Source organism: Sorghum bicolor, chromosome 7 (assembly GCF_000003195.3).
Source record: "Sorghum bicolor cultivar BTx623 chromosome 7, Sorghum_bicolor_NCBIv3, whole genome shotgun sequence".
Taxonomy (NCBI): domain Eukaryota; kingdom Viridiplantae; phylum Streptophyta; class Magnoliopsida; order Poales; family Poaceae; genus Sorghum; species Sorghum bicolor.
In genome coordinates this window covers 54,645,695-54,934,052 of record NC_012876.2, presented here as the reverse complement: position 1 = coordinate 54,934,052, position 288,358 = coordinate 54,645,695, and the positions used below count along the sequence as shown (strand labels likewise).

General features: G+C 42.2%; 18 protein-coding genes, 2 long non-coding RNA genes and 1 pseudogene across 30 annotated transcripts; 9 read left to right on the top strand and 12 right to left on the bottom strand.

Annotated features, from left to right (window-relative positions):
* Positions 42,704-46,127, top strand: LOC8075383. The gene is made up of 3 exons (XM_002445466.2): positions 42,704-43,094; positions 43,841-44,078; positions 45,679-46,127. The coding sequence occupies exons 1-3, from the start codon at positions 42,792-42,794 to the stop codon at positions 45,816-45,818; spliced, it is 681 nt and encodes a 226-aa protein (XP_002445511.1). The 5' UTR covers positions 42,704-42,791; the 3' UTR covers positions 45,819-46,127.
* On the bottom strand, positions 46,103-47,708 carry LOC8075631 (annexin D5). Its single transcript, XM_002444321.2, has one exon. The coding sequence runs from the start codon at positions 47,327-47,329 to the stop codon at positions 46,367-46,369; it is 963 nt and encodes a 320-aa protein (XP_002444366.1). The 5' UTR covers positions 47,330-47,708; the 3' UTR covers positions 46,103-46,366.
* On the top strand, positions 57,124-59,340 carry LOC8075630 (type IV inositol polyphosphate 5-phosphatase 6). Its single transcript, XM_002445465.2, has 7 exons — positions 57,124-57,289; positions 57,376-57,494; positions 57,596-57,703; positions 57,902-58,235; positions 58,317-58,531; positions 58,633-58,917; positions 59,015-59,340. Exons 1-7 carry the CDS (start codon positions 57,263-57,265, stop codon positions 59,154-59,156), a joined length of 1,230 nt encoding a protein of 409 aa, XP_002445510.1. The 5' UTR covers positions 57,124-57,262; the 3' UTR covers positions 59,157-59,340.
* Positions 68,595-70,718, top strand: LOC8075382 (type IV inositol polyphosphate 5-phosphatase 7). Its single transcript, XM_002445464.2, has 7 exons — positions 68,595-68,806; positions 68,905-69,032; positions 69,146-69,253; positions 69,352-69,652; positions 69,739-69,938; positions 70,071-70,364; positions 70,476-70,718. Exons 1-7 carry the CDS (start codon positions 68,780-68,782, stop codon positions 70,615-70,617), a joined length of 1,200 nt encoding a protein of 399 aa, XP_002445509.1. The 5' UTR covers positions 68,595-68,779; the 3' UTR covers positions 70,618-70,718.
* On the bottom strand, positions 75,745-79,154 carry LOC8075380 (annotated as a pseudogene).
* LOC8075378 (endoglucanase 21) lies at positions 120,750-122,878 on the top strand. Its single transcript, XM_002445462.2, has 2 exons — positions 120,750-121,674; positions 121,960-122,878. Exons 1-2 carry the CDS (start codon positions 120,802-120,804, stop codon positions 122,605-122,607), a joined length of 1,521 nt encoding a protein of 506 aa, XP_002445507.1. The 5' UTR covers positions 120,750-120,801; the 3' UTR covers positions 122,608-122,878.
* Positions 132,661-135,171, bottom strand: LOC8075377 (chaperonin-like RBCX protein 1, chloroplastic). Its single transcript, XM_002444316.2, has 6 exons — positions 134,902-135,171; positions 134,483-134,577; positions 133,867-133,984; positions 133,747-133,763; positions 133,586-133,648; positions 132,661-132,941 (listed from the first exon to the last, which is right to left on the bottom strand). Exons 1-6 carry the CDS (start codon positions 135,068-135,070, stop codon positions 132,855-132,857), a joined length of 549 nt encoding a protein of 182 aa, XP_002444361.1. The 5' UTR covers positions 135,071-135,171; the 3' UTR covers positions 132,661-132,854.
* On the bottom strand, positions 135,259-148,471 carry LOC8075376 (lysine-specific demethylase JMJ25). 2 transcript variants are annotated; one of them, XM_021464493.1, is made up of 10 exons: positions 148,137-148,471; positions 146,665-146,851; positions 146,487-146,550; positions 144,425-145,178; positions 143,976-144,305; positions 143,498-143,785; positions 143,344-143,416; positions 143,170-143,255; positions 142,929-143,048; positions 135,259-135,753 (listed from the first exon to the last, which is right to left on the bottom strand). In XM_021464493.1, exons 1-10 carry the CDS (start codon positions 148,389-148,391, stop codon positions 135,688-135,690), a joined length of 2,223 nt encoding a protein of 740 aa, XP_021320168.1. In that variant the 5' UTR covers positions 148,392-148,471; the 3' UTR covers positions 135,259-135,687. The 2 variants fall into 2 exon arrangements, with proteins under 2 accessions (XP_021320168.1, XP_021320167.1); XM_021464492.1 differs by lacking the exon at positions 135,259-135,753 and adding an exon at positions 139,223-139,929.
* On the bottom strand, positions 153,746-169,773 carry LOC8075375 (dynamin-2A). 2 transcript variants are annotated; one of them, XM_021464560.1, is made up of 22 exons: positions 169,242-169,773; positions 169,054-169,104; positions 168,613-168,733; positions 168,368-168,460; positions 167,453-167,514; positions 167,146-167,263; positions 166,687-167,026; positions 166,449-166,596; positions 164,368-164,469; positions 164,154-164,273; positions 161,473-161,556; positions 161,258-161,385; positions 160,755-160,830; positions 160,499-160,589; positions 160,255-160,331; positions 160,119-160,175; positions 156,151-156,298; positions 155,872-156,032; positions 155,552-155,665; positions 155,407-155,474; positions 154,724-154,896; positions 153,746-154,248 (listed from the first exon to the last, which is right to left on the bottom strand). In XM_021464560.1, exons 1-22 carry the CDS (start codon positions 169,386-169,388, stop codon positions 154,097-154,099), a joined length of 2,631 nt encoding a protein of 876 aa, XP_021320235.1. In that variant the 5' UTR covers positions 169,389-169,773; the 3' UTR covers positions 153,746-154,096. The 2 variants fall into 2 exon arrangements, with proteins under 2 accessions (XP_021320235.1, XP_021320236.1); XM_021464561.1 differs by lacking the exons at positions 164,154-164,273; positions 164,368-164,469.
* On the bottom strand, positions 171,373-177,134 carry LOC8075374. Its single transcript, XM_002444313.2, has 7 exons — positions 176,331-177,134; positions 174,863-175,006; positions 174,407-174,772; positions 173,482-173,724; positions 172,658-172,750; positions 172,080-172,280; positions 171,373-171,983 (listed from the first exon to the last, which is right to left on the bottom strand). The coding sequence occupies exons 1-7, from the start codon at positions 177,117-177,119 to the stop codon at positions 171,771-171,773; spliced, it is 2,049 nt and encodes a 682-aa protein (XP_002444358.2). The 5' UTR covers positions 177,120-177,134; the 3' UTR covers positions 171,373-171,770.
* Positions 182,432-188,086, bottom strand: LOC8075627 (betaine aldehyde dehydrogenase 2). The gene is made up of 15 exons (XM_002444312.2): positions 187,855-188,086; positions 187,582-187,724; positions 186,939-187,019; positions 186,704-186,852; positions 186,038-186,130; positions 185,839-185,962; positions 185,678-185,743; positions 185,450-185,516; positions 184,790-184,866; positions 183,926-184,039; positions 183,469-183,546; positions 183,244-183,395; positions 183,079-183,139; positions 182,758-182,864; positions 182,432-182,672 (listed from the first exon to the last, which is right to left on the bottom strand). The coding sequence occupies exons 1-15, from the start codon at positions 187,967-187,969 to the stop codon at positions 182,582-182,584; spliced, it is 1,518 nt and encodes a 505-aa protein (XP_002444357.1). The 5' UTR covers positions 187,970-188,086; the 3' UTR covers positions 182,432-182,581.
* Positions 194,340-195,740, bottom strand: LOC110436934. Its single transcript, XR_002454868.1, has 3 exons — positions 195,470-195,740; positions 195,316-195,374; positions 194,340-194,867 (listed from the first exon to the last, which is right to left on the bottom strand). It is a non-coding gene; the product is annotated as an uncharacterized LOC110436934 (long non-coding RNA).
* LOC110437287 (atherin-like) lies at positions 195,786-196,136 on the bottom strand. The gene has a single exon (XM_021465680.1). It carries the CDS (start codon positions 196,134-196,136, stop codon positions 195,786-195,788), a length of 351 nt encoding a protein of 116 aa, XP_021321355.1.
* Positions 206,881-208,542, bottom strand: LOC110437190. Of its 2 annotated transcripts, none has more exons than XR_002455388.1 (4): positions 208,348-208,542; positions 208,123-208,244; positions 207,475-208,011; positions 206,881-207,388 (listed from the first exon to the last, which is right to left on the bottom strand). It is a non-coding gene; the product is annotated as an uncharacterized LOC110437190 (long non-coding RNA). The 2 variants fall into 2 exon arrangements; XR_002455389.1 differs by having other exon boundaries at positions 206,881-207,383.
* LOC8075626 (methylcrotonoyl-CoA carboxylase beta chain, mitochondrial) lies at positions 209,500-213,829 on the top strand. 2 transcript variants are annotated; one of them, XM_021464779.1, is made up of 11 exons: positions 209,500-209,872; positions 210,027-210,146; positions 210,676-211,110; positions 211,216-211,306; positions 211,495-211,727; positions 211,822-211,986; positions 212,085-212,156; positions 212,345-212,419; positions 212,508-212,639; positions 213,333-213,389; positions 213,512-213,829. In XM_021464779.1, exons 1-11 carry the CDS (start codon positions 209,627-209,629, stop codon positions 213,713-213,715), a joined length of 1,830 nt encoding a protein of 609 aa, XP_021320454.1. In that variant the 5' UTR covers positions 209,500-209,626; the 3' UTR covers positions 213,716-213,829. The 2 variants fall into 2 exon arrangements, with proteins under 2 accessions (XP_021320454.1, XP_002445506.1); XM_002445461.2 differs by lacking the exon at positions 212,085-212,156 and having other exon boundaries at positions 209,627-209,872.
* On the top strand, positions 214,084-216,883 carry LOC8075373. Its single transcript, XM_002445460.2, has one exon. It carries the CDS (start codon positions 214,300-214,302, stop codon positions 216,691-216,693), a length of 2,394 nt encoding a protein of 797 aa, XP_002445505.1. The 5' UTR covers positions 214,084-214,299; the 3' UTR covers positions 216,694-216,883.
* Positions 217,141-225,275, bottom strand: LOC8075372. The gene is made up of 18 exons (XM_021464780.1): positions 225,004-225,275; positions 224,405-224,522; positions 223,683-223,864; positions 223,489-223,596; positions 223,315-223,379; positions 222,463-222,568; positions 222,061-222,144; positions 220,882-221,028; positions 220,431-220,559; positions 219,439-219,506; positions 218,998-219,031; positions 218,826-218,910; positions 218,436-218,503; positions 218,255-218,368; positions 218,139-218,174; positions 217,953-218,039; positions 217,631-217,722; positions 217,141-217,538 (listed from the first exon to the last, which is right to left on the bottom strand). The coding sequence occupies exons 1-18, from the start codon at positions 225,169-225,171 to the stop codon at positions 217,436-217,438; spliced, it is 1,794 nt and encodes a 597-aa protein (XP_021320455.1). The 5' UTR covers positions 225,172-225,275; the 3' UTR covers positions 217,141-217,435.
* LOC8075625 (chromatin remodeling protein EBS) lies at positions 225,642-231,865 on the bottom strand. 2 transcript variants are annotated; one of them, XM_021464781.1, is made up of 7 exons: positions 231,639-231,716; positions 231,147-231,534; positions 230,740-230,850; positions 230,307-230,649; positions 230,132-230,200; positions 227,689-227,827; positions 225,642-225,967 (listed from the first exon to the last, which is right to left on the bottom strand). In XM_021464781.1, the coding sequence occupies exons 3-7, from the start codon at positions 230,810-230,812 to the stop codon at positions 225,941-225,943; spliced, it is 651 nt and encodes a 216-aa protein (XP_021320456.1). In that variant the 5' UTR covers positions 230,813-230,850; positions 231,147-231,534; positions 231,639-231,716; the 3' UTR covers positions 225,642-225,940. The 2 variants fall into 2 exon arrangements, with proteins under 2 accessions (XP_021320456.1, XP_002444355.2); XM_002444310.2 differs by lacking the exon at positions 231,147-231,534 and having other exon boundaries at positions 231,639-231,865.
* On the top strand, positions 236,994-246,728 carry LOC8075624. Of its 6 annotated transcripts, XM_021464338.1 has the most exons (10): positions 236,994-238,413; positions 239,318-239,436; positions 240,391-240,471; positions 240,579-240,746; positions 240,825-240,929; positions 241,055-241,601; positions 241,683-241,814; positions 241,906-241,971; positions 242,071-242,139; positions 242,218-246,728. In XM_021464338.1, exon 10 carries the CDS (start codon positions 243,223-243,225, stop codon positions 246,610-246,612), a length of 3,390 nt encoding a protein of 1,129 aa, XP_021320013.1. In that variant the 5' UTR covers positions 236,994-238,413; positions 239,318-239,436; positions 240,391-240,471; positions 240,579-240,746; positions 240,825-240,929; positions 241,055-241,601; positions 241,683-241,814; positions 241,906-241,971; positions 242,071-242,139; positions 242,218-243,222; the 3' UTR covers positions 246,613-246,728. The 6 variants fall into 6 exon arrangements, with proteins under 6 accessions (XP_021320013.1, XP_002445504.2, XP_021320014.1 ...); XM_002445459.2 differs by having other exon boundaries at positions 239,337-239,436; positions 240,579-240,929; XM_021464339.1 differs by having other exon boundaries at positions 240,579-240,929; positions 242,218-243,458.
* On the top strand, positions 248,804-251,298 carry LOC8075623 (U-box domain-containing protein 39). The gene has a single exon (XM_002445458.2). The coding sequence runs from the start codon at positions 249,277-249,279 to the stop codon at positions 250,996-250,998; it is 1,722 nt and encodes a 573-aa protein (XP_002445503.2). The 5' UTR covers positions 248,804-249,276; the 3' UTR covers positions 250,999-251,298.
* Positions 258,457-264,586, top strand: LOC8075371 (mitogen-activated protein kinase kinase kinase NPK1). The gene is made up of 17 exons (XM_021465903.1): positions 258,457-259,103; positions 259,196-259,237; positions 259,345-259,410; positions 259,491-259,601; positions 259,688-259,768; positions 259,859-259,936; positions 260,300-260,382; positions 260,832-260,913; positions 260,990-261,090; positions 262,242-262,281; positions 262,380-262,436; positions 262,520-262,569; positions 262,659-262,797; positions 262,931-263,146; positions 263,238-263,548; positions 263,862-263,929; positions 264,035-264,586. The coding sequence occupies exons 1-17, from the start codon at positions 258,633-258,635 to the stop codon at positions 264,124-264,126; spliced, it is 2,088 nt and encodes a 695-aa protein (XP_021321578.1). The 5' UTR covers positions 258,457-258,632; the 3' UTR covers positions 264,127-264,586.

Below are 288,358 nucleotides of genomic sequence, written 5' to 3'. Positions count from 1 at the left end.
TAATAAGCACTGAAAAATACCAAATACATGGAGTCTTGCATCTTCAAGAATTCACACCACTTGAACCAATACCACTTGAACTGCCACACCCAATGCTACATAATTTTTAAATGACATATACTTCTTCAATAATCAAGATAATAAGCAAGAAGATAAGTACTAAAATAATACGCACCTTGGGACCTTGCTTGGCATGGTGCCAAGCAAAGAAACTTGTTTTGGGCTGGGCTTTAGCTAAAAAGAAAAGTTATTAAAAAATTTTCCTGGCCAAGGGGGGGGGGGGGGTTTGCAGCCACCCTAGCCTCCCCGTGTCCGCCAATAACCACTATAAATATTTTACACACATATTTTTTGTAATAAAGTCATCATTGTTGATTGATTTATAGAGATGGTAACATAACCATTTGTACAATTTTTTAAAAAATTCAAATGCTTCACACCATATTATAAACAAATTGCAGTCAAATTCAATTAGGTATCATAGACAATTATAATAGCATAACAAATATATATCAAAGGCAATTATATTTCCATGCATGTATCAACAACAAACACAAATATTTACTTCTTTCTACCATAGTACTCCTTCCATCCTAAATTATAAGACATTTCAAAAATCTTGGAGAGTCAAAGCATCTCAAGTTTGACCAAAATTTCAGTAATGGAGCCAAAAATGAGCTCCAATAGACTACTGAAATAGGTCTCTATTGTATATTTCAGTAATGGAGCCAAAAATGAGCTCTAATAGGCTACCTACTTAGCCCATTAGATTTGTTCTTTTCCTAAATATCCTCCCCAATGGCCCATTCCCACGAGTGAATATAGGGACCTTTGTATCTCGGTTGGGTAATATCTTCCCTACCACAAGTTCGATGCCTCCCCTCCCAAAAAATGTTCTTGCTTGACCCTGGCTCCTCATCTCAGCGATCATGCTCACCACATGATGCCTATCTGTCCATGGTTCTCCTTGGTCGATCTTACCCACTAGATGACACCTCCCCGCTTTGTCTCCTCCATGCCTAAAGTTGCCTCATGCCCCTAGATCCTCCATGTATGAGGAACTCGGTTCCTCCTCGGTTGATTCTGTCGACCTGGCATTGTCCCTGCTGGACCCTATCTCCACCACGTGCTCGGCGCCTCTGACTCCCTAGCTGCCTAAACCTGATTCCACCTCCTCCTTACAGAGTCAAGGCTAATCCTAGGGGTGTGTAAAGCCTAGCGTAGCTCGCTAGCATACCCCTTGGCGCCAGTGTGGTTAGCACTAGCTGAATCAACTATTCTCCTATTTGTATTGTGCATACATGGAGGAAGTTGGGAAAGAAAGAGAAAGAAGACAAGATTCAAGGTGAGAAATTGCAAGCGAGAAAGAAAATTTTGGAAGAGCAAAGATGATTTAGAAATAGTTTGGGGTTACAACAAAAAAGAATAAGGGTCTTATTTTAAGTAGTACTACCTCTGTCCCAAAAGAATACAACTATGATGCATACTAGTTAAAGTACTTTGTGTTTGACTAAGTTTCTAGTAAATAGTATTCACATTTATGGCCTCAAATCAATTTATTATGAAAATAAATTTTATAATATATCTAATAGTATTTATTTGATATAATAAATATTTATAATTTTTTTATCTATAATTGGTCAAACTTGGTATACTAAAACATAATACTATCGAAATGCTGTGACGCCCTAGGCCCTATTGATAGTCTTGTTGAAACAATTGTCAAAGTTAATCTAAATTGAAGCTACCCAGTGACGTGTATACAGGTAATATTGGCAACCAGACACCACACCATATTTAATAATTTGGTCATATCACTAGTAGAGAACAGACCCGGTTCAACACATTTATCGGTTAGTGTTGAACCCAGAACTAACGTGAGTATTAGTCTCGAGTCTATGTTTCATGGGCGTCGGAGGATCTTTAGATCCAGCTGTTCACATCAACATGTACTAAAGGGTCTAAATTAGTCTCGGTTAGTTTTATTAACCTGGACTAAAAATCCTTGCGGCACATATAAACTTTTAGTTCTTTAGAGTCGGTCGGTGATACCAACCGAGACTAAGGGTGTAATACCCGATTTTAAGGATAAAACCATATATGCACCATATGTGAGTTTTAGAAGCCAAATCTTACATATAGCTACAAATAAGGGGTATCAAAAGACAATGCATAAGTTATATAACATACATAATATAAAAGAGATAACCTTTAAAAGCAAACAGCGGCATATGTGAGTTTTAGAAGTCAAAGCTCACATATAGCTACAAATAAGGGATAATATCAAGAGACAATGCATAAGTTATATAACATACATCATATAAAAGAGATAACCTTTAAAAGCAAACAACGGATAGACAACTCCAACTTCAGATATTAACTTCTCTCTACAGGATCCAACTGACTGGTTGATCACAAGCCTAAACTCCTCCTGAGGTGTGGGGGAAATAGCAAGAGTGAGTCCATGTCGAACTCAACAAGTATAGCAACTAGATTGTATAGCTCCCACAATCTCATGATCAATGTGACATAAATAATGTAGAGCATTAAATAATAAATAATAGACATATTAAACACACAAGAATCATCATCGTCGATGCAAGAATCCCCAAGGCCGCTCCTGACCGTGAGCTCGGCTAGTATACTAGTTTTTAACCCTCTGCAGAGGTTGCACATCTTTACCCATGAGTCATGATTTACCCTTTCGCCCGAGGTAGCTAGTCTCTTAACCCCCTTCCAAGGGAGGTCGGCAGGGATCACTATAAAGTCTTTCAAAGGTTCATCTAACAAGTTAGGGCCGCTTGGTTCCATTAGTCAGTCCATGTGATTTACCCGCAGGAATCCATGGTCTGCTATTCCCCAATTGCGCCACAACGGGTAACCGCTAACGAGCTAGAAAAGTTACTCATACTTAACTAAAGCCAGAGCCATTATAGCCCTCATGGTTGCACTGTTGTCCCGGGTGAAAATAAAATGAAGAAATTATTATTTTTGGAATTAATTATTTTTGTCGATAAAATAATCCTGGAAAAGTCCAGAATTACTATTTACGCCTGCGAAAATACTCTGAAAGCTCTGAAAATTCAAAGAAAATTCTCGGAGGCATTATGGAATATGAAGAACCCAAATAAAGTATTTGGAGCTCATGATAAGATAATTTGGAGCATCTAAAATTTAGATTATGCTCCACGGAAAATGCCAGAAAATTTCCGAGAAGTTTATAGAGATTGCTTGATGGACCAGGAACCGAGAGAAGTGATTTGGGTTACAACAAAAAGATTTTGAGAAGCTCTGAACGAAAGCCTAAGCTGAGAAATAAAGAATTTCATTGTAGAAAAAGATAAAGATGTGTCGCAGAAGGAAGACTGATCTACTAAACGCATTTTAAAGATTTTGCTCACTCAACACATAAAGGAGCAACAAGCCAACATCATATCAAAACATATGCACCAGCATGTATGCACTACAATGTTGCTATACCCTATGATAAATTTTAATTTGATGAAAAAAATATTTTCCTATGTTTTTATGAGCACAAAAATACAAATAAATTATTTTAGCTCTATTTTCAAAGAAGCAAAATTTAGGGTGTTACAAAGGGTTATTCACGGGTTAGTTCAAAAGAAAATCATTTTATCTAAAGTCACATTATTTGTTGTTGTTGTGTACGTGGGGTGAAAAACTACACACGAGATATTGCATGAAGTCTTGAGTTTGAGTCCCACGAGTTACACTAATTATTTTTCTAGCCTCGCAGACTCTTCAGTTCTGATTCAGATAACCAAGACTAAAGGGAATGACCATTTTTTGTTTGGTTGCTAGCCATAATTTGCCACACTTTACTTTAGGCAAGTTTGACCAAGTTGGTAAGTGTTTGGTTGACAACTAAGTTTAGGCATGATTTTTTTGGGCTCTACATGTCATAGAGTTAAAAAGTGTGGCAAGATTTCTTTAGGCATGGCAAAGTGTGTCAACCAATTTGCTAGCTACACTTTTTGTGGCTTGTCACACTTATCTAAAGTTAGTTGTGATAGACTATGGCTAGCAACCAAACATAAATAAATCATAGGGGCAACAGGGACTAGGGATCTTTTTTTTTAGATTCAGTGAAACTTAGGCCTTGTTTATTTGTAAATTTTTTTTGGATTTTGACACTGTAGCACTTTTGTTTTTATTTGACAAACATTGTCCAATCGTAGAGTAACTAGGCTTAAAAGATTCATCTCGCGATTTACAGACAAACTGTGCAATTAGTTTTTGTTTTCATCTATATTTAATACTCTATGTATGCACCGTAAAATTTGATGTGGCCAGGAATCTTAAAAAGTTTTTTATTTTTAGTGGGAACTAAATAAGGCCTAGACCATGACTACATGGTGTGCCACTGTGCCTCTTAATATTTCCAGTGTGGTACCCTGCCTACGGAATAGTTTTGCTGATATCGCGTTTCTTAAAAGAACCGACAGAACATCTGCCACTCAACAGTTTTCGCTGTTATTACTCTATAATACGGGCGTCCCCAAACAACGCGGCCAAGGGCTTGTTTAGATCCAAAAACTTTTTGGATTTTGACACTGTAGCACTTTCGTTTTTATTTCACAAACATTGTCTAATTATAGAGTAACTAGGTTTAAAAGATTCGTCTCGCGATTTACAGACAAACTGTGTAATTAGTTTTTATTTTTTATCTATATTTAATGCTCCATGCATGTGCCGTAAGATTCGATGTGATGGGAAATCTTGTAAAGTTTTGAGTTTTTGGGTGTATCTAAACAAGGCCTAAATTGCTAGCAGACGAGAGGACTAAAAAAATAAAAAGCCTGGGAACCCACTTCGTAGGAGAACATAGGGGCAAGCAGTCACAGATCGTGGATTCCTTGGGTAGTGTGCAAGCTTAGTTGATTTCTACCGATACTATCAAGTTAGTTCCAATGTATGTTTTATGAAAGTGTCATACATATTAAATAGGGTGTCATATAAATAAAATTACTGACTTGGCAGGATCATTAAATGAAAGATTTTCATCAAATGAGAGAGGAATTTCATCCCCATGAAACTCATATGCCTCGGTTACCTAGTTTATAGTCTTGTTAACTGTGCCATGAAACTATGCATTAAGACTGGTCTTAGACCAGTCTTAATGCATAGTTTCATGGCACAGTTAACAAGACTATAAACTAGGTAACCGAGCCACAGGAGTTTCATGGGGATGAAACTTCTCTCTCATCTGATGAAACTCCTTCATTTAGTGACTCTGCCAAGTCAGCAATTTTACTTATGTGGCACCCTATTTAATGTGCATGACACTCTCATGAAACATGCATTGAGACTGGCCTAATAGAGCTAAATACATAACTATAAGCCAAGTTATACAGTAATAAATTGTCTCATACTTGTCTCTAAGACATCTTATCTTTCATATTCCTCTTCATAACACTTGCTATTTAGACCCACCATTACATATATATTTGTGCCCATTTTAATATTTACATAAGAGTCAAACTATTATCTCTCTTTTATTTTATATCTTCCATATCAGTATTAGATTGACTATAAATACCTACCCTTAGTGTCGTGGATTCACATGCTCTCTCTTCTCTCCACGTATGATAAAAGCTGATGTCAGCTAGCTAGCTATTTGAGCACGCGTTGAGGATGCCCTACTTTTCCACTGACCGATACATGTGTCAAGACTGCAACTCAACCTGCAAGATTCTAACCTTGGCACTGTACTTTTTCTTTTCGTGCTTTGTTTTCTAGTGGAAAAGTTCTAACTTCAAACCTCTTTTTTTTTAAAAAAAAAGGCATCAGATCGATTATGCAAACCTTTATTAATGACTTCAATAATTAAGTTCACATGGATTTATTATCTTATAAGCATTATTAATTTTTAATGGTACATTGTTTAATAGAAAACATCTAAACATTCAACCTAACTAGGGTGGGGAATATCAGCATTTAAGCATTTTCTTTCAAAATATAGGGATTGCTCATTATGTTTCCTATCCTCATGCTCATCAACAAAACGGCTCGAGTGCATATAAACATCGTCGGCACATAGTTGAAGTTATCTTTTCTCTTTTAGCCCAAGCCTCCATGCCTATGAAACTTGGGGGTGAAGCTTTTCTTATGGCCACATATCTCATTAATCACATCCTAGTTATGTCATCGACTTATCTACATCTTTGAATCGACAACATCATGACAAGCAGACTATATTATTCTTTTCTTCGAGCATTCAACTATGCTTGTTGGTCTAATCTTCATATTCTAATCTTTAGCTAAATACCAATTAGAGTTTCTCTCTAGCTAAGCAATGTGTTTTTCTTTGTTATAGCAATCTTCATAAGGGCTACAAGTGCTTTAGACATATCTAATGGCCGAGTCTAAATTTCTCTTGATGTCGTCTTTTTAGGAAACAAGAGAGGAATCCCCTACTGAACTCATTTTATAAAATTAGTCTGTACACAAGGAGAAACTGTAAAAGAACTAGTAAGAAGAAAGTCAATCCTTAAGAAGAGATTTCTTTGAGGACTTGCACAATCACACCCTGTTTTAAAGGACAAAACCAGGATAGCCATATGTGTGCCTAGGAAGTCCACACATACAACACCAGAAGCAGCAGAAACATCAGAGTATCATGGAATGATAACTAATCTTCAGGCTCAATCTTCACAGGAATGACTCACTGGGGGTTGTGTATGCCAAACAATTCTCATTGTTTCCTAAGAACGTCCTTCATAACTCCATCGCTCTTCTAATCAACTATTTCTAGTAGACAAGAGGGATGGGAAATAGCAAGGGCGTGCGCATGTCGTACTCAACAAGTATAACCAGGGCTTTATGAGGCTCAAATAGCTGACACTGGTTTGACCACAATAAGCTTTTATATATATGTAGCATGTTTATCATTTTGTACAAACAATATCAAGGTAGCATATAATCCCATAACCACATGATCAATGTATACAAGAATACATAAACAACATAATTAACCATCATTCATCATCATTCTCATCCTTATTTAGTGTTCATCTGTTCCATCAGTTTTCTAGGCCGCCCGTAACTGTGGGCACGGCTAGTATACTAGATTGTTAAGCTCTGTGCAGAGGTGTACACTTTTACTATGAGTCATGATTCTCAAGTGCATGGGTTTGCAATGTCTAGTACACCAGGAACCATATAGAACCACTCAAAGGTTCATCTAACAAATTAGGGCCATTAGATTCAGTCGCTAGGTAAACATAGAGCCTCCTTCCTTGGCACATAACACATAACCTATACACAGGGACAAAGGCCACACTATACCCAACGTGTCAAGCCATTCTTACGCTGTTTAAGATAACTGTTAACAAGCTAGAAAAGGTCCTTTAAGCAACTAGAGCCAAAGCCATATAGCCCTCATGGTTTTACAAATTGTCCAAGCATTTGCTAAGGGATATGTCCTTATGGAGGGTCAAGAACATCCATGTAATACCTGATTTTAAGAACAAAACCAGGCATGCGCCATATGTGAGTCTTAGAAGTCAAATCTCACATATAGCTACAAATAAGGGGTAATATCAAAAGACAATGCATAAATATATAACGTACTTAGTATAAAAGAGATAACCTTTGGTAACAAACAACGGATAGATAACTCCAAACTTTGGGTATTAACTCCACTCTACAGGATCCAACTGACTGGTTGATCACAAGCCTAAACTTCTCCTGAGGTTTGGGGGAAATAGCAAGAGTGAGCCCATGTCGAACTCCACAAGTATAGGAACTAGATTGTATATTTCCCACAATCTCATGATAAATGTGACATATAATGTAGAGCATTAAATAATAAATAATGAGCATATTTAACACACAAGAATCATCACCGTTGATGCAAGAATCCCCGAGGCTGCTCTTGACCGTGAGCACGGCTAGTATAACAGTTTTTAACACTCTGCAGAGGTTGCACATCTTTACCCATGAGTCATGATTTACCCTTTCGCCCGAGGTAGCTAGTCTCTTAACCCCCTTCCAATGAAGGTCGGCAGGGATCACTATGAAGCCTTTCAAAAGTTCGTCTAACATGTTAGGGCCGCAAGGTTTCCTTCGCGCGCGGAATAGAGCCCCCTTCCGATGGCACAATGAATCGCAGCCTATACACAGGATCATGGTCACAAATAAAATCCAAATGCTATACTTGCCTTGATCCATATGCTCTTGCTGATCTTGCTGGTCTTACTGGTTGTCCAAGGCTCTGATCTTAATCACTGAACAACTCTAGTTCACCAAGAATTGCTCATCGTTTAATCTCGATCATCGATCACACAAACAATCGAAGAAAACATACACGAAGCAAACAAGGCTACAATTAGAACAGTACACCAATCATATAAAAATAGTATGAAAAGTTTAGAAAATGATTCCACATATCGCTACGATCTCACAGACGAAAAGATCACAAAAATCAGAGCTAAAACGTTGAAGTTATGAATTTTCTAAGATTTCCTTTAGAAAAATAATTAATTAATTAGGGTCACGAAAATAAAAGGTTTCAAACTGAGAAAACAATGTTACTAACATGTAGACCTCATTAATACGAATCCAACGCAATTTGAATGGATCAAAACGGAGTTAAGATGAATATTTTATGGCCAAAAGAAAGTCAGTGGCAATTCTGTAAATAGTGAAAACATATTTTTAATCTAAAACCGAGCTGTTTGCATTTTCCAAACTGAAAGACAAAGTGATTGGGGCTTAAGTTGGTGGACAGGGAGTAGGTTCACCGGCAGCATCGCTTTCTTGGAGCTATAGCAACGCCGGAGCAACCGACCGCTCGTAGATGTCGTGTATAGGCGAGACAATGGCGATCACGTTGTAGAGAAGAAAATATAATTTTATTTTACTACCTTAGGAATTCTCAAATTAGAGGCTTCCCATATGATAGTCTTTGATGTGCTTGTACATATATATAGGGAGAAAAACTCTTCACCTCCACGTCAACTAGCGATATGGTACTAATTGATTTGCAACCTTCATCTTTACTAATAGGCCTAATTAATTATTAAAGCCCATTAGTAAATAAATACATGGTTTTTGAGATTTATTATGGGCTTTGACGTTGGAAAAATAATAAGAGATTTACTATTTTCGGAATTATTTAATTTCATCGATAAAATAATTCCAGAAAAGTCTAGATTATTATTTAAAATGTGAAAAAAATATTTCGAAGGCTCTGAAAATTCGGAGAAAATATGGAACATGAGGAACTCAAATAAAGTATTTGGAGGCCATGATAAGATTATTTGAAGCATCTAAAAATTAGATTATGCTTATAGAAAAGTGAGAACGGAAGGTGGAAAATTCCTAAAAAGTTTGAAGAGACTGCTTAATGAAAGAGAAACTAAAAGAAGTGATTTGGATAATAAAGAAAATATTTTAGGAAGCTCCTAATAAAAACTTGAGCTGAGAAATAAGGAATTTGGTTATAGATAAATAGAAAGACATACCGGTCAAGAAAAATCGATCTACTAAACGCATTATTAAAAACTTTGCTCACTCAACACATAAAGGAGCAACAAGCAAACATTACATCAAATCTTATGCGCCAGCATATATGCACAACAATATTGCTAAGGCTTATGATACATTTTAATTTAATGAAAAATATTATTTTTCTTATATTTTTATGAGCACAAAATACAAAACTGAATAAATTTTCATCTATTTTGAAAAGAGCAAATTTTAGGGTGTTACAATTCTAGCCCCTTAAGATGAATCTCGTCCTCGAGATTCGGAAGACAGTGATCAAAGAGATATGGATACTCTGCCTTTGGATGTTGTTCACTTCCTTGAGTTGTTCCATCCTCTTGTAGAGATTTTGGCTTCACGTTGCACCCTCTAGTAATCTATCTCCAAGTGATAGCACTTTTTGAAGTCATAACCTTGTTCAATACCAAACCAATGATGATGTCAACAACTTAGAATCAACTTAGTGAAAATTTTCCTTAGGTTCTTATGATCTACCTTGATGACATTTTTTTTATATTTTTTTATGTCCAAGAAGATAGTACTTCCATGCTCCACATCACGTCTCAGGTACATGTTAAGTATGGTGAAAATTGATCTCACAACTAAGGGTGGCTCGAACCAAAGATCAATCTTAACAAAACTTAAACTTCTTATAGATGACCATAATCATAGAATATCTCAGAAGACAATTATCACTTCAAGATAGTTTTATAATGCATCATCCCGTAATATCAAGGTGCTACTCCCCTTAAAATGAGATTGATTGGGGGACACTAAGGACTAGTTCTCCTATCCTTTTTGGACGCTACACATCATAGTCTTTTACATTCGTTGTACCGAGTCTCTTGATCCAAGGTTAGTTTCATTACTAAGTTCCAATTATGGTACCTTTATCACGGTTAAGTTGTTTCACTCTCATACTGTACATATAACTTCGTAACCTTTGGTGTCATCTGATCCTCATAACCATAACTCTCAATCCATGAGTATCAGCAATGACATATATCTCCATTAATATTCTCTGAATGGGATGATATCTTGAATCAAAACCAATTTACCAAGCGCTTGTGATCCTCACATATGATCCAACACTAGACAATCCGTCTCATTGTAACTCCTTTAATTGGGCTACCCCCCTTAAAAGGGTAGCTTGCATATTTTCCAGACAAGTTAACTAACATTGAGAACTTCTGACATTCCAAAGAACTTATGTGCAATGGAGCAAACATGTATCCTAAAATTTCCTCGCGATATGAAAAACATCAGCGTAGTAAAACACATATAACTCTTATTCTATTAATCCAATAGAGTTGTAGCTTATACCGTCAGAAAGCTTATGAATTTCCCTACAACTTTCATGTAGAAAATCTCCTTAGGTTCTGTCTTTAAGCTTAGATAAAATAGCCAAACTTAAATTCTATCCTGACAATGTCTCAGTAACTTCCAGAAGTTATATCTCGAGCTACTTAACTCATCTGGGGATGATCCTTACACTTTTGAAAAGCTTGGGAAATCCTCTACAACTTTTGTATACCACGTTTTCCCAGATTCTATCTTTAACTTGGCTGAAAATAGGAAATGCCAGATCGGTCTAGATCTTGAAACAGAACAGAAACATCCAATTGTAAATATCATATCTCAGGTTCTACTTATCCAAATAAGTTCTAGCTTATACTGTTGGAAAGCTTAGCAAATTGTCTACAACTTTTCTATAGATCACTTTTCCACATTCTATAGTACATTTGTCTCAAACAGTAAGCAACCGAAACTGGTCCAGATTCTTGACAGCACAGTTGCATCATCTTGTGATTTTTTTGTAACTTCCAAACCATAATACCTATGAGGGTAATTCTTGCGGTCAGAGAAAGATCTTGAAGTCTACTTTCATCCAGAAAAAATTGGTAAACTTTGCATGATCAGAACTTGAGATACACTAGAATTATTGCAGACTGCTCCAGAAAACAGCAAAGGACAGAAACAGAATATAATCAAACCCAACTACTTGTGTCATTAATCCTTATACCTTAAGCCTATGAACTAAATAAAATTGTGGAGAAATCCCACAAGATCATTGCACTCATTACAAAGATCCAAATCAAGCATAAACATAATAACAAACCAATTAAGCATCGAAGGTTCACACTTCACTCAACTTGCGATACTATCGTTTTCTTCATAGTAAGGGTAGAGATCCTAAAATTCTCTTTCAACTATGTAAGCAGGTGGTAAGAGAAGATTCTAAAAGCATACCAAATCAAGGAGTGAAGATGAGAACAAGTACTTTTAAAATAAGCAACAAGGTAGAGACAAATAGCAAGGATAGGGATATAGTATGGATGAAAATACCAAGGTTTATAGAGCAAGGATTTGATGACAATTCCAAAACCTTAAGACGACCAATTTCAAACTAGGCTTGCGTCCTACAGGCAGCATAGCTTTGATACCAATTTGTAATACCCGATTTTAAGAACAAAACCAGGCATGCACCATATGTGAGTCTTAGAAGTCAAATCTCACATATAGCTACAAATAAGGGGTAATATCAAAAGACAATGCATAAATATATAACGTACTTAGTATAAAAGAGATAACCTTTGGTAACAAATAGCGGATAGATAACTCCAAACTTCGGGTATTAACTCTACTCTACAGGATCCAACTGACTGGTTGATCACAAGCCTAAACTTCTCGTGAGGTTTGGGGGAAATAACAAGAGTGAGTCCATGTTGAACTCCACAAGTATAGCAACTAGATTGTATATTTCCCATAATCTCATGATCAATGTGACATAAATATTGTAGAGCATTAAATAATAAATAATTTGCATATTTAACACACAAGAATCATCACCGTTGATGCAAGAATCTCCAAGGCCGCTCTTGACCATGAGCACGGCTAGTATACCAGTTTTTAACACTCTGCAGAGGTTGCACATCTTTACCCATGAGTCATGATTTACCCTTTCGCCCGAGGCCCGTCGACCTCTTAACCCACTACCAAGGAAGGTCGGCAGGGATCACTTTGAAGCCTTTCAAAAGTTCGTCTAACATGTTAGGGCCGCAAGGTTTCCTTCACGCACAGATATAGAGCCCCCTTCCGATGGCACAATGACTCGCAGCCTATACACATACAGACAGAGGCCACACTATACCAAAAACGGTTCAGCCCCTCTAGCGCCCTTTCGGGTAACCTCTAACGAGCTAGAAAAGGACTTCATACTGAGCTAAAGCCCGAGCCATTATAGCCCTCATGGTTGCACTATTATTCCGGTTATCACTTACAGATAAATCATCAAGTGGCTAAAAAGTCATCTTTTATCGTTTATTACATAACATAATCTAGCCACAGGATCATGGTCACAAATAAAATCCAAATGCTATACTTGCCTTGATCCATATGCTCTTGCTGATCTAGCTAGTCTTACTGGTTGTCCAAGGCTCTGATCTTAATCACTGAAGCACTCTGGTTCACCAAGAATTGCTCATCGTCTAATCTCGATCATCGATCACACAAACAATCGAAGAAAACATACACGAAGCAAACAAGGCTACAATTAGAACAGTACACCAATCATATAAAAACAGTATGAAAAATTTAGAAAATGATTCTACGTATCGCTACGATCTCACAGACAAAAAGATCACAAAAATCGGAGCTAAAACGGAGAAGTTATGAATTTTCTAAGATTTCCTTTAGAAAAATAATTAATTAATTAGGGTCACGAAAATAAAAAGTTTCAAACTGAGAAAACAATGTTACTAACATGTAGAGCTCATTAATACGAATCCAACGCAATTTGAATGGGTCAAAACGGAGTTAAGATGAATATTTTATGGCCAAAAGAAAGTCAGTGGTGGTAGAAAGGATTTCTCAAGCCACTACTCTTGTGGAAAAGATGGCCTCCAACCAAGGTTGGAGTGAAGAGAGAACGCAGACCCACAAGAGAGGTGGTGGAATGCACCAGCTCAAGGAGGTAGACATGCTCGCTACCAAGATGGACCTGTTGATGAAAAGACTTGATGAAAGAACCATTAAGAAGAAGAAAGTCATGCACATTCATGATTCTGGCATGACTTGTGAAGAGTGTGGAGAAATTGGGCATACAGGTACCAACTACCTAGACCTAACGAAGGACGTGAACTACATGAACAACAACAACTACTACTACTACTACTACTACTACCGTCCTGAGCAGAATCAAGGCTGGAACCAGCAACAGCGGTCTAACTACTCACGTAATTACCAAGGTAATAATTCTTACAATAATACTAATCAACCACCTTTAAGAGAGTTAGTGCTTAATTATGGTAAGTGAATGGATAGCCTATCTAAGAAGCTAGCATCTAATGATAAAAACTTTAGAATCAATTAATATTAGAATAGAAAGTTTTTCCAATGCTATCAAGAATCAGCTTAGCTTTAATAAGATGCTAGAATCTCAGTTGCAACAACTTGCTCCCTTTGCTGTCGCCAACGACCAAGGTAAGATTCCTAGACAACCAAGAGAAATAAGAAACTATAAATCTTGTTGTTGACATTTACTACCGTCATCACTAAAAATAGAGATAAACCCTACTCCTAGTAACAACACCAGAAATGCACGGTATTTAATTAACTTGTCAAATAGCAACTAACCACTCAAACATTCCTAAGCATCAAGTAGGTTGTCATCCCTAATTACATTGCTAGAAATTTAATATAGATTCACATGTTCTACTGTAAAGACAGAGAATAACAATTATGAATATAATTATAAACTAAATGGGTTCTGTAAGCGAACAGATAATTATACCGTTGTAGCATTTTACCTAGGGAAAGTATCCAGATTGTCGATTTATATTTATACCACTGGGAAGGCTAAGTGTTAAACTATATCTATTATAATGATAATAAACTATATAGGATGAATAAATGATATTACCCAAGTCGTATAATCTACTCTAATCCGAAGGAGAGTCCTTGTTTGAACGCATGTGTAGCAGTGAGGCATGAAAGTATTGTAGCAACTCCTAATCTATCACTGAGTCTATCTTTTCTCATGGACGAGCAAAAGATAAGCTTAGGAGCATTTGTTGATGGTAGATAAGTACTCTTTTTAACTATCAACATAGCATGAGAAAGGACTTAAATCAGAATATCATCTAGCTATAGGGGTTATCACTAACATAATTTCACAAGTTTTGGTGATTGTCTATTTCTGTAGGGGGTCATCCGAATAAGAATAAAAGGAGGTCCACATGTCAGATTTATATAGAGAGAACACGTGAAACATCAACTCAGGAATACTCTAACTCAAAGAGGCGACCCTGCGAAGTGGAGCCCTGGCAGCCAGCCAGGGGTGGGTGCCCCAGAGGTCAAGGGTGGCTGCCCGACCAGGTGGACCAATCAGGTTCCACCTCACAAATCCTGCCTCCACCGTCTTTGAGGAGTAATTTTGAGCGTATATTTAAGTCGGTTTGATCTAAGGGTTGTGGTGCTTCCTAGGGGTCTGTAAATATAATCCCCTAGAGAAGAGTTCATTATTCTCTGAGAAGATCAAGAGAAGAAGAATTAGACAGAGAGGGGTCTCTCGAATGGATCTATCTCTTTAGAGTTCTTAGCCACCATCTCAATTAGATCTCTATAGTTCTATAACATAGCTACATAGGAATAGATCTAGAAGGAGTCAAGTTAATCTTGGAGTCTAGATCTATCTTCGTTCTTGGTAAACTCTTATTCTTCCTTATTATATTTATCTTATTTCTTGCTACTATGAATATGACTTCGATCTATTTGATTATATCGGAATTGACTTTATTCTATTTACTTATTTTCTTAATTATATTTTTATTAGTCTACTTTGATTATATGCTTAGTGTAGTTAGATTAGAATTATGTTTATGCATAGGATCGTATAGCGCTTACTCATTAGGCTGATGGGTAAGTGATAGATATTGTGTAGGCGAGGTGTCTAGACAATATTTATCTACAATTACCCCTTATAGTCCGAAGCTTGAGGTAGATCATGGGAGTGACAGTCCTGTTGAGTCCTTTGTATTCTTTCTCCCGATTATAAGGCTTGTAGAGTACCATTATTACAGGGAAGTGATTGTTATGTTCATGATATTTCTTTCTAATATCACTATGCATAGATATAACATTTTCTTACGATGATGCTAGGTGTACTTGCACTAATCAATGTATGCTTTGACAATATAGTTACAATACTTAGGATTTATTCTCGTAGATCGTCCTAGTCCATGCTAGTGCTATAGACTTAGAATAATTTAATTGAGATGATTATCATATTTATCATATGGCTATGAATTCTTATTTATCTGTCACTTATTATTCATATTCATATATTTATCTTATGTGACATTTACCCTGCATGAGAGATAGATAAAAGACATGGTTAAGATCTTCATGACTACATGCAGTGCTCATTGCTCATTATCCATTGCAAGTCCCTTCCCAGTGGTAAAAATATAAATAACGATATCTGGATTACTCCCAGTTAAAATTCTACATCGGTATTATCAGTGCGCTTGCGGATCCTTTATTTATTTATTTGTTTCTAGAAAAGTATATAGATTTAATACCAGCACTTCTACATCATGCTGGGGAAGACAACCTAGCTTAAGTGATGTAAAGTAATTTTGACGTCATTGCTAGGGATAGGTTTAAAAGTCTATTTATAGTGATTGCATTAAGAAGTGTCAACAACAACCAAGATGGGACTAAACCCTCCACAATTATCTCATATTATGCACATGGGCCACCACGGGCCAAATTCAAAATTGGGTCGGGTGTGACATACACCCCCCTCAAAGGACCTGACGTCCTTGTCGGCCCAACATACATACAACTGGGAAAATGATGACCTGAAACGTTCCCTCTTAGCAGATGTGATCGTACGCCGTGCAACCCGTAGGGCCTACACACACAATGAACCCCATCTCCATGCCCTTAACCCTGAAAGGTCCAAATGGCTAGAGGGGGTGAATAGCCTATTTAAATTTTCTACAAACTTCACTAAGCAAGTGAGTTAGTAAGATAAATGGCGAAGCTATTCTAGCACTAGCACAACTAAGCTATGAAAGCCACCTACACAAGTCTAGAAAGAAAGCTAGACACTAAGTTACAACAAGAAAGCACAACTAAAAGCTAGTTACACTCCTAGACAAGAAGACTAAGCTAAACAAGCTACACAACTAGCAAGGTATGCAATTAAGTAAAGGAGCAGGGAGTGATTGTCATACCAATGTTGTAGAGTAGATATATAACCAATCAATCAATCACAATCACAATCACAATCACAAGAGAATCCTCGGCAAGAGATGACACACGATTTTTTACCGAGGTTCACTTGCTTCCCGGCAAGCTAGTCCTCGTTGTGGCGATACACCCATTTGATGGATCACGAGCTAATTGGCAATCCAAAGCCAAACCCTCCGCGGGTGCCGCACATCCACTCACAAGATGGGGATTCTCCAAGCCACAAGCAATCCACTAGAGTAGCCAATTGCAATCTCCCACGGAGAAGGCTCAAGAACCCCTCACAAATCACTTGGTGAGGCTCAAAACAATCTCCAATCATGAGCTCAACACCTCCGCTGCTCCAGGCTGTCTAGGGCATCAGGAAACACCCAAGAGTAACAAGAAATCCACAGCAAACTCAAGGATCAAGTGCCACTAGATGCAACTCTCAACGCAATGCACTTGAATCTCACTCAATCTTACTAAGATTAGCAATCAAGCAAAGAGATGAGTGGAGGGAGTGTTCTATAGCTCAATGTATGCCTCAAGTAATCAAATGTGCAAGAGAGAACCCCCCAAAGCCGGCCACCTCCTATTTATAAGCCCCCTCAACAAATAGAGTTGTTGGCTCTTTTACTGGGCTGAAAACGGGAGCACGGGACGCGCAGAAGGGTACCACCGGACGCTCGACCACCTGCGTCCAGTGCTCTGAAGTTAGCCACATGTCCACCTTTGAATCTCGTGCGTCAATCTCTAACAGTCACCTGTGGACCACCAGACGTGACCAAGTGAGCACCGGACGCATCTGGTACTCACCGGTCTCGTACGTAGAAAGTTTGTCAAACTCATAACCTCACCAGACACGGAGCATCGGACCCATCCGGTACTCATCGGACTCGTGCACAGAGAGGTTTGCAAAACATCCGCACACCGGACTCACACTACTGGATGCACTCTAAGCGTCCGGTGCTCTCCGTCAGAAACTCTCTGCTGAAGTCAGGCCACAACGGACGCATGAAGAGGGAACACCCTGCATCCGGTGCAGTGTGTCCGGTGCTCAACCCTAACAGAGCCAAGCACTGACAGCACACCGGATGCTAAAGCCAGCGTCCAGTGCCTCCGTGCACTACGTCCGGTCTCCTTTGACTTCCCCAATTTTCTCACCCGCGCAATAGAAATATACATTTAATTTTCTCAAAATTTCTCACTGGCGCAATAGAAAGATTAGCGGGAGGGAGAGAGCAACCCAAACCCCTCTCAACCCTAGGAACTCCACCTCCTTTGCAAATATGCTAACACCAACAAGTGTCCACCACCAAAGTGCATGTGTGTTAGCGTTTCACAAATATTTTACCCAAAGGAGTTATGTTAGCACTTTACTAGATCCTAATACATATGCTCAAGATATGGACCTAGTAGCACTTGATTCAAGAGATGACCGTGATTTCCCCTCTTGATAGTCGGCTATCTATTCTAAATCCGGTCAATCACCTCTCTACTCAATTTAGACCGGTAAAAGCAAAAACCGTATGTTTATACCTTTGCCTTGGTCACTTGACTCCTTGTTTATCACCATGATCTCCACTTCATGCTTCATCTCTTTGTGATCATGTGGCCGCCTTTCCATGCCACCTTGCACCTTCATCACATGTGTTTTTATGCCTAACTCAAATCACTTAAATACAAGGCATTAGCAACTTGGTGTTATTAATTACCAAAACCAAACTTGGGCTTTCAGACCCGCACTGGCGTAGCTAGGATTTAGAGTAAGGGTGGTCCATTTTAGATGTAAAACCAAATTATAGAGTGATTTATACATAATTTTCATGATTTTAGAGAGTTTATCTATTATAGTTTAACCTTAAACTAAATTTAGGGTGGTCCATGGACCACCTATCCACCTAGCTAGCTCAACCTATGGTGCCTGTGGCTGCGAAGGTTAGCTCCGATACTATTTGTAATGCCTGAGAGTCCAAACGGCTCAGATATACTCTGCACACTAGCGAGCCACACCAACCACCATCCCACTTACGCTTTCATCCCTACTTCGTGTAAAAGGATTAATCTGAGGATAGTGGGGTGGACTCTAGATACCTTATATGTTGGTCTAACCCACCCGTAACAGCCAAGGTGGGACTAAATCCTCTACAATTATCTCATAACATGCACATGGGCCACAACGGGCCAAATTCCAAATTGTACCGGGTGTGACATCCACCTAAAAACAACAAGAGCTAGTTCTTCATGGAGACTACACTTTGAAAACCCCAAGGATAGAGATTTGCCATCAAAGATGGCACTATTCCTCAAAATCCAAATGCACCATGCTATAGTAACCACAATTTCCATGAAGATGGAAAAATAAAAGGAGCATGGAGAATGTTGTGACATATCAAAGATGCCATCGGATCTGTCCCAAAGAAATGGCATCCAGCCGCCAACAACACACCAAGCAAGTGCAAACAAAAAAGAGATGTTCAACTATTTCCTCAATATTACCATTGCAGAGCACGCAGTTGTATGATGGCAAATGAAAGTTCTTTTAACGAAGTAGGTTTCTAGTAGATGTGAATGTTCTTCCACTTGCTATCTTCATCCAAATTCTAGAGACAACCTTACATCTAAAATCTTATTGTGGCCTCATCTTTTGAACACAATGTGTCTTCACTACTACACAAACCTTTACTGAGACGGGCAAAAACAGTATACTGAGGTAGGCAAACCGTCCACCTCGGTCTAAAGGTCACTATTAATCATCAATGTTAATGCAAGCGGCCCTAATGCCCGCCTTGGTAAATCAATTGGGAAAAACAAAAAAAGAAAAAGAAAAAACTAGATAAGCCCCTAAGCCCATCCTCGGCTACTTGATCCACGCTTGTGTGCCGCCGCTTGTTGAGGCCGCCCTCCACCGGATCTGCCACGTCGATGCCACTAGGTCCGCTTGTCATGGCCGCAGGGAGAGGACTCTGCGAGTGCCACTGTAGCTGGATCTGGCTCCTCCGAGCGTCGTCACTGTCGAGGAGGCCTCCTCGAGCACCGTTGTAGCCAAACCTAGCTCTCCCACATGTCACCGCTATCAAGATCTGACTCCCTGCGTGTTGCTGCTACTGTTGATCTAGGCCACATCATGCTACCAAAGGGAGGAGAGAGGCCGAGCGCAAGCGGCCCACCACCACTGAGCTTCCCACCATCGAAAAGAGATCACCCACCGCAGGAGAGATCCATGCCATTGCCAGAGAGAGCTCGCCCATTGAGCTCACGCCACCACTCCATGATATCCATGCCACTACCACCGAGAGCATGCCCACGCCACCACCACCGCTGTGGGGGAGAGGGAGAGGTGAGGGAGAGGAAGGGACATTGCTTCCTAGCTAACTATCAGCATAGGGGAGAGGTAATGGTCAGGGAGAAGGAGAGGTTGGGGAGAGAAGGGGCGCCACTCCCTGAGTGTGCACTGTGACGGAGAGGAGAGGAAGGGGTGCATGAGTGCTCTAGAGACAAAACCCTAGTACCCTATTTATATATGAACTCGATAACGTGGAATGGGCCAATTTCTTTGGGCCATGGCCTGTTAACAAAGGCAGACCTTTTAAGAGGCCTGCCTTCGACATTTTCAGAGGCCACCTTCATAAAACGATCTTATGAAGCAGTTAATTTAGACAGTCTCAGTTAATGAAAATGACCGCCTCCGAACTGAGACAGTTGGATTTTGTAAACACCTCAGTTAATAAAAGGGCACCACCTCATAAAATCATTTGTGTAGTAGTGCCTATTGAACTACTAGTTTTCCATTATAATATTATATTGTTTTAAGATTTGACAAGCATGTTAGGCCATTTCACCGATTTTAGATATATTTTAGAAAATTTGCCAAACTTTTTCTCTTTGTAGGACCCATAATTTAGTTACAAATCACTTGACTCAAAGTTTGTCATAGGTATTGTTGTTTGGGAGAAAGTGTAGTATACTTGCAATAATGGTAGTGGTAGTATAATGCCTACTTGGGTAGTAAGTGTGGTTCTAAGTCATTGAGAAGCAATTACAATTTTGACATTGGAGAGGGTGGGTAGTAAGATAGGAACCATGTTTAAAAAAACCACCAACTAATCTCCCCACTGAAATTCACACCCTCCTTATTACCCTGCTAACCATGTTTCTCTTCCACCGGTAAGTCTCACTTGCCAGATTGTTTAGATCATCTACACTTTTAGCTTGTGCGGAGCATATTCTATGGAGCCCTAACAAATAGTTAAAATGCAACCGAGTTCTGGTGGGAGATCTAGCAAGAATCACTCCTCTATTTACACTATGAGCTGGAGCTAAAAGACTCCCACTCTGCACAGCTCCTCGTTCTATCTAGAATCACTTCTCACATGCTCCCCGCCTTGCTCCCCACCAGAATCATCCATCAAAAATGAAGACATGAAGCTCAAGAATTAGGAAATGGAGCTCTATCAAACTAGCCCTAACTTTTCTACACCACTAATCCATGACGACATCTTGTTTCGGCATTAATAGGCAGCACCAGAGGTCCACCACCAATGATCTACGATGGCACAAAAAATTATCATACATATTGATCTTCTATGACACGATTTTGATCCGTCATAAAATTTTGATTATAGATGTTCACATTGCTACTAGTGCAAGAATCCTATCCTTTTAGCCTAGGCAACCTGACCATGAATTACTCAAATCATGGGTTGGATTTGTAGCGCGGCACCTCGCCACCCTTGAGGAGTTCTAGGAGTATCTTCACAAGCCCATCAATGGAGCCATGCTGGAATATGGTGGCGTTCATGCAGCCCCTCTTGGCGTAGACCCTATGCTTAGTGCTCTTGTATGTGTCATTGGTGAGGATATGGAGGATGTTGTCGACGTCGATGACCTGGGGCCACTGTGAGCCCTGCTCCAGCAAGCCAATCGGTGGATACCGCCATGGGCTGCTGCGAGCCCCTGCGGGCGCGACCGGCTACCACCACCAGGTCTTGAGCCATTGTTGTCACACCCCAAAATTCCTTCTTTGGGATATGACTTAGAAAACACTCAAAACAAAATAAAAGATTTTTTTATTATATAAAATGTACGAACTTTATTTATGTTGACAACATTTTAGATAATGGAAAAATGTGAGTTTCTAAAATTTTTGCAATACAATTAAGTGGTTTGTTGCATTCATGCCTCTGCACTGTGTTTTTGTGTGGAAAATAAATTTAAATATTTTCAAATATGCCTAGGGTTGATCCCAATTTCATGTCCCCAAAATACCAAAAGTATTTTGCCAACATTCTACAAAATTCTAGAATGACATGTTCTCATTTTCTCTCCTATTTTTGTTTCTCAAGACCTTGGTTATTTTGGAGTGCACAAATTCTTTGTACCAATCTTTTATTATCTCTCATCCATTCATCTAGTCCATCATAACAAGTAGTCCTTGCTGCGACAAACCTCTTTGGCCACTACTCTCCTCTCCATAGTTGCCCTCCTTTCCTCACATGGACAAGCAAAAACATTAGTTCTCCCCTTAATGACGTTTCATCTCTCCCTCTCCATCGGTTTCCACCTCTTCTCAAATACATGAGTAAAGGACATACAACCATCTCCTCCTCCTGTTGCTACTCCATGCCAATCCCTTCTCTTTATTCAAAAAAATATACATTCACCTCTACATTCCTCTCTTAATTTTCTAGACACACCTCTCTTAATAACAATGCTCATTTACACCATCAATTTATCTTCCTCTCTTCAATTCCATGCACGCAACAACAATTTCTCCCCTTGTTTCACACGGAGAAGATTTCCATCTGCTCTCTATGGTGTCTCCTCCATCTATTCTCATGCGAAAGTATCAACATGATATAATTTTTCCTCCACTAATTCCCCTTCTCTAACTCTCTCTTGATGTACTAATAAAAGAATGGAGCATTCCCTTGGACGGCCACATCAACCTGCTGCATGTCCCATGCTCCTCTTTAATCACCTAGGCCCCTCATGAATCCTCTTCATTTGCATCTACAAACCGTAGGCTCCTTCCCCCTCTCAGGCACAACCGCCAGATGCATGATTTCTTCTCACACCCTCTTCTCATGCAAAAGCATTAGTAGCATATAATTCTTTCCCCTTAATTTTCATAGTAACACCTCTCTATAATTCTCTTAACACAATGCCATTTACACCACTGGTTTTGCTTCAATTGCATGCATGCAGCAGCAATATTATGTGATGCTGTTGCCCCTCTTTTCTTGGTAGTGCCTCTTTTCTCCCTTCCCCATGCGACATAATTCCTCTCTTACTTTTTAGGAGTCCATCAAATTCACCTCTAAAACAGTGTATGCAATGGGTCTCTTTCTTTTCCCTTGCGCAGCTCCCCTACCCTCTCATGCAACAAAATGATGAACCAAATCAATTCCTTCCTCTCTTAATTTTCTAAACCACTCTTTACTCCATCTCTTCAAGCTTATGCATGCAGCCATATGTCCTTTCTTTCTCATGCATAAAACAGCAGCGTCATATAAATCCTCCCTTAAATCTCTTGGTCATGCCTCTCTTAACCACACCCCTTCTTAACACCTCCGGTTTCCTCTCCATTAGTTTGCATGCAACAACAGTCGTGACTCTTCCTCTCTTCCCATGGCGCCTTCTCTCATCTCATCTAAAATCACAGCAGCTCATGATGCATCCTTAATTTTCCTTGGACACACCAAATTATAATTCTCTTTACTCTACTATTCTTTCTTTCTCTTCAATTACATGCACATAATGGCAGCCATTCCTCCTTCTCTTCTTTTTCTCACGCAGCAGCCAAAATCTCTCTTTTACTAACCTTTACTCCATTGCATGCATGCAACAATTAGCCACACTCTCTCCTCTCTCTCACGCACAAACCAGCAGCAACCTCTCTTCAATTCTCCTTTGATAACACCCCTTTTATTTCCTTGGTTTTATTTCTCTTCAATTGCATGCATCCATGCAGCAGCACACAGCTATAAAACCCCTCATCTCCTCCCCTCCTCATCCCTCACGCACACAACAGAAGGACCCTCACCTCTTCCTCTTCCACCATAAGATGGCTGCCTCCTCCTTTTCTCTCCTTCCCCTCATGCCATCACCAGAGAAGAAGCACTCCATCTTCTCTTTTCCATTCCCATGGCTGCTCCCACCATATTCCCTTCCTCTCCTTCTTCTATTTTTTTATGAGAGCACCAGCAGATGGACACCACCTCAACTTCTCTCCTTCGTCCATCTCACATGGACGCCCCCTCCACATCTCCTACCTCCATCTGTTGTTGCTCCACCAAAACAGAGTCCCGATGACGCCATGGATCGGTTTTTGCTGCAGCAGTAATCTTGGAACCCATGAACACCGACGTTTTTCCATGGTAAGCTGCAGGAAATCCCCTGATGCTCACCCTACATGGCACCTTTGTTCCTCATGTCTCCCTCTTGATCTCCTTTGTATGCCGCAGATCGTTCCCAGGGAGAGTTGCTGTTGCTTCATCGGTACGTTGTTCTTGTGGCAATGTCATCACCACCAGCTGCTGCTGGCCCTCACCAAACGGCAAGGTCGTCCCTTCCTATTCTTTCTCTGAATTTTCTGCTTTTGTACATCCCATCAATATCCTTGATCTCTCGTGTGGTGTAGATGAGCACCGAAGAAAAAGTGGTGCTGTCCTGTTGATCATTGTCACCGTCGTCACCATTGTCGATGTTGGCTAGCATCACCTTCATCTCCCTCTACTGCCAACTCTTGGTGAGAACACTCCATCATCTTTGCCATTCTATTTTTATGTTCTTCGCTTCATATCATGTGCCATAGATGACGTTTGGTTGACCTCCCATAAAATTTACAGTCGTATGTGCTTCTGTCCTTCGCGGACAGCAGCATTGCTGCTAGTTGTCAAGCATGTTCCTGGCAATCCACATCTCCAATTTGCAATTCCTTTGATCCACATGTGTATCCTATACTTAAACATACCCCTGAGAATTTATTTGGCCAGACGAGCCACAACACTGAAGATTTCAATGTAATTGTGCTTGCTTCTCCTGCATCCTTTCAGCAGCACAGTTGCTGGTTGGTATGTATGTTCCAGGCAATCCACAACTCCATTTTATAATCCCCTTGATCCACACATGTATCGTATATTTGCACACACCTCTATAATTTTTCATGGCCACAAGATCCAAGATGAAAGAGATATTGTCCTTCTTATGTTCAATGTCCCTGCTGCCCTGCAGCAACATTCCTGCCGGTTGGCATGCATATTCCCGATGTTCCATCACTCCAGTAACCGTGTCCTTCAACCACAATGTGGCTTATATTGTTGCACATGCCTCTGAGAAATTCCGTGGCCATAGGATTCATGATAAAAGAGAAATGTTTCTATCTTGTGCTTGTTGTCCCCGCAGCCCCGCAGCAGAGTTCCTGCTAATTGGCGAGTGCGTTGCCGAAAATCCACTACTCCGTTTGTCAAATCCTATTACCCACCTGTGTATAATAAACTTGCACATGCCTCTGCAAGTTGGTTTGTCCATAGGTGCCACGATTGTCGTCACAGTAACTGCTACAGCTGCTGTCCAGCAGACAGCAGTGCAAGTCCTTTTGCAGTCATGTTTCCCGGTCCTCCAATACTTAGAATAACTTGTTCTTTTGCTACAATATACTCCATACAGTCCACAACAAGCCCACAAAAATGATCTCAATTTGGTGCTGCTAAGACCATGTTCTTTGTAATCATAACCACCACTGTCCGTCACTGGGTTTGCTCAACCGGTGCGCAAATCGTCATCATCGTGCTTCCCTTTTATGTAACATTTCACATCTGTGCAGCCACTAGTCATAATATGTTCCATGTATCCTCTTCACAAATCCATAGTCACCAACAAATCATCTATAGATCCTTGTGCTCCATAAATCTTGTGTCCATGTTCATCATGTTTACTCTAATCCTATCATTTATCGAACCTTCTAGTCTCTATCTGATATATCTTTTAATCATGAATTTTATGTTAGTTGTTTTTGTGCCCAATGATCATAGTTGCAAGTTCTGCGTGTTTAAAACTTTTATCATATTTTGTAATGCTTGGTGTACTGTTTTTAGGTTCTTATGATGCTTGTACCAATTGATTGTTAACGTTAGAAGTGGGGCTCTACAAGGATGATCAAGAAGTTGGATAGCAAGAATTTGGAAGGCAAGTGTAACATGAGTTTCCCTTGTTACCCAATAACCATTTAATCACCTTTTCATATGCATGTGTCTAATATGATGAACCCCTAAGGACCTTGCCTAGAACATTTTTTATCTTGTATTCCTTGTTACCTTGGGTGATGCATATGGGTAGTTTTGCTTAGTCTGCAATCAACAAACAATATAATGTTAATCTTGACTAATGAATTATGTAATCAATGATAAAATGATGCTTTTTAGCAACATGGATAGAAGGGGGCTAGAGCATTAGGCCTTTTTGGGTGCTCTAGTCTGCCCTCCGTAAGGACTGAATCTTAAAGCGGCCACCCAGGATTTACCGTACAGCCATGAGAGCTACATGGCTCTAGCTTTAGCTCAGTAAACTGAACTTCTCTAACTTGTTAGTGGTTACCGAAAGGCGCAAGAGGGGGGTGCCTCGTGGTGTATAGTTGTTTTCCTACCTTGGTATGTACAGTGCCGTGACCATATGTGCCTCTTGGAGGAGGACACCTATGCACAGTTGCCATTGAAACCTCGCGGCTACTAACTTGTTAGGGGGACTTTTAAAAGGCTTCATAGTGAATCCTGCCAACTTACCTTGAAAGTGGGTCAAGGGGCTGATCACCTCGAGCATATGGGTAACACGATTCATGGTGAAAGTGTACAAGCTCTGCAGAGTGTTTTAAAACTGATATATCAGCCGTGCTCAGGGACACGAGCGGCCTGGATCCTTTTCGAGATAGATGGTTCTATGGATGGTTTGGGCGATGAGTAATGTTGTTGTTAATTATACTTCTCACCTTGGGAGCTTAAGCGTAACCTAGCAACATAGGTCTAATAATAAAATATGACCAACTAAAAATGCTTATCACAGTCAAACCAAGTCAAGCCTTTTGAGCCTTACATCCCCTCATGTTATACTTGTTGAGTATGGTGCGCTCACACTTGCTTTACATTCAACAATCAAAAATCCCGGATGGGTACCAGATGGTGATACAAAGGCGGAGTTCCCTGAGATGTTCCAAGAGTACTAGGCGAATGTACCCCAGTCAGCTGTCCCTGTGGAGTATGGAGACCCAAAGAAAAGATATAGAGTAGTTTCCGCTATGCTTTGTAATAGATGTAAGCCTTGTTGTAACTATGTGAAAGATATAATAAAGCATTGTTCTTGATATTCTCCATATTTGTCGCTATATGTGTCGTGTGGAACATCCTGGGCACACATATAGTTAGCGCTTGGTCTTCTTTGGAAAACCGGGTGCGACAATTGTGCTGCCATGCACTGCATGAGAGAACCAGGAGAGAGACGGGGATCGAGGGAAGGGGAGAGAGAGGAGAGGGATCCGATGTTGAGAGCAGCCAGGCTTAACTAGTTTGGAAGGCTAGACTTGAGATCCAAGTTAACTCAATCGCATTTTTTTAATCTAGAGGTAACATTACTATTGGTTTGGGTTAAAACCCGTTAGCGGTGGTACTAACACTGTCGATTTTAACACCAACCGGTAGTTATAGAAACATGATAATAATGTATTTTTTTCTTATGAACCTGTAGTGATACTCCTACTTCTAGGGGTGATGATCTGATAGTGATTGTATATGTTCTATAGGTAATTTTGTCAGAGTTGGTTCGGAGAACCATCGCAATGCCACCGTGGAAGGGTCCTCTACCCGGTCCTCGAGTTTCCCCGCCGCGGACGCTTGGGGATTGCCTTGCCACGGCGAGCCGATGGCGTACAGGTCCTCCTGGTGGATCGGTCTCGTCATCGAGACGGCCGAGATCGCCGGCAAGGCCTGTGCCGAGCAGTGTTTCAAAAAATTTCAAAACTCTGGAAAACCAGGACATCGATCCAAATTTTCCGCCGCTTCCAAACGTGCTGCTTCTAGCCTCGGCTGCGTGCACGGCGTCAGGTACGGCAAAGGAGTTGCATGCCACCGTTCCAGGACCGGTTGACTTGGTGCTTATCAGGCCTGGCAGATTTTTTAGGCCCACGAAAGGGTTGTGTGCTCTCTTCAAGCGCACGGGAACCAGGCAGCGACGTTTTCCCGTAACCAAGTCGCCGCTCGTGCCTTCCACATCTGTGCGACGCTCGTTCGCTTTCGCATCTGTGCGACGCTCGTTCACAGAGGTCGTCCGAGAGGGCAAAACAATGGTGGCGCATGGGATAGGCAATGGTGGCGTTTTTGGTGGGCGGAGTGGTGGAAGAGGAGTGGGTTTTAACCCTGAATTCCATCCTGGCTTCGATCCCAGCTATGCTGGTCGAGGGCGAGGTCGCGACTTCCGTCCCCACAGTCGAGGTCGTGGGCATGGGGGTCACGGAGGCTACGGCGCCAACTCCCTCAACTCAGGCTTTCGTGGCATGGGTCGCGGTGAGCGGCAACACGGTGCTGGTTTTGGAGGAGGGCGGAGTCGTGGGGTTTGGCAGAACCCTAGGCGGCTTCACTACCATCCTACAACGCCAAACCAGCCTCCACTGCACCAGCCTCCTCTGCCGGCAGTGGCTTCGGGAAGTCAGCAACCTGCAGCAGAGCAAGGCCATCATCCACCTCAGTCTACTGCACCTAACCCAATCAAGGGGGCAGCGCCACAACCTGGAACAGCAACAACGACAAGGGATACACAGGGAACAATTGATGCCATTGTCCCGCCAAGCTCTGATGATATTTCAAATGATCCAGCAGAGTCATCCCAAAAAGGAGGAAACCAAAAGAGCAAGGGTAAACCTTACTGCTATCGGTGTCACACTAAAGGGCATACACTTTCTGTTTGCACTGTTGTACTTTGCTGTGAGCTTTGCTTTGGCGATCATGTCAAAAAAGTGTGCCCAAATCTGAAAATTCTGCAATCTACTGCTATACCTTGTGGGTATGCTGTAGAAGGTCTAGGGTTCTATTTTATACCTGTGGTTAAGAATCCTAAAATTGTTTCAGATGATAAATTTGCAGTGGTACGTGTGTTGGAAGGTTCTCTTACTGCTGACCAGTTAGCAGTGGAACTTGACAAACTACTACCTAGGAATAGTTGGGTCATTGAGGAGAAAGGAAATGATGATTTTACTACTAATTTCCCATCATTTGAAGTTCTTAGCCATATGGTCAACTGGGGCCCAATGGACACAAAGACAATAAAGGGAAAGATTCGGTTCGAAAAGGGAGCCGAGAATGATGTGTTCAAGTATGAAATCGATAAGGTATGGGTGCAATTCAGGGGCTTACCTAAGGGGCTACGAGAATTTCCTATCATTTGGGCAATTGGCTCAATTTTAGGTGTTCCTCGTGCAGTCGATACAACCAAGAAGTATGGTAGAGCTAGATTGAAAGTAGCTGTGCTTGATCCTGACCTCGTCCCCGATCTAGTGGATGTAGTCATCTGGGATTTTGTTTATGAGCTACAATTTAGAGTTGAGAAAGATACGTCTGATGGTGAGTCCCAAGTCATTGACATGGACTCTATCATAGACGATGTAAACCTCTTGAAAAAAAGGAGTCAGAGAACATGGATGAGGATAGCAAAAAATTAGCTGATGATCCAGCTGACATAGCACCCAGCAAACAACCTAATGTCTCAGCTGCACCAAGCGGACAGCACAAGACTAATCCGGCCACTAGTACACATACTGAGCAAATGGATTTAGATTTGCCGCCTCAGCTTCCAGGAACTGCAGGTGTTCAGCAGGGTGTCATTAGCTCACATCAGCAAGTTAATCTGGCACGTACAGGATCAGATCCGGTGCGAATAAAAAATGCTTCTAAACCAGTGGTGTTGCTCACTCAGACCGGGATGACTCCAGATGGATCTGCTCTTTGGAAAGCTAGCTCAATGCAGTCCAAGAGCAACTCAGATATTCTTAATAAGACTTTAGAGCTGAGCGGTGGGGCAGTGTCACCAGTTAGAGGAAGTAAAAGAAATGCGTCCACTTCGGAGCAAGACTCGTTGGAGAAGGCTACGAAGTTAAAGGCACGCAAAAATTTGGATGCAGCATCACTCAAAGGTAAAAAATTCAGCCGCGCTCTTTCAATTCTCTTGATGACTCTACTTTATTAGCTACTACTAGTGCATTAGGGGTGTCTTTATGTAACAGTGATCAAGAGATTGCTTTTTCTTTGAAGTCATTAAAAGATCTGGAATCTCATAGATTGTCTGAGAGCTCTAGTTTACAAGTAAATAATAATTTTGGAGTGGATGATTATTCCTCTGTTTGTTCTGCGGATGAGAATTTAGATTTAGACACTTTAAACATCTTGTGTGGTGATATTACTGAAGACCTAGGTGATGGGGGCTGTGACCCATTTGATATACAAACCCCCTTATCACAGGTCAAAAAACATAGATCGTTTCTTAGAAAAAAGAAAAAAAAATAACTCAAGATGAGAGGAATTTTCTGGAATTGCAATGGGTTTGCTGACAAGAAAAAATATAGATTTCTATCTGACCTGACAAAAGAAAAGAACTTAGATTTCATAGCTTTATCAAAGACTGGTAGAGCCACATTCCCACATTTTACCCTGAATAATATTTGTGCTGGTAGGAATTTTTTTTGGCATTGCATGGCTCCTAGGGGTCGGTCTGGTGGCATGATTCTGGGTGTAAATCCTTTAACTTTTGACATTGGTCAGATAGAAGAGGGAGACTTTTTTATCCGGTTCAAATTAAGACACAAGGAGGATGATTTTAAGTTTAATTTAATCTCAGTTTATGGCCCAGCTCAGTCCGATTTCAAAACACATTTCTTATCCGAGTTGGTTAGAGTATGTTCAAAAGAATCCTTGCCTATTATCATAGGTGGTGACTTTAACATTATTCGTAACCCAGATGAGAAAAATACCGAGACGTTCAATGAGCGGTGGCCTTTTCTTTTTAATGATGTTATTGATACGTTAAATCTTAGAGAGCTTGAGATGTCAAGCAGAAAGTTTACTTGGGCTAATCGCCTACAGAACCAGACTTTTGAAAAATTAGATAGGGTTCTAGTTTCTACGGATTTTGAGTCCAAATATCCGCTTACAAATGTACTGGCTTTGAGCCGAGAGATTTCTGACCATACTCCACTTTTATGTACAACAAACAATCCTTCCCAAGCTTACCAACCCCAATTCAAGTTTGAATTGGGATGGTTGCTTAGAGACGGATTCTGTGACATGGTGCGAGATGTTTGGCATAGTGTAGTCGTCGAAGCCACCCCATTAGAGAGGTGGCAAGCCAAGATCAGAAGGCTTCGTCAGTATCTAAGAGGGTGGGCAAAGAATGTGAGCGGTGCTTATAAGAAAGAAAAGAAGGAACTCCTAAATAAACTCGATGAACTTGACAAAAAGGCGGAAAACTCTTTGCTCAGTGAAATGGAATTAAATCTAAAACATGTGTTAAATGAAAGACTTGCTAAATTACTTCGAGAGGAAGAACTAAAGTGGTACCAAAGGGCAAAGGCAAAGCATCTTGTAGACGGTGATGCTAATACAAAATACTTTCATTTGTTGGCAAATGGTAGACACCGAAAAACTCGTATTTTCTAGTTAGAGGACGGGGTTACTACAATAAGTGGTGATGTTCAGCTAAAAGAAAATATTACCAGTTACTATAAGAACCTATTTCGTCCTCCGGAAATTTCAACTATTGGGTTAAATGAGCAACAGGTTCATGATATCCCACAGGTTTCCGAACTGAAAAATGAGTTTCTAACAAGTGTCTTTTTGGAGTCTGAGGTGAGGATTGCGGTGTTCCAAATGGAACATAATAAAGCACCGGGACCGGATGGTTTTCCACCTGAGTTCTATCAAGTCTTCTCGGATTTAGTAAAAGAGGAACTGATGGCCATGTTTACGAACTCCATGCGGGAACATTGCCACTAAATAGTCTCAACTTTGGGACGATAATCTTGTTACCAAAAAATAAAGATGCGAAAACGATTCAACAATATAGACCAATATGTTTGTTGAATGTCTCATTCAAGATCTTTACCAAAGTAGCAACAAATAGATTATCTAGTGTTGCCCACAAGATCATTAGACCTACGCAAACTGCTTTTCTCCCGGGTAGAAACATTATGGAAGGCGCAGTTATATTACACGAGACATTATGAACTTCACTCAAAAAAGCAAGACGGATTAATCTTTAAAATTGATTTTGAAAAGGCTTATGATAGAGTAAAATGGAGCTTTCTACAACAAACCTTAAGGATGAAAGGCTTCTCACAAATGTGGTGTTCTTGGATACAACAGTTCACGCAAGGAGGTAACGTAAACATTAAAGTTAATGACCAACCTAGTTCTTACTTCCAAACAAGGAAAGGCTTAAGGCAAGGTGACCCAATGTCTCCAATACTATTCAATATAGTAGTAGACATGTTGGCCATACTCATTGCTCGGGCAAAGGAAGTGGATCAGGTGGAAGGGGTCATCCCCCATCTTGTCCAAGATGGTCTTTCCATCCTTCAATATGCAGATGACACTGTGATCTTCATGAGTCATGATCTGGATAAGGCGTTGAACATGAAATTAATTTTAAGTACCTTCGAGCAACTTTCGGGGCTAAAAATAAACTTCCACAAGAGTGAGATATTTTGTTTTGGTAAAGCAAAGGAGTATGAAGCGTTTTACTCGCAGCTTCTTGGGTGCAGGTTGGGAAACTATCCATTTCGATGTCTGGGTTTACCTATGCACACTAGGAAATTGAGTAACAAAGATTGGCAGTTCATCAAAAATAGAATCGAGAAAAAACTTAGTGGATGGAAAGGCAAGATGCTTTCGGCAGGAGGACGCTTGATCTTAATAAACTCGGTGCTTTCTAGTTTACCAATGTTTATGATGTCATTCTTTGAACTCCCAAAAGGAGTCTTAGAAAAGATTGACTGTTTTAGATCAAGATTCTACTGGCAAAACGACCAACACAGGCGGAAGTATAGATTAGCCAAGTGGGAAATCTTATGCCAACCTAAAATACAAGGAGGTCTAGGCATACAAAATTTGGACGTACAGAATAGATGTTTGTTGAGTAAATAGCTTTTCAAATTGATAAATGAGGATGGATTATGGGAAGAACTCTTACGGAATAAATACCTAAAAGATAAAACCATAGGAAGTTGTTCTAAAAAAGCCAACAGATTCCCACATTTTTTGAAAGGCCTAATGAATGTTAAAGATACTTTCATGGGGTTCGGGTCATTTAAGGTCAAAGATGGTTCACAAACTCATTTTTGGATGGATGCCTGGCTGGGCAACCAACCACTCAAAACTAAATTCCCCTCGTTATTCAATATTGTGAGAAGAAAACAAGCCTCCGTGGCAAGTGTCCTTGCGGCCGTCCCTTTAAACATCTCCTTCCGTCGCTATTTAGCGGGGAGAAACCTACAGGACTGGCATAGAATTGTTGCTTCTCTACAGGATGTGAATTTACAAGAGGAAAGAGATGTTTTCGTTTGGTCTTTACATTCATTAGGTAGTTTTTCAGTTAGCTCGATGTATGCCACGTTAATTAACAATGGTGTCAGAGTGCCACAAGATATATGGCAGATCAAAGTTCCTACAAAAATAAAGATATTTTTGTGGTACTTAAAAAGAGGTGTGATTCTAACAAAAGATAACCTAGCCCGTCGTAATTGGAATGGTGACACGAGATGTAGCTTTTGCCATTCTACAGAAACTATTCATCACCTCTTTTTTGATTGTTTTTATGCCAAATTTCTGTAGCGTGCTGTACATTTAATGTTTGGGATATCACCCCCTCTTACCATAGAGGATTTATTTGTTCATTGGTCTAAATTGGGTGATAACTTGCACAATTCTTTGTTATTAACAGCAGCATCGGCTTTATGTTGGACAATTTGGTTAACACGAAACGAAGTGGTTTTTGACAAAAGTAGACCAAAAACTTTTTTGCAGGTACTCTTCCTGGGAACACATTGGCTGCGCCAATGGGCAAGACTGCAACGGCGTGATGATCAGCGTGACCAGCTCATTCTTGTTGGACATCATCTTGAGTCGTCAGCCTTGCATTTTTTTAGCTCAAATGGTTGGTTGTCAAATAGGTTTATTGGTCTCTCTTAGTCAAATCTTTACTTCATGTTTTTTTTCCAAAGTAAATTATGTAAACTTTGAAAATAATACGCTGAACAGATGTTCAAATTATGTAATAATTGGTCTGATTCAACTCGTTGGCAGCACTAACACCTACATCACGGAGACCCAAGGCTCCCAGCCCCACCGAAAAGGCCCATAGTAGAGAGAGAGTGCGCGCTTTAGTATTTGCCGGCCCTGACCCAGGGCATTTGTACTCGTGTCCTCGATCCTAGCTTCGCTTTTGTCAGCAAGATTTACAATTTTACAGCGAGATGTGCAAAGAAACACTACAGGCAGATATATGCTGCACTGCATATGCACGTCCATGCGTGGGGCGTATTACCGACCTGCGCCTTCTGATACACTCTTAACGCCTTGTTTGGATGTTGTCGTATTTACTTCAATCCATGTGTGTTGGTATGGATTGGAGTGAAATTTAATTCAAATTCCACTCCAATCCACCTAAACACATGTGGATTGATGTGAATACGACTACATCCAAACAAGGCCTAATGATTCCGCAATCCATTGCTTTATGACTGAACTTTTCTGTACACGCATTGCCTATTACCAATACGGCTCCTGTGTGGGCGCCTTGCAGTTCTCTCTTTTGACGCTGACAAAAAAGATTGGCCATGATGGCCTCATGATATATATATTAGGGCCCATATGCAGCTGCTGCCTGCGTTACCTCCGGTACGGTAGGAGTACCCTCGATTCCTGATCAGCTTGTGCAACCGACGTGACCGTCTTAAAATTTGGGCCCAGGGGCCGCAGGGCACAGTGAGCCTGCCAAAATTTTCCACATGCACGCCATCCAGGATGTGATTGGGGCCTAATAAACACCATTAAATATATACTTATAAGTTAATTATCATCTATCAGATATAACGTAGTGTCAGAGGACGACATACCTTTGCTGATCTTGCATGTTGTTGCCTTGCTTGTTGGTACCACTTGACTATAGGCCTTGTTTAGTTCCCAAAAAATTTTACAAAATTTTTTAGATTCTCCGTCACATCGAATCTTTAGACGCATGCATAGAGTATTAAATATATATGAAAATAAAAACTAATTGCACAGTTTGATCGGAATTGACGAGACGAATCTTTTAAGCCTAGTTAGTTCATGATTGGACAATATTTATCAAATACAAACGAAAATGCTACCGTGTCTATTTCCCAAAATTATATATATATATATATATATATATATATATATATATATATATATATATATATATATATATATGATCGAGAGAGACAGAGATGAGATAGATGTGACAGCATTGTTGACACCCCGTTCTCTTGAAATGAACAGACAGATCAGCTGCAGTTAAGGTGAAAAAGCCGGCCATTATCTGCTGCGATATAAGTTATGGGCCGGGCAGGTCGACATACGGTAGCTAGGTCGATCGCATGCATACAGAGCCATCCGATCAGATCTATGCGCCTTATTTACGACGCATCTGTCACTAATGGTGTCCTCCATCCATGTGCTTCGGAGTTTATTTGCTTGCTTGACTTGTTGCTGCATGACCGACCTGATGACAGAAACCACCATCTATATGATGATGGGAAAGCAAAGCATGCACAGTAGCAGCTAGGTGCAGTGCTGCGTACGTAACGTGTAGCAGCTCTAGCGGCTCCCACCTGGCGTAATTAGCTAGGGTAGTACTCCATTATGACTAATGAGGTCTGCTAGCTAAAGGAAGAAATCGATTATCGACCAAATGCAAGTTAGGTACTACTAGTAGCTATCTAGTAGGGCAGGCGAACTGATCATAGGTTAGCTAGTTCAAGTCTCCGAATTAACATGAGTGCTCACATTATTTTTCTGAATTTATTTTAGGATCTTTATAAGGGCGTTATACTTTCAATGGTAGGCGACATGTCCGTTGATAGCGAGCTGCTTATGGTGACTTCGTCATTCTTGAGATTTGCCGGTCCAACTCGGTTCTTCGGAGGTGCTCATAGAGAGGTAGAGTGTGTGTGCGTGCATTCATAGGGGTGAGCGTGCGCTCGTGTATATGAGGGCACTCCCAATACAGAAACCATCATAGTTTCTATAGACATTAATTATGATGCTATCTAAGTATTTTGCTGATGTGGCAAGTTAATTATTGAAGAGAGAGTAAAAATAATAAAACTGGGTCTAAGTTAGAAACTATGTCTACACTATCCAAGACATGAAGTGATATGATTGATTAAGAACGGAGAGAGAATGAATGTGATTGAATAAAAAATTAATATATAGAACTATCTATTGGGACCATAGTTTTTATACATAATATCTATAAAGATTAATAAATATAGAAATTACATTTAGTTTCTAGTACTGTGCCTGCGTGTGTAACTGGGTGTGAAAAATATAGCTAGTAGGGAGATCTGGACGCTTGTTGCACTGCTAGCTGTTGAATTGAATTTGGACTTTGGAGTAGTCGTCCCCTGCTGCCTCGTGCGCCTGCCCAGATAACTGGATGCCAATGCAAGCATGCAAATGGAGGCCGGCCGTACCGTACCCTCTCTTGAGCGCAGAATTCCATCGGATCGTTGGTCGTCATATGCTCACAGCTATTGATAAATGAGCAGATCGATGATCCCGACGGAGACAGAAAAAACGGCCGCCGGCGCGGCGCTGCAAAATTAGTGTATGTTTTAAAAGCTCCAACTTTTAGACTTGTCCTAAGTCAAACTTTAAAACTTTGACCAAATTTATAGGAAAAAATACTAAAATTTATAGTACCAAATTAAAAACATTAGATTTATTATAGAATATATTGTTATAAGATATTCATTTTATGTCATAGATATTGATGCTACTTTCTATAAAATTAGTCAAAGTTAAAAAAAATTTAACTGGCACGGATCGTAGAAGCACAGAGGGAGCAATAGACTATCGCCGATTTGCCATAGCTGCTGCCGCTGCCCCCAACATGGTCCATCCGGCATGGACCAGTCGACCAACCGCCGCCGCTGCCGGCCGTTAGCACAGCTAGCTAGCTGCGGATCCAAGGCAGTTAGCCAGAAGAGAAGATGATGGCCATGATCGACCGAGGCGCCGTCCATCGAGCTGAAAGAAAAATGAGGGTAGGGATTGGATGTGAGATGTGCGTTGTCGTTCATACATGCATGGAATGAATTAGTTTGGGTACGTCATAATAAAAAGGATTAAATTAAGGCCCTGTAGAATCCCGTAGCACTAGCAGTACTGCGTACTGACTATGATTGATGATGACTAAACAAGGCCGGCGCGGCTCGTACATGTACGGTACAAACTGAATTCCATGGGGAGTAGTAATAAAAGGATGCTGGTACGACCTACTACATATATACGTATGTGCGTGCGTCTATTTATGATCGTTTATGCGCGCGTACGGATGTTAAGGATATAAACAGTGCTCATGCATGTATATACTGTAACGTGACGACACCGATCGACCGGATACACCCGGCAATCTTCCCGTCCGAACGTTCGGATGGCAGACACGGTCCGATGGTTTCCCGCCTTCGTTTCCCGCGTCGACGATTCCCGCGCTTTAGTTATCGGTGCGTTGGATTGGCTGCAGTTTCTAGTTTTCTACACGCTAGTTTCTGCGTCAGTTACTTTTTTGACTTTTTCTCTCAGCCCAATAAAAACAGAAAGCAGAGCGAGGAGTAGGAGTCCAGGTATTTATTTCTTCTTCTTTTTTTCTTCCGTTAGCTTTTAATCTTTATTTCATTCTATCCTTTTTATTTCTTTTTCTTTTAACTCTAATTGTTTGTATTCTATTTTTGTTTTTATGTGTTCATAGGTTGGTATGTTTATCTTTTTTCTTTCCATATATTTATTTTTTTCCATTTGTCATGTGGTTTTTTCTTTTTTTTCAATTTATAATTTTTCTATATCTATTTTTTTTCTTTTTCTACTTTTTGTTGTTTCTGTTTTAATTACTATATAAACTATTTCTTTTTTATCTGTTTTTATTTTTTTTTGATATTTTTTGTTTATGTTTCTTCTATTTTTCTCCTTTTTATTGGTTTTTTGTGTTCATGTGTTTGTATATGTGATGTTTTATTGTTATCTTATTTTTTTTCTTTTGATTTTCTATTTGTTTTATTTATTTTGTTTTCTAATTATGTTTTTCTTTAATTCTTTTATCTTTTTTATTAACTTTTTGTGTTCATATATATGCGATGTTCTATAATACATTAAGTGTTGTTTTATGGTGAATTTAGTGATGTCCACTTAGTATACATATAATGTTCTATAATATATTGAGTGATGTTCTATGATGTATTTAGTGATGTTCACTTAGTAAACATATGGTGTTCTATGATATATCTAGTGATGTTCACGTAATATATATACAATGTTCTATAATGTATTTAATAGTGTTCTATAGTGTATTTAGTGATGTTCAGTTTAGTACACATGTGATGTTTTATAGTTTATTTTTAGGATGTTTGAAAAGTATCTATGATGTTCTTTTAAAATTTTCTCTATTACGTGTTTTTTTCTTATGCTTTGCTTTAGATTTTTTTTTGTTTACATGATGTATTTATTTATTTATTTTAAATATTATAATATCAGTTTTATGAATCTAAACTAGAACACTATTTTTTAAGCTGAGAACATTTTTCTTATGAATATGGAACATTTGTTTTCTGAACCTAGAACATTGTCTCTCATAAATAAAAATGTTTTATCTTTATAAGATAAATGTTCATTAATAAAATTTTATCTAAATACATCCATGTGAGATCTTGTTTTGAAGGATTTATTATAAGAAATGCGATGGTGTAATCGGATTTTAATTTAGATATTTAGTTTAGGAGTTATGACTTTTTAAAATTTGTTGATGAAAGTGGAGAATGCATGGATGAGGTGGGCTCTATAGAACAGACAGCATCTGCCAACCGTTAGCTATGCTACACTGATATTGGTCCTATAAGACAGACTTTATTCACATGCGTGCTACTCCGATTGGGCGGGAATTAATTGGGCGGGAAACCATCGGACGGCGAATTCTGTCCGCCCATTCGGACCCTAGCACCCCCGGATACACCCGTACCATATATACGTGCTAAAACGCTGTCAGACAGTACCCACCTGTGTTATGGAGAAAGTAAATTTTTACTCTAAGGGCACATGTACTGCTGCTGTGTGGAACACAAGATTCACACTTATATTCATACATAGCAGGAGAGAGAGCGCTCTCTGTCTTTGCATTCTTTATCTCCTACACACCGTACTACTTGCAAGTTGCAATTCACCACATGCGTGCGAGAATTCGATCCTTTTAGATTTTATGGTTTCATAAAGTTTATTAGTTAACTACTAAACTTTAGACTACTTTAGCATACTTATCTAGCCTAATAAATTAATGGTTTTCTTGTAAGATTGACTAAACTTTAGACAACGTTTTAGAGTGCCTGTTTGGATGAGCCTAAAAACTAAAGATTAGTGGCTGAGCTGACCTAGACAGGGCATTAGAGTATCTCCAAGAGTTTCTAAAACCCACTCGTTTTTGGCAAGATTGAAAAAACTAGTTTGCAAAAACTCCCTATCTTAACTCTCAATCTTTCCACGCTTAGAAAAATTAATCCAGTTGTAAAATACGCGTGTTGATCGTCAATCTGAAGGTGGAAGGATGTGTGTGGAAGAATATGAGTAAGATAGGGTTTCTAATGCAAATATACTAGAGAAAACAAGTATAAAAGCGGTTAGGGTGATTTGGAAAAAAGTTTAGGATTTTTAATACAAAATTATTTTTTTATATTTGAGGAGTAGGATTCAGAAACTATTAGAGAAGCTCAATAAATATACTTCTAATAACCTTTTTGTAGTCACTTCCAATTTTTGATGAGAACTATGGGACACGCTCTTAGCAAGTCTAGCATGAGCAAGGAATACGAAGCTGCAACTGGGCCGGAAAGTTTATTGGGACATGAGTTTTAAGCCCTGCCGATTTGCTACCTTTCTCAGATCACGGTACCACTTCAAGAAGGCCCAATAACATACAGACAGGCCTATTCTCCAACATCCATGCTCTTTTTTTTTCTTCTTCCAAATTTAGGCATTCAGACCGGCCCATTGTGACTGTATTTCCGAAGCAACGGCTAACATACATCTATACATTACTTTACTTTCATCTTCAATAAACCATATTTTATATATGTGTATACTTATTTATCAGTTTAAATATATTTATGTACTCATTTTATGATATTCCAAATCTCACTACGTGAATTTTTTCAAAAGAGCCCTATATTTTTAATATTATTATAATACCATTGCAGTGGTATATAAAATACAGATACTTTAAGAATATATGCATACTTGGCATACATACTAGTATACTACCCTAGATGGTCTAGTATGATCATATATACTGTCTACATAGACTTTGTTGGAGTATATAGACCATGAATGTAAAGATATAATATACATGGATGTAACTACTTTCTAGGAGTAGAAAATAATTTCTCTTTCTACCTATATAAAGATATATGTTCTCAACATAAACATTTTCTTTAATATTAATAAATTGGCACGAGAGTTTGGAAAAATCGACGTTTGTCTTGAGAATTTAATAGAACAATTTGATGTTATAAATGTTGGTGCATTTCATACAAACTTGATTAAAGCTGAAGAAAAATGATTTAGGACAAAACCAAGATGAACATTTTTTTTTAGAAAAATGAACCGTCTTTATTCTAGCCTTTGCATGAGTTGTGCACTCAGCCAATTAGAATTAAAAGTTTCAGGCTGAAAAACAAAAACTTTTTTTGACCGAAATGGCAAGGGAGTCCTATCTATTTTTTCTTTTCTATTGAGGAAAATAAGAGATTACAACTGTACAACTGTACAAAGACAACAAAAAGTACAAGGCACCTAGGCCCAAAGAGAAAAAACTGGAATATATACATCTAGCTGTAACTATATTTCCACAAAGAAAGGGAGACATTTTGCTGTTCTTGGCTTTGATGCACACCAAGCAAGTTCCTCTCTGAAGTGAGTCTTCCACGCATCATGGTTAAGTGGCCATTGTCGAAATAGTACTAGTCCTTGTGGTCTAGATGACCCAACAGATAGTGATAACAATTTCTCTGAAGAGTGAACCGTTGAAGCCTGTACTAGCTTCGATTATCATGCCCAGAGGCTGGCAGTTCAGGTTCCAGGAGATTGAAATGGTGTCCCAGCAAGACAAAACTAAAACTGCATTAAAAAAGTAGGTGGAAACTTGTTTCTTCACTTCCTGAGTTGCACAACACATAACCGTAATCATCTAGGACCATATTCTTTCTGCAGAGGATATTTTAGGTGTTGAGCCTATCTATGAGAAGGAGTCGCATAAAGAACTTAGGGAGTGTTTGGTTAGAGTTGTTAAAGTTTAACAGGTAAACTAAATCCATGGAAAGAGGGGTGAAGCTCCAGAATTGCAATGAGCGTTGAATATGTTTTCTTACTGTTGTACTTTCTTCATTTCAAATTATAAGTCGTTTAACTTTTTTGACCTCAAATTTAACCACTCGTCTTATTCAAAAAATTTGTGCAAACATAGTCAAATTTAAGTCATTCTTAAAGAATTTTAATTAATAAACCAAGCCACGACAAAAAAAAGTGATATTTTACACAAATTTTTGAATAAGACAAGTGATCAAATTTGGTGTCAAGAAAATCAAACATCTTATAATTTGAGATGGACTAAGTATTTATTAGATCCTTCGGAGTAGTTCCACAAATCGGGTGAGGCATCATTCCAAACTTTGTTGGATGATACCTCACCAAAGGATAGAAACAAGTAAACAACAACAAATGAGCACCAAAGGATAATATGGAATAACAACAATGGCATGTCCCATGAAAGTTACTATGAGAAGTAGCCTGTAGTGCAAAAGAAGGAAAAAATACAAACAAAAAATACCTTAAAAAACACGGAGGAGATGATTTAATCGTCTTGATTATTGATTGACAAATGGGCGAATTGGAAGGTGCCAGTAGCTGTCGCTTGAGTTGAGTTGAAAGCTACAACGTCGCGGCCACCAAATTTAAAGATGTGCCGACATTTGTGATTTGTCACTACACATTAATACTTTCGCGACACGTTGTTTCTGCCAAATAATTCAACCTGATCCAAATGCAACGGGACCATGCTCCTCCTCACATCAAATCTTTAGACATATATATGAAGTATTAAATATAAACAAAAATAAAAATTAATTATATAGTTTAGTGGGAATTTACGAGACGAATCTTTTAAGCCAAGTTAGTCCATATTTCGACAATAATTACCATAAATAAACGAAAATATTACAGTGTTACCAAATTTTTCCCTAAGACCTTGTTTAGTTCCAAAAACTACATAAAATTTTAAATATCCCACGTCACGTCAAATCTTGCGGCACGTGCATGAAACATTAGATATAGATAAAAACAAAAATTAATTACATAATTCAACTATAAATTACGAGATAAATCTTTTAAACTTAATTACTCATACTTGGACAATATTTATCGAATAAAAACAAAAATGCTACGTGACCCAAAAACAAAAGTTTTTGCTGAACAAGGCCTGAACTAAACACGGCCAGCAGAAACGGCGGCACTCGCTGGCTCGGTTGGGTGGGCCCACGGGAAACACCTGTCACCTCCGTGGCGACGGCCGCGCCACTCGAGCCGCCAACGTGTCCCCCGAACCCCTCTTGTTAAAATCCAGCACGTGCACGGCGCTCACCCTCATCCGTTCCCGTCCCCGTTCGCCCCTCGCCGACGCCAAGTTGCATTGACTCCCCTCCTCCCCGGTCCCCCACCGCCCCTCCGGCCATGGATGTGGACGGGCCCACCACCACCGCCACCGCCACCGCCACCGCCACCGCCAAGCCCGCCTCCAAAGGCGAGGCCCGCGAGGTAGACGTCGGCGAGGAGGAGGACACGCTCGCCGGCGTCCTCCGCAGCTTCGTCGACGGCGTCTGGCACCCCGACGAGCACGAGCCGCTGCTCCGGCGGCTCCGGGCGGCGTCCTGCGAGGCCGCGCCGCGGCTGAGGGGCGCGTCCCGGAACTCCGCGCGGGACCTGCTCGAGTGGACCAGGCGGGGCAGCGGCCTCCGCGCCATCCTCGTCATCTCGGTGGGCCCGCGCGCATCCTTGATCCCGTCACCCTAAGCATTGGGTTTCTCTTGCCCCTGTTTATTACTAAATCTGACTCGATGTTCTACACTTCATTCATTGTCTGCGCAACTTGCACAAGTCTTTGTTGGTGATTGCATAGCTGCACACTTGTTTTAGTCTGTGCTATCAGTCGACAGGATTACTGTGCCACAGTCCCCATTGCAATGTTGGTTTTAGATTGGTATACATTTTAGGTCTCCGGGGTCAAAATGATTACGAAATCTGTTGAGGGAAATGAAAATAGACTGAATTGTAATCCCTCTTGTCCGACTCCTGGGATATTGTAGGATTATATTAAGTTTGTCCTAAATCAAACTACCTTAAGTTTAACTAAATTTACATAAAAAAAAGGAGTATTAGCATCTACAATCCCAAATTGGTAAACTATAAAAATAGATTTCATAGGGTATCAGGATTTTTAATAGTGCTCATTCAATATCATAAGTATTATTGGTTGTTTCTAAAAAGAAACTTATCAAACTTAGGTTAGATTGACTTCAGACAACTCAAACTACACTGCATTTCAAGGTGGAGGGAGCATGTATAAGTGGAAACAAAAGCATGGTAGGTTTCTTTCACTAGCAATACAACATGGTAGGTTGCTTTTGCGTGCAGTTTTGATCCTAAATTCTTACATGATACCTTGTCTTTGGTATGGCATCCATTTTTAGGATTTCTCAGTAACTACTTTTCTGATCTGGCAGGTCGGAACAATCACTCTTATAGCATTGACTGGCCTTCTGATCTTCATGTTCTTCCTGTTGGTTGCCACTGCTAATGCGGTCATCGTCTCAGTCCTGATGTCACTGGCTGCTGCTGGAGGATTCTTGGCTATCTTCTTTGCTTGCTTAGTTGCAGTTTATATTGGAGCAGTATCAGCTGCTATCTTTGCCATTTCTGCGACTGTCATATCAGCAGTTGTTGGAGTTATGATTGCTACCGGTAAATTATCTCTATTCCCCTGTAAAAATTTGTACTTCCTCCGTCATGCAATACAGTGTCTTGTGGTTATTCTAAGACAAAATAAGAGAGAGCGCAATAGACGCATGTACCCCTCACTTAACTTCTAATCTATTGAAATCTGATCCTATTCCCATGATTAAAGGGTGCAATCTATGTTTCTTATAGAAAATATGGTAGGCATTGAATTACTTTCCTCTTCCGTAACTTTATTTAAGTAAATAGTATCTTCTTGTTCCTCGAATGTACTATATTTGGGGACACGTCTCAAATGCTAGAATGCACCCTATTCCAGGACGGAGGGAGTAGTGCTGTTGATATGTTAATATGCAAACAACCTTCAGGCATTATATAAACCTTAAAGACTTTACCTGAATCTCCAACCATTATATAAGATGTTCTTCGCTTCTGCGTTGAAGTTAATTTAGTCAACATTACTATGGTGGACCTGTAACAAATGTTTCTATTTTCAACTGAATCATCTCAATCTGTACACTTGCCCGCGTGCTCCCCTTAGCATCAGAATCAGAATAGAGTCGTGCACTAAATTGTTTTTCAACAATTAGGGAGAACCAAATGTTGTTTGCCCATTGTTATATGCTTAACAGTAAATTGTCAATAGTCACCAACTCTATTGTTTTAATCTTTTAAGAACACTGGAAGAAGTAAGAAATTATTGTGCTATATGGTTTCAGTAACAGTGAGTACTAGGTAATGTTGGTGAATCATTTATAAATCGTGCTTGTTTTCTTTGACATTGTGTGCACTACTAATTAGGAGAACCTTGTAGAGGCATCTATACATTGTAAATTTGGTGAATTATTAATACTGCTTCTGGTTTTCTCTTTGACATTCTGTTTTCTATAATTAGGAGAACCATGTAGTTATTACAATTCATTCAAGAAGCAAATCGTTAAATAAAACTTCAGAGTTGAAGAGATTCTCCTTTAGTGCTGGGTCAGTGTCTAAGATGTGGTTAAAAGTATGAACTTGCAAAACTAAAGATTTTCAAAGGCATTATCAGGAAAAGGTAGCAGAACTGAAATTTGGGAAAAACTATGAAATGAGTTTAAAACTTACAAATAAAATTTGTAGGTTAGGTGAGTTTCCAATTTTCATCTTGTCCATCCCAAGAAAAGAGTTTCATTTGTTATAAATCATTTCCTCCATAGGACTTTCTGAAAGGCTATATCAAATTGACAGTCTAGGATCTCCTGTCAATTTCACCTTTTTTACTTTTAGGATAGTAAGTAGTCACCACAGCACCTTCTCCACAAATTAGTGGAGAATAAGTAGACATCAAACTAGATTCCCTGGATAATGGGGAATAAAGTGGCACAGCTTTAGCAGAAATAGCTGCAGTTACGATTCCCTCTTTAGAAATTTCATGGAGATTGTGATGCCCAATATCTAAGAAAGGTAAGCATGGAAATAATCTGTTTTGACAAAGCAGTTTCCTTGCAACAAGAATACTCTTTTGAGATTTGTTGGGGAAGAAGCATATCTTTGCCTTCTGAGTCTGAGGACGAGCATGTATCACGTGTGCATTGTGCTAATGTTGACAAAACGCATCCTACTGCAGGTTGGGTTGGGTTCTTCTGGATGATCTGGTTCGCCGCAAGGAAGAGCATGGACCTGACGAAGCACTCCATTGGCGTGACGAGCTCGGCGATCCAATCGTACTCGGCGTCCCGGCATGTGAACCAGAAGCCTGTCGACTGAGTTTAGTTGGTTGCATCCTGTATGAAGCCCGCCGGTGTATCTATGTGAATTACGGTTTGGCTGTTTGTAAGAGTGGTTTGGCTGTTTGTAAGAGTGTAGAAGACGGCACCTCTGTTTCTCTCGGTGACTAGCTGTATAATACTAGCTCTGAAATTTGGCAGCCTGTACGTTGGGCATCGCGGCCAATGCTGTTCTGTTTGGGATAGTGAGCAGATAAATTTTCTAGTGAATAGGGGTCATGTGTACATTGTGCAGGTACGCAGTATGTACATGTCCTTTATGAGTGAACAATAATAATTTCATTGTCTTTGTTACTGAGGACATACACATACTGGAAGGTTTTGAGTTGTCAATGCAACCAGTACACCATTCCAAGAATACAAGTACACATGAGTATTTACAAGGAACCTTTCCATGGAGTTCCTAACATGAATATAGGAAGCACACAACGCTTTAAAAAGCAGCAGCTACACACCGATGGCGGGTGGCAATGGCTCCAGAGTCTGCACGAAGCAGCAGCCGTCGTCGTCGTCAGTAGAGTAATTCATTCAGTAGGTTCGGTCGCGGCCGACGAGGGAGAGGAGGAAGGTTCGGTAGTTGCCGGACGTCTCGGCGTGGATGGCGTCGGCGAGCGAGCGCTTGTACATCCGGTGATACTCCGCCTTGATGTACTGCATGTCGATCTCGGCCCTGGTGACGACGACCCTGATGAGCGTCGAGTCCGAGGTGCCCAGCCCTTTCATGGCCTTGTGCAGCACCCCGGCGAAGTACCTGGCGGGGCTGTCGGCGCACCGGAGCACGGTGAGGAGGCCGAAGCCGAAGTTACCCGACGTCTCGCTCTTGACGGCGCTCTCCAGGGACCGGTCGTACATGTGGTGGTACGCGCGCGCCACCGCCGCCATGTGCGGCCAGCTCCGCTCGCTGAAGACGCGGATGAAGGCGCGCTCGTCCGTGCCCAGCCGCCGCTCGCCGGCCTTGTAGAGGTCGCGCGCGTCCAGCGCCACCGTCGACGCGTCCACCACCACCGCGCCGCCCTCGGCGCGCGGGACGGCCAGGTACGCGAGCAGGAGCCGCTGGTGGTCGCCGGAGGTCCGCTCCGTCACGTCGTGCTCGAGGTGGCAGCCGAACCTGGCGCGGTACGCGTGCCGCACCACCGCCAGCTGCGACGGCGTCCGCGAGCAGACCACCTCCGTGGCGGCGCGCAGGTCGGTGACGTCGCCCGTCAGGGCCTGCTTCAGGACGGTGGCGTCGCGCGTCGCCGGGTCCAGGACCCACAGCAGCATGGCGCGCTTGTGGTTGCCGCTGAGCTCCGACGCGAGACGGCGGGCGAGGTCCTGGTTGAACACGGCGCGGTACTCCTGGGCGATCGCCGCGCGCTGCGCCGCGTCGCGGTGCGCCAGGATGCTGATCACCGTCGTGCTGTCGCAGCCGAACCCGCGGAACGCCTTGTGGAGGTCGATCGCGTCCTGCCGTGGCCACGTCGGCACCGGCGGCACCGTCAGGCTCGCCATCAAGCTGCTGGACGCTGCTGGTGTCTAGTTGCTCGAGCTCTGCCGCACGCGGCGGGGGAAGCACAGGAAGCCGTCTCCGGTGGTGAGTGGAGTGACGATGATGATGATGATGACCCTTCTTCCTCGCGCACGGGGATTTTAAAGCGGGCGGGCGGGCGAGAGAGATGCCGCGAGGGGGAGATTCCGGCGACGATGGTGGCCGTGGGATGGACGACCGCGTCCGATCGACGCGGGCGGTGGGCGCCCACGCCACTATCACGGTATCAGTCGCCGATCGGCTGGGATGCCGGAAGAAAATACTAAAAATTTGGACAATGGAGGGATGCCTACTTATCCAGAGCATCTCTTCTCCGGGCCATGCAGCCACCAGCCATGCATGGCGTGCATGACTTTCGGTTGATGCTTGCTTGACTTTCGGTTTGAGTAAAAAAATTGGGTTAAACTTTGAGTCTCGTTGCTTATAGCAATATAATGCACATCATTTTGAACATGTATTTGTGCTGCAGTTTTGCGGAGTATATATGAATCTGAGAGACGCCATGTGTTTCAGGGTGCAGATTGGTCAGAGTTAATTTGAAGGTGATGCTAGGCAAAGCCAACACAACAGGGATGCTGCAACGATGGGAGGTACGTACGTACTTAGCGCGGAAGGAAACTTGTCAGATTTGGATTTGGATTGGATCCCTGCATTGGTGCGTTGGAAGATAAGGTATGACAAAAGCCAAGACTGATGTCATGATGTGGAATCAAACGGCAAACTATTTTCTTTTTTTTTTTAAAGCAATGGCAGGAGCTCTACCTTTCAATTAAGCAGAAGAGCAAAAGAGTTTATGTACAAGCAAAGAAAGAGAAAAAAAGTGGGTTTGAAGCCACGGTTGCAGACAAACAAAGAGAAACACTTTGAAAAAGCTAGGCTTGATTGAAAGCTCTCTTTCTTTGTTCGATGTCGTCCTTGATTCTTGCAGCCACCTGCACGGCCGTCTCTGAGGTGTTATTGAATATTCTCTTGTTTCGTTCCTTCCAGATGTTCCAAAAGGTGTAAATCACCATCCCATTGAGTCGTCTTCGTTCTGAACTTGGTACCTTTCTTGTTGTGTCTTCCCACCATGCTTTGATATGTACAGGATTGGCGCCCGCAGTTCAGGGAGGTTCTCCCACAAGATGATCCGATCCCAAACCGCCTTTGCAAAAGGGCAACACAAGCATAGGTGCAGGCTAGTTTCTAAAGGACTATTGCAAAGTACACAATGTTCTTGATGTGGCCATCCTCTTTTCTGTAGGTTATTTGCCGTTAGAATTTTGTCTTGCACTAGAATCCAAGCAAAGATCTTGCATTTGTTCTTCACTTTGGTTCTCCAAATTAGCTCACTTCGAAATAAACCAAAGGAGCCTTTAAATTGGATTTGATATGCTGAACGGGTGGAATAAACCCCGTCCGATGTCCATCTCCAGGCAATCGAATCTCTAATGCCCTGTTGGAGGTGCACACCCTGAATCCTAATCCAAAGGGATACAAATTCTTCAATGTGGACAGCCGAGGTGATTCTTCTCCTTAGCGAGCGTATCCAATTGTTATTCTGTAGCTCATCTTGTACCGTTCTGTTCTTTCTTGGAGCAAGTTGAAACAAGTTTGGGGCCAGATACCTAGGAGCCTCTCCGTCAAGCCAATTGTGGTGCCAAAAGCGGGCCTTTGCACCATCACCCAACGTTATTGTGACTGATGAGTTGAAAAGGAGGCGGTCTGCGTCATTGCACGGGAGCTCAGATCTGAGCCACGGTTTTGAATCTTGCACCCATTCTTGCCATAGCCAACGAAGGCGTAGAGCTCTCCCAAATCTCTCTAGGTCTGGCACCCCTAAGCCCCCGAGCTCCTTAGGTCTGGTACATGTTGGCCAATTAACCAGGCAATGACCTCCGTTAGCATTCTCCTCCCCCTTCCACAACAATGATCTCCTAATTTTGTTAATTTTCCTCCTTGCCCATGCAGCCAAAGGAAAAACGGTGAGGTGGTAGGTTGGCATGGAAGACAGGACTGAAGTGACTAAAGTGAGGCGCCCTGCTTTGTTTAACCATTTCCCTTTCCATTTCGGTAGCCGTTGTCCAATGCGCTCAATGAGAGGCATAACATGGACTTTCTGAAGCGATCTAGTGTGAAGCTGCAGTCCCAAATATTTGCAAGGGAAGACACCTCTGCTACCAGTGAAGGGTCATAAGACTTGGTCTAGATCCACATTTTCACATCTGATTGGGTGTAGAGAGCTCTTTTGCAAATTTATGTGGAGTCCAGAAAAGGTACCAAAAGCTTCGAGGATTGTTTTCACAGCTACCACGTCCTCTTTGATCGGGTTGATGAATATGGCCACATCATCGGCATACATGGATGTTCTCCATTTTGCTGCTGCGTGGGGTAAGGGGCTGAGGATCCCTTGCTGAGTTGCTAGATCGAGCAGCCGCTGGAGTGGGTCCATAGCCAAAATGAAGAGCATTGGAGAAAGTGGATCTCCCTGACGAACGCCTCTAGCATGGGTGAAGCTGTGGCCTTGTCTTCCGTTAAGTAGTACAGACGATGAAGCTGTACGAAAAAGGATGGAAATCCATTCACGCCAGCGGGGTCCAAAGCCCAAAGCTTGTAAGGTCTCCAACAAATATCTCCAATTTACAGTGTCAAAAGCTTTATGGATATCCAACTTCATGAACAAGGCTGGCGTCTTTTGCTTATGTAGCTTGCGTACTGCGCCCTGGACATAAAGAAAGTTATCTTGAATGCTTCTTTTCTTTATGAAAGCGCTTTGACAATTGGAGACTAGGGAATTCAGGCGAGGGGCAAGTCTGTTAGCTAGCAATTTGGAGAAAATTTTGGCAATACTGTAAATGAGGCTGATGGGTGGGTCTGAAGTCTGTAACCCTCATGGCTTCAACTTTTTTGGGGAGCAAGACAATGCTTGCCGAGTTTAACCATTCAAACCCTTGGGCATTCATTGAGAACAGGCTGTTTATGGCTGCCATGACGTCTACTCTGATGGTTTCCCAACATGCTTTGAAGAAGGCACCCGTGAAACCGTCTGGACCTGGAGCTTTGTCAGAGGACATGGAATTTATGGTATTTTGGACTTCTTCCTGGGAGAAAGGCGCCTTGAGGTCCGACATATCATGTGGGGTGTAGCCAAGGGACTACCAATTGATAGTTGTAGACCTCGGAACCACAGAGCCAATGTTATTCTGAAAATAGTCCTGGATCACCTTTTCTTTTTCCTCATGAGCAAATGCAATGCCTTCATCCGTATATAGACAGTGTATATAATTCTTTCTACGACGAGCACTGGCTCAGGTTTGGACAATTGGACTCTAGAACAGATCAGGAGGAAGAAGAGGTGCAGAGCTATGAGGAACCACATGAAAGCGCCAGTGCAGAGTTAGATCATGGAAAAAAAATCCAACTTCAGCCTTTGTCTAAGAAGAAGCATCAGCACATGCTTACTGCTATCATACACAGAGTTTAAGGCCCTGTTTGATAGGGCTCCTCTGTGGCTCTGGCTTCTCCAAACGGCTCTGGCTAGCCCCTTGTGAGGAGCCATACCAAATGCCCTCCAAACTATGAAATATGTGTGAAATGAACTAAAGCGAAATGAAAAAACATGTGACGCACGATGGCTTCCGCTGTAGGCCTTTCGGCATCTCTAGAATTGCACGGGCCAAAAGCTAGGTTGGGTCGAACCCTTGTTTGCCCAGAGTGTGGGCCGGATACCGACGAGTATCATTTTTCTTGTATCTAGCTAGACTAGATAGAAGAAGAGTATAGTCTTTAACTAAAGATAATTTCTCCTGCGCGGCTGCAAATTCTTTGAAGATCTGACCTACCATTATGAAATCATCATTTACATGTCATTGATGAGAAATCAACATACCGAGGTTTATATGCTGCTCATAGGGTGAAAAATTAACTAGTTTCTCACCCCATCCACCCTAACACATGTGGATTAACATGAATTAAAGTGTAGTCAAACAAGATCTTAGGTGGATCATAAATTATAACGATGTGACCTGCGGTGAGGGGCTTCAGTTTGGACTCCTCGTCCTAGTTGCGGTGAAGACAATTGTGCCATTCAACTTCCCTGGTCATTGTGATATGGTTATAGTTTTCCAGATGGGCCGCCCGGCACGGCACTAGCACGGGCACGCTTAGGCACGGCACGGCAAGGCACGAGCACGATCGGCACGGCAGCCCGCCGTGCCGTGCCTGATAGTGCCACCGTGCCGAGTTGGTAGCCCAGGCACGGCCCTATCAGGTCAAAAACGTGCTGTGCCGTGCCGTTTGGCCCGGTGGCACTACAGTGCCCGTGCCAGCCCAGGCGCTAAGGCAGAATCACAGTAGCAGATTCAAAATGCACATACAAACTTCAAATAATCAAGCAAGAAAAGAGTACAGCCAGCCAAGCTCCATATAATTCAATGTTTTTACATCACAGTTCAAGTTCTCATATTACATCAAGTTCTAGCCTCAATCGATTGCCATAACAGAGCAAACAAGAAGCAGATTAGAAGAAGAAGACTTCAGATCAGATCATAAATGAAGAAGAACAAAGGAGGAGTAGCAGATCTGAGCTAGTCGACGGCGACGGAGAAGCTTGAGCTTGAGCAGATCCAAGCAGCAGCGAATCAGCAGACCTGAAAAAGAAGAAGAAGAAGAAGAAGAACAGAGACGGAGAAGAAGAAGAACTGAAGAACAGGGGCGGCTCGGGGCTTACCAGCTTCGTCGGAGCTCCGGCTCCGTCGATGTCGCTGTCGCTTGAAAGGTCCTAATATGGCTAGAGGGGGGGGGGTGAATAGCCTATTTAAAAAATCTACAAACTCACTAGAGCAAGAGGTTAGTTAATAACAAAGCGAAGCTTTTTGCTCTAGCTCTAATAGAGGGGTGTTTGCAAGCCACCTATCCAACAATTCTAGTTGATATAATCACTAGGCACACAAGAGCTATGTCACTACTTACACTAGAAAGCTACCTAAAAGTTTCTATACAAGTAAGTAAGCTACTCTAGTTTGCGGGAATGTAAAAAGAGATAGTTTGATCTTTATACCGCCGCATAGAGGGGATGAACCAATCAATAATATGAAGTCCAATCACCGGGAGAAATCTAATGAACAATCACAATGGAGACACACAATTTTTCTCCCGAGGTTCACGTGCTTGCCGGCACGCTACGTCCCCGTTGTGTCGACCAACACTTGGTGGTTCGGTGGCTAAGAGGTGTTGCACGAACCTCGTCCTCACTAGGACACCACAAGAACCTACCCACAAGTGAGGTAACTCAATGACACGAGCAATCCACTAATGTTGCCTTTGGCACTCCGCCGAGGTAGGCACAAACCTCTCACAATCACCGGGAGATGGCCACGAACAATCACCAACTCGTGCCAATCCTCCTCCGCTGCTCCAAGCCGTCTAGGTGGCGGCAACCACCAAGAGTAACAAGAAAACCGCAGCTAGAACGATCCCCAAGTGCCACTAGATGCAATCACTCAAGCAAATGCACTTGGAAACACTCCCAATCTCACAAAGATGTATAATCTACGAAGGAGATGAGTGGGCGGTGTTTGCTTAGGCTCACAAGGATGTCAAGTATGTTAGAATGCCAAGAGAGTAAGCCCTAAGCCGGCCAAACACGTATTTATAGCCCCTCAAACAAATAGAGCCGTTGGCTCTTTCACTGGGCAAAACACGGGGTCACCGGACGCTCTTAAAGGGGCACCGGACGCTCAACACCAGCGTCCGGTGCTCCAATGTCAGCCGCGTGTCAGAGTCTAACGGTAACCTGCAGAGCACCGGACGCTGAGCAGGTTGGCACCGGACGCGTCCGGTGCACACCGGACTCATGCGCAGAGAGCTCCGCAAACTCGCAGGGTCACCGGACGCAAGCCACCGGACGCACCCTTAGCGTCCGGTGCTCACCGGACCCATGCGCAGAGAGGGTCGCAGAACGTCCGCACACCGGACGCACACCAACGGACGCTCAAGCCAGCGTCCGGTGCCTATCGTCCGGTGCCTTACCCTAGCTGGGCCAGGCACTGTCTGCACCGGACGCTCAGACGCAGCGTCCGGTGCTCCAGAAGCCAGCGTCCGGTGAGTGTTCCTCAGCGAGAAACACTCCCGCGACTTGTCCAACTTTCCCACCGGCGCAATAGAAAATATGCACTTCATTTTCTCGAAAAGCGCCGAATCCCGCCTCGCAAGCTCGGCGGGAGGGAGAGAGGAACCCATCCTCTCTCTACCTTCCAAACTCCACCTCCTTCTTAAAGAGTGCCAACACCACAACGTGTGTACCAACAAGTGCACGTGTGTTAGCATTTTCACAAACATTTTCTTCGAAGGAGTTAAGTTAGCTCACTAGGTTCTAAATGCATGCACAAGAACAATGACACCTAGTGGCACTTGATAACCGCTTAGCCAAAGAATTCCCCTCTTTATAGTACGGCTATCTATCCTAAATGTGATCACACCCTCTATGGTGTCTTGATCACCAAAACCAAAAACCCTAAGCAATACCTTTGCCTTGATCTCCATAGGGTTTTGTTTTTCTCTTTCTTCTTTTCCAAGTTGAGCACTTGATCATCTTGTGGTCATCACCATCATCACCATGATCATCACTTGCTCCATCACTTGGCATGTACCAACCTCATTAAGTCTACACACACTTAGTATAGAGGTTAGTGCTTAGGGTTTCATCAATTATCCAAAACCAAACTAGGGCTTTCATCGCTGCCGGAGGCCGAGACGAAGGGGTGGGGACAGCGTGGATCCGTCGTCGCCCTCCCCCTTGCCACTGCTGGACTCCCTTCGTCTTCTCCACGACTGACGCGCGACGGAGACGACGGCGAGGGCGAGGCGACTCCTGACCAGCGGCGGCCGGTGGATGGGGTGGGGATTGAAATGAGATTAGGGTTAAGTTGGGGGAGAGAGGCCGGTTGGGGCGGCTTATATAGCAGCCATTCCCAACCCTAATCGGTGGACGGCTGAGATGCAGTCATGGCTCTGATCCAACGACTCTTATTCATCCTCGTGCCGTTAGCGGGCCAAGCCAAAAATCGTGCCGTGCCGCGTGCTGGCCCATGGGCCAAATGCCAGGCCCAGGCACGGGCACGGAGACGGGCCGTGCCAGGCACGGGCACGGGATGTGCGTGCCAGTGCCGTGCCTGGGCCGGCCCAGCGTGCTCGGCCCAGTTGGAAAACTATAGATATGGTGTCAGCTCTTTCGCCATGCTTCGACCTGGACTTTTGGTTCTTCCCTTGGCAAATTCTTTGGTCGTTGGAGCTTCTTCATTGGGCGTGGCTGATGTTGGTGAAGCAAAACTGAAGCACCATTTTCCTCTTCTATTATAAAAAATGACTAAAATATAATACTATCATCTCAATTGTGAAATACAAACAAGTATTTTATCAAATGTCTTCAGACTTCGTTGTGGTGGTAAAACTCCATTTGGATTAAGTCTTTAATTTAGCAGGAGTGCTCGTATTCTTATACTAGTCTTATGCTCGGATTTAATGTTGCTAAAGTGTTAGGTGATATGTCCGTCGACAACAATATGTCTATGCTAATTTCATCAATTAATGTCGACATATTTGCTAGATCAATCTATGATCTATGAAAGGTGTGTGTTCAGAAAAAAAAAAGTAATACCAATTTGCTAGGACTAGAACATTGGCCGTTACCTATTGGCTTATTGGCCTATTGCGTTCGTTTATGTTTCACGAGTTCTGCAGCCACGAATTCAATGGACGCGATACTCTTGTCAACATTTTCGGCATACATAATTCCTATATGGACCCCGAAGCTCACCATCGTCAGTTAGGCCGATAAATAAAGTTTGCGACTTTTGTGATGACCCAGTTGTTCAAGACTGATAGATGCTAATTCTCGATGCTTCCAATCTGACGTGTGCTCCATCAGAGTCCAGTCACACAGGAACAACAATGTGAAGAAGATTACCACCACAAGATTAGAATTCAGATCCATCGAGCAGCAGTTTTAAGTTTGATTATTGGGCATTTTCAGTAGCAGTGTGCAACAGTTCTTCATTTGTTGGTCAATGTTTCAGGTAATTCTTGGGCTAATCATGCGTGCTGCTATGATGATCATCTCAGTACTTGAAAGTGAGACTAGCCTGTTCCCAAAGAAAAATAAAGTAAGACCAGGAGTAAGTAAACGTCGGTCTCTTTCAACAACTGCCAACTAGCTTCTAGTTCATAATAAAAACATGGGCATTCTTCAGAGATTGGGACAATCTTAATAGGAAAGAGTACAATGGCTTGTTTGATAGAGCTTCTTCTAATCCTAACTCTTTATGGGAAGTGATTCTTTGATTTGAATGTTCCTGTCTGGAATTAATTTTTATAATTCTACACGATAAAGTTGACATAAAAAATTGATTCTGTGCACCAAGTGAATCATGAGAAGCTACAACCTTACAGTTCATTTTAGAGAAATACTTCATGGAATCAAGTCAATACATTATCACTTATGTGATAAACTATGTAGCGGCGCTCCTCCGGATTTAGTCTAGAAGCTGCTCTTGGACTTTTACCAAACAACGTAACTGTTAAGAGGTGATGAGCTATTACTTCTCTGATCCATATTGGTGATGATATTGTCTTGTTAAAGCTTTGTTTGCTTCATTCTTTTCTCTGATCCATAATGCTGATGATATTGTCTTCTTAAAGCTTTGTTTGCTTCATTCTTGTGGTTTTCTCTCAAGAGATGTTGGGTTGCTAGCCATGTTTTTGGCATACTTCACCTTAAGCAAGTCGAACCAAGTTAGCAAGTGTTTAGTTGATAACTAAATTTTAAAAAGATTCTTTTAGGCTCCATATGGTAGAGAGTAAAAATGTGTGGTAAGATTCTCTTAAACATGACAAAATATGGTTCTAAAATTTCTCGCCATACCATTTGTAGCTTGCCACACTTGTCTATGGTTGGTTATGACAAATTATGGTTCGGAACTATCGATTTTGATTAAGTTGGTTATGCGCTACGCTTTATCGGTCAATCTCGAGTAAAACCATGAAAGATGTGAGGTTTTTATCATGATTTTTTCTGAACCATGGATATATTCTCTCAAGTAGAACTGTAAATAAGATGTCAGATAAGCTTTTCTATAGTATGCTCGCCAGGGCCAATTCTCAAAAGAGATAAGGAGTATTTCGTGAAACATGATATGTGTAGCTTATCCTTGTAATGGAAATTAGATTCATGTCTTGAACTTGATATAGTTGCTCATATTTTTCTTGGATTTACTTGAAGATCTCATCATGTTAATTATTATTTCAATAGTAATGATTGACATGAGTGTTTGCTCATGTGCTGTATTTCATAAATCATACAACACCACAAAGTGTTAGAATATATGCTAAGAATCCAATTTTTGGGATAAGATAGAGTTAGTTTTGCGTCAAATCTCTAAAATGCTTGAGGTCCTGACGATAATTTATCTCTATTAATGATGCCCACGAGGCTCACTATGTCAACTCAATGCAATATATTGATCCCAAGATGTCTCCTAGGCTCCTAGTAGCTGTAACCTTGGGCCCTTCTCTGACTATTATGTCTCTCTTTGGTAATAAAAAGCTGCTAATTTTTGTGAGGTCTAGGTTTGTTCAGTAAGTATGCTGGTGCAGAGACTTTGACGACTCCACTTAAACGTGTGGCTGGCTAGATGCTGATCATGTATCTTCTTCTCCTGTCACCATCATATCTAGCGTGGTAGCGCCTCCTGCACATTGTTATTGTGCCAGCATTCTCTCCTTCCTTTCTCTCATTCCTTGCCACCTATATATATCTGTCCAGAATTCATCTCTGATGAACCTCCAATTAATCCTTGAATGCTCCCTACTCCCTAGTCCTTGCTGAAAGAGGCGCCCTTGTCAAACATCTCTTCGTTGTCATGGAGAAGAGTCCAGAGCTTGCACAAGTCACCACTCTTCCATCTATCTCTGCATACCATGTTCAGATAGCTTTGTTCATCACTGACATGAACTCGTCTCTCCTCTATCACAGATGATCTTGCCAAGATCAGTAGCGAAGCTTCTGCACCATCGTCTCAGTTCCGAGTTTGCAGGCCTGCAGGATAAGAGCACCCTGCTGCAACCAAGGCAAAACGAGACCATCAAGTACAAGTGAGAATTTGTCCCTTGAAGCATCCTGTGCGTCGATGAACTGGGTTCGTGTCGTACGCAATTGGCAAATAAGTTTCCACGTATGGTCTGATCTGATGCAGGGTGTTTGCTGGTACATGGAATGTGGGTGGCGTTGCGCCGCCAGATGATCTGGACCTCAAGGATTGGTTGGACACCACGGCAGGCTCCTGCGACATCTATGTTCTTGGGTACTTCCTTATTCCTGATCCTTTTGATTCTGAACAGTGCTGCCTTATGCAGTTATGCCTGTGCCGCCATGGCGTATCAGCTAAATCATGACTGAAAGTACTGTTCACTGATTTATTATAAAAGAAAATACCGCCGAATAGGCAGATAACCTCAAGCGAACATGCTGACAATTCGTGATGTTCGCGAACGTATTGCAGGTTCCAAGAAATCGTGCCACTGAATGCGAGGAACGTGCTTGGTCCTAAGAAGAGATCGGCGGCCATGAAGTGGGACTCCCTCATAGCTGACGCACTGAACAACACGAGAAGACGAAGACAACAAGGAGGAAGAGGAGGAGCCATGTCAGGATGCAGAGAAGCGGCGCACTCAGAACGGCGCCAAGACCAGGACGTGTTCAGGCGCGTCACGAGCAAGCAGATGGTCGGCATCTTCGTCTCGGTCTGGGCGAGGAGCGCCCTCCGCCAGCACGTCCGCCGCCACCTTGCCGTCTCCTGCGTCGGTGCCGGCGTCCTCGGCCTGCTGGGCAACAAGGTACGTACGGACGTACGGACACGCAAAGGCAACTAGCTCGCCGCATCGCATGATCCATGACCGTGCACGGTGCGTGCACAGGGGGCGGTGACCGTCCGGTTCGTGCTGCAAGGAACCAGCTTCTGCTTCGTCTGCTGCCATCTGGCCTCCGGCAGCGACGACGGCGACGTGCTGCTCAGGAACGCCGACGTGGGAGCCATCCTCTCGCGGACAAGGTTCCACGGCCGTGGCAGCGCGGAGGCGGAGGCGGAGGCGTCGCAGGAGCTGACCCTGCCCAAGAAGATTCTTCACCATGAGTGAGCAGGCTGCAGGAGATCGAGCCAATAGCTCACTAACTAGTAAGTAACTACTACTACTGATGGAATGGTTGCCTCTGTTCCCGTGTTCGTTCTTACAGCCGCGTGGTGTTGCTCGGCGATCTCAACTACCGGGTCGCCATGGACGACGAGGACGAGGCACGGCAGCTGGTGACGGCCAGGAAATGGAGCATGCTGCTGGAGAACGACGAGCTGCTGCTGGAGCTCTCCAAGGGCCGGCGATTCGACGGCTGGCACGAGGGACTCGTCACCTTCGCCCCGACATACAAGTACCACCGCAACTCCGACAAGTTGTACTGGTGGGCGGACGGCGGCGCCGACAGGGGCGGCCATCGGAATTCGAAGCAGCACCGCGCGCCGGCATGGTCTGACACCCGAACCCGACACATCGGTTCCATTCCATCTGCCTTTATCAATCGCGCCATGAAGGAGTGATCAGTGAGACACTGTTGTGATTTGCAGGTGTGACCGTATCCTCTGGCGCGGGAAGGGGATGATGCAGACACGGTACGAGAGCTGCGGCGGCTACCGCCTCTCTGACCACCGGCCAGTGAGGGCGGTGTTTCACTTCCACGCCGTGTGCGAGGTCGCTAAACATGTATAGATACTAAGATAGTTATATATATGCAAGCAGATATTGTGTGCTTTGAAACATAGCTATAGGCCTATAGCTAACCAAGGAGGCATCGACACATTGTAAATCTAAGGGGTTGCCTTATAAACAAAAATATTACAGACATTCTTTTACGGGACCGAAACAGCTCAAAAAGTTTGCAGGCGTATTTCCACGACTTTTCTATGACAAGGTAGAACCTTATTCGGCTTTTCGTACTCCCTTGGTTCCAAATTACAAAACATTTTATCTTTTAAGAGTTTAGAAAGTTGCAAATTTGTAATGGTGATGCAATCTACAACTTTGTAATCAATAAATTCTTTATTCGGTGTATAACTATGTAGTTGACAACTTTATTATTACAAGTTGTTTGGAGTCTAAAATATTTATTTGAAGTTATTATATTTTGATTCAGTTCTTTAAAATTTTCAAACAGACTCGGATGCAGATGCCTTCTATACCAAAGTTGTATTTCTTGACAAGGTAGTTAAAACTTTTTTCAGTTAAGATCATTTTAGCGGTCAAAATATTCAATAAAACATTATGAAATGTTTTTTGAGGAATTAGGAGGAGCCAGAGGCTCCTACTGAGAATTAATTAAAAAGAAAACAGTACAAGGTTTAGAATTACAAAGAGAAAACACTCAGCACTGAGCAAAGGAAACAGAAACAGGATCAGGGCACAAAAAAAAGAAAGAAAATCCAAAGGATTACAGGTTTGAGTTTTTTTTTCAGACCACGCCGAAGCGCGTTTTTCATTAAGAGGAATAGAGTTTTGAAGCCAAACAGAATGAGACGGTAATCCCAGGTTACCGAACTCAAGACCAACTAGTAACGAGCGGTTGTGATTACTTGAAAACGAAAATGCTGCGTGAGGCCAAGCTAAAAAATCAACGTCTGGCTAAGAGCGGAACCAGCCGGCGAAAGCCTGCTTGCACCAACTGTCTACCTCTTCTTGAATCCTAGAAGCAATTTGCTGAGCCGACGCGATGCGCTCCCGTTGAATGTTCTGGCATTGCCCTCTTTCCATAGCGTCCATCCCACAGCAAAGAGGTGGGTCCATGCTTCTAAGGTTGGTGCTAATCTATTCTTGATCCTATACAGTAGGAGCTTGGCTTCTCTGTCACATATCTTCTACACTCTTGTAAATCAGGATTTCTATTTCTGAATACAACATCATTCCTTACCATCCAAATGCCCCAGCAGAAGAGAATGAAGAGGTCAAGGGCAAATTCCACCTTTATCAGGCCTTTCCATGCTTGGAAGATTTGAGAAATGGAAAGGTGATCAGCAAAATGAAAATTCTTCAGCCCCCAACATTCTTTGGAGAAGGGACAATAGAATAAAAGGTGCATCAGGGTTTCCTCCTCAGATAGCTGAGAAAGAATACATTGGCATTCTTCAAGGAACATGCCTCTTCTTCTCATCATATTCCTGGTACTTAGTCTATCTCTTAGGATTAACCAGAAAAAGATTTTGTGTTTCCCTTGACATGAGGTCTTCCATAACCATTTGAAAATAGGTTCAATCTGACAATGCGAGATTTGTAGGCTCTGGAAGCTGAGAAGAATTGTGAGCCCCAAATATAAGTCCATCTATCATCTTGATGAAGCATTGTGAGAGAAGTGAGCTCTTCTTGAAAGTTCTGAAAATGTAGTGACCGTATAGTGTAGTGTTAGAGATATGTCACATGAGGTTAGAGATCATGGGTTAGCCGTCTCTGTAAATGATTTTTTTTTTACAAAGTAGGCATACAGCCATCTATGTAAATGGTACACATTAATAGAGATCATTTGACAGAAGCAATTGGTCTGTCCGTTTCTATAAACGAAAAAAAATGTCCACCTCTGAAAATATTTTTCATAGTATAGGAGTTAGCTGGAGCTAATAATGAGATTGAGTCCGCTTTGGCCGTAGTAGGACTTTCTCGACTTGGTTGGAGCTAGCTCCATCTAGTCACATAAGAACAAATTAGGTACTGCTCCCTCGGGTCTAATTTACAAGACATCTTTTATGATATTCTAAATTACACTTTCACCGTTCATTTATTTATATTATATTGTTTATGATTGTAAACTTATAATTATTAGATAGTATATTTGAGTTCAAATTTAGTATTATAGTTTATATTATAATAATTTAAAGATATTAGTTAGATTATTAGATTATTAGTTAAAAATTTAAAAGTTTTTTGCGAATAAAAAAGGTAAAATGGGTGTAAACTACGGAAGGAGTACTTCACTATACAACATTGGCCATAGGACTAAAGGAAGAGAGAGAAGTAGTAGGTACCAATGGCGGAGCCAGGGGTATGCCCCTGTATGCCAAGGCATACCCAAGATTTAGGGAAAAAATTAATAAATAGAGTTATCCTGTAATGGTATCATTATTTTATAATATTTATTAATTATTTATGTCTCGAACTTATACTTTGGTTATTGTTATGAATTTATTATGGTATTTTTGCACTTTGGTTACTATTGTGGATTTTTTATGACATATTTGCTTCGAAATTTTGTACATTTGACATACCCAGTCACAAATTCCTGGCTCCGCCACTGGTAGGTACTCCCTCGGTCTAAAAAAGCATATGATTTTACAGCACCAAGCTAAAGTATTTTGATTTTCACTAACTATAAATTTAAAAATATCAATATCTGTAATATCAATTAAATATTATTAGATTTGGCATGACATATATTTTCATATTATACTTATTTGGTGTCATAAGTATTAATATTTTTATTTATATATTTTGTTAAACTTTAAATATAATAAAAAATGTATCTAGAATTGTATTTTTTTTGTGGTCAGAGGTAAGTACTAACAGTTGTTCATGTGCAAACAGTAGTCATTGCAACACTTGTTTATACGTGTAGTTACTCTCATCTTCAATAAACCACATTGTATATGTGTTCATACTTGTTTGTCGGTTTGAGTATGTTTATATACTCATATTAAGATACTCTAGATCTTACCATGTGAAATTTTTTTAAAGAAATTCATATTTTTAATATATTACTAAAATGCCACTACTATATTATATAGAATATGTATAACCACATACTCTATGTATGCATGCATACTTAACATCTATATCATCCTAGATGGTCTAGTATGGTCATATACTTCGTCTATATACATTTCGTTCAGTCATATACACCTTAAATCTAAAGATATAGAGATGAGAGTAACTACACACGCGTGTAGAAAAAACACGTCATATATATATATGGTAAATTTTTTCTACTTCCTAGGAGTAGTTACTTCCATGTGTGTATCTCTAAATTTACGACATATATGGTCCAACGAAGTATACGTAGATGTAGTATATGATCATACTAAATCATCTAGGGCAGTATGTATATCAAGTATGCAAGTATACATGAAGTATATGGTTATACTTATTTTATATAGTACTACGGTAGTATTTTAGTAATATATTAAAAAGTATGATCTCTTTTGAAAACAATTCACGTACGAAGATTTGAAGTATCTTAAATTGAGTATATAAACATACTCAAACTGATATAGTATGAACACATACGTAACATAGTTTATTGAAGATGGGAGTAACTACTCCTGGGAGTATAGAAAATGCACCCTATAGGGTAAATTTTTTCTATATATATAGAACTATTACTCTGTAGCTGGTTACAAAATAACTTATTTTGTAGCCACTTTGAGTTACGATAATTACTATATTAATTTATAAGATTATAGTAACTCCTTACTAAGTGGTTTACTGTAACATTATGGTAAATATTCTCATATGTTATAGTAACCCAACTATCGTAAATATGTATACATATTATCGTAAATTAGTATATAAAATTATCGTAAATGGAGATGGCTACAGAATATCATATTTTGTAGCTAGCTACAGAGTATACTCTCTCTATATATAGATATATATATATATATATATATATATATATATATATATATATATATATATATATATATATATATATATATATATATAATATAACTGCCCACAATAAACATCAGCCACATATCGGATTGAATAGTAGTGGTTACGAATCTCCTCAGAGATATTTTGTAATGGCAGCTAGCTAGCTACCCTCAGCCTCTGGTTTGAGCATGCATGATGGGGCCAAGGCCATATGCAAGAAGTCATGTCAGGGTAGCCTTCACATCTTTCGCTTACGCGTTTCACCAAAATGCTGCTAGCTCTAGCTAATCATCCTTTTGCTATATGTATATTAGGACATGCGAATCATGCTCTGATGTCGTCTCTAATTTGATGTCTGTCTGAATATGCGGCCATTGCAGAAGCTTGTGGTCTCGTCAATATTACAAGCTACTAATTCACATACTATGGTGTGTCGACTATCGAGGGAGGGCTCTTGGAATCTCCTACCGAATGAAATGTGTTTTTTTTTTTTGAGAAGAAGCAACCGAAGCCTGCAAAATCAAATGTATGCTATACTGTGTAATGTAGTTTTTTTTGTAACGTGTGCAGTGAGATGCATCTGCTTGCAAGAGAGATCATCACGTTATATCTCTTTTCCAGTCGTATAACTATCAACTTAAACCAACTTAACAAGACTTTGCGAAACAACAAAGCCAACAAATACTGCAGAGGAGAGCATATCCAGTGACACGCGACGGTAATTTGTACTACCACCAGGAAAGGTTTTGAGATCATCATCATTCCGGAATCTGAATTTAACGCGAAAATCTTTAGCGAAGCACAATATAATGCGCAGATCTCTGGCTCGCTTTGTCGACAGCATAGGGAGGAAGTGACCTTAATTTGGAAGCATGCCTTGCCTGGTGAGATGCAAATTAGATAGCTAGCCCCGGCCAGAGGAGTACTCCTACGTGTCACAGCTCACTGTCCTTTCAATCATGGCATGCATCGACTTCAAGCCCCACTATATGTGTCGCGGGCACGATGTACTGACATGGATGGGGATCGACCTCCGACCTCCATCCATGTGCCAATGTGGTCATGGTTGCCCTGTAGCTTTCAGGGCGAGCTGAAATGGCAGAGACACCGAGAGGACACGTGTGACTCTCTGCTGATTTCGTCTTGCACATAGCCTAGCTAATCCCTAGTATACCCCACCCACCAATACCCCTGAATGAATGGTCCTAGGAAAGGATGTGACAGTGATGGCGCAGCCAATTGCAGGGTTCCACACGGTGCATGGCTGGGCCATGCATGCACTGGTATATGCATGGTTTGCTCCAGGGGTCCCGTTATGTTAGGTATATATGAATGAACGCTCTAGTGCTGCTTGAAGGAACAGTTTGGAGCTTGCATGCATTGGGACCGGCATGATCGACCACACTCCCGGCATTAGGTTCTAGAGGTTTCCATTCTGATAAAAGTAGCTTTGTAACACACATGACTAAACATCAGAATCAATACACAGGTACAAGACATATGATCTTATATTAGGTGAGCTGTGATCGCTCTCTGTTGCATTGCTGATGGTAAGTTAGGATCGTGTACTATGTAGCAGGTAGGGCTATGTTAAAGCACAGACCACCACCTATGGGCATGTCTATGGGCGGCCGTGTGCGCCACCATCCCACCAAGCCACTAGACCCACCGCATGCCATTTCCAGCAGACAAGAATCCAGTGCGTAGTGGAGAAACATATTGGGACGTGCCTTGGAGACCGATCGAGCCAAGGAGAGATGTTTCGTGGTGGTGGCACCGCGCGGCGCGTTCGCCGCCACGTGGATCCTATCGCAGAACACATCATCTTTGCTTGTCTATCACTATTAGATGTGCTAGAACTGACAAGTAACCAACTCCACAACCGAGTTATAAGCCTAATTTCTGATGGTGATTGGGATCCTATTGATTCCGCTAGGCAGTAAAACCCATTCTCACTATTAGGTTGAACAAAGACCCAATAGTGATACGGGGAATATCACTGTCGGATCAAACCACAACCCGAAAGTGATATGCTAATGCCAAATTGTGTGTTGACTCGGCGGTGACAACACAATATATCAGTATCAAGTTGTGGATTAACCCAAGAATGTCCTACCAGTTCATTGGATTCACCTGCCACCATTACTTAGTTCTTCACCATTAGATCCAGCTACGCATTGCTTCTAGTTATAAATAGGCCCACTATATGCTCTATTGTAGTCTGTATTGTCCTAGCTTCGTCCTAAGTTCTTCCTTCGAGCTTCTCTAGGAGAAAGCCCGGCCCTTGACATACACCTTTCCTTCTTAAACAAAATGGTGCACGAGAGGTACTAGATAAAACTTCTTGATGGAGCCACATTGGATCAAAGGTGTGTTTGCAGCAATGCTAACATGATCGATTGGTTTTTGGGCTTCTTAGAGTTTTGGGTAGCTTTGGCCTACTCCCTTCTCTTAGCCCCAGTGACTCCTCTGCCTGGCATGACACCTTTGATACCTCACTCGAGGCATGAGAAGAAGGTTGAGGCCATTCGAATGTCACTTTAATTCTACACTACCCATACTAGAGTATAAGGGAACTTCCCCTGCCTAAGGTGGGGGTTATAACGTGTTTTTACACTTCAATGCTAACATTGGTCTAGTTAGAAAAATTGTTGTATCTCTTTTTAAAAAGATCTTTGTTATTGGATATGTAATTTCATTTGGAGGTCTTTGTTCTTATATATATACAACTTTTGTATTATCTACCCTAATATTTTTTTTCACATGCATGTTGTTGTGTGGGGTTTCCAATTTTTTTTGGAAATGACTATAGAAAATAGTAAATCGTTTAAACTATAGTTCTTTTGGAGCTCCACCAAAGTATCTGGACTTTTGACCAGCAATATGCCAATTAATATTCTTAGTTCATTTTGGAGCAGAGCACAAGTCCGTTCCATACTTTGTTGTCTGTAAAACAAAGCAGAACACGGAAGGATCAAATTAATATTCAGCCATGGAAACCCAGTCACCAGCAAAGCAGCAGTTAGGCGTTAGGCCTTCATATTTCTGTAGCTATGATTAGCATCCACGTGAATACAGGAACAAGAGTCAACAAAATTCTGGCGAAACTGAAGCACAAGTTGCAGGTTTGTTGGCTGCATTGGCATAATAAAGGCATCAACCCATGCAAATAACAAAGCGTTATATCCTAGTTGCTTAATTGTAGCTTTGTCGTTTCATCCTACTTTTCCCTGTCATTATCCAAACTAAAGATGATTAATGGTCCTTCCTACCCCGGCCAAACCATGAAAAATGTAACGATGACATTCCAATCAGAATGTTCGAGGAAGCAATGTTCATGGCCCCAGATATTATTTTAGGCGCTGCACCTTTTTTTTAATCGTGGCTACATTATTGAATATACAAATTGCTACTCACTCCTGTATATAATTCTTGTTCTAGACAATAATATGACGTTGTCTCGAAAACTTAACATTGACTATGATTTTCTGTCATCATGTTAAAAAACAAATTTCTAATTATATTGAAGTACTATTTTATTGCATGATGTCTTAGGATATGTTTGGTATAGCTCATGAGCTGTTGTAAACTATTTTTTTTGCTGAACACTCTTTTCCAAAATAGCTTTATGGTGAAGCTATTTTTCTTCTCCTCTCACAAAGATATGAGTTGAGATAAAACTCAAAAAAATAGTTTATCCTAGCTCTCTCTGCTATTTCTTTCTTTCATCTATACATGAAGTTGTTGGTGAAGCTGTTTTGCCAAACAAATTTTTTAAAATAACTCAGTTTTACTTAGAAAGTTGCTTATGAAACTCTTTTTTTAAGCAACTTCATTAGTATAAAACTGAGCTGTGCTAAACAAGGCTTTAATATCTTCGAACAACCAAATATTTTAGAAGTTACTGATATTCAAAATCCCAAAAGTTTAACCTCGACCATGTCCAAAACAACAAGACCTGTAGAACTCGAGGGACTATATATACTGAAATGGATGTCCTTTCAGTTTGTGCTTTACATCTTTCTTTACAGAGGGTAGGATTGCCTATATTAAATCAATAAATCTTACTATTATTAGTTAGATACTTCTTTGGAATTTTCACATTTACCCTTACTAGGTGCGCTAGAAACATACCTTCTATACATTCCCACCAAAATGAAACACATTATGCGGTTAATTTAATAAACTCTTGTCATCATTAAGAATAACTAGTCCAACTAGTGCTCTTGCACAAACTAGTAATTGCAAGAGACATAGCTGTTCAAAATTCAAGAATGAATATGATGCCTATATCTAATCAAAATTGCTTATCTTTTTTCTTTCTTATTGTATTATAAGTAATACGTGTGTAGATACACTTTTATCTTTGTATATGAAGTGGTGTTTGATTCACATGAATTTTGTTTTACCTTTTGTATCGTATCTCCGTGTTAATAATTATGGTTAGAGTCTATGGAATTAATCATCGGATGTTTGTATCAGAAAAGAATAAATCTATTATTGTTAATGGTGATTACAATCTACCATGTGGATGTGTGGATGCTTACGATTTTTGTGAAAATGTCATGAGTATTATTACAAAGTTATTTTTTTATACAATCGGAGGGGAGAAGTACTCCAGCTGTATATAAAGAGTAAATAGTTCAATAACTATTTCTCTGCATGCACAGAGATTTTTTTTTTTTTTTGACAACTGCAAAGAAATTTATTAGCCGCAGCAAGAAGCTGCTAAGATGGTTACAGAGTTAAGGTCTACTTGGAGTAGAGCCTGAAACAGAGTACAAATGGGGCCACAAACAGGCCTGATACAATTACAGTTTTAGAATGTAATCATGGAGGAACGGGCCTGTTTTGCTAAAGTATCAGCTGTAGAATTTTGAATTCGGTTGATTTTGAAGAGTTGAGTCTGAAGAGTGGCTGCAGTATTGATGAAAACTTGTGTAAACGGTTTGATTCTCCACTGGGGCGGGTTTTGTTGGTTCTCCTGATGGAGAAAATGCACCAGTTGCTGGGAATCTGAAAGAAAGCTGCAGAATGGAATTTGAAGAGCCTGAACAATAGATACTCCAAGAGCTAGGGCTGCAGTAGGTCCAGGTTTGTTGAGTAAACCTGCTGGAACGGAGATTTGGACAGCTCATACTCAAATATGTGGATACTGTCATGTATCTCTGCCCGTGTATACTCCTCCGTCTCAAAAAAAATGACGATAAAGAATTCGCATCGATTAAACTTTCTTAAGTTTGATAAAAAATTATTAGCAATATTAATTTTTTATAAATAATTTTATTATGAATATATATATATATATTCTATAAATTATCTAATGATACTAATTTTGTATCATAAATATTAATAAATTTTTATATATATTTAATTAAATTTAAAATATTTGACTTTTCGGTAATCAAGAATGATTCTTTATGAGACAAGGGAGTAGTCAGCGTCTCAGCGTCATATCTAGTGGCCAACTGGCTACTGCCCATTGTTGTAGTGCTAGATTTGTCCATGGATCCAACTTGCCTCACCTATATATCTTCCAAGCAAGACTAGTGCATATACCTGAACCTTCTCAGCTTCTCTGCTACCTCATGGTCATACCCTCCCATTAATTCTTCAATGCTGCGTAGTCCCTACTGAAAGAGGCGGCACCAATCAGCAATTCTTGCAGCTGCTCTCTTCCTTGTAGTAGGTGCTGCATTATGGGGAAGAGCCCAAGGCTTGCACAAGTCAGCACTCTTCCATTTCCCATCCCCTTGCTTGCGTTCTCCCCGTGTTTCTGTTTCAGTGACATGAACTCATCGTCGTCGTCGTTGCTCTGTTCCAGATGATCTGGCCAAGATCGGCGGCGAGAAGGGTGCTGGTGGATCATCAACAATTCGTCTCCGAATTCTCTGGCTTCGAGCTGGAGAAGAGCAGCATGCTAGGTGAGCAGAGCGAGACCGTCAAGTACAGGTGAGCACTGAGCACCCATTAATTGGAGTGGAGCACCTCGCGTTGAATCGATCGATCTTGTCTCACCAACTGCAAGTTTATACGAGTTTCTCCATGACCTGATGACGCTGCAGGGTGTTTACTGGTACATGGAACGTTGGCGGCGTGGCGCCGCCGGATGATCTGAGCTTGGAGGATTGGCTGGACACCAAGACCGACTCCTACGACATCTATGTTCTTGGGTACTCCACTTTGCCAAATCTCTTAATTTATTAAGAAAGAATCATCAGATTAGTGCATTGAGAAAGAATCATCAACCCCAACGTTTTGCACGATGCAGGTTCCAGGAGATGGTGCCACTGAACGCGAGGACCGTGCTTGGCCCGAAACAGAGACGGGCAGCCATGAAGTGGCAGCTGCTCATCGGTGACGCATTGAACAGCACGAGGCATGGAGATGGAGCTGCAGCAATGCACGATCAAGGACGACAGGGCGGCGGCGTGTTCAGGTGCCTCGTGAGCAAGCAGATGGTCGGCATCTTCGTGTCCGTCTGGACGAGGACCAGCCTCCGCCGGCACGCCGTCCGCCACCCTGCCGTCTCCAGCGTCGGCGCCGGCGTCCTCGGCCGGCTCGGCAACAAGGTCAGATAGACGCAACGCAGAGTCGCACTCGCGTTCGCGCGCGTCGCATGCGGATGACGCGGTGTATATTCACGCACGCTACGCAGGGCGCGGTGTCCGTCCGGTTCTTGCTCCACGGCACGAGCTTCTGCTTCGTCTGCTGCCACCTCGCCTCAGGCGGCGAGGAGGGCGACGTGCTACGCCGGAACGCCGACGCGGCGGACATCCTCACGAGGACCAGCTTCCTCAGCTCCGGCGGCGCGCCGGCAGCACCGGATGAGCTCCCCAAGAAGATTCTTGGCCATGAGTAGGTCGCCCGATCGAGCTCTGATCGATCGACTGAACCAACCTTCGGCAAGCCAGCAACAGAAAATTGCCGTTGATGGTCGAATTAATCTTCTCCTCTTTGTTTCTCATGTGTACTCGCATATATATGCAGCCGCGTGGTGTTGTTCGGGGACCTCAACTACCGGATCGCCAAGGACGACGACGAGGAAGCACGGCAGCTGGTGCGGGCCAGGAAATGGAGCATGCTGCTGGAGAACGACGAGCTGCTGCTGGAGCTCTCCAGTGGCCGTCAGTTCGACGGGTGGCACGAGGGCCGCGTCGCCTTCGCCCCGACCTACAAGTATCGCCGCAACTCGGACCAGTTCTGCTGGTGCGCTGACGGTGGCGTCGCCACCGGCCGGCTGGACAAGCAGCAGCACCGCCACCGCCGCCGCGCGCCGGCATGGTCTGGCTCACTGATCTGACGCCCAGCCCAACACACACAAATTAATATCCATGCAAGCGACCGAGATGGTTTTGTTCTCACGCTGTTCGTTGCTGCTGTAATTGTTTGCAGGTGTGACCGGATCCTGTGGCGCGGGAAGGGGATGAAGCAGGTCCGGTACGAGCGCTGCGGTGGCTACCGGCTCTCCGATCACCGCCCGGTGAGGGCCGTATTCCACGCCGTGTGTGAGCTAGTGGAAGGCGTGGATGCTTAAGCTGCAGGCTTCTGTGCTCCGATTATTACATTTAACAAACGAGACTGTAAATTTCACATACAAAGTGCAGAAATTTAACATAGATTACTGATTCATGCGTACGTCCGCTTTCAAGTGGGCCCTCGATGATACATCTACGGATGGAAGGCGTTGGTTTGCACCTCGCGCCGCTCTGCCTCCCCACTGTTGGGGTTAGTCTCACATCGTGTAGCAATAGTGGGAGAGCAAAACATATAAGGTGGAGGAAGTCCTCATCTATCCGACTAGTCTTTTGAATTGAATTGGACCCAAGGCCTTATATATTGTTAGCTCCCATGGACCCCGCCTCCCCGTGGCCACCGGCTATGCCGACTACCTCCCACCCCCGCCACTCTACTCCGTCCTTCTCCTCGTCCTCGTTCTCACCCCTGCCGCCGCCCACCGCCCGGTCACGGCGTGTGGTTGTGTAGCTTATTCTGAACTTAAGAGAATGAAAGATATCTTGATTTTAAAATTCCTCAATTTGGGGTTAAGTTCTGAATTTAAGAGAATGAAAGATATCTTGATTTTAAAATTCCCCAATTTGGCATTAAGTATATAAATGTCCTTCGAATTAATGTATCCAGAGATTAATGGTGACATTTCTTAGCCTTGGCAACCTTGGTGTATTGTTTTGGGTATTCAGAAGGATCAATCATCAGAAGAAATTAAGAAGACAGGCACCGGCTTCAATATTAACTTCTCTGCGCGCGGCGGTATCAGCATTGTCAACAAACGTGAGCCACATATAAAATTGTTAGTTGCTACTATGAAGTTGCAGATATTTTTCCGATGCAGCAGTTTATGGCCTCAGTTTCCAAGCATGGGACCAACATCATGCAAGTAGCCAAGTAGGCATGATTGAACAGCAATATGCGTTCACATGTCCGCTGAAATACTATGTATGTGCGAAAGAAATACTAAGTATGTGCAACAATGGACGTACTCCTCCATACCTATAAAAGAAGTCGTTTAGGACAACGACACGGTCTCCAAAGTTCAAGTTTGACTTTTTGTTTTTATAAAAATATTTATCAAAAAGTGGTATATGTATATTTTTATAAAAGTATTTTTCAATCAAGACAAATCTATTCATATGGTTTTCACATTTCTAAATTCAACAACTTAAAAATTATTCATGGTTTAATTTTTCAATGTTTAATTCAAACGTGGTTCAAAACGATTTTCTTTTTAGATATAAAGGGAGTACAATGTACGCGGCGTATGTCATTCGTGGAAATCGTGTGCATGGCCTCTCAACGGACGTACGGCCGGTTTCAGTGTCGTCGTCGTGCCGTATACATTGTAGTTGCACACGCACACTGCACCGTCGTGGTCCTGCAATGGTCCGCGCGCAACATCGTCGTCGTCGTCGCGTCAGGGCTGGTGCAGTGGTTACGCGCTCTCCACTGGCCGTGTGATGCTGATGCTGATGCGTGCATGATGATTTCAGATTCGATCTGTACGACGAAATCAGGGAGCAGGAGCACACGTGTGAGTCCCGGAGCCGGTTGGTCGTTTGGTGGTGGGCTCTGCTGCTGACCTGCTGTATCCATCCATCGCCACAAATCGACGATCAACGGTGCCTTCTTCGTGGATGCATGGTCCTAGTAGGCCTAGAAGGGTAGCCAGCCGGACGCCACGTATCCAAGATCCAGGTGACATGGTGGAGCCCAGCTCGTGGATAGCAGCCAGTAGCAGGGTTACACGACCCAATGCAATCCAGACACACTAAAAGCTAGCTAGCTCTGAGAAGGGTCGATTTTGATGCGGTGTATTTGAGGCACACCACCTTTCTGCTCGCAGGGCCTGCTTTCAAGCTAGGGGGGGGGGGGGGGGGGGGTCTCATGGCCATTATTAGCTCGAGATGATATGGTGGCTTCGGCCTTGGGGCGGTGCCGGTGCCGGTGCCGCGGCAGCATGGTCCAGCTACTCCTGAGTCCTCATGTTAGGTTGGTACCGGAACAGTCGTTAATAGAGCATCTGGGGGACCGGCGTTGTAAGTATGTACGTGTGGGATGATTCTGTTCTAGATGCTTCCATTCATCAGAGAAACCTTGGAAGCAAACAGCACTAGTGGTTATATGCGTAGTATGGTACCAACACTGGACGTTAGCCAAGTTGTGGCTATTAAGTGTATTCCAATTCTCAAAAACTTCCCCAACTCCTTTTGTTGTAAGGTTATGTATACTTATGGCGTAAGTTATTATACCAAGATAGTATATGCACTACTACAGCCGGCTGAGAATAACTGGTCTGAAAAGTCATGGCTAAAAATATTGTTTACGGATTTATCTTGAAAAAAACACCGTTGGTTGACAGAAAAAATACGGCTGAAAAGACAAACGATCGGACTCACTAGTCTTAATTTTTTTTTGCAAGCGATCTTTGAGATGTTTCATCTCTCTTCTTCGGTTTGTAGGTGTAATGCTATTGTACGGTTCATGTACATCACCCTAGTAGGTCTTATTTTTTGTGCACCTATTAATTGGGAATTCAGCATACATGATTAGTTATAGGTTCATATATTTTTATTGTTGGGAAATTGGGATCCCGACAGAGAGTAAGAGGCGGAGGTCCCCTAACAGAGGTCTCTTGCGGAGATCCCAAGATAAAGGTCCTGGACGAAGACCGGTTGGACGAGGTATACCGACAGAGGTTCTAGGTGAGGTCCAAGGGCGAAGACCCAAGGATGAAACTCACTAAGTGAGAGTGGGAGAGAGGGGCGAGCTTGCTACATCTTGACACTAGGGGTTGAAGGCTCCGCTCTAGGGTATAGGCCTTCATTTTGTTGATCAGGCGTTGTAGCCTGCGCCTCCGTTTTGTTGATCAAGGCGTTGTAGCCTTCGCCTCCATCAGATCACCTTCGCTAAGCGCCTCACCATAGGCTTCTTTCGGAGGTCTTTGGCATCGCCCTTGGGCCTTCGCCTTGTCCTTGATCCTGGGTGAAGGCTCCACCTGGGATTCCTCTGATTGATCTTCATAGTCCCTCAACCTCTGACTTTCTCATCATGACCTCTGGCAAATCTTTGTAGTGCTCCGACCTCCAGCTCTTTTATCGTGGCCTTTGACTTTTCTTCAAAGCCCTCTGACCTCTAACTTCTCATTGTGGCCTCTGACTTATCTTCATAGTGCTCATGCCTCTGACTTTTTGGTGTGGCCTCTGACTTAAGCGCTCTTGCTTCTATCATTTCATCATGGTCTTTTTGACTTACCTTCATGGAGCCTCTTCAGGGGGAGTTGGTCCATATTGCATGTGCCCCCCCAAACATTTGTGAAGGTACAAAAAAGAAATTTGGTGATACAATTTTACTTACAAACCTCTCGTCGTCCTCTATATCGAACACAAGATGGTTTGCAGTCCTGACATCATTTCCATCATCAAAGTTGATAATTTTGTACTTTGATCTTTTTTTAGCATTCTGGTTCCATGAGTTACTTTTTGGTGGTGCTATTTGAGATTCCTTCCCCATAGGTGGCCATGGTGCCGAAACATGAGGAATGAATGCTTGTTATCCAGCTTGTAAAAAAGCTCATAAAACCAATAGGGGTGGATAGTAATCATACCACTGAAATCAAGCAACCTATATTGTTACTTCTAATGGAACTAATCTAGCTAATAATGAACTAACTGTTTCTGAACATACTAAACGACATCCAGTGTGGAACATGAAATTTACATAAAAATGAAACTTACCAATTTGTGGATGTGGCTGCACAAGGCCGGTGCGACTTGTGGCAAATGCAACAACCTGGGTTTTTTAACAAAAAAAATACGTCCTTTTCAATTTTTTCTTGCAATATGTGAAGCATGTAGACATTGGGTCAAACCTAAATCAAATGTTTCCCCTCCTTGCCTCATTTCAAAATCACGTCTTCAAAATCGCTTTTTGCAACAAGCCACTTGTAGTCTTGAAGTTGACCAAGTCAACAACATGACAAGAGGTGTTTTTAACTAAAATGTTTTAAGAGAAAAATCCTAGGGTTGAATTCGAGTTATGCAACCTCCTCACACTTGTTTTTCATTTAATTCTTAAAACCCAACACCCTAACACCCACTGACCTTTTTCAAAGAGTGTTCACAAATAAAATTGTGCATTCATGGCGTATGATTGAGTGTCTTGTGTCGGTCCTTCTTGTGAGTTTGGTTGATTGATTATGGATTTAGTTAAAAGTATCCATTGAGCATTCATATCAAATAATTAACTGCCAAAATCTTGAGCGAAACACGTCCCGTGGATTTGCACTGCCCTCAAACTGGTCTTATTTAGTTCCAGGGTATAAATTTTTTGAGTATCACATCAGGTGTCATATAGGGGTGTCGTATGAGGTGTTTAGACACTAACAACACTACAAAAAATCTGTTAATCTGTGATGGAAAAATTTCGTCACCGATCACAAAAAACCGTCGCTATCCAAGATCTGCGACGGTTTCAGATAACATCACGGATTGAGCGTCACCTATTAACTCTCGTGACGGTTTATCAAAAAACATCACCAATTCCCTTAATCGGTGACGGTTTTTAACCGTCACGGTAGAGCCCGAGGCCTACTTAGTCCAGCCCAAGCCCATTTCCTGTGACGGAAAAAAATCGTCACTGTTGAATTGCCACATCATCATAGATGCCTACGAGGCTGCTGACATGGATGATGATGTGGACACTACCTCATCCTATTGGTTAACAGGCCAGAATACTAGATGGGCCAAATTTGGCCCAATTTGAGCCATTTTAAAAGCAAAATTTTATCCATTTTCGCAGGCCTATTTCAGCATATTGCAGCCCATATTCATCACTACTTTTAAGCCCATTTTTCAGCCCATTAGTACAGCACATATAGCCCATATACATAGCTCATTTTGAAACATTCAGCCCATATACACAGAGCACTAGTAATTACTGTACCAGCACATTAAATAAAAACATCATATTTCCATCCAACAACATATCACATAAATTTTCATCCAACATCACATTACACAATTCTTCACCCAACAATTGTTACCATACAAAAGTGCATACAATCTTACACTTTACCATGGCACAAGCCATCAACACAAACTTCAACAAATGGAAAAAACCAGCAGCTTGGTGCATCCAGCCAGAACAGCAAACTGGAAGCAGCAGCACCAAAACATATACCGCCATATATGACTTAACTTGGTCAAAATTGACTTGACAAGTTAGCAGCAGCAAAATGCATTTAGTAAGTGGCAAAAGATATGCACCATTCATGTCTTAGTTTGGTCAATTTCGACGGAGCAAAAGATTAAGTTTTGCTTCCATCGCAGATTGACTCCTCTTCATCTCCTCTCGATCCATAATCCTTGCCTGCTCAGATTCTTGCACTTTATTTGACAAATCAGCCACCTGCGCACGAAGCTCCGCATTGGTCCTTCTCTCCGCTTCCAGTTCTGTCTCGGTGCTCCGCGCACTGGATCTACGCGAGGCGTTCTGGAACCCCACATTCTGCAAGAACTTATTCTTCTTGGTGCTCTCAGCAAGCACATCAGAAACAACTTGAGCTGCAGACTTAAGTTCTTCACCTTCTATTGTTGTAGATAGCTCATTTTCCATCTGAGTCTAGCAAGCAAGTAACAAACATGGTTGATATGAGTGAATTAAGAAAAGCATTACAAAGATCAAAGTCTGAAAATTATCTTACAATAGCTTCCTGTACAGCTGGGGTGTAGCATTTTTTTTCTTGCTGTAGTGAAACTCCTTGAACAAATCAAATGCATCAAGTTCTTCAAAATTGTCCTGAGAACCAACATTCCATTAGATGCAACTTGAATTACGATGTTTCAAAAATTTGGACAGCTACTGTTCAACTAAAAAACTGGAAGAACAAGTTGAACTAAAATCCTAGAAGCATTAACACATAGGTGCAGCCATAACACGGGCAAAAAATTTGGACAGCTACTATTCAACTTAAAAACTGGAAGAAAAAATTCACCTACGAAACATGAAGCATTAACAGATAGGTGTAGTCCATAACACGGGCAATGACACTGTATATGGATGGCAACAGAAATAGTAAACAACATTATGTTCATGGAACTCTACGTGTGAAAATACAATTTGGACAGTGTGGCTTATGATTTACTTGTTTGTAAATCAACATGTGACAATACAATAATTAGGTGACACTACAATTAGATCTTCCCAGCATGCTTAAGTAACAGTTGCAGACATTTATTTATATGGTGTTTAACATGACCCACTTACCAAATTTTCAACATCAACCATGTAGGCACGGGATCCAGTTGTGTGATGGTACTTTACGTTCGCTCGGTTGTCTTTGTTCTTTTGACACATCTCCTACATCAAAGACAAGCATACATGTAAGGATGATGATAGATTAGCATATACCAGGCATCATTCTGCTTTCAGAGCAAACATACCATTTTTTAGGACTCTTCCATGATTCTACAAGTTGAAGCCACTTTTCATTACTCATGGATTTGACAGGAGAAGTTTTTGGTACTAAATGTAGTGGAAAAGGATCAAAATATTCTTGCTTCAGCCTGTATCTTTGTTGGCGAACTGCAGACTTCATCATCTCAATACAAGCCTTTTTAACTGCCTCATCCTCTATGTTTATGTCAAATTTGGCCTAATTAAATGGAAGAACATGTTAGAAAAAATATCGACTCATTAATTTATGGCATAAAACAATAGACAGTGGTTCTTATAGAGACTGATGTGGAAAGGGCTGTAGAATGTATGTACCTTTAGTTTTCCTAAGAATAGATCAACGTACGCAGATCCATGTTCTTGTCTCTTGGTTCTTTCTCTTTTGGATCTTTCTCTTTTGAATTTGACTTAGGGTCATTCTTGTATAGCTTCCAATGCGGGAGTATAGGCACATGGTTCCTAACTATGATGTTGCATTCACTTGCATACTTTGCAGCAACAAGAGGAACCAATGGCCTTATATTCCCTTCAGGTATGACAACTTGTAGCTTGCCACGGCGTGCTCGGTTTAATTTTTGGAGACCAAGTCCCATATTATTTCCCCGTTCCCTTCTCTCCATCCCTAGTTGTAAATGTACATTGAAAATGAAATTGAAATTACTGAGCTAAAGAGCACTGATCCAAGATGATCATGGATTTAAAGCTTTGCATACAAATATTGATCAACTGAAACAATATGAAATATGGAAAACAGATGACCAAACTGTCACCTTTGTTGGTAATATGGTTCTGGTCACCATGTTGGGTACTGCCATCAACTGCATCAGCCACAAGGGTGTTCTCATCATGTTGGCTGAAGCCATCTAAAAAAGGACAGCAAGTAAGAAAGCATTCATCATACAAACAGAACTTATAGAAAAACAGTAAGAATGTGTCACCTCCATTGTCCATATGGCTGTGCTGATTATCCTGGTCAATTGCATCAAACCCAGTGGTCATGTGAGTGTTGTCAAGTATAGCAGAGTTATCACCTAAAATTAATGGCAGTAATTAAAGGGTGAGTTCACATGTTATGAAGTAGGTGCATATCGCTTCTCCAGCAGAGAAGGCAAGACTTTAATTCAACTAAAGCATGTTGAACATTTTTCATAGCTAACTGAATAATGGAATGAAATTAATTAATGTGGTAGTAGAACTGGCCTTGAATAGCAGCCTGTGCATGGTGATCTAAGTTGCCAACAAGTTCTCTAGCATGGCTCTCATTAACTCGAGATGGAGGTGGCACACAAATGTCACTTGGTGTCACACTTGCATCTCGCTGGACCATGTTTTTCTTTGACCTTGTCTCTCTAGGAGTTCTTTGGCCTCGCCATCAGCTGGGTGGCTCATATTCTTCTCAATAGGTTGCCTCTTTAACTTGTGCCATTGTGCCGCTTCTGATGCTTCTTTGGTCGAAAACATCCGCTTTAGCCTAGGTGCCAATGGAAAATGCCGCAACACTTTTTGTGGAATCTTCTTCCTTTCTGCATCTTTCCATCTCGAGAGACCACAAACCGGGCAATTGTCCTCCTTCTCATATTCCTTTCTGAACAACACACAATTATTGTAGCACACATGTATTGATTCATACCCAAGACCTAGTTCCTTTAGAATAACCTTTGCTTCATCATATGATTTTGGGAGTGTATTGAATTCTGGGAAAGCTTCAGCCAATAGCTTCTTGTGTGCAGAAAAAGCAGAATTACTGATCCTATACAATGATTTCATATGCAAAAGCCTCACCACAAATGAGAATCTTGAAAATTTGGTACATCCAGGATAGAGTTGACGCTTTGCCTCTCTCATGACAATTTTCAAAAATGACTCTTTATCACGAGGTTCTTCAGTACCAACTTCATTTTCTACATCCAGTCTTGCTTGTGCTGCTGCATTCTGTAGGTCTCCTAAAATTCCTTCCAAACGATCACCATAGTTGTCACCCTCTGTCACACCTACCCCATGAGTGGAACCATCATCATCTTCATGTATATCAATAGGATGCTCAATAACATTCACATCTAAGCTCTCTCCATGATGAATCCACCGAGTATAAGTAGTTTCCATGCCATACATCAGTAAATGCTTCCTCACAACATCCTGTTTCACGTACTTCTGATTGAGGCATCTGCTATAGGGGCATAAAATTTCAACATTCTCATTGAATTGGCCCTGAATAAAACTCATAAATTCGGCCACACCATTCTTGTGTTCAAGGGAAAATAGTGTGCTATGAACCCAACTTCTATCCATCTAATCAAACATTACAGATAAACTACAATGAGCAAACGCACCAATTCAATTGCTACATCCAACAAAATCAACAAAAAAAAAACAAGAAGAGATATACCTAATCTGTCAGTTCAGGTGAGGCAGATAGGGATCTCTTTGGAGAGGAGGCAGGCACTCAGCTTGAGGATGGGGATGGACAGAGATGGATGGCACAACACGTGGTGGGAAGTGGCAACACGGCGGCTGCCTAAACTCAACGTCGGCGGCGCTGTGCGAGTTCGTGCGGGCGGCGGTGTCTGTGCGAGTTCGTGCGGGCGGCGGGGTCTGTGCGAGTTCGTGCGGGCGCCGGTGTGTGGCTGGTAGACCTAAGTCCGTGGATTGAGTTGGGGATAACTTACGCCTATATTCTCAGTCAAAAGCAATGTAGAATTAAACTATCTCACAATTCAAATGTTAGTGCAGTGGTAAGCCACAAGGATGCCATGCTGCTGGTCCTAGGTTTGACTCCCACAGACGTTCTTTTTTTTGGTTTTTCAGACAAGAACGCACCGACATCCTTTTTTTTTGTGCTGGGCCACGCCGTGGGCAGCCTGCTAATGCTGGACCAACTCACTGTTGGGCTCAGGTGCTGCAGAATTTTTCCCCAAGCACACCATATATATTGATAATATTTTTAGTTTTGTCATATGCATTAAATACATGTGTAACAAAATAATCTAACAAATTGTCTTTCTTTTTTTAACTTAATTGTCTTTTGATTATGATACCTTTTGCAATTATATTTTTGAATTTTCTTTCCACTAAATATTGATAGTGGACCTACTCTACGTTTTGGGCTAACTATAAAGCATGATGAGTCTAAAATCAGAAACTATGACGATCCTAATAAAACTGTCACGAAGTAGCGGGCTAGGAATATCCAGTGGGCTCATCCTTGACGGAAAAAAGAATATCGTCACGGATAGTGCTGCTGCTTCCACGTTGTTGACGGTTTGTAAATCCGTCACCAAGAATCCGTCACTGATTAGCAAGTTTCTTGTAGTGTAAAAAATAAATTATAGAAATCATCAGTAAATCGCGAGAGACAAATAATTAATCCGCCATTACCACCTGTGCTACTGTAGTATTTTATTATCGAATCATGGACTAATTAGATTTAAAAGATTTGTCTCACAAAGTAGTCGTAATATGTGCAATTAGTTATCTTTTAGTCCATACACTACTAGAGAACAGACCTTTCATCGATGTGCCAAATGAGCTTTAGTCCCGTCATTTTTGGCGCCCGGGACAAAAAAGGTCTTTAGTCTCGGTTGGTAACACCAACTGGGACTAAAGGTCCCTCCCCAACGGCTCCAGTGTCAGGCGCTGTCGGGGAGGGACCTTTAGTCCCGGTTGGTGTTACCAACCGGGACTAAAGACCTACCTTTATTCCCGGTTGCAGCGTATACGAATAAATTGGAGAACATATAAAATTGAAAACCAAAATCAATAAAAAATGAAAAGGAAAAAGAAAAAGAAAACCTTTAGTCCCGGTTGGTATTACCGGTTGGTATTACCAACCGGGACTAAAAGGGGTGGCGCCACGTCACTGCCTGGCGCGCCCTTTAGTCCCGGTTGGTGTTACTAACCGGGACTAAAAGTTCCCCTTTAGTCCCGGGCCGGCGAGCCGGGACTAAAGGTGGGACTTTTAGTCCCGACCCCTTAGTCTCGGCTCGCCACCCGGCACTAAAGGTGGTTTTCGACCGGGATAAAAGGCCGATCCTGTACCAGTGATAGTTAATGCTATATACCTAATGTCAAGCATTCGATGAGATATGGTGTACACTTTTGGAAAAGAAACTAAACAAGACAGATTTGGTATAAGAAGATATAGCTTGGCGTTCAATCAATCGTACGTGGGCTCATGAAGCGCCACACATATTGAGTATTTGAGTGTGTGCGTGTCAGCGTGTGTGCTGAACTGCTGATCTAATGAGAGGCGACGTGTGAGGCCCCTGCTGATCTATGTGTGTGACCTATGTATTGCACCCGTACTAATGTACAACTGCTAGACCAGATCATCTGTCCTATCCTACGTGCGTATGTCACACGTGACGACCATAGATGCTGGTCCAGTGGCGTCGTAACGACGCCTGCATTTATCCGTCAAGCACGCTCAGGCTGCAGGCACTCATCATCAGTAGAAGAGATGGCAACACGTATAGACCCGCTGGGTTTTGCTATCCCAAATCCATGCCCGCGAAAATAAAATCTGTCTATTAAAAATCCATGACTCATCACAGATTTAGTTTTGTACCCAAATTCATGCCCATTCGGGTCACGGGTACCCACGGGTCGTCCATGATATCAATAAAATTTAAACTTATTTTATAGATATTTATTAGATATAAATATCTCATGTAGTTCAATCTTTTTATCTTTCTAATCTAAGAAGAGAAAAATATTATAGATTTTGACGGCTTGCCTAGGTATCACTAAATAGTATAGATTCCACCACTATCTCCTTTAGTTGGCGATATAAGACTAAAAACATCATGTTGTGAGTAATAACTAAAAACAAACACATGTGGGCTCGCTTTCTTTGTTAAGACCTAACACCATCTCAAGCAAATGTGTCATGTATAGATACTTGTGTTTTGTTCTTTTCTCTACCTTTTCTAATACTAACTCAAAATTGTTTCCATACCTTATTATGTAAAATTTATTTATACAAAGTGCGTGTGATATATAGATTATGTGGGTAGATAAAACTACTTTGCTATCATGGACCGGGTTTACAAAATCCATGAGTTTACGGGTTTGGATACTACATTCTCAGACCCATACCCATAAACGAACTGGGTCTAGCTTTTTACCCATTAACAACCCCATGGGTAGAGAAATTGACCCAAACCCATGCCCTAAGAGCATCTCCAAGGGCTTTGCAAACAAACTTTGCATTGCCCTATTTGCAAAAAAAAGTAGAAAATACCCCTCCAATGGTTTTGCAAATAAGGTTTGCAATTTGGTTAACTTTGCAAATAGAGGTTGAGGCTTTGCATATATGCAAACCTTCCCACCATTTTGCATCTACAATTTCGGCCTTCCACGTCGGACTCCGTCCCCCCGCCCCCCCACCCCGCGCGATTTCTCTACGCTCGTCCGCCCTCCCTGCCGCGCGCGCCCGCCCTCCAGCTGCCGCGTGTGCCCGCCCTCCCTACCTTTGCGATACGTCGTGCAACGAGGCTGTTCTCTGGTAACCTGGATGCCATCTGTGCCATCCATGTGTCTTCACGACGACGCACCGAACTGGCGGGCGGCGTGACCACGGAGACTCGCGCGCGTCCATGAACGACGACGTACGTGGCCACGGCGCGGCAACTGGCGGCGACCTGGCCTGGGCGGCGACTAGCACGCACGACGTACGTCAAAATGGTGCGAAAGAGAAAAAACGCGCGGGCGCGATCAGTGAAAAAAAATTCAGGTGTGGGGTCCACACTTTGGATTTGTCAAGTCTAAATGCAAAGTCCCTTGGAGTTAGACTATTTTTATACTTTGCAAATGAGTTTGGGATTTTGCAAACAACACCAAATGCAAAATTCATTTGCAAAGTCCCTTGGAGATGCTCTAATAGGGTAAAAACCCATCGGGTTTCGGGTTTCGAGTATTTGTGTGATGCATTATTGTGATGCGCCTCTGTTTTTAGGATCTCGTGGGCGCTTACTTGCTAGAAGATGAAAATAATAGCAATTTAGTGATGCATAAATTGATTTCAATGTGTGATTTAACATTAGCACTACAATTTGAAGAAAAAAAAAACTCAATCTCCTTGGTGCTAGTAACGGATAGAACACTAGAACGAAAATCAGAGAAAGTGTAGATATTCTTACAGTGGGATTGTTGCCGCTAGAGTTGATGAAACAGATTGTTGATGAAAATCAGCAAACATAGGCAGAGGGAAGAAGAGGTAGTCGTGATGGCGCTTCCCAAAAACCCGATACACCCCTACCCTGTGCAAGGACACGAGAAGACATAGGCTTCGTAGACCTGCTCTCCTGGCATCGATGACACATTGGCGACGAGATAGCAAAGACGGCGACGGTACAACACAGTGGTAGAAAAGAGGAGATGAATTCTCTATACTAATTAAGGACGATGTCTCGTCCCAATATATACACGCATCATTGTAAGGAAACTAATTAGCCACGCAATCATAACATTTAGGTGATTGATCCGCCGTTAGTTGACTAGAGCAATTAGAGCAATGACCATTAATACGAGAATAATTGCTTGTCAAAATAGGCCAGCGCAATTAGAGTAATCACCATTCATATGACAATAATTGCTTGCTAAAATAGGCCAGAGAGGAGATAAATTCTTTGTACCTAGGATGATGTCTCACCCAATAAACGCTTGCAGCTAAGGTAAGCAATCACAATGTTAAGGTGATTGACCACTGTCGTTAGTCAATTAGAGCAATTAGAACAATCACCATTAATACAGAAATAATTTCTTGTCACATTTACCATTAATTATGAGAATGTTTGCTTGCCAAAATAGACTAGCCTAATTTTCTCCATGAATATAGAGTAGCAAAATAAAATCATGCACCCTATGTGCTTCTTGCTTTTCCTTTTCCTTTCCCTACTAACTTAATTAGATGGAGACTTAGATGGAGACAACTCAACTATCTAAGTTAGTTTTACTCCTAGAATAGTAATATGGGACTAAAATCCTCCATCATACTATGTACGTATGAGTGGGTCTTTAGGATTTACTAGCAAAATATGTTCGTGCATTGCACGAGGACGTATAACTTTTCGACTATGGCAAAAATCATGACATACACGACATACATGCAAATATGGCAAAATTTTAATTTCTCTTTGGTGTCTACATGTACCTTGGCCAACTGGCTTGATGAGCTACATCCAGATTCTTGTTGTTGTAAAACAAAGGAAAGCAGAAAGAAGAATCTTTATTCTAGTCCGTATTGTATAGTGTAGACGTAAACTATTCTAATCTATATGATCTCGGGTTATATATATAAGTTCGGACAAAAAAAGATTACTCCCTCCAACCCTAAAAATAGTCATTCTCGCCACTTAAAAATCAACAACTTCTAACTTTGATCAAATATATTTAATAAAATATTAATATTTATGATATATAATCAGTATCGTCAGATAGATATTGAATATATTTTTATAAGAAATTTATTTAGATATAAAATTTTTACACGTATTTTTTACAAACCTAATTAAAGTTGAGAAAGTTTGTTATAACGATTTGTTTTTAGGAACGGAGGGACCGAGGGAGTAATGACAAAGTATCATCAAAGGACGACTTGAGCTGCAAGTTTCTTATAATTGAGCAGATCGGTGACAGTCGCTGCAAGTGCTTGAGCTGCAGCCTCAGCCATTATGACTGAGTGAGCACCGCACATGATCGCCTTGATGTACGGCCTTGTTTAGTTCGCAAAAATTTCCAAGATTCTCTGTCACATTGAATCTTTGGTCGAATGCATGGAGCACTAAATATAAACGAAAATAAAAACTAACTGCACAGTTTATCTGTAATTTGTGAGATGAATCTTTTGAGCCTAATTACTTCGTGATTAGATAATATTTGTCAAATAAAAACAAAATGCTATAGTAGCTAAAAATAAAAATTTTTGCGAACTAAACAAGGCCTGATTATTTGCTCAAAAACTCCAAGGCCATCATGTCTTGCGCGGCATCGAAGGCTGATCATCAGGCAGTAAGGATGCGTCAGCATAGCACCTGACTCCAGGCAGCATGTGGATGGTGTACCTGTCACGTCCGCCTTCCACAAATACCACATAGTGACTAGAATTTTCAGAAATAAAGCATTAGAGATTGAATTGGAAATAACATTGTCAGTCCGGTTGTTGTGTTGTATTTGTCGAATGTTTATATGGGCCCTGGATCAACACAGTTGCCAGGCCTGTTGTTGTGTCGTATTTGTCCAATGTCTATATGGCCCATTGTCAAGGTCAGCCGAATGATCACCACCGTGTCAAATTGTAGCCTTAGAACAAGCCCAAGACCACAGTACCAATGGATCAACATTTTACATTAAAAATTCACAACAAGATCAGCCAAATGTTTTGAATAAAAAACGCGCCTAATACACACATCCTCGTGCATTGGTACTACGTGTCCTCAATGAATTCAAAAGACACAAAAAATAAAGGGAAAATGTCTAACCAGAACGAATATTTTGGAAAATAGAAAGCGAAAGTGAAAAGCATGCTATATGGAAATTGATAAAAGGTACTCCAATATAAACAAATGGTATGATGAGACCCAAAAACCCAAATCAATATATAGGTTATGACAATAATTAGTAAACCTGATAGAACCCTAAATAGTACGCATACTTCTATCCAGTGGCGGAGGAAGGATTTAAACTGAGGTGTGGCGAGTATCGAAATAGCTAATATAGGTAGCATATAATTTAGAAGTACAATGATTTCTATACAAATACAAGATTATTCTATTCATCAAGTACAAAACATATAAGCAAAACGTATAAGAACTACATATATAAATATTATATACAGAAGAAATCGAATATTAGGATAAAATATTGGAAAAAGATGCGAATGAATTCAATGGACAAACCGAGTGACACTGAAGTTTCAGTTACATTAGGAGACCTAGGTAATTGCATTTTCCTATCTTTCTACTTTTGAAATGCATTCTTAATTTTCTCAAGATCAATTCCTCTGAACCTCTCTCTCAATGTACTAGTGTTAATCGTGTGTTTTAATAAATGGATTGCCGGCCTGTGCACATACACTCAAGCCCATAAGCTAGAAGAGATCATGAGTTCAAGACCCCAAGTACGTTCAGATAGAAGCATTCTTCAGAATATTCTATACAGCAGTTTAGAGTAAAAGAAATCAATCTACTAGAAGCGCTAATGGCAGAAAGTAATTTAAGAGAGATTGACTCAGAAATTGAGATATGGCAAGAGCCATACCTTGCCATATGGGTGGCTCCGCCCCTGCTTCTATCCTAAATAGTATAGATGTTTTTGAAAGGTGCTCTCCCTGCCGCCACGTTGCAACTTGCAAGCCTCACAACCCTAATCAATATGTATTTAAAATACAAACTCCTGTCCTATGACTGTAAAACATAACAGACTCTATCATGGCTTGATCAACAAATTTAATGCCATGAGAGGTGTAATGCAAGCTCTATCCTATGATGATTGGTCCTATTTTAAAAAATATGCATAGGTTTGATCGCAACATATTTAACACCACAAAAAAATATTCAAAACCAAATTTAGATTAAAACACATAGTTGAAACATACTTAAAAAAGTAGAACCACATAGTCCCTTTATCAACACTACGAACACAATTAAATGAAGCTCAAATAGATTTTCATCACCACTAAGTCTGTCATCTCTAGCAGTATGACTATACCTTCACTAGAACCACCAGTAGCAACGTTTAAAGCCATGAGAACTCTTGGATTTCAACCATCTTCTGTGCTGCGATTTTTCCTTGTGATCTTTTGCTCATGTTCCCACATCAACCGGCATCCTCAACTGATACAATGTGCTCTTGAATTTTCTTGGCCTTTAGCCACCTCAAGTCCTTCATCTTCCTTTCCTCCTTCTCAATGAGCAACACCTGAATGGCATTCTTGTATACCCTTATATATGTCTACCCTTGTTCTTGAGCTGCTCCTTTGCACGCTTCCTTCCCATGGGCATTTGTCTTGTCATACTTGAGACGAATCAGGAATTTGTGGGTTCCCCATACCATCATCTTGTTTGGCTTCATTAATAAAGTTTGGATTGAATGGTGTGGCTTTGGGTAGGGCATTGCTATTCTTCTACTTGTTGTGGGCCTCAAGTGCTTGGAACTTTAGCAACAACTTCAACAATGCCTCATCGTCATGTCTAGCTTGAGTGTTAGTCATCACCTTTGGCATCATCAACAACATCGCCTCATTGTGCCACTCGGCTCAATGCACTCAACCATCTACTTCAGTGATGACTCCGCCAAACTTTGCTATGATGTTCGGCTTGAAGGCTTGTCATCACCTTCATCATCATTAGCAACATTTTACTTGAGGGGCTTGCTCATCTACTTCAGCAATGACTTTGCAACACCTCACCATCACGTTAGGCTTGAGGGCTCTAGTCACCTTTGGCATAATCAACAACACAATTTGTTGTCTCAAATGTCTTGAGGGGTTCACCTATCTACTTCAATGAGGACTTTACCAACATATCGCTGTCATATTTGACTCAATGGTTAGACATCACCTTCAACATCATCGACAACATTGCCTCACTATGTCACTCGACTTAAGGGGATTGTTGGCAACTTTGGCATCTTTGACAACCATCATCATGTTTGGATCAAGAGCCCATCATCAATTTCGGCGTTGCCATCAGCCTTTTCCCCTAGCTGTCTCATTTGGCTCAATGGTTCATCGCCAACTTTGGTGTCGTAGACCACTTGACCTCCACTGAACCTTTGGCAAGAGGGCTCACTGACTACTCCAACATTGTTGATGCAAAAGTGGATCTGCAAACATAAAGGGGTAATACCCGATCCGATATCCAAGACGTGCCAGTCGATTTTGACCTGTTAGTCGACAAAGATGATAACTCGAGTACTTTGGTCCTGACAACAGTGACACGCACAGAAGCCACGGCCAAGAGGTACTCACACGGAACTCGAGGATCATCGAAGGTCGCACTGAAGCGATGCAGCTCGCCGAATCCATGAGAACTTGTAAAAAGAAAATATGCGAATTGACGAAATCGTTGAAAAGTAATTAGATGCAAAATAGGAGTAAAATTAGATTAATATTGATTGATGATTATTTTTACATTATCCATCAGTTTCTATTTATACCCTGACCTGAAGAAATATAACCAAACACGACTAGAACACCAAAACGTGACTCTTACATGGGTCATACTCTAATAAATACAGAAAAGGAAAACAACACCTATCTACTTTCGTGTCTGCTTTAATTACGATGAAGTTTTCATCGGCTTCTGCTCCATCGGCATGCTTTCTGCCATCATAATCTTCATGGGCAGTAATCTTCAAATCTTCCTTCATCGACATCGGCAATGCATCATCACAAGCTTCATTAGCAATAGTCTTTAGATCGACATCGGCAATGACATCTTCGATCTCGTTAACAACGCCTCTGAGTCTAAGTCAAAAGACAACCTTCCCTTCGATCACCACCACTCATCGGCAACAATCTCAATCGGCTGATCCTCATCGGCACCTTTCTGTTAGTATAATACAATAATTTTTCGTTTGCTGATTAGTCCACTCTGATTATTTTGACACGTGCCAAAAACGGTGTCAACAAACATCAGCTTCATTTTAGCCTCATTTTTTCATGTTTGACTAGAGTGTCTCGCCACAAGCCTTGGGTGCTACTTCACTTCTACGGTTCTTCCCTGTCGTCAGCTCAAATGACTATCTAGGCATCAGTTTTGGCATCATCGACCTCTATGCCTCGCCATCTCATGCTCACCTCAAAGGTTCACAGTCATCTTCAATATCTACTTCTCCACTGTCTCGCGTCTATTTAGGTTTGAGGGACTATGTGTACCTTGAGTGGTGGTGACTTCGAGGGGCTATGTGCGCATTGACAATGACCTCACCAACAACTCACCATCAAAGTCTTGTCCGGTGACTTGACATCACATTTGATGACACCTATACCTCCACCTGGCCTCCAATTTTGGCACTAACCACACCTTCACCTTGGCATCTTGTTCTAAAAGTACACTGCATATATATTTTGATAGCAAACTGAGGCCTTGTTTAGTTCACTCCGAAAACCAAAAAGTTTTTAAGATTTCCCGTCACATCGAATCTTGCGGCACATGCATGAAGCATTAAATATAGACGAAAACAAAAACTAATTACACAGTTTGTCTGTAAATCGCGAGACGAATCTTTTGATCCTAGTTAGTTCATGATTGGACAATATTTGTCAAATAAAAACGAAAATGCTACAGTAGCGAAATCCGAAATTTTTTCGGAACTAAACACAGGCCTGAGTATGGCATAGCATCATCCTCCCAAAAATAATCGCAGATCATGAGAAATATTTTTTACTAACTCAAAACGCAACATATCGTCCATATACCATGCACATAAGTTCAATCATTTATATTAGCTAACTGGTCAGCTCCTCACAAAGAGTAGATCAGAGAAACTTGTATGTTCCTGTGCTCAGAGTTATATTTGATTTTGACTCCAATGTTTCAATGAATGCGCATGATCAAATGTTCCGATCCTTACCCAGCTAAATATTTCGGGAACAACATGCCTAGATTCCATGCAACATGATATGCTAAATAAATAATGTTTCATGGATCTCTGCGTCGTCTCAACCCTAAAAGAACATCGTCCTAACCGGCTGTTAATCTGCATCAGCCTAGTTGATTAATCTGGTTTCATGATACTTATCTACAGGGATCAAGTTTTCTTTGTTGCACCAACACAGGATTTAGTCATTTATATTCCGTCAACTGACTTGTGCAGTTGATATAAGGTGCAAAATATGCTAGGAAAAAAATGGAAATTCGTTCACGTTTTCGAACCTGGTTGAGATATGTTCTTAGCTAGTCACCAAACTGTTAACTTTACTGTCACAGCAATTATTTTGTTAAAATAAGAATAGATATGTGGCATAAACTTATGTAACTATTTCATCTCTTTATCTTTACTATATTCATGGTAATTTAATCTTGGCAAAGAGCTGAGAAATGGACATAGGGGACAAGAAAACCGAAAGTTATACCGCATAGGTATTTTGGGCTCCATTACAACACTCGGACGAAGACAAAGAATGGATTACACGAGGCTTTTAGGCTACTATAATGAAGAATCATACAGTCCTTGACGTATAACTGGTCTTTCAATTATCGTCTTAAGGTTTAGCTTTGAACCTGTAAGGCTGTAGTGAGTTTATTTGTTGATGCATGTGTTTGTATAAGAAATATGGTCTCATGCTATAATGACTTTATTTTTCAGGCATATGTTTGTAATAAGTGCAGTCTCATCATGCTTCCTCTCCGAAAGTAGCTGAAGCTGGATTTTCTTTTCTTTATCTACAAAACATAGGTGTTTTAGGATATACTGATCCAAATAAATTTATTCTGAAATTAATTTATCCTATTAAAATTCGAATATATTTCAATTCTACTTGGAATGACCTCTTCGTCTGTAACACCCGGTCCAGGGCTTAATAGAATTAATAGCAGACTCATACCAACAAGTTGCAACTTCATTTCCGGAAGCTGATCTCTAAAGAACTCTAAATTAAGTTAAGGCTTGGAGAAATATAAGGATGGGTGACCGACCGGGAAGTACTTTCCGGGTGCGCACGAGTGAGGACAAAGTGTGCAGAAAAGATTAATGTTGGTATGTGGAAACTGACTACTCTCTCCATCTCAAATTGTAAGTCATTCTAAGAATTTTGGAAAGTCAAACTTTTCTAAATTTGACTAAATTTATATAATAAAATTATAATAATTATGATATCAACTAAGTATCATTACATTTTTCTTTAATTATATTTTCATAGTATACTCACTTTACGTTATAAATCTTAGTATTTCTCACTATAATTTTGATCAAATGTGAAAATGCTTTGACTCTCCAAGATTCTTGGAATGACTTACAATTTGGGATGGAGAGAGTATATCCTAGAAAAGCTGCTAGATATAGGCAGGCCTGGCCTCGTAGAGGCGGGACGGTACGTCGTCGTCGGACACTAGTAACTTTTTTTTAGATAATGCCGGACACTAACTGTGTGTTTTTCTAATGTATTCTTCAAACGCAATGACTTCCTACATGACGTTCAAACCCCTCGTCTGAATCTACACAAATGAGACGCTTGATTAAAAATTTGGAAATATCTATATGTACATGATGATTAAGGTTGCATATATAGTTGCACATTATCTACTATTACATTGTTAATTTGGGAAATCTGTCATCATTTAATGTAATAAAAATATGTAAATTATACTTCTGTAGTATACATATAAACGTGTCTTCACATTTTGTAATCAAGCCATGCATTTTGAATAGAACATTGATATACTCACAAGAATTGGCTTAATTGGCTCTGCCTGAGAAATTTCACTAGTAACTTCAAGTTGTGATTGATCAAGGATGGAATAATTAATCATTCAGTGACAAAGTTGTTTAATTGAAGGACTTAGCGGCAAATTTTATATTTTTACAGATCTTTGACAAATGGTCCAGCTAACTAATTAAGATTCCATGCGTGAAGGCAAATTTATCAGTTTAATATAAACTAGTACAAATTGCAGCTCGGTCAATGATAATACTTACATATATCTGCTATGGTTATGCTCCTCCACTTCGCTAGCTATTGGTCTTCGTATATATGTGTACTACCTCTAGGCTGCAACATATGCTGACCAGATGCATACTTAGTTTGCACATGACGATGCAGACGGACGCGCCAACCAACTACCAGTTTTTCGTCGTCAATAATGACTGCATCCTCTACTTGCATCTAGGGAACAGTACACCATTTGGATCAATCCATGCTAGCTGCCTGTTGGATTCAATGTATGTTCGCAGCAGAAGTGTAGAACAAATACTTTAGCAATATTAAAATTCAAGGTGATTTGTTGAAATAATAGATCACAAGTCAGAGCAAAACCATTGCTGATCTCATATGCAAAATCATTTGGCTCACTGGTCAACTCCTCACAAGAGTATATATCATAGAAATTTGGCTTGTGCCCATGGCGCCAGAGAATTAAATTTGACTCCACCAATATTTCAATGAAAATGACCCTGCTAAGTATTTCAGAAGCAACATGCCTAGATTCCATGCAACATGTGCTTAACGGAAGTTTCACGGATCTCTGCATCTCGATCATATGAACCCTCATTAAAGAAGATGGTCCTGACCGGCTGCTAATCTGCATCAACACAACTGATTAATCTGGTACCATGTTACTTATTTACATGGAACAAGGTTTTTCTTCAAATTTAATGCTCTTAAGGCCTTGTTTAGATCCAAAAAGTTTTTGAATTTTGACACTATAGTACTTTCGTTTTTATTTGACAAACATTGTTCAATCATGGAGTAACTAGGCTTAAAAGATTTGTCTCGCGATTTACATGCAAACTGTGCAATTAGTTTGATTCAATGTGACAGGAAATCTTGAAAAGTTTTTGATTTTTGAGGTGAACTAAACAAGGCCTTATTCAGCCAGGCGCTAATGAATGGTTAAGTGCAGAACTTTTGTAAACGCTAGAATAAATTTTCCTTTGCCTAAAAAACCAAGGTTTTTCTGCACGGGGCACTATCCACTAGGCCGCTGCGTTCTATCAAGTGAGTTGTGTGGTTGGTAAGATGTAAATATTGTAGGAAGAACTATGGAAAATCTTTTTTTTGTTTTAAACCTCATTCATATATGTTGTACGCAGCAAAATGTTAACTTTACTGTTGCATCTATTGTGTTGTAAAAATACGAACATAGGCCTATATAGAGAAAATAATTAGCAGATCTGTGCATGGCATAAACATGTGTATTCTCCTATTCTGAACTATATTCTTCATATATTGACTCTGCTTCTTGAATCATGGCAACGACCCAAGCAATGGACATGGGGAGCAAGAAAATGAAAAGACATACCACACTTTGTCTCAAATTACAAGTCGTTTTGACTTTTTATTTTACATAGCTTTTGCTATGCACTTAGATATATGATATGTATATAATAAAAGTTGTATATGTAGAAAGGCTTAAGTAATCTATAGAATGGAACCGATGGAGTACTACATTACTTTTGGGATATACTGATCGAGAAATAATTTCACCCTAAAAAAATTCTAATCTAATATTAAAATTCTACTTGTAACACCACCAGACCACTAATAATTCAGTTTTATAATTTTATGCTAAAAAATAATGACTTCATAGATTTACATGTTTCTAGACACTAAATTAATTGAAAATTCAGATAATCATATATGTGTACTCCCTCCGTATAGGATCAAGTCGTTTAGGATAGCGACACGGTCTCCAAAACATAACCGTAACCTCTTAATTTTATAAAAATATTCAGGAAAAAATGATATATGTATATTTTTATGAAAATATTTTTTAAGATAAATCTATTCATATAGTTTTCACATTTACAAATTCAAAAATTTAAAAGTTACTGATGATTTATATTCTCAATGTTTGATCCAAACCTTGTCCAAAACTACTTCTGAATCCTATACAGAGGTTGTATGATGATTAAAGTTGTATATATAGTTGCAAATTACTACCATATTAGGATTAGTTTAAACTAAAAAATGTAACTTATGTTGAGGTACACATACATGAATCTTGACATTTTCTATTCATGTCACATTTTGTCTACAAAATCTTGATAGAGTTTGTCTCACAAGAATTAGCGCGCTTTCCTCCCAAGAAACCATAATAATTACTTTTAAGTTGTGATTGATCAAGGATGGAATAATCATCCAGCGACGAAATTGTTTAGTTTACCAGCTTACCGGCAAAAATTTCCTATTTGTTCAGATCTCTGACAAATGTGATCCAGCTAAGATTCCATGTTGGAAAGCAAACTCACCAGTGTTACGTTGCAGTTTGGTCAATGATAATATATATACATACTATGGTTATGCTCCTCAACTTGGCTAGCTATGGTCTTCGTATGTACCCCTAGGCTGCAACATGCGCTGACCGGTTGCATGGCCTTGTTTAGTTTCAAATTTTTTTTGCAAAATCGACACTGTAGCCCTTTCGTTTATATTTGATAAAACTTGTCCAATCATGGACTAACTAGGCTTAAAAGATTCGTCTCGTCAATTTCGACCAAACTGTGCAATTAGTTTTTATTTTCATCTATATTTAATACTCCATGTATGCGTCTAAAGATTCGATGTGACGGGAAATCTGAAAATTTTTGCAAAATTTTTTAGGAACTAAACAATAGTTCGCATATATGACGACGAAGAGACGCGTACAAAACTACCGGTTTTTGTCAGTGATGGCTTTGGTGATCTCTGCATGAATTCATAGGGAACAGTACAACATTCGGATCATCAATCCCTGCCGCCTTTGAATTCAATACATTAGCAATGTTAAAATTCAAGGTAGTTTGATGAAAAAAAAAATCAGAACATGGTCATTGTTTGTCAACTGTGGAACTAGTGAAGGGCAAATAACGTTTGATGCATGCCACATCAATCGATATGATTGAAATGGTCTCTAAACACTTGCCAGCGCAGACTGGGTCATTCAGATAAATAATCCAATATGTAAGTTGGTAGATCTGAATCACAATCTCTTGCAAGTTTAAAGGAGCTGTTTATTTTCCAATCTTGGAGTAATTACAGGCACAAAAAGTGTAATTAACAATCATGGCATTTTTACTTCCAAGCTATATATGCGCGCTAAGTACTCTCTCTGTTCCTGGAAGCTTTAACTCCTAGAATTCGTGTAAGTCAAACTTTTTTTTAACTTTGACTAACTTTATAAAAAAGAGCATCAATATGTATGACATAAAATGAGTATCTTATGAAAATATATTTTATGATAAATCTAATGATATTAATTTAGTACCATAAATCTTAGTATTTTTTCTATAAATTTGGTCAAAGTTTTAAAAGTTTGACTTAGGACAACTCTAGAAGATGGAAGGAGTAGCTTTTAGAAGAAAATATAATAATGTTTGGAAACTGATCCATAAAAAATAAAGAAAGTGGTTTTCAAAGCAAAATCCCTAAAAAGGACACGCGTTGATCAACAGATGAGCCTCATATCTCATCAAGTACTACAACTCTGGTATAGGACATGTTCTCATCTATAATAGTTGTTTAAAATTTTTGAAAAAATCAATATTAAAATATAAGAATTTTAAAACAAATATTTTGGACTAACTACTACAATAATGATTTTTGCACACATGTCATTTTATTTACATAGGTAGTCAAAAAAAATTTGCACTTCCTAAAATCTCCCAATGAACTTAAGAGATAGATAAATCATTTGTGGAACCACCATCTTTATAAATTGATTTACAGAGGTGGTCCTAGCCCATTAAAACCTAGCCCATTACCCTAACTTAAACACACAATTGCATTGAATGAAGTAATGAAAGAAAGGATTCCATCAAGCAGGATGGCTTTCTTTGCCTCCCACAAATGATCTTTTACTTTTAAGATTTATTCTATACCAAATAATAAAGAAGCAAAATTTCACTCCATCTTAGATTTTTATCCAACATATAATCATAAATTGACTCAGTTTTGGCCAATTCACTTGAGATTGGAGTAGGATTGGCACCGCCGCAGCGGGTCCTCCTTGGTTCGGGCCGTCTTTCTGTGTTGGGTGGGCTAGGTCGCCTTGCATTTTCGGTTTTCCTCTTCCAGCCGCGCAACCAGCCCTTCTTTTATCCTGGCATGATTTTTAGTCTTGTGTCTATGCCATACGGATCTCAGTTACAATCGCACTGGAATCAACGCCTCAAACAATATTTTTAAAAACAAATATGTATCTCTGTTTACAAAAACAAGGCTCAATGCGAACTCATCGTAGATGCACTGGTTAGGTTTCTTATGTATCCACCTAAATTTAAAAAGTCTCGATCTATCATATTTTTAAAAATTTATTTTATAATTTAAAAACACTACTCTCTCCGTATATGATTTATAGAAATCGTTTTGGACAAGGTTTGAGTCAAACATTGAGAATATAAATCATCAACACTAGTACAGAGAGATACTATACTGGCGGTTCGCAACCCCTTTGTACAGGCGGATTGACGAACCGCCAGTGGCTATAGGCCTGTGGAAATAAAGTTTCCACAGGCGGTTAACTGAGAACCGTCTGTACAAATAGATTTCTACAGGCGGTTCAGTTATGATATTCGCCTGTGGAAATCAATTTCCACAGGCGGTTCTGTTATGAGAACCGCCTGTAGAAATTGGATTCTACAGGCGGTTCTCATAACAAAACCGCCCGTGGTAAGATTTTCCAATTTAACCCTATTTTCCAGCAAACCCTATTTTTAATATATATATATATATACATTAATATTGAAACTATGTTAGGCTACAAGATTCAACCAATGCAACATGCAATATATTTATATATACCATTACTTTGTACATAAAATTATATTAATTACAAACATCACACATCAATGTTTTTTGTTTACAGACATATGAGGTTTCACATCTGAAACCTCAGCTCTAATAACCCGATCGAGATAGCTTTAGCCTACTAATATCTCTTAGCGCTATAAACTCAGGCTTTGCTAGGACGCTGGTCGGGTCGTGATATTTCCCTTCGGTGGGAATAGCTTCTCTCAAGAGAAAAGTGCAGAGGTCCTCAATTATGTTATATAGAACAGCTTGAGTCACGCTCTTCGTCTTTTCCAACTCATGTTGCTGCAGAGGAAGTTAGAAACATCATAAATTTATAGTTCATATAACACATGCTTAGCAACAAAAAATGACACAAATAATATAAACGACTATTAGAGCAATACCTTAGAAGGGTTAGTTACATATCTTCCGGTCTCTCTCATGAACTCGCAGACGTAGAATCCACAGTGGACCGATCCGACTGGTTGCTTATGGCACTGATGTATGACAAAAAAGTGGATATTTATTAGTTGCAACATCGTCATATGCATATTATATTTATAAAAGACAGCTTGTGATATTTTGGTACGTACCGGCCATTTATAAAATAATCTCAATGGCTGCCCCGGTTCTGATGAATCACACCTTCCACCTTTGATCTTATAATACCTATAGACCCTATAGTATCGAATACACAATCCTGAAGTTATTCTGAAACTCTTATAAAAGTAGGTATTAATATTTAATGTACTCAGCTTACCGTTCCAAGTGTGTAATGAATTTTGCATAACTTGAAGGATCATAGTCTGCAGAGTCTAGGACTAGCACACGTCCTAGACTAGGATTAATGAGGAGGCAGATCCGGTGGTCCCTGAGAGAATCGAATTTATGATGCAAGTGCCCATTGAAATTACTAATACGACGATGAATACAAATTGACACTTACCCAAAGTTGTATGGGGCAACAACACATTCTCGATCTTGATACTTGAGCAGTGCCAAGGCTATGTAGAGGTCGTATTTACATTCATAATCTAGACGACTTTCATCTATTTTCTTCTTACGCTCAGCGGGGTCCAAACCTTCTAAGGAGTCGTGTTTGTCTCCGATTCTGAAGTTGTGCTGCTCCTCGCATATCTTCATCGGGCTCAGATACGCAACCCTTTTACTGGCAGACCTATCCAGATCTGAACCGTACCGCATCTCTTGTTGTTCAAAATTCATTCTGCAATGAGCACTTGTATGTTAGATGTTGAAAATTGATGCAACTCATGAATTATTACAAAGAGATGGTACGAGTGACACTTACAATGCAAACACGGTTACCAGCTGCACGTCTAGTCTCTGCAGGTTCATCATTAGCCACATGTCCTCGAAGGTAACGATTGCCTTTGTCCGCTCACTGTTGAATGCTGTTGGTGGAATAATCACATTGATCGTGTCAATGCCTACAGAAGCTGCTCTCATATACCAGTCATGCATCCTTTTTATACCAGCTGGGATCTTTTTGAGTTTGTCCCAACTAAGTAGTGGTCTGCCTGGCTCATATTTAGTAGGGACATATTTGTAATCATCCTTCGTTGGTGGCCTGATATTGACAATACGTGTTTCAAAGCTTTTCGACCCCTCCTTCTCATGCTCTGCTAAGTTAACAAGTTTCGAAGTGCGGCTCCTTGCAATTCCGGACAGAAATAGGGCCGTACCAGCGGCCTTCTTCTTTGGCTCGAACGGGGAAACCAATTTGGGGACCGAGAATTTTGTTTTCTTTGGTTGCGGTGGTGTCTTATCATCATTTTTTGGTGCCGGTGGTGTGGAAGATTGCGGTGTTGAAGCATGGGGTTTAGGTGATGGTGGTGAAGCCTGGGGTTTAGGTGATGGTGGGGGAGTGGGTTTTGACGGTGGCGGGGATGGTGGTTGAGGCATTATTGGTGATGGTGGTGGTGGGGATTGTGGATGCAAGATTGGAGAGGTTGGTGGAGTGGGAAGAGATGTAGGATGGGACGACTCTTGAGTCTGCGGCACTTCTCGGGGTGATGGTTCTGGTACCTGAGACAGCAGGACGTCCCGTCGAGGCCAAAGAATAAAATTCTTGATAGCTTGTCCCAGTTTCTCAATGCCCTCGGGACTGGGAATGTCTAGCATGTCGTCCTCATATCCTTGGACAACTGTCAACACTTCCACCCTGCAGTAGTCCTCAGGGATCTCACTACCATGGAATTGACGCCCCGGGATCCAAGTCCTGTCGCTACTTCCCTTGTACGATTATTGTTAAAACCATACCTTATGACTAGAGAGCAAGGCACAGGACTATCGATCTCATCAACTGGATAGCGGACCTTGTCTCCAGTAGAGGCAATACTACTCGGGACGACCGGAGCTTGTTCTGTTGTTGTCGGGGCCACGACTAGCTGCATTTGAGGAGGCTGCTGGCCACTTAATTGGCTAGACATTGCGGTCGCCAATCGCTGCATCAACTCAGGAGGAGGATTGGAGAGGATTTTAGACATCACCTCCTCGACTTCTCTCTTAGCCTCCTCCTTAAAATAATTAGACATTTATGCCTTGTAGCGATCCCGTTTTCTATACATTGCTTCCCACTCTGGTCCGAATCCTTCTTTCCATCCTTCTTTTGATGAGATGCCTCGTACACGACCAGGATGCTCTGGGTTACCCAGAGCAACAGTAAGGACATCTTTCTCCCTTTAGGGCTTAAATTCGCTCGCTTTCTGCTTAGCTGCCACAGCAAAAATATTCTTCGCTGCCTCTTCGACCATTGGGTCAGAAAATGATAAGCCAGACTTGGCTTCCTTTGCCGGTACACGAGCACGAATCCACCTCGAGCCCCTGCGACCAAGTTGGTCAGGAAGCGCTGGCAGACCCTTAGCCCTCTGCGCTTCATCCTCTTGCTCCCATTGGGCAAGCTTGCGCTGGTAACCACCTGTGCCTAGGTGATGGTGGTACTTGTTCCTTTTTGCAAGCTCGGATTTAGATTCGCTCAAAGCTTTGAACTCCTCGGTACTCCTCTGCTCTAAAAACACCGCCCATTGACCAGCAGTGATTTTATACCTTTTTGTCGGGTCCAACCCTTTCTTTGCCCACTTAGAATTCAACTCGGACTTGTAATTCCTAAACATGATTCCCCACTGCTTCAATGTGTACTCCTTTACTAGGTCTTCTGAACCCTGAGGTAAAACAAACCTTGTAAGCAGCTTGTCCCACATTCTTGTGATTTCATTTTGGTCCACTTTTGCCCACTCTCTGACTGTGATGTCAAGATGGTCCCTAACTAAGAATCCAAGTGCGTTACGCCACTTAGGTAAGGCCTCTGGAGGAGCTAGGGGTTGTCCTGTCGGGCTCACATCTGTAATTCTAAATGTGACTTTTCAAAACTGATTCAATCCTCTGTCACCTCGTTTCCTTTTCCTATCATCAGTATTCTCGGTGGTCTTCTCGGTGGTTGTCTCTGTCGTCGGTTCGGGTGCACCTTCATGTGTGAATTCTTCCTGGGATAGGATCTCTTTCAGCTCATGAAACTGAGATAACACCTCCTGTTCATGTTAAAAGTTAAACACATAAATCATTCTTGTACGTATACTGAGGGACATAAAAGTTAGAAAGATTTAATTATGGATGAGTAATTCATCACCTCATCTACTTCTGGAATGTAATCAGGGTCACGTTCTAATTCACGACGAGCGTTCCTCTCTATGCGAGGATCTGGAATGTCGCTAGGGGAGGTCTCGTACGAAGGACTTGATTCATGTTCTTTTGCATTCTCTGTGTGGTCCGACCCTTGCGCTTGCTCGGTGCTGTGTGATACGTGCACCTTCTCTGTGTGGTCCGAACCTTTTGCCGGTGCTTGGTCAATGCGGTCAGACCCTGACGCTTGGTTTGGGGTTGGAGAAGCCATCGTGATAATCTATTCAAATAATTACTTAGCATATGCATTATGCATTATAAATAGTTTCATTATAAAGAAAGAAATAATAATTACTTAGACACTTAAACTAAAAGCAAATATTAATTGTTTATTATTTTTATACGTACATATATATATATATAATTGCATTGTAAATAATTGCATTATAAAAAATAAATAATAACTACTTAGCATATGCATAATGTATATAATAAAAATAAGACATCATACACATTTAATAATTATTTAGGACAATTAATAATTATTTAGGACAATTAATAATTAATAATACTTCATATACATTTAATTAGAACAATTAATAATTATTTAGGACAATGAATAATTAATAATTATTTAGGACAATTATATAATTAATAATACATCATATACATTTATTTAGAACAATTAATAATTATTTAGGACAATTAATATTTATAAGAAAAATAAAACATCAAATAGATTTATTTAAGACCATTAATAATTAATAATTATTTAGGACAATGAATAATTAATAATTATTTAGGACAATTAATATTTAATAATACATCATATACATTTACTTAGAATAATTAATAATTATTTAGGACAATTAATAATTAATAATTATTTAGGACAATTAATAATTATTTAGGACAATTAATAATTAATAATACTTCATATACTTTTATTTAGAACAATTAATAATTATTTAGAACAATTAATAATGATAAGAAAAATAAAACATCAAATAGATTTATTTAAGACCATTAATAATTAATAATTATTTAGGACAATTAATAATTATAAGAAAAATAAAACATCATATATATTTATTTAGAACAATTAATAATTATTTAGGACAATTAATAATTATAAGAAAAATAAAACATCATATACATTTATTTAAGACCATTAATAATTAATAATTATTGAGGACAATTAATAATTAATAATACATCATATACATTTACTTAGAACAATTAATAATTATTTAGGACAATTAATAATTATAAGAAAAATAAAACATCATATACATTTATTTAGGACAGTTAATAATTAAAAATATACATCATATACATCATATAAGAAATATAAAAAATAAGAAAACAAAAATTGGCCGCCGGTGGGCCGGCCCAGCTGCGCAGCCGGCCCACCGGCCCCTGCCCCTGCCCCTCCCTCTCCCCCTCACCCTCTCCACCGGCCGCAGCACGCGCCGCTGCCGCCGCCACCGCCTCGGTTGAGGAGCCCCGAGACTCCCCCGAGGCGGCTGCGCGCAGCCCCTGAGCCTTTCCCGCGTGGATCCGCAGCCGCAGGCGCAACCCTGCCACCGACGACGGTCGCCCAGCCGCCTCGGGCCGCGCCGCCGTCCAGCCACCTCAGGCCGCGTCGCCGGCGGCGAGCAGCGGAGGGCACGCGCGGTGCCTCCCTCTCCCCGACCCCGTGCGCTCCCGCGGCGACCGAGCGAGCTTACCTCGACGGGACGACGACGGGCGACGGATGCTCGACGGAGAACTCTGGCGCCGTAGAATTTTTTAGCAGCCTGCCGGCGTGGATTAGAACTCTGGCGCGCCTTCGGACTTAGAAAATTTCGGGGGTCTGCGCGCGGCCTTTATATGGCCTCCATTTCTACAGGCGGTTGGCATTGACCACTGCCTGTAGAAATGCTTTCTACAGGCGGTGGTCAATGCCAACCGCCTGTAGTTTTCTACAGGCGGTTGGCATTGACCACCGCCTCTAGAAATAGCACTATACAGGCGGTGGTCAATACCACCCGCCTGTACAAAACATTTTGCAATATTTTTTATTATTATTGTTTTCTATATTTTTGGTAACTATTTTTTATTGCATATTGATATTATAATATAATATTTAAACATTATTGTTTCTATATTCTATATTTGTAACATAATTATATTGTTTATATATTAATTGTATAATGATATTATAATATAATTATATTGTTTCACAACTATATATTAATTTTATATTATTTTAAATTTCAAATGCATATTGCATATTGTATGAAAGGTAGAGCTTGATGAGCTCTAACTCCTCTCTATCTAAAACTTTTTCATTTGAGGACTTTTAGTGCCTAGTTTGACCTAGTTTGACCTAGTCAATTTTTGAAATTTCAGATTTCCACAGCTACACACACGTTTTCGAAACCCGAGACGTCCCCAACTCGAAAAGTCATGAATACAAAGTTTGTTCCACTCATCAAGATATACATTTCATACATAGGACATTTTTGCATTTGACAAAGCGTTTCAAAAGTGTAGTTCTAAATCCACAAGTCTCACATATAGTTTCATAAAGTTTGTGTCACATTCAACACTTTGTGACTAGAGTTTACCAATCCTTTCCCATATGCCAAAATATCCTATGTATGGAATGTGTATCTTGAGGAGCTCTAACACCCATGTATTCAAAAGTTTTTCATTTGAGGTCATTTAGTGCCTAGTTTGACCAAGTCAAATCTTGGAATTTTTCTGAAAAGTCACTTTGACCGGACCCTTGGTAGCCTCAGATACAAAAGTCATGAATACAAAGTTTGTCCAGCTCATCAAGATACACATTGTGTGTAAGGGTCAACTTTTCATCTAAGAGAGTTTGGACCACTCAAATTTTGAAATTTCAAATTTCCACAACTACACACACGTTTTCGAAACCCGAGACGTCCCCAACTCGAAAAGTCATGAATACAAAGTTTGTTTCACTCATCAAGATATACATTTCATAAATAGGATATTTTTGCATTTGACAAAGCGTTTACATGATACAATCTAGGCCGCTACTATTCTTCCTTGTCCATCAGGGCGCACCCATGGCAAAGAACTCTGTGGGATGCTTTGCTCAATATTTTTTATCTTCATAGGATGGTCCACAAAGAGGGACATATCACTGTACTGGTTAAAATCCTCCAGATCTGATACACCGTCAACTCCAACTGCTTGTTGCTTTCCTGGAAAAACTACATGCTTCGGTTTGTCGATACTTTTCTTCTCATTCTTAGAAAGGATCTGCTCAGCATAGAAAACCTGTGCAGCACGATTAGCAAGGATCCATGGGTCATCTTTATATCCCACCTTACTTAGATCAAGAACTCTGACCCCATAATTATCCACTGTGACATGTTTATCTTCAACCCATTGACATCGAAACACAGGGATCTGAAATGTACCATAGTCTAGTTCCCATATGTCCTCGATGAAGCCAAAGTATGTAATAATATCACCAGTTTTGTCATCTACGGCCTCGCATCGAACACCACTATTTTATGTCATGCTCTTTTGGTCCTTATACTTGGTATGAAATGTGAATCCACTTATGTCATAGGTTTGCCATGTTATGACTTGGCGTGATGGTCCAGATGCCAAAACCTTGATGGTTTGTTTCTCAATTGTTTCCCCATATGGAATGTCCTGCTCCCTTAGCCATGTGTACAACTGTTTCTTGTGTTCCTTCATTACCCAATCCTCTGTTTGCCTAGGATTATGTTCTCGAAGCTCATCCATGTGTTGTTCAATCAAATGCTCCATTATCGAGAGCTGATGTAAGATGCTGTGATGTGCCTCAAGTATTGTATTATAATCTGGTGGGATGAATGATTTTCGTCCAATCCTCCCACATCCATGTAGCCTACCCTCATGTCTTGACGGAGGAAAACCTATTGCAACCTGGTCTTTTAGGACATTATTGCAGAATGGTCCACCGGACTCAATCGCCTCTTCGGTACAATACCCCTCTATCATGGACGCCTCGGGACGAGCACGAGTTGATACATAGCCATTTAGTATTGACATAAAACGCTCGTAAGTCCACATTTCATGCAGGTACATGGGACCTAGTGCCTGTATTTGTGGAACCATGTGCACCACAAGGTGCACCATGATATCAAAGAATGATGGGGGGGAAACACATCTCAAACTGTGACACTGTTTCCACTGTGAATTCCTGAAGGGATTCTAACTCATCACGGTCAATTACCTTTTGTGTGATCTTATTGAAAAAGTAGCACAATCGTGTGACTGCCATCTTTAAGAATACTGGATTTATAGCCCTTATTGCAATAGGGAGGAAAGTAGTCAGCATGACATGACAATCATGTGAGTTGTAGTTGGTGAGTGCTAGGTCTTTCATTGACACAAAACTCCGTATGCTAGAGCAGAATCCAGATGGGACTTTCAATTTCTTCAACCACTCACACATTGCATGTTTCTCATCTATGTGGAGGTTGTAGCTTGCTGCTGGGAGATGGTACCTCCCATTTTCTTGAAGAACATGATGAAGCTCTTTTTTTATGCCTAACTGCACCATGTCAAAGCGTGAATTGAGTCCTTCCTTTGTCTTGGTCTTGATGTCTAGCAATGTGCCAATTAGACTTTCGAACACATTCTTCTGGACGTGCATACCATCGATCGCGTGTCGTACATCCAAGTCTTTCCAGTATGGCAAATACTCGAAGAAAATGGACTTCTTCTTGAATGTTGCCCCTGGAGTTGATTTGACATCCTTTCTTAATTTTCCATCCTTTGTTTTCTTTCCAAACACAAATTTAATGTTGCTGACTATTTTGAAAACTCTATGGCCTTTGCTATTACCTAGTGGTGCATCTGAGTTCCTTTCATCATTATTGTCAAAGTACTTATCCATCTTTTTCAGGCGGTACTTGTGTCCTTTCGATAAGAAGCGTCTGTGCCTCATGTACACTATCTTCTTAGATGCATTAAGGGACACGTAATGGGTTTCATCTATGCACACCACGCAACCAACCTTTCCCTTGAATTGCCCTGATAAAATAAAGAGAGCAGGGTAATCGTTGATAGTAACAAAAATAATTGCTCTTAGCGTGAATGAATCTTTGCGATACTCGTCCAACATTTGAACACCTTTTTCCCGTAACATTTTCATTTCCTCCATCAATGGCTCCAGGAAAACATCCATGTCAACTCCAGGTTGAACTGGTCCAGAGATAAGTAAGGTTAGCAAAAGGTATTTTCGCTTCTGCATCAACCATGGAGGGAGGTTGTAGATGGTGAGAATCACCGGCCATGTGCTATGCTTGCTGCTCCTCTCAGCAAATGGATTCATTCCATCTGTACAGGATACAATGATTTCTACACGCATGGATCTTCTCGACACCCATAGTCAGCGGACTGATCAGCTTCTTTGCATAGTACGTGTTAGCAGGAACTTTGTTCTCCTTTGGAAGCATATCGCCGATAATACTTAAGAACGCATCGAATCCAGCATCGGACAAACCATACCTGGCTTTTGCCATCAACAGTTTTAGCACAGCTCGTAACGTTGTGTACTCTTTGGTACAACCTTTAGACTCATCATACAAAGGCTCTTCTGTTGCCTTCTTCAAGGCCTCCATCCCTTTCATTAATAACATTGAAGGTTCAGTATGACGACGCAACATTGCCTCCAAGAATTCAGCATCTTCTGCAGCCGTATCATTTGGTAAGACATGAGTTCTTGCACCATCATTTCCCCCAGCATATCCACCAGCGGTAACATTTGGCACAACATGTTCACTCTGGGGTGTGTCGTGGAAAAACTGATCAGCAGGCATGCCTAGACCATTGGTGTCGATGTGTGCTGGGTCCCCAATTGTATAAGGCGCTGAGCTACCCTCTCCATGCTTTGTCCAAATCAAGTAATCCTTCATAAATCCTCGACAGACTAGATGAGAAATGATTACTTCAGTATCTTCAAATAGAAGAATATTTCTGCAGTCGTAGCATGGACAATATATATGCTTCGTCTTTGTTCTCAAATCATGGTTCTTAGCGGCATCAACAAACCTATGCACCTCAGGTATATATGATGGATCTAGTCTTGATAAGTTATACATCCATGAGGACCTCTCCATCATGACCTATTGAAAAGTTAGTAAATTAATTGAAATATTGTCTACGAATATTTGTTATTAAAAATAAAAGAAGACCTAACAATTAAATCAAATTAAAAAAGGAATCATGGAAATGGTGAGAGGAGAGGCAACATCTTATACAAGAGGGCACAAAAATGCTTATCGCGTAATTAAATCAAATTTACATAAAAAATAACATCCTAAACAATATAATTTAAAAAACTAAAAAGAAAACTTACCTTTCTTAGCCACCTCCACCTCCTTCCAAGAAATGAAGATCAAAACCTCAAACCTTGTATTTTGACCTGTTGAAAAGTTAGTAAATTAATTGAAATATTGTCTACGAATATCTGTCATAAAAATAAAAGAACACCTAACAATTAAATCAAATTGAAAAAGTAAAACAAGTATAAAAAATAAAGACAAAACCATAAATATATATCTTTATATCACTAAATTAAATTTGACAATGTACAAAAACACTGTTGATTAAAACTAAGTATATTATATCACTAAAAAATTTGAGAATGAAACATGGAAATGGTGAGAGGAGAGGCAACATCTGAAGCAACCTCATATATAAAAAATGCTTATCGCGTAATTAAATCAAATTTACACAAAAAATAACATCCTAAACCATATAATTTAAAAAACTAAAAAGAAAACTTATCTTTCTCTCCCAAGCATGGAAACACCATTCAAGGAAACTACAACATATATATTTCTTGGTTTCACAAATTAGAGAAGTAAACATAAAAAACAAGATAGGAGAGACATCATATATCCATCATAAGCAACTTTATTTGAGCAAAATAGACCATACCTAGCTATTCTACTCTCTCTCTCTCATGGTGAAACCCTAGATCCAAAAAGTAGCTCAAATTGAGCAAGAGGGCACAAAATGAGGCATTAGAGGCATCAACTAACCTTTCTTAGCCACCTCATTCCAAGAAATGAAGATCAAAACCTCCCCCCTTGTATTTTGGAAAAACTGGACCTCCAAGATGTGCTCCAATGGAATGTGGCTGCTACCTACAGTTCTGCCCGAGGAGGAAGAAGGGGTTCTCGGGTATTTATAGCAAGATAAATCACAGGCGGTTTGTTATGTGAACCGCCTGTACTGAGCCTTTTATACAGGCGGTTTTAAATTCTAGCTGTACAAATTTTCAACACAGGCGCATTATAATTAAAACCGCCTGTAGAAATGTTTTACCCCCGCCGGCTTAGAACCTCTGTGTACTAGTGCAATAACTTTTAAATTGTTGAGTTTGCAAATGTGAAAATTATATGAATAGATTTGTCTTAAAAAATTTTTCATAAAAGTATACTTATATCATTTTTAAAAATATTTTTATCTATATCTTTTTCTAATATATAATTATGAAAATTTCAATCCACCAATCTTTCTATCCACCAGTAATAAATAATCCTCTCTGAACTCAAACTCAGCAGTCCGTCTATCTCGTAGAGTCTTGATCTTCTCTCTGAAAGTAATTCTGCCTCATGTGACAACGTCTAAACTCTAGGACAAAAGAACAAATTGAAAGGGAGAAAAAACACAGAAATAAAAGAAAACAAAAAAAAACAGACTCGGAGTCTGGGATGCCAATAATGGAAGGAAAAAAAGCTAAAAGATATGTATCGGACCTGGAGTACAGATTTACAGGAGAGACTCATTTAGTTGGGCTTGGTTAAACTAAATAAATTTTCAGGCTCATATTCATTTCTTTTTTTTCAGATGTTTGTATGTGAGAGGTTATGGTTTCATTTATTCCTCCACATGCTTTTAAGAAAATAATTGGATCCAATTAGCTGAGAACATTTTTTTGGCCAACCCTGCTGCCTCTGCTTTTATAGTCATATGGCATATTGTTTCCAAAAGTAATAAATGTTAAAAATAACAAATACAGTGTATTACATTCATACTCTATGCAAAATAATATGTTGTATATGTTAAAAATAAATACATATATTGTTGTATATTGCTGTGTGTTTCCATGAAACGTTCAGCATGTATTCATCCATACGCTCGCCATAAAATCCGAATTTGAAACCTTATCAAAATCGAGCCAAAATTACAACCATAAACAAACCAAGACAAAAACAAAATAGGCAAAGATGAATCCTAAATCGAACTAGATCGAGGCACTAATTGGATTGGAATCGAATCGAACGAGCTCCAATAATGAAGGACAATGTGCAGACTTGAATCTTTTAACCCTCAGCGTGTAGCGAGCTAGTGAGGGTGTGACGCTTAGGCCTTGTTTGGATGTAGTCGTATTCACATTAATCCACATGTGTTGAGGTGGATTGGAGTGGAAGTTGAACTAAATTCCACTCCAATCCACACTAACACACATGGATTGAAGTAAATACGGCAACATCCAAACAAGGCCTTAGGTGGAGCTCAGGCGGGGGCTGAAACCATGAGGTGGAGCTCGAGCGCCACAATGACGTGGAGCTCAGGTGCTAACTGTGGGCCACGATGATGACGCAGAGTGTGGAACAAATTATGGTGGTGAGGCATAGCTCCGTCGCGGGCCACAGGTTGTGAGGGCGAGGTGAAGCTTGGTCACCTAGCTGCAGGATACAGGCCGCAAGGACAAGGTGGGAGCTCGAGCGTGACCATGACGCGGAGCTAAGCGTCAGACATGGGCCACGACGGTAACGCAAAACGCTAGCCCACTGACATCGGGGTGGTGCTTCAGGCTGTCCTGTGTGAATCGCGAGCACGAATAGAAAAAGGTGCTATTGGCCATGGCAGCCGCTGGCTTGACCTAGGCAAACTGGCGAACCTCCGAAGCCTCACCTAAGGTTCCGAAAAATCTCAAACTACTTGATTGTTTTCTTTTCAGGACTAAGGGAGTAATATAGACTATTCGATTCACTCAAAAAAATATAGACTACTCGAATTCATCGCTACACTTAATTAGTTATTTTTTATAGAAATAATGAAATATAATAATGCATAACCACGCACAAGTATACAAGCTTTGTTTTCCTAATTTTAAAGTAAAAATGGTTTCCATGATCTAATGTTTTTAAGCATGGACAAGTGAAAATAGTGTGACTGAAATATAATCTTAAAACCAATAGAAACATGACATAATAATTAATCTTTGAGCCTCTTATTTTCAATGAGGTAGTCATGGCATGATATAAAGTCCGACTACAAGATGCTGAAACACATAATATAACTGTTGAATTTTCAAACTCCAAATCATCCAGTTATAGATTCTAAATCTCGTTGCAATGCACCGGCATTTTTGATAGATTTAATTAAATGCATCTGAGAACTGTGTGACTTTTTGTGTTGGGAACCTTGTAATAAGTTTAATCTAATTACTCTTGTCAGGAGATGAAGCCGAATGCTATTTTTCATCATAAAAGAAGCTCACTGGTTGTGCAAGTGCTCAGAACTACATTTAATTTTGACTCCAATATTTTAATGAATGGGCACTATTAAACTTTCCTTACCGTACTAAATATTTCAGAAGCAACATGCCAACATGCTTAATTAACAAATCACTACTGGAAACAGCAACGCTGCCGAGGGTTATTTGATTTGCCGAGGGCCGGATTTCGGGCACTCGGTAAAGGACATCTTTGCCGAGGGCCAATCCTCGGCAAAGAGTGACCTTCGGCAAAGGCTTCTTCGCCGAGGGCCGGGCCCTCGGCAGAGAAACGCCCTCGGTCAAGGCCCATCTTTGCCGAGGGCCGGGCCCTCGGCAAAGAAGGGGCGCTCGGCGGTGTGGGCCCAGAGTAACGGCGGCTCTGGGCGTTAGGCTTTGCCGAGTGCCCGTAGTTAAGCCCTCGGCAAAAACTAACTCGGGGAAAAAATATTTAAAATAATCTTTGCCGAGGGCCATAGGTCAAGCCCTCGGCAAAGAAATTAATAAAAAAAAATAAAAATCTCTTTGCCGAGGGCCCTGGATCTAGGCCCTCGGCAAAGAGGCCGAACTTAATAAAACGCCCGAGCGGGCGCTGGGGGTCATTTGACTTCCCAGCGCCCGCTCGCCCGCCGCCGCCGCACGCCGCCGCCGCTCGCCGCACGTCGCTCGCCGGCCCGCGCTCACGCCCGCCCCGCTCACGGCTGCTCGCGCTCGCCGCCCTGCGCTTGCCAGGCCGCCCTGCGCGCGCCGCTTCGGCCCGCGCGCCCCCTGCCCGCCGCCCGCGCGCCCCCCGCCCGCCACCCGCGCGCGCCAGCCGCCCGCCGCTCGCCGGAGCTTCGACGCCGCCGCCAGCCGCCCGCCCGAGGACCGCCCGCAGCCGGCCGCCCAAGCTCCACCCCGCCGCTGGTGGTGCCCGGCCCGATCTCCCTCCTGAGCAGCAGGTAAGCCCCTGTTTCATTTGATTTCGTTTGTTTGTGACAAATATTATCCCTAACTAGGATCAAAAGATTCGTCTCGTTATTTACAGCTAAACTGTGTAATTAGTTTTAGTTTTTGTCTATATTTAATGTTTCATGCATGTGCCACAAGATTCGTTGTGACGGAGAATCTTAAAACCTTTTTGGTTTTCAGGGAGAACTAAACAAGGCCTTAGGTTAGAAATGTTAGTTAGTTAGTATAGTTGGAATTTTTAGTTTGTTAGTATAGTTAGAAATTTTAGTTAGGTTCAAAAATTTATTTTCAGTACTAGTAGTAGTAGGTTCTCGGCCATCGCGCCGTTTTTTTGATGCGGATGGCCTTCGTGCCTCCTATTGATAATATATATCGGCCGTCGTGCCGTGTTTCTGTGTGTTGGCTATCGAGTCGATTTTGTTTTGCAGGTTTTGGAAACCTCCCCGTACAGGGAGGTTCTGCCGAAATTTTTAACTAATGTTTTTTATTTTACATATCAGAGGACGTGAGAGGAGCTTCGGAGGAGCTGATCGTCTACGTCGGTGCTGCTGGTCTGCCTGCACCGCTGCGACTCGCCACTGCCCCGACTCGTCACTGCCTCGCTACCCTTTCTCCACCGCCACCTTAGGTATAAACCAGCTCTACTCCTTTGTCTTTGTCGTAGAATGCGTAAACGAGTTAGGCGTCTCCCGTCCGAAAGAGATACGATTGGATGCATATAGATCAGTGTGTGTATCCGATCGTATCTGTTTCGGATTGTCCATGTTTCTTGGACAGCCCGCGTATGCGTAGATGAGGTTAGTTTCCATGTTCCGCTCCGATCTTGGCCAGAATTTTGGCGTCACCTTTCCGTTGTTCTCCGAATACACAAACTCCTTTGCAGGACGTGTATTGGGAGAACAGCGGGGAGGTGCTGCCGAAATTCTGTCTCGGATCGTAGCGGAGCATGGAAACTGACCTCATCTACGCATACGCGGGTGGGATTAGGACCTATCCTCACCTATTAGACAGTAGGAATACCGGCTAGGTGGTTACGTTACTTGGTGTCGTATTTGTCAAAGGATGGAGGACCGTCAGTGGATGTACACCGGGCGAAGAAGCCGAAATGATTACGACATGGATTGGGTGAAGAGGACAGATGCTTTCTTGAACCACGCATTTGGCGCAGTTGTAGCTAGAGGGCATTTGCTAGTTTGGTGTCCGTGCAGCCACTGTGACAACAAGAGGAGGGTGAACAAGGAGACCATGGGTAAACATTTGGTGTACCATGGTTATACGCCGGGCTACTACCGGTGGATCTACCATGGTGAAGACCGTATCAGAGAGGAGGTGGTGAGACCATGTCTTGAGTCGTTTAATGATGATGCTGGGGTAGCGGACATGCTAGACGACACTCACCAAGCTCAGTTCGCTGAAGGACGTGACAAGGAGGACATGGAGGCAAACGTAGAAGCCTTCTACAAAATGTTGGAGTCGGCGTCTAAACCCCTTCACGAGCATACAACTATTTCTCAGCTGGATGGCATTGGGCGTGTGATTGGGCTGAAGGCCGAGCTGAACCTGAGTCGAGAAGGCTTCAATAAGATGTTGACTGTGTTTGCCACCATGCTACCGAAGGATCATATTCTGCCCCCCAACTTGTACGAGTCAGAAAAACTACTTCGTGCGCTCAAGATGCCATATGATAAGATACATTGTTGTCCGAAAGGTTGCGTCCTATTTCGGAAAGAACACGAGAATGCAAAGTACTGTCCGAAGTGTGGAGCCTCAAGATACCTCGAGGCAGTATCCGGTGATGGCCAGAAGGTGCAGCTTACCATCCCCGCTAGAGTGTTATGTCACCTTCCTTTCATGGCGAGGATCCAACGACTTTTCATGACCGAGGAAACTGCGAAACAGATGACTTGGCATAAGAATGGCAAGCGGTACCATCCGGACAAGATGGTCCATCCATCCGATGCTGAAGCATGGCAATACTTTAATGATCGACATCCTGAGAAAGCAGCTGAGGCTCGGAATGTACGTGTGGCCTTTGGAACAGATGGATTCAATCCTTATGGAATGATGTCTTCCCCATACACATGTTGGCCTGTGTTCACTATCCCTCTCAACCTTCCCCCTGGCATTGCCTACCAACGACAAAACGTTTTTCTGTCCTTGATAATTCCTGGACACCCAGGGAGCAACATGGGGGTCTTCATGGAGCCTCTGATTGACGAATTGATTGAAGCTTGGGAAGGGGTTTGGACATACGACCGAGCTACAAGGTCAAGCTTCAAACTGTATGTTTGGTATCACTACTCTCTACATGATTTCCTGGCGTACGGGTTATTCTGCGCCTGATGTGTTCACGGGAAGTTTCCGTGTCCCGTATGCATGGAAGCTGTGAGGTTTATTTGGTTGAAAAAGGGTGGCAAGTATTCGTCGTTTGACCAGCATCGTCAGTTTCTTCCTGCTGGCCATCCATTCAGAAGGGACGTCAAGAACTTTAGAAAAGATGTGGTAGTGACAGACCCTAAACCCCACATCAAGAGTGGTGCCGAGATTCGTGCTCAGATTGATGCTCTTGTGCCCGCCGAAGGAGGTGGTTTTGTGGGTTATGGTGTGCAACATATGTGGACTCATAAGTCCGGGTTGACCAGGCTGCCCTATTTTGATGACCTTCTTTTGCCGCATAACATTGATGTAATGCACACTGAAAAGAATATCGCCGAGGCCCTTTGGGGCACTCTTATGAACACAGAGAAATCGAAGGACAATGTTAAGGCTAGAGTGGACTTGTCGACCTTATGCGATAGAAATAAACAAGAGATGCAACCTCCTAGTGGTCAAAACAAGAAGTGGAAAAAGCCTAAGGTGGATTTCATCTTGAAAATAGATGCGAGAAGGGAAGTGCTTGAATGGATCAAGAACTTGATGTTTTCAGATGGCTATGCCGCTAATTTGAGCAGAGGAGTAAACTTAACCACTTTGCGAGTCAACGGGATGAAGAGTCATGACTACCATGTATGGATTGAGCGGCTTCTCCCTGCAATGGTCCGTGGGTATGTCCCTGAGCATGTCTGGAAAGTGTTGGCTGAGTTGAGCTATTTCTTCCGCCTGTTGTGTGCTAAGGAGGTATCTCGAAACGTCGCTATAGAGTTAGAAAAACAGGCACCTGTGTTGGTCTGTAAGCTGGAGAAGATCTTCCCACCGGGCTTTTTCTTGTCGATGCAACATTTGATCGTGCACCTTCCCACTGAAGTACGTTTGGGGGGGCCTGTGCAGTTTCACTGGTGTTTTACAGTGGAGAGGGTACTGAAGACTCTTCGCAAGAAATGTACAAATAAAGCCAGAATTGAGGCTTCCGTTGCAGAGGTATACCTGAGGGAGGAGGTGGCAAACTTCACTACACAGTATTACAAGCCCAATCTGCCGAGCAATCATAACCCACTTCCACGTTACAATGTCGACGAAAATGAATCGACTCTAAGTCTTTTACATGGACAACTCGGTAGCTCAAGTGCATCCACCGTGAAGATTTTGACAAATAACGAATGGCACAGTATCATGCTATACTTGTTCAACAACCTTACTGAGGTGCAACTGTTTATCGGGGAATTTGTTCGTGAATCTTGGAATGAACAAAGAGATCCAACCCTGCAAGAACAAGACATCCTTCTATCCCAGGGCCCGGGAGCGGATAGGCCTGATTTCATTTCTTGGTTCAAACGAAAGGCCCGGACCGACTCGTCCATGAGTGTCGAGTTGAAATAGGTTGCAAACGGCTGCTAAGTTAGGGTGAAGTCATTTACCGGATATGATGTGAACGGTTATCGCTTCCACACAACAAGATACGAGAATATCCGGCCCAATCGGAAAACCACAAATAGTGGAGTTTGTACTCCCGGCACTGATGGCCTCGACTAGCATGGAAGAGTTGAGGACATCTACCAACTTGAATTTGATGGTGACAAACCTCTGAAACCTGTCATGTTTAAATGCCACTGGTTTAATCTTCGCGAAACGAGACTCACCCCTAGACTTGGGCTAGTCGAGGTGTGAGAAGATTCTGTATATCCGGGAAAGGATATCTACATTGTGGCTCAACAGGCCGTGCAGGTGTATTACACGAGATATGCGGATCAAGCCAAACAAGAGCTTCAGGGGTGGGCTATTGTGCACCAGGTTTCTCCACACGGGAAACTCCCAGCCCCAAACGATGACGATTACAACTTTAACACAAACACATATGATGGAGAGTTCTATCAAGAAGATGGGCTATCGGGGACACTTCAGATACTCCTACCTCAGGCCCTCGAAATGGAAGAAGACAACGAAACGGTTGATGACGAGGATGATGGAGACGTGGTGCAAAATGCCAAGGACATACAAATGCTTGAGCGATTACTTGTCGCTGGTGATGAAGACGAAGACGATGACGTAGGACCTTCGGATAGTGTCGCTTATTTGGATAATATTGACAGTGATGACGAGACCTATAATCCCAACCACGAGGACTATTCGTAATACATGTAATACTATGTCTTTTTTAAATTATTGACATTTTTGTTTTGTTTATTTATTTTCAAGTCTCTAATATGCTTACTAATAAGTCTTGTTTCATTCTTTGTGTGTGCAGGTGTTTGATCAAAGATGGCGAGCAGGCGGCCACGACGTGACACACCCTCGGCCTACGCGAGACGCCCTTCCCTCACTGGCGAGGCAGAGTCGTCAGGGGCAGCCGCCGCAGGACGGGGAGGCCTTCCACGACGAGTACCAGCCAGGGGCGTAGGAGGCCGCGGAGTCCCACCCCAGACCCCGTGGCTCCGACGCTGGAGGAGGAGTACCAGGAGGACGAGGACCAGGACGAGGACCAGGTCGAGGGCCAGGAGGAGGGCCATGACGAGGAGCACGGCGCGGCGCCCGAGGACGAGGGAGGCGCGGCGTCGGGTGTCTACCAGCGAGGTCCCGCGAAGCTCCCTCCATACCCACTACCTCAGAGTCGGGCACTGCTTCGCCCTTTACCGCCCAAGTAAGTAAATCTAAATGGTATCACAACTACCTCATCTGATAGGTTTGAGGGTTTAGAGAGAAACTGACTATTTTTTCTAACTGGTGCAGGTCATGGGATCTGGTGTCGGGTACTCCCGTGCGCGCTCCCTCGACCATCCTGGGTACCCTGTGCCGGAAGTACTTCCCCAGCCTCGTGGAGTTGGCGTCGGGGGCCCACGAGCCGGCCACCACCTGGGACAGGTACGCTTTAGGGGAGGATGACACGTACCGCAACCCCCAGGAGAGGATACTGGCCGAGTTTTGGGTAAGTTCCTTTCGCACAACAATAATTCATCCATTACATTAAAATCTATTTTTTTAAAATAATGATTGGATGTATTATCTTTTGTGCAGAGGTACTTCAGGGTGGAGGACGAAGACGTGGCCCTGGCTGAGTCTGTGGCGCACGCCTCCTGTAGGAAGTATGTCACCGACATGCACCACGAGGCGCGCGTCCAGGCAGTGATAGACTTCTACGCGTCGGCGCGTAGTATGACTATCACGAAGGCTCAGGCGCGGACGATGACGATGACCCAGGAGCAGTACCTGGAGGTAGATGAATAACATTCAGATTGTCTCTTTTTTGAATTTAATATATTCAATTATATCTTCATATCTGTCAAACACTCATTGTCTTGTAGGTGATTCCCTGGTGGTGTCGGGCGCATGCCGATGCCTGGGCTGCGATCGTGGGTAGGTGGTTCACGCAGGACTACCTAGACAGGCACGAGTCTCAGCGGGCACTGCGTCTGCAAAGACCAGCTGCCACTCACCACCAAGGCAGCAAGAGCCTCCCCGCCTTCAAAAAATCATATGTAAGTGATTTGTCTTCTATTTAGTTTCGCGTTTAATGTATGCTTGATTACTCACCCTCTGTCGCTTTTCTCGTAGGAGGCTCCGCACCCGGACGAGGAGGTGTCCATGTTCACGGCTTGGGCTGCGTCTCACCAGACTGCAGGCCAACGCACCTGGGACGCAGCTGCCCCTCGCGAGGCGTACTCCGACCCCAACGTGTACGATAAGGTCCAGGAGTACACGTCGGCGGTACGGGAGCGGCACGGGCTAGAGTACGACGTCCGCACCGAGCCACAAGATGCCGAGGCCGTCATGAGGCTCGGTGGCGGTAGGAAGCACGGCCGGGCCTGGATCGCAAACGTCGCCATCGACCCCAACACCACCCCCACTCTCAGCCAGCTCAGAGCACAGAGCACGAGCTCCAGCCAGCCCATCCGTGCACGGCCGACTCCGACAGTGAGCATGTTAGCTTCGCTCCAGGTAATTCTAGGTTCACTCATAGTAAATTAATATTCTCGCAACTGAATTACATTTGCATTACTGAAACATTGGAGTGTAATCTTGCAGGCCGACAACGCCCAGAAGACGGAGCACATCACGGCCCTCACTGCTCGACTGGAGGCTGAGCGTCTCGCGCGAGAGGCCCAGGACCAGAGGATGGCTGAGATGATGAGGGTCCTGGCCGCTCTGGGGCAGCATACAGGTGTGGACGTCACGATGTCAGCTCCAGCGCCTCAGCTTCCGACGCCGTTTAGTTCTACTGTAAGTGTCAAAGTTAACTTCTTCTTGGTAACTGTAGTGCAGAAATAATTACTGCAATCTCACATAAACATCTAACTGTTTGTGCAGCCTCAGTCGACAGCGGGATCCAATAACCCGTCTTGTACGTCACCGGATCCTGGAGCCTTCGACACACCACCCTCGACGCAGAGGCAGGACGGTTGGGGACGATGGTGAGTTCTCGCAGCCCTACGGTGCGTACGTGTCGGCGGTTTGGAACTTTGGTTCGATTTGGTGAACTTGTGGACTACTGGATGGTCGTGATATATATATATATATATGTGATGTTCGTGTATACATGATGTTCGTGATATATATATGTGATGTTCGTGAGATGTATGTGCTCGTTGTGGACTCTCTGTGTGTGATGGTATATATATGTATCTGTCTATTGTCTGGATGCAAATAAACAAACAAAAAAATTTAAAATTTCTCTGGTCTTTGCCGAGGGCCTTGACCATAGCCCTCGGCAAAGAATTTCTCAGAAAAAATAGAAAACAGGTCTTTGCCGAGGGCTATGGTCAAGGCCCTCGGCAAAGAATTCTCCAGAAAAAGTAAAAAAAGATACTTTGCCGAGGGCCTGCATGGTAGCCCTCGGCAAAGAAAGTACCCAAATAAAAATTTTAAAATTCTTTGCCGAGGGCCTGTATGGGAACCCTCGGCAAAGAATTTACCAAAATAAAAATTTAAAAAAATCTTTGCCGAGGGCCTAACGTTGGGCCCTCGGCAAAGACGCCGTCAGTTGCAGCTAGTGGCCTAACGGCATCTTTTTTTCGCCGAAGGCCGGCGTCAGCCCTCGGCAAAATCTTTGCCGAGTGCCCGACAAACGGCCCTCGGCAAAGACCCCTTTGCCGACGGGAAATTTCCCGACGGCTCTTTGCCGAAGGCAGCCCTCGGCAAAGCCTTTGCCGAGGGTCTTATAGCCTTTGCCGAAGGCCGGAAGCCCTCGGCAAAGATCCTCTCTGCAGTACAGTGAATACTTCATGGATCCCATCATCGTCTGAACCATAAGAAACATCATCCTAACCGTACCAGCGGCTAATCTGCATAAATCGTCCTAACTAGCTGATTAATCTGGTGCCATACTTATCTGTAGGAACAAGGTTTTTCTGTTGCACCAACACTGAGCTTCATTGCATCAACTGACATGTGCAATTGATATGGTGCAAAATATGCTAGGAAAAAATATGGACAATTTGTTTTTGTTTTTAAACCTTATTGAGACATGCATGTTGTAGTCAACAAACTGTTAACTTTACTGTCACAAATATTGTGTTGGGAAAATACAAGTACATAGGCAGCAATATGGGTATAGATAAAAGTATTAGCAAAACTGCGATATGAACTTACGTAATAGTTTCATCTCCTTATCTTTACTTACCTGCTAATTTGAACCTTTGCAAGGATATCAGGAATGGGCATAGGGGACAATTAAGAAAACAAACAGACCTACTACATAGGTATTCTGAAATATGTTGATCTGAATAAATTATTTTGGAAATTAATTATCCCATAAACACATTCTAATAAATTCTACTTGTGATGCCCTCATACGCTAATAACTGTATTTTCTTATGTATTCTTCAAAACCAAAGACTTCATATAGGTCAACATATGCTGTTCAAGTCCCTTTTCAATTACACTTAATTAAAAACTTGGGAAATTTTATTTGCATGATAATTAAGCTTCATGCATGAAGCTTCTGAATTACACTTAATGAAGTACTATAGCTGTCCATTAATTAATTACTAATATATTATTGGACAATAGAAATCTATCATCATTTAAACAACAAAAAAAGTACCTTATAATTTTGTGGTATACATACATACATGTATCTTCACATTTTACTAATGAATCCATGCATTTTAACTAAAAATAGTCTCACCAGAATTGGCTTGGCTCGCGAGAAGTTGCCATAATAATAATTTCAAGTTGTGATTAATCAAGATGGAATGATCATCAAATGAAAATTGTTTAATCGAAGTATTTACGGGCAAAATTTATATTTTTACACATCTCTGACAAATGATCCAGCTAAGATTCCATGTTGGGAAACGAACTTACCAGCGAAATAGACTAATATGCATCACAGTTTTGTCAATGATCGATAACATACATATACATATATATGCGATGGTTATGCGCCTCCACTTCGCTAGCTATGGTCTTCGTATATATTTGTACTACCTCTAGGCTGCAACATATACGCTGACTGGTTGCATTGCATCCTTAGTGTGCGCATGACGATGAAGACGCTCCAACCAACTACCAGTTTTTTTGCAATATGCTCCTTGCATCTAGGGAATCGTAAATCACTTGGATGAATCCCTTCTGCTTGTTAGGTTCATTGTATATTTGTAGCAGAACAAATACTTTACTAGGAATGTTAAACCCAAGGTGATTTTTTGAAATATTATGAAATCAGAAGTCAGAAATAATCATTATTGCGTGTCATGTGTGTGCAACAATGCAAATAGTTTATACACCCTTCACACTCAGAAAATAATGCGATTTGTAACACCCTAAAAATTGCATCTTTACAAATATAGGAGAATAATGCACCAACTTAAATTGATTTATTTATGCCTTTAAGTGAGCATTCAAATATAAGAGAATACTATTTTTTGCCAAATTAATTAAAATCAATCGTCAGGCTAGATACGTACATGTTATTGCATTCATGTTGGTGCACTATTTCTTTTGCACTGTGTGGTTTTTACCAAAATTCAAAATGATTTAAACTATCTTTGAATAGGGCTTTGAAAAGGAACTTTTTAACTTCACTCTTTGAAGTAATTATAAAAGGATGACACAAGTTTAGCATAGATGTGACGACGAAAGGAACTATGATACTTTTTTGTAGGGCGAGCTGTGAGCGCTGAATTTGAGTTCTCTAATGTGTAAGGATAAAAATAAGCTTGGAACGTGGTGCTTCAAAATAAAGAAAGGGGTTTGCAAAGCAAAAGGCCCCCAAACAGGACACGTGTTGATCAACAGATGGACGACCTCAGCACTCTAGTTGTAGGCTCCATGTAGCTATATAATTCTTTTTAGAAAAAGAAAATTTCCAGTTGTGAGTATGTGCACAAACATATTTGACCCAAATAAATAAATTCCTATCTAACTCTTCTAACTGGAGTACAAGTCCTGCTGATGCAAGTCAACCCTAGCACCTACCAAGCACTGGTACGGTCGCACGTTCTTCCCAAACTTCCCCATCCAGCTATCTGGAAAACAGAGACAACAACCAGTACTCAAGCATGCAGAGATGCATGCATCAGTACCTACCTGACAGTGCGGCCCCACCACTGCATGCTTTACACTAGACTAGATCCGATGGTCAGTTGTAAGCACCTGCCATTAAGACAGGCTTAACTACCAAATCACTACTAAAAGAGGTGTGTGGTGTGGTGTGGTCTGAGTCTCACGAGATAATAGTCAACGAGGAGAGAGCGAGAGGTTGCATTGCACAGCATGTACTATAAAAGGAGCATGATTGAAGAATAGAGGAGACAATAAACCATATATAGCACAGAAAACCTAGCTGGTCAGCATCTGCGACAAGTAACGGCCGGCGAGAAAGCATCAAGATGATCGCTTCTTTCTGCGCCGTGCTCACGCTCGTGCTGCTCCCGTTTGCGGCGGCCACCGGCGGCCATGGCAATTTCAACTACAAGAGGGCGCTGCACAGCAGCCTCCTGTACTTCGAGGCGCAGCGGTCGGGCCACCTCCCCTACAACCAGCGCGTGAAATGGCGCGGCCACTCGGGGCTCGCCGACGGGCTGCAGCAAGGCGTGGACCTGGTGGGCGGGTACTACGACGCCGGCGACAACGTCAAGTTCGGCCTGCCGATGGCGTTCACGGTCACCATGCTGTCGTGGAGCGCCATGGAGTTCCGGGACGAGATCAAGGCCGCCGGCGAGTGGCGCCACGTGCTGGAGGCCATCAAGTGGGGCACCGACTACTTCATCAAGGCGCACGCCGAGCCCGACGTGCTGTGGGCCGAGGTCGGCGACGGCGACACCGACCACTACTGCTGGCAGCGGCCCGAGGACATGACCACGTCGCGGCAGGCGTACAAGGTCGACCGCGACAACCCCGGCTCCGACCTCGTCGGCGAGACCGCCGCCGCCATGGCCGCGGCCTCCATCGTGTTCCGCCGCTCGAGCCCGCACTACTCGCGCCTCCTCCTCCACCACGCCGAGCAGCTGTTCGAGTTCGGGGACAAGTACAGGGGCAAGTACGACAGCAGCGTCAGCGAGGTGCGGCGCTACTACGCGTCGGTGAGCGGGTACGGCGACGAGATGCTGTGGGCGGCGCTGTGGCTGCACCGCGCCACCATGAGGACAGAGTACCTCGACTACGCCGTGGCCATGGCCGACGAGTTCGGCGGCACGACCTGGGCCATAAACGAGTTCAGCTGGGACGTCAAATACGCCGGCCTCCAGATCCTCGCCGCCAAGGTACTACACGGTGACCTTTTATCACTGTCATTAGCTAGGATGCGTTTAACGTGAAGACAATGCAACAAATTAATTATATATGGTATCAAGATTCCCAGATAACTAACAACAGACGTGCCTGCTATGTGTAGTTACGAATGGCATGTAGCAGACACACTTGATCATATATATATATATGTTCAAAAAAAAAGTCAGATCGACAAGGAATCTACCCTACGTACGTACGTGCAGTAAACAATTCTGGTCGATCACGATTTAACGTGTGCCATGCCTTGCATTTTTCAGCTGCTACTAGAAGGGAGTCACCGGCCGGAGCACCGCACGACGCTGGAGCAGTACAAGTCCAAGGCGGAGCACTACCTCTGCGCGTGCCTCGGCAAGAACGGCGCCGCCGGCAACGTGAACCGCACGGCCGGCGGCATGCTCTACGTCCGGCAGTGGAACAACATGCAGTACGTCACCAACGCCGCCTTCCTCCTCACCGTCTACTCCCGCTACCTCGCCGCCGCCACCACCGGAGCTTCCATGGTCCAGTGCCCCGACGGGCCGGTGCGCGCCGGCGAGCTGCTGGAGCTGGCGCGTGCTCAGGCAGACTACGTCCTCGGCGGCAACCCGGCCGGCGTGAGCTACTTGGTCGGGAACGGCCAGCGGTTCCCGCGGCGGGTGCACCACCGGGGCGCGTCCATCGTGTCGCACCGCGCCGACGGCCGGTTCATCGGCTGCGTGCAGGGGTACGACCACTGGTTCCGCCGTGCGGGGTCCAACCCGAACGTGGTCGTCGGCGCCATCGTCGGCGGGCCGGACCACCGCGATAGGTTCAGCGACCGGCGCAGCAACTACATGCAGACGGAGGCGTGCACGTACAACACCGCGCCCATGGTTGGCGTCTTCGCTCATCTGCACAGTCAGGCCGGGCGGTCGGAGACGAAATGATCCAGAGAACGGATCGGACGGGCAAATGATTAGGATTTCATATATAGGAACCTTTTTGTTGGGTCGTGTAATCATCTATTGTTAGCTAGGACACTTAATTATGGAGGAGGATGACGATCCTAACGGCTTCAGCATGCAAAGGCCGGCCGGCATCGGAGCCTGCATGTAGATTTTCATCTGTTCTAGTCTAGTCTTTAGTGTGTGTATGATGTAAATTGTCCGATAGAAAAAGAGTTTTTGTACTTTCCATGGAAAAATGTCAATCCCTTATTACCAAGGTTTTAAACTGCGGGCTAAACTCTTTTAGTATGTTGGTTCGTGGAATCATCACATGCTTCATATGAGGTGGTGCATCATTGAGTGTTCATCACTTCATCTCATAATTTTTTGTAGAATCAACTCATTCCTCATGCATATACTATTATTAGGTTATGACAAATGAGGTGGTGATGGATCAACCTATTTCATTTCATAAACCAAACAAAAAAAAGTAAGAAGTGAGAAAAAGATGGACCACCTCATTTGTCAAACCAAACATACCCTTTAGTGACGGACTCCTCCAGTGCAAGGTCTTGTGAAACCAACAAGAGTGAATTGGGGGTCTATTTGGTTTGGGCAAAAGCTACCTGGCTCAATAATAATCTTAGGTATTGGATTTTAGAGGACTATAGATGTACATTTGGCCCGTTAAATTTGGCCCGGTCCTTGGCCCGTCCTTTTGGCCCGGTCCGTGGCACGGCCCGGTCCGTTGTTTGTGGGCCACGGGCGGCCCGGCCCGTTGCCGGACCGAGCCATGGGCCGCACCCTCGGCCCGCAGCACGGTGGTGGCCCGGCCCGGTCAGCCCGTGGCCCGACACGACCCGCTCATTTTGTTCTATATGTTGTGATTTTGTACTCTTTCTCTTTGATATAACTTGTGAATTGAGATATGTTTTGCTTGAAACAATAAAATTGTATGCTGCTTCTTTCATATGTTGTGATTTGTGAAAAAAATTGACCTTTGTTAAAAAAACTGGTAAATTAAGACATGAGATGCTTGTCGGGCTGTACCCTCGGAAAATGGCCCACGGGCCGGACTATGGGCCGCACCCTCGGCCCGCAGCACGGTGGTGGCCCGGCCCGGTCCGGCCCGATCGGGCTGTGGGCTGTGCCGGCCCGGCCCATTGTACATCTATATAGAGGACCGGGATAGAGCTAAATGGATGCTTGCCCAAGCTATCTTACTACTACATAAAGCTCATCATTGCTGGCTCTAAAATGCCTTCACCATCGGTTTTGGCTGCTGTTGGTAAAAGTCATTGGTGATAACTAGCATCGGTGATCACCGCCGCTTTTGAAGCCAGCGGTGCTATTGTTCGTCACCGCTCGATCAGCATTCAATACGGTGGTGCTATCATTTACCATCACTGCTGCATCCGAGTTTGATTAGGTAGCAATCGGTCGCATACTACCACTAGTTTGGCAAATGATTCAATGTTGATGATGGACACATCAACGTTAGTTGGGCGTACCATCTTGTGGCGATGAACAAGACATCAACGTCGGTCTAGGTTATGATCTGTCGTAGATGTAGGTACCTACACAACCAGTGAGCATTCGATATGGCAGTGTTGATGGTGGTACCAAGTCAATCTAGCGAACTATCCGATGTTGATTTCATGTCCATCACCATGGTGCTTGTTTTTTATCCAGCGGTGTTGTATTGTCCATCACTGCCGTTAATTGTCAAAGTTTAAACTAAGCTATGAAAATCAGTGTATTATGCACAAGGAATCACAGTCCATTTGGGACATAGATTTAATCCGGTTGAGGTATGTTGTACCCTACATTTAGTTTACAATAGATTTCTTTATCTCGCATGTGCAAGTTTACAAGGATTGCTAAGTATTCTAAGGGGTACCGATTGAGTGCTCCCCAGCCCACATTATATACACCAATGGGTAGGATTACATAGATGGTGATCAGTTTATAGATATGTTACGTAGTTAGTTACAAGAAAATAATAATAGAATATCATATCCTATGTGAAAGCATCTAGGCCCCTAGTTGGGTTTTGGTGATTAATGATGACATGAGATTACTATGACTAATAACATATGTTTTGTAGAGACAATGAAAGTTAGCTCATGGTAATGGTGATTATTTGGGCATTCATGGTATTCATGTCCTCGTCGATTGAGATCAATTTTGGTTTTCAAAGGATGCACAACAAGGTTAAGAATAGACTAATTATAAGTGTCATTAGGCATTGGTGAGAAACTTAGAGTAGTTTAGGATCTTGTTTTTCCTTTGGCCATACTACAAAGGGTGTATGGACTAGTAGCTTGACCTAGGTTAATATGTTAGGTGTGGTGCACACTTGTCAAACTTAGCACTAGATAGCTCAGGGAAGGCCCTAAGATCACTTGGAGTCAAAGTCACTCACAAAGGATTTCGAATTAGAAGTGAATGCAATATCTTTCTATTGACAGGGCGATGGAAGTGTAGGCACTGGACGCTAGGGTGTGTGTCCGGTTAGTACTAGGATGCTTTGGTGTGACCAGATGCAGCACAATAATGTGCATCAGACGTGTCGGTACTTGCACAGTAGCAGTGCCTCTAGTTGACTTAAGAACCCGACGCTGACTAGGGTAGGACCAGACGCCGGGTGTAGGGTCGGTTGCTACTCAGAGAGGTTCTAGAGTGGGTTTTGAGCAATGAGACACATCTGGTGGCTAGGGACTGGACACTGGCCTACGTTCAGTGCAACTTAACTGATACCTCTGACAGTTGTCATATAGTAGCCATTGGCTACTAATCGGACACGTCCGGTGCTTCCACCAGAGCATCTTGTACCCCTGACAGTTACTGACTTGAAACTTAACAGTTGGATTTGACTTGAGCATGTATAAATACCATCTCCAACTCATCCAAGTTAGCTCTCTTGCTTATTTCTTCAGCTAAGAAACACCTTTAGAGTGCAAGGGAGTGCAAGAGCCTAGTGAGGTGATTAAGATTTAAGAATCCAACATTAAGGACCTCATTAGTGCCTAGGTAGTAGTAAGTGTGCATCCACCTTCCTCATTAGGCTTGTCTTGGTTAAGTGAGAGTTTGTGCTTGTTACTTATGGTGATCGCCATCACCTAAATGGTTTGGTGGTGATTGGGAGCTTGGTGATCATCCGGCGAAGCTTGTGGATGACTCAACTCATGTTGTGAGCGGTTGTGGGCAATTCACCATGTCAGAGTGATGAAGAACAAGACTATAGAGAGCACTTGATCCTTATGTGGATCAAGGGGAGCTACGTCGTTGTGTCGATGCTCCAACAAGGACTAGTGGAGAGTGGTGACTCTCTAATACCTCAACAAAACATTGCCTTGTTTCTTTCCCTTTCTTTACTTTGAGTATTTACTTTGAGCATTTCAATTCTTATCTTCACTTTCCTAGAATTGCCATGCTAGAGTAGGATTGGAACCTAGGGTGCAAACTTTTGTTTGGTAGATCAATAGAAACATAATTAGGCACGTAGGGGTGAAGTAGGCTAAGTATAAGGTTTAATTATTGCAAGAAATTTAAAATTAGCCCAATTCACCCCCTCTTGGGCATCTTGATCCTTTCACTATGGAAGTTGGCACCCAAGCTCCTTGTGCTAGGTTGCTTGGTCACCATGTTTGATGATGTACCCTAGTTTGGCTAGGCCTCATCTTTGCTAGCCTTGGCCCATCCCGGTAGTAATAGGATTCTATCAGCGCTGAGGTACCCAGGGTCCATATTGCTAATAGTAGCTCCTGAAGGACTTGATGACGAGCTAGTCAAATGACACAATCCTTTGATTGGGTGATTGGGTGTCATTTCCAAAGGTCTATGTGACAATGCTTATGATACATTGACGCTACTAAAGGTCCTCTAGGCGTTTGCAGGTAACGCCCCCTTTGGTCTTCTAGGTATTAAGCATGATTAAGTCCTACTATAAATAAGGTTGAATGGGTCAAGGAATTTGAAGTGCCTCGTCTTCCCCGCTCCATCTAATATGCATGTGACCTGCATGGGTCACGGATCTTGACTATGTGTTTCCTCTTTTGTGGCTTTAAGGTTAGGCAATTTAAGCCAAGTGTGGTGGGGCCTCTTGGGCTCATCCCCTCCTCTTCTTCTTTAGATCTAGAGAATTTCTTGAACTTGTCGTCTGTTTTATCTCCATGGTGCACCTTCTCCAACACCTTCAATGAGGCGGGTCATGAATCTTGACTATTTGTTTCCACTTTTTATGGCTTCAAGGATGCTCTTACTATAGGTCATAACTTCACTTTAAAAAGGTAGGTTCATTCATATTTGGTGTTCCCACGTCTATTTCTAATGCCCCTTGTTGTTCTAGAACATTCAACAAGGAAATGCAGGTAGGTAGATGTAGTGAATTTGATACAATAATGCATACTTAGAAGCATTTAGAAGAATTTGGAAGATAAAAGAGAGTTGACATTTGTCCTAGAATATTGTTCTATTAGCTTCATGACACTAAACATGCTTTGGTGAATTGTACAAGGTTTAAGAGCTAGATACCTGTATGATATAAAATATCTAGGATTTACATAAGGAGACAAAATCTAGAGTAATCTTTGTATTTGATGCTTTGGATGGTTTCCACTTGGCATCAATCCAATGGTTATATATACAAAGGCGCTCTCCACCCAAAGATACCAAGGCAATGTGTAAAATATATTTGATCAACAACATATGTAGACACCATGTATTCTTTGACTACGGCGTGATCAAGGAGAGGAGGGGAAAAGGTTTTTCTTCAAGACAGAGGGTATCTAGTTTATTATATCTTTTATAGAAGAATGACCTAGATCTAGAAAATTTGACGTCTTTTATTTTTGGGTTGGAGGATCAGCGGCTGAATCAAGTTGAACCACCACCAGCAGCAGTTTCCCGATTAGTTGTCTTTGTTGAGCAGATGATTGGTGGTAGAAATGCAACATCTATTATTTTGTTGGTTCTGTCCTACACAAATCTATAAACCACACATACATTCTAAACTCTTTTTGGGGCATCAAACGAGGCAACAAATTGCTAGTTTAGTTTCATGATCAAGTGGAGATACATGTAGCTATAGATAGAGGTAGAGGTATCAAATTGGCATTCACAATTTTTCAATGAAAAGCTATTAATGAGAGTACAACATACTATTTAGTTTAGAGATGGACACATTAACTTTTCAAAAGCTCTTTGTATGGTTCCAAAGATTAAATTAAATTTTCATAAAATCTAAGGTTTTATCCCGACACCATCTTATGGAGCAAATGACATGGCTGACAGTGTTCCAAAAATTATACATAAATGACCAGTTTGTCTTTGTTTGGCAATATGAAGATACAATATAATAAATTCAGTACTAGTTTTTCATGAAAACAACCAAGACAATGAGTTTGTTATTCAAGACTGTAGTCTACCTCTGTTCCTAGAATTTATTATTCAAGACTATAGTCTACCCCTACTCCTAGAGATGATCCTCGTAAAGAATTGGTTGACATTGAAGCCTAGCGTGCACACTCGACATGTAGCAACATGGTTATAGAAAGGGAGTGGTGATAATGATTGGAGTGTAGGCCTAGAGAACATAAAAATCTAATCTAAGGATTTGCTTTTTTATCCAAATATGCAGGTAATAACTGTTGTTGGTATATGAAAAAGTAATACATCATTATGTTGTACTTTTGGGGAAAACACCATCTTGTACTGATGTAACCATCAAGATATAAGTAATATTGGTATATTATCTTTTGCGTATGATATATTTTTGAGAGTATTTATGTTTCTTTGATATTTTCTCTTCATATTTATTTTGATGTGGACTAATGAACTGGCATCCTCTCCATCTTAAGGTTTCAAGACTTCATCTTAGCATTTTTTTGCGTACAAATAATGAATTTATTTGGTTTTCTACACTAACTAGCCGCTCGAGGACCCGAGTTCAATGAATTTGTTGTGTTCCCAATGTATGTTTCCAAGGTTCCTCATTGTAGCACATTTGATCGACATGGAAGCTCAGGTAGGTGGATGTAGTGAATCTGTTACAATAATGCATATTTAGAAGCTTTTAGAAGAATTTGGAAGATACAGGAGAGTAGATATTTGAAGGGTCCAGATGGCATACTAGAGTCGGGTAAATAGTCTAGGCAACTTTGTCACATCTCAATCCAAACAAGCATGTAATGTTATCATAGATGTCTCTCCCTCCTCATCCATAGACTTTTTCAATGCATTAGTGATGATGCTTTAGATCACTCCTTAGATACATATGTACAAGTGATTCTCCATTGATTGGTTCATTTAAAGGAGTACTGATTACATGAACTTATGCATGTCATTTAAGAACAGGATGCTACAAATTTGTTGTGACATTTTGATGGTTAGGAAATGGCAGAAGCACCTATGGACAAGGAAATTTAGATAGATCTCAATATAACTTCAACTTGGAGCCATAGTTGGTTAGTTATATACTAAAATAAGCATAACTCTTTTCATACAAGAGTCCAATTAAGACTTCCTTTAATGCATTAGGAACCCAGGTATGTTGGCTTTGTTTTGATTCTCTTGTCCTAGTTTCATATTCGTAATGGAAACTTTTTCTTCATCAAAACAATGTGATGTGTTATAGTTTAGTCAATATCGGGCCCTATGGGGGTTGGGTGAAGAGGTATAGGGGGTGGCACATAATCCTGAGTTGTGGACACCCTCACATCCCCTCCATGACACATGAACCCTAGGACACCCATTTCATATACTCTTTGAGTTATAGCCTTTATTAAGTTCCGTTGGAGTGTAACACCCTAAAATTTACTTCTTTTGAAATATAGATAAAATTATTTAATTTTGTATTTTTGTGCTCATGAAAATATAGGAAAAATGATATTTTTTATTAAATTAAAATTTATCATAAGGCTTAGCAATATTATTATGCATACATGCTGGTGCATATGTTTTGATGTGATGCTTGTTGCTCCTTTATGTGTTGATAGTAAGAAAAATATTTAAAATACGTTTAGTAGATCGATCTTCCTTATTCGGCACGTATTTATCTTTTATCTACAACCAAATTTCTTATTTCTAAGCTCAAATTTTTATTAGGACCTTCCTAAAATATTTTTTTTGTCACTCAAAGCACTTCTTTTAGTTCCTCGTCCATCAAGCACTCTCTACAAACTTTTCGAGAATTTTTTCAGCTGCTGTTCTCACTTTTCTGTGAGCATGATCTAATTTTTAGATGCTCCGAACAATCTTCTCATGAACTCCAAATACTTTATTTGGATTCCTCATGTTCTACAATATCTCTGAGAATTTTTTTCCAAATTTTCGAAGCTTTCGGAGTATTTTTCGTGGCTTAACTACTAATTCTAAACTTTTCTAGAATTATTTTATCAATGAAAATAATTAATTCCGAAAATAATAAATCTCTTATTATTTTTCCAACGTCAAAGCCCATAATAAATCCTAAAAACCATGTAGTTATTTACTAATAGGCTTTAATAATTAATTAGGCCTATTAGTAAAGATGAAGGTTGCAAATCAATTAGTACCATATCGCTAGTTGACGTGGAGGTGGGGAGTTTTTCTCCCTATATATATGTACCAACCCCTTAGGCAAAGCACATAAAAAAACATATATATATATATATATAGAAAGCCTCTAATTTGAGAATTCCTAAGGTAGTAAAATAAAATTTATATTTTCTTCTTTCTCTACATATTGTGTTGCCTCTTCGTCATTAACAAGAAAGCCGACATCATGCCCGATCGCCCTCAGTCCTTGGTCCAAGGTCAAGCCGCCCTCGGCTGCTCTCCACCAGCCGAAACTCTAATTGGCCAGAGTCAAGTTCACGTACAACACAAGGAAGAAGGTGCATGTTCTGCAACTCATCTATTCATTCAATTATTCCAAAAATCCATGCCATCTTAATCGTGCATCATTTAGTTATTCTAACTCTAATTTAATCCATTCAACCACGTTAGAATTTTGTAGATTTAATCTACGTACTAGTACCTGCAACTTCACGTGTTGCGCTATATTTGTAAATTTTATTAATTTAAATGCTAGATTGATTAATGTTTATGTACAATTACTTTTCTAATTTAGAAGCGAACATACTAAATATTTCTGAATTTTATAATCTAAAATATATTAAACGTTGACGTTTGTGTGCAACTGGTTTTCTAATTTAAAATACATACAGATTTTATACTTTTGTGTTTTATATATAAATATTAATATGGCAAGTTACTAACATAATCTTATTTCTAAATAATAAATTGCTTAGCTCAAACATGTTTCATATATGAAATTCTAATTAGACTAAATACTCTTACATATTTATTTCTTTTGCAATTTGCAAAGATAAAGCTTAATAATTTATTTAGTAAATTAGGTGATAACATTTATAAAAAAATATATGATTAGCATCAACTCAGATTTCAAGTTTAAATATGATTTATTTAATTTGAGTTAACGTTACTCACATTGTTTTTATTAATTAATATAAATCAAGCTTATAGTTGTTTCATTTACGGTATAAATTTTTTGGCAATTGTTCCTTTTATATCGTAGCTTTGACCTCGATGCTTCTTGCGTTTTTGTGACCGTGATCAAATTAGAGTGCTTTTCGCGTCTTTGTGTTCGTAGCGATAGATTAGTTTTTAAACCTTTTTATTGTTTGGTGTACTGTTCTAATCATAGCTTTGTTTGCTTCATGTATGTTGGCTCCGATTGCTTGTGTGTTTCTATTTGATGCTCGAGAATAGACGATGAACATTACTACAGTTATCAAGATCAAAGCCTTGGCAACAAGTAAGATCAGCAGAGCTAGCAAAACTAACAGGAGCAATTGGATCAAGGCAAGTATAGCATTTGGATTTTATTTCTGTGACCCGTGATCCTGTGACTAGATTAATGTAAAGTAATAAATGATAAAAATGACTTTTTAGCCACTTGATGATTTATCTGTAAGTGATAACCGGGACAACAGTGCAACCATGAGGGCTATAATGGCTTTGGCTTTAGCTCAGTATGAAGACCTTTTCTAGCTTGTTAGAGGTTACCCGAAAGGGCGGAGGGGCTGAACCGTTTTGGGTATAGTGTGGCCTCTGTCTGTATGTGTATAGGCTGTGAGTCATTGTGCCATCGGAAGGGGGGCTCTATATCTGCGCGCAAAGGAAACCTTGCGGCCCTAACATGTTAGACGAACTTTTGAAAGGCTTCATAGTAATCCCTGCCGACCTTCCTTGGTAGTGGGTTAAGAGGCTGATCACCTCGGGCGAAAGTGTAAATCATGACTCATGGGTAAAGATGTACAACCTCTGCAGAGTGTTAAAACTAGTATACTAGCCATGCTCATGGTCATGAGCAGCCTTGGGGATTCTTGCATCGACGGTGATGATTCTTGTGTGTTAAAAATACTCATTATTTATTATTTAATGCTCTACATTATTTATGTCACATTGATCATGAGATTGTGGGAGCTATACAATCTAGTTGCTATACTTGTGGAGTTCGACATGGACTCACTCTTGCTATTTTCCCCAAACCTCAGGAGAAGTTTAGGCTTGTGATCAACTAGTCAGTTGGATCCTGTAGAGTGGAGTTAATACCCGAAGTTGGAGTTATCTTCCGTTGTTTGCTGCTTAAGGTTATCTCTAATTTATTAAGTACGCTATATAATTTATGCATTGTCTTTTGATATTGCCCCTTATTTGTAGCTATATGTGAGATTTGCCTTTTAAAACTCGCATATAGTGCATATCTGGTTTTGTCCTTAAAATCGGGTATTACATGGAGAGATTAACTATCTTGATTAGGTCAATCATACCATGTGTGATTGAAAACTAACGAATTAGTGGTGCAGTGATTGCAAGGATTTCAATGTTTTGATAAGATCTATTTTCATCACCAGATTTTAAGTTATACCAATTCAATTTGACCTATCTTTTAGAAGAACAGGCCTGTCCTATTAGTTTATGAAATGTTTGAGTTGCCTAGTGGTGTGTAATAGCAATTGTGTATGGATGATAGAGAAAGTAACATGGTGTAAGCATGAGGTGTTTTATTCAAGTAATATTATCCATCTACATACATGGCACTACTGATCCATTATGCTTAGCATTTATGCGACAAACAAAGTTTCCAGAGTAAGATAATGCCCCATAACCTATATGTACATCTTCTATATATACATACATGTCGCCTATAAAATAATATAGGCAAGGCTCAAGAGAAATCATGTATTGTTATAGTTTTCGTCTTCAATGTGGCTAACTTCCACGACATAATCCCTCATGAGCTTTGTATTGGCCTCATCTACCATCTGCAGATAGTGGAACACAAAGAGCATTAATAAAAAACCACTGAATAGTGCTACTTTTCTGAAATTCTTAGAGCATCTCCAATAGGAGACCTCAAATTATAGGCTCCTACATTGATTTGAGGGCTTCTATTTTGAGGCTTACGTTTTTATATATATTTACTTTAGCAGAAGCCCCTAAAATAGAGCCCTCAAATCTATTTTAATAGACATTGACATGTGGACCCGCTCATCAGTTTCTATTCCTTCCTCTTGCTGTTCCCATTCCTCGATCTCATTGACCCAGCTGCAACCGTGCCTAAAGCAGATGCATTGGGGAGGAGGACAATGGAGCCAAGAGAGCCGATGGAGGAGGACAACAGAGCAGAGCTTGGGGAGGAAGATAGCCAAGAAGGCATTTGCTGGCATCCTTCTTTTTAAGGGTCTTTGTAGGGGGGCCTATTGAACTTGTGTTTTTTACTCAAATTTTAGTTTGGGGGTTTGTTTTGGGATCCTACTAGAGATGCTCTTACCGTGACTTATCTTTTGGAGATAACTGAAACAATTTTACTGGGCAACTAATACAGGTCATAACTTCACTTTTAAAAGTTCAGTCATAATTTATTGGAATAATAGACCACTAGTAGATGGGGCTGAAGAAAGGCAACCTTGAACGATAACTTCTTTAAATTGTCCCACTCGAAATCGTTCTTCACATAACCAGATCGGACCTGCAGTAGCGTTAATTCATCTGAAATCTCTTTGAAATACAGGTTCAAAAAACTAAGTTTAGAATACGGCATCAGTTATGAATGCTCCGAGTACACACCTCTAGAATCCTCATGGCTGTTTGTTTCCAAGCCAAAACAAGAGATGAAAGCACATACCTCAGTAATTTCATAAAAGGATCAAGCAAATTAAAACAGTGTGTGGTTAAAAACTAACTTACCTAGTCCCTTAAGTCTTGGAGACTCACGCATCAGCTTTTCGCAGAAAATTTCAGCGTCATTCAGAGAGGTGCGGCTGATGAACTCCTTTAGCTCAAAGTAAGCTTCCCTATTGTAACTCTTTATCGATGATCCAAATGAAAGAATAAAAAGGAATTAAGATATTATAACAATTTCGAGTCCCTTTAATTGTCGATCAAGATGTGAGGACTCTAAGTCAAGAGAAATTCAGATATCGATATATTTATTGAAGAACAAATCCGGAACAATAGTTTGTACATAACAATTGAAACAGTGCATGTGCATGGATGCTATTATTTTTTTAATGTAGCACCCCCGTTTTATCTGTAGTACGCTGAATTTAAGATTGTGTATAAATTAATTTTCTGTTCATATCAATATGCTTCGACATACGATTGCATTGTACTAGGATATGCCCATGCCCATGAAAACTACCTTGACAGTACAATATTATATATATATATATATATATATATATATATATATATATATTGATACAAGTTTCCTAAAACTAAAATTAGTATTTGTACAAAATTAACGGGAGTGCCGGTTGAATATATAGAAAGGAACAGCCATTCCAAAAGGCAAGAAGGCAACCTCAAGCTGTGCGAGGACAACCGTGACGGCGATGTAGTTAAAGAAGTGCTGGAGGATAATTGCCGCCTTCCGCTCCGGTGAACCCTCCCCAAAGCCTGAATCATCACCAAAACCACGCACAACATAGATACATAAATAATGTTTAGTTGCTAGCCACACTTTGTCACACTGCACCAGATCACCTAGTTACGATAAACTAAAATTCGTTTCTTGAGAAGTTTGTTACAATCAATTCTACGTACATACTTAATTTGCAAACACGGTGCAGTGCAGTACTGCAGTGATGCAGTCGCTTAACACAGCTAGCTATGTCCAGGCACCAACGAGCAAGCTGCTGCTACGAAGGAGTTGAGACGTACTGATAGGTTGAAGGCAGCAGAGAGCAGAGTCGTAGATGCAGATGGACGGTTATTACCTACCGGGAACGTACATCTTGCTGCACCTCGCCGGCGCCACAGAACTCGCGAGCCGGCGCCGGTTCTCCGTCGTCCTCCTCCTCCAGAACGGCTGCGTCAGCACGGGGAGGTGGAGGACGCGCCCAACCCCGGCGCCCTGGAGCGGAAGCACGACGGCACTGCTGCACTCCATGACCAAAAAGCGCACGCTCACTCTGCTCTTTCCTACTGTATACTCCTACGTTGCAACGCGTGGACCTGCCGGAGATATTTATCGGCGACTGGGTCTGCCGTCTGCGCCACACCACATGTAGCGGCCGTGCCAATGGATAAATAAACCAGCTGGGCCGGGTGTAGTGCGCTCTGAGTATGCGAGATGTTAACCTGATCAACAAAACAGTGTATTTCGGGTACTTTAAAAGGCGGAGATATTTCTGTGTCTGTTAAGTACAGCCGTACAGGAAACAGCCGGCAGGGGGTTTACAATCGAAAAGTTGGTTTCAACAATTCAGTTTCATCTCATTGTTCAGTTGTTACTTTATTATAGAAAATAAATAAAAAACCACCATGCTCTTCTTCGGTTCATCAATCATGTGTGCGCTCGCACCTAATTAAACGGGACCAATTAGCAACCAGCTGCGAGAGCAGCGTATTTCTTCTCTCTACTCCAGTTCAGCACATGATAATAAATTAAACGAGCAAGCGAGAGCACACATGACACGAGTTCAGCTTGCATGCGGCGATCAACGGAGGCGATCGACAGTGTTCCGCACAAACACATGCCTTTGGAATTCATTGCATTTTGTTCGCTTACTCTCCACGGCCTTTCAACATCGTGACAGCATTATCTACAGCAAACACTATCATTTTCTTCACCTGCATCACATAATAAGTAATTAGCTGTCATCAGTAACAATCCCTTGGAAAAAAGTATAATCTTTAATTATATGTAGGTAGCAATAGCTAATGCAAATTGCACAATGGCTATTTCTGCAGGAAGTAGTAAGCTGCTAGCTACCTCCCATCAAGTGTCTGCGCTTGAGGTGGAGTGAAGGGAGAGAAGAGAGGAATTATTTTTTGTTTTTTATTGTCAAGCCATAATTAACCTTGGTGCACCTTATAGTATTTTTTTTCTTAATATAAGGTGCAGCTCCACAATGTTTGTTGCCTAGAAAAATGCTGCATTTAGGCCTTGTTTAGTTCTCTACCCAAAAACTTTTCACTCATCACATCGAATCTTTGGACACATGCATGGTTGTACATCGTGAGACGAATCTTTTAAGCCTAATTAGTCTATGATTGGACAGTAATTACTATAGTTATAAATGTGCTGCAGTACCCGAACTCAAAAACTTTTTGATTTTTGGCAGCAACTAAACAAGACCTTATTGTTTAAGGCTAACATTTTGAGCATATTGTGGGTGCCCTTAACATCCTCTTCCCCTTCCCGCCCATTCATGTAACAACTCATGTCCAGCTTCCACATCTACATCTCTCAAATCCATCTTTCTCTCAATTGAATTGGCATTAGGGGTGAGCCATTGGAGCCCTTAGAGCTCATTCGCACATGGAGTAAACTCCTCTTTGGAATAGCCCTCCATGGTACAAGTAGACATATCATGTGCAATGCTAGAAGTAGATGTATCGTGCGGAACATTGGAGCTTTTGTTCTACCAAAAAGCAATATGAAGCAGAGACTAGAGAGGTTCCAACAAACCTATGCCTACCACCTATAGTGTTAGAGTGTGCAACGAATTCGACCCAGCTCGCTATACCCACAAGCTCAAGCCTAGGTCCACTAGAGTCCACAACAAAGCAAGGCCTCATACCAAACTCAACCTAAAAGACTAGCTTCATAGGTAAGGATGGCCCCTGCCTTATATGTTATGTTGCTCCACTACAAATTTATGGTGTGGGACTAAACCTACCAGATAGCACTAGGTGAGGGGGCTTCAACCATCAGGGTGGATAGGATAGGTCTTCTTACTTCCTTGCAGCACCTTCATGCTCCGATGGACATTGTACACTGGCTTCAGCTAAACAGGGGAAGCATGCAGTGATATGGATCAACAAAAACTTATGCGCTTAACTGTTTTCTGATTCTCTTGTGATGGAACTAAGTTTGGTGTTTGATTTTTAGGTATGACACTATGGGTCTACCACTCTGATGTGCAGCGTTTGATTTCTTTTGGCCACTATTTGATTCGGAGACACAACCTAGAGCTGCTCTAAGTAGGTGAAGGTGACATAACAAAAGCAGCTAACCACCTCTATTTATCATGCGCGTGCATATATAGGAGGTGACATGCCACGCACACAACCATACAAGGCAAGTAACAATACATAGCATAAGAAAATAGACAAGAAAAAGTACAAAATCATAACCAATAATGTGTCCTTATCTAGGTGACAACAAATTCCTAGCATATTTAGTATGTTGATTTTTGATGTCATCGGAGTGTTAGGCACAAGTGTATGGAATAGAGCATGTCTACGATGTGCATGCATGAATAGTCCTTCACCCCACCCCACCCTAGGGTGCACGTCTAGAATTGATGGAAGTCAACAAAGTCTTGACATCAATGCCCATGTATTAATACAAATAGAGGGCACACATAAATTGAACTTCAATGAGAACATAGTGTGCCCAAAAAAGGACTAAGTTTCACTAAAGCTTGATGGCTATGATACATGAGAGGATGGTTCCATAGTCTCACAAGGATATGATGGCGTACATGGAAAATGAGAAGAGGGCCACTAGGAAAGATAGAGGTTTCCATAGCTTTGTCATGCGACGATCATGCTATTGGTGTGAATATCCTTCATGGAGAGAATAGAGGGATAAAATTGAGTAGATTGATTAACATTTTAGAAATAAAAAGAATCATGGTACTAAATGTAATAAGAACATTCACTAGTACAAAACACCTTGGGCATTGGTTTTTAATCCATATTTGTGCTACTTTTTATACAATAGTATGAAAAGAGCAATACTCATGAGCATTTATACCAGATGGTAATGCAACCTAGTATGACTTGTCATCAAGGTATCTATGGCAATTTAAAACATTTGGAAGCTTATCATTGCCAATTAGAATTATGATCCTGCAATGATGCCTTATTTTTGCTTTTCTGTAGTTCTAATTATTATGGAAAAGGAGTGGAACAGTGATTCAAGAGTTATGTGATTAACAAAAGCAATTATGATGGTGATGTAAGATTGATAGCCTCCAAGTCATGTTAGCATACAAACTAGAGTTAATAAACCAATTAGTAGGTGGTGAAGGAATGAGAATGTGATTTGGAATTATTCAAGAGGGAATGCTATCTTATCTTAGAACCAATATGTCAATGAAGGTTGTGTTATTGTTGATAGTGGTGATCTCCATACTCATGATTGAGGAATTGGTGCAATGAAGGCTACAAACTAGGTGTGTGGAGGCTATTATCAAAGATGGTTGGGTTACACGAACACTTAGTTATTAATCGCTAACTATGCTAGACTTGTAATTTGATGATATAATGGTTGAGGAAGGATGCCCAAGACAGGGCAGGTGGATGGATATATACTTCTATTGGCATGTTGCCATAGTTTCCAACACACTTGGTAGGCTTACCTAGTGTCCATTACCTCTATCATGATGGCTATGAAATTTCTCGTTGTCATGATATCTAGAGTAGTTATAGGACGTAACTAAGGGAGTCAAGGGTAGATCTAGGCCCTAGGTTATGGAGGTGCAACCCAAGGAGAGCCCAATACTATGAATACCCCCCTTAAATTCCACCTCATCACCCCATGAAATATTCAATCTTGAAGGCCTAGCCTCACCCGACAAGGCACCCTAAGCCCATTACAGGCACAAAACCAACTCCCCCAATTCTAGTCTTGCCTTTCTCTCACTCTCTACCCACTAATCTCCTGTCATCAAGTACAGAGAACAAGTAGGAAAGTTTCTCAAGCCACAACGTGGACTACATATGAGAAAACATTCATTGGGACATTGCTTTATATCATCCAAAGTAATAGCAAAAAATATTCACCTTACTGCACTAATTGGTGATGGTGTGATTTCCATTGAAGAAGTTCTTGGACCTGGCCTCCAGATAAAGAGTTCATCTCTCTTTGTTGTTCTATAAGTGACCTTAACGGATGGCCACGAAAATTTTGTCTAGAACCATAGTAAACAAAACCTCGGGTATTGGAGGGTACTCATCCATAAATCCACAACAAGATATTTTTCATGTGCTACCATTTGTCATCATATCATAGCTTTATCCGATACTATGAATGTGAGATACCTCAAGCAGTTAATATACATATATTATTGATCATGCAAGTGTACAGGAGGCCAATTGCAACACATAAATCCAAATTTACAACCAACATATATGAAACCAAAAATAGTTTATAAACCATAACTAACTTGTTTCTTAGTTTGTCATAGTGAAGGAAGATTCTTAATATCATTGGCACACTGGATGATGACTCTTCGGGCATTGTTCGTCTCTTGAGTTCAAATGAAATGTGCATGGTGCGACATGGATATATTTGTGCACCTACACTAACAATTGGATTCAATGCCTTGTGGACATAATTTTTTGATGTTCTCGGCCTAGGCCTTCGAACACTAGGTGGTTGCAGAGCAAACTAGAGCCCGCTAAAGGAACATAGCGAGAGAACAACAAAGGGAGAATGGCGAATTCAGTCAATGGACAACTGGTTTCATCATTCATTGTCCTCTTTGCATTAACCTCTAAGGGTCGTATTTATACATGCATGTAGGCTTTACACAGGACCAAAATGCCCCTACACCTACTTCAGATTTAGAGCATCTTCTTAACAAACTTGGGGTAGCCTGGTCTGGTGGTACCTGTCTCTCTAGGTTGTCACTGCCCATAGTCAACACCTGGTCGGTCCTCATGCAAGGGGGAGGAGGACTACCTAGATTGATACATCTTTTGTTCGCCCATAGTCGGTGCCTTTGGTCACCAACCAGCCTTCTTCATTTTGCCTCCTTTTGTCACCTTAACCGTTGTTGTGACGAAAGTCACCTACAGATGACAAACACTCACATAAAATGGAAAATTGGAGATCAAGGTAGTGGAGCAAAGTACACCATCTGTGCTCGTGGTATGGCCTGTCGGCTTACTACTTTCACTGTTTCTCTCATTAGTTTCTCTAGACCCTTTGGGACACGGAATCAAGGCGTGTCACTCTTGCTATCAAACTTGCCACTTTGGCGAATAGCTGGATCAATCTGAGCATAATAAAGATGGCGCAAGGCAAAAGAGAGGGTGACAAAAGAGGCATGCCTCCCCCCAACACCTTTCATCTCACCACTTCTATGTTACCATTAGTAAAATAGTTTTGGTCTAGTGCTTGCAATAGACCCTTTAATGACACGACATCATTCTATGTTACTCATATTAGTACAAGGATACCCTTAATGAGAGAACATTTTACATACTACATTGAGGAAGCACATTCACACATGACAATGTCACATGTACAGGCAGAAACCAACACTTTCAATATGAACTCCTAACATAGTCTTGCAAGCATTCCACATGTCTATTGATGACATTGGTAGTTTGGAAAAGAATTAGTAGCTAGCAACCCAAAGAAAATTCCTATGTACCATTAAAAAATATGCTTCCATCTGTGCCACTAGAAAATTCATATCTTTTTGGTACCCTATTTGAGTTTTTTGTTGCTTTCATCATTACTTTTGATATAAAATATCAATTATGGCCATGTATCCATTTGTAACCAAGTCTTCTCATCTTATCTCCTCTCATTGCTAAATGGGTTCACGTTTTAGTGCCATTTTCTACCTCTTTTCCCTATTGCGATAGTGAGTGAGTAGGGTTGATTGTGGGTGCTTGGGAGGTTGAAGTGGACTATGGGAGCATTGGTGACTCTATCACTAGTGATGATGCAAGAGATTGAAGGCAGTATCATGGCAAGCGCAAAGGCATAGCTAGCATGGAGGTAGAGCAATACCCCATATCCCTAGCATTCCTCCCCCAAATTCAACATAGTGATGCAAGAGAGAGAGAGAGGAAGGTGACTCTAGGGCACAAACAAGCACTATTGTGTTGGTAGCTCTCGGGTGAGCCATTATAGTGCATGGATAGTCTACTATCCCTACCAAGAATGCAGAGCACCTCCTACTCCTTCAGCCACACTAGAGCAACGACTAATCAACAAAAACAAAACAAAAACCAATCTAACATAGAATGTGGTCCTCCGACGAACTCGTCGCGACGGCCCTCTAGATCATGCACATATAAAATCTTATAATATATAGGTTCTAAATTTACTTACAAAACAAAAACCAATCTAACAATATGTTTTTTATTTAACATGTCTGATAATTATCAAGGAACAATGTAGAAGCAATACTATATAAATAATTAATTTGGATTAAAAAATAAACAAGAACAAAACACCTAGGGCTTGGACATGAACTAAAATAACTGATCGACAATTGCAACCAGCAAAAAGGTAAGAACCAAGATATCATAATCATGGAGCCCTGCATGGTCGCCACTATCGTTCGCCGTTCTACAGCGTGCAACTCTCTACGATGGCACGGCTCGCTGGTTCTGCGTGTGTGTGTCGGCGTGTCACGAACTCACTAGTCATGATTAGAGTGTGGCATGGCTCCTCGCCTCCTTCTCTGCCCGAGGAGGGTCATGGAGAAAGGGAAATTGGGGAAGTTTTCTTGAGCCAGCTAATCAAATCTCTACCTCTCTTCTTATTAGTTTGCTAATGCCTAATGAACTATAGGACCTGAGGGTTTGTATACTTGGGTTTGGGTCCCTCTCCTACCTAGGCCCTCGGGTGTCTCACCTCATGCCCTACCCCTAGGGAAAGCACTGCCCCAGGGAAGGATTCTTTAGATATGGTTGGCTCTAGGTTGGACACATTTATTGTTCCATTCAGTGATAATGTCTATACGACATGTGGTATCAATGTTAGGGTTCAGAATTTCCTAGTTTAGATTTATTCTGTCCACATTGTTGGAGATGTATTTAGTAGTTTGCCCTTTCATTGTAGATAACATTATTCACACCCTTCTCTTTCATGCATTCCTCCCTCAATCATATTGGATTGAAGCACTTCACATAGCCAAGTACCTTCTAAACCGTCAACCAGCAAAAGTCTCACATTTTCCACACCCTATACTTTGCACTACATGGCATTTCTCCCACCTAACTCTTACCTACATGTCTTTGGGTGTAAGTGCTGCCCAAACTTCTTTGCCACCACTTTTCACAAACTCTCCATTGGGTTGGCTCTTGATGTGTTTCTTGACTATTCTCCAGGACCCGAAGGTTATCATTGCATAGACCTCACTTCAAATAAGGTCATCATCTCTCGTCACATCATGTTTGACGAATCCTCCTTTCCTTTATCTGAATCAAACCCACCCCTTCAACTAACTTTGACTTTCTTTCAAAATTTTCCTTACCACCACTACCACATATTGGTATCCACTGTCTTGTAGGTACTCCACCTAGTAGTGATTGAACCATTATTGATTCACTATTTCAGAATTAGTGCAACGAGGTGTAGTTGTTAACTTGACCATGTACACCACCTTCGTCAGTGAGATTCTGCCATGGTAGAATTGAACTCCAACACCTTGTCCTAGGTTGACAATGAATCCTTCACCTCCATCACTTGAATGTGTTACTAGATGCTACAACGAGACTTGTGGAGAGGGCAATGAGAGAGCAAGAAACAAGTGTGGGCGTGCAAGCATGCAGGAGAGCCAGCCTGTGTTGGCAAGCAACATTTTGGACCAAATTAAACATGCATGCCTACCCTTGCCTAGTTTATAGCAGGCGATGGAGCAAGAGTTCCAAGGACCCCTGGTGATCAAAAAGTCGCCATATAGTGAAGTGACAGCAAATGTAACTTGGCTGTATTAAATTCCTGAACTCATAGCATAGTTGTTTCACCCCCGGCCCTTTATCCGATAAATCAATCTTCCAGAAAAAATAATTTAAGCAAATAGAGAATGATCAAATGGATTTCGTACCTCTAATATATCTTTCTTTGCCCTATGTCCTTTAGGTAGCATGCGGAAGTCTTCAGTCAAGCGCAGACATTCTCTAACATTCTCTGGTGAAACAAAGTCTAGAGCAATCTTCATGCAGGACTGTAAAAGTTTAGCAGAGGGCTGCAATCAACTTTTGTGGACTGAATACAGTTACAAAATTACTACTATAATCCACAGTGGAGAAGTTCTTATGCAAAAATAGCACGCTCAGAAGATGTACCTGAAGATTGCGGACTTGATGAGGGCAACCAGCAGGTATGAAAACAGCTTCCCCAAGCTTTTGTAGTAGGGTCCACGGCTCTACTCCTGAATATATTATCAATTAATGTCCAATAACATGATGTATTTTCAAGGATGCATTGCATTGAATTACAGCTAATGTAATGTAACTCACCGAATTCCTCTTTGAGCTTCTTTATGTGCTCTCTTGTCAAATAAAATGTTCCATCATGCATCGGATTATACACCTACATCATATATGTACGTACTGTCAGGAAAACAAAAAATATCATGCATTTATCTTAGTAAACATATATGCAAGTCCTGACCCTTTTTACTTGGGAGCAATGTGTATGGCGGAACTCCTTGGAGTGCTTAATGAGATATTCTTTTAATTTTGGGACATCTTCTCTTCTAAATATGTCCCAAAGAGCACCTTCCTCATCCTCCATATAGTTAGGTGATTGCTTATTATCTTGTGCGTCACCGTCACTACCATCGCCATTTGCCAATTCCTTCCGACTTTGTGCCCTATGTTTTCTTTTGAGCTCCGCAACTGCATTCTCTTGTTCCTTATTAGAAGGGGGGACCTTTGTGGTGTGCACAAGAACATTGACCTGTCATTGCATAGAAAAAACATTACTGGAACATACAGGCGAATCAGGTTGAAGTTATAAGTGTTTGACTCACTAATTATTAACATAAATCAAATGCTGATTTAGCAGAGAAAACAAAAATTAATTGAAGCTAAGTCATCATTATTCATTAGTGTGCTGCTGGAATAATCATTTGGATCATCGCACTTACAGCATCAGTTAAGTCGCAGTGAAGCTTTGTGACGGAATCCCCTCTGCCAAGCTCTTGTGGGAAGCCATAAGCTATATATGATTTGGGTCCAAGATCAACCTTTATGACCCCATCAGGAAGCAAAGTAGAGATATTGAAGAAGCCAGATTTTGCATTTGTGTAAGGCTGAAAAGGCAATGCGTTTATATACTTGTCTCCATGCACAGGTAAAAGATCTTCAAAATCTGCTGAAGGAGGCCAATCATTTAGCTTTAGCATTTGTGGCCACTGATTGGGAAGCCTCATGCCTTTGTAATACCCTCTGAAGAAATCATTTTTGTGTAGTTTAACCTATAAAACATAAAAGAAATACTTATATGCTACCTTTCTGTTGTGCAGAAATATATCAATCAATAATAATGAAAAAAAAACAAGGAAGATTGATTGATATAAAGCTATATATAGCTAACCTCACAGAGAGCAAGGCAATCTATGGCCTTAATATTCCTGAACTCTGAACGCCGCCTGTGATCGCCGTTTAACTTTAATGCAGACCACAACTCTGGTGGCTCCCAGCTCAAGCCTGACATTTTCCGGAGCACACCCCGAGCCACCACGGCTTCTCCTCTCACCCAGTGCTTCTGGAAATGCTTCACATCATCCTCCTCGCTGCCGTCCGACACCAGGTAGTACAAGCGATTATCCTGCGAGTTTTCCCTAGCTGATGCTACCTTTGTTGTGCTCTGGGTTGCTGGATCACCAGAGTAATAGCATGAGCACACACTCTCATCAGCAATCTTAAACTTGGTCGGCAATGCAGCAGAGGCATCGGCTTCAAGGTCGGCGAGCCAGTTCTCCGGAAACATCCTCTTGAGCCTGAGCGTGCGGCGGCCGCCACAGCCGCCAAGCTCTTCCGGAGGACACCGGATGCGGCCGTCGGCGAGCTCGTGGGTATCGGCCACCCAAGCTCCGATCATAGATGTGATCACCTCGTCGTCTGATGGGTCGCCTGACGACGGGCTTGGATCTGGCAGTGCTGCAGCCGCAGCGTCGCCGCCGTGCAGGTAGTCTGCGCCGAGGTTGGGATACTCGTTGTCCTTGGTTTTCAAGCAGGAACCTCGTAGGTTTCCTTCACGGAGCTCCCTGCAGCAGGTGATGCAGAGCTCGTAGTCGCAGCGTGGGCAGGCCCTGTGGAGGTCGTAGATCGACGTGTCGCAGTTGTCGCTGCCGCACATACAATGATACAAGGCCATTGCACAATAATGTATGATCGATTAATAAAGAATGAAATATGTATTGCAGCGCTACGCTATATATGTAGTGTACACTGTACACAGCCATTCGAAATACTATTTACTCTGTCATTAATTAACTTCTATGTTATTGACCAGGCATCCTCTAATGACCCCATGACTCATCCTCTCCTTGTGACTTGTTATGGTACTTATTTATTAGTGTGTCCGGCTAATTCACTTATTAACTCCATTTGGAGTACTTACTCTTGTCAATTTTTTGAACACAAAACCTAGCTACTAATTTATTTTCTGTAAAACACTTACTACATAAATGGTTTTTTCTTATGGCATTTGTACCGCTGGATTGTAACAAACTAGTAATGAAAATCATTATATTATTACCGGTTTGTAATGGAACCAGTGGTAAAAGTTAGTAACACGAACTGGTGGTGAATATAGATGTCATATTCACCGCTAGCTCAAAAAACAACGAGGTTGTGAAAAAGAAGGCTTAGACTCAAAATTTTCATTTATTTGGGTTTTGTCTCCTTATCCTATTCTCCGCTTTAGCATGCGACTCCTCTCTCGACCACTACCCCACCTCGCGTCCTTTCTCCAAACCCGCATCTTGATGCAATGGCGCGAGTAGAGTTTCCACCGGGCAATGGCAAAGGCAGCCCCATGTAGTCAATTGTGCAAGGGCTCCTGCCCCCTCCGGCAAGGGTGTGTGGGCTTTCTCGCCCCATGTTGGCTATAGCACGTGAGCTCCGTGCTCCCCTCTATTGTTCCTCTCCATTTTCTTCACTTTCCCTATCACGTGTGGGTAACAATATGCCTCTTCCTCCTTTTATCTCTCCATTCTAGATATATTGGTAGGAGATTCGAGAGCGAGAGTTTAGTGGTAGTGTCGTGGTGGTGCTCGTGGAGAAGAAGCTCCAAGCTAACGCCGCCTAAATCTGTGAGGGCTCGAAAGCGTGCGTCCTCGGTGGTGGTAGCGGGATCTGTAGTAGTGGCATCGACAATGGGGGTCTCAAGAGTGGCTCAGTGGCGGTGGCAGGCTCCCAGGTGACAGCGGTGTGTTATTTTTTTATTTGCTGTTGGTTTTCAACTCGCGGTGATGGTTTTGGTTTGCACTGCCGCCACTTTCACCATCAAATAGTAAAACCTAGGGTGATAGGGCCTTATCAACCGGTTGAGATGAGCCATCTCTTGCAGTGAAACACAGGACCACAGGAGGGCCCTGAACTTTAACTACTGCATGCTTCTCTAGGATTAATTAATATAGGAGTACACGTACCAGGTCACCCTCTCCTTTTTGTTATAGGCTGCCGGCGGTACGCTCAGCTTGGACAATGAAACCCCTGCACAGAGTATACATTGGCAAGAGTTGAATTATTAGCTCGATGCAAGTCATAGATTAATTAGGATTAGTTGATGAAGGACGCTTACGGAGATGTATATATGTACCACTGTACCTTTTATGTTGGCCTCTACCTCCTTCTCGGCTTGCTGCTCTTTGTTGAGCTCCGCTAGGCACGGCAGCAGGTAATGAAGCAAGTAGTAGCTCTCGTTCTTGCTCTCATTAGCCACTTTGTCTGTCACCGACTCCGGCGACGACGCGGCGGCGGCGTTCCCCTCTGATGCGCCGGCGACGAGCATCACCTGCATATATACATGCACCACGATTATCAATCTCGCATCCAATCCTTCACTAGCTACTAGAGCAAGAAAAAAGATTAACGTACGTACAAATCTAACCGGACACCAACTTGCAACATTATTACATGGGCAGGAAGGTATGTGCTTTTCTGCTTCTACGACTATCAGGTCAGACTTATTAGGGCCCCATATTTGATCCGAAATGACCAAGCCAAAAAAAAACACACAAACAAACAAACTATATTTGAAAAATCTGGGCCGAGCAGGCCTGACATGCCCATCGGGCCAGTTTGGGCTAGCAACAGAATCCTGAATATTGCTAAACTTGACTTTATAGGGTGAAAACACGAGACGTATTATGGCTAGAGGCGAGTCATTGTTTAAACTTTTATAATATACCACGAGTTGTGAGTACGAGTCACCTACGAGATGTGTGTACAAAAAAAAAGTTCAGAGAAAGTAAAAAAAAAAGCATGGCAAAAGAAAATGAATTGTAAGAAAAACATTTTGCTCTTTAGTATTAAAAAGATATTATACACGTAGAGATAAAGATAATAAAGAATCATTTTAATTATAGAATTTAATATTAGATAGAGATAGAGATAAAGATAGAGGTAGATACAAGATACTAAAAATCATTTTAAATATGGAGTTTTGTGAAACAGAAAGGACTATAAAGTTTTGCTAGCTAAGAGTGACGCATGTCTAGTTGTCTACTTGGAGTTATTTATTTATTACTAATAATAATGTGGTCTTTGCTCTCTAGCTAGCTACAACCAGCAGAAAAGTTTTTTTTATTTTTATTTTTTTGAAACGGCAACAGAAAAGGCTTGGTGAAAATTAAAGGCCAGTTGGCTGTTGCTGGCCACCTTCCGGAGTCCGGACGCATGCAGAAGAAACAAACATCGTTGATCACAGTCACTCCTTCTGAATAAGACACAGGACGCCACGAGGAAACGCCCGGCCGGTGCGCTCCGAGGACGCGCCGCCGCCCATCGCCGGTCAGCCGGTGGCGCCGCGCCGCCTCATCCTCGTTCGCAGCCATGGATCGGAGCAGCTATACCTGTGCGCCTAACAAGAAGCCTAGCTACTGCTTGATCAGCTCCAGCTCGCTCAGATATATCAGGGAAATTTATTTGCGGCGGTGGGTGAGTTGGACGAGAGCTCGCCGTCGCTCACGCCAGCAGATCAATCAGATACGAGCTGAGGTCCGTTTATTTGAGGTGGCTGAGATGATGAGAGCCATGAAGGCGATCGAGAAGAAACAGAAAAGAGAGCAATTCCTCACCTTCGCGACGACGTCAGCCCGCCGGTGGAGCTCCGGTGGTGGCCCGTCGACGGAGGCGGAACTACCGTCGACATCGTCGACAACAACCTCCTCCCCGTCGGCGTGCTGACGAAGCTTCGCGGCGGCCATCCTCCCGGTCCCGGCCATGCCGCGCGTCGTCACCCTCGCAGACGACGAGGCGAGATCCGGCGGCGCCGCGTGCCTAGCCCGCTTCTTCCTTGTAAACTCGGCAGGCTTCTTCGCGTCCGGCGCCATAGCTAGCGCTGCAGAGAGGAAGGAGGAGAGTGACGGTGGATCGGATCGGAGCAGGGCTGCAGGCCGGGGACTAGTGAGGGAGGGAGGATGAGGCGCCTCGCTCTTGAAATCCTTTTAACCCGTCAGCAGTCAGTCAGCACGGGTACTTGGGCTGCAGGTATGGGCCTGCTTGTGTGGAGATGAACGGCCCCCACTTGTCTTTGTCTTGGAGTGGAATGGTCGACTTGGGCCGCTGATCTGGGTATAGGTATGATAGGCACCGAGAACCAATGAGTCCTCCGATATCCTCGATGCAACAAAATCTTCCCTTTTCCTAAGAGTAATCCTCCTACAAATATCGTTGTTTACACATGGATCCACCAGAGACCGCACTTTTGTCTGTCTTGGAAAATTGATTTACCACAGCGGGCGTCTTATGACGACCGTCTCGGTTAATCTATTTAACGCGGGCACATTATAAGACCCGCCTTCATAAATCAGACCCAACCCACAAATCCATGGCAGCCTACTACTTCGCCAGCGTATATGTATATGAGTGTTAGGGTTTTGGCAACCCCGCAGCCACTCAGCCACTCTCCCACGCCTCCTTCCCTCCTCCTCTCGACACAGCGCCTCCGTCTTCCTCTCCTTCCCTACTTGTTGTGCCGCCTCCTTCCCCTTCCAGCCCGGCGGCACCTCCCTCCCCTCCCCCGCCTCCCTTCCCTCCTTTCCCCTCTCCCCACCCGGAGCAGTAGCGGTGGCGATCGTAGGAGCCACGTAGTGGCAACAGGCTGTGTCTTGGACAGCGCCCCTCTGAACGGTTCTAATATGGCTAGAGGGAGGTGAATAGCCTATTTAAAAAATCTATAAAACACTAAAGCAAATGATTAGTATAACAAAAGGCATAATGCAAATTTGCTCTAGCACTACAAGGATTGTAAGCCACCTATCCAATAATTCTAGTTACTAAGATCACTAGACACACAATAACTAAGTAACTACAGGCTACACTAGTAATCTAAGCTACATAAGGCAAAGCTAGCAACTAAAACTAATTACACTACTTTGTGGGAATATAAATGAAGAGGATGTGATCTTTATACCGTCGTGTAGAGGCAAGTGAACCAATCAATATGATGAAGACAAATCACCGGAGAAAGCCAATCAAACACAAGAGATGGACACAATAATTTTTCTCCCAAGGTTCACGTGCTTGCCAGCATGCTAGTCCCCATTGTGTCGACCAACACTTGGTGATTCGGCAGCTAAGAGGTGTTGCACGAACCTCGTCCTCACGTAGGACACTGCAAGAATCTACCCGCAAATGAGGTAGCTCAATGACATGCATAATCCACTAGAGTTTTCCTTTAGCGCTCCGCCGGAGAAGGCACAAGAACCCCTCACAATCACCAAAAGATGGCCATGAACAATCTGAAGGGTCGAGATGGCAGACTAGAGGGGGGGTGAATAGTCCTTTCTAAAACTTATCGTGCCGGCTAACCGAAACAAATGCGGAATTAAAACTATCGGTCTAGCCAAGACTACACCCCTCTATCTAAGTTCTCTAGCACCTTGAAAAGATTCTAAACAAGCAAACAAGGTGCTACCTTAGCAAGAGCTCACCTAATCAATTCTAGGAGCAAGGTCACACAAACCTATGCAACTAGTACTATGCAAACCGGGGAGCTCCTACACAACTAGTAAGCAAAAGCACAAAGCTCCTAAGCTCACTAGCAATGCTCAATAACAAGGCAACCAATGCCAAATTAGAGAGCGCAAACTACTTAGCTACAAAAACTAAGCAATGTGACTAACAAGGTTACACAAACCAAATTAGTCACGCAAGGGAACTACTTCTAGCTACACAAGCAAGAAGGTAACTAGCAAGCTACACAAGCTAACTAACTACAAGAGCAACTACACAAGCACAAATATATGAATGTAAATACAAGCTTGTGTTAGGGACTTGCAAACCAACGGGAAGAACAAAGTTGACACGATGATTTTCTCTCGAGGTTCACTTGGTTGCCACCAAGCTACGTCCCCGTTGAGACAAGCTCAAGGTTGTCGTCGGTCCTCTTGCTAGTGGTGACCCGCAAGTCACACTCTCCCACGTGGAGTGCTTACCACAAGCTCTAGCACTTGACCCGGCCGGACCACTTGTCGCTCTTCACGTCTCGCTCAACTAGAGTTGCTCTTCGCGATCTCCGCGGGGTGAGCACCGTACCCCTCACAATCTCTTTTCCGGAGCACCGCACAATCTCCTTGCGTGCTTCGACGGAGTCACAAGCCACCAAGCCGTCTAGGAGGTGGCAACCTCCAAGAGTAACAAGCACCACCGGCTTGCAACACGAACACTTAGTGCCACTCGATGCAATCTCTCAATGCAACGCACTAGAATCACTCACTCTCTATTGATTCACACTCTTGCAAGCACAAGTGAGTTAGAGGCTTTCCTAGCACTCCCCAAGCATGGACACTAAGTCCCAAGGGTGCTCAGCTCAAGCCAAGGCCGGCCACCACTTCTATTTATAGCCCCAAGGGCTAAACTAGCCGTTACTCCTTCACTGGGCAAAACACGAGGGCACCGGACGCTCACAGGAAGCCACCGGACGCTCAACTCCCAGCGTCCGGTGCTCAGGCGTCAACCACGTGTCACTAGCCGTTTGAACTCGATCGTTGCCGCCAACGGCTACTGCGCACGCGCGCCTGCACAGCACCACCGGACGCTCTACTACGTCACACCGGACACGTCCAGTGCACACCGGACCCGTGCGCAGAGAGCTCCGTAAACTCGCAGGGTCACCGGACGCACCCTGAGCGTCCGGTGCTCACCAGTCAGAACCACTCACTGACGTCACGCACCACCGGACGCGCGAACAGTGTCCTGTCCGCGTCCGGTGCTAGCGTCTGGTGCGCACTCTACGCCTACGCCAGCGGCTGACAGTGCACCGGACTCTCTGGTGCAGCGTCCGGTGCTACCAACACCAGCGTCCGGTGAATGTTTCTTGGTGAAAAACACTCCCGTGACTTCTCCAAAATTCTCACCGGCGCAATAGAAAATATTCACTTAATTTTCTCAAAAGCACCGAATCCCTCCTCGCAAGCTTAGCGGGAGAGAGAGAGGAACCCACACCCCTCTCAACCCTAGGAACTCCACCTCCTTTGCAAATGTGCCAACACCACCAAGTGCATGTGTGTTAGCATTTTCACAAACATTTCTCCAAAGGAGTTAGCCTCTCAACTTGCCACGCCACTCGATCCTAACACGTATGCAAAGTTAGATCGCTCAAGTGGCACTAGATGACCGATATGCAAACAAGTTTGCCCCTCTTGATAGTACGGCCATCTATCCTAAATCCGGTCATAAACTTCTCTACACACCTATGACCGGTGAAATGGAAAAGCCCTAGGTTATACCTTTGCCTTGCGTTTTCCATTCCATCTCCTCCAATGTTGATGCAACACATGCTCCAACCAATCACCAAATGACATGATCCACTTCATATCATCACGTGACCGTATTAGTTCATCGATCTTGACCTCACTTGCTCTTCACCGTTGCCTCGGTCCTTCGGCGCCAAGTCTTGCTCAAGCTTCACCGTCACACGCGGTCCCTCGCTTCAAAGCCTCCGACTTGCCCTTCACTCTTGCAACCGGTCCATCAAGCCAAGCCTCATCTTGATCTTCTCCACCTTGGTCACATGACTCCATGTCATGTCTCATGTGTAATGAGTTCCTCCATCATCACATCATCACCTGTGGACTAATCTCCTGTGTATCTCACATAAACACTATTAGTCTACCTAAGTTGTCACTCAATTACCAAAACCAAACAAGGACCTTTCACAATCACTAACCAACTCGTGTCAATGGTCCTTCACTACTCCAAACCATCTAGGCGGTGACAATCACCAAGAGTAACCAAAAAACCCCTCCAGTACAATAGAAAATATATAATTCATTTTCTCAATAGAGAGACCCTTTGTTCAAAAGTGCTAACCACCAAGTGTACCACCTTGTGCATGTGTGTTAGCATATTTTTCATAATTATTTTAAGGGTTAAGTTAGCACACTAGGTTCTAAATGCATGCACATGATAAATAACACCTAGTGGCACTTGATAGACAACTTAGCCAAAGAATTCCTCTCTTTATAGTACAACAATCTATCCTAAGTGTGATCACACCCTCTATGGTGTCTTGATCACCAAAACTAAAACCCTAAACAATACCTTTGTCTTGATCTTTATAGGGTTTTATTTTTCTCTTTCTTCTTTTCTAACTTGAGCACTTGATCACCTTGTGGTCATCACTATGATCCTCTGGGCTCCACCACTTGGCATGTACCAACATCATCTAATTCACACACTTAGCATAGAGGTTAGTACTTGGGTTACATCAATTATCCAAAACCAAACTTGAGCTTCCTCTTCCTCCGACGGTGGTGAGGTGAAGGCCAGATTCGGCCTCAGCGAGGGCGGGTCCAGCGATGGTGGAGGTAGAGGCCCCAACGGTGGCGTGGAGGCCTGGCGTTTCATGGATCTAGCGCAAGGAGGTATGCCCCTTGCCTTCTCTCTTCTCTATCAGATCCAGGGTGGATCCCATTCCCATCCCTCGCACTCCGACGGTGGTGAGGCAGAGCCAGATCCGGCCCCGGCGTGGGCGGATTTGACGATGGTGGCGTGGAGGCCTAGAGTTTCATGGATCCGGCACAAGGAGGTATGCCCTCGCCCTCTCTCAGATCCAGGGTGGATCCCATCCCTCGAACTCTCACCCTTGCATCCCTCACACTCTCACCCTTGCAGATCTGCGATGACAGGTCTTTGATGACCTCCTCCGGCTGCGGTGGCATAGTTAGTTGCTACGATGAGGATCCAACGAGGAGGCGGTCGTCCGCGCATGGATACGGTGAGGAGGCGGTCAGATCCGATGGCCTCTTCGTTCGGTGGTAGCGGCGAATGCGGATCTAGCGAGGAGGGCAATGACGGCATAGGGCCTCGCGACGCAGGGCCATAGCGGTGTTGTATCCGGCTAGTTAGCGAGCAAGATTGGGCCTATCAAGATTGGGCCTATCAACAGCTCATTTGGACTCGCTAGGGTTTTTTGTTTTTTCCAAACAATTAACCGAGCCGGGCATCCTAATGTGGCCGCCTCGATTAATTGATTAACCGTGACGGGCATGAGCGATCGTCACGAAAGAGTCATGATTAACCGTGACCTTTCAACCACGGCGGATGCCTTTGCCCGCCTTGGATAACCAAAAGCGACCACCGCATATAAGATTTCTGTAGTAGTGTTCCATGTTTCAACATTCCACTAACTGGATTTGCTTGATGCACCGTAGAGTTGACTCATGACATCATCGGGGTAAAAGATAATAGAAAAGGAAAATTGCATAAAATAAAATTAGTAGTATAGGAAGCAGCGAAAGATTACAGTAGATATCTGAAAAAAAAGAGTATCAGGTGACGCAATGCCTCGATCCGACAGACCCTGAACCGATCCTAACAGGACTAATGCGAGTAGTAGAAAATACAAAAATCTACATCTTCTATTCACGTTCTGTAATGTAATTCATAAACCTATATACTATTTCAGTAATAGTCCAGTCAATATTGTGTCTTCAGTCACCGGTTACCATACCATGTTCTTTCGAAAACTCACAATCAGCTGCTCAGGGTCTGGGCACATGGGGCTAGAAGACGCCCTCCTTTGAGCCCCTAGTCAGCCAACATTTGGTGGAGGCGGTGGCGGCCCTCGACTTGGTACGCGGCGGCCACCGCCCGGGGTTGCTACAGCAGACGAATTGGTCGATCCAGCTTCGAATGCAGATTTCCATTCGTCACCGGAGTATCCACCTTTCCTCGGGCTACTCTCTGCAGGATATGATTGGCGATGAAATACATGATCAAGTATAGCAAAAACATGTTGTACAGCACTGACATGTCATGATGTTTCATAGCACAATCTTAGATAAAAGGAAATTCGCACATGGCTGTATAAAAATTGAGAAAATAAAGATCTTTTGTGTATCCCATGGAAAATTGGAAATCAATAAGCGGTGGTGAAAACAGCGGCAGTAACGAGGAAGACGCAGCAATTTTTTGAGGTGACAACTAAAAATTGGTTGGCCGGTGCATATGGGACACTCCCTTTGTTGGGTTTCGTATATGTATATATGAGAAACATGTAAATAAGTTTCAGAGATCTCTACAAAGTTGATCATAATATAACAGTTGCAGAAAATGTAGCTACAATATTTACTGATCAACAGCATTTCTTGGAGCAATTTTCATGCAACCAGGCAGCAGAGCCAAATGTACGTTAAATCATAAAAAGGAATTGACTTACCTGATCCAGCCGAGTCTGTCGACAAAGTAGCACTGGCTGACCGACTGTCATGGATGCTGAGCAGGCGAGTGACCTTGGAAAGAAGGGATGACTGTAACTTGAATTTTTCACGCTTGCGCTTCACATTATGGTCCTCCTGGATTAACTCTTCAATTTTGGCTGCGCTTTGCGTGCTAACCACAGAGAGGAGGTTGAGTTTGTTAATTCAATTTTCTATGTAAGAAATATTTCGAACTTTAATGGCTGTAATTGTTAACATCCAATAGTTATATATCAGAGAAAATTCAGAATATCCGACATTGTATAGTCATGTTCTTGTGCTTAAGTAGCTCTGATAAATCGACTGGTACTGGCAGGTATTATACATATATGCAGATCAAACCATAGAAGTTCAAACAAAGTAGAGATACAATGAACAGAACCTCAGCAACTAGCACCTAAGAGGCTGAAACAGCAAAACCTGAATCAAGATCTTAACAAGTAGAAGTTTTCATTTTCATGAAAAGCATAGCAATATGTGCCACTAAATCAACTTTGAACCTTAAGAAAGATGAAATCAATAACGTGGTGCTCACATCACACAGATACATCACACAAAGAAAAAAAAGTGATATGTTTTTTCCTCAAAATAACATACTGACAATGAAATACCCAGTACTCGAAAATAATTTGATAGAACCAACCTTATGGAAGTATATAACTGATTAAGCATATCTTCTTTCGCTTTCTCTACTTGGCAGAGAACCACAGCCTGCTCAACTAGAATAGTAAGACAATGCATGGCATGAAAAAGAAATTAGGAAATCCAGAAAAAGATTGTGGTCTTAACTTAGGGACATTTGCTGCAAGACTGCTGAGGACTGCTTCCACATATCCACGGACTTCCTGGGATATCCATCTAAGCTCTTCTTCAGGGTTCACAGGTTTCTTGAGCGTTGTTTCCTGGAAGGATAATATGTACATGAATGGAAAATATTTTTACAAGAATGAAGAGCAAATGCCACATAATTCGTCCTTCTGCTGTAGTGGAAGGCTTCCAAAAGTCCTAGTGACAAGCTATTCTCAAATGGGGAAATGAAAGGGCAGAACCAAATGCAAGCAGAAAAAATTCCGTTGACAAAACAAAAATGTAAGGTCTTGCAACATACTAGGGAACCATCTGAATGGATTTGCTTCATTGGTCCACCACCTTCTGAAGAGATTTGTTTCTTTGCAGCAAGCCCTTTTGGGTCAACAATGCTTTTAATCTTGGTGACCCATTCAGTTTTATCACTCATACTTTCAGCCTTCAGTATAACAGCGTTATGAGCTGTCATGGTAATTAATAAAATTTGAGTGAACACTTGGAAAGAAACATCAAAGATGTAATTATTTAGAAACTATAATTGAGAAACATGTAATGAATTAAGAAATAGATGCAAAAGTACCTTTCAACACATTTTTATATGCAATCTTGTGAGTAATCTTGAAAATAAGACTAGAATCTTTTCCAGTATCTAGCATATTTGCCTTTTTAGAATCCTTAGAACTTCTTGGAGGATCTTCATCATCTAAAATCTCTTCAAGATTACAATCCTACAAGTTACAAACAAAAATTAATGCAATGATCGATAATGTAACTTTTTTTGAGAACGTGCTTGGCACGTATTTCATTAAGCAGAGAAATAGAGTTTTGTTACACTGAGACAGTAATCCAAAGATTACCATTGGTCACCCCCAAACAAGCTCACATGTGGTTGTAATTACATAGAAAACCTTAAACGCAACTAAGAGTACAAACAACCTCAACCCATACGATGAAGCGCGTCCAGCGCTCCCAAGTGCCGGTATCCTGCCGCAATCCACATGGTGATCTCCTCTTCAATAAACTCGAGCAGTTGTGGTACTGACCTTGGTGTCCCATTGAAGGTTCTCACGTTCCTTTCCTTCCACAAAGTTCATCCAACAAGGAAGAACAAGGAATCGAAGCTGCGATGAAGTGGTTTGGGTTAAACACCGCCTCGACTCCATCCACCACAACATGATGTCCCTTTCTTGAACGAGAACAAGATCCTGCAAGCGAAAGCTTCTCGGACAGGATGACCGCACTTCCCTGCTGAAAACGCAGCCAAGGATAATGTGATCCATCGTCTCCTCCGCTTGGTCATGGATGATGCATGTATTGCTCTCTCGTAGCCCATGGCGCCATCTCCTATGGGCTGTCCAGCACCTTCCATGCATAACAAGCCAGAAGAAGAGCTTGACACGCAGCGGTGACGAAGTCTTCTATAGTTGTCGCGCGCCAAGCGGTTTGGAGCAGCCGACAAACATTGCCCCATATGCCGATGATACTGAGTACTGCTGACCGGCCATAAGTCTCCAGGCATAGGTGTCCAGAACGACCGGCGAGAGCTGAACTTGCTCCAATGTATTGCACAGGCCAATGAACTCCATGAGCAGCCTCATAGTATGCGGACCGGTGACGTGATGCACCCACGTCCGCCCATGCAGCGCCTCCGCCATGGTCACTCCTCTCTTGCTCTTAGGAACAGGCGTGAACACCGCAGGTGCCAGGCAACGGATGTTTGACCCCTGAAGCCAGTTGTATGTCCAAAATAGCATTGATTCACCATTACCCAGGTTTGAGACAGTGGCGGCCCGAAAAAAATCCATCACCGCCCGCTCATCAGAATGCAGTGCCTGCCATGTCCGCTGTTGATCAGCCCGGCGAAGCCACGGCCAGCGCACCCTTAGTGCCACTCCTGTCCGCCGGAGGTCTGACAACCCCAGACCACCAAGATCGTGTGGCCTGCAGACAGTCTCCCAGGCAACCTTGCAATGGCCACCAGAAACCAATGCAGCACCATACCAAATGAAAGCTCTACAGAGTTTGTCGATGCACTCGATTGCCCACAAGGACAAGCACAACGCAATTGCCATTTGGACTGGGATTGCTGACAGGGTGCATTTGACAAGCGTCATTCTTCCTGCAATGTTCAGCAAGTTGCCCTTCCACAGAGGTATACGGGCAGCGATGGCGTCGATGAGTGCCTGTTCCTCGCCCTTCTTCAACCTAAAGATGGACAATGGGATGCCAAGGTAGCGACCGGGGAATCCCTCAACCTGGCAGGAAAGGATCTGTTGTACCCTTGCAATATCATCCTCACTGCAGTGCATTGGTGTTGCCATGCTCTTGTCCAAATTTGCAAAAAGACCAGAGGCCAACCCAAAAGTTTGAAGGGTCAATTTGAGCACCCTCAGGTCTTGATCGTTGGGCTCCACGAAGAGGACCAGGTCATCGGCATATAAGCTGACCCGCTGCACAGTCCCTGCCGCCCCCAGCTGTGCAAGAAGGCTCTCATCATCGAGCCAACAAACCATGTGGTTAATGAGTAATGACATCCATCAATAGCACAAAAAGCATCGGCGAAAGAGGGTCTTCCTGGTGTAATCCTCTAGCGTGGCAAATCCTCCTACCAGCTTTGCCATTTAGCAAAATTTGGTGCTTGCCGTGCCAAGAATGGCAGAAATCCAATTCCTCCAGCGCCAGCCACACCCCATATGTTGTAACACTTCCAGCAAGAAGGTCCAAGACACGGAGTCGAACGCCTCCGTGATGTCACTTTTGAGCAGCACACTCAGCACCCATCTAGAGTGCAGCGCCTTGCATGAAAGATGCACTGCTCTGAAGTTGTATTGGATGCACCGTCCCTTGATAAATGCACTCTGGTTGTGACAGAGGTGCCCATCAAGCACAGCAGCGAGATGGTTGGCCAGGCACTTGGTAACCAGTTTGCTGAAACTATGTATCAAGCTGATCAGGCGGTAGTCATGTATCTCCACTGGCTGCGGCTTCTTTTTGAGCAGGATCATGAAAGCATCATTGAGATGGTTCAGGCTCCTCACGTCTTGGGACCAAAATGCATTGAATGCGTTCATGATGTCATCCTTAATTATGTCCCACACCATCTTGTAAAACAGACCGGTAAACCCATCTGGCCCTGGCGCCTTGTCGTTCGGTAGATCCATGACCACTAAACACACCTCATCCTCAATGAAGAGGCCCTCGAGACGACTAAGCTCCAGCGATGGCAACCCTATGGCGCTTAAGTTGATCTTCCTCGACCGCTCAAAACTAGAACCCAAGATGGAGTTGTAGTGCTCATACAGGGCCTGTGCTGTGATCAAGGTTTTTAATTTCGTTATCGCAAAAATTTCGGCCACCACCAAAATTACCGAATTTCGCGAAATTCAGCCGAAATTTCGCCGAAATTTTTTTAGAGACTAGTACATGAAGTATGCTTTTATTTTAAAAAAATTAGATCTAAACAAGTATCAATATGATTTATGATTACACATCTATTGAATAGAAGAATATGCAATATAAACAATAGAAAATATGAGTCTAAAGTTATATAGCACATGTATTAGTATATAATAAAATTTCGGATTTTTCTTTCGGCCACCACCGAAATTACCGAAATTCGCGAAATTTCGGCGAAATTTCGCCGAAATTTTGAACCCTGGCTGTGATCAATTGACCACAAGGTATCACTAGGAGTACTAGGGTTCCAAAAACTACTGAATCTTAGCCAGTCAATCTGACCACATCCTCTTGTTGGCATCCATTTTGGATCAAGCCAGTTCACCTGAAATTTAAATTCTAATCATATGTGCCAATATAGTTATAGTTGCATCTATATGTCAAACTTCAAATTGGCATAAAGGAAATAGAAAACCTTTCTCCAAACTAATAAAGAATAAGGCCTTGTTTAGTTCACCCCAAAAATCAAAAACTTTTCAAGATTCCCCGTGACATCAAATCTTGCGGCACATGCATGGAGCATTAAATATAGTCAAAAATAAAAACTAATTACACAGTTTGCCTGTAAATCGTGAGATGAATCTTTTGAGTCTAGTTAGTCCATATTTAGACATTATTTACCACAAACAAACAAAAGTGCTACAGTAGTCGAAAGCTTTTCATTCAGCAATTAAACAAGGCCTAACTAAGCATGTTGCTTTACCAAGACCTGCAACTAGCCGAACCAGTTTTTGGCATCTGATCGTCTATTCAAAACACCACCCTTTTCTGACTACTCTAATGGCAACTGATTTATTATGGGATTCAATAAGATGCAAAGCCCACTAAGGGCGTGTTTAGTCCATGGCCCTCCTAGGCACCTACTAGGCATTCAATCCTCAATCGACAGAAATCGGATGCCAGGGAGAGCTACCTGGGCCAGGCAGCTCCGGCGAGGAGGGAGCCAAACAGACCCTAAAAGGTATCAGAGATAAGCTAAACATATTGCATTAATATAAATCTGAATGCCCAAACGGCAATAGAAGAATCATAACTCCCCTTCCAAGAAAAAAAAAGAACCACAGCAGAAAATCACTGAGAAACTTTTACTACCTCCAAATTAATGACACCCCGAAAATGTCTCTCCTCTTGTTTCTTTGTGTATCCAAGCTGGGCACAAAAGAAATTTTAGAGCCACCATAAATGGTAAAAAGGAATGGATGAGTATTTTAATGCTGATACAACCAACCTTTCCGGTTTTCTCATTTAGAACAAACCATCGCTTGCTCCAGTCATTTGCTTTTGCACGTTTTTTGAACAAAAAACCTTTAGCAGAGAAAACATGCACTCACTATGTAATTAATTTAAGGGAAAGATTGAAAACACAAAACAGTTCTGCTTATGGATAGCTCTTCCGTCTATTTTACTAATTATTATCTTTACCTAATAAGATTAATGATGGTAAATATACAATAATTGTAGTAGGCCCATACCAGCAATAATTTCTCCTGCAGGACCTAAAACTTGTAAATTTGATGCCTGTTTCATCTCTTCTTGATGCGATTTTTTTTGTGGTGTTGTATCCTGAAATGGAAACAACCACTTTCACAGTTATTAACATGATGTTTTTGGATACTATAAGACAAACACTATGGGGTAACAACTAACTGCTCAAAATGTTTAACTATTCATACACAAGAAATTAGGAAAACATAAAGTAGGCACAATGTACAGTACAGAGTAGCATACTCTGCTTTTGTCTGGATCCTGGCCCTTCCTTGTAGAGCGATTCTTCAGCTCATCCTCTTGGCGTTGCCTTTCCATCCTGGATTTTACAATTAGACAGAAAAATAAAACGATACACCATTTTATTGAGAATGTACAAGACAGGTGCAAACTGATCGTTCATGAGTAGACACTTTAGTGAACATAATTCTCATAATATATCGACAAAACCATGGCTTCACTTATTCTGATTATGGATGGTAGAGCTATTAAGTCTTAACTATGTTGAATTCACAAGGACACAAGTTGGCAGTTCAATAGTTCATTATACATAAAGACGGTTTATACTAGTCCTCTGTACTACTCAAATTCCAGAATCACATTAAAAAATATAGAACATTGAAAGTAGTTGTATTCTAAGTTTGGAAGGGGAAAGGTAGGAAATAACTATAAAATGAAGGAGGAAATCAACAAGTCTTTTACATACAATTTTTTTTTTAACATTTTACATAGCAAAATCACCTAACCTTCTCTGCACTAAGCGAATAAAATGTTGGGGAGGTACAAATGCTCTCTCCATGTCAATTAGTGCAATGACCATCTTTCTTGCCTCATTCTTGAAGCCATCTAGAGCAGCAGATGCTATTGCAATTACCTTGTCAGCAAAGGAAATAAACAGGTTTACTGACTAACTAATAAAGATATTTGGCTCTTAAACACACTTAAGAGTTAAGAATTTTACCTCCCGTTTAAATGGAGGGTATCTACCAAGTCCTGGAGTTGCATTTGCTGCAGCTGATACAATGTCTAGCAATACACGGTGAACCTAATAACAATAATTCCAAGGAAAAGTATTAAAAGGTAACCATGTCATGAGAATACTAATTTTATACAGAATTGGTTACAACTTCATTTGAATAGGATGGTAAGGTCTCTGATCAGCTAACAAATTAAAATAATACAGCATTCATACGTGAAAATATTGGCAATTTCGCTAGCAATGGCATGACTAGACTAGTGAATATGCTTGTGGAATCAGAAACTACAGAAATTGACATGAGCAGGTAGCTAAAGTGAATGCATCTGTGCGTGAGTGTCTTATGCGTTTTCGGATGTGTTGTACGTTAAGTTCTCTTCTTCTTAATGCAATGGTATGCAACTCTCCTGCTTATTCGAGAGGAAAAAATGAAGAGCCATAGCATGGTTTCTGGGTCTAGGTTTTGATTGAATTAATACGCATTACATCTTTCAATCTTAACATCAGAACATATATCAGAAACTTTTCAAGACATAGAGTGCAACATGACAAACTGAAACTAGGTATTTGATGTTAGAATAATGCATCTCAATCTATTCCAAGGGCCCAATGGCCAAATATACAGATGTGCAAATATACAAAGAAGCCCATATACTATGGGATAATTGCATGTGACTACATTTGACACCCCATTTCTCGAACTACGCAAGAGAGCTGTGTATCATTTCATTAAGAAGAAGAAAAAGATACAAATGGTAGGGAAGTATGAAACCCCCTCCCAGGCAAGCCCCCTCCCCCCGCGAACCTCATGAGGTTTAGTCAATACAGCATACTAGAAAATAAAGTTCAAAGACATGACCAGCTGCCTCAAATGACCAAGGACCTAGGGATCCAAGACCAACAACCTAGCAAGGAACTCATGTCAGGCCGAAGCTCCCACCATACACCATGGATTACTCTCAATGGCCACTGTATTGGATGCACTGGGTGAGGACACCATGTTCTCTATGGCAGTGGCTAGTCCAACTATCTCCTAAGTTCAGCAGTCTTGAACAAAGCAAGAAGAAGAATCAAAACCAACATGATAGCCTACACAAAGAAGCTGCACGGAGAGCTTAGGGCCTGTTTAGATTGGAGATGAAAATTTTTTGGGTGTCACATCGGATGTGTCAGAAGGATGTCGGGAGGGATTTTTAGAAACTAATAAAAAAATAAATTACATAGCTCGTCAGGAAACTGTAAGAAAAATTTATTAAGCATAATTAATCTGTCATTAGCATATGTGAGTTACTGTAGCACTTAAGGCTAATTATGGAGTAACTAGGCTTAAAATATTCGTCTCGCGATTCTCAACTAAACTGTGTAATTAGTTTATTTTTTTTATCTACATTTAATGTTTCATGCATGTGCCCAAAGATTCGATGGGATGGATGAAAAATTTTTGGGTGGAGAACTAAACAGGGCCTTAGAAACATGGACTAGGAACTATGAGCTAAAGTGTGAGAAAAGTGCCTTGATAGCTAACTAGAATAGTCGTGTCAACAATGGCGAATAGCCAGAGGTCCCTTAGAAATGACAAAGGAAGAATCTAGTGTTAAATGAAAGCGAGCACTAAATCCAAGATCCAAATACCTGGATAAGACAGAGCAATGCTAGCAGACCCTAATGTGGATTGGTTAGTGAGGCATTGAAGGATGGAGACATGCTGAGCAGTCTCACTTGGTCATAACATGTTCACCTTGAGAGGAGCCACTTGAGAACTCCTGCTAAAGAACCACCTAGAGGACCCTCCCCCTCTTAGAGGAATCATCAACATGGGCTTGCTTCTTCATATAGAAGCACTCATAGGGACTATAAAATCAAGTCTCCTCAGCTCAAAGTGTAGTTAGGACCTCCAAAGTGGCCGGTGATGGTGATCTGCTCATAGGTTGAGCACATAAAGGATCAAACTTAGGCTAAGTCTCATGAAGAAGTCAACATGCATCGTTAATCACGTTGAACACACTGAGCTCTAGAAGGTGGAGCCATATAGCAAAGTGGAGGATCCATGTCATCAATCTAATACCATAGACAAGTGAACTACAAATAAAAGGCACCCAAAGGGTTTAGGCTAGTGAGGTCGGGCCGTTGTCAATTTGGGGAAGGGGTGTGACATGGGTGTGCAAAGCCACGGCTTGCAACCAATGTAGGTCGGGTGGTGTGCAACTCAAGCGAGCGGGTGGGGTGCTGCATGAGAGAGTATTGCACTAGGTCATAGTCCCAGAGCAGGAGGACACCGAGGCGGTAGCATAGTTGGAGAAGTGGGTTCAAGGTGTGGGGAAGGAGGGGAAAGAGATAAAAATAGGAGCCAGTGGCTAGGAGATTCATCGGCCACTCGCTTGCTATAGTGTGCCAGCAACAACTAATGCAACCAAAGAAGGATCTAGAAACCTAGGCCCCGATACCACATTAGAGTAAAGCATCTGATCTATTCCAAGGGCCCAATGGGCAAATATACAAATGTGTAAATGTACAAAGAAGCCCCTATACTATGGCTAATTACATGTCAGTATACATTAACATTTGCAAGGCACATGTAGATGAAACCTTGAAGAGGTCTACATACTTCACTAGATTGTAGTGGCTACTAGTTCATGGTGGAAGAAGGCTAAAGGAACTCGAATTACCTCATCCACAAGGAGTATTGATGGTTCCTTTGCTAACTCGAGAAGCCCTTTTATGAGAAACCTTAAGCCTTTTTCGGGTGATATCAGGTATGGCTGATAACCATCAGCCTCCAAAACAACCTAACATAAAGAATAGAAAAATGATGTTGTAACCATAAGTTGGACAAGTTGAAGTACAGGTGACTTTAATTATGTTTTAGGTACAACTAATTACCTTTTTGACATTTTTCATATCAAAATGCTTGTCCAGAGGTAGTTGTTTGATCCTAGTTGGAAACTTTCCCTCAAAACTTGCAACAACTTTCCAACCCCCACCCTGCATAACCAGTAAAATTTTTAAGGACATTCAAATTCTAGTAGGTCTTGAAAAAGAGAAGTTTCATACAGGAGCAAACTAACACCTTCTTTGGCATATTGGTATTTCTAGTATGAACAGTTTGCAACTAGGATGAGCTTGCACATTTAAGACAGAATAAACTTTATATAAAACATCAACCTCACTAATGAAGTCTACAAATTAAGTTTTTGCACTAAATCTGTGTTCATTAAGACCATCCTCGTTCCTCATTCCATGCACTTATATCTTTGCCTCTTTCGCTTAAGAAACGAACCAAGGCTTCTTTGTGTTCACTTATTGACAAGATTGCAGACTATTTTCAAAGTTAGAAGGACTTTAAATCCTCGCTTCAGTTCCTCTTACCTTATGATTGCAATGTATCTATCTTCCCAAATGTGCCATTAAAGAAATTGACATGGTAAGGAGTTCTCTTTGGAAAGGGCATGAGAAGGCTAATGGAGGCAATTGTCTAGCAGCATGGCCAAAACTTAGCCGACCAAATGAATATGGTGTCCTAGGGATTCATGAAATCTAAACACTTGAGTGGACACTTTGGTTGCTGGTTATGGTTTGGAAAAAATTGATCCATCTTGTGCTGGCATGGGCTTTTCATACAAGCGCATCCTGTAGTAAGGTCTATGCATGCTAAAGCTGTTAATACAATAGTTGGGTATATGGCATGTCAACCAAGTTTTGTATAGATTGGTAGGTAAACAGTGAATCATAGCTAGAAGAGTTGCTCCTAATATTACTGCTTTGGTACCAAAACGAGGGCCAAACAAATGAACTGTGCATGAAGCTGCTAATCACAAATGCATTTTGAAATTTTGAGAGGCATTAACAGTTCTTGCGTTGAATGAATACATAAACCTTTGGGAAATTTTAGAGGATGTCCATTTAAATCTTGAGGTACTGGATCAACACTAGTGGATATTTACAGAGACAGGCACATATTCTTGTAAATCAGCATGCATGGCCTTTTTTGTTTCAATCAACAGATTCAATACTAGGAAAAGGTTACGGAAATGTTGATCTCCTTATGTTGCAAAGTCTTCCTTTATAGATGATGAACAGCTGAGAGATTAGCACAGAGAGGAATTCCAAATCCTCTGCAGTTCCCATAGCAGGCGCAAGAAACTTTCGGTGTGTTAGTTTCTTGTGTCCTAACTCAGGAAGCATGGTTTTTCATTCTCCAAAATGTCGTCCCCCAAGCAGTTCTTTCCCCAAAGAGATTCATCTCGCACTAGCTGGTGTGGTGTGGAGCTCTCATCAAGAGGACAGGACTGGGAAATTTGGTTCCCAGATCCCAGAAAGTGCAGCAGTCCGTGCATGAATGTTCATTGTGGTGTGCAGCTGGTGGGGAGTCTGTTTATTTTTACCATGGGGATTGGTCATTCCTTTTCCTTTTATATAGTGCAACTTTTGTATCTTTAAGGCAGTTACCGCCTATATAACCTAATACCCTTTTTCTCTTCTTTAATGAAATGATCCACAGCTCTCCCATATGTTTAAGAAAAAAAGAAAGGAAAGGTGCAACATACTTTTTTTAGAAACTGAAAAGGTCAAACAAGTGGCACATAAAACTTCTACAAAGCGTTTTAATACATTGTAAAATTGTGGCCAAGTCCAGAAAGGATGGTTCAGACTGGCTGGTTTACGATGATGAAATACAGAACATCACAAATGAACTAATGCTCAAAGTTTCGAATATCCTTTGCTTTTGACGAAAGTAAGCCTCAGATCATGAATACATCTAAGAGATATATATAGGCCAGTAGGGCGTGATGGTTTTTCAGACTGGCCAGTTTATGATGATAGAAATACTGCATATATAACAGCACAAATGAACTAATGCTCAAAGTTCCTAATACCCTTTACTTTTGAGGAAAGTAAACATCAGACTATGAATAAATATAAGAGATATATAGGCCAGCGCGGACTGCATTAGATTTACTAACCTCGCCCCCAGCAATATGTTCAAGAAACTTATCCTCAAATTCTCGGCAAAGTCCTAAAGCAATTGCCTTGGTTCCATCAGAACTTTCGGCCATCTGTTCTCCAAGCTTTCCTAATTCCTCTTGGACAATTTGGGACTTCCCTTGAAGACTGAAGTGATATGAAAGAGGAACAAAATTATCATTGATTCTAGCATACCACTACACAAGTGGACCAAAAAGAGCAGCATAAGTTTTTTACCCATTTAGGAGATTTGGCAGCCTAGCTGTTATCCTTGTTTTTATCTGCTTAGCAAGTGAATCAACTAAAGCTACTCTCCCAAGCTTACTTTGGGGAGCTCCGCCAAGAATAGATATAAGGGTTTTAACTTCTGCTTGCCAATAAGCTTCCGATGAGGTTTCAGAACCTACTTCAGACTGAGCAGAGGCAGTAGGAACAGAATGCCCAATTGTAGCTACCCATTGAATGTCCGCTGCAGTTCTTGGACCTTGGTTTACAAGCAAGGCCTGAACAGCACCCAGGGCTTTCTGTTCTCCAGAAGCTTGATCAATTTTGCTTAAGACACCAATGGTTCTAGTACCTAGTAAACAAACACATTAAAATATGCTTTCATACAACATTACAAGTAAACTCAAATTCTATGTCAAGGAAGTGCAAATGAAAAAGGAGTCCTGTTTTTGTGCAATCTATTATACACACCTTCTGAATCCAATTCTCTGGCAATCCTTAGAGCTCGAGAAGACGCCACATCAGGTGCTTGAAGAGCTGGAATGATAACTAGCAAAATTGCATCATTGCGTGCAGCATAGTTGCTAATCTGGAGATGTGATTTCAAGTTGCAAGCCATACATGGAGAAAAAAGGTTACACACTTGGTTAGTTTTGCAGTTCCGATAATAATTCTTGACGATATCTGAATAGTACCTAACCACACCATTGCATAGGTAATATGCTAGTTGCTCGAAAATCTAAACAAACAGTCGAACAGAAGACTACATAATACTCACCATTGATTCATCCGTGCTCCGTTGATCAACGCCCGGTATGTCAATTAGTTTTAGTGGAGGGGCTGAAACAGGAGTGTTAATGAGAAGTGAATACCCAAAGTAAAAGGTTTACCGTAACATGAAATTTGAAGGGTTATTTTTGAAGACATGAGCTCAGGCATATTTTGTTAAAAAATGGGAATATTATTGACAAAAGCATCATAGCTTCGATATCAAAACTACTTTTGATATGGATCAGAACAGAAATGGTTTGGCATGGGCTGCAGTGGGTTACCCTGATTATTCAAAAATAAAAATCTACATGACAATTTTGTTTGTTTTAATGAAAACTCCCACTTTTGACAATTGGGTTATGAAAACTCATTGTGATCAATCAGGAAATATTACTGGATTTGTATTGAAAATAATTACTATAGCCTTTCATGTGTATAGTAGGAGTTATATATTCATTACTGTGCCACAATCCAAAGATTACTATATGTGCTTTTTTTTGAAATCTTCTCTTTGAAATCTATTTATCTTTTACATACATATTTTTCTTCAAGATACATACGCAAAGGTAAAGATGTATCATCCACCCTTGACCTAAGCTTTGTTATGTCAGAGCTTCCTACTGTACCTTTAATTCAGAGAAACAAATGAAAGAAGTTACAATGGCTGTAGGACTGACGCAGAACGGCATATGGCTGCATCAAAGCAAACAAAAAGAGCATGGCCCAATAGAAGTAGATGCAGCCCAAAGGAAATAACAGTTCGCCAATCAATTGAATGATACAGCGAAGTCGCTTATATTCAAATCAAAAGAAAAGAAAATAAAATAGCATACACTCATTTCTGAATAATACTAGACTCGATTAGCTGTTTACCGCATATATTGGGGGGAAAAAAGTAAGAATAATGGAATAGCAAACCAACCTGTGCTAGTGCACAATTTCACAGTGATCTCATCCGACCGCCCCTTACCGGAAGCCTTACTCAACCTGTCCTGCAACGAGTGCCTGAGGGAACCTGTACCGTACCATAGTCGTCATTCATCAGACATATATAGTAGCTGCAAACACACATGCATGCACGCACCCAAATTAAATCCATGCCCCTGACTTGACAAAGTCCATGAATTTTGTAGCCACATTGGAGGAGAGATCACCAAGAGAACTCACTCGCGGAAATCTGCTGTGACTTGCTATCGATCTGCAGAACGATGGCCTTGCTGCTGAGTGATGCGTCCCGCTGCAGCTCAACGCAGATTGGGGCTCTTGTCGCGCCATTCTCCCCGGTAGGCTGCAATCAGTCATTTGCACAAATCGTAAGTATAGGCAACAGTAGAAGCACCTAGGTAAATATTTTTGGTAAACTATGAATCTCTCTTCGACCATTCAATGTAATGGAGATATGATGGAACTATACAGAAACAAAATCAGCAAAATGAAAATTGGGCGCCTAGCTAGAGACCACACAGGGCACAGCCGCACAGGCTATATATAATCCAATCCTTTGGCGTCAAACTCGAATGAAAAAAAAAAATTCTACTGTAGAACAATATACTAATTTGCAGAATTAGGCAAAGTGTACGCCGAACAAGATATATATGGAGTACTCACGAGCACGGGATGTCCGATGAGGCCATTGAGCACCGCCGATTTCCCCGCGCCCTGCACAAATTAGACAAGCGCGCGCGGCAAACGCCATCAAAGCCCCAACAATTAAGAGCGCAAGGATCGGAGACCGAGAGTTGCATTGCATTGCATGCAATCGGGACGGCCGGAGGGGTATACGATACGATACGCACGACGTTGCCGATGGCGACGACGGTGAGGAAGGATGAGCCGCGGCGGCTCGGGCGATCATCATCGGCGGAGGGGTCGTCGTCCGCGAGCAGCGCGGTGCCCTGCAGGGTCGTGTCGGCGAGCTCCGCCAGCTCCTCCATCGCCTCCATCGATCGATCGGTCCGGTCCGCCGGGCGGGTGCGTCGGCGTCGCGCGGGGCGGATGGAGCGGCCGGACAGGCGGCGGGCCAGCCAACCACCAGCTAGGGTTACCGCGCGGTCAGCGAGAGAGACGGAGAATATGAGATCGGCGGTGTGGACCAACGACGAACGCTGCTGCCAAGGGAGGCGGTTATTCTAGGGGGTGTGGGTTTCAAATGGTCCCGATCGATCGATCGATCGGCTGCTTTTTGCATTGATTTTCTTGTGAAGACAGACGTGGGAGCAGGACACGTAGTAATAGTACGAGTGGTGGGTGGGTCACGCTGGGTCGTCTGCACTCTGCGCACGCAGCTCCGCGCGCACGTCTCTCCCGTCCAATAAATCATAATCGATCTGCATGCATTGCATTCCAAATTAAAAAAGCAGTGATGGAGCTCGTTTTATGTCTCGTGCATGCTCAAACCTTGCATGTACATGTACTCTATATCGTCACACTTAGTATTTACTAAACTTTTATTTATCTATAAGTTCTATAAGGTGACAGATGAGCTGAGGGTACCAAGTTACTGCCCGTTTGAATCCTTGGAATTGAATTTATATTGATATTTTAGAATTAAATATTTTGAAATACTTATATATATTTTACTATAGGAAAGTGAGTTTATTAAGAACGTGCTATAAGTTATAGAGTAGAAATATGACATGTTGATCTATATAAAATTAATTTTTATTTGAGATAGATTTACATATCAAGTTAGAAATATTATGGAACGTCAAATTTTTAAGCTAAATAGTCTAATTCGTTAAGTAGATTTTAGTTCCTCCGAAATGAAAGGACCCAAACGTGCGCCCCCGGCCCGAGGGCTTTCGTGCTCAGACTTCTCGCAGATTGCAGTAGACACGCAGGTAGCATGCATCGCTTTTTCCCTCTTCAGTGTCGCTTAATTTCCCTTAATATCACATGATTGCATATTCATTAGGCTATGTTCAGATATCTGTCAGGAACCGTCAATGAACTATTCACGTATTAGCTACTAAGGCATTACTTAATTATGTAAATTTAGCGTTGAGCAAGTAAATTTTACAGCACACACCTTGATGAGGCCTTGTTTAGTTTACCCCAAAAGCCAAAACTTTTCGAGATTCTCCGTCACATTGAATCTTGCGGCACACGTGCATGAAGCATTAAATATAGTCAAAAACAAAAACTAATTACATAGTTTGTTTGTAAATTGCGAGATGAATCTTTTAAGCCTAGTTAGTCCATAATTGGACAATATTTGCCACAAACAAATAAAAGTGTTACAGTACTCCAAACCAAAAAAAAATGGAAACTAAACAAGGCCTAAGGCTTCAGACTTTAGATACGAGATGCATGTGGCCATAGGTGTGCCAAATCTTTGCTTAGTTTGTACTGTACACAGTATTTCAGAAAAGTCGCTGCACATTTTTTTGTGTGTTTTCGTTTCTGGTACCTTGTGAGGTTATGTAAGCTTGTGGCGATGTGTATTGTAGAAGGTTTGAAAAGAGATGTTGCAGCGACGAATCGTGTAGGTGAAGGAGATTGGCATATATAGCACACATTGCCATATCTGGAGCAGTTCTCATTTTCTAATGTCTCATGAGACTGTTGCATTAATTAGAGCATCTCCAAGGGTACTCCATATTCCTTCCTCATCCATGTTTTTATGAAAAAAGAAGAAAAAGAATCATCTCTAAGAGTTTCTCATAGGTCTTTCTCCTATCTTCCCACGTTAGGCAAATCATCATCATCTAGGCGCAAATATAAGAGCGCGCATCCGGAGAATTAGAATGAGGTGGGAAAGAAAAAGAAAAGGAGCAAAGATAGGATTCCAAGGTGAAAGAGTTTAAACGCGTACAGCCTCATGCAAAACATGAGACCGATTTGTGAGGAAAAAAGTGTCTAAAAAAATTTTAAGATAAAAATATAGGAAACTCTTAGAGATGACCTGTTTTTTTTCTTCCATATTCATTTAGGAGATGGCAAACACTATATTTTGAGGAACAAAATAGGGAGAACCCTTAGAGATGCTTACAAACGGTATATTCTTACAAAGACCATGAACATACTGAAGGCCTGATGCGCGGCCGTTTCATACTAATTTTGGAATGAATGTCATCATCTGCACAAGCAATCACTCTACACCAACGAAGGCTAAGCACACTGCTGCCAGTAGGCCGTAGCTGACTGGCTGAATTAGCATATGAACGAACAGCTGACCACCTACAACACAACATACTCTCACCTGCATCTGCAAGTGAAACCACTGCATGCATACAGCAACAGCGTGGTCTATTTACACTTACACTCCAACTGACGCTAACCTCTTTGCCGCCGCCTATGCTTATAGTATATGGTACGCCGATCAGCTAGCAGCGCGACGGCCGATTGTAGGTGGGCGGCGCCGAGGGGCAGTTCTCGTTCATGTTGGCGTAGGGCTCAATCGTGTTGTACTCCGGCAGGTCCATCTTATACTCCCCGAGGATCTGGCAGAAGGGGAGCCTGTCTGCCGCCGCGTTGCACCAGCTGGGCAGCCTCGTCTGGTTGTCCTCGAAGATCTTGAGCATGTACGCGTCCCGGATCTACAAAGGGACACCAGGGGATTTTGTCACTTGAACCGGATGCAGCACAGACAGTTCAGAAATGAAAGGTGAACTGAAGTCAGGAGAAGCACTTACGGTGAATTCAGTGACCTGGATTGACTCCGTGAAGGGCGCGAAAACTCCGGCCGCCTTGTACATTGACAGGATGAAGGCGACACACGTCGTTGATTTGCCATCGCTGTATTCCCAATCATCTCGTTCAGGTATGGTGAGCAGCTGGTTGAAAGACAAGCCGCGTTTCTCGGTCTCTGAAATGACCCCATGAAGGTCCAGTTTCTACATCCAAGCATAGATACTAGTCATTGAGCTTTTAGTCACTTTGAATACTTCCATCCTAGAAATATAGCAAATAAAAAGGGATGAAAATAAACTAAACTACTTGCTTCACAGAAGCAATACAGTTAACTGTTCAGAAGTCAGGACAGGCCCCTGTTTCAGGCTAGAATAACCACAGATCAATAGCAAGCTCACAATGAACACCCCAGCCATCAGGTTTACTGTAAAAGCTGCAATACAATAATGCATACCAAGATGGACAACTGAAACAGAACATAGAACTGAACTCCACATGAATAACTACATGTTAGAAACAAACTGTAGAATTGTCATCAAGTGCGCATCAGCTCAAGTGTGATGTAGACATTGGCATATACCTCAGTCCCAAGTCGTTTATTAAGGGCTTCATTCCACATGTTAGAAGCATAGTGTGGCTGCAATCTGGTCCACATGGACATAATAGCCATTACCTGGGATTAATAAATATGATGAACTGAACAGAGCAGCACAACAATAATGTGAACAGGTGAAATGCTATGTGAAGAAAAGATATGTCTAGGATAAAACAAAATAGATAAATCTTAGCCAGGGTCAATTGGAACTTAGTATTAGTATTTATCTTGAAACTTAAGGCCTTGACCTCAACAATGAACAAGTTCAGCGCTCGCTGCAGTTTTATAATATCAGAATCCGAGCACCAACACCACACATTGTACTGTTACATTGTTAATTTCTTGTCGCTCCAAACTTATTTAGAAACCCATGTATTATTATATTTATCTCTACTCAGTCTGATATTGCTCATGATTAAATGATGCTAAGAGAAAATTCAAATGGGCTTTGTCTAAGAAGGTTTTCACTGTCAGCAAATGCTTAGCAATCTACAGTGGTGCCAGCAAATGGCTTGTCTGCTTGTAAGTTTCAAGTAAATTTAGATTCGCTCATATTATATATTTATATATCAAATTTCAATTGAAATTTATAAAATGGGTATGCTTCATAAGAGGAATTTTGGTTGTACTTCAGGGCGATAATGTCGGTAATCACTTTTAATATGTATCCATGTCATCTCAGAAACATGACAATGTGAAATACCATGAATAAAATTAATTATGGACATGGCAGAAGGAAAGTCTATGATGCAAAAGGAAAGTGAAAAGAAGGAACCCAAACGTGAGTTTTAGCAAAGATAAAGCATTACCAGGTTAGCGTCAAGAGGAGGAGGATAATTGTCTGACATTGTATCAATCCAACTAAATATCATGTTATGATAACCGTAGGGTTTTCCATACATGCTTCGGGCAAATTCCCATGCAGCACTTTCATTGAATCTGGCCCGTACATCAGGATGCAATGGCAGAAGTGCTATCTGAGGATTTGAGTCATCTTTAAGTGCCATTCCCCACCATTCATCCCATGGAGTCATACTAATGATTTCATCACCCTGTTACCATTGCCAGGTATCATTAAAAACTAAGAGTTACTAATATGATGAAGTGCTATAAATTTTAAGCGCATGAAGCTCATGTACTACTAACTACTAAGGTCTGACGACTCAGAGTGTAGTTTCAATTTACCATAGCACTAGCAACTGATCTAAAGCTCCATTCTCTACCATAGTCTTTTACTCTTTTATAATTAGGCGGAAATTAATTCTAACATAATACATATCCAAATTCTACATCAAAAGTCTATGTACCATCCACCTTGTTTCGGTTAAACATAGATGTAATCAAGGCTGATAATACTATTCTTAGATTAGATTCAACTTCTAACTTGGCGGGATAAAGTAAGATGGTCTGCAATGGGACCTTCTAAAAATCAAATCAGTTCTAGTCTTGTAGAGAACAAAGAATGCCAAAACCTGCCATCCACGTGCATTAGCAGAGTTTATGATTATGTGAAAACTAAATATCCAAAAAAGTTAAAAATAAATTTTGAGAATTTTATTGGTGGGCTAATATCATTTCACTACACAGAGTAAACAGGAAATCGCACCAAAGATTTGCTGCATAAAATAGTTAAGGCTGAATCAAATTTTGTATTTGTCATTACAATTGTTCTTAAATCATATAGGTCAAAGTCCTAGGTTATCAATCGAACTAAAAATTTCAGAGAAATACTACCTTTTTATTTTCATAGCCTGATTCTGCAACCCAGAGGGTGCCATTCTCATCTTTCAAGAAAACTGCAGTGTGCCCAGCGAATGCGCCGGTCACCCATTTCTCCAATGTCTGAAATCCACCCCATCGCCCTCGGATTTTTGAAAGGGCCAAAAAATCACCGGAATGTACATCCTCTCTCCTTATATTCGCAGACCAGGGTGCAGAACGTTTCTGAAATGAAGTTCCCATATGCTTCTGAAGAAATGCCAAGTTGGCATCCTGACCCCAACCGGTGTTTGAAAACAAAGGTACGACATCAACCAAGGATAACAACGTCCCAAGCATTCCAGATGGCATGAGAAAAACGGCAATTCCATGCTGCTTTACCTGGTGACACATCGAGTGTTAGGATTACTGGGAAACACCGAGCGATAATGCTGAATGTAAAAGAGAAGTCAACCTTCAAAAGAAACGTACATATTCCAGTTCTGCTGCTTCCTCCCAGGCTTTGATCTCAAAGGTGTGGTTTTCATTTGACCTCATGTAGTAATCCCAGGCTATCCTGTATGGCGTTGCAAACACGTACAGATCCATGCATGTCCAGCTCTGAGGCGATGCAGTCTGCATTGTTCCACAAAGAAACATTTGGCAAGATAAAAATTGACATAAAGCATGATAATAGTTATAAATCATTTTAGGTTTGTACTAATTCAAATTGTCATAAAGCATTTGACCTGATACAGTAACCCCAGTCCATCCTTTATGGAGACATGGAGTATAAAGAACACCTTTTCTTTTAATTACCCTACAGATACCAATGGTCTCCAAAGTGAAAGGTGTTCAGCAGCTGGTACAACGAGCAAAAGCAGAACCTAGGAACCATGCTGTCAGGGTATCAAGGTGGGCTAATATATGGGACCGGCCTAGGCAATATGGGCTTGGCTTTTGCTATGACCCATGACGAAGAGTAATATCAGGCAAGCACCACAGCAATGACAGGCATTGGATTATTCAGAAACAGGAACATCTCTCTACCTTCCTCTTCTGGATACGGCTCTTCTTCCTCTGAAGCTTCCCCTAATGTATGTTTGATGATCCTGATCTAGTCCCTCATGCTTGCTACCTATCTCGAATTCACATTCTTCTCAAGATTGCAAGCGGCGGGGTGCCCGGCAGCTAAGGCATAGCCTCTTGTCAGCATCACAAATTTGGGTCGACCTCTATCCAATGTAACAACCTATAGCTCACATTACAGTAGAGAGGGTGTGAGCTTTCATGTAAATCTTTACTGACCCCCTAGGGCGCCCGAAGGCGTGTTGTATCGAACTATTTTCTCTACCTTAACTTAATACAAAGACGCACAAACCTTTTGCGTGACCGAGAAAAAAAAAAGGCCTCATATATGTTAACACTGGTGGTCTGCTTATGAACGAACTAGGGGTTGGGCTGTTGGGGCTGTTAACACATGCTTCATATTTGTGCACTGCAGGACAGAGTGACACGGACGTGCAGACTGGCGATTTGGCATTTCTATTGTTTTGTTTGCCACCGACCGGGTACCAATAATGTACAATAATCAGCGCCCATTCTATTTCTATATCCGTGTTCCAAACATGTGTGTTATTTTGTCTTGTTGTAGTAGTACTATTAAATCCAGGCATCCAAAATTCGTTTGTCTCTCTTACAGTCCCAGTCAAAATTACAATCAGCTAGCCAATGTGCCTGCTCTGCTATTGATCGAGAAGGCAGAATTCATCCAACCCCCCCCCCCCCCCCCCCCCCCCAAAAAAAATGTATGGGATTTAATTAGAGTAATGATTTCGGTGGAATGCAATCTAAAGAAATAAATCAGTGCAACCCTGAGCTGAAAATGTCACTAGTTGCTACTAGTAATGAGCTTGGGGGCTCCGGGGCAACGTGAGTGTGAGTGTGAGGGAGCCCTCACCTTGAGGTGGATGACGGCGCCACCAAGGCCAGAGGTGGTGCTGTTGAGTCCCCCGGCGGCGGTCCCATTGCGGCCGCCGGAGGAGCCGGGGGTGGTGAGGCTGAGCACGGCCTGGTTCTCCTCGAAGCACGCGCCGCGCCAGGCGGCGGCGGGCCCGCCCGGCGCCACGGCGGCGACGAACGACGGGAGCAGGTCCACGGCGCTGTGGGCCGTGGCGCCCATCAGCTGCCACGCCAGCCGCCGCGGCAGCAGCGGCAGCACGTCCCTCGCCCGGAACGGCGCCGCCGCCCCGCCGATTAGGAGGACATGGAGCAGCGCGACGAGGAGGAGGAGGAGCGGCCTCCACCGCGGCGGCAGAGCGGCCATCATCGGCAGCAGGCCGAGGTGGCCGTCCGCCGTCCGTGTGCCGCGCCCGCGAGCGCCCCCCCGTGAGCTTTTGTTCGCTTGGCTGCTTGCGCTGTGGGTCGCGGCCCGCGGCCCGTGACGCCGCACCAGAGATCGAGCGGCCGCGTCGAGACGAAATAGGAATGGTCGGCTCGCTGTTTTTTTAAGAGCCGCCGCCAGCGACCGGCGTGCGTGTTGCGTAGGATAGGATAGGAGGACGGCGGCGCAGGCGGCGCGCCGGCGCGGCAGAGAGGTGAGCAGGTCTCGGGGTGCAGGTGCGGACAAACTGGCGCCGGGCACGGGACACCGGCGGGAAGTGGCAGAGGGCTCTCTATTTGAAGCGGGCGGGCGAGAGCTGGAAAGGATTCGATTCGGCGAGGCGACCCGTGCTTGCACCACCACCATCACGAGGCTGGGGAGGATGACGCCGCCTTTGAGAGTTGGAGGTTTGGAACGTAACGGTTGCACTGGCTTGGCGGCCAACCAACTGACACGAGAATTTGTGTTCTGTTCTGTCCCACCCGGATTGAATTGAGGTGTGTTCTACGTAGGTTCGATGTTCTTTTTTTTTTCTCTGTCACGTAAGTTCCAAATTATGAGAACTAGCACCATGGGTCCATGGCATTGCGGACTATGCGATGACATGCCCCTGACACGCGAGACCCGATGAGTAAATAAATTTTATTATGGGCGTGTTTGCGCCCGGCTGCGCCCCCCGCGTGCAAGTTCACATGTTTGCGAGCTAGGGCCAACCAGGACGGCGTTTCGCGAGGCACTCGCTGCCCATGGCCGAACACGCCTCTCGCCATGGCTCGAGGCCGAGCTCGTCCCATGTCGCCATGGTTGAGGGACCGAGCTTGCTCCGCGCCGTCATGACCGGAAGGCCGAGCTTGCCTCGCGCCATGGCTAGGGAGGGTAAGGAGGCAATGGCTGCTTGGGGAGGAGACAGCCATGCCCGCTAGCGCCGCGCAGGGAGAGGAGATGGAGTTGGCCATGGTTGCTCGCCAGGTGCTCGATGATATGTCAGTGAGGCTTCTCTGGTGGTAACGCTACCATATCGCAGTGCAAGGTTGCCACACTTCTTTGATATAGGCACACAAACACATTCTCATTGTGGCCTGGCTCATTTCATACAAGGACGCGAACAAGAGGCCTTGCACCAATTGGACTGGTCTGCAAAGGCCTGGCCCTATCGGGCTGGCCAGGCTGGTCGTGGCCAGGGTCGCAAACACACCCTATTAAACTGTCTTACGTTCTCATTTAGGTCGATACTCTCAAAATACACTTGTAGCACCGAAACTCGGTAATAATATCACATTAGTACTACTTGAACTTAAACGAGATGTTCAAGGACCGCTAATTTACTCATTTCCCCGCATGTCAAGCCCACATCATTGCTGGCGCAGTGTTCCGCATGGGTGGTTTAGTGCAATCCTGTTTGCTTGGCTAAAAGTACTATTCATAGATCTGTTGTGAGAGAGAAAAAACACTATTCAATGGCTGACATATTCGACATATAAGAAGATTTTAAGTGCAAAAAAGTACATTTTTAGAGCGGATGATAAACGCAAGACAAGTTTAAGACTATTGATAAAATTTACTCTCCAAATTATATCGAGACCCATTGCACAAAAGTAGAAATAAAGAAACCATAAGTAGAAAATTATGCATGACAGCACTGGTGCAAATACAGGAAACTATTTTTTAATATACCAACAACCAAGTTTTTTTTGTCGCCTCCTCCCGTATCCATCACCATGTGACAATGTTAACTGATTCGTCTGATTAATCATCTTTATCGCTATCTAACACTCGATTAGACCCTCCAATTCAATCAGAGATCAAAAACTTGATCGTTCAAATAATCATTCATTACTCGTGACTAATCATTTTGCAAAAAAAAATACTCACAACTAATCATTCGATTAGATCTCTTGGATGATCAATGCTTCAGCTTAGTGAGCTATATTTGTTTGGGCCAGACCCACTAGAATTTCTCTTATATACCTCTCCCTCACTCTCTCACCTCCTCGGTCCTCAATTCCGGTCTCCAGCTGCACTTGCTATGTGCAGTTGAGCTACATCCCCCCTCTCTCCCTCCCTCCTCCCTCCATTCCCGTTACAATCCAAGAAGCTCGTCCGTGTATCTTTCTTGATGTGTGCTGCTTCCTCGTCCCTCCTGCAGTTCTGCTACTTCCTCGCCTCTTCTGCTGCAGAGATATACCATACATATATGATATATAGGGAGTGTTTAGGACTGCTCCGCTTCAGTTTTTCTAACTCCGTGTTGCCAAACACGTCTAGCTCCATGAACTCCGCTCCGCAAAAAAGGTGGAGCTAGAGGTCAGCTCCATGTTTTTCCTCGATTACCTCAAGGAGTACTTCAATTTTTGAAGTTTGGTACTCCCACAAGGAGTTGTGAGATAATTACCCACCTTGCCACTCTTAATCACGGATTAATTATCATAAATGCTTCCCCTCCCAACGCCGTGACCTCATTTCTTCCTATGTGTGTCGTCCCTTGTCTCTTCACCTGCGCGTCATCTCTATTAATTATTGTATTTTAATTATGACTTCTATGAATGTTTCATCATTTGATTTCTATTTTGGTCAGAAAATATCAAAAGCAATTTCGATGAGGGGCATAATGGACCAATTGCATGGAAACAACTCATTCCTGGAGCTAGAGCAGAGCTGCGTGCCAAACAGTACCTCTTGCTCCACAAACTCTATGGTGGAGCTGCTCCACAGTGGAGTTTGTGGAGCAGAGCTACAAAAACTGGAGTAGAGCAGTTCCAAATACCTCCATAGTCCTGCGATACCAGGGCAATTAGTGATGATTAGCCGATTCAAAATCATTGCCCTAGGGCTTCTCCAAGACTCCAACATCGCCACCATAGTCCCCCTCCTTCCCATATGATGGTCTCGTTGATGGTGAGGACTGAGGAGGAGCTAGGACACTTTGTCATCCAGTCTAGTCATAATAGTTAAGGTTTACAATTTAGATTCAATAAATTGTGTGTTGTGGCCTCCAAACCATTCTCTCCTTTTTTGCAATTGCATAATTGAATACCTGTTACTCATATATCGGCTCTAATAAGAAGCGCGGCAAAACAACCCCTCCCACCAAAATCATTTGTCAATTACTTCCTTTATTCTATATTTTAGGAATTTTAAGACAAATTAAGAAAGAGTATAAAAGACACATGTACCCCTGTTTTATTTTCTAATCAGACGTTATCATCAACATGATTGATGGAGAAATATTGGTTGATGAATGTAAAGTATTTAATACAAAATTGGATGCCCTCCATAATGTATTATATTTGAGGACAAATTTTGAATGCTATAATGCACTATTCTACCCTGCTCTCTCATCAAGGTGTGGAGGTCTACTAATAAATACAAAATAGGCCTTACGTGTGGATCATTCAGCAGGTCTGTATATATTCTGCGTGCTTTCAGGCTAGCAAGAAAGATCGGCACTACATGTATGTAGTACCCGTACATGCTAAACTTTCGCTGCCACTTCGGCTGCTGCGGGCAGTTTTTGAACTGCTAGCTACTGTAGCTTGAACTGCTGCCGCCACATGGATCTTGTGAAGAGTTGCAAAGAGCTTGGACATGGTCATGTTTGCTTGAGCTTAATTATCTGTCGAATCTACTAGTTATTCAATAATGTTTTACTCTCACAACAAATCAGCGAACAGTACTTTTAGCTACGGTTTTTCAGACAAGCGAATAGTCTTGCTTCAAAGGTTTTTGCATAAGAACAGGCTCTCTGTTCCTTGTGCCCAATTTTAGAATTCTGTACAAAGAAACATTACCACATTTTTTGATGCTACTTGTACCATGGTTTCAGATACTATACTGCAAAAGCTATGACCATAAATTACAATTTAATCTTGACTGAGCGAATTGATTCGACTGCGAATTCAGCGAAACTCTTGACTTTTTATACGAGGTGTCAATTGATTTGAGAGAGAATAGCAGCAAGAAAGAGGACAGGTAGATCAGTCTTTTGCCTTCCTAGGGTAGATAGGTATACATCCTGCTAAGATGGATGGCTTTCTTTGTTGCACCTCCACTTGAAAGACGGCTGTCAACTTCAACTCTTTGAGGGATTTGCTTTCTCCTGACCCTCAATCCAAAAGGTTCGGCGTTGCAGTTGATACTTTCGATAGCTTTGATCCTCTCTTGCACGATACTTTCCAGAAAAGAAAACCCAAGTTTATGATGCCTCACATGGTCTGGTATCTCCCAACTCTACTCAAGGTGGTTAAGAAGCAAGGCATTCAAAGTCTAAGTTTGTGAAAAGAAAAGTTTTTAGAGTACTATAGCACATGTATAACTATAGCAATTAGTGTTCAATCATGAACTAATTAGGCTTAAAAGATTTATCTTGCAAAGTACATACAAATGGTGCAATTAATTATTTTTTATCTATATTTAATGTTCATACATGTGCCAAACATTCGATGATATAGGGTAAAGTTTTTTTGGGAACTTAACACCCCTAAGCTAACATGTGTCTGACAGGAGTTTTTTTTCCTCGATCTGCATATCATTAGGAAAAGAACCTACACTGGTTTAAAAGGTCACGGACTCGCCAGCACTAAAAGAAAAAAAAAGACGTCATTCTCGGTGGAAGTTTCATAACTTATTTTCCAACACATCTATATTTTGGAAACAGTGCAGAAAAGTTTCATTCACGTAAAACTCTCTACTCCCATAAAACTCTTACCATCTCTCTCTTCATTAATAAAGTGTCATATCAACATATTTAATGTCTATGAAACTCTAATAAAACTCTATTGAGACTGACCTAACCATTAACCGCAAACTCTGCCGAGACTCAACATCACCTAGGGCAGACAGGCAGGACATTCCTGGAGTCCCAGCCAACATCCACAAGTGAAGCTCTTCTGATGGGAGTGGCAATCAAGGGTGAGGTAAACTTAACTAGTGGCGTTAGCAGAAATTTTAAATTCTTGATGGCATACTGGTATAATTTTCAGTGGCAATACAGGGCATTGGTATAAATTTCAATGGCATACTCCCTCCATACCCAAAAAACTTGACGTTTAAGACATGATTGTGGTAACCAAGGAGTAATTAATTAAGGGGTATTTTTCCATCCCTGCCCTTATTAAATAGAGGTGCGCGTGCTATTTGAATAACAACCTTTCGTAACTCACTTGGTAAACACACCGAGCATGTGGAAGGACATCCACGGTTCGACCGCCCAGAGCAGCACTTTTTGAAGCTTTGCATTTTTGCACGACACTGTGCTTGCGTTTTTGCGTTTATGGCTGCTCGTTTGTTTGCTGCCGACGCTCGCGTTTATCAACTAGTTTGCCTTGCTTGCGTACAAACGACATGGCTTAACTTGCCTTGCTTCCATCTACTGCTTGCCTACTAGTAAACGAGCATGGCAACAGACTCCATGGCGGTGCGGCGAGCGGTTCACGGCAGACGAAGGGATACAAGAGCATGCAGCGAAGAGGAAAGGAGCAGGCGAGCGTGAGCGTGATTAGCGAGAGCGTGCGGCACCGCGGAGAGAAACGAGGCGCTGCGCATGCAACAGGATGAAGAGCAATTAATAGGGGTAAACGCGTCCAACTGCAGCTCGGCAATGCTAAAACGACAAGTTTTACGGAAACGTCGTGGGAGCGCAGGACGTCAAGTTTTCAGGGTATGGAGGGAGTACAAAAGAATTCTCTCAAAACACTCAATTCTGATCTTTATTCCGCAGATGTGCCTCTTTCAGTGTCTCATGTTCGATTTGATACACGGGTTCGTTCTGTATGGCATCCAAGATTTATTTATTCTAATGAAACAGACAAGTTTTCGTGCCATTTTCTCGTTTACAGCTTGGAGGGGGATTGGTACCAACCCCACGGCTCATCAGAGATGTACTCCGTGACTTGCTTGACGCTCAGGTAGTTATCAATGCCCCTACAGTTAAACAGCCAGTGTCAGTCAGATCCCATGAAAATAGCTGCTAGAGGTCTTAGAAATGCTGTCGTTCCATGTTACCCACCCTTCTCCAAGCTCACGTCCAAATCCACTGCGCTTGTTCCCACCCCAGGGAGCTTGGCAGAAGCAGGGTTGTGAGCAGTTTACCCAGATACATCCAGCATCGATCTCCTGTTGCACAAGTTTTCATTAGAGATGTGCAGTACAAATACAGCTCTGAGAGCAATTGCATGAATTGCACGTTGCAAAAGTGGAAATCGAATTTAGTGCCATGGTATCAAGAATATCAACTTCAACTCTTCAAATGACTGAATGAGTGATAACATGGGCAGAGGTATATGATAAGCAGCCAGAGAAAGTTGTGAACCTCTTCACGTATACATACCTCAGATAATCTCTGGCAGCGCTCACGATCACCAGAAATTACAGCACCAGCCAAACCATACCTATAAAAAAAGGATAGTGTTGTAAATTCATAAGCTATAAACTACGCATGAACTGCAAAGCCTGCAAAAGGATGTTGAAACAGTGCTAAAAAGAAGTAGCTCACTGTGTATCGTTGGCCAGTTCAATGGCTTCATCTTCAGTGCTAAATTCTTTAACACACAGGACTGGACCAAAGACTTCCTCCCTCCAGATTTCCATTGATGTGGTGATATCAGTAATAATTGTTGGTTCAATAAAGAACCCCTTCTCAAGATGCTGTAAAACATAAAACATTAGTTCTATCTCACTATAGCATGTGGATCCTTGTAAATCCAAATGCAGGCCTTACCGCCGGTCTAACACCTCCGGTCAGAATAGTAGCACCTTCGCTTTTGGCATTCGATATGAACTTCTTAATCTTCTCATACTGAGAATGCAAAAATATGAATAAGACTCCTATGAAGAACTATACAACAACAAGATAATCTGAAATTATGTATATGGTTGCCAAGATGGTGGTGATTAGGGTGTCATTTTCTCATAGTCCAGTGTCATATATGTGACCATAAACATTAAACCATGTCTCTTGCTCTAACAAGTAAAACTAAAGAAGGTGGTGTCAATCAGTACATCTGAACACAGATCCTCTCAAAATCGGAGGAAGCTACATCCTGTAGAAACTAGCAAGAACAAGAGTGTACAGCAACTAAGTCGGAAGTACCAAACTGTCAAATCAGAAAGAAGCCACAAATCATAGCATTGTCAATGGTGACTTGTTAAATTTAGACAAAGTTAACATGTAGTACCTGTCCTTCACTAACAACTGGCCCAAGTCTGCAACCCTCTTCAAGTGGATCCGAAACCTTAATATTTTTGGCCCATGCAACCATCCTCTCATTAAATTCTTTAGCAATTTTTGTCTGCGACAGTTTTGTTGGAGGCAAAACTTGATTAATATGTTACTGACAACAATACCAGAAGTACATAACTGAGATGTGATTTGAAAGAGGCACTATCACCAGTTTGTTCAAAAAAAAGATGTGATTTGAAAGAGTAATATAGTGGTAAATAGCCATTGTTAATCTACTCCTGATGATCCCAATTGTAGGTCATTTTTGGATTCAAGTTGGTCAAACTTCTTTCTTGACTCATCAATATATGTCAAGTTACATAGATTAGCAAAGCATGGTTGATGTTAGTATGTTACTAGTTCCTCATGACAAAATCTTTCATAATATGTAGTTTGTCCAATTTAAATAGTATACTTTTTTTCAGAAAAAGCTAAAGTCAAACTGTCACATTGGAGACCATGACAATGTCCTAAACAACCTACATTTGGTATCAGAGGGAGTAAAAAACAATCAAGTCATTGAAAATATACATTTGCTACCAGATCAAAGCACACAGTCCACAGAGAATTGAAGAGTTCAAACCTAGACCTTAAGCAATAGGACACATATATTGTGCAAAACAGGTCTAAAGCACATACTATACTGTTATTTGTTCAGTGGAGCGATTTTGAAATCGTACAATCTTCTCAAATCAGAAGTTAACGGCAGGGCGAAGAAAAGTTAAAGCAACACCACTCAAGGAAATATATTATTGTTGACAGCTATTAAGTGTGAAAAGCATTCCAAGTCACAGTACCAGCAACGACATGTGACACTTACATGGATAAGAAGACGAGATGTTGCGCTGCAAATCTGACCATTGGTCCAAAAGCACCCAAACAGAGTCCACTCAACAGCTGTTTATATTTAAAAGGAACAATCAATGATGGAAGTATAGCAGAATCCATGATTCCACATCGAGCAAAGTATCAGCATAAGTCAGTCAAAGTCAGAAAATTTATAGAAGTTCCCTTTCTTGGAACTAAAACTTATGTTCTCCGCAGAAATTCAGCCCTATATTTCTCAAGATCAATGATGAAATATGAAATCATGTAACATAAAAATAGTGCATCAGATACTTTTCATTTCATCTTTTTATTCAACTGGCATGCCACATCTCTAAATTGTGGGACAGATACACACAACCAATGCAAAGTCTGGTACTGTGGTCAAAACAATAGCAAAGCATGTGGGGTTTTTTCCCCGCAATTTTATGGACGTATTTTACAAATCCAAAGTAGCAATTTTCAATATTAAAGTAACGCTTGTTGTAGTAGACTGCTCAGCTAAGTATTTCTATCGAAATCCCAGATACCAATGAAGGGCTTTGAGGGGTTTAGGTGTTGAGCATTCTGATCAGTTAAATTCTTTGCAAATTGCAACAATCCACAAATACCAATGAAATTTAGGAATTTAGTAAGCCTTAGAATATACACGTACCTTTGTCAATGTCAACATCATCAAATACTACTATAGGACTTTTTCCACCAAGTTCCAGTGTAACAGGCTGTCAAGAAAAATGCAATGTTAAGGAATGCAATAGAATTTCGTCTTAAAAATAGGGAATTCAAATCATACTTCTGATAATTTTTATGAACTGAAAGAGAGCAAAAACAACACGGCACAGCGCATTATTACTAGAAATAAAACATAAATTCACAGACAAACCTTGACCATAGGAGCTGCAGCTGCCATAATCTTCTTTCCAGTTTCAAAACTCCCAGTAAAAGCGACCTAAATACACAGAAAACCGATGCTTTGAGGAATAATGTTTTCATTTATGTGTCATGCTCATGCATGATTATGTCATTATATGCAGAACAGTTTACCTTGTCAACATCTGGGTGCCCTGACAAAGGAGCACCAGCATCAGGACCTAATCCTGTCACAATGTTCAAGACACCGGAAGGAAGACCGACTTCTTTACAGATATCAGCAAGCTCTAAGCAAGTCCTGGTAATTCAAAAGGTAGGCATTTTAAATGCTGTTGCTTATAGCACGAACTCATTACAACATGCTAATACTTACACAGAAGCCAATTCAGATGGCTTTAGCACAGCTGTACAACCAGCAGCCAGAGCAGGAGCTACCTTCCATGTAGCCATCAGGAGAGGATAGTTCCTGCAACACAAATACAAGTACAAACAATAATGCTTTAGAGTCAGAATCAGAATAAGTTAAACAAGAACATATGAAGGAACATAAATATAAGTAAATCAGTTACTTAGTCAACAAATCTTATACATAGACAGTTAGACACAATAAACTAAAATGGCCCACCCAACAAATACATGAACAAGGATAGTAGCAGAATAATGGGCTTATGGAGCAGAAGCGACACTTGTACTAGGACAAAGCCCAATGTTCTATCAATATAGCAAGAATATTTATTGACATTGGCCAAACATTGACACAAGCAAACAATAAATTGGACATTAACTTGGATATATAGGTGAGATTGTTCAACACTGGATATGAATTACAAATATGAACACTGGCAATATTTCAGGACGATGATGAGGAAGGTTATCTAAAATTAGGTTTAAAAGACTGTGGTTAGAGAATAAGCAGTTTTTTTGCTATACAACTGAGATCTTAGGGGAAATGAAGCTGTATTACTCAATACAGGCCACTCCCCTGTGTGTTTTGATCATAAATACAAATAACAGCAAAGTGAGGGAGAAATGAAAATACCAAGGAGTTATCAGCCCAACTACCCCAATAGGCTCTCTCCGGAGGTGGCATTTAAAAGTTTCCATTGGAAGAGAAACTGGGGAATTTTGCCTTTTGTCCAAGGCTTCTGCCTGATCCGCAAAGTACTCAAAGCACCCAGCAACATCATCCTGATAAACGGAATACCAAACAGATCGTGATTGCAAGCTAAGCTAGAGGAAAAAATCTGCACACTTCCATAAGGTGTGTCACATACCATGTCCCATACGGCTTCATCGTAAGGCTTCCCACAATCAAGTGCCTCTAGCTTAGCCAGCTCAGGTTTCCTCTCAATTACCTGAATAAGAAGACATTTTTACATGCAAAATGTGGTATGCGTGAATATATTTCCAACAGAACTTTGACGACCCAACCAAATTTTACAAGACTTTCCCGATTGAAGTTTAAAAAGAGAAAGATCTTTTGAGGTGTTTTGAAACTGGAGTTGATGATAAAGTTAACACACCCTGTATTGATGGAAAGCAATAGTTTGTTCATGCCAAAAGCAGATCCTCAGTATTTCCCCTGAATAGATTGGTGTACAGTTGGAGGAGTTTAATTTGTACTTTCTGTGCCTTTGTTCATGTAACACAGAAACAGTGCGAATACACATAGCACAAGCACTGAGAAGTTCACTGATACCATCCCGAGGGTACAGATCCAGTCACCGTATCGTACCCCCATCAAAGCACAAAAGTAGCTACCACACACAAGTGAGTTGCCACACACACTCAATCCACTCTGAATTACTTCCTAACTTAGGAAGCACTCCTAGGTACCAATGCTTGGAAGCAGAGGCACAGCACTCGAGTATTTTTTCGCCCAATTAAATTAGGCTAGAGCAAAGAGGGCTAGCGTACCTTGGCGGCGATGGCGCGCAGGTACTTGGCCCGGACGGCCCCCGGCGCGCGCGCCCAGTCACGGCCGCGGTTCCTCTTGAGCGCCGCCCGCGCCGCAGCCACCGCGGCGTCCACATCCTCCGCGGTGCCCGCCGGGATCTCGCCTGCGCGCGCGAGCACGCAAACCCGAGCAGCGCACGCATCAGCGCCACGCCAAGGCCAAGCAACAAACTAGTAGTACGTACAACAGAAGGAAACAGAGATGGGTGCGATCGGGGAGGTCAGGTCACTCACCGATGTGGGCCTCGGTTGTGGGGTTGACGACGGGGAGGCGGCGGCCCTGCGCGGGCGGGCGCCACTCGCCGTCGACGAAGAGCTGCCGCAGCGGGACCATCGCTGGCGTGGCCATCGGTGAGGACTAGGACTGGGGCTGGACTCTGGAGAGTGGAGAAGTGGAGATGGTGGTGCGTCTCTGCTGCGAGATTGCGACTCGTCGCGAGGTGAGTCGGCAAGGCAACTGGTTGGTGGGATCGGCACGCTGCGCCTGCGGCCCCTGCCCCCCTGCCCAGGTGGAAAGCGACCCCGTGGGCCGCGGCGGTTTTGTTGGAACGTCCGTTTTCCTACGTGTAGGTACGTCGAATTACAGGGGCATGTGTGGACTGTCGACTGTGGTTGCAAAGAGCTATCTAGCCGAATCTACCGGCTATTTAGCAGTACTTTTTTCTCTCATAATAAATTAGTCAGTAGTACTTTTTTTCATGGCTTTTTAGCCAAACAAATAAGGCTTAACCGATAGTACTAATCAATTAAATTTTAACCCCTGACTGCTTTAAACAAATTCTAACGATCTGTTTTGTTTGGTTGAAAAGTCATAGCTGTTATTTACTAATTTATTTTAAAAGAAAATATATTGTTGAATAGTTATCAGGTTCACTACAATAGACTCTAAATTGTGCCCGAGAAAACCATCACAAAGTACAATGTTTGTTTTCATCAAGAATTATGAAAAGTGGTCTAGTAATAGTTGGCGGAACAAATCATCAGCTCCATGATACGATTGATGATGCTCAATCCACTTTAAATTTCTTTAGGGTCTATTTGTTGAGCAACAACTTTTGATTTTGGTTTAAAAGGTAGCTTTTCTTGTTTCTAACTATTTTTTTAGATAATGGATAAAAAACATCCCGCCTCTACATATGAGGATGTACGCAGCCAAAAAAGATGCAGCCTGGTTTTTCCTATTGACTTGTATAGTACAATTTTTAGCTCAGCACACTAAAAACTAAAAAAATAATACTACTTTTTAGCTTTTAGTTTATGTCCTCTAGTTTTTAGCTTTTTTAAAAACCAACTCAATAGTTGAGTTGTTTATTGCAACTTTGGCGCAGAAGCCAGCAAAAAGCCTGAACTAATACACTATCCATTATCCATAGACGCCAGGTTTTAACTTGATTCAAAATCATAGACGCCATATTTTAACTTGGATTGAATCAAATATATATTAAAAAGATACACTAGCATCGATAAACATCAATTAAATTCTTCATTAAATACACTAGCACGGGTGCGCCGAAGCGATGGCTGCAGTGAACGACGCAATCGGCGATTGCACACCAAATGTGGATTCAAGATGTGAGTCAAAGAGAAAAGAGGAAAGGGGATTGAGAAAATTGTTGCTTCTCTTCCTTCATTTGAGGGAATGGAGGATTTTGAGGAATTGCCAAAAAAAATAGGAAAAGAGGATTGAAAATGGAATCTGCTCGAGCGTATTTTTGGCATCTTGCCCCTTAGAGTAAAAGGGGATTGCTTTTAGTCAAGGTGCCAAGGTGCCAGAAGGAGTTACCAAACATATCCTTATTATATTTTTGATGTATTATTTCTGAGGTTTTAATGAAAACTTTCCTTTTTACAAAAAAATAGTATATATACATAAATGGGTAAGCCATGTATGTTGAAAAATTTCCCCTTGCTCCCACTTTTGATGTTTGTTGCGTCATTAATAAGTTATTTTGGTTACTCCCTCCGTCCACGAAAGAATCAATTCGTAGAATCCGTATCAATCAAATCTTTTTTAAGTTTGATTAACTTTATAGAAAAAAGTAACAATATATATGGCATATAATATGCATCTTATATATTTTATGATATTAATTTGATATCATAAATCTTAGTATTTTTTAAATTTTGGTTAATTGATTTATGATAATTCTAGTAATTGGCTCTTTTATGGACGGTGGATATGGCAACGCTCGCTGCACGCATGCTCTCGGTGTCGACGCCCCTGTGTGTCTGAAAGCAACAAGTGGGGTTTTTGTTTTCGCACCACACACGTGGTCGGTGGAGCCATTCCTATGATCAGAAACTATCAACTCTCATGATCCTCTGTGATCTTGTACATGTGCACACATCATCGTTCTCATACCTGTCATCTTTCTTTCGGTTCAAAGACCAACGATTCGCAATGATACGATCACGCACCACGTGGACACGTGGACCCAATCTTGTTTGTTTGTCTCATAAGCTATGATAGAAATTACTATTAGCTGATTTTTTGTGAGAGAAAAACAATGCTGAATGACTGATAGATTCGACTGATAAGCTCAAACGAACAAACTATTTAACATTGTTTTTCTGCCAACTATTTGAAGGACCGAAAACGGCGACTAGAGGGAGATGAATGCGAGCAGTAAATTTTCTCTTGAAATATTTTTGGCCGCTGTCCCAAATCACCACCGAACACAAATAAGTACCCAAACTGAATTACTCAAGCCAACTGGTGACAAGAGCAATTAGCTAAAATTCCTCACAATGGTAGAAGACGAACGTAACTGACGAAAATCAAATCGGAGTTCAAATGACCACGCTGCGAATAAAAAAAATGAGCTCAAGAAAATTTGCCAAGCACAGAACAAGGAGTCTGCTGAATTTTTGTTGGGCGATGAAGGCAGCACCAAATGCTAGACAACACTGGGCTCTGCTCGTTGCCTCAAAGACGATCACACTGGCCTGACGCACCTGCAAGAAATACGTGAGAAGGGTTGCTGGTGAGCAAACTGAAATCCACTTGCTAATACAGATTATCTGCCCAATGCACAGCTAGAGCGAACAAAACAAGCACCAAGAACAATCTCAAGAACAGAGATCAAGAACAACGTTGGTTGGCTGCAGTAAAAGAAAAAGATGGATCGGGTCTGCACCATCTCTGCACCAAACCTGGAGAGGCAAGCATAGCCAGGAGAAAGCACTGCCTGAAACAAAATGCTGATGAGCTTCAAAGCTCTTTGCCCACAACCAAGAACAAGGAAAAACCTTGATTAAAAGAAAACAAACACTATTGCTTGATTGAGACAACTCTAAAAGCCACTAAATAATCACGTGAATTGCTACTCCTACTGCTTGTCTGCTACGATGGAACAACCGGGAACCAGAGCAAAGCTGCTCGGGCCAGTGCTAGACACAGCACCTAGAGAAGAGACACACAACCGGTCAGCGTTAGGACTTCACGGGATCTGACACAAGCACTCTGTAAGCCACGCACGGCGCCTGAGCACCTCTGGAGTCAAAACCGATGAACTGCACGAACACAACGAACTAACAAGAAGAACTACGAACAGAACGAACTCAGAACACAGAACACAAGAACAGAAAAGGGGCGGCTCAGGAAATCAACAGAAAACTGACGGAATCCAACTAAAGACTCCATGAATCGAGCCAAGAATTCGCACAGATAGAATTCAGCTAGCTACAAATCTATTCCTAAGAAATCATCGCCTAGGATTAAACCAAACTCCGGGAAATTTAGCCAAGAACGAAAATGGGGAAAACTCAAAAAACGCAATGAACGAAAATCACTGGCAAAAAGATGGAATCCCGAAGGACAAATGGAGGATTTGGGCCTCCATTCCCAGACAAAAATCAGTTTTAATTACACCATGAAAGATTCAGTTCATAGAGAAAACTAAAAAAGAAAAACCTACAGGAGGAGACGTGCAGGAGAGAGAGAGGAGGAGGAGACCTGCGGGAGAGAGGAGCTGAGAGAGCAGTAGGTGGAGAGGGTTAGAGAGATGGGGAACTCCACCGATTTATTTATTAAGCATATTACATATTTCTCAAAAGTTTCTAGATATTTTTAAACGAACTAGCTAGTCCCAGAGGCATTCTAGTCCAACTCGACATAACCTAAATCCGACAGCCACCGCGCCTCCTCACCGGTAGCCTCGCCCCGAAGCGATCTCACCGATGCCGCCACGTGCCATCCGTCCGCATCGGGACCTCCGCCCGGGTTTTGAGGCCCAAACCCGCGAAATCCGCCGCGAGTAGTGTACTCCATACGCTTCCCCGCCACTCGACACGTGTCACCATCGTCTTCGACCGGCTGGCCCGCCAAGTCCTCTTGAGCATCGCTCGACTCACATCAGCCGTCTTGACTTGGTCAACACGGTCACTCCCATGTACGCTTGCACTTGTCGATGTCCCAGATGTCAGCCACCGCAGCTGGTCATTCGGCCTCCTGGTCCGTCGGTCCAAGTCTCACGTCCGCCTTTCACCGCTCCGGGTCCATCGGCACGGCACGTCTCTACTTGACCTTCACCTCGCCGTCGACCACCGCCTACGAGCTCCACAGCTGAACACCACAAGCCAAGAGATATGCCGCACACATAGCTTCCGCCATGGTAATGTTAGTCACCAACTTAACCTATTCGTGGATCACGTTGACAATCACTCATCACAAAATGTACCACAAGGGTACTTCTCGACCTTGTATTCGCACTATTTAACAGTGTTCTTCTCTTACAATAAACCAGTGAACAGTACTTATGGCAAGCGAATAGACATGTGTTTACGTGGGTACGTACATGCATGTACATCATTATCTGGATTTTTTTTACCTCTCAAAAAACATACTGAATTGCCCGTAAAAAAGATTTTGAAACATTTTGAAATATATAGAAGAGGTACTCCGTATGACATATCTTTTACCAATATAACCTAGAACATACCGCCTTGCCTTTGCACTTGCAGTGAAGAAATCAAGAATATGCTTTCTTGCCTATGTTACCACCAGGGACCTTATCATTTTCTGTAATGGTTGACATGGCACTTTTGAAAATATGCGAACGGAACAGAAGGTGCAGGAACACTGAAAAAACATCGAGTTTTAATAGGAATATATATACACGTGCAAAATAGAAGATTGCAAAGCGGCAAATTTTGAAGAAACAATCGTTGTATATATAAAAGCAGTGTCAGTTTGGAACAAATCTAGATCCAAAATCCAAGTTCAATCTTTTTATATGTAGACTAAAGTAAAGGTATTCATATACTTATATTTAGTCTAAGATATAAATAAAATGATCCGTTTACATGTTTTTAGTGTACGTGCAGCTCTAGATCTAAATTTTCTTGAAGCTACAAATTCTAAGATCTAGAAATCCATGATTTTTTTTTGGATATGGAGCTCTATCAAAAATGGCCCTAATAACATAGAGTCAAAGGCACAAACAGAACTCATGTTAGAAACTCTTCAAGCTACTATCAAACAAGGTACTCCATGGAGGATTTCATAAAACGTTCATAAGTTGATTTCTTTATGCTCATGTTATAGAATTGTTTTCCATACTCTACTCTCTCAGTACCAAACATGAAATTTTTGCAATTTTGTCCTTTTTTGAAACTTTTTTTGTAATTAGACCCCTGGCGAAACAATTTTCAAAAATAGACCGGCGTCATGTAACAGCACGCCGAGGTTTCGAGTCTCGGCATTGTGTCCTATAACGCCTAGATAGTGCCACGTCATCGATGACCCTGGTCGTCGAAAACACGTGGTCGGGACCTCGACGTCAAGTAAGCTGACGCCGAGCCGCACACATTGGCGTTAGCTGTTGGCACGCCGAGGTCTGGGGCGCGGTGCTGGACGGCCCATTTTGGCCTGGCGGCCCAAACAGCTCGGTGTGCTGCCCGTTAGCGCTGAGCCACAGACCTAGGTGTTGATTCGTGTGACGCCGAAATATATACACGTGCAAAATAGAAGATTGCAAAGCCGCAAATTTTAAAGAAACAATCGTTGTATATATAAAAGCAGTGTCAGTTTGGAACAAATCTAGATCCAAGATCCAAGTTCAATTTTTTTTATATGTAGACTAAAGTAAAGGTATTCACTACAGGAAATAGGTGATTTTCCAAGTGCCTACGGCACTCGGCAAAAGCACTATTGCACTCAGCAAAGCCTTTGCCGAGTGCCGCACTCGGTAAAGACTTCTCGGCAAATTTTTCGTCGGTAAAGGGTTCTTTGCCGAGTGTCTTTTGTCGGGCAAGTGTCTCTGAAAGCCCTCGGCAAAGAAAAGTTACCGTGACGGCGGGTGTCTAACTAACGGTTGCTTTACCGAGTGTCTCCAAGGAAGGCACTCGGCAAATAATTAAATATTTTTTTCCGAATTTCTTTGCCAAGTGTCATACCCTGTAGCACTCGGTAAAGAAATTATTTTTTTTAAAAAAAAATCTTTGCCGAGTGCCCTGCCTGGAGGCACTCGGCAAAGAAATTAATTTTTTTAAAGAAAAGCTCTTTGCCGAGTGTCATGCCTGGAGGCACTCGGCAAAGAAATTAATTTTTTTAAAAAAAAAACTCTTTGCCAAGTGCTCTGCCTGGAGCCACTCAGCAAAGAATTTTTTTTTTTTTTGAAAAATCTTTGCCGAGTGCCCTGCTAGAAGGCACTCGGCAAAGAAAATATTTTTTTTGAAAAATCTTTATTTGTAAATTCTTTGCCTACCAAACAATCCTATCCTATAAACACTTTCTGCACATAGATAACACCATAACATCTGCAGATCCTAACAGAGGTAATAGCACAAGCATTACTACTGTTGCTTAAATCCCTAGCTAGCATCCAAAAACACTACTAAACTGAACTCAAACTAATTCTGGCAGGTGCATCTCCTACCCAAAAGCAGCAGCTTCCAAGAAACCAGCGGAGAATAAGCTAAGTAATTAGAATCAAGGCATTAAGCAGAGTGGTTTGCTGATCCAACAATTAGTGGTTCCTTTGAGCTTTTCCATTGCATCTTGGTCTTTCAATACACAAAGAAACATAAGTTCACTGACATGACTCAACTCTGCTCAAGATGGATGATCTAACTGAAAAAATAAATCAAAGATCCAGTTGGGGTTGCTATATACATCACTACTTGCTAAGAAGAATGCAATACAGAGAGCTATCATGTTAAGAAGAATGCAATACAGAGAGCTATCAGCTCAATTACAGAGTGTGTTCACCTGAGTTGAGTGTCTGCTCGTCTCCTCACCAATCTACCTAAGAAGAATGCAATTTACACAGAGTGAGTTACGATGGACAAAATGTTCAGCTAGCATTGGTGCATGTAATTCTCAAGATTATTTCCAGAAGTGCACAAAATAGGGAAAAAAATAGAAACATGTGACTGATTCATGATTGTCGACTCAAATAATCAACTCAGTCTACGGGCAACAGGGAAAAATATATTCAACCTTTTTCTCAGCACACATGTTATATCTCTAACCACACAAATAACAATCCTGAATTATTTATTACACATCTAAAATATATTTAAAATAATTTAATAGTCTACATGTCTTTAAATTCTCTACAAGCAATCATCAGGGAAACTTTCTAACATGGAATCCATTATGTATTGATCCTTGTGCATAAAGATTGAGTGTCTGAAGCGTGCTTAAGAAAACTGAAAAATGGGGGAAAGATCACTGCAGCATCAACTAATTACCTTCTAAAGATGATACAGAGGATCTGAAGGTTAGTGCCCACCTCTGTTTGCAGACACACCTGGCCGTAGGACATCACTCAATCAGACAACAGTATATGAAAACAATCAAACAACAAAGTTGCTACATGATTGCAACTTCCTGTAAAATACAAACCTATGCTCGTGTGACATATTTACATTGCCAAAGCTGGCGAGACAATCAGCTTGACATACTATTGTCTAATCTGTATGGCAAAGTCGAGATCACGAATCTGGAAATAGTAAGAGCTTGTTTCAGTAACAGAAAGCAAATAAACTTGATCCGAGACAAATAGCAGAACTGAAGACATCACTTTTCATCACCACACAGGATATCTAACAGAAAACAGATATGGCTACAATGTTTAATATCATAAACTAAACTACTAATCAGGTAACAACAGTTAGAGTACTTATGCCTGATGCACATGGCTGCGGCGGCCGGGGCGAGCTCAGGCGCGGACGGCCGCAGCGAACCGCGGGGGTCGCGGCGCGCCGAGGGCGGGCGCTACCGGCGCAGGGGCCGAAGGCGGGCGCGGGGGCCGCGCGCGGGTGCTGCGGCGGCCGGGGCGAGCTCGGGCGCGGACGGCCGCAGCGAACTGCGGGGGCCGCGGCGAGCCGAGGGCGCGCGCAGCAGCAGCCGGGGCGAGGTCGGGCGCACGGATGCAGGGCGCGGCCGCGCGGGGGCCGCGGGCGGGCGCTGCGGCGGCGAGGGCGAGGCCGGACGCGGGCGCTGCGGCGGCGGGCGCGAGCGGGGGCGGGCGCTGCGGTGGCGTTTGTGGGCAGGCAAGCCCGAGTGGCATGGCCGATTGGGGATTTTGTGCACCAGATCTGGCGCTCGATAGAACTTTTTTTTTTGAAAATTCATTTTTTATTGAGTGCAGCTGAATCAGACGCTCGGCACATTTTTTAATTTTTTTGTTTTGAAAATTATTTTTTTAATTCTTTAAAAAATATTTTTTGCCGAGCGCCTAATGTAACGACACTCGGCAAAGATAACAGCCGCAGTTTAAATTATTTTGAAAGAATATATTTTATTTTTATTTTTTAAAAAAAATATATATTTTTTGTCGAGTGTTTTGTTGGAAGACACTCGGCAAAGACAACCATCTCAGTTTTTATTTTTTTTTTCAAAAGACACATTTAATCTTTTCCGAGTGCTGTACGCAGTGGCACTCGGGAAAGGTTTTTTTATTTTTTTTATTTTTTACCTCTAAACTTTTTGTACTGACTTTACACTTTATTTTAAAGTGTATGTTAAAATTTTGCACGATTCTCAATAGATTTCCTATATATATTTAATTTATTTCGTTTAAACGTATTTTTTTCAAAAATACAATATTGAACTACAGGTGCATCGAATCATAGAATTCGATGATTGGAAAAATTATATTCAGGATACTTGTTATAGTTTGAGGCTATTTTTACGAGCATCTTATACATAAAACATGGCGACAAAGTTGCAGAAGAAATGCATTTTAATTATATAAATTACAAATAAATTCTGAAAAACTTAAAACCTGGCGACACGTCTTGACATCACATGAGGACACTACGATAAAATTTTGAGATTATTTTGTGAAAGTTGTTAAGTATGATAGTTATAAACCTACATCTCTCACTTTATTTCACATGTGATCACTTGTGAGATGTGTAGGTTTATAACTAACGTACATGACAACTTTTGTGAAACGTTCCCCAATTTTTATCATAACATCTACATGTGATGTAAAAACATGTCGCCAGGTTTTAAGATTTTCGGACTTTATTTCTAATTTATATAATTAAAATGCATTTCTCCCATAACTTTATCGTCATATTTCATATATAAGACGTTCAAAATTTCACGCGTGCTCTTGGAAATGGTCTCAAACTATAAGAAATATTGTGAATATCATTTTTCCAATCAACTAATTCTATGATTGGATGCACCTCTAGTTCAATATTGTATTTTCAGAAGAAATACGTTTAAGCGAAATAAATTAAATATATATAGAAAATTTATCAAGATTTGTGCCAAATTTTAACATATACTTCAAAATAAAATACAAAGTAAGTACAAAAAGTTTGGAGGCAAAAAAAATAAAAAATAAAAAAAATCTTTGCCGAGTGCCAAATTTGACACTCGGCAAAGAGCCCCATTGCCGAATGTCTTCTAATGACACTCGTCAAAGATTGACGGTGTGTACCATCGTTAGCCTTTGCCGAGTGCCAAGGTTTGCTGACTGTCTGGCACTCGGCAAAGAGGCTCTTTACCGAGTGTCAGACTGTGCCGAGTGTCGAGCACTCGGCAAAGAGCGTCTTTACCGAGTGCCATGCTGTGCCGAGTGCGGCTCTCGGCAAAGAGCGTCTTTACCGAGTGCCATGCTGTGCCGAGTGCGGCTCTCGGCAAAGAGACTCTTTGCCGAGTGCCCGAGTTTTGGCACTCGGCAAAACATATGACACTCGGCAAAGTTTGAGTTTCCTGTAGCGATTCATATACTTATATTTAGTCTAAGATATAAATAAAATGATCCGTTTACATGTTTTTAGTGTACGTGCAGCTCTAGATCTAAATTTTCTTGAAGCTACAAATTCTGCGATCTAGAAATCCATGATTTTTTTTTGATATGGAGCTCTATCAAAAATGGCCCTAATAACATAGAGTCAAAGGCACAAACAGAACTCATGTTAGAAACTCTTCAAGCTACTATCAAACAAGGTACTCCATGGAGGATTTCATAAAAAGTTTATAAGTTGATTTCTTTATGCTCATGTTATAGAATTGTTTTCTATACTCTATATGCAAGCGTTTACTTCAGCAGTCCACTATCATTTGTCACTAACAATTTAAAGCAAAACCTCACTAGCTATTTCTCTTAACATGCAAGACGTCCACCTCAGCAGTCCACTATTATTTGTCACTAACAAATTTCTCTTGACATGCAAAGTATCCATCTTAGTAGTCCACTATCATTTATAATTAAAGTTCACTAGCACAAGATTTATGATATCCACGTTAGCGAGACACATCATCCACTATAGATACAATTTCCACAATTATATTAATAAATCTATAAATATATTATATCATATTTCTGTATTACAATACCGTACATATAGATTCTTCCTTCATACTTGCGGCAACGCACGAGAAATCCTCCTAGTTTCATATAGGAAGTAAGCCTAATTCAAGTTGTTCAGGTAGAAGCTTAATTCAGGTTATTTGTGTAGGAGGTGTGGTCATACATTCTAACCATCGAGGTTTCAATCCTTTTCAACTCAAAATTGGGCACTTGACCACTGCTCAGGTGATAGGGGTGGGAGTGTGCTAATGCATCACAACCACCTAACTCTTAGTCCTCTTTGACATAAAATTACTTCTTAACGAAAGAACTACATCCTGGAGAAAAGATGGGAGGAGAAGGAGTCACGGACACCAAAAGGACGGCAATATCGACGTCGACGGTTGGACAGGTTCTTTGGAGGGCACCTAGAGGCATGTGTCCTTTTTGTTCTTTGCCTCTTATTATGTTTGTTTCTTTTTTGTCACATTATTTTCTCTTCATCATGTTTTTTATAAACTAGTTGAATTCCTCGTATGTTGCTGCAGGATGTAAAACTAAACATTAGTACATGATTTCTTTTAGGTGGCGTTCGTCTTTTTTGAATGGAGACGGGCACCCTTTTTTACCGCCTCCATTATTCTCAGGCAGCCCCGCCTCCTAAACAACCACCTCGGTTAAATGTTAACAGAGGCGGTCGTCTTAACATGACCGTCACGGTTAATAACCCATTAACTGAGGCGGTTATCGTAGAGCAATTGCCTCCTTTAAATGATTAATGAAGGCGGTCAATGTTGCTAGACTGCCTTGGTTAATGGATTATTAATCGAGGAGGCGACCCTTCATTAAATGATTGTCCATAACCTTTGCACATGGTAAAATACTTGGACAAGCAACATGAATCCAAGAAAATTTTATTGAAAATCTTTGTAAAAAGGGTTGTCATCAATTACCAAAAAGGGAGAGATTGAAAGCCCTAGTTTGGTTTTGGATAATTGATGAAACCCTAGTACTAACCTCTATACTAAGCATGTGTAGACTTAATGAGGTTGGTACATGCCAAGTGATGGAGCAAGTGATGATCATGGTGATGATGGTGATGACCACAAGATGATCAAGTGCTCAACTTGGAAAAGAAGAAAGAGAAAAACAAAACCCTATGGAGATCAAGGCAAAGGTATTGCTTAGGGTTTTGGTTTTGGTGATCAAGACACCATAGAGGGTGTGATCACATTTAGGATAGATAGCCGTACTATAAAGAGGAGAATTCTTTGGCTAAGCGGTTATCAAGTGCCAGTATGTGTCATTGTTCATGTGCATGCATTTAGAACCTAGTGAGCTAACTTAACTCCTTCGAAGAAAATGATTGTGAAAATACTAACACACGTGCACTTGTTGGTACACACGTTGTGGTGTTGGCACACTTTGAGAAGGAGGTGGAGTTTGAAGAGTAGAGAGAGGGTGGGTTCCTCTCTCCCTCCCGCCGAGCTTGCGAGGCGGGATTCGGCGCTTTTGAGAAAATGAAGTGCATATTTTCTATTGCGCCGGTGGGAAAGTTGGACAAGTCACGGGAGTGTTCCTCACTGAGAAACACTCACCGGACGCTGGCCGTTGAGGCACCGGACGCAGAGGCTGTGCGTCCGGTGTGCTGTGGTGCTAGGGTTAAGCACCGGACGGTGAACACCGGACGCAAGGGAGCTCCTGTTCATGCGTTCGGTGCTATCTGACTTCTACGAGTGAAGCTGTCTGGAAGCACCGGACGCTAAGGGAGCGTCCTGAAAGCCCAAGTTTGGTTTTGGTAATTAATGACACCAAGTTGCTAATGCCTTTTATTTAAGTGATTTTGAAAGTGCATCTAGCCCTTTGTGGGTTTTGGTGAATTGAATGACAATATGATTAACTGTCTAATAAGTTTGCTAAGTGTTGAACAGGATATTGAGTCTATTGCATATACTTGTGGATTGTGTATTAACAAGTATGTTCAAAGCTCAACAAGCAGGCAAACTTGATGATATGCCACATATTGTTGAAATGAAGGCCAAATTGTGTATTGTTGTATTAGAGGATTATGGAAACAATCTAGGTCAAGCAAAAGACAACAATGCAAATAAAATCTATGGAATGGCTTATACGCTGTGGGCTATCATAACATCATGAGAAAGCAAGCATATTTGACAAATGGCAAAAGAGACATGAGTTGATGTTCTTGGATTGGTCTCTACAATGGCTTGATTTTCACGAACAAGAAGAGCTTGATAGTGAACTAGGTTTGATCAATCTAGAAGTATGAAGATAAAGATTGAAGTGAGTATTGAGTGTCAAGCCAAAATAGAGAGGATATAAGGAACTGTGAATTGGCTTGACCATATTGATGTTGATCCATATATGTCTCTATGTGAGTCAAACTGAAGCTTGATTGATCTCAATATTTATATCTAGAAGATATTCAAGCAAGGATCACAATATTGAAGAAATGATTATTCAATGGATACTTAATGTGATATGACTTGAGTATGGCTTGATAAGGTGAAGATAGCAAGGAAAGGGCTTCGAGGGACTAAGCTGAGGTGAAGGGATAAGTGATGGCTTAAGGACCGAGGTACCATGGCTAAGGTGAAGAAGAGAGTACTTGCATTGAGTCGAGGAACTAATCAAGCTATGAGGAGTCATATTGTGTTGAGGATCAAATCTTTAGTAGAAGTGACTTGAAGCCATGGAGGTGAACTCATATGTGTTGAAATGGGTCAAGTCACATGCTCAAGGTGTGTTTGCTCAAAGAAAGGAGACAAGTTGATTGCAACCCTTTATGGAGTAATATTAAGAAGAAATGACATATGAAGACATTGAAGACTCAAGTGATCAAATTAGTTATATTCTCTTGTTCTTGAGTATAGGTATGCCGTACTATTAAGGGGGATGCAATACGAATGATAGACAAGTCTCAAGTGCTCCAACTAACCGAACCCAAGTGCTAACATGAGAGAAAACACTTAGAACTGCACCTGCACAAGTTGATCTTGGAGCTTGTTCTCTGCAGGGTTGGATAGCCCATGAAACAAGCTTTCCGAAAAGTCCAAGATCACTGCAAACGGAGTTCGTAGTAAAAAGTTATGGCTTTTTCCGTAAGGTGACCTGTGCTGTTTTTACAAGGACGGCAGTGCCGCCCATTATGGGCGGCAGTGCCGCCCCTGTACAGTCACAACGGCTAGTTTTCAAATCCTAACAGCTAGTTTGAGTGGGATGAGTATATATACCCATCCCACTGCTTCTGGTCGTGCTGCTGATGCTCCAGACTTTCCCAACCTTTGCAAAGCCTCTCCCTAACCCTCTCTTTGTGAGAGTATTGTGCTTAGTGCATAATTTAGTGTTGGGGCTGTGTGATTAAGAGCTTGAGAGTAGATTAGAGCAATCCTAACCTTGAGCACTTGCCGGGCTTCGTCGATCTTCGTTGTGCATTTGTTACTCTTGGAGGTGAAGCCTCCTAGACGGCTAGGCGTCGCCCGGCGAGCTCCCGTGCTTGTGGTGAGCAGCGGGAATAGTTTGTAATCATCTCTTGCAGCTAGTGAAATCACCCCTCCTTCAAGAGGTAACACTCTTGTTTGGAGAACGAGGGAAGGGCAAGCCATTGGTGGCAAGCCGGTCCTTGTGTGGGCACCTCAACAACGTGGACTTAGGCCAGCCTTAGTGGCGACGCCGAACCACGGGATAAATATTGTGTGCTGATTTATTCTTGCAATATTGTTGTTGAGGTGATTGTAGGGATTGTGGCCGATCTACTTGGTGGTACCTGTGTTGCTGCATATATCTGTTATTTAGTGACTAACATACTTGCAGGAAGCTAGGAAATTTATCTGATCTAAATTTCCTTGGTTGAATCTGATAGAGTTTTGAGATGAAACTTGGTGGTACCTCTAAGGCCGGCAGTGCCGCCCTCTAATCTGATAGAGTTTTGAGTTGAAACTTTGCAGATTTGTCACTAGATATCTCAAGTACATCTTCACAAAGTTTGGGCTCCGTTGGACTCACGGTTGCAGGAAGGCAGTGCCGTCCTCAAAGGGAGGCAGTGCCGCCCTAAGTTTTAGTTTTTGATTGAGCAAAATTTTTGCAGGCCTATTCACCCCCCCTCTAGGCCTCCTCGGTGACATCAAGGTCCTTTCAGATTTGAGTTAGGCATAGCAACACATGTGATGAAGGTGCATGGTGGCATGGAAAGGTAGCCACATGATTACAAAGAGATGAAGCATGAAGTGGAGATCATGGTGATAGACGAGGAGCAAAGTTATCAAGGCAAAGGTATAAACATAGGGTTTTACTTTTGCCGGTCTAAGATGAGTAGAGAAGTGATTGACCGGGTTTAGGATAGATAGCCGACTATCAAGAGGGGAAATCACGGTCATCTCTCGAATCAAGTGCTACTAGGTCTACATCTTGAGCATATGCATTAGGATCTAATAAAGTGCTAACTTAACTCCTTTGGCGAAAATGTTTGTGAAATGCTAACACACTTGCACTTTGGTGGTGGACACTTGTTGGTGTTAGCACATTTGCAAAGGAGGTGGAGTTCCTAGGGTTGAGAGGGGTTTGGGTTCCTCTCTCCCTCCCGCCGAGCTTGCGAGGCGGAATTCGGCGCTTTTGAGAAAATTAATTGTATATTTTCTATTGCGCCGATGGGAAATTTGGAGAAGTCACGGGAGTGTTTTCTCACTGAGAAACACTCACCGGACGCAGTGCGTGGAGGCACCGGACGCCGGCCAGAGCGTCCGGTGTGTTGTCAGTGTTTAACCCCGCTAGGGTTGAGCACCGGACGCACTGTGGTAGCGTCCGGTGGTTAGCGTCCGGTGTGCGAGCGTTTTGCGACCCTCTCTGCGTATGGGTCCGGTGAGCACCGGACGCTACCGGTGCTTAGCGTCTGGTGACCCGTAGGTTTGTGGAACTCTCTACGCATGAGTCCGGTGTGGATCTGCAGAGCGTCCGGTGATCCGCAGGTGACCGTTAGGATCTGACACGAGAGATTCAGGATGGACACGTAGCCAACTCTAGTGCACCGGACGCAGGGGGTCGAGCGTCCGGTGCTCACTTGGTAGCGTCCGGTGCCCCCGTTTTCAGCCCAGTGAAAACAGCCAACGGCTAGTTTCTTTGAGGGAGCTTATAAATAGTTGGTGGCCGGCTTTGGGAGGTTCTCTCTTGCACATTTGATTACTTGAGGCATACATTGAGCTAGAACACTCCCTCCACTCATCTCCTTGCTTGATTGCTCATCCTAGTGAGATTGAGTGAGATTCAAGTGCATTGCTTTGAGAGTTGCATTTAGTGGCACTTGATTCTTGAGTTTGCTGCGGATTTCTTGTTACTCTTAGGTGTTTCCCGACGCCCTAGACGGCTTGGAGCAGCGGTGGTGTTGAGCTCGTGATTGGAGATTGTTTCGAGCCTCACCAAGTGATTTGTAAGGGGTTCTTGAGCCTTCCCCGCGGGAGATCGCAATTGGCTACTCTAGTGGATTGCTCGTGGCTTGGAGGATCCCCATCTTGTGAGTGGATGTGCGGCACCCACTGAGGTTTTGACTTTGGATTGCCAATTAGCTCGTGATCCATCAAGTGGGTGTATCGCCACAACGAGGAGTAGCTTGCCGGAAAGCAAGTGAACCTCGGTAAAAAATCTTGTGTCATCTCTTGCCGAGGTCTCTCTTGTGATTGTGTACGTGATTGATTGGATATATCTCATCTCTACAACATAGGTATAACAATCACTCTTCTCTCTTTACATACATGCCTACCTAGTTAGTTTAACTTGTGTAGCTTAGTTCTTGCTAGTATAGAGTTGTTGTGTAGCCTTCTCTAGTTGTTGTGTTTTTGTGTTTAGCCTTCTTGCTAGACTTGTGTAGGTGGCTTGCATAGCTTAGTTGGGCTAGTGCTAGAATAGCTTCGCCTTTTGTTTTACTAATCAACTTGTCTAGTTGAAGTTTGTAGAATTTTTAAATAGGCTATTCACCCTCCCTCTAACCATTTGGACCTTTCACGTCCGGTGGTGTGCGTCCGGTGGCCTGCGCGTTTTGCAGAGCTCTCTGAGTTTAAGTCCGGTTAGCACCGGACGGTCCGGTGCTCAGCGTCCGGTGACCCCGCAGTTTGCCTAGTGAAAGAGCCAACGGCTCTATTTGTTTGAGGGGCTATATATACGTGTTTGGACGGCTTGGGGCTAACTCTCTTGGAATTCTTGACTACTAGACGTGAGCCTAAACAAACACCTCCCACTCATCTCCTTCATAGATTAAACATCTTTGTGAGATTGGGAGTGATTCCAAGTGCATTTGCTTGAGTGATTGCATCTAGTGGCACTTGGGGATCATTCTAGCTGCGGTTTCCTTGTTACTCTTGGTGGTTGCCGCCACCTAGATGGCTTGGAGCAGCGGAGGAGCTTTGGCACGAGTTAGTGATTGTTCGTGGCCATCTCCCGGCGATTGTGAGGGGTTTGTGCCTACCTCGGCGGAGTGCCAAAGGCAATATTAGTGGATTGCTCGTGTCATTGAGCTACCTCACTTGTGGGTAGGTTCTTGTGGTGTCCTAGTGAGGACGAGGTTCGTGCTACACCTCTTAGCCACCGAACCACCAAGTGTTGGTCGACACAATGGGGACGTAGCGTGCCGGCAAGCACGTGAACCTCGGGAGAAAATCGTGTGTCTCCATTGTGATTGTACTTTGGATTTCTCCCGGTGATTGGACTTTATATTATTGATTGGTTCATCCCCTCTACACGGTGGTATAAAGATCAAACCATCTCTCTTACTTTCTTGCAAACTAGAGTAGCTTACCTACTTGTATAGAAACTTTAGGTAGCTCTCTTGTGTAAGTAGAGACATAGCTCTTTGTGTGTCTAGTGATCATATCAACTAGAATTGTTGGATAGGTGGCTTGCAAACACCCCTTTAGAGCTAGAGAAAAAGCTTCGGTTTGTTATTTACTAACCTATTGCTCTAGTGTTTTTGTAGAATTTTTAAATAGGCTATTCACCCCCCTCTAGCCATTTTAGGACTTCCAAGTGGTATCACCGCTTCCCTCACGGTGCGGCCTCGCGCCCTCCCTCTTGGTGTGGCCTCCTGGCTCGGCACCTACGGCCTATGGCGGTGGATCTGCAGGCGCGTGAGCAAGGGCCAGATCTACGACCCCAGCGGTGGATATACGCCCTCGTCAACATATCTGCATCGAGGGCCACGTGTGGCGTGGAGCAAGTGGAGGGGCGCTCCCAGCAGCAGCAGCACACCTTAGCGAGTCAAATCCCGACAGATCCTGGCAGACCGAGGCAGATCCGATGACCCTACAAGAGTCGCACCCTCTTTCCTCTTCCTCCCTGTGGATCTCGGTGGCTAGCGGTGGAGGCATCGATGCAACGGATCTAGCGAGCGGCGATGGCGCACGCACGGATGGGTTGCAGACTCGATTGGGCCTGACAGTGGGACTGGCTCGCTAGTTTTTATTTTTTTTAATTCATTAATAGAAGAGGGCAGCTTAATGCAACCGCCTCCATTAAATAATTAATCGATGCGAGCGAGGCAACGCCTCCGTTAAGCCTCCATTAATCGAGGCCTTCGATCGGAGGCGGTTGCAATGTCCGCCTCCATCTATTAAAAATACTATAGTAGTGGAATGATATAAATACTAAAATAGATTATTCAGTCAGACTCTTGTTAAAATATAAAGTATAAAGTATGTGTACAAACACATACGTGAACAAAAAAAACCATAAGCTCTGACAAATATATTCATTTTTCCTAATTCTTAGGCATAGGTCAATTTGGACATTAGGCATAACATAAACTAGGAGGATTTCCCGTGCGTTGCCGCGGGTATGAATGAGGAATATAAATATATAACTCTTTAGCATAATTGTAGAGATTGTATCTATAATGGATGATGTGTCTCGTAGATGTGAATATCATAATCCTTGTGCTAATGAACTTTAATGCAAATAATAGTAGTTGTTAAGATGCATACCTTACATATCAAGAGAAAATTGATAGACCGCTAAGGTGGACGTTTTGCATTTTAAGAGAAATAGATAGTAAGATTAATAGTGCATTGCTGAGGTGGACGTCTTGCATGTCAAGAGAATTAGATAGTGAAGTTTTACTTTTATAAAAGTTATAGATAAATCTGAATATATTCTTCAAAGAATGCATTACGAATGATTTAGAGGCCCGTAAAGAAACCAAGCGCCCTCATCACCAACATGAGTGAGCCAGAACTGCTCTTCGATGTTGACAAGCCTATCCTTGCCGAGCGAGGCAAGGTGAGATTGCCGGGCAAACTAAGGGCATGTTTGGTTCATGGCCACACATTGCCATGCCTAACCTTAAGTAGTAGCCACAAGTGTGGCAAGCCATAAACTGTGGCAAAAACAAGGTGTTTGGTTTGTGACTAAGGTTTGGCAAAATAAATGTGGCTGCTGTTTGGATAGTTACCACAAAAGCATGGCAAAATATTGTGGCATGTGTTTGGTTTGCAACCACAAATGAATGAAAAATACCTCATTGTCATAGTAGGATCACACTCATTTTTCAGAGAACAACATATATATACATATATGTAGAAGGTTTAAGCCTAGGAGATTTATATTACAATACTAATTACAAAATCAGCAACTAGCCAAGCATGGCTCATTACAGCCCAGGCAAAGTGAGCACACATCCAACATGCCATCAGTCTTCACGACAATCAAACTAAGCACATAAATAAGTTTCTGGGCACACAATATGATCAGCCACCATAAGTCATGATCACAAGCAAAATAAGCACCCAGCTAAGTTCTTCGACATGGCACAAAATATGACCAGCCAACCTCACAAGCCTTCAAAGGTTAATGCCTTCCTTGTCACATAAGAACTTGAACACCCAAGCATGTAGAGTAGCATCACTTGCATTACACAACCAGCCACGCTTACCTTTATTCTCCTTGGAAGATAAGTGCTCACCAACAAGAACCCTCTGATCTGATGTCATTGGAATTGCCTCTAGTCTTCCCTACGAAAATAATTTTTTTTAATATAAATTAGATGGCCATGACACCTAAAGTAAACTAGAAACATTGATTTACAAATGAGATGTACCTCAAAATAAGGGTGAAATCTGCCCGAAGAACTTGTTATCTTTGAGTGTGTCTCAATGGATGTCATGCATATGAGGTCACGACCAAGGGTACAAAGGGCATCTAAAACATGATGAAAGTACCTACTAACCGTTTCACTTGACCTCATGAACTCAAAACCAATTGATCTATTTGACCAATGGTGCCCAACACAATGGATAAACATGGCAACTTGTTCCTCTATTGTTACATGAAAAGTGTCCTCTAGCAAGGCACGTGATCTAAGTTCAACACATAGTTTATGAAAGACAGCTTTCCGCATACGCAACTCACTTATGCAATGGGCCTCTGTACCATGATATAAACGATTTAGACGTGCCAATCTATCAACATCTCTATCTATCATGGGACCATAAGTTATGGCCCTTCTTCTTTTTCTTGATTTAATCCTATACAGATGCATGGCTAGACACACAAGAATACCAGCAATTAATCTTCTCCTCCATATATATTGGCAGTAGTCCAAGTAATACTGCACGTATAATTTTCTTTGACCCATCTAAAACATATGTTAAAAAATATGAAATCAGCAATAAACTAGAAAGAAGCATCACAATGTTGAATTATTCCTCCATCAGAAAATGAATGGCAAAGGGGGAAATAAAATTACCTTCTCTGTTGACAAGAGGTTTCCGAACTTGAACCTTCTTGATCTGAAGGGACTGGTTGTTGCGCATCACCAAGACCACAAGATGGATGGATCTACACCTCGTTCACTGAGCTGTTTCAGATCTGCACACATGGAAGAAAACCATAGCTAAAGTATCACCAGGTCTAGACACATGCATACACACAGAGAAGATGGGAAGCTGAAACTCAGGGGATGTCTGGTTACCTCGTCAATGGCCTACCCCTACCGGTGGTGCTCTCCTGGCACACAGAGGCGCGCGGCCCTCCTGCGGTGATGGCGTGGTGGTCCGGCGATGCACGCGGCGCCCTCACGCGACCCCACAGCGGCGTCCTCGCGCGGCCTCCAGGCGGCGTCCTCGCGCGGCCTCCGAGCGGCGTCCTCGCGCGGCCCCGAGCGGCGCCCTCGCGCGGCCCCGAGCGGCCTCCGAGCGGCGTCCTCGCGCGGCCCCGAGCGGCGCCCTCGCGCGGCCTCCGAGCGGCGCCCTCGCGCGGCCCCGAGCGGCCTCCGAGCGGCGCCCTCGCGCGGCCTCCGAGCGGCGCCCTCGCGCGGCCCCGAGCGGCGCTCGCGCGGCCCTCGCTCGGCCCTCCGGTGGCGCCTGCGCTCCGTCCCCTTCCCTACGGCCGGTGGAGGCGGACAGGATGAGGATGAGGAGGAGTCGGGGCGGGTGCGGTAAAATACTGGGCGAGATGCCTTTTTCGACGCGGTAAAGGCGCGCCACGGAGTCTATGGCGGCAAAATCGGCCGCCAAAGCCCGCCACACTTTACTTTCGTGAAATCTGTGGCGAGGGCGGTTTCGTGGCTGTGGCGACCTTACTTTTGCTCTGAACCAAACACTTACCAAAAATCATGTGGCCAACTTAAGTTTAGGCGTGGCAACATGTGGCCACGAACCAAACAGGCCCTAACTCCCTAGATCATCGTGGTCCATGCCTCCCGGCGGCGACGCCGCGATAGGGGCACAGTCTTTCCCAACTTCGGCCTTGTTTAGTTACGAAAAGTGAAAAATTTTCGGTACCGTAGCACTTTTGTTTGTTTGTGACAAATATTATCCAATCATGGACTAACTAGGATCAAAAGATTCGTCTCGTGATTCATATTTATTATCCAATCATATTTAGTTTTTATTTTTGTCTATATTTAGTGTTTTATATATGTGTCATAAGATTCGAGGTGACGGGGAATCTTGAAAACTTTTTGGTTTTGAGAGTGAACTAAACAAGGCCTTCCCATCGTGCTCTGCCTCCGCTCCCATGCTCTGCCAGACTGCCGCTGCAATAATAAAGCTTATCCATCCATGTCTGGTGGTGTGCCCCAGCGCGGCGTCTAGTCAGACCACTATCCGCCCCGACTTGCGTGCACCAGCAGCGCGGCCGTGGCGCAGCAGGCTGCACACTCCAGCCCAGCAGCAGCACTGCAGCAGTAGCGCCACCAAAACTCCCACGAAGCCGGGGAACCCCACCCACGACCACGAGCCTAGTCTACTATGCTCAGCCGACTCGCCGCGGCGCGGCGGCAGCAGCTGCTGCTACCCGCGCGCGGCGCCCCGGCCGTCGCGTTCGCGTACCGCTCCTCCTCGACAGCGGCGGCCGCGGTCCACGGGGCCGCGGCGCCCGCGCCCGCCTCCGCCTCCGTGCTCCCGGACACGCTCGACAGGGGCTCCGACGCCTACCAGCGCAACGCCGCCGCCGTCGGCGGGCTGCTCTCCGACCTGCGCGCCCGCGTCTCCCAGGTGCTGCTGCTGCCCACCCCCCCCCCCCCCACCCCCCCGGCGTCGTTTCCTCGATCGCGCTCTCTCTTCCTCGAGCTCGCTTTGTGTCTCCTGATTGAAGACGGAGAGTGTGGTGTGGTGTTCCCCCCCTTGTGGCCTTGTGCTTGTGCTGCAGGTGCTGCGCGGTGGAGGCGTCGAGGCGGTGAGGCGGAACGCGGCGCGGGGGAAGCTGCTCCCGCGGGACCGCATCGACCGGCTGCTCGACCCCGGCGCGTCCTTCCTCGAGCTCTCGCAGGTTCGCTCGGCCTCTCGTTTTCCCTGCGTTGATCAGGCCGCATTATTGTGAAGCGAACGCAATTTCTGTATGATTGGCCCAGCCCGTAATGCTATGGATTTGGGATTAGGGTGTGCAAGAGGCTTAAATTTCCGCAGATTATTTGTAGTTATGGGCTGCTGTTCAGTATTCACCCCCTTTTTCAGCAAACGATTGCAATCGAGGTAGCATAGCAATGCTCCTCCATGAGCCATGATATATCGCCCATTTTGTGACTCCAAAGTCTAAACGGTAGTATTGTGGCACCACAACCCTGTCCTCCTGAATTTTGTATCAGCTTCATATACTAGGCCTGCATGTTGTGGTTGGACATGAGCTACTTAGACACGCGGTGTCTTCCCAAGTTCTACCAGTGCCCTGGACCCAAGTGCCTCTGCATTTTTTGCAGTGTCAGTATCTAGGAGGATGGCCTAGAATATAAACTATTGTTTTCATTGCTCTACTTCTTGTTCTACACTGCAACTGTTGATGTTAAGTTCTTACTATACAGCTTGCAGGCTCAGATGTTTATGGTGAAGCATTACCATCCGCAGGTATAATAACTGGCATAGGACCTGTTCATGGACGATTATGTATGTTTGTGGCCAATGACCCGACCACTAAGGGTGGCACATACTATCCTCTTACTGTCAAAAAGCATCTGCGGGCACAGGAAATAGCTTCCGAGTGCAAACTGCCTTGCATCTATCTCGTTGACAGCGGAGGTGCTAATCTCCCCAGGCAGGCTGATGTTTTCCCTGACCGTGAAAATTTTGGCCGAATATTCTACAATCAAGCTAAGATGTCTTCAGACGGTATCCCTCAGATTGCATTAGTCTTAGGATCTTGCACTGCTGGTGGGGCTTATATTCCTGCAATGGCGGATGAGAGTGTTATAGTTAAGGGAAATGGAACTATATTTCTAGCGGGTCCGCCACTTGTAAAGGTCAGTATTCTCTGGCAACCATTTTGTTTATTTTGTACATTATGAGATGAGATATTGGGCAGTGCCTGAATCATGCCTTAAAGTCTAAAAGACCAAATTTTGTAGGCTGCTACAGGAGAGGAGATATCTGCTGAGGACCTTGGTGGAGCATCAGTACATTGCAAGGTATCAGGAGTCTCAGATCATTTTGCACAAGGTAAAGTTTAACAGCACTTACTGCATCATATGAATGGAATTAATTCCCTCTTGGAAATTTGACATACTTTAAAGTCTTATATTTGTTTTACCATAGGTGTTCATCTTATTTATTATTCTGTTTTAGTTACATTTCAATTGATGCTGGTTTTATATATTAGACAACTCCCACAATGTTAATTGATGTAGATGAACTTCATGGGCTTGAGTTGGGGCGAAACATTGTGAAGAACCTGCACTTAGCTGCTAAAGGAACAAATATTCAAAGTTCTGCTTGTGGTTACCAAGAGCCATTGTACGATGTAGAGGAACTTCGCTCAATTGCACCAGCTGATCTGAAACAGTCCTTTGACATTCGTTCAGTAATAGCCCGTATTGTTGATGGAAGTGAATTTGATGAGTTCAAAAAATTGTATGGAACAGTAAGGATTTCGTTTTGGTTGAATTTAGCTGTCATTTGCATTCTGCATCTTATGCATTGTGCAACTCAATTTGTTTTTCTTTAAATTTATGCAGACACTAGTGACTGGTTTTGCAAGGATATGCGGGCAACCAGTTGGAATTATTGGAAACAATGGCATTTTGTTTACTGAGTCAGCGCTAAAGGGCTCCCACTTCATTGAATTGTGTGCTCAGCGGCATATTCCTTTGATTTTCCTTCAAAACATTACTGGGTTCATGGTATGGTATTCCATTTACTCTTCAAATTACTTCTTTGAGCTCTTTCATTTCATATCCCACTATACACATAGTACACAGACTTATTATTGTATTGGCAGTTTTTAGGGCAAATCAAAATTATTACCTACATAGACTTATTGATTATGCAAAGGGACTATGTTCATGGAAAGGTACCTTTAACGAGTGCAGAATATAGAATTCCATAGTTTACGTTGATAGAGTGCAAGATTTTGTACAGTATGGTTGGATTCTAAAACTTGACATGCAAATTAGTATTATCAAGTATGACTATGAGACATTTAATCTTTTTGAAGGACAGTATCATGTTCACTGTTGGTTTTCCTGCTGACTGCTGTAGGTCGGGTCGAAGTCTGAAGCTAGTGGAATTGCCAAAGCTGGAGCAAAGATGGTCATGGCAGTTTCCTGTGCTAAGGTCACCCTTTCTAGACCCTTTGATGACTTATACAACAAACCTTGCACCAATGAAACTTGGCAATAATATATAATGCATGTGTACACAGGTTCCTAAAATTACAATAATTGTTGGTGGAAGTTTTGGTGCTGGGAACTATGGAATGTGCGGGCGTGCATATAGCCCAAACTTTTTATTTCTTTGGCCAACTGCTAGGATATCTGTTATGGGTGGCATCCAGGTAAGGGCCCTCACACAGTCACACTTGTTATTATTGTTATTGCAGCAACTAGACTGCCTTTACAAATCTAAAAGTGACCATGTTACCATTGCCTGGCAGAGAATGTCCATAATGTAATCGGGTCTTCATTGCCAATATTTTGATGCAAGGAAGATTGTGGCATTTGCTAATTTTTAGCGTTATCATAGCCTTTTGAAGATGTGTTATCAGTTCATAGGCATTAAGAAAAATGCGTTAAGGTGCATTAAACTCAGTCAGATTCGTTTGGAGTCTCAACACTAGCACTGCTCGAATCCTAATATTTAGAACTAGATACACTGTCCAGCTAACTTTTGTTGCCTGCAAATAAAAATAAAATATTGAAAACCATGCTTCCGTGATGCAAAAGAAGTGTGATGCAGTAAACTCTTTATATTGTGCCGAGATGCTGAAAGTTGTGGATTTTTCTGGAGTTTCTGTTTCTTGCCAGAGTCATGTTCTTCTGACCTTTAACATCTTCGTCCATATGAAGTTGTCACAATCATGCTGAACATTTTCCTGTATTCCATTCTAATTGCTTTCATGTAACCTCATGCAAAATTAAGCTGTGAATCCCGCAATATATTTTTCACTGTTGTGGAATGCTAATAAACACCGCAAAGCAGTACTATCAATCAACACTTCTTACTGTACCTTCCCTTGAACCTTTTTCAGGCAGCTGGTGTCCTCGCTCAAATTGAAAAGAACAACAAAAAGAGACAAGGAGTGGAGGTATACATATCATTACTTCCTTGTTTCAGAAAACACTAGACAGCTTTCACTCGTTGAAAGCTTGAAGGTCAAAATGACTCCTTTTACATGACGAGTTCAATTTTTTGTTGATATATATACAGTGGAGCAAGGACGAGGAAGAAGCCTTCAAGGCAAAAGTGGTGGAGGCTTACGACAGAGAAGGAAGCCCGTACTATTCCACTGCTAGACTATGGGACGACGGGGTCATCGACCCTGCTGACACCAGGCGGGTTCTCAGCCTCTGCCTCTCTGCTTCCGCCAAGCCGGTTCCGGAAGATACAAAATACGGTGTATTCCGGATGTAAATAAACGTGTATGAATAACGCAACCGTATTTTAATAAAAACGGCTTCCATGCGCCCAATGTGCGCGCTGGACTTTGCCTTCTGCACAAATAAAATTTCGCCCGGGTTTTCTGTCGTCGAAATGTGTGGCACGGGACAGACAGGCACCGTTTACCTAATATTTTGACTGATGGTACAAAAGTGTTCTTCATTTATTTTTTATTATTATACTACATGAATGGAAAGTGTTCTTCATCTGATATCCACTCTTTTGAAAAGACCAGCAATTAATACTGGTAGTTTGATATTTTTTTTTAGCAACAGTAGTTATTTTTTATTGCTTTTTTAGAATTATATATTTTTTTTATTGCTGGATGGTTTGAGTAAAATATTCAGCATGGCCCACTAGAATGTGGAGAAAATCTTGGGCCTATCATTGGTACAACTCGATTTCCGAGCCCAGCCCATCGTCTAGTCTAACCAACCAAACCAATGACCGTACCGCGAGGCAGCCAGTGACGAGCAGTCCACAGTCCACGCCTCTGCTCCCCCGGTCCACCGGCACCCCCCCGACGCCGTCCGTTCCCGATCCGCCCGCCGCCTCCCATGTCCGGCCGCCACGCGCCGCAACTCCGGCTGGCCGTGCCGCCGCGGCTCTCCGCGCATCCCTCCTTCCGCTTCCCCTCCACGCCGCTCCCCACCCCGTCGAAAGCCCGCGGCCTCCCCTACTCCTCCTCCGCCTCGCCGTCCTCCTCCCCCTACGCCGCCGCGCTCCTCCGCCTGCTCGTGCTGCACGCGCTCTTCCTCCTCGCGCCCGCCGTGCGCGCGCTCCCTTCCCTGGCCCACGCGCTCGCGCTCTCCCCGCCCCTCGCGCTGCTCTCGGCCGCTGCGCTCCTCCTCCTCCACTTCGCCGCCGCGTCCCGGAAGAATCACCACCAGCCTCACCACCCGTTCCCGGGGATCCCCGCTCTTCTCCGCCCGGCCCTCCTCCTCGCGCTCTCTATCCTCCTCCGGCTCGTGGCCCTCCGCTTCCTCCCCTCCCCGGGCCTCCTCGTCCTCGCGGACTCCGCCGGCTCCCTGCTCGCCCGCGCCCTGCGCCGGCCCTCCCGCCGCCGAGTCCTCTCCGTCGCCGTCGCCGCCTTATCCCTTGTCTGCATCTCCCCTTCCCCTTCTTTGATCCTCGCGATCCCCTTCGCCTCTGGCTTCCTTTCCTCGGCCGAACAATCGGCCGCGGCGCGGCATGCTACACGCACTCGGCGCGCCCGCGCGGCGGCATTTGCTCTCGCCGCTGCCTTCATCTCCGTGCCGGCGCTTGTGGGTCTCTCCCTTTTCGGAGGCAGCGATGCGGGCGATGCTCCTGACGGAGCAGTGTCTATCGGCCCGCTCTGGTGGCTGCTTCTTAACTCTGCCTTCTTTGGCATGGCTTTGGGGCGACGGCAGGAGCATGGCAGTGGCGGCGGTAGGCCGAGTGTGGATTTTGCAATGACATTCTTGTGCACTCTTGTTCTGGAACTGCTGTACTACCCAAAGCTTTCTTTACCCGGCTTCTTGATCTGTGGGTTCCTCTTGTGGATCGCCAGCAGGGAGCTGGCCCCTGCAGGATATGTGCAGCTTGGAACCGAAGATGTCTCGGAGTCAGTTTTTGAGGCAGTCATGGGGCCAGTTAGGCATATCTTGAGTGAGCGGAAATCGAGGAAGATTGCTGCGTTTCTACTGATCAATACAGCCTACATGTTTGTGGAATTTGGCAGTGGGTTCATGAGTGATAGTCTTGGGCTGATCTCTGATGCTTGTCATATGTTGTTTGATTGTGCTGCGCTGGCAATTGGTCTCTATGCATCCTACATCGCAAGATTGCCTGCAAATGGGATGTACAACTTTGGAAGGGGCAGGTTTGAGATTCTGTCAGGGTATGTGAATGCAGTGTTCTTGGTTCTTGTTGGTTCGCTGATTGTGTTGGAGTCGTTTGAGAGGATTCTTGAGCCTCGGGAAATATCAACTAGTAGTCTTTTGGCAGTTTCAATAGGTGGACTTGTTGTAAACATAATTGGATTGGTGTTCTTTCATGAGGAGCACCACCATGCTCATGGTGGTACCTGTTCTCACTCCCATTCACATTCTCATTCACATCATGGCCATGAACATCACCAACACCATGACCATGAAGATCATAAACATCATGATCATGATCATGATCATCACGGTGTTAATAATGTGAAGGGATGTTGTGATCATCATGGAGATGACAGCCATCGCCATGATCACCATGGCAATAGTAACAGTGAGGGCATTCATAACAATATCATGGATAACACCTGCAAGGAGAAGCATAGCCATAGCCATGGCCACGAGCATCATCACCATGAACATTCGGAACATTGCCATGAGAGCAGAGATCACGCTCATCAGAATTGCAACAGTAATAGTATTGAGCAACAGCTTCTTGACATTCCACTTAGCAATATATCTTCTCATGACACAGAAGGTCACTCTTCAAAAGCAGGATTGAGACCATCAGATTCTGGAAACAGAAATAAATCAGGACACCGGCATCACATTGATCACAACATGGAAGGAATCTTCTTGCATGTCCTAGCTGACACAATGGGAAGCGTTGGTGTTGTGATATCAACCTTACTGATCAAGTACAAGGGATGGCTTATAGCCGATCCCATATGCTCAGTATTCATTTCAGTAATGATTGTATCTTCTGTTCTTCCGCTGTTAAGGAATTCTGCTGAAATTCTGCTGCAGAGAGTCCCGAGGAGTCATGAAAAGGATTTGGCTGTAGCATTGGATGATGTTATGAAAATTGATGGTGTCCTTGGAGTCAACAATGTTCATGTATGGAACTTAACTAATACTGACATTGTAGGCACTTTTCATCTACATGTATCAGCAGAAGCTGACAAGTCTTCCATAAGAAGTAAAGCTTCACAGATATTTCAAGAAGCTGGGGTTCAAGATCTGACTATCGAGATTGAGTGTGTTAAAAGGTAGCAAAAGTTGTTGATAGCATAGGATACATAGAGAAGTTTTTTGGTACTCCATACAGGAGCCATCCGTTTCAAGTGTGTCATGGAAGAAATTGTTTTCTAAATACAAATATGCAGCTTTTCATCCAGGAATAGCATACTCTGTTGTTGTGCATATTGATGAACCTTACAACTAATTAGTTGTCCTCCTATCATCCTATGGACCTGATAACATTTCTTGCAACTTCTTTTTATTGCTGCACTAACATCTTTCTCTACCTGGCTCTAAATTGATCATTTCACAACTTTCGGGCCTGTTATTCACATTAGTGATTATCTGATGGTGAAGTAAATCACATAATTCCCTTTATCAACATGTGCAGCTGTTCATAAATGACTGTTTATTTGTTGTTACACTTGCAACCTGAATGAGACCAGATATTTACTTTCATTTCACTTAATGATGCATCGATCAACAAACATTGAGCATCTCAGCTCCATTCAACATTATTTGAAATTATGTAGACTATACTATACATATTCACTCCAGCTGTCCAGCAGTTCAGTGAAGTGGACAAATTACAAGTGAAACTAGAGAATACATATTCTAAACTCGATGTTCAATCTTGTGCTTGAAAAAGGAAAACTAAATCGATCAGATATCCTATCTGTGCTCTATGTATCTTTCTCCTGACAGAATACTACATTCATGTATCTATACATAATTTGGTTTTTGAGGAAACCTCATGTCTTCTGAATGAAACAGTTTATTCCCCTTGGCGGTAATCTAAACCAGCTCCATATCTCCAAGCTTCCAGGTACCGTTTCCACTGATATTTGTCTCTTGGGGACAAGGATTCCACCCAAGACCTTCACAATATTATGAAAATAGTCAGCACGTCAGACTCTTAGATGGCACAAGTGGGAATTTTGATATTAGAGATAGCTGACAACAGTTGTACCTCAGGACCGGATCAATAAAGGTAGAAAGGAATGTGTAGTAACCAAGCATCATAAAATGGCCTGACCAGTCAAGGATGACTCCCAGTCCAACCTAGAAGAAAACAGAGTAAATTACCAACAGACTTCAGCGTCTTGAGGGGGTTTACACTTTACAAAGCCAACATGGCTGCATGAAATGAGAAAACACTGTTTGCTGATTTGTTATGAGAGAAAACACTGCTGAATGGCTGGCCGAATCTGCCAGCCATTCAGCAGTGTTTTTCTCTCACAACAAATCAGCGAACAGTACCAAGCAAACAGGCTAGCTTTTCAAGAGTTTACCTGCTTAAATATGGAAGGCAAAATTTGTGGTCGAGTGAGCATTACTAGCCCCAAAGTTTTTACAAGAGGTCCAAACTGTATTACATCCTACAAATGCACAGTTTCATAAGTATGGAAGATAAATATTTCGTTATGGCTATAACAATGTAAAATTCCTCGGTTTTAGTACAATGTCCAAGTAGCAACCTGGAGAAATGGCTGAAGTACTGAATCCCCTAGTTTCTGGCATTGAAGGAAAGCAAAATTCATAAGATAAATAAAACTATTGATGCAATGGTGTACTTTTAAGTACCTCAAGTTACCTGCATTGACTGAAAATTAGCAAAGAGAAGCTCATTGATAAAGGTTGGTGAAACATTGACATGTGGCCTTACTGACATCGCTCGTTGGAACAACCATGATGCACTTAAGTTTGGCTGCAATATCAACACTGAATAAGGTTCCACTCCAAATTATATTGAAAGGGCTATAGCGTACGCTAACCATGTAAGGGTTGAGCAGCTGCAAACTATGAGCATCCAGGAAATCTCCTGCAACTGCTTCACATATACCTTAACTCCAAAAGAACACAATGAATAAGTATGGGAAACCAAATGATAAGAAACCAGCAAAAGTAAAGGCATCCAAAATTCATCATAAAAAAAAGTGATACTGCATCCGAATTACTAGCATCCTAACATACGGGCCAAATTTGTGTAGTTTCATGAAATGGATTCCAAAAGGTGCAGGTTTGTGACAATTTCCTGCATAAGTATAGTACTATGTGATTTTTACTCTTGTGCAGATTTCTAAACTCTTTCATTAACATCAGATCAAACGAATTCCTTTTTGATAATCAAACAGTCATATATTAAGACAATTCAACAGACAAACCATTAGACAAACGACCAAGATGTCTCGTCAAGCTTCCAAAACCTCCAAACGAGACAGGTGACTGTATTCCACTAGCATCACCAACCTGGAGTGCAAGGGCATCAGTGATTAAGAATTAAGAATAGTTGCAGGTTCAGGAGCAATAAGGCTTCTGTTAAGAGAAATCACATGCCTGTAAGATACGGTCAAATGCAGCTGGCAAGGGGCTGAAATGGTGGAATCTTTTGTGTCAGATTTAGCACACTCAACTAAGAAAATAAATACCAATCACGGCATAATCAGAACTGAAAGACACGCAAACTACAGAACTCTGCAGATGCCTTCAGATAATAGTCAGCAAAAAAGCTAAATTTTGGGTCTTATCCCTCGCATGTTTATATACTAGTATAATGTATACACAAAATACACTGCTCTCAGGTATCAAATGAGCATCTGTAAAGGGTCTCTGCATTTTTTTTTGAGGTATAAATAAGGGTGTCTGCATTCAAATATTCTATTGTAACTCAAAATGGCTGTTTTCTTAGTATAATATTTTTCACATTTTGAGCAACCATGATACGAAAACAATTTACCATGGATTGGCGTGAGAAAAGGGGAAGGGTGTAGGCCATACCTATCCCGATAAGTTGGGAAAATTCCAAATATAACTCTTCTTATATCCAAATTTTCAAGAACCACATCCTACAAAGAACACAATAAATAAATAAAAATGATTACATTAGTATGTAAATTAAGACGACCATAATGTAGATCAAATTCGTGCCAAATTGCTGATAAACTGGTAAGCCACATTTTAGATTTTAATTAATTAATTAATTCAATGGTTTCCAGCATTTTAGCTTACATATTCTATCGTTAGAGCATATGCAACTAAGCAATCACAAACTGACACTAGCCTATAAAATAGATAAGGAAACTTCCATGGACACATCAGATTTTTGTTGTAAAATCAAAACCAACAGGGCCCATTGTTGTGGAGAACTATCAGAATAAGAAACAAAAAAAATTCTTAACAACCTCATATTTGACACCTGAGAGAAAAGGAAGGCAGAATGATCAACATAAGTAGAATACAAGCCCCTGGCCTCATATGTTGCATGTTGGTAATCTACAAGTATTGGAATATTTAGAACGAAAGGAATAGGAGGATCTTCCAGAACAGCTCCATGGATGCAAGGCAGGTGGCCTCCAGAGCCAAAGAAGACATCGATCTACATGGGAGGGTGTTTAATAACAATTTCAATTAGTCCCCACTAAAACTGGTGCTCCCCTAGCGGAGAAAGTGTGTTCGGTGTGCGCCCTTTGGGGCCCTCAGGCCTTCGGCCGTTCTGTACATAAACTCTTATTCCTATCTTAATTGAGAGGCAAAGCTCCTTCCATGATTCAAAAAAAAAGTCATGGATATATGGTGCAAATTGAATTTACACCATGGCATGATTTATTCCATTACTTGTAATTATACCAGCAGCATGCTGTTAGAAAAATCATCTTCCTTGATCGACTCATGCCTATTTGAGTATTAAACAAATTGTAGAAAATGTTACTGATTTGATAAAAAACATGTTAAATTTAAAGTGTTTAAATATACTGTAGAACACCGTTCACCTGGTAAGCAGGCATAAGATCCCAAAACACTTCCAAAAGTTCTTCTAGCTTCGGGCCTCCAAATTTTGGATCAACATAAGTGAACATGTATGTGGTGCGGTCATTGGGACCAGAACCAGCAGGAAAGGCCTACAAGAAATGCACAGATCAAAGAAGAAAAATAATATTAACATCAAAAGGATATTGAATCCCATGTAAATTAATTTTAGGAGTTCATGAGACGAGCTTTTTAACTAGTTCAGGATAGTTAAAGCTGCAAAACAGGTGGTGACTGAGAATAACACAGAATAGATATCAGCTGTGCTAGAAGCACTTCTACTCTTTAAAGATCATGATGTATGCTGTATATAAAGGCAAAACATAATAATATGAAGAACATCCTCAAGTTCAGATATCTTGTTCATCTCTACAGATTTGTGTTATAAATTCTGAGTGAAATGGAAACAATTACCTCCCAAAAGAGCTGTACTCCTGAATTCCCAGCTCTTTTTACTGATGAGCTACTGAAAATGATATCACTTGTTGTATTTTTTTCAAATCCATGAGCACAAGCACCAACAACAAGGCACATTCCATCTGGTTTTCTACCAGACCGGATCTTGCACAAGGATAGAAGAGTTGTAACTAACTTGTAGATGGAATCAGGAAATGGCTGCAACAATAAGATGGATATGCTACTAATAGAAGCAAATCAGATTCAGGCACACTGTTCAATGACCCCAAAATTTAGATGCAATGAATCCAATAACTATTTCAGATTTTCCTATGGAAGCTTTGAAAGACTTAGGAAATGATATTTTTGATATGTGCTTGTGCATCGAAGCTTCTATTTTAGTTAACAAAAACAAAGTTTTGGTTCCAATTTTTATCTTGGATGTACATAGCTGTACTCAGTAAAAAATTTGCTACAAAGCTACTTCTGTACTGTAAGCATGGAACTTGGTTTGCAAAGGATAGCAGCTCAAATATGCTTAGCCACTCCTGGTATACTACTGAACTCATCATATTGTTCAAGCTCGGCAACTATTCAGGGAAAAAAAAAGAAGAAGGAGCATGGCACAAGAATGAATTAGGGTGACAACAAAACCTTATAGTCGCCAGCACATGCTAATTTGTATAACTGCAATATACAATTAGGAAACTACCATTACTATAATAAGTGGAAGATTTTATGCCGTGAATCTCACATGGACAAATATGGTGACAGGGAACCATACAATAAAACTAAAAGAGTTTTGAGAGGAGTGGTTATGAGTTGCCACTACCAACAGATTTCTAAATTCAACAAGTTGTTATAAAGACGAGTCACTGCTGGAGTAAGTTATCAACTGCTAGCATTTACATTAAAACTAAAGGAGTTTTGAGAGGAGTGGTTATCAGTTGCCACTACCAACAGATTTCTAAATTCAACAAGTTGTTATAAAGACAAGTCACTGCTGGAGTAAGTTATCAACTGCTAGCATTTACATCATCAGGTATCTGAAGATTGCCTTCTATAATATGGCTAAGTTTTTTTTGGGGGAACGCAAATGGCAGGAGCTCTGCTCTTCAGCTAAGACAGGAAAGAAGAGTTTCAAACCGTCTCCATACAAGGGAGAATATGGCTAAGTTATGATGTGGCTTTGAATACCTGCCGCACTATTGGAGAAAAATTGCCCATAGCATCAACAACAAGTCGACAAGACAAGGAATCACCATCATTCAGTTTCAGTACCTGCAAAAACAACATTGGAATGTTCTCCTTGTTTGGAAATATGCAATATCTAATGCCAATCTGACACAAACAACTGGTCTAAACTCCAAATTAACAGATTTTGAAAAAAAAAATAACCCGAATGATTTCTTTAACAACATAGGTGCTTATTATATCAGTTAAGCCATAGCATTATATTCCAAAATCAGATATGAAGATAATGCAAGATAATCTATTTATCTGTAGATTCTTATGGCAAAAGACTAACAGAAGCAATCTCCATTAGTCCACTGAAACAGTTTTACTATGGCCTGGGGAACAAAATATAATTTTGCTTACGGCGCGATCATCATAGACATAAATACTTGATAGACTTTTCCCCTCAAATATTGCTCCTCCTGAAGAAACAAAGCGCTCTTTCATGATCTCAACAAGTTTAGCAGGCCTGGAAAGGTAAATGAAACATAAACTCATACATAAGCTAAAATTATTGTTTTATTTATGTTAAGAGGTTTTTCTTGCTGCAAGATATACATAGGACACTATACTGTAGGCATCACTAATTAGCATACCATATACCAAGCTCTCTTTTGCTAAGATGACTTTTAATCACGGAATAGTATTAAATTATATTCCTAGTTCCTCCATAAAGATGTTTTAGATATCTATTGACTGAAAATATAAAACAAAGACAAGGAATTGACCCTGCATGAAAACCTCTATATAACAATTATGAGATACTGATTACTCTTTTTGTAATTGTTATCCATTTAGACACTACATACCTTTATCTTTTTATGTACTACACGTCTACACCCTTCGTTCAAAATTGTAATTCACTTTAGCTTTGTCTCAAGTTAATTTCAAATTAATTTCATTAAGTTCTCCATGAAATTTGTCTTGATATTGCATTTATTTGAATTTGAAGATACAAATATATTCTTCTAACGATTGGTCAAAGGTAGAGAGCTTGATTTAGGAGAAAGCTAAAGTGAACTATAATTTCAAACGGAGGGAGTATTCCATATGTACAAAGTATATGTTTATTCCACCATATGTATGTCCTATCATCTTTCATGTTTCATAAACATGAAAATAGTGCAGGTGGCATGCACTTTTTCCAGATCTTGCTACTGTCACCATACCAACTAACGAAAGCTGATCTATATGCGGCATTGGAAGATAACTTACGAAATACCAAGATTAAGAATGTTCTCCACCCAAATTTCACCTTTATCTTCAAATCCACATCTGTTCTGCAGATTAAAAATTAAATGAATGTGAACTGGTTAGATAGCAAGACATGATTTAACAATAATAAGATGATCCATAATTGACGTCAATTTCTGATCTGAAACACCTTACAGGATTGAAATCACTTGAAATTATTTGTTCAAGGTCTGCTTGTGAAAGGATGCCAATCTCGACAATTTCCATAAGCTCCTTTCTTGAAATATTCCACTCCTGTTCCCTCTGTTTAACAGATATAGGTATATGTTTCATGGTTCAGTAAAATGTTCTTCAGATAACTCAGGAATAGCCATATAGGGTTGAATTACCCCTTTGATTATGTTTCTTTCGATAATTCCAACCCGAAGGCCTTTAGAACTGAGAGCAGTAGCTACAAATATACCTAATGTGCCACCACATACGATTACATCAAATATCTCTGAACCAGAACCAAGATCAGAATCAGCCAACAACCTTTCAACCCGAGTAACAACTTCAGGGACTTTGGAATCTGCAAGCGCGCATTTCAATTACAATATAATTAAAGGGATATTCAAGCTTTCAGCTAAAACTATTTAAACTTATCCATCAAATAAAGTTGCAAGTTCTCTGGTACAAGTCATATACAGTCTCAGAATTTCAGAAGCTAAGTGCTGAATTAGAACACTACCAATCGTGTCCATCCTCTAGTGATTCACCAAAAAGAGACAATATGTATGGTAGATTGGTCTCATGCTTGTGTGGACAAAATTTCTACAAAGAAGTGGTTTTCGGTAAACCCTGTAAAAGCTTCCTATCGAGCAACCTAATTTTCATGGGTTAGAGTTCAGGACAGCTTTCCACATGATGAGCTAAATTAGACTTTTCTGTGGCATTGTATCTGTAAAAAACAGGGAGGCCAGCAAAACTCATTTCAAAATATATCTATCCAAGTATGAAACTTTGGTGTGGTCGAAACAGGTTTTTCTTCCGATATTAGTAGCAACAAGATCAGAAGTAGAAAATCCAGATAAACTGCTATATATGTCATGTTTGACCATCTGACGCATACCAGCTCGTGCTTCACAAATACTGGACCATATTTGATCCAGTCTTTTCAATGCGTTATATGAGTAAGCCCCTCCAGCACCCCCGACTTCTTCGCCAGCAGAGATCTTGTCCATTATCATCTACATGACTTAGTGATGTTAATTCATCATAAGATAAAATCAAAAGAGGAACCAAACAAAAACTAAAACGTAACCAGTTGTCAGACAACTCCATGGAGTCTACTGTGGTCACAGTGACCTGGAAATAGTGAAATACAGGATGCTGGATCAAATAGGGAAAAAAATCCCATTATGTTAATGCTGAATTTGCGTCCACCAATACTCCGTAATTAGCATGTCACAGAATTTATGTGTTTAACTTCGACCTGGCCATTGTTTCCACTAATTTGAGGGGCATTTTTGTTCTTATCACCTTATATATGCAATACTATGGCACACCGGCTGTATTGTTCTTAGCTGTACTGTACTGTTCAGTCCTCTCAGTTCGGTAAGAACTTAGCACTATAGGATGCAGTCATGCACAGTGGACAATGTCGCGCACAAACAGTAATACCGTAGGGCGCGGTGTACGGGGGACTGACTGCAGCAGCGCGCGGCTCACCTGGGTTCTGGAAGGCGGCGGCGCGGCCTCCCCAGCCGCTGCTCTGACTCGCAGGCGCAGGCACGTGCGCCCGCGCCCGCCATCGCCCCGGCGCGGCCCTGGCCCGGCACGGCCACCGCGAGCGCGGGGCGGAGCTGCGGCGAGCAGGCGAACGACAGGGGGAGGCATCGGGTGTGGGGCGTCGGGCTCGGGAAGGGCCTGCGGTGGGGAGCGAGAGGAACGGGAATGGGCTCGCGCGCTGCCACTCGACTCGCGTCGTGGATTTGGTGCGAGACAAACGGCTGGGAACTGGGAAGGGAAGTGACCCGCGACGTGGTCTTCCCTCTTCCGCGGCTCCACGGGCCACCTGGTCGGTCGGCTCGGCTGGTCCAAATCTGCTGCTGTGTGCTGTGATGCTGTCGCAATGCTGTTAAAAAATCGGATCGTATACTCCTCTAAAATCTAAATAGGATCAAAAAAGATATGCAGTAAATCGTAGAATTAAAAAAGACCGTTAGTCAGGACGGTAAAGAGGAACGTGAAATTTGTACGACAGAATTGTGATTTTGCGAACTATGACGACATTGACGACAGCAGCCGCAGCCGCATGCCGGTCACTGAACAACAACAATCAATGATGCGGACAGACACAGCAACAATTTATCAACAACTGCAAGACTTGCATTATCAATCCCAAAGGGAGCTGTTAACAGTTAACACAGTACATTAACAACGGCTAAGCTGACCAAGTCAACACAAGGATTGTTCTTTGCCCCTCTACCAACAACTGCATGCGATGATGCCACACTGGCTACATCGAACAAAACCGTTCCCCTAAAACAGCAAACAACTGGTTCTAGTGAACTGTACACTGCTCTGACCACAGCAAAAGGGCTGATATACCACATAAGCAGCACATCTCCCCCTTACCCATGGATGTTGTTGCCAATCGGAGTTGTCACCTCCTCTGCCTTTTTGATTCAGCCTGCAATTGGCAAGCAGCCACAGGTAGAACAGAGATATATCAGCAAAATGGTGATAGAAAGCCAAGTACTTTTTTTGTGAGATTCAATTAACAATATGCCCCGTACGGCAGTGCATACTAAAATAGTAGCAAATAAAATACATTTAGGCCTTGTTTAGTTCCCCATCCAAAAAGTTTTCACCCATCACATCGAATGTCGCATAAAGTATTAAATATAATTAAAAAAATAAACTAATTACACAGTTTGGTTGAAAATCACGAGACAAATCTTTTAAACCTAGTTAGTCCATGATTAGCCTTAAGTGCTACAGTAACCTGCATGTGCTAATGATGAATTAATTAGGCATAATGAATTTGTCTCGCAGTTTCCAAGCGAGTTATGTAATTAGTTTTTTTATTAGTATCCAAATACTCCTTTCGACATCCTACCAAGCATTCAATGTGACGTTCAAAAAATTTTTAACCACCAACTAAACAAGGCCTTATATTGTTGTGGAAATCTAGTTACATAGGCTGGTTGGTGGCAGACAGAGCAAATTTAGATTCACTGCCTTTTTTTTCCCTTTGTTCGCACTGCAGCTTGAAGGAAAACTAAACAGACTTGCTCTAGTATCAGTCTCATAATCAACCACACCTACGCCACGCCAAGGATTCGAAAGTTTACGTCCAGATTATGGAGCTAAGTTGAATGATGTTTATATTCATGAGGCACAACGCACAACTGCACAAGCAACAGCAGCCTTGATATATAATATAATCTTCTAAAAATAGCATGGCGCACCAGTCCTGAAGGCTCAGAAATAAGCGAAGGTTTTGGTGGAAATAATGGGGTGAAGTGTTGATTAGTGTCTGAATACATCAATATTCATGAGGAGCAAGCAACATCAGCCTGGATATCTAATAATCTAAGGCCTTGTTTAGTTCGCAAAAATTTTCAAGATTCTCCGTCACATCGAATCTTTAGTCGCATGTATGGAGCTTTAAATATAGACAAAAATAAAAACTAATTGTACAGTTTACCTGTAATTTGTGAGACGAATCTTTTGAGTCTAGTTACTCTATGATTGGACAATATTTGTCAAATAAAAACGAAAGTGCTACAGTAGCCAAAAAGCCAAATTTTTGCCAACTAAACAAGGCCTAAAGCATCTTCTTCCAAAAAAAATCCCTAAAAGCTCCAACCCATGAAAGCTTAGAAATAAGCATACAACAAAATTTTGGTAGAAATTAGGGAGTAAGGAATATTCATGATGTACAAGCAACAAAAACCTAGATATCTAAAGCATCTTCTAAAACATTGCATAAAAAATCAATCCATGAAGACCTAGAAATAAGCATGCATCCACGTTCCGGTAGAAATTATGGAGTAAGGTTGAATAATGTCTGAATACATCGACTTTCATGAGGCATAAGCGGCCTAGATAATAAGCGGCCTAGATATTTAAAACATCTTTCTAAAAGCTGCATGCATGGTACAAACCAAAGATTATGTTTCGGGTGATTTCATCAAAGCAAATAGAGAAATGAGAAATGCCTTCTCGAATGTTTGCTAAGTCATTACAACAGGATGATGAACATGAAATTGTTGGGAAACAATGCCGACATCTCAAAGAACTCCAAAAAATTGAACCAAATAACCTAGAGACTCAAAAGATTAAGATTAACTATTTGGAAAAAAGAAAAATACCTAAAAGTATATAAAGAACAAACAATTAACTTACCTTGGGCTCAGAATTTGGTGAAGTGGCATATGCATTTGAAAGTCTCTTTGAACCATTTTCTTTCAAACAGTCTGAGCAAACAAAGTGATCTAGCTTTTTGGCCTGTTCAATGGTCATAGACATGCAAGATGGATGGAACCTGTGTATCATAGGACATGAAATAGGTAGGAACACAGTAACATATGTTAATAGAAAAGTAATGGCTGCATAAAAAGTACAGAGAAAAGTAAATGTTTTAGATTCAGAAAATTGATATCTTTAGGTTTATTTGCAAGTTCCTTAGTCCTGACACCTCAAATGTTCTTTGGAAGGAAATCCAGACAGATTTTCAACTTTATTTTAAAAAGGTTAGGTGATATGACAAGCACATAAATGTCATGAATGAACCATGAAAAATCTACAAGTTATAACAATTCTCTTAATACAGCTATATAAATCTAAATATACTTGTACACAATCCTGAATCCTCCAGCACCCAATTGTATACAGTGTCATGTATAAGATTATGAATTTTAGATGAAATGGTTATCCTTCAAGGCAAAAGCAAAAGGAATTCCTAAACTGTCCTATTTGGGAACATATAGGGCGAGAGACATTTTTCCTAACATCTACCGATTGGCTGTTTGAATTTGCATCTAACTATTGCAACCAACAAGCAGCTGGGCCATGAAAGTTCATTTTTCCCAAACACAAACAGAGTCGTCAACCCCATACATAGTATTTCTCACAACGCGATTGTCAGATAAGCGGGTTCTTGCCATCGAATTTGGGAAACTGGAGCTTAGGTAGGTGGCCAATGGTATAGTGCAGTGTGGACGATGGCGAATGCGGCAAATCAAACCATAGCAGGACGAGAAGAGGAATTAGGAAGAGGAACCGAGGGTATACCCTTACCCAGCTAGGGGCAAAGCTCGCTCGCACATGCCAGGGATCGGTGGAGCTCGGCCACACACGTTGAGGGCAGAGCCGGAGCTCATCGGGCTGGCCGTGCTCGCTAGGGTCAGGGCGGAGCCAGACCTCACTGCAGCTAAGGGCAGAGCCAGAGCTCACCAGCGCAGGCCACACTCTTCTTCGTCACCTCCTCCACAGGCAGGCACAGGCGAGCTCGGCCATGCATGCTCCTTTCTCCTCTCTGTCGGCACTCCTTCCTCCTCTCCTCTGATGGACCTCACCGGCGCCTAGGACGCACTCTCCTTGTTGTGCTCCTCACATGCATGTTCAGAGCGCCCATCCACTATTTTTGGGGACAAGTTGAGCCCAAATCTAAAGGGAATATTCCCTAGTGCAATCGTCCTGTCTCTGGATGACTCCGAACCAAACACAATACAAGGTGGAATATCCCACCTAGGACCATCCCATCCTTGGAACTAAACACTGCCTAAATCTCCAGCTCTAGCAGCCACTACAGCCAGAGATCACAGCTAGGATAGTTGACTCTGAGCGCTATGTGATCAAAGGTGCTCATAGCCGGATTTAGCGGGCGAAATCCGCTAATCAATGTATTTAGCACCGCTTACATTGTTGAAACTCATCACTCCTCACTGGACATCCGTCAGAGAGCTTCCAGCAGTGGGCCAAGACCTTATATATTGTCTGCCGCAGCTACAAGAGAACCTCCTTGTCCAGCATCGTCCAATTCTAGTTCTCCGCTTCGGCGCATAACAGCAGCAGCAACAGCTCCACTGGATGCCGGCTCCCCCCTCTGAACACAGAAGCACCAAGCTCTGCTCAGTGAGGTGTTCCAACCACTGGCGGTGTGCCTCTCGCCCTCCGCTCAGCACTTGCTGGCCCACCACCTGTGTCCCCAAGCCCCTGTGATGTGTGCTCGAGCTCCTCCATGATCTAGGAGGGGAGCAGTGGTCCCTGCTGCGTCATGGCCATCTCACCCACTATGCTCTCCCCAAGCACAGCCGCAAGCGTCTTGGACGGAGGGCGCGAAGTCCTCCCCAGCGACAATGCAGCAGAGAGATGGAAAGTGAGAGTGGCAGAGAGCAGGCAAAACAGAGTTGGGCAAGGAAACAGATAAAAGGTGTGAGCGTCAATGAGAACTTGTGGACAAGAAGGACTGAAGAGGTGGTCTGGGTGGTGTGTTCAGCACTGTTGTAGCGACGATAATAGTAGCAATTAGCAGCTATTGCGGCCGGGTGATCAGGGGTGTAGCTACAAATTAACTAGGGGGTGCAAAATGCACAACCCCCCCCCCAAAAAAAAAGTAAAAACAGTGATTAGGTCGTCTATGCACCCACAAGCTAAGTGCACCCCCCCTCTAATTTGCTCTAGCTTCGCCACTGCGGGTGATGATGCCGCTAAACTCAGTATCCAGAGATTTAAAACATTGCTTTTTTTACAACAAAAAACATTGCTTTGTATAAGCACAGAATAGACATGGAACAGAGGCAAATATCAGTGAAATGTAAATTGCAAATCATGGAGACAAATGTACCAGTCCTTGCAAGCGTCGCACTGCACCATGAGGTCATCAGGGTTGTATGGCATCTCACATTTGCAATACCTTGAGAGAAAATATACACACACCCAAATTATCAGAAGCAGGCTCAAAATGCATGCAAAGAAAAGGAACAGTCAATCAACAATGAAAGGATTGAAGAGCTCCGTACACTGCCACGCGGTCAGGGGTGAAGGAACCAGTGGCCGCCTTGTACTCAAATCGGCAGAAGAAGTCCTCAGGCCCGACATTGTCAAGCTTGGTGTAGTTCTTGAAAGAGTGGACAACGCACTTCCCCTCAATGGTGTGTGCGCTCTGCAGGTCGAAATGGTCGGAGAGGAATAGCTCCTTGGCGCCGTGGAACTGCCGGCGGCCGCCCTTGGACTCCTCAGGGCGGTAGTACCAGCGCACACGCACCCGCACGCTGCCGCGCCCATCGGCCTCCATCTTCTCCACCCGCGCCACATACGGTTGGTTGTCCGAGTCCGACGCCCGCATCAGCACGCAGTCACCCACTTCGAATTCCCGGCACAGACATTACAGCAGCATCAGATACCTCTCACGGGGAAGACAGATACAACCGGATCGGGGGTGCGGGAAATTACCATGGACGAGCTTGTTGGTGCCGCGGATGGTGTACGAATCCACGTCCTTCTTTCCCTGCTTCGTCTTCGCCATGGCCGTGGAGCGAGGACGGATTTGGAGGGGTAGAAACCCTAGCAAGAGGAGAAACAGAAACCCTAGCAAGATGAGAAAAGGGGAGCGGAGCAGAAGCAGAAAAAGAGTGGTTGCTGCTGGGGGCGGAGCGGGGAGAAGGGGGAAAGCAGTTTAGGGGAGATCAGCGTCTCCAGCACTAAATCCACTCCCAATCTCAACTTTTCCCCCCTTGAGTTTTGGGATCCTGATTCTTGAAACTTTACTAGAGTGTGGGCGTGCATGAAATTCGTGCTCCAATTTAGATAAGAAATTATTTTGATTGCAAAAAAGCGACCCTTGATTTTGACGCTCTCACCTCCGCCGCCGACCACCGCCCAGCTGCCGGCGCTATGGTTCAGCGGAGCCCTAGCGAGCTAGAGCTGGTTGCCAAAAAAAAGGGCAAAACAACATGCTCTGACTCTCATGCCCTCGCCCTCGCCTCCGACCACTGCCCCACCACGTGTGCTAGGGATCGTCGGAGCTCCGGCGAATCCTAGCACCCGCGGCGGCTGCCTTCTTTCTCTCTTCCCCACCACCGCCATCTTCTCCAGATCTAGCGAGCTCGCTCGCCGCTGTCTTCTCCAGCTTCGGTGAGCCTCCCCGGCCCCGATCTGGCTCGATCGCCCCTACCGTCGCCAGCTTCCGCAAATCACCCATCAACCATTCTCGCCGCCTTGCTTACCTGCCTTCCCTAGCTAGCCATTCTATAGCCCGTCGGGGTTTGAGAAGACAGAGGAGAGCTCATCAAAACCCTACAAAGAGAGGAGGAGGAGGAGGAGGAGAAGAAGAAGAAGAAGGTGAGGCCTACTTGATGTTGGATCTGGCGGATTTGTCGCCGCCCTTGCCACATCTGCCATAGCCGCGCGTGTGAGAGGTGGTGCGGCGCGAGCGCGGGTGCAGGCACGGGGAGGAGGGCGGCGGGAAGGTGCTCGCTGGTCGCTGGCCATGTCGCCGAAGAGAGAGAGGATGGATGAGTAGTGGGGCGAGGGAGCGGTGTGTGGGAGGGCGGACGGGTCGTGTGCGGAGGAGAGGTGGAAGGCGTCCGGACACCAGCTATAAAACGTGCACACACTTAATTAAGCATTTCCATTTTTTCTTGCATGCTGTAAAAAAACTTACCCTAACAACTCACTGCTTAGAAAGCATCCGCATAAGATATGGTATATATATAAGGGTTTGCTAGAGTTAAGACATCTAAACAGATCTGGACGTGTGTCCACATTATTTCGTGCACCCACATAGGGTCTACATTTTTGCTTGTGTTAAAAAGAATCATAAACTTCATATTTATTTGCAATTTTTTTTGAATAAAAGGTTCCTCCACTTTATTACTGTAACGCGATACCATCCAAGTTCAACAAAGCGCTAGAACGCAACAAGTTTAGACCAACGACACGCCAAACGCCAAAAAGCCACACGCACGGGAGAAAAACAAACTCTAGAACGGAAACCACCGAACAACACTAGGCGAAACTAGGACCTATTACCAGCAAATATCATCACATTGCTTGAGTCCTCTAAACGCCGAGCAGTAGATTGAGCTGATCCTATTTACGTTGAGGTAAATAAAGCTCCTAGCCCACCCTTATACATTTATGTTTAAAATTAGAAGGAAATCACTAGGACTCCACTGGCGCAGCAGCAGTAGGGGAGCCCCCCTAGCCCCACCGCTGGCTCCATCCATGGACATACCACTGAGAAGAGGTCGATGGCAGACTGAGCGTCATGGTGTTGAATGAGTGCATTAGCGAATCCTAATTCTAGGAGCCACCATGAACCGGGTTCCAGGGCATCGATGAGGTGGAATAGGGCACCGTCGAGGGTGCCTGGAAGGCAGATGGAGGCAATAGTGGGTGGTGGAGGTAGCACTGGTTGCGGAGGGGAGCTCCCCCGTAGTATGAGTTCTATCGAGGAGGGCCGTAGGCGAGACGCCACTGTAGGTGTCGTTGTAGTGTGGCATGGTGGTGAATGCACAGGTGGCATCGTCAGAGCTAGGGCGGCCAGACCAATCATACGGTCACATCTGGATGATACCCTCCATGGATGCGTGAAGGACGAGTATGGCTCCGCTAGGCGCCGTCGGTAGGTGAAGGGGGGCATCGCGACCGTGACAATGGCCGTTGTGCTGTTCGCCACCCCCAGTGTTGGGTGCAGTTGGGGCACCACCAAGAGGGCGCATGGGGGAGGTGCAGACGACCCCTGGCACAACGGTGCCAAAGGCCTGCGTGCCATCGAACGAGGCGCAATGGTGACGAGGACATCGGGCAATAATGGCGGTCATGCCTCATTCTCGATCTCCTCCAGCAAGAGATGAGTCTGAGCCTCCTCAGAGGTCGGAAAAGGGTGATGCATCTTGAGGATGGACACCATGTGGCAGAACTGACTGTTCAGGCCATAGAAGAGCATGAGGACCATTTGTCGGTTGCCAATTGGATCATGAACTCGGCGAGGGAGGTGGCCATGGACTCCACGCGATGATAGTAGTCGGTGATGTTCATGGAGACATATAGATAGCTTGGTGGTATGCAAGTCAATCGCACAGACGAAGATTACAGCCACAATTAAGGCATGACCTACTATAATTAGATGTGTGCTATAAGACAGGACACGGTGACACAACGGTGTGGTGGCGTGGTGTGGCGTGAGCTAGTAGTAACTGACGCTGGTTACCGGTAACAATCACAGGCCTTGATGGTGTCTAGGTGCATTCTCCCTCCCTTTGTCTTCCACCTCCCGTGCCTATAATCCAATGCACAAAGGTCCTGTCTCTTGCGCCTAATTGCAGATAGCAACGCCTCTCAAGCACCACCTATTAGTTGTTGACTTGTTGTTGCTTCCTCTCCCAGTCTCTCTGCTGTTCTAAGGCCTTGTTTAGTTCTAAAAAATTTGCTAAAATAGACATTGTAGCACTTTCGTTTGTATTTGATAAATATTGTTCAATTATGGACTAATTAGGCTCACAAGATTCGTCTCGTAAATTATAGTCAAACTGTGTAATTAGTTATTTCTTTTATTTATATTTAATGCTCCATGCATGCGTCACAAGATTCGATGTGACGAAGAATCTGGAAATTTTGCAAAATCTTTTGGGAACTAAGGCCTTGTTTAGTTTCCAAAAATTTTCAAGATTCCCCGTCACATCGAATCTTTAAACGTATGCATGAAACATTAAATATAAATAAAAATAAAAACTAATTGCACAGTTTGCCTGTAATTTACGAGATGAATCTTTTGAGCCTAGTTAGTCCATAATTAGATAATATTTTTCAAATACAAACGAAAGTGCTACAGTAGCCAAAGGCAAAAATTTTCGCAAACTAAACAAGGCCTAAGCACAACGGCATAAGCCCCTTGGGCTGCCGATCATTGGCTTATATATATATATATATATATATATATATATATATATATATATATATATATATATATATATATATACACACACACACCAAGTACATAGATTACATGTCCAATCAGGACTCCACGGATCATGATCGTGTAGGAATCAGTGTTTTAAATAGCGTGCTAAGCTTCTTAGCGGCAGCCTCTCTAAAAGGCTAAGAAAAGCTATAGCGCGCTAATAGCGGGCTAAGCCATTTAGCGGCCGAGCAAAAAATATGTCAAACATCATGTAATTTTATACATAATAAAGATGAAAACATTATGAAGACCAATAGTGATAGATATTTCAAAGGGTTACTAACATATTACATCAAAGTTCGTAGTTCATACATGATACATCAATAATAACATACATCACATAGGGGTATATCTCTGCTATTTGGGCCTCCAAGTTATTTGGGTCGATAGAAATGAATCCTAAGACCAAATAGCGGCGCTAAACTAACTCAATTTAGCGAAATTAGCGCGCTATTAGCTGCTAATAGCGGGAACAATCATTTAGCGTTAAAATCCCCATAGCTTAGCAGTCCTCTTCCACAAACGCTAAATAGCGCTATAGCGTCCGCTATAGCGCGCTATTTAGAACAGGGGTAGGAATAGGATACAAAAAATTCTAGCTGTGAGAATCTTAGCACTAAACACATCTATATATGTACTTCCACAGTTGGAAGAACATGCCTCTGGAACCACCATCTGCTGCGACGGCGGATGATCGTGAAGTTTTGGAGAGTGCTTGGCACAGATGCTCGCTGCTTTCTGTCCCGGCATTCCTAGGCGAAAAGGACGTTATCGAGGAATGTCTACACGGCGACCTCTCTACGCTGCAATCTGCATCAACTCTTGCTCCATTCGAACATAGGCTTGCCCCATATGGGCTCAAACAATTCCATGAGTGGCTTCAGAGTACATCATACTTTTGTTTTTCTACATGACAAATAGCACTCGGCAAACAGGCATTTGCCGACAAATTTTTTACCAAGTGATCTTTGCCGAGTGCAGCACTCGGCAAAGCCTTTGCCAGGTGCCTAGGGCACACGACAAAGACCTAGCCTCTAGCAGTGACACTGACACTTGCACATGATTGTCACAAATATATCACTATTTTTAATCAAATATATAGCGATTGATGCCTAAAATACTAACAGCTTGGGTACCGGTAAGGTTGTGTATGGGATAATGCTGTAACTTGATAAGGCTTCAGCTCATTCCACTATCAGAACTTAGGGCACACTCTGGACATTCTACTTTCAGTGCGCGCCTTTAATATTTGTGCATTTTTTTAATGCTTTTACATGTTTGAGGCTTTCAGCTGCTTTGAGAAGTGGAGGCCACCTTGTGGTTGCCTGAGTGAGCTGGCTGATTTGCAATTGCAGCCCTTGTGCAATTTGTGCTCCTCAGACAGATGGACCGTGTGCAGTTTTTTTGCTGTCGCAGGCTCCTTCTTCCTTGGAGTTGGGAGGTGATCTCTGGTCTGTTGCAGAGAGTTTATCTGAACTTCTGAAGGTGGGCTGCCTGTTTCCTAGAATCCTAGTAGTTTCTTATTGAGCTTGCGCGCACCGTGCACATTGTTTGGCATCGATATGGATCCTGCTGTCTACTAGGCTGGAGTATCTAGTAAAGCTTGCTGCTTTTGTCTGATCACTTTTCGAGCTCCCCTTTTCCTTCTAGGATATATAGGATGGGATCACGCCACTACTTAGATGATGCTACCATGTTTAAAATCAAAGAGCACTTTACCGAGTGGAGTGGGATGATTTAAACATCTATATAATTCGGTGTCATGCAGGCTGGACCGAATCATCGTTGATGGGGTAAATTTGTGGTGTAATCATGCATGCCAGAGACCAAGATGGCATCAGACTCTGAACTCTGAGCTGCGATCTGAAAAAGAATAAGATCACACCGGATCTTGTAGCACCCAGTCCACTTTGGGTTGATCGGATTAATCAAGAATATGCTGGACGGAGTAGAGAGTAGCTTTCCCTCGCACTATTGACGGGCTAGCTGTTGTTTACCGCTGCTGCAGCTAGTGAGCTAGGAGTATCTCGTAAAATCTTGCAAAGATGTGTATGGAAAGCCAGGTATTGGGAAACATGGAGCAATGCAATGCGGGACAGTTTGCTGCAAGGACAAGAAGAAGTTCGACGGTGGGATTGTATTGTAGATCAGATTGCAGATGCTAGATCTATTTCTCACTTGACCGTGCATTCAGATACCATCAATGGGTGTTTATCTGGCACCACTTATATCTCTCGGCTCGTCAATCAGCTGAGGCCGTGTTTAGATCCCGATGGGAAATATTTCGCGACACTGTAACACTTTCGTTTGTGATAAACTGGTAATTATTGTCCAACCATAGACTAACTAGGCTTAAAAAATTCGTCTTGTCAATTTCGACCAAACTGTGTAATTAGTTTTTATTTCCGTCTATATTTAATACTCCATGCATACGTCTAAAAATTTGATGTGACGAAAAATCTTAAAAAAATTTGGGTTTTGGTGGAAGTAAACAAGGCCTGACTAGTCTATATACAACTAAAAAATTTACAGACCAATCGTTCACCCAGGCAGACGAAACTACCGCACTCCGTGATTTACCCGGTACCATTCCACCGCACACTCCTGCTCAGCTCGCTTTTCCCAGCGTACGCGCGGCACTCCTCTGAATCGGGCCCCCCTCGCAAGCCATGGATGCGGGATGCCTACAAACAGAAACAGACGAGTGGACTCCTAACAACAGGTATCATAGGCCCCATAAAAAATAAAAAATAAATAAACAGCTTTTTTTCTCCATCGTACACAGGAACAAATGCAAACAGCTTTTTTCTCCATCGCAAACAGCTTTTTCTCCCGTGGAGGCAGCGCACACACCTTTCTTCAACCTCCGTCGCCTATTCGCTTGTGCTTGGTCAAGCCCAGAGCCACGGAGGTGCGTTGCCTCGCTCGTCCCCACGGAGGTGCGTGCCTCGCTCCTCGCCGCCATGGGTCGCGTTCGAGGCGGCGGCACCCTTGCTGCTGCACTACTCGCTCCACTGCCTCCATTGCCGCCTGACTCGCTACAGCCATCACTCGATTTGCTTCACCGCCACCGCTCGATTGACTCCACTGCCGCCGAAATCATTCTTTATTCGGGAAGAATCGACTCTACTTTTCTCTCTCCTCCCCATGATTTGATTGCTGCAGTCGTTGGGTCGAGTCATCCGTCTGCCACATTGTGAGTTGCTTTTTCTTCCCACGGGAGAAGCCATACCAGCCCACCGCGCTCGGCTTCCAGTCAACGATCCGCATGCCATGGCCCTCTTGAGCCGCGCGCCTACGCCTCCCTTCTCGCCCAATGCTCAGCATCCCCATCATCAATACAGAGATGCTCCGGCTTCATCGATCCGGAAGTACTCCGTCTCCCCAACAGGAGCTGCCCGGCCTCATCCCTTCTATTATGCTCCCCATGCACCCACCGAAGCATCCTTGGCTATCCTCACACCACCAGCCCCAACATTGCTCCCCTCCGAGCGTCGACGCGGGCAGCAAGGGCAAGACGGCATGGCCGCGGCGCGGTTCTTCCTGACATCACGGGGCAACGGCGTGGGCATGCGCTGAGAAAGAAGCGGCGGCGAGGCACGACAGCTGCGGGCATCTGGAACGCAGCCCCGCCCGCTGAACTCCCGCAGCTCCCCGCATCCGGCAAGGATGGCAAGCAGCTGCTCCCTGGGCAGGTAGGAGCGGTCCAGGTAGAGGGAGCGGAGCCCGGGCAGCGAGCGTGCCACCGCCGCCACGTCCTCGGGCTTCACGGCCCCCGAGGTCTTGAGCCTCGTGAAGCCGGGGCAGTGCCGCGCTAGCTACGCGGCGAGCGCCGAGAAGGTGGTGGAGGAGGAGGACGGCTTGGTCGCTCAGGCGTGGGGCTAGGATCCAGCGGTTCAATGATGACGACCTGGACAAGGAGTTCGCCGCCGGTGGCGGCGGTTTCTGCGACTCGTCCGACGTGGATGTGAGCCGGCGCGTCATCTCAACGGCGGAGACAGCGCAACGTCCCGGCGGCACAGGCAGTGCGACATTCCTCTCCTCCCCCGGTGTCCTCCGATGCGACGCTCCTCTCCTCCGGTTTGACAGTGCCGCTCCTGCATCTGCACCAACACTGCTCCAGCGTTCTGCGTCTACATCAACGCCGCTCCTAGGAAACAAAGGTTTCAACCACATCGAGAATGTTTTCTGAATTTCTGTCCTATCTGAACTTTCGTGATATCTAAATTCCTGTGAGCCCCATTGTGACACTATGATTTGGTCTAAACCCTAAGTACATGACTTCCCTAAACTGTGATTTGGTACATATTTTCATTCTAATTCTCCTGACAATCTAGGTTGCTTCGGTCTGTTCTCGTGGTGACTGAATATTAGAATCCCCTAACAAGATTTGAATAGCAGAGTAAGGGTAGAAACTGAATATTTGTCTTACTATTCAGTTTAAGATTTGCATAGGAATTGTTGTAGATGCATATATGAACTTCCAAATACTACAATCCTCTAGCTTGCGTTTCATGTTCTGATGGACCAAAGAGTCATTTTTTAAAAAGTAGTGGTAGCAAGCCAGTGCTGACCTGCATTTCGTGGTTTCCTTTGTTTTCTTTTTGTAATTGTGATCTCCATTCATTATTCTGAAGATAGCCAAATCAGTAAGCGAGTCCTGTTAATGGCTTTGTGATGGATCAATACAAGTTGGTAACAAACCTTATAATCTGCTCAGCACACCAGCAAGGACTCAACAACTGATTAGTAAACCAATATAAGTGTGTATTACTTCAACTTATAATCTGCAAAAGATGATGAAAATAATGGAAGGTGTAATATGCAGGCCTCCCTTTTTACTTTCAACCTAATAATAGAATTTTGTAAGTACCCAGTTTTATTGAGAAAAGCAAGATAAAAAAGATGCTATAAATAACTTCGTATAGGTATTGCAACCAATACGTCAGAGCTTCCTTCATCTAAATTGATCAACCCAAAGCTTGCTACACTTCTGTTCAATACTTGTTTAATAAGGTTGTACGTACAACTATAAATTTCAGTAGCTTACTTTGTCTGTTATCTCAGGGACCAACCTTGTTTGTAGGATCCACCACCGCAACCACATCTCACTTGTCGAGCTTTGGTGTGCAGCGATCATCCGAAGCAGAAATTAGAGCACGTTCTGGCCATGGCCAGGTAGACAGGTATATGAAATAATGATCATTCCCTACTGATTTCTGTATTACAATTTTGTCTCTATGCTGATTTTTTAGGTGATATACTGCTTGCAAAATTTGCAGCTTAATGCAATTTGCAGCATGTAGTAAAATCCTTTCAGTTGACATTCAAACTGTTGGAGGACTGTGGATCCAAAAAAATAGGACCTCTTCAGACTACCAAAGTACTTTATCACCTGCTTCCTAGATTCATGCCAACCACAGCCATTATAATCTAGCAAGGACCACTGCTCCAAATTTCCACTATCGAATGCCCTCCTTGGTTTATCAATACTGCTTGTAAAATTTAGGATGATAGTAGAAACAAACAATAGCTTAATGCAGTTTGCAGCATGTAGTAAAATCCGAAGATGATCTCTGGTTTCAAATTCTAATTCGCATATATGTTATCCCCAAATTGAATTACTTTTTGAGAAACAAATGGATTTGAAAATGTTGGCTTCATGTCAAGGTCATGATAAAACTGCGGCCTTGACAGAATTTGGAAATTTTGGCTTCACACCAAGTGCTTGAGAAAATGCAATAATGGAGCATTTGAATTTGATTTGAAGCCTTAACTGATTCATAGCATTGAGAAGCAGACTTTCTTACGTATTTAATTTTAAATGGATTCTCATAAACACATTGTACCATTTGCTGAATGGGTTGTTAGAAACTTCTGGAAGTTTGCATAATCTAAATGGTCATTGTGGTTTTACAGCTGCAACTTGGTTCCATATATTTCAATTTAGATCTGAATTTTCATTTTACCTAAGGGGACATTTGGTACAAAATCAACTTAGAGAACTTATGGTTCTAGCCTTTTAGCTAGCAACTGATCTCTAGGATACTTTATATCGGTTCATATTGTTTAGATTATGTGTTGCTACGACTTTATGTGAACTAATTTAGACTAACCTATATCTTCATAAAACATTTTAGCCAAAATCTTCTACATGGATCCGGTGGAAAATAACAGTGGCCGCACTCCATTAGGAAATTTGACAAACACCGCCAATGCAGGTAAATGTTGATATACATATGGATATAAATTTATTTTGGATCAACAGTAATTTGCATTCATTATGTATTGATCCACTTGACGCTACATGATGCCTATAATGTACTAGGTTGTCAGAGTGTATCCAATTCACTCACACCAGTTGACGATGCTAAGAAACGCAAACGAGAAAGGGAAAGAGCACGATATGCGGAACAAAGGAATGAAATAAATATGAAGCGTCGTGAAAAATATCATATAAAAAAACAACAAAGTACGCTCACCGACAGATGGAGAGGTGACATACCAAACAAATTAAAAACCAATTTATGTGCATTACCCTTTAGCTCTTATTTATGGTGTAACAATTATGTAGCTGATGGAGTTGTATTAGGTGAAGACACGGATAATGATGAAAGTAATGATTGGTTGCATAGGAATGATTCCTACCAACCCATGCAGATTGGTAAAGAGAACCTAGGTACTATTTTTGTATGAAGTTCCTCCATGATTATGGTGTTGTTGCATAATAATAGATGTTTGTTAATAAGTAAGATGTTACTGTATATATTTCCTAATATAATGCTAATATATGTTATTATGTAGCTGCATCTGATCCTGCTAACACCATGAAACACCCTATGAAGAATGAGTCAAAAAAATTGTATGATAGGGAGCGCTACAAAAGTATGACGCCTGATCAGAGGCAAGCAAGGCGTGAACGTCAAAGGTTGCATAACAGTGAACTCAAACGTAAGGAGGCCTTGAAAATAGCTGACAAAAAAATTTAGAGAGATACGGAAGCACACCCTACACCCAGAGTCAATTGCCATGGAGAACCCGTTATATATTCCTGAACCCGCTCTTGGATCCACACTGAAATCCAATGATTGGTTTATCCCAGAGTCCAGTGCAACACCTCTTTATATTCCTCCATCTCATGAAGAGGCCGATGATGAAGGATGTGATGAGTCAATATCTAGCCATATAACAAAACGATCACATGTTCCATCTGGACAAAGACATGTGTTGTTAACGCATCGTAACATGATGTTTGAGCGTCGCATTGGTTCGAACACAAGGGCATCTAATAAAGATGGTGATTGCACTGGTTCAAACACACCCTTGCCTCAATCAGTCATGACCATCAATGGTAAATACTATTACCTCATCCCATTTAGGTAACATATATACCATATTATATCTAATCGATCTATGTCATTCCTGATAATAGATAGGGCAAGACCCAACATTCAGGCTACATCGGCCACACCGATGGCACCACTATTTGATGAATATAATTGCATGGGTGAAGAACACCTAAATGATAACACATCCTTGCCTGAATCAGTCTTGACCAACAATGGTAAATACTAATACCTCATGATCCCATTTAGGTGCTTACATTATATATCATATTATACCTACCTCAACAATGGTCTTTACATGATTATCAGAAAGGATAGGGCCTAGCCTGCAGCCTACATCAATCGCACATACAACACCATTATTTTATGATAGTGGTAATTTACACTATTTTCTAAAATTCTACAAAGTATTTGAACTCCTTTGTTTATTTTTACTCGTAGTTCTACTAACTCGCATATCTTTGATGGCCATAGATAATGATGAGGGAGATATATTTGAAGAGGATGAGGAAGAGGATGAGGGATACCTATTTGCTGGGCAAGGTATTTGTGCGAAAGATTGAATAGAAATCAATTCTTCCAGTGCTTATCTAAACTATTGTGGCTTAAATGTTATTTCAGATGAGGAAGATGATGATGATGTCCAAGACAATAAGCTTGAGGAAGACATTACTTCTATCCCTAAAGTACCTGACCCATATGATGGGGTGTATAGTAACATGCCTACACATACCCATATGCTAAAACCTGTTGCAAATTGCGAGCATTGCAATGCGAAAAGGTTTGAGCATGAACCACGTGGGTTTTGTTGCCGCAGCGAAAAGATTGAGCTCAGTGAACAGAACATACCTGATGAGCTTATGAGGCTTTGGTCAAGTAACGATGCAGATGCTAGGCACTTTCGTGACAACATTAGATTTTTCAATGGCCATTTCTCTTTCACTTCTCTATATTGTCGTCTTGATAGAGCTACTGCAACAATGAAAAACAGTGGCATATACACATTCCGTGCACATGGCCAGATCTATCACAACATAAGGTCATTTGGTAGAGAAGATGGTATGGAGCCAAGACATCTTGAGCTTTACTTCTACGACGATGATCCAAGCCTTGAGCATCGCTACCGACGATGTCGTGAAGAGAAGTGCCAAAAAGACAAGGAAGTCATTGAGAGGCTTGTGGCCATCCTTCGTGACAACCCATATTCACAAAAACTTAGGAGTGTAGGCCAGGCTGAACACCTCGAGGACTATCATGTCACACTAAACCTTGACCAGAGGCTTGACCAGAGAACATACAACGCACCGTTAGCTTCAGAGGTGGCTGCCGTTTGGATCGAGGGAAGCGAACTCCTTGGTCAGTTCCAAAATAGTGTTGTCTTGCATGGGAAAGATAGAAGCAGACATGGCATCCGCTCGTATCATGGATGTTATGATGCTCTTTCATACCCTCTATTCTTCCCTAGGGGTGAGCTTGGGTGGCACATGGATATTCCTAAAAAGGGAGTTAGTATGGAAGAAGTCATCGAGTACCGTGCCCTACAGAAGGCTCATAGTGGGTCCGAAGAAGAAATAGGTTTGTTCGTCTTATTTAATAAATACTTCACATGCATGTGCCTTAATAGTTATGCTACAAACAACTCTAATTCATGGCTATTTTTTTGTAGACTCTCCTGGTAGACTTTGTGTCTCTGTGCGTGACTACTATTGCTACAAATTTCAAATGCGTCCTGGAATATTTAACCCCATACTTTATGGCAAGCGTTTATTCCAGCAGTTTGCAGTTGACACATACATAAAGATTGAGAGCTCTCGATTAGATTATATACGCAACCATCAAGATGATATTAGGGCTGACCTCTACCAAGGATTGGTTGATAGCCTACATGCTGGTGAAGGTAGAGCAGAAGCTGTTGGAAAGCGGATAGTGATGCCTTCATCATTTATTGGAGGCCCACGTGACATGAGGCGTCGGTATATGGATGCCATGGCTCTTGTACGGAGGTTTGGTAAACCAGACATCTTCCTTACTATGACATGTAATCCGAACTGGGATGAGATCAAGCGTGAACTCTACCCTGGCCAGATGCCACAAGATCGTCCAGATCTCGTTGTTCGAGTGTTTAGAGCAAAACTACAAGAGCTAAAGGATAGGCTACTAAAGAAGGATATCCTTGGAAAGGTTCGGGCACATGTTTATGTTGTGGAGTTCCAGAAGAGGGGTCTGCCGCATGCACATTTTTTGCTAATTATGGATAGGAAGTACAAGATCACGTGCCCAGAGCAGTATGATCGCCTCATCTCAGCTGAGCTACCAAACAAGAAGAAGTACCCAGTCTTGTATAAGATGGTTACAAAACATATGATGCATGGCCCTTGCGGAGTGCTTAATCGCAATTGTCCATGCACAAAGGGTCGTGATTCCTGCAAGAACCGTTACCCTCGACCTTTCTGTGATGTCACAATACAGGGCAAGGATTCATATCCAATTTATAGACGGCGTGAAGATGGACGAAAAGAAAAAGTTCGTGGCCATGAGCTTGACAACAGATGGGTCGTGCCTTACAACCCATATCTCCTCTATTTGTTCAACTGCCACATCAATGTTGAGGCATGTGGGAGCATTAAGGCAGTCAAATATCTATTTAAGTATATTTACAAGGGTCATGACCGAGCATCTGTGGCTGTGAGAGAGGTTGACAAGGAGGATAGTGAGGGGAACATTGATGAGATCAAGCAATATAGAGATGCCAGATGGGTAACCCCACCAGAAGCCTTGTGGAGGATATACGGTTTTGATTTGAGTGACAGGAACCCTTCTGTTTTGTCCTTACAACTTCATCTTCCAGACATGCACATGGTATCATTTCATCGACGCGAGGGGGTTCGACGAGTGCTTGATCGCCCAGGTGTTGAAAAGTCAATGCTCACAGCGTACTTCGAGAAGAATAGGACAGATGAAACAGCCCGAGGTATACTATATCGAGACTTTCCAGAGTTCTATACATGGCAAGCACAGGGTAAAGTTTGGCAAAAGAGGGTACGTTCTGGTACATTGCGACAGATTGGAAGAATCGTGTCTGCTAATCCAGCTGAGGGGGAGCGTTACTATCTTAGGGTTCTCCTGAACCACGTGGCAGGTGCAACCTCCTTTGAGTGTCTAAGGACCGTTGATGGCAAACTCCTACCAACCTTCCGTGAAGCTGCAGAAAGAAGGGGCCTAATCGAAGAGGACAACACATTGGATGAGAGTCTTGCTGAGGCAACCGACTGGATGATGCCATATGCATTGCGAAGGCTCTTTGCAACAATATTGGTTTTTTGTGAGCCCAGTAATGTCCTCGGACTATGGGAGAAACACAAGGATGCTATGTCAGAGGACTACAAGTGTAATAATCAATCCATCTCCATGGTGGAGCAGATGGTCCTCATAGATATTCGAAAGTTGCTACAATCAATGCAGAAGGATATAAAGTCATACCCACTTCTAGATATCGATGACACGTATGACGCCTCCCATGATATTCCTAGAGAGATTTTTGAGGAGGCTAGCATTGAGGCTAACAAGGATGATGTGGCTCTGTTAGACACCCTTAATGTGGAGCAGCGGGCTGCCTACGATGAGATTATGTCCTCGGTTGATACTAAACATGGGGGTCTCTTCTTTGTGGATGGTCCTGGTGGGACCGGAAAGACTTATCTCTATAAAGCACTTCTTGCTACTATACGTAGTCAGAAAAAGATTGTCGTGGCAACAGCTACATCTGGTGTTGCGGCATCAATAATGCCTGGTGGTAGAACCGCCCACTCGCGCTTCAAGGTTCCCCTCACCCTCGATGATGGGGCCTTCTGTAGCTTTACAAAACAGAGTGGTACTGCCAAGCTACTTCGGATTGCATCCCTTATTATTTGGGACGAGGTGACAATGATGAAGAGGCAAGGTGTCGAAGCACTAGACATCAGTCTCCGTGATGTAATGGACCAACCTGAGCTGCCGTTTGGAGGGAAGACCGTAGTGTTTGGTGGAGATTTTAGACAGGTTCTTCCTGTTGTTCGGAGAGGGTCGAGGGCTCAGGTGGTCAGTGCTTCGCTACGGATGTCATACCTTTGGGATTGCATGAGCCATCTCAAACTGGTGCATAACATGAGGGCAAAGAGTGACCCATGGTTTGCAAAATACTTGCTGCGCATCGGTGGAGGTTCTGAGGAGGCGAATGGCGATGATGAAATCTGTCTTCCTCATGATATATGCATACCGCACACTGGGGACGATAGTGACCTTGATACTCTAATTGATTGCATATTCCCTAACCTCAATGCAAATATGTCAAGCAAAGATTATATCACCTCTCGAGCAATATTATCATCACGGAATGACTGTGTAGATATGATTAATATGAAGATGATTAGTCGTTTCCATGGGGATGAGATGGTGTACCATAGCTTTGACTCTGCGGTGGATGATCCGCACAACTACTATCCTGAGGAATTTCTTAACACTTTGACACCTAATGGTCTACCGCCACACGTGTTAAAGCTAAAGATTGGCTGCCCAGTCATATTGCTTAGGAACATTGACCCTGCCAATGGACTTTGTAATGGTACCAGGCTTATCATACGAGGGTTCCAAAAGAATACCGTGGATGCAGAAATTGTGGTGGGACAACACACTGCAAAGAGGGTTTTTCTGCCTCGCATACCCTTGTGTCCGTCGGACGACGAGATGTTCCCTTTCCAATTTAAAAGAAAGCAGTTTCCTATTCGGCTCAGCTTCACAATGACCATTAACAAGGCACAGGGGCAGACTATCCCTACTGTTGGGGTATACTTGCCAGAACCAGTGTTCTCACACGGCCAATTATATGTAGCACTATCCAGAGTCACGGCAAGATCAAACATTAAGATCCTGGTCGTGCCACCTGATGAGAAGGACGTGACTAAGGAGAAGGGGAAGAAGAAACCGACAAAGGATATATTCACAAAAAATATCCTATATAAAGAGGTTCTGACTAGATAAAAGAGATAATGCACCGATACATTTTTGCAAGATATCAACACTCTTTAGCTTTAAAAATTAATAAACTTTTATATACAGGATACTTCCAACTATAATTTCAACCATCTGCAGCAAGGAGTCAGACGCGGCATCTTGGACTTCAAATTTAGAGTTATATTTTATTTATATTTTTCTGAAGACTTATGTAATATTGTTGTTCCAAATAACATGATTGCAATATATATATGTTATCATGATATTATGTTTCCCGTTGCAACGTACGGGCATTTACCTAGTAACGAAGTAACAATGCAGGAGTTCTGTAGTAGTGTTCCAGTTGTATGCTCTGTCTTTAACTTGCTCGTGGACATGAGAGAATGCAGAGGTCAGGGCTCAGCTGTGAGTGTGAGCGACGACGTGGCCGACGGCCAGCCGGCCAGGGACATGCCTTGGCAGTGTCAGCCAGCCGTTTGCAGCTTGGATGATGACCAGATTATGACAGGTAGACACGCACGGGAGCTCAGATGCGTCATCACACACACTGACCAAAAAAAAAACAAAAACAAAATCCCGTGTATTAGCTACTCCCTCCGTGTTAGGTAGCTGACGTCCAGATTTGCATTGCCAGGTATGAACAGCGGTTCTGGACCGTAGGCGCGTAGTATCATATCATGCCAGATCCACAAAACAAGAAGGACGCTTCGATTCTGATGGTAACGGCACATTTGGGCACGTGGCAATGCAAGATTACCGATTTCAACTGAGGGCTTGTTTAGGAAACTCACAATACAGACTCTATCATAGAGTCTAAAGTTATTTATTACCTCGAACAATGTAGACTTGGAGTCTAAATAAGACTTGGAGTCTTATTTTTTCTACCTCTTTCTTCAATAAATACGGTGCCACATCAGCAAAATACCATAAATAATATGTAATTAATTGTCTTGGACTCTGTGATAGAGTCTTGCATTGGGAGTGCCCTTAGATGTAAAATTTTTTTAGATTTCGCTACTGTAGCACTTTCGTTTGTTTGTGGTAAATATTATTTAATCATAAATTAACTAGGATCAAAAGATTCGTCTCGCGATTTACAGGTAAACTGTGTAATTAGTTTTTGTTTTTGTCTATATTTAATGCTTCATGCATGAACTTTTTGGTTTTCGGACCGTTGTTACTATCACCGTGGCCTCTCTACGCAACAACAGAGGCCTCTCTACGCAACAACAGAGCAAAAAAAAGACAAATTGGGCTCTTTTCTTTCAATAGATGAAACGGACACAAGAGCTATCAATTATTTTTTAAAAATGAACAAAAACTTAGGTAATATAGCAGAGCAATAACCCTAAGGAGTTGAGTAACAACATAGGTAAAAAACCAAAATAATAAAGCACACAATTTTTCATGACGAATCTAATGGATGTGCGTGCGATTATACCATTTTTCTTTCATATGAAGTTAGATAAATGCAAACTTTATACCAAAATTATATAACTTGACATGATCTACAACCTTTTTTCATATGAAGTCAGATAAATGAAAACTTTATACCAAAATTGTATAACTTGATATGATCTACAACTTTTTACTACCTCCATCCCGCAAAGAGGTGGAAACCATCCTAAACTATTTTAGAGGACAATTTATTTGATTTTAAAAGTTAACGAGATGATATGTCCTTGGGTATCAAGTTCGAGGATACTCTAAAATTCATCGATAAGTTAGTGGGGATAAACTTGACTTTATTCTTTTTATCCAAATTCAGAATTTCTTTTTAGCAAACCAACCAATGGATATAGATGAAATTGGTAGGATCGGAAAAGTCTTTAGAGAAAAAGTGAAATTGACTGACAGCTTGTTCGCTTGAATTTATCAGTCAAATCTACCAGTTATTCACCAACATTTTTCTCTCATTACAAATCAGTCAACAATACTTTCTGTCATAATAATTTATATATCAGCCAAAAAAACAAGGCGTAAATTGTGAGCTCGAGACCATTCCTATATACTCCCTCGTTCCCTTTAATTGTCGTCATTGGTGTGCATGCCACAAGTTTGACTCGATTTATAAAAAATATATGCAACATTTGTATCTCTAAATAAATTTGTTAAAAAAATAGATTCAAAGATCTTTCTAATGATACTAATTATATATTATAAATATTAATATTTTTTAATATATAATTGCCAGCATTTGTTTTTTTTTAAACGCAAACGATAACTAAAAAAGTGACGGGAGTACATATATAATGCTTTGAGAGAGCAAAAGAAAAAAGAAAACAAAACTCTCGTTTAGCCGGACCCTCACCTCCGACAAAAAGACGGCCCCGGTAAACGACCGGCGCCAGCTTTTTTCCCTCCGTCGTCCCGCGCGACGGCGACGCGACTGCGTGCCTCCAACCGCAACACTCCATTGCTACCGCAGCCACGGCCGCCGGCCCGGCCCGCCGCAGCCTTCGCCCGGTAACCGCGCTGATCCCTTCACCCCTAAGTCACCTCTCCTCCGCTATATTTAACCGCCAAGAAAAAAAAAAAGAAGCCCTCCACTCCCGCTCCCACTCCCCGCCCCAGCCAGCCAGCCAAAGTTGCCGAACCCCAAGCTGAAAGCAGCCGCCATTATTGGCGTTGCACCACCAAAAGCAGCTGCTGCTGCCTGCTTTGCTGCTGAAAAGCTCCGGCGCCGGCCAGATGGGTGCCGAGCGCGCGCGGCGCTGGAGGTTCCTTCCCTTCCGGTCGCTGTCTCTGCCACCGCCGGCAGCATCCAAGCCCAAGAACAGGCCGCCGCCGGACGTCACTGTTCCTCCGCCCCCGGCGACGAAGGAGAAGGGAGAGGAGGAGGAGGGGGAGGTGCCGGCGGACTTCCTGTGCTGCCCCATCCTCCGCACGCCGATGGCGGACCCGGTCATCCTGCCGTCGGGGAGGACGTACGAGCGCGCGTGCGTCCTGGCCTGCGCGGAGCTCGGCCTCTCTCTCGGCCCAGACGGAGTGGTGGCGGGCGACAGGGGCAGGGACACACAGGGCGGTGGCGTTGCCGCCGCCATACCCAACGACGCGCTCCGGGCGGCCGTCCGGACGTGGTGCGCGCGCTCTGGTCGCGCGGCGCCCGTGTCGCCTTCGGGCGAGGAGGCGAGGGTAGCCGTGCTCCGCGCAGTGGCGGCGGGGACGCAGCCTCCGGCGAGGTCGTCGTCGTCGAACCTGTCGTGCTCATCGGAGGGGGCTCCGGTCCCGGCGAGGTCGGCGTCGAACCTGTCGTGCTCGTCGGAGGGGGCGTACGCGGCGTCCACGTCGTCCTCGTCGTCGGGTAGGTCGTCGAGGGAGATGGCGCCGGTCGAGGTGCAGGTGGCGGTGCGCGGGAAGGAGGCGGCGAAAGAGGAGCAAGACGAGCCCGTGCGTGTTGCTGACGCAGAGGAGGAGGCCGTGGCGAAGGCGGTGGAGGGCGGGGACGAGACGGAGGTGGAGGCGGCGATGGCTGCACTGCGGCGGGCGACGCGGGAGGGCGCGGCGAGGCGGCGCGCGCTGTGCGGTCCGCGGCTGCTGGCGGCGCTCAGGCGCGTGCTGCTGTCCTCGCGCCACACCGCGTCGGCGCGCGCGGACGCCGCGGCGGCGCTGGCGAACCTCTCGCTGGAGCCGGAGAACCGGGTGCCCGTGGTCCGCGCGGGCGCGGTGCCGGCGCTCGTGGAGGTGCTGGCGTCCGCCGCCTCGCCGGCCGAAGCACGCGAGCACGCGGCGGGGGCGCTCTTCGGTCTCGCCCTCCACGAGGGAAACCGCGCAGCCATCGGCGTGCTCGGGGCCCTGCCGCCGCTCCTCGCGGCGCTCGCGGACCGCGACCACGCCGCCCCGCGCGCGCGCCGCGACGCCGGGATGGCGCTCTACCACCTCTCCTTCGCCGCCGTGAACCAGTGCAAGCTCGCGCGCGCCCCGGGCGCGTCCAGGACCCTCCTCTCCGTCGCGTGCGACGCCGCCGAGCAGGCGCCTATCCGGAGGCTGGCGCTCATGGTGCTCTGCAACGTGGCCGCCTGCGCGGAAGGCAGCGCCGCGCTCATGGACGCGGGCGCCGTGGCGACGGCGTCCGCCATCCTGTCGGAAGGAGGAGCGTGCAACGCGGAGCTGCAGGAATGCTGCGTGGAGGCGTTGTACGCCATGAGCAGGGGGAGCCCGCGGTTCCGGGGGCTCGCCAGAGCGGCCGGCGCGGACCGCCCACTCATGCTCATCGCCGAGCAGGCGAGCCCGGGCGTCGACAAGGAGGTGGTTGAGACGGTGCTGCGCACGATGGGCCGTGACAGCAGCGACGACGACCACATGTCCGGCCGCAGCAGTTTGCCTCACCGCCGCCGCGTGGCAAGCTGGAGCGCAACGCCTGCCGCGACACCACCAAGTTCTCATCAATGGCGATCCGTGTGCATTGATTAATTTAGGTCCATCTGCTGGATTCAAGCTTTTGTCATCGGGTTGAAAATCTTGCTGTGCTTTCTTCTTGGTCTGTCATTTTGGATGAGTGAATTGGTGAAGAAATCTACAAGACAGTTCTGCAGTTGAATCCAGTACGGTTGTGTGCGTTTGTACTATGAACTGCACTGTCACTTTTGTTCCTGTCATGTTAGCCAAACTGTATATAGGTTGTTGCTTTGCTTGCAAATTGTTGCCTTTTTGTATGTCGATTGCATTACATATAGTAACTTTTTGCAAATGAAGGAGCAATGTGTTTGCTAATTGCAAATGATGTTACACATATTATGCATGTTTCTAGTTTCTTCATGATGGGTTTGATGATGAACTTTCATCTATCACATCGTTAATTATAATGACTAGCAGCAGGATTAGAAGGGAGGGCTTATGTTTGCTTCCAAGTAGACCTAGCAGTGTGCCCTCTTCATTTTTTTTCTAAAAAAAAACAAGACCTGACTTGATGGTGCCGAGTGCTGACAAGATTGTGATCAAATTTGTGCATTTTGGCAACCAAAATTTTCATAATATTTTGTTTACACTTATTTTGACATTTATCTTGAAAGATATTTTGACAATTGCATTATGATAAGAATAACAGTCGAAACTATACATATTGGAGATCATGTGGTCGTAATGTCAAATTCGAGTTTGTTTATTATTCCACCCGTAGCTAGACAGGCCATACATGAGCCATGTTCGCCGGTAAAGTTGTTTCCTCCTTTAAGGGCATATGCACACGTATCCCTATGTACACCAACGCTACATGCACATAGAACATATGCCCTTGAGGGCAATTTTTATCATTGACTCATCTTGGTGTACAAGAAGCAATAGTCCTCCTTAGCCGTGTTGGCACCAATCACCTTCACCGTCTCCACCACTGATGCATATGGACATGGATGAAGCATAATTAGGCCAGTCTCAATCAAAGTTTAAAATAGCGTGCTATTGAAAATAGCGGCAACTTTTTTTCAGAAGCTATGCAGCTATAGCGGTGCTATAGCGGCGCTATGACATATAGCGTTTTTTTATAAAAATACATGAAAAACACGAGTAATTGATGAAAAAGACATGGTAAATATGAATTTGATGTATAAAAATATGTTTTCATAAGTCTAGGTAACATTACAAAATACCAATATGACATTACAATATGGTTCATGAAAGTTTCATTATTCAAAATATTAAATTAGTAGTAAAGAAATAAATGATAATCTAGTCTAAGATGGAGTTTTGAGAGTCAAACTGAGAAGATTTATCATAGCGGCGCTATAGCGCGTAATAGCGGTGAAATTTGTTGTAACAAGTGCAACTTAGCGGCGCTATAGCGCGTAATAGCGGTGAAAGTTGTGATAGCGGAAAAAATGCAAATAGCTTAGCGGCAAGTCTGTCCAGCAGCTATAGCGCCGCTATAGCCCGCTATTTTTTTCTTTGGTCTCAATGCATGTTTCATGAGAGTGTCATGCACATTAAATAGGGTGCCACATAGACAAAATTGCTGACTTGGCAGGGTCATTAAATGAAGGAGTTTCATCAGATGAGAGAGGAGTTTCATCCCCATGAAACTCATATGGCTCGGTTACCTAGTTTATAGTTTTGGTAACCGTGCCATGAAACTATGCATTGAGACTGACCTTAGATAAAGTATCTTGTACTAGAACGATGTGCAGTCTGTGAATCTAGCCCCCTAAAAAATATATTCTTGCGCAGACAGCTCATCCCTCTCGCCGTATCTCTCAGGGCACTCACAATGCTAGAAACTACATGTAGTTTCTATATCTATTAATTTTTATAGACACTATATATAGAAACTATGGTCCCAATGGATAGTTTCTATAGAATACTTTTTTTATCCAATCACATTCATTCTCTCTCCATTCTTAGCCAATCATATCACTTCATGTCTTGGATTTTGTGTAGCTTAGACTCAGTTTCTATGATTTTTGCTCTCTCTCTTTAATAACTCTCTTGCCACATCAGCAAAATACTTAGGTGACACTATAATTAATATCTATAGAAACCACGATGATTTCTGTATTGGGAGTGCTCTCATCATGTGTAGATCAAGCAAGAATTGGGCCTTAATTACATGTTTGCTTGTCTTCCCCATATCCAAGAATGGTGTTTAATATTTTGCCTCCCACGGGTGGTATCGCCTCCTTGCAGCGTTTGAGTAAATCGGCACATGAGACTCAAGCAGACGAGATGAAAAACAGTGCATGCATGTTACCACAAGTGGCGTTGTGTGCAAAACGAGCCAATGCGATAAAACCAATAATACATGGGGACATATGCCTTTAAAGACAGATTTTAGGGGCGGAGCCACGTGAATTGCAGTGGGTACGGCCGCTCCCACACAAAAATAAAAAGGGCAATAATATAAGCTAAACTTTTGTCATATTTGCACTCATAAATTATAAATCTTTATATACATAAGACAAGTGCCTCCCTAGATTTACTCTAGCTCTACCCTGTATCAAAGCACAAGTGTTATCTAAGATCATATACAGCCTACCCAATAATGTCAAAGCCTTTTAGGTTGGTGAGAGGTCAAGGGTTCAAGGTTGGTGAGTTGAATATCCAGAATTCCGGACGAGGGTTCATCATCGTTGATCATCATAATGTAATGCCTGTCTGCTGTACACACTCCAACCATGCACTTTGCTTATTGAGAAACCCTGGGGGGCGACGGCTGGACCGCCGGAGGCCGGACTGGACCCAATGTGGCGGCATTGCTTTGTTTGGGATCCAAGAAACTGCTGCTGTTTGTAGCTCATCTCGTTTCTTTCAGCTAGACAATAGACATCAAGCAATTTGATTTGAAAATTCTCCAGTCACTTGCATTTGCTTGGTCATGTGACCCTGAAGATAGCTGGTGCACAAGTACTGTACTTTTCATGGTTAATGTTAACCCGGCCAAGTACGTCTTTGTCAAGTTTGATTTGAGTCTCAGGTGTCTGGGAAGCTAAGCATTGCGCGTGCCACCCAAAAAAGTAGAGCTAAAAAATACTAGTGAGCATCAACGACCAGATTTGCATGCGGCAACTGGCACCCTTGTGTTTTGGTTGGGCTACCTGTAAAGGGAGACCAGCTGCCGTGAGCACTATGTTTGGCCAACCTGGTAGTGTTCTTTTGGGACAATTTTTACACACAAAAACAAAAGATTAAGGCTTGGAACTGCTGTTTATGCATGTAGCCATTATTGAAGCACAGTGCGTAGACAGGAAGCTTCATATGATGGGGAAACAAAACAGAGGACAGTCCTTAACTCCTTGTGGAGCAACCATGAACACTAAGGCTAATCTCAATGGTGGTTTAATGTCCTAGTTTTTAATAACCTATAGTTAAAAAACAGTGCAAAAGAGTTTTATTCCTATAAAAGTCTATCTACTCCCTAAAACTCACTCTTATCAACTCTCTCTTCATCAATACAATGTTCTGTTAGCATATAGTTAATGCAATAGTGCTCATAAAACTCTTATGAAAACTCATTGAGATTGACCTAATCTGAATTTACGACAATGACCTTGGCCCATCAATAAGCTTCATTTCCATCTCCTGGGTCGGTCCAACCTCATTTTTCTCCCTTTCCTTTTAGGTGTTTTTCCTTTCTGGGCTTTGAGCACACACATTTGTGAGCTGCAGTTTTGTTTTTAGGGCCTGTTTGGTAGGCAACGATGCCTGCCTGCCTAGGCCAGATAGCACCGTTAGGCGATCGATTTCAAATGCCGGAGGTCAGGATCGCTTGCTTGGTCAGGCATTGACTGGGAGACCGTGATCGAAATAGACCCTTAATTTGTGCTTCTCATTTTTCTAAATTACATTACCAACAACATTGATGCTCATATACATGTACATGTATTCATTTTTATTAACCTATGCATACACCTTAACACTTAACCCTATATGATCAACTTTGACAAACTGATCTGATAGGTCTTGAGGCTAATGAAATCATCAAATGTGTCTTGCTATCGATGGACACGACACATATTATTAAAAAATAGTACCATTAAATTCTAAATTAAGTCTAGACAAATATAAGCACCTAAGGAAAGTTGAGTACTTAAATCCGAATAGGTAGGTTCATCACAAGTATTCTAACTAGTGGAGCTATCATAGTTTACACGTCCATGTCATCATACATGGACATTCTACACGATGCCCACAAGCAACTTTTGCTACGGTCACATTGTGAGGACCTACAATAACCTCCTCTATGGTAGACCGCTTGCTACATCTTGATCAATATGTTCATGCATCGTCTTGAATTATATGAATATGAGCAACTTATTACACGTTGAAAGTTTCATTGTATTCATCCATTATGAAGAAGGTAAAGGCCTATTTGTTTCGGCTTTTTAACAAACAGCCCAAATGTTAAGCTAGTTTTTGAAAAACTAACTTATGACAAAAAGAATTGAAGGCTAAAAAGTACATTGAGAGGAGCTTTTTTGGTTCTTGGTGTCATGAGAAACTAGAAAAATATTAGAAAAAGACAATAACAAAATCCAATAGCTAGCTAGAAAACTAGCTTTAAGGGCAAAAATCCAAAAGTTGCAACTCAAAATCATTCTAAATCTAGAATTTTCAAACAACTCCAGATATTAAAATGATCTATACAAAAGTTATAATTATCAACACGATCTATATCTCTACAACTAAAAATTATGGAAAGGACCCATCTACCACACCCATGGTGAAGCCACAACTCCCATCCCTTTTAGCCATGATAGGCTATCCTATCAACCTAGTCCCCATTAACTCATGCATGCAAAATTGTTTTAGCGAATTTAAAAAAGTCATAACTCTTAAACTGAAGATATAAATTAAATTCTGATTGCACCATTAAATTTCTCATAACAAATCCTTCAAAACAAGATCACACATGGATATATTTAGATAAAATTTTATTAATTAATATTTATCTCTATAACTAAAAATTATGGAGAGGACTCATCCACAACTTTCATCCCTTTGGTGGTCTTTTTTACTGCACGATGACATGCTATCCTATCAACCTAGGCCCCACTCACCTATGCATGTAAAATTGTTTTAGCGAATTAAAAAAGTCATAACTCGTAAACTAGAGATATAAATTAAATTCTGATTGCACCATTAAATTTCTTATAACAAATCCTTCAAAACAAGATCACACATGGATATATTTAGATAAAATTTTATTAATGAATATTTATCTTATAAAGATAAAATATTTTCTTTTATTAAGTAGAAACAACATTCTAGGTTCAACAGACAATGTTCTGTCTTTGTAAAAAAATGTTATCGATTTAGAAGAATAGTATTTTGGTTTTAGGTTTATGAAACTGGTATTACAATATACATAAAAATACATAAATACATGACATAGATAAAAATAAAAAAAGTCTAGAGTAAAAAGCATAAGAAAAAAAATAAAAACACAAAATGCAGAAAAATTTCAAATAATGTCAAATGGTTACTTTTAAAATATCGTAAATATATTCATAGAATATCATTAAATATATTATAGAACATCACATCTATTATAGATTACATGTATACTAAGTGAACACCGTAAGAAACATCACATATATATTACGTAAACATGACATAACACAATATAGAACACTAAATATATACTACATAAATATCACATATATATAGAAAATAAAAATAAAAAATAAAATTACTAAGAAAAAAATATAAAAACAAACATAATTAACAAATGATAAAAAGTGCAAAGAGCAAATAAAATTAATGAATAATTTAAATAAGGATAAAAATAAGATTAAAAGGAAATAACATATAAAATAAGAATGAAGAAACATATAAAATCTAAAAAGAAAAAAGAAAAACAAATAGAAGCAAGGAAGAACAATAAAAATAAAACCAAAAGAAAAAGAAAATAAAAGGTAAAATTAAAATAAGAAAAGAATAAGGAAAGGACATAAAATAAAATAAAATCAAAAAACAAAAACTAAAAAGAAATGAAAAAGGAAGAATATAGACAGAAAAAATAAAATAATAATAAAGAAAAATAGAGTATGTGGATTTTAAAACCCGTAACAACGTACAGGCATTAACCTAGTAGGTGGAATAAATTGATCATGCACCATGAAATTCATAGTATAAAGGCTAAAAGTTGATGTATCAGTCATATGATATGGAGCTATAGATTCTAGAACAAAATTAGATTGCTATAACACGATCGTTAGTTCGAAGCTACAATCTGTTTATAGATATAAATATTGATTGAAGCCATTTTACTTTGTCGAAACTTGTAATGAAGTAGGAAAAACTCCCATAAAACGAGAAAACTAGAAGATCATAGACCTTCAACTCTTAAACTATTTTTGAAGGTGGTTTTACTAAAACAGAGAACCCATACTACTTTACTTTGAAATCCGAAGAAATTATGACCCTTGGTTATTCAAGTGTTTTCCAAGATGATTTGCTGATGTGGCACGCATGGAGGTCTCACGTGTCAAAATGTTCTAATCCTCATTTTACCCTAGGTTTTAGCCATTGACATGGTTTGTTTCTGCTACTCACCGATGTCCACTTGAACCTCATTTATTTTTCTCCATACAATGGGTACTAGTGAGAAAGAAGGGTTGAGGAGAATGATTGGTGGCTTTAGCTAGTATTTAAGTGAAATGAAAGGGAGGGGGCCGTGGGATGCATGGAGGGGGAGAGATGCTCACATGTTGGACCTATGTAATTTGTATATTTTTAAGAGTTGAGAGGTGTATATTGTCTGTTTTAGCAAAACCACATAAGGAACCCACTATGACTGTTGTTAGGGGTTGATTTGTTTGGTTTTGAAAATTGAGGTGTATAACACATGTTGTTCCAAGTTCAAGATTTTTTTTTTAAAAAAACATTGGGACAACTTCATATAGATAATCCTCCTCCCTAGTCCCTTTACAAACATTTCCTCCTACTCCATCTCTGATGGCTTCCCCTGGATTCTGCATCTCTAACCTACTTATGCTGGAACATTTGCCACAACACTCCCCTACATTTGTTGCCCACCGATAGTCCTCTACCACCTAGAGGCTAATGGGAGGTTGACGAAGCACATCCAGTGTGTGGGCGAAAGTTCATTGCATTAGATGCATTAGTGGTACTCTCTGACAGTGATAATTTCCATTACCTTTGTTTTCAAGGATTATCTTGTGGACTGGTTAAATTCTATAGGTGATTGTGTTGTATAATCAATTTAGTCTGATTCCATAGTACTGTTGAGAAACTAGATATTCTTCCATTATCTAAAATTTTTTTCTTGCGGTCTATGTGCTTATGAATATGGTATGCCATTCATGGACTATTTGGGCCCATTTTGAGATTTGGGCCACCTAAGCAAAGCCTTTAAGCCCACTATGGCCGCAAACCCATATCCCCGTGCTTCCCGTACTCCCGTCCCAACGGTCGAGTCCGCACGGTCATTTCCATCCCCAAGTCCCCACCCCAAGATTTTCAAAATCCTCGAGCCACAGCGGCACAGCACAGAGAAGCGACGGAGCGAAGAGGAATCTCTGCCGAATCCCTAATCCTCCACTCGATCCGATCCCCCAAACCCACCCCGCGCGTCGCCGGCGGCGGCGGGGCACACCATGCGGCGCGACGATGCAGGCGGCGGCGGCGGCGGGTTCCACGAGCTGTTCGACTCCGTGCGCCGCTCCATCTCCTTCCGCGCGGGCGCTGCTGCCGTCGACGAGCCCGCCGCCTCCCTCTCCTCCTCCTCCTCCTCCGCAGCCGCCGCGGGCGGTGCCGCCGGGGGCTTCAGGGAGCGGATCGGCAACCGCCTCCGCAGGTCGCGAGGGATGGGGTTGCTTGGCATGGCGGCCAAGGGCGCCTCGCCGACGCGCCGCCTCCTGCCGCCACCGTCGCCGTCGCCGCCCCCTCCCGTTGCCGCGGCCTCGGCCTCCGAAGGATGTGGTAGGGTAAGGGGAGAAGGAAGCGGCGGCGGAGAGGAGAACCCGCCGATCCGGTGGCGGAAGGGCGACCTCATCGGGAGCGGCGCGTTCGGGCAGGTGTACCTCGGCATGGACCTCGACTCCGGCGAGCTCCTCGCTGTCAAGCAGGTCGGTAGGCTTCCATCTCGAAGCTAGGACTTTTGAACTGAGGAAATTTTTTGGGTGATTTGATGGATCTCGTATTGTTTTCTCGATGGCAGGTTCTGATTGGAAGCAGCAACGCGACGAGAGAGAAAGCCCAGGTGAATACTTTTGCTCTCAAATGCTTTGACTTTTATCTTTTACCCATTTGTTCAAATTCGATTTATTATCCCCCTCTAAAATGCTTATAAGGGAGTCTTTTGACTAGGCACATGTAAGGGAGCTCGAGGACGAAGTGAAGATGCTTAAGAACCTCTCCCACCCTAATATTGTTGTAAGCACATTGCCTATTTGTAACATTGTTAGCCTTTCTTTTGGCTGCGGTTTTTGATCTATGCGGTGTTGTTTGATCAGAGGTATATTGGGACGGCGCGGGAGGAAAACACACTAAATATTCTGCTGGAATTTGTTCCTGGAGGCTCGATCCAGTCACTACTTGGGAGGCTTGGATCATTCCCCGAGCCTGTGAGTATTACATATTCTGCTTGTACTGTTACCTTGATGAGTTGGCCAGTGAAGGTATTTTTTCATTCAGTTTATTTGTTTATCAGGTCATCAGGAAATATACTAAACAGCTTTTGCATGGACTGGAATATTTGCATCGCAATGGAATCATACACAGGGATATAAAGGCAAGAAAATTTTTCATGTTAATTGTTATACGAATTGTGTGTCCATAAATGCTTTTGATGATGTGGCTTGTTATTTTTTTCATATTCCAGGGTGCAAATATACTTGTTGATAATAAAGGTTGCATTAAGTTAGCAGATTTTGGAGCATCTAAGCAAGTAGAAAAGTTGGTAAGTAGACACATCAGTTAATTTTAAGTTATCCAAATGTGCCTTACATTGTTTAATTTTGTCATTTGAAGCCGCTCTACGATGTGGTGGGTGTAAATTTATGTTCTAGGTTTCATACATGCTTATTGTTTATCAATGTTTTACGCTCCAATACAATGACGAAACCAAATTGTAGTACAATCTGTCACAAAGACATAAAACCATGTGAGGCATTTAAAAGGGTGAAAACAAAAACATTTTCCTGTCTCTTGCTTTTTTGTTAATCATTCATTTGTGACCTTTTACTATTTGTCATCCGTCTATCATATATCATGTGCTTTTATCCTTCAATACCACTGTATTTCCATGGTTGTCTTCTGCTAGGCAACTGCAACTGCTGCCAAGACGATGAAAGGTACCCCATATTGGATGGCACCAGAAGTCATTGTTGGAAGCGGTCACAATTGGTAAGCCTATGAATCTCTTTTGTCTTCATCAATGTGAATTAGAAAAAGCAATTTTGCACCTCATCTGTGGGTATTGTTTTAAGAATAAAAATAACATATGATCTCTGTAAACTTAGGGCTCGGTTACTGCGTTGTGTTTCCATAATAAAATATATTGCATTCATCTATCTAGCTAATTTTGATTTTCTGTGTGTAATTGAACCACATTTGTAGTTCATTTACTTAGTGGAAAAGTCCTGTGCCTATGTTCTCTCAGTTTTTCATGTTAATATGTTGCTCAAAACTTGTTGCATGAGTATATGTGTCTTATGGTTTGCAGTAGATATGTCTTTCATACCATGGCGAAAGTTACGTCAAATTCAGAACACCTTAGGACAGTTTCTGTTGCTCCAAACTTTGTTATCCTTTAAATTAAAATTTTAATTAATACTTATTATCCATTGGTTCAGTTCTGCTGATATCTGGAGTGTTGGGTGCACAGTAATTGAAATGGCAACAGGCAAACCCCCATGGAGCCATGAATATCAAGAGGTAATTTGCAGAAATCTGTTTATCTCATGGAAGCTGTAGACATCGATTATTCTTAACCTTCACTAAATATTTTCAGGTTTCTCTTCTTTATTATGTTGGGACGACAAAATCACATCCACCTATACCAGAACATCTCTCTACAGAAGCCAAGGATTTTCTGTTAAAATGCTTACAAAAGTACAATTCTGATGCTTTATACCTCTGTCTTGATAAATGATAACTAGTGCTGTATTCTTTATCATGAACGAAAATGCAATACCAACTGCCTTGACATGTACTCGAATATTGAAACTTGTTATACTCAGGAATGTCTACTGCCAACTTAATAAACATAAAAAGCCTTTTGTTGCAGTGCTATGTTTTATAACTTAATGGTGTTAGCTGATCAGTTATGTTTGCAATTATATATGGAGATAAAGCTACTACCATAACTCATAACTTTGGTTTTTGTGTCCGCCTTTTAAAATTTGATTATCGAAATATTCAACAACTTATGAAAAACTACACATCTTTGTTGAAACTATCACAAACACACTTTTAAACCGAAGGTACAATACTAGATTTCTATTTTCATAATGTAAACTAAACAATATACCCACTGTGTAGGATGACATCTGAAAAGGGCATAGTAGATTTATTTGCATAGTTGTTTTGCATGATAGTAAAAACTAGTTAATGTTGTATATTAGATTTGCAGAAGTTAAATGCATCGATAATCTGAGAATGGGATATAGTACAGCTTTATTATCACACTGATTTGCTCAGCACGGGGTATTCTTGTGCTAACAAACTCTTTTTAAGTATTTGTGTGTTTCACTTCTTTTTTGTTACATATACTTTGATCTCTTGAATGCGAAAAAGGTGTTCTTTTTCACTTGTTGTCATAGGGTTTCGAGGAGAGGCATGGTTGCATCTTCGTAAAGTTGTCTCTAGATCATTTACTAAACCTTCATTTCACAAGACTTAATTCTCTATTCATTGGTGACTAAGATTAAAGCTGGGTACAATTTCAATGAAGCATGTGATGATTTCTTGCTTTTTCTTAACAAGTATGCACATGTACAAACACATTTTTTAAAAAGAATGGAGAGCATATAGAATAAGACCATTGAATTCTAGGTCTAGCACCGATTTTGTTGTCTGTGAGGCAATTATGTGTTGCCAATCAACATCTGTTGATACTTGATACATGACATCTTTAGAGATCATTGGTAAATTTATGGCCCAGACAAATCAGTATAGTTTTCCCATTTCTGGAAATTGTAACTCATAAAAGACTCCGCTCATAAATGATTCCACTCTCAAGCACATTCACTATCTTATTTCAGGGAACCAGAAATGAGATCTGTTGCATCAGACTTGTTGCAGGTATTGCACAATAGATTTCCTGCACTAATGACAGTGACATTTCATAGTATTATACGGAGTACTTTGAGAAGAGTAACACCTTAAAAATATTTTTGCAGCACCCATTTGTTACAGGAGTATTGGAAGATTTTTGTCAGCTTAATCAAGCCACCAAGGTTCGATTACCAGAACTAATTTCATTCTCTTTTCTCACTTGTTTTGACCTAAAATAGCAATCTAAACAACTAAGTACTCACAGGAAACCTCCAAAAACGAGCTTCCTTCTTATGTAGTGCCTACCATTGACTCGTAAGTGATTCCTTTTGTAATATGTATTCTTGAACTTGGTAGACTGTCTGCTTTCAGTTTTATACTGAGCAACTTCAACTTTTCAATAGGGACTTGAGTCGCCCCGGCAAGCTACGCAATCTGAATTCTTACAAGTCATCAGACACCAGGCCATTATGGGATCTGCAATGCAATGATGATGACATTTGTGAGTTTGCTGACAAAGATGATGTCCCAATGGTTGGATCTGTAAGAGAACATGTGCTTAGTCTTGCTATTCTAAATTTTCTTTTGAGGCTTTACTTTTGGCTAGTGTCACTGCTAAATTTTAAATCGCCTAAGTGGTGTCCTTAGAGCTGTGTGATGTTTCTGCCAATTCCAGAGCTTCAATCCTATGTCTGAACCATCTGATGAATGGGAAAGCAAACTTGACATAAGCCCAGAGCAACAATTTAGTGAGTCAAGGGAGTTTGGTGGACTAGCCAAACTCGCAGAAAGTCAGATGTCTGAAAATGACTTTACTTTCCCTTGCGAGGGAAGCTGTGAAGAGGACGATGAATTTACAGAATCAAAAATAAAGGAATTTCTGGAGGAAAAGGTGTTTATTATATTTGTAGCATTGCATTTCCAGCCCTTTTATTATTACTACTAAACAGTAATTCAATTAATAAGGGTTTCGTTCTTAACAGGCCACAGATCTAAAGAAATTACAGACACCTTTATATGAGTTCTACAACACAGTGAATGCTGGAGTTTCTCAAGGAGTTAGTGATGTTTGCCGAGCAAGCCATTCCCAGTTACCCCCTCGAGCAATAAAGATGGTGGGAGGTGCAGCTTTAGAGCCAATTTGTGTTAATCTGAAAAATGCCAGTCCCAAGAGTTGCACAAGGCGCTTCTCAAGAAGCAGCGTGGAGAGCAGTCGTGTCTTGAGAGAAATAGCTTCACCTGAACTCAACAAACTTGAGGGCCAGGTCCATGATGATACTGAAGACAGTCCAAGGTTTGAGCAAAGCACATTGCTTATAGCGTGAAAGATTGAATTCCTTTGCAAATATGCTCGTGTCATTCAATATAATTAGGATGTTTAGTCCTGTGATTAAGCGCACATATTTGCATTGTGTGAAATGTACATAAGAAATAGTAACCAACGTCTCTGCACAAAATATAGAAAGAACTCAGCAAATCAATTTTTATTGCAGAAAAGCTCCCGTACTTATTTAACAGGGTATTTTGCTCCTGAGGTAGTATTAGACAGCATATGTTATAAGTATTAGACAGCATATATTCTAACAGTTAAAAACTAATTTTGACAGCCTCAGTTTTTCGGAAATACAAAGGAAGTGGAAGGAAGAATTATACCAGGAACTTAAAAGAGAGCGAGGTAAATAAAAAGTTTCACCGAACTGCATTTCAATGAATTCTGTCAGCCTACATTAATGTTTTTTTCTTTTCTTTGCTTAGTTTCACTTCTGAATTTGCTGTGCAGAGATAAGGTCGGGTGGCTATGGTAAAGCACCATCACCATCTCCAAATAGCCGAAGATTGACTGGAAAACGAGATCGCAGTCCTGTCTACTGAGTAGAGAATAAGAATACAATCCAGCAGGATTCGTATATTCGACTAACCGTACAATGTCAGCGATTGGTGGCCATTACTAGTACAGTGCAGTGCCTAACCTTCGTATGACCTGACAGAACCTGCTTAACAACCAAATCTTTTTGGTCCTTATAAGGTAAATTAGTTTGAGCGATCCACTTCTAAGTGGACTGTGGAATGAAGGCTGTCATGATCTGCGATGCCTGCCTTCGCAACGCTTTATTGCCAGCATGAAATCATTGAGGTGGCAGTTCTTATGCAATGTCAAGCTTCATGTGCCACAATTTGCGATTTTGGATGACTGAGCATGTTGTACAATTTTCTTCTCTCTCTGTTTTCTTTTTTTTTTTTTTCAAATTTTTGTAAGCAGTCATGTGATGAGCCGTGTAATGCCAATGGATGGAAAGTTTACCTGATGACTGAGAATCCATTATTCGTTGCAGCTGAACTGTGAAAGTGTTGGTCTCGACTGATAATGCTGATTCTGGACACAGATGCTTGCCTTTGTCCATGTACAAGCTGCCACTCCGTCTTTCGGCTCTCTTAAAATAGGTTAATAAGTCAGAAGAGCACATCTTGGTTTAGGCTGTACACTTTGTATGATGTTGGCTCAGAAAATGCTCTTTTGTTGGATCAGAAGATACTAGAAGCTATAACTCCACAAAATAGGAACCAAGTGAGGATTTTTTATTTCTTGGACAGGCCTGAACATTGGTGCACAAAACACCGGCTTAAAACACCTGACAGAAACTTCAACTCGTTGTAACAACAGAGAGAGACCGCAACCTACAAGCATTCCACCAAGTCACCAGCAAAAATTTACAACAGCAGGAATGTAGGATGAATCAATGTAGCCTGAACTACTGAAGATCATTGTGAGCAGAACAAACGGCCACAGAAAGAGTACTGGATGATGCAATGTTATGCAAACTTGGCATAATTTGTGAGTTCAACAAATTTACCAAGACAGCATCTCCGTTGATTTAATCTTAGTCATCGCTGCTTGACCATATTCTACACAAGGAAATAGCATACATTCCATCCAGACATAGGATCATCCTTGCAGTGTTTTCTTGCAAGTCCATAGCTAGGTTCCTAGCTGGTCTTGATTCTTGACTAAACATGCCTGAAAATGCATGATAGCATCTCAAGCGGACGTGCATTATGCATAGCGTCAGCGAGCATTTAGCAGGCATAATTTAATTCAGTCTAGCATCTAGATTACAGAAAACTCCTACAAGCCCTGCGCCTGGCATCCACAGCTAGCGTTGGGGAAGCCCATGATCAAGCCCTGCGCCTGCCAACGTGTTCAGACATGGCACGCTTCCTGGTCTGCTCAGGTATTGGTGGACCATCGCCATCGTCGGAGTCGTCCTCCATCTCCTTCTCCTTGTACCAAGGATCCATCCCGGCCGCCGCAGCCCTCCGTGCGACCTCCCAGATTGACTCCAACGCCTTCTTCCCATCACCGGTGAAGGTCGTCAAGCTCATCCCCGACGGGATCTTTCTACGCAGCAATATGGCCACGGCGCCATCGCTGAGCTCTGCGGCGGCGCCCAGAGCCTCCGCGTGCGCGAGCTGCTCCAGGAAGACATCTCCGGTGCTTGTGTCGAAGCAGAACTCGGCGGCCGTGGCGAAGCGGGCGTAGTCCGGCAGCAGGCGGTCCGAGAGCGTGCGGAGGATGTGGCCGCGGCACACCGCGTCGTCGCGCGCCCACTTCTTGGCGGCGGCGTCGTGGCCGCCGGCGCCGGCGGGAGGGGCCTCGGAGAGCACGTAGGCGACGCCGAGGGTGTGCACGCGGAGGAGCAACGATTCTTTCCACCGCAGGTAGCCGCCGGCGCCGTCCAGGGGCTTGATGGGGAGGCATGCCATCGATCGGATCACCTGCCTGACACAACAGAATCGACGCATCATCAGCAAGCAACGGTGAGGGGTCGGGGACGGACTGCGAGATGGGGATCCTTTGCTCTTCTGCGGAGGCAGATTTGGACCCAGAAAAATCATGCGAAAGGGAACGACCTTGACAGGCATTAGAGGGAGGCGATAGATACCTCGATCCTGGATAGAAAAAAACGTTGTTGGCCTTGTTTAGTGCACCCTGAAAACAAAAAAGTTTTCAAGATTCCCCGTCACATCGAATCTTGTGGCATATGTATGAAACATTAAATATAGACGAAAATAAAAACTAATTACACAGTTTAGCTGGAAATTACGAGACAAATCTTTTAATCTTAGTTAGTTCATGATTAGATAATATTTATCACAAACAAACGAAAGTGCTACAGTACCGAAAACTTTTCAATTTTCGGAACTTCTTGTTGATTCGAAAATGCTTCGTTCTTGTGGGCGGAGCGGCCGAGCGAGAACCCTGCGCTGCGCCTTTAACAAGGCTTCCGAAAAGTTTTTTTATGTTTAGTTCCAAAATATTTGGCAAAATGAGCACTGTAGCAATTTCGTTTGTATTTAATAAATATTGTTCAATCATGGACTAACTAGGCTCAAAAGATTTATCTCGTCAATTTCGACTAAACTGTGCAATTAGTTTTTATTTTTATCTATATTTAATACTCCATGCATACGTCTAAAGATTCGATGTGACGGGAAATCTGAAAAATTTTGCAAAATTTTTGGGGAACTAAACAAGGCCTTGGCCTTGTTCAGGCCTTGGATTTGTTTAGATTATTTTTTTAAAAAGATTTAATAATGTAGCGTTTTTATTTGATAAATATTATTTAATTATAAAGTAATTAAGTTTAAAAGATTCATCTCGTGATTTACAGATAAACTGTGTAATTAATTTTTATTTTTATCTATATTTAATGCTCTATACATGTGCCGCAAAATTCGATGTAACGGAAATTTTGAAAAGTTTTTAGTTTTTTTGGGTGAATTAGCCTTGTTTAGATGTGAATTTTTTGGATTTCACTATTGTAGCAATTTTGTTTATTTGTGGCAAATATTGTACAATCATAGACTAACTAGTGTCAAAAGATTCATCTCACGATTTACAGGCAAACTATGTAATTAGTTTTTATTTTTGTCTATATTTAATACTTCATGCATGTGCCGCAAAATTCGATGTGATGGCGAATCTTGAAAACAAGTATCACTTTCGTTTGTATTTAATAAATATTGTTCAATTATAGATTATAATGCGTTGTTTAGTTTTAAAAAGTTTTGAATTAGGTTACTGTAGTATTTTCGTTTGTATTTGATAATTATTGTGCAATCATAGACTAACTAGGCTTAAAAGATTCATCTCGCAAATTATAGACAAACTGTGTAATTAGTTTTTATTTTCGTCTACAAACAAACTTTGTTTAAAAATTTGATGTGACGAGAAATCTTGAATTTTTTTTTAATTTTGGGTGAAACTAAACAAGGCCTAACTAGGCTCAAAAGATTCGTTTCGCAAATTATAGGTAAACTGTGTAATTAGTTATATTTTTTTATCTATATTTGATGCTCCATGCATAAGATTCGATGTGACGGAAAATCTTGAAAACTTTTTTGATTTTTGGGGTGCTTTTCAAGATTCCTCGTCACATCGAATCTTACGACACATGCATGAATTATTAAATATTGACAAAAACAAAAACTAATTATATAATTTATTTGTAATTTGTGAGACGAATCTTTTAAGTCTAGTTAGTTCATGGTTGAACAATAATTATCAAATAAAAAACAAAAGTATTATAGTGTCAAAATCCAAAAACTTTTTCGGTCTAAACAAAGCCTCGTTTATTTTACAAAAACTTTTGGATGTCTACTATAATATTTTCATTTTATTTAATAATTAGTATCTATTATAGACTAATTAGGTTTAAAAGATTCGTATCATAAATTATATGTAAACTGTGCAATTAATTATTTTTTTATCTATATTTAATGCTATATGCATGTGTATAAAGATTCAATATGTTAGGACGATTTTTTTGTGAAATTAATCCTGCCCGTTCGCTTATCTTATAAGTCATACTTTTTATGCCAGCCAGCAATATTTTTCTCTCATAATAAATCAGCACAGGTTTACTACACTTTTATAATTTTATCGTCACATCTTGTATATTGTATACTCATTTTCTTACCAAGCATTATCGTAAGTATGACTTCGTATAATTATATCACGAGTACTTTAGTTTTATAGTTGAACAGAGCAGCACGGATGCATGGCTCGGGGCGACGCGCTGACGCGGCATGGGAGCTCGTGGCGCTGCATCATCCAGCCGCCGTAGCCACGAAGTTGCCGTTGCGGAAGCCTCTAACTCAGCACTGGGAGAAGATGAAGAATAATGGAGGAAGGAGTAAGCTTTTTTTGTATAATCTCTCTAATCTATATTATATGTTCTAATCTATCTGAAGAGGGTGTTTATCAGCACTGTTATGTACAAGTGATGAACTATTTGCATGAGATATATGTTTGGTCTCTCTGATGTAGATATGTTTGATGTATTACTTGAACAATGTATTAGCTTGTTTCATCTATTAGATTGTACATGTGTCATGTTTATCCAAAGCTTTAATAGGTTGACAAGGCTAATTGGTCCGAGGTCAATACTTTGGTGTTCTGCTATCTTGCTGTTGAGCAAAAGAGGACTAGACATACAAGCAATAGAATAATGACAAAGATTGGTTATAAGAACATGGCATCATATTATGAAGCAAAAGTTGGCCTTAGGCACAATGTGAGGCAACTAAGTAATAGATGAAATCAGCTGAAAGGGATGTATTCATGGTATTTGTGGGCTAACAAGCAAACTGGTGTTGGAAAAGCAGCAAAATGGAGGACTTGATGCTCTACTCAGCTGGTGGCAAAGGCACACAAAGTATTGACTGCAAATTGCTTCAATACCAGTTCAAAATCCTATTTGCAAGAAATTTACTCATTCATCTATTAATGTCTTCTGCAGAAGAACCCTGGGTGCAAGAAATTTATGTGGGGTTTGCCTAGGTATTTCTCGCATTTGGAGGAGTTGTTGTAGAGTACAACAGTTGATGGATCTACATCAACCATTCCTAGGTTTGCTCCAGGAGATGAAGAAGATGGGGATGCCCTAGGAGACTTAGTACAAGAAGATGATGAAGAAGAATCACTACAGACTAATAAAGAATCACAACGGACTCCTCATAGCACCATCAGTAGCAAGAAGAGATCGATTAGCACAACAGACACTGCCTCTAGCCTAAGAAAAGGCATGCTTGTACCTAAAAGACTTCCTATGTCATCTATTATGCAGGGGCTTGTTGACTAGTTGTAGGATGTTTCTGCTGAAGACAAGAAGGCCTTGGAAGCTATTTTAGAGAAGATGATGGCTCAGATCAGACTCAGAGATGAAGCAACCAAGAGTGCCAAGCAAGTCAAACCAGATCACATCCATGAATGTCTAAAGATGGTGAGAGAGTTAGGGGTGCCCAAGAACTCACAAGAGTACTATGTAGCTACAAAGTTGTTCAAAAAGAGCTACAACAGGGAGATTTTCTTGCACTATGACACCCCTAAAGAAAAGTTAGATTTCTTGTAGAGAGGTAGCCAGAACTAATGATGGTCTTGTGTTCTATTTGATCTAAAGCTGACCTTGATGTGAAGGTGGTCTTGACATGTTGGTGAATAGCTGATGATGATCATTTGTTGGTGTGCTGATGATTTAACCTTGATAGCCTTGGTGTCCTTTGAATTGTATATTGAACCTTAAATTTGTGCGAACCTGTAATAATTTTATGTTGAACTATGTAATGTGTGATGAACTTTGATGATGGTTATGTAATGTGCTCTAGTTATTTGCATGTTGTCAGCTAGATATGGATTCTTTCAGTTAAAGTGATGAACTTTTTACTGATGACATTACTTTGCTCCATTAGGTGACTGCTATGGATATAAATTCAGACAATGATGATTGTTCTTCAGATGGGGATTCATCACTGGTGCAGGACGGGGAATTAGCACCGGTCGGGAAGGGCCTGTTGCCCCGGTTCCCGAGCTGGTGCTGCCCTTTTGGGACTAAAGGCCCACCCTTTAGTCCCGATTCCTGCAACCGGGGCTAAAGCCCCCACCCCTTTAACATCGGTTGGTAATACCAACCGGTGTTAAAGGGTCCTGCCAGGGCTGCCACGTTGCAGGACACTTTAACACCGGTTGGTATTACCAATCGGTGTTAAAGGGTTTCTTTTTTTTGGTTCACTTCTTCGGTTCTGTTTATTGTTTTTATATAATATATAATAATAGGTTTTTCAATACATGTTTTTCTTGATACAATAATATATTTATATTACACGCATATATAAATGAAAATTATAGGCTTAGCTTAATAATTAAGCTTTGCCTATAATAAAATGAATAGACCACATCAAAAATTAAATAGATATGTAAAAAGCTTAATATATATATAGTTTTATATGTACAAGATTCGTAACACATATATACATAGAGTTTTTTCTCCCAATGTCTACAAACGATACAAATGATCATCGTTGTTTGGAATAAGAGTTTCGTTGCCGTTGAAGTGAAACTCGCCGTTTGGATTGATCACTTGGTCGCGGAGAAATCCTGCTATCGTCTCTTGGATAGCTTTGATTCGGTCTTATTGTAGGACCTTTTCCCTCAGCCATTCTGTCTTTAATTTGAAATAAATAAAAAATGTATTAGTTATCTAAGTTATTTAATATAATTCAGGAGATAATGAAAAGAGACATGTAACGTACTCTGAGCGTCTCTATGTGGGTGTTTGATTGACTTGTGCCATCATGAATTTGCACACGTAATATGCACATAGATTGTTCCCCCTTCTTGTCTTAAACACCAATGTACGATATATATATATATATAAATATTCATGACCACGACAATAAGAAGGCTAAAAGTTAGCGAAAGTTTGTTAGCTAGTAGAACTTACTTGTGGATGTATTATGTTAAGCGGCGCTTTACATCCATTGAGATGTTCACGGTCAATGAATCTTTCCCAAACCCTATACACAGCCATTGTGAATTGTGAACTAATAATTACAGAGTCATATTATGATATTTTTGTAGCTGAGACCGACATTACGTACCTTTGAATAATGTTTACCATTTGTTGATAATTTTCTTGTGGTTTTCTCATTGAGTCAAAGATTATCAACCGGTTTTTAGGAATTTCAATGACCATGAGTATCCAGTGAAAGTTGTTTACACACACATATATATATATAGTCAGTCCTATAATGTAAAATAAAATATGCATGCACTTAATAACTATATAACTCACTCGAAGTTGAAGGGGAAGAGTATTTTTTCTTTTTCTTTTTGGTTCACAAAGAACCTCATAAGATTGGTGCAGACTTCTGTCTCATGATCTGCTGTCCACACTGCCTGCGGAGTCTTGAAAACAATATAAGGGTCAACGAACCCAATACTATTGTCATTTCTCATTCTGAGCTCTCTCATTTGGTGCCTGCATATATACATACAAATCCTAAGTGTGTAAGGATTATATACATGTAATTAAAGAAGTTAGAAGTATAATAAAAGAAAAAATACTTACAGACAAAAGCAGCTGACAAGAGATTTCTCAAGAGCGTCGAGGTAACATAATTAGTGCAATTCTTCAAACTGCACGTATATGAGGTCATCTCCACGGAAGTAGTGATGTTGTCTAATACGAACAGAAATCCAATTCTCTCCCCTTTTAGATGCCTCAATGCACCATTTGTTTATTGCAAATATTTGTGTGCCGAGCTCGTGTAAACGCTTAGGGTCGAATAGACGCCTGCCCGGTTCATATCTTGCCCTCTATTGATCAACTACCTCGGCTTTTTCAAATGTTTGGCATCCAAGAATGGCGGCAATTTCTTCCATATTTAAACCGCTCTGTCCAAAGTAACGCTCAAACGAGTCTAGCTCAGACAACGGTAAGGATTTCTTTGGCATCAAGTCTTCATTTGAGCCGTATTGATTTGGCACAATCAAAGGGGGCACCGGTTTTGATACTTCTCCGAGCTGTGGGACCCCCTTTCCTACTCTCTTCTTAGGGTGTGAAGACTTGACCAGAGACCGCTCATAGTCCGAAAGTGCTGGCTTTTTCTGAGCTTCGCGTTGCTTCTTTTGATGGTCAGCCACCTTCTCCCTCAGTTCCGATGGCTTTACATAAAAGTACGGCTTTTCTGGGTTAAGCCGTTTTTCCTATCCTCCTTCAATTTATCAAAAAATTGTTTGACCTCAGCTTTAGATGTAGCAATTACCTCCTCTTCACTCTTTTCGTAAGGTAATTTTTCTGGCGTCTTAGCTCTCTTTGCTGAGGCAGCCTTCTTTGGAGGTGGGACCGATGACTTCGGTCCTTCTTGGGCGGACCGCTTCTTACTACCTCGCTTTGGAGGCGAGGGGACCGACCGTGCACTCTTTGGAGAGGGCGATGCAGGTGGTGGAGGTGGTGGGGCCGATCTTTTTGGCGTTGGAGAACACGGTGGAGGAGTTGGACACCTCGGTGGAGGAGTTGGAGACCTCGGTGGAGGAGGTGGAGACCGTGGTGGAGGCGGTGACGGGGTCAGTGTGGCCGCCGCAGATGTTGGAGGAGATCCAGCATTGTCACCGCCCGCAGCACTATGATGCGCTGGGGAGAGCACTGGACTTAGGTTGGAGGAGTCCCTATAAAGAAAACAATTACAAGTTTTGTGAGCAAACTTTTTTTTAATTTCAATACATAATAAATAATATAAGAAGTAAAATCACACACAAACCTATGTTGAGGAATAATTATGAAGCGCTTGCGCCAACAAATAAATGTCTTCTCAGCTTCACCTAAGGTCTTCTCTAAGTCTCCCCCTTCTATGTCTAGTGGCACATTGCCACAACCTTTCTCAACCCTATCAACCGAGACACTAGCATATCCATCAGGTACTGGTCGATTATGGATTCTTGGAGTTCTCGTTCGGTCGATAGGGTTGACAACAGTGATAGCCACCTTTTTGCTTGCATTCCCATCTGGTACATGCAGCTCACAGGTAGTAAAAGCCTCTGTGACATCATCTACGGGGAAGTGTAGCTTCATGTCATCGTGAATGGTTGGTACTTCCATGGATGCGCAGCTGCTTTTCAACTGGCCTGGGGGGCTAACATTGACCTCAGGCTGTGATGTACCTTGCCCTTTCGTCATTTGACTAAGTGCTGCTTGCACTTGCCTTTGAATCTCTGCCTGCATCCATTCTTCACGAGTTTTCTCGCGTTCTTGTGACTGCAGAACAAAAGCTTCCAGGCGGCGGATCTGTTCTGCCTCCTCATCCTTCTTTCTCTGGCGGCTTCTGTAGGTATCTTGATCGGCTTGGAATGATTGCAGCCACGGAACTGCCCCATAGCCTCTCGTACGCCCACCGTGCTCAGGATTTTCAAGCGCATAGGTGAGTTCATCCTTCTCCCTGTTAGGCCTGAACTCACCAGACTGAACCGCCTCTCGTGCACGGACTAGTCTCTCTGATGCTCTAGAGATTTCTTGGCCCCAAACTAGCGCCCCGGTGTTTGGGCCCACGCTTCCCCCATGACCGTAGAACCAATGCTTGAAGCGCTCGCTCCAATTCTTTGCTATTGTCTCGGGTGTGACCCCCCTAGCAAGCATCTCCTGTTCCATTCGGTCCCACTTGGGAACAACACTCTTATAACCACCTGATCCCATATGATGGTGGTATGTCTTTTTACTGGCATTCTCTTTGTTTCTATTGGCTCGTTCCTCGCCCTCTTCTGATGTTTTGTACTGCACAAAGTCATCCCAGAAGGCCCTCAGCTTTACATATTGCTTGAGGTTGAAATTTGGAGTTTCGTTTTTCTTGACATATTTATTATACAAAGTCTTCTTCCAATTCTGGAAGAGTACTGCCATCTTCTTCATAGTCCAGTCATAAATTCGCACCTTCAACTCTTCATCGTTGGTGTCGAAGGTGAAAACGTCTGTGACGGCTTTCCAAACTAACTCCTTGTCACGATTAGAGACAAAACTGATCTCAGGAGCACCTCGCTTCTCTCTCCATTCACGAGCACTGATCGGTATTTGATCTCTCACAAGATATCCACAGTGACTAACATATTTATTTGCATGCTCACCAAGTGGTCTGCCTGTAGCTATCTTAAACTCAGAGATTACATAGCGGCCCTCCAACGGCTTCTTTAGCCCTCGTGGAGGTACGCTTCTCCCCGTAGAGGTCGATCCAGAAGGCTACACGTAGATATAGAAACAAAAATACTAAATTAATAACCAAGTAATAAGTCTAAAACCTAATGTAAGAGATGAACTAATTACATATGTTTACATTTACATATCCCTCGCCAGTATTTTCTTCTTGTTGCACGACAAGTTGTTGCTCAGGCGCATTGCCCTCTTGTTGCTCAGGGGCATTGCCCTCTTGTTGCTCAGTCGAATTGCCTTGCATGATCTCGTGGTAATCAATAAAGTACTGACTACCGTCGTCGATCATATTTTGAATGGCAGCTTCCATATAATCAGGATCATCATGAGGACGGTCAGCCATTTCTATGTCTGCAACCATATATATATATATTCTATATAAGATAAGAAATACACTAGAATAATATACTAAAAAACAATACTAGAATAATAGTACAAACAATAATATATACAAAACACTACTAGAATAAATTTGGTGGGTAAACAGTACTAGAATATATATTAGAGACTTATATACTACTACTAGTACTACTACAAATGAAAGTGTTGGAGTGCTCTAAAATAATACTAGAATAATTCATATAATTCATATAGCATTCATTTATTATATATATATATATATATAAATAGTACAAACAATAATATAAAAAATAATATACTAAAAAAACACTAGAATAATATATGTTACAGACTATATGCATACTAAAATAATATACTGTAAAAATAATACTAGAATAATATATTAAAAAGTAATACTACAATAATTCATATAGCATTCATTTATTATATATATAAATAGTACAAACAATAATATAAAAAATAATATACTAAAAAATACTAGAATAATATATGTTACAGACTATATGCATACTAAAATAATATACTGCAAAAATAATACTAGAATAATATACTAAAAAGTAATACTACAATAATTCATATAATTCATATAGCATTCATTTATTATATATATATATATATATAGCAGATATGTATATATGGTTTCATATAGTTATATAAAATCATATTTTCTCTACTATATATATATAAACACAGCAACCATATATATATATATCCATGTCGGTGTTGGATCGAAGTCTATACGTGGGGGCCACATCGGTGGTGGACGGCGCGCTGGAGGTGTAGATGACCGCGGCAGCGGTGGTGGACGGCCGCGCGACAGCGGTAGTCGACGGCGGCGCTGGAGACGGTGGCGCAGCGGTGCTTGACGGCGGCGCGCGGGCACAGACGAATGGCGGCGGCGAAGACGAAGGGCTCTGCTCGACGAAGACAATGGAACTGTTCAGATCCAGGGCGCCTGTGCGTTTATATAGGGGCGGACCCTTTAGCATCGGTCCGTGGTTGGAACCGGTGCTAAAGGGTCTTTAACACCGGCTGGTAACACGAGCCGGTGTTAAAGGGTAACCCTTTAGCATCGGCCCGTGTTAGCAGCCGGTGCTAAAGGGACCCTTTAGCACCGGTTCCAGCCACGGACCGGTGCTAAAGGGTGCTGCGCGCGCTAGGACGGGCTCCTAAAATTTTCAGGGCCCTTTAGCACCGGTTCCCACGGGCCGGTTCTAAAGGCCCTGTTTTTTAGTTTAGGTCATTTTAAAGTGTTTATATATACAGTTTATATTATAAATTGTATAGTAAATTAAATATTTTGCATAATATTTTTTAAACAGTGACATATATTGTAATTTTTTTAATGTACACATGAAATTTTTTAACCTTAAATATCTTGCTGTATATTTATAATTTGCAATAATTTTGCAAGAAATGTTTAGTATTTTGTTAATGCAAAAATATATTATTCCAATAAATTTACAAAAAATATATCCAATCAACTGGAAATCTATTTTCACATCATATTGACGTTAAACTTTTTATTTTTGTTATTTATTACTCGGAATGCTAGTAGGGTATAGTTTAAATCAAATAAAAAATCTATTTATCATATAAAAATATATATCTTGATGAACACACCCTTTGACCGAACCCTAGATGGTCCCAAATGGAAAAGTCATAAATACAAAGTTTGTTACACTCATCAAGTTCTACATTTTGTCTAATGGTCAACTTTTCATTTGGAAAAGTTTGAACCACTGAATTTTGAATTTTCAGAGAATTCATAGCCACACAGTGATTTCGGAACCCTAGATGGTCTCGAATGGAAAAGTCATGAATACCAATATTGTTCCACTCATCAAAATCTATATTTCATATATAGACCATTTTTGCATTTGAGAAAGTTTTGGGAAGGTGTAGTTGAAAATCCATAATTGACACATATAGTTTCATATAGTTTGTGTGAGATTCAAGATTTGGTGGGTATTGTTAACTTAAACTTTCTCAAATGGAAAAGTTGTGTGTATAAAAATTTTAGATCTTGATGATATCTAACAACTTGGTATTCAAAAGTTTTTCATTTTAAGTATTTTAGTTTGTCATTTGACCAAGTTTGACCAAAACTCGTCTTGGATTTTAAAGAAATGTGCTTAGGATTGGCTCAAAAATATCCAAATGAAAAAATGGACAATATATAAAATGTAGATCTTGATGATCTCTAACAACTTTATATTCAAAATTGTTTCATTTGAAGTCATCAAATGGGCCATTTGATCAAGTTTGACCAAAGTCAAAGCATTGGTTTTTACAAAAACACCCTTTGACCGAACCCTAGATGGTCCCAAATGGAAAAGTCATGAATACAAAGTTTGTTACACTTATCAAGTTCTACATTTTATCTAATGGTCAACTTTTCATTTGGAAATGTTTGAACCACTGAATTTTGAATTTTCAGAGAATTCATAGCCACACAGTGGTTTCGGAACCCTAGATGGTCTCGAATGGAAAAGTCATGAATACCAATATTGTTCCACTCATCAAAATCTACATTTCATATATAGACCATTTTTGCATTTGAGAAAGTTTTGGGAAGGTGTAGTTGAAAATCCACAATTGACACATATAGTTTCATATAGTTTGTGTGAGATTCAAGATTTGGTGGGTATTGTTAACTTAAACTTTCTCAAATGGAAAAGTTGTGTATATAAAAAGTTTAGATCTTGATGATATCTAACAACTTGGTATTCAAATGTTTTTCATTTTAAGTAATTTAGTTTTCCAAGGGGGGAGGGCGGGCGCCCTGCCCCCGGGCCCGATCGGCCTCCCGTTCGTTCCCGTGGCTTCTGGACTCTTCTAGGTGGTAGAAAATTGCGCGACACGTTAATATCTCTATGTAAACCCGACGTGTGGGCCTTTCTTTCATATTTCCTGATAACCTCCTGCAGAAATAGACAAACACCAAAACTCGTGGAATTCTGTCAGATAAAACCCTAAGTCTAGGTGTTGGCTGCATATAAGTCCTTTTCCCTGATTAGTTGACGGTTAAATGTGAGCATTAAGGACCGTCAACAAGCTCCCCCAAGCTTAACCTTTGCTCGTCCCTGAGCAAAACTAAAATCAGCAAGAAAATAGGGGTTACTTTTATGCCTCTTACTACAGGGTCTTTAAGTTATCACTAAGGTTTTAAGTGATTGAAAAACAGAATGATCAAGTCAAGCACTATGTCTCAAGCTCTTCTGTCTTACCTTTGTTCTAGAGTTGTTTGTAAGTTTCGAAAATAAAACTGAGGCATCTGCCTTCTTCTCGGAAGATATATAAGTAGAGCTTTAAAAATTTTAGCATACTTACTTTGCATTTTGCTATGTCAATGCTCGGAGCAAGGGAGAGGAATGTCATACTCTTAGATCAAGACCTTTGACCTTTTTGAAAAGTCTGTCATCTCTTACTGGCATATTGCTTATTAGAGGGACCATGGGCTATCATTTTTTTTCTCTTTTTTTCAGTCTCTTTTTTTTTCAAGTGGGCAGCAAGTACCCCTAATTCTACTGTCGGACACATGTCCATTTTTTCCACTCAGGTGGGTATCTTTGTACCCCTAATTCTACTTCGGACACTTGTCCATTTTTACCTCTCGTCTCACTCTTTTTTTCGAATCAAATTTTTGCATAGTCCCATGCCTCTAACACAATAATACTTCGGAAGAGTGAATCTTTTATATTTATAAAACAAAAAGATCTTGATCTTGGGAGCATGGTAATTCTCTCAACCAAAACTACAAGAATTAACAATGGCTTGAATAAAGCAAGTGCCCACAGTTTTAATATTTATATCTTATAAGACTCTAGGTATTATGATCTCATATATTTTTTTATGATTTTTTAGATTTTCAAAAGATAAAATCTCCAGAACTCTAGCAAAACTTGGAACAAGTTAAATAGTAGCTCAGACCTGCTCATATCATGTTTGTCAATTACCTAGACTTGAATCAAACTTTCTTTTTATTTTATTTAAAACTTAGGATTACACAAAACTATTGTATCTTACTCAAAAGAAAAACTTTGTTTGGTTTCATGGTTATGCATTTTTTTATTTCCGAATACTAGTAAATAAAACCAAGAAAGAAAAGTAATACTTATCTAGATACACGTGGGGGTGCCTCCCCCAAGCTGGATGTTGACATAGTCGTTCACTCTTGTGGCCTGCATATTCGGTCTCACTCTTCTTAAGCCTCAAAATCCTGCACAACCCAAATAGACAACAAAACTTGTGGAACATGTTAAGGGTTAGGTAATTGTCTAGAGCTTATGAGAGCTTAATTTGAGAATTCTATGAACTCAATCACATCAAGTTCCTCTACCAGGTTGTTTTGTGGCTCGAGATAGATTTTCAAGCGTTGACCATTTACCTTAAAAGTGTTACCTATGTCGTCTTGGATGGTAATGGCTCCATGAGTTGAAGTGTCAATAACCTTGTATGGTCCATCCCACTTACTTCGTAGCTTACCATGCCCAAAGAGCTTAACTCTTGAATTGAATAGTAGAACCTTATCTCCAGGCTTAAACTCCTTGTGCTTGATTCTCTTATCATGCCATCGTTTTGTTCTCTCTTTATAGATCCTTGAATTGTGGTAGGCTTTCTCTCTCCATTCTTCTAGCTTAGATAGTTGCATCAGACGATTCTCGCTAGCGAGGTGGAGATCCATGTTCCATTTCTTGAGTGCCCAATGAGCCTTAAACTCTACTTCCACAGGCAAGTGACAAGTTTTTCCATATACAAGTTGATAAGGTGACATGCCTATGGGTGTTTTGAATGCAGTTCTATATGCCCAAAGTGCATCAGGAAGCTTGTCCTTCCACCCCTTACCCATCTCATCTACGGTCTTTTGTAAAATATTTTTGATTTGTTTGTTAGATGTTTTGGCTTGACCGGTAGTCTGAGGATGGTATGGTGTTGCGACGTTGTGTCGAACTCCATGATCGGCTAGGTACTTCTGGAAGATTTTGTCGATGAAGTGGGAACCTCCATCGCTTATTACTATCCGGGGTATACCAAAGCGAGGAAAGATTACTTCATGGAACATTCTCTTGGCATGTTTTGAATCAGCTGATCGACAAGGTAGGGCTTCTACCCATTTGGACACGTAGTCCACAACTACTAAGATATACTCGCAATTCCCGGACATAGGGAATGGCCCCATGAAATCAATGCCCCAAACATCGAAAAGTTCTACTTGAAGATTATTTGTGAGAGGCATTTCATTTCGTGAGTTAATATTCTCATGTTTTTGACACCGGTGGCATCTCCTGACAAAGTCCTTTGTATCTTCATACATCGTTGGCCAGAAAAAACCACTTTGCCAAATCTTAGCATGTGTTCGAAATGCTCCATAGTGTCCTCCATATGGCGAGGCATGACATCTTTCCATAATTTGAGTAGCCTCAGCCATAGGAACACACCTTCTCAAAAGTCCATCAGCGCAGACTCGGAAAAGATATGGCTCATCCCAAAGGTGGAAACGACTATCGTGAAGCAACTTCCTTTTGTTTGCACTAGGTGGGACATAGCCTTTTACTATAAAGTTTACGATGTCTGCGTACCATTGATCTGCGTGTGTTATCTTAAGCAGGGTGTCATCCCTTAGGTAGTCATTTATGGGAAGCTCATCATGTGTTTCCTTATATTGAAGCCTAGACAAGTGGTCGGCTACGGAATTCTCAACTCCCTTCCTATCTCGGATTTCTATGTCAAAGTCTTGGAGTAGAAGAATCCAGGCTTAGCATCTTTCTTAGTGAGGAGGTACTTGAGAGCAGCATGGTCTGAATAGATGATTATCTTTGCCCCCACTAAGTAAGATCTAAACTTGTCTATAGCAAAGACAACAGCCAAAAGCTCTTTTTCAGTTGTAGTGTAATTGAGCTGTGGTCCGGACAAGGTTTTGCTAGCGTAGGATATAGCATAATGCTTTTTATCCTTGGTTTGTCCTAAAACGGCACCAACCGCAAAATCGCTAGCATCACACATGATCTCAAAAGGAAGATTCCAATCAGGTGGTTGGATAATCGGGGCTGAGATGAGTGCTTTCTTAAGAGTTTGAAATGATTCATGGCACTCATCACTAAAGATGAAAGGTGCATCCTTAGCTAGGAGACTAGTTAGGGGTCTAGCAATTTGAGAGAAGTTCTTGATAAAGCGTCTATAGAACCCTACATGTCCCAAAAAGCTACGGATTCCTTTCACATTCGTGGGAGGTGGAAGTTTTTCAATAACTTCAATCTTTGCTTTGTCCACCTCTATACCATGTTCGGACACTTTATGTCCTAGCACTATTCCTTCCTGAACCATAAAGTGGCATTTCTCCCAGTTCAGGATTAAGTGCTTTTCTTCACATCGCTGCAAGACTCTATCTAAATTCTCCAAACAATGATCGAAGGTTTTGCCATAGACGGTAAAATCATCCATGAAAACCTCCATGATCTTCTCAATCGTGTCCGAGAAAATAGACATCATGCACCGTTGGAAAGAAGCTGGAGCATTGCACAATCCGAACGACATTTGTCGGTATGCATAAGTTCCATACGGGCATGTAAAGGTAGTCTTTTCTTGGTCATCTGGGTGGATTGGGATTTGGTGATATCCAGAATAACCATCAAGGAAACAAAAGAAAGAGTGGTTTGCAAGCCGTTCCAACATTTCATCAATGAAGGGTAACGGAAAATGATCTTTCTTTGTAGCCTTATTGAGTTTTCGATAGTCAATACACATACGCCACCCAGTGACAATTCGTTGAGGGATGAGTTCATTCTTCTCATTCCTAATGACCGTCATTCCTCCTTTCTTTGGCACTACTTGGACAGGGCTAACCCACTCACTATGTGGCACAGGATAAATAATCCCAGCACGATAGAGTTTGAGGACCTCTTTCTTAACAACCTCTCGCATAGCATTGTTAAGTCTCCGTTGTGGTTCCCTTGAAGGTGTAGAATTGGGATCAATAGGGATACGATGAGTACAGAGATTGGGACTAATGCCCGTGAGATCCTCGAGAGAGTAGCCAAATGCTGATCTATGTCTTTCAAGAATAGTGACAAGTTGTTGTGTTTCATAATCGGAAAGCTTGTCACTGATAATTACTGGAGTTTTTGAGTTGTTGTGTAAAAAGACATATCTAAGGCTAGAAGGAAGAGGTTTTAATTCTATCGAAGGAGGTGAAGGTAGTTCATTTTTGTCTAGCTCAACAGGTTCTACCAACTCTTCTTCTTCTTGAACAAAGTGTTCATGATTAAAGAATGGTTGGGTCATCTCCTCTTGAGTCACCATTAAGATCTCCTCAATAGGATCTGGGTCAAGTTTGGGTTCCACTATCGTGTTAATTGATCTAGCAAGAGGAACAACAATAGTGGAATTCCCAACCTTGAAGTCTAAATGACCTCGTTGTGGGTTTTCTTGTAGAAGTTTCATGATTGGTCTACCAATCAAGAGAGGAATCTCCGGTATGTCAAAAATGTGAAAGTCTAAACATATTCCAGAGTCCTTGATTCTAATAGGAACTGCCCTTAATACCCCATGGCTTTCTAGAATTAATCCAGATGGAATTTTTAAAAGTTTTTGAGATGGGGTTATGGACTCGTTGGGATAAAGGGTGTCAGCTAACTCCTTGGAAATAATATTTATCCCAACATATGGATTGTAGTGGACCTTCCTAGTGGACCTTCTAATTTGGCATAGAAGAATGGTTGAAGGAGTGATGATTCGAGCTACCTCAGGAGACAGCTCAGCTTCTGTTAGCCATTCATAACTCAGAATAGCCGAAAGGCTTTTGATGTGTTCGATGTCAACAGATTCTACTCTTAGAACGGATTGAGTGGTCGTTGCTAGAGGTCGTGTTTGGATAGGAAAATTCGAGGTGTTTCCATAATCTTCAAAAAGATCTTCCTCGAATTCAAAGGGATGCTCTAAAGGTGGTGGTTCATCATCCCTTAGTTGGTTTTGCATTCCTTTATTAGGAGGTTTCTCTACAACCAAATTAATGGATGGGTCAGGTGGAATTTATAACTCGGTTGCAAGTTCCTCATCTTTTAGTTTAGGATCAGGCTCGACTTCTTTTTCTTCTTCAGAAAACTCATCATAAATGCCTGTGTAAGGGGTATTTTCAAGGATTCTTTCTAGGATGGCTCTCCCCTCATCTGTAAGTTTGTGTGTGAATGAGCCTCCTGAAGCAATGTCGAGGTGAAGAGCAGCTTCCTTGTTTAGACCACGATAAAAGTGGTAGTACAGTACATGGTCAGGCAGGGAAATGTTTGGACCAGAATTGGTAAGACTTGTGAACCTAGCCCAAGCTGCTCCTAAAGTTTCCTTCTCTCTTTGTTTGAATGTAAGAATTTCGATTCTAAGGTCGGCGATTCGAAAAAGTGGGAAGAAAGCGAGACAAAAGTTGTCCCGAAGTTCATCCCAATTTCTATTTACGCCTCCTACAGAATGAGCATACCACTTTTTTGCTCTTCCCAAAAGGGAGAACGGAAATAATTTCCATTTAAGGGTTTCTTGTGTCATGCCGGAAATAGATCGGCAAGAGCACAACTGCTCGAATTCTCTAAGGTGGGTGTATGGATCTTCATCTACTTGCCCAGAGTAGGGTTGCTCCTGAATCATGGTTATTAGATCAGGGCCGAGGTCGTAGCCATTTGTAAGAATTGGATGTGATGATGGTGGTGGCTCTAATAACTCGCCCTTTGGAGCAAAGGATTTATAGATAGGAGTGAAATCCATGTGGTATGGTGAAAATGGTAAGTTGAGTGTGGTAAAAAGGAAAAGGAAAACGATACACGGACGACTTGGTTCGAAACTAGCACAGCTACCGTTCCCCGGCAATGGCGCCAGAAAGCTTGTTGCGTATTTAAACGCAAATAGAAAAATCCGCAAGCACACGGATACCGATGTAGCCTTCACCCGGGAGTATTCCAGAGTATCGATTTTCCACAGGGAACGTGAGTGTACTAATTAAGATTCAAGATCGCCCAAGGATAACTATATAATTATTTTTGGTGGGAAGAGAGGAAGTTTCCTGAAAGTTCTCTAGTTGATCTAAGAATCAAGAATTACTTCAAGATTATCTATATCGGGACATCAGAGCACTAACCACAGAAAGAGATGAGAAGGGGGCTAGGAAGGTCTGACTACGGTCCTACAAACACCGATCCGAACGAGGTGGAATACATCGACCGTTAGGGCTGTCACTACCCTAAGGCTACCACAACAATCCGCAGGATTGGGTGCAATTCCAGGTAATTGCAAGACTAAACACCATGTCTAATCTATTAATTACAACTCTAATGTTGCAAAGATTAGAGTACTTGATGCAAGCAGGAATCCAATAAATAACTTGAATGTAAATAAAAGTAATTAAAGAACTCAGGATTATGAATTGAAGAACCTGGAGAACGATGAAGAACGAACCAGTTGCTGCAAAAGTACAATGTTGAGGAAGATCCGACAGATCCGGCTCCTCCTCCGCTCTCCTCTTCTCTCTCCCTATTTTCTAGATTACAACTAGAACTAACTAGAACTAGAACTAGAGGAACTAGAACTAGAACTAGATGAACTAGAACTAGATCTAGATGAACTAGAGGTAGAACTATAAGAACTAGAGGGATCCTCTCTACTTGGATGAAGAATTGAAACCCTAACTTTGATTCTGTAGAAGAGGTATGCTTTCCAGGGGCCAGGGGGCCTTTATATAGTCTTTTCAGATGAATCTGGGCCGTCGGATCAAACCGACATTAATCGCACGGTTTTCCTTGGTCCCTTAGGTCGGTGGAGCACGATCCGCGAAGATGAAGCTGATTGGTTACTGTAGCTGGGCGGGCACCCGAGGGGGGAGGGCGGGCGCCCTGCCCTCGGGCCTGATCGACCTCCCGTTCGTTCCCGTGGCTTCTGGAGTCTTCTAGGTGGTAGAAAATTGCGCGGCACGTTAATATCTCTATGTAAACCCGACGTGTGGGCCTTTCTTTCATATTTCCTGATAACCCCCTACAGAAATAGACAAACACCAAAACTCGTGGAATTCTGTCAGATAAAACCCTAAGTCTAGGTGTTGGCTGCATATAATTCCTTTTCCATGATTAGTTGACGGTTAAATGTGAGCATTAAGGACCGTCAACACGGACCTCTAGGACATTCCATTAAGGTAGCTCCCAAAATATGGATTTCTTCTTCCACCTGGGTACGTGTCCCTTAGCATCCTTGGGAATAGGTTCGCTGCCTCATCCCTTTCCAAATACCACTTTTATATCCTTGACCATTTCGAGTACATCATCCCCGGTTCGATTGAGAGGTTTGGTCCGGTGGTCTGCCTTGCCTTTAAAATGCTTGCCTTTCTTTCGTACTGGGTGGTTCACAGGAAGAAACCGACGGTGGCCAAGGTACACGACCTTTCGACATTTTTTCAAAAATACACAGTCAAGGTCTTCATAACAATGTGTGCATGCATTATATCTCTTGTTTGACTGGCCTGAAAGATTACTCAGAGCTGGCCAATCATTGATTGTTACAAACAGCAATCCACGCAGGTCAAAGTGCTCTTGTTTGTACTCATCCCACACGCGAACTCCTGGTTTGCTCCATAAAAGTTGAAGTTCCTCAACTAATGGCCTTAGGTAGACATCTATGTCATTGCCAGGTTGCTTCGGTCCTTGGATAAGCACCGGCATCATAATAAACTTTCGCTTCATGCATAGCCATGGAGGAAGGTTGTAGATACATAGAGTAACTGGCCAAGTGTTGTGACTACTGCTCTGCTCACCGAAAGGATTCATATCATCTGTACTTAAGGCGAACCGCAAGTTTCTAGCATCATCTGCAAAATCTGGGAATTCTCTGTCTATCGCTCTCCACTGGGATCCATCGGCAGGGTGTCTCAGCATATTGTCTATCTTACGGTCTTCTTTATGCCACCGCAACAACTTTGCATTGTCCTTATTTCTGAACAGACATTTTAATCGTGGTATTATAGGAGCATACCACATAACCTTGGCAGGAATTTTCTTCCTATGACGTTCTTCACCCTCAACATCGCCAGGATCATCTCGTCTAATCTTATACCGTGATGCCTTACATACTGGACATGCATCCAAATTCTCGTATTCCTCCCCACGGTAGAGGATGCAGTCATTAGGACATGCGTGTATCTTCTGGATTTCTAATCCCAAAGGGCAGACAACCTGTTTTGCTTCATACGTAGTGGTGGGCAATTCGTTGCCTTTCGGAAGCATCTTTTTTATGATCTTCAATAACTGCCCAAATGCCTTGTCAGATGTACCATTCTTTGCCTTCCATTGCAGCAATTCCAGTGTGGTACCCAACTTTTTTTTGCCCCTCTTCAGCGGTGGGATATAGCGATTTCCTGTGGTCCTCTAGCATGCGCTCGAACTTGGCTTTCTCTTTATCACTTTCACATTCTCTTTGTGCATCACGGATGGCATCACCAAAAGCATCATCGCCCCGATCATCTTCTGCCGCTACCTCTTCTTCATTATCCCCCCCATTGCAACATCATTGAAGCCACCGTACTGAGCAATAATATTGGCATGGTCCAATTCTTCTTCTTCTTCTTCACCTTCATCCATTATAATCCCACTTTCTCTATGTTTGGTCCAACAAATATAGTTTGGTACGAAACCAGACTTTAATAAGTGTGAATGAAGAGTTCTTGAGTTAGAATATTCCGTCAAATTCTTGCACACGGCACATGGACAGCATATGAAACCGTCCCTCTTATTTGTCTCGGCCACACTTAAGAAATAGTGCACGCCATTAATAAACTCTTCGGAGCGCCGATCGGCATTATACATCCAATTATGTGTTACCATCTGCATTAAATATAACATATATATTATGAAAACCATGCACACATATAGTTTCTCATCTTATTGTACAACATGTCTAAGATACATAGTTGATTAATTCAGGAAAGCTTGGCTATAACAAATACAATCGCAACTAGCACTAAAAAAAACCAAAACTAAAATGCACTTAAGCAAGATAATTAGTTCGCGTCCGATCCCAACTATAATAGATAGATCATTCGCTTGATCAACATCATTGAACTCCTTTCGTCGGCTCAATGCCTCACCACCTTCAGCCTCAACCACCTGTGTAAAAGATTTCTTAATGTGTTCAATGTATTCTTCCTCCCAGTACCAACTTGTACATCCGCCGGTACCGTCCCACTGAAATTAAAAGAGAGAATCAAAAGTTTAATTAATATCATTTAAAAAAATATGCACATATATAAGCAAATGTCTGGAAATAATCACATTACGATCCGAACACTTGTAGAATATACGACCCTTGTTTACTCCTTCTTTCGACACTTTGTACTCCATCAAAATCTTCTGCCCACACTTGCCACAAGTAATGAGAGGGAGTTCCGAACGGTATCGCTTTTGAACCCGTTGAGAGACCGAAGACCCGGTCACGGTTGCCATCTACTATTCATACTCAATTTTTAAACAATTATAAATTCCACATTTACTAGTAAACATGTATGATACAATGGACATTATGTAGTAATAAAAATAAATCAAGTGATATTAACAAACCAATTAATTTGAACTATCCTACTTTCTAAGATCATAAAAAGATACTATAATTCATTCTTGCAAACTACATTAATACTAGGTCAACCATGAAATATGATATATATATATATATGGATACTAATTCATGTGAATGATTCAAAATAACAAAGTGGATTTGACCTAAAAAATGATGGGAACATCACAAGCCAAAAACAACATGAAAAAGACAAGAAAGGCTGAAGTTAGTCACCTCCAAGCACGAAGAGACGATGACGGAGTCGAAGAAGATCAACGATGGGCGTTGGAGATGAAGAACAAATGAAGAACAAACAAGAAGAAGCTCCAAGAACAACAATAGTGCTCTCGGTTTCAAATGGGCAGAGGGGAGGAGGGAGCCGGCCTATAAACCGGACCTTTAGCACCGGTTTAGGGCAAAAACCGGTGCTAAAGGGTTACCCTTTAGCACCGGTTTGTAACACAAACCGGTGCTAAAGGCTTTGCCTCGGCCCGTCGCGCTGGCTGGTGCTAAAGGGGACCCTTTAGCACCGGTTCGTGTTGCCAACCGGTGCTAAAGGGTTCCTGCCCTGACAACACCTGTCACTAGCCGTTGGGCAGGACCCTTTAGCACCGGTTCGTGTTACAAACCGGTGCTAAAGGGGTCTTTAACCCCGGGCCGCAAAAAGGCCGAGGTTTTTGGCCATTTTGGGCATCGACCAATGCCTCATTCTGTAGTAGTGCATGTAGTAATGATGGTTCTCAGATGGAGCCTCAAGTGATTCTTTCTCTTCTGTTGAAGAAGATGATAGTGTAAGACAGTTACAGTTAGCTACTGTCCAAGCTATACAATTTTATGTTTTGAAGAGTCAACAGAGGAGGAAAATTGTTTGTAATATATGCAAGCTAGGTACGTCCCACTATGACAAATACTTGAACAAAGCTTCTTATGGAGATGCTCCTCTTACTCGGTATGAATGGACCATTAGAACACTAGGCATCAGGAGGCAGTGTTACAATATGTTTAGGATGCATAGAGATATGTTTTAGAGTCTTTATAACATGTAGCTAGAGAGATATGGTTTGAAGCCCACTAGAAAAATGACTTCTATAGAGGCTCTTGCACTGTTTTTATGGATGTGTGTTGTGCAGCAG

Bases quoted from the DNA above. Each gene is read 5' to 3' on its own strand.
- LOC8075383 (XM_002445466.2), top strand. From the start codon at position 42,792: ATGGATGTGGACGGGCCCACCACCACCGCCACCGCCACCGCCACCGCC. The intron at 43,095-43,840 runs GTGGGCCCGCGC...CTGATCTGGCAG, and splicing joins GCGCCATCCTCGTCATCTCG to GTCGGAACAATCACTCTTAT. The intron at 44,079-45,678 runs GTAAATTATCTC...ATCCTACTGCAG, and splicing joins TGGAGTTATGATTGCTACCG to GTTGGGTTGGGTTCTTCTGG.
- LOC8075631 (XM_002444321.2), bottom strand. From the start codon at position 47,329: ATGGCGAGCCTGACGGTGCCGCCGGTGCCGACGTGGCCACGGCAGGAC.
- LOC8075630 (XM_002445465.2), top strand. From the start codon at position 57,263: ATGGAGAAGAGTCCAGAGCTTGCACAA. The intron at 57,495-57,595 runs GTGAGAATTTGT...GATCTGATGCAG, and splicing joins AACGAGACCATCAAGTACAA to GGTGTTTGCTGGTACATGGA. The intron at 58,918-59,014 runs GTCTGACACCCG...TGTGATTTGCAG, and splicing joins CAGCACCGCGCGCCGGCATG to GTGTGACCGTATCCTCTGGC.
- LOC8075382 (XM_002445464.2), top strand. From the start codon at position 68,780: ATGGGGAAGAGCCCAAGGCTTGCACAA. The intron at 69,033-69,145 runs GTGAGCACTGAG...ATGACGCTGCAG, and splicing joins AGCGAGACCGTCAAGTACAG to GGTGTTTACTGGTACATGGA. The intron at 69,653-69,738 runs GTCAGATAGACG...CACGCTACGCAG, and splicing joins TCGGCCGGCTCGGCAACAAG to GGCGCGGTGTCCGTCCGGTT.
- LOC8075378 (XM_002445462.2), top strand. From the start codon at position 120,802: ATGATCGCTTCTTTCTGCGCCGTGCTCACGCTCGTGCTGCTCCCGTTT. The intron at 121,675-121,959 runs GTACTACACGGT...TGCATTTTTCAG, and splicing joins TCCAGATCCTCGCCGCCAAG to CTGCTACTAGAAGGGAGTCA.
- LOC8075377 (XM_002444316.2), bottom strand. From the start codon at position 135,070: ATGGAGTGCAGCAGTGCCGTCGTGCTTCCGCTCCAGGGCGCCGGGGTT. The intron at 133,985-134,482 runs GTTGCCTTCTTG...TCATCGATAAAG, and splicing joins TTGTCCTCGCACAGCTTGAG to AGTTACAATAGGGAAGCTTA. The intron at 132,942-133,585 runs GTTGCCTTTCTT...CACTATCTGCAG, and splicing joins TAAAGAAGTTATCGTTCAAG to ATGGTAGATGAGGCCAATAC.
- LOC8075376 (XM_021464493.1), bottom strand. From the start codon at position 148,391: ATGGCGCCGGACGCGAAGAAGCCTGCCGAGTTTACAAGGAAGAAGCGG. The intron at 146,852-148,136 runs GTGAGGAATTGC...GTATATATGCAG, and splicing joins GGGCTGACGTCGTCGCGAAG to GTGATGCTCGTCGCCGGCGC. The intron at 143,256-143,343 runs GTGAGTTACATT...TAATATATTCAG, and splicing joins GAAGCTCAAAGAGGAATTCG to GAGTAGAGCCGTGGACCCTA.
- LOC8075375 (XM_021464560.1), bottom strand. From the start codon at position 169,388: ATGGAGGCGATGGAGGAGCTGGCGGAGCTCGCCGACACGACCCTGCAG. The intron at 166,597-166,686 runs GTAAAAAACTTA...ATATCACTTCAG, and splicing joins CTGCCAAATCTCCTAAATGG to TCTTCAAGGGAAGTCCCAAA. The intron at 154,897-155,406 runs GTTGGTTCTATC...CTCTGTGGTTAG, and splicing joins CAGTTATATACTTCCATAAG to CACGCAAAGCGCAGCCAAAA.
- LOC8075374 (XM_002444313.2), bottom strand. From the start codon at position 177,119: ATGGTGGTGGTGCAAGCACGGGTCGCCTCGCCGAATCGAATCCTTTCC. The intron at 175,007-176,330 runs GTGAGGGCTCCC...GGAACAATGCAG, and splicing joins GCGCCGTCATCCACCTCAAG to ACTGCATCGCCTCAGAGCTG. The intron at 171,984-172,079 runs GTAAGTGCTTCT...GTCCCTTTGTAG, and splicing joins TCCAGGTCACTGAATTCACC to ATCCGGGACGCGTACATGCT.
- LOC8075627 (XM_002444312.2), bottom strand. From the start codon at position 187,969: ATGGCCACGCCAGCGATGGTCCCGCTGCGGCAGCTCTTCGTCGACGGC. The intron at 183,396-183,468 runs GTAAGGCCTGCA...TATGTTTTACAG, and splicing joins CCGGAGGTGTTAGACCGGCG to CATCTTGAGAAGGGGTTCTT. The intron at 183,140-183,243 runs GTGAGCTACTTC...CTTTTTTTATAG, and splicing joins GAACTGGCCAACGATACACA to GTATGGTTTGGCTGGTGCTG.
- LOC110437287 (XM_021465680.1), bottom strand. From the start codon at position 196,136: ATGCCACTCGGGCTTGCCTGCCCACAAACGCCACCGCAGCGCCCGCCC.
- LOC8075626 (XM_021464779.1), top strand. From the start codon at position 209,627: ATGCTCAGCCGACTCGCCGCGGCGCGGCGGCAGCAGCTGCTGCTACCC. The intron at 210,147-210,675 runs GTTCGCTCGGCC...CTTACTATACAG, and splicing joins CCTTCCTCGAGCTCTCGCAG to CTTGCAGGCTCAGATGTTTA. The intron at 211,307-211,494 runs GTAAAGTTTAAC...TAATTGATGTAG, and splicing joins CTCAGATCATTTTGCACAAG to ATGAACTTCATGGGCTTGAG.
- LOC8075373 (XM_002445460.2), top strand. From the start codon at position 214,300: ATGTCCGGCCGCCACGCGCCGCAACTCCGGCTGGCCGTGCCGCCGCGG.
- LOC8075372 (XM_021464780.1), bottom strand. From the start codon at position 225,171: ATGCCTCCCCCTGTCGTTCGCCTGCTCGCCGCAGCTCCGCCCCGCGCT. The intron at 220,560-220,881 runs GTAATTGTTTCC...CATTTCTTGTAG, and splicing joins GAGTACAGCTCTTTTGGGAG to GCCTTTCCTGCTGGTTCTGG. The intron at 218,369-218,435 runs GTTAGCGTACGC...TTGATATTGCAG, and splicing joins AGCTGCTCAACCCTTACATG to CCAAACTTAAGTGCATCATG.
- LOC8075625 (XM_002444310.2), bottom strand. From the start codon at position 231,777: ATGGCCAGCGACCAGCGAGCACCTTCCCGCCGCCCTCCTCCCCGTGCC. The intron at 230,650-230,739 runs GTAATTTCCCGC...GGGAATTCGAAG, and splicing joins CACCAACAAGCTCGTCCATG to TGGGTGACTGCGTGCTGATG. The intron at 227,828-230,131 runs GTACATTTGTCT...TATGATACACAG, and splicing joins TGCGACGCTTGCAAGGACTG to GTTCCATCCATCTTGCATGT.
- LOC8075624 (XM_002445459.2), top strand. From the start codon at position 243,223: ATGCTACAAACAACTCTAATTCATGGCTATTTTTTTGTAGACTCTCCT.
- LOC8075623 (XM_002445458.2), top strand. From the start codon at position 249,277: ATGGGTGCCGAGCGCGCGCGGCGCTGGAGGTTCCTTCCCTTCCGGTCG.
- LOC8075371 (XM_021465903.1), top strand. From the start codon at position 258,633: ATGCGGCGCGACGATGCAGGCGGCGGCGGCGGCGGGTTCCACGAGCTG. The intron at 261,091-262,241 runs GTACAATTCTGA...ATCTTATTTCAG, and splicing joins CTGTTAAAATGCTTACAAAA to GGAACCAGAAATGAGATCTG. The intron at 263,930-264,034 runs GTAAATAAAAAG...TTTGCTGTGCAG, and splicing joins GGAACTTAAAAGAGAGCGAG to AGATAAGGTCGGGTGGCTAT.